The following is a 231,207-nucleotide window of genomic DNA, read 5'->3' on the forward strand; positions in this document are numbered from 1 at the left end:
CTAATTGGGCAACTTATGTTTTTTCTGAACTTTGCACAATTTGGATTGCACCCAAAACCACTAACTGCCTGAATGAGGAAATATAAATTTAAATATGCCCATAATATTTGTTACCAGAAACATTTAACTAATCTTTTCCAATCAATTAAATAGGTTCTTTCTTTATTATAAATTTTCTAGTAAATCTGGAATTCCTTATCAGGTCGAACCTCTGGGACAGCTACTTTTCTTTTCTTTTTTAAGCTGCTTTTCATATTTATATTGATTCACTCAGAAGTTAAATACAAAGGAAAGACAGAGAAAGAAACTGAAATCTTTCTTAAATTACTGTAATGGGAACATTGGATGGGTGAAGGGTTTCAGTATTTTTTTAAAATAATATAATGTAGCAGAAGCAATCTCATTATCACGAATCCTATTTTTGTTTCTTTTTCATTTCTTTGTTAATTATAATGATTTTGAAATCTTAATTATTTTGAAGTTGTCTCTCTCTACACAATCAGCATTTCATTATTTAGATTTGCAAATCTTTGTTAGAAAGAAAATGAAAACTGCTTTTTTCATTTTCTTTTGTTTGATTTATATCGACGTATAAATTTTTTTTGAGAAATATTAATATTATATTTAGTTAAAACTAATTAAAAAATTTATTTAATTTAAAAAAGATATACAACAGATAAAATAAAATAAAAAATCTAATTCTATAAAACATATTAATTTATTGACATAAAACTAATTTAAAAATTTTGTTTATTTTATTAAAATTAATTTTATCTAATTATATGAAATTTTAAATTAATTTTTATTTTAATTTAGAATATATATAAATTTTAAATTTACAAATAAATAAAACACTAATTAATTTTATTTTTTTTTAACAATTATTAAAGTTATAAATAGTTTCCCTTGCTAGAGTAAATCTTTGTCTTTTAATGATTTGACTACGACTTCTCAATCTTCACAAACTGAGACAAGAACAAGCCTCCAGGAGACATTTGTTAATACATATTTCTGGGCCGCTTTACGTATCTACAGGACATCGCTCATGTATTGTAGAATTAGAAGTTTTGCCTTAACAAGACTGTACAACATTCCTTTACTATATTCAGCTGTAAAACAGTTAGTTCTTAGTTCTTAATTCTTCCACATTGACAAAAAAGCTAAAACACGAGTAGCTGAGACCAATTTAACTAGAAGAAAAAGATTCAATAAATGTCCACCAAAAACATGGTTTTTTTTTGTTTTTTTTTTTTTGAACAATAGACTTTCTGATCAGGAGCTCCTGGGAAAGTTTTGCTTTGGTCCATCCACAACAATAATCTGACCACACAAGTTCCCAGCTACATTCTTCTGCCTCAGCTGACTACTACATAGATAGTGACAACATAAGTTCCTCTACCTAAAGGCTATTTTGAATAAGAACTTATTACCAATCTTAATAATGACCTGGGAAAAAATTATGGTCTGAAAGGTATGATTCTTCTCATTGTAACGATACCCCATTGCTGATAAAACTCTTGTACACAGAGTGATGTGCTATCACCTGCTTCTGTTTAGCATCATGTTCGGAGAGCTCAATCAAACTGTGAGGGATGCACCATTATCTGCTCCTGTTAAATTGAGTATCATTGTAGCCGCCTTCAAGGCCCTGATTATCCAGAGACAACGGGTTAAGTAAGCAGAGAAAGTGTCTAGAGGTTTTCCACAATCATGATATCAACTAAGGACCAGTGAGCAATCCAAGAACTTTAATTTATCATTCTTACTAACTGGAAAATTTCGCAACTGTACCATAAAGTATTTTTGACTTTTGAGTGTTGGACTAAATCTTTAAGTTGCAAACCAGTAGACTACACGACAGTTAAATTGTGCTGAGCAAATCTGTTACGAATCATACCATGTCTGTGCCTTCAGATGCATTACATTGCATAACACCAGGAAACAAAAGAATGTACATCCCCATGGTTCAGAAATACAGAGACGAAAAGTTGAATCTCATAAATTCAAAAGTTCCTTGGTTTATATATGGTATGAATTAAAATTTTGATAAGTCCTGTATCTTTCACTGGGGCTTAGGAATGGGACAATGGTTGTCAATCTTTTAGTTATTTGCAAGTTGTTCTTACATGAACTAGGCACAAACTTGTGTGGATAACTGGAAAACATGTATATACAATTTCAGGAGAATACCTTGCACTAAGAATATATACAAAAGAAGGACATATGAAAATATAATGAAAAGTAAATCTGAATACCATGCATCAGGTGCCTGGTACAACGATGCTGAAGTGCCAAAGCATGACTGGAGCATTTCAGTATGTATCACACCTGGGTTAAGTGCAACAACTGCCATCCCATCAGGCAGTTCCTTGGCAACTGATCTACTCATACCCTCAACAGCCCATTTAGAAGCACAATAAGGCGCAACCTGTTAAATCCCATAAAATGCATCTCAAAAGAAGTGTCCAATCCAGCATAAATTTTAAACCATTGCAGGCATAAATGTACTACTATATATGATAAAAAATAGCAAAGCAATGTAAGAACTAACTCTCGTCAGAAGTACTAATCTTACCAAGGCAGCACCAGATCTTCCCCAACCAGAAGACATATTAACGATAATTCCTTGCTTATTGGGCAACATAAGAGGTATAAAATGGCGCAAAACATTTGCTATTCCTTTCACATTTGTATCAATCACAGTATCAAATTCTTCCACTGGCACCTCCCATATCTTATTATTTTTATTTATAGTCCCCGCATTATTCACTGTCCAAACATAATTACCAACAAAATCAAACATTCTCCTTTTTAAATAAAAACACATACCAAAATGTTATAGGCCTAATGATTTAAAAAAAAAAAAGTCCAAAGTTTTTAAATTTTTGCCATTCCTTCCAAATCTTTTACTTTTTAGCAATTCTAACCTAATTTGAGAAATTGTTTTCAATTTTAACCAAGTGACCAAAACTGAGAACAAAAGTATGAACATTCTATCTTCCATTTCCTTACAGACACCTCGTAAAACTAAAAAATCCCAATATTTTATCTCAGAATTGATCAATTGGTTAAAATTATACGATCAGGAAAAAATTGCAAAAATTCAAAGAGGTGTATTTTTATTTATTTATCATTATGCCATTTTATATACGATAAATAAAACAAAAATACCTATTATATCAGGAACGCCTTTCTTTTCCATTATAGCTTTCGCAAGTTCTTCCACACTACTATTTGAGCTCTAAAATTCAGCGAAACCACATTATTAATACTAACAATAAAAAGAACAGAAATATTTAAAAATATGGAAAAATAAATACCACGTCAGCATTGAGGAGGAGGTGATGATTATTGTGGTCTGAAGGGAGTTCTGATTGGAGAGAATTAAGCTTATCCTGAGCACGAGAGCAACCAATTACTGTATGTCCTCTTTTAGCTAATTCTAAAGCTAGGGCTCTGCCTAGCCCTTTGCTCACTCCCGTTATCATTACTTTTTTTCCGCCGGCGTTTGGTCCTCCGGTCATCACTGCGGCAGCTGCTGCTGCTTTTACTCCAAACGACGGCGTTGTCATTGTTTCTGGAGATAAGAGTGGCGGAAAACAAGAAAAGGAAATGTAATTAAATGAAATGAATGGCTTTGTGTTTATATACTATATAACACGTGTTAGGAGGGCCTTTCTTACACGTGGTTATTTGGATCCTCTCTGGTTTCTTCTACCGCCAAAATTGCCCTTCTTATAGATAAAATTCTAGAATTTCTATAAATGATTTTTTTTTCTTTTTAATGCAATCCACAATAATTCCCAGCATGAGACATGTTTAAAATTCGGCAAAACTCAACAATTACCCTTGAATTTTGTCACATTGTGCTATTGATCCCCTCCACTAATTTTACATTTAATTGAACCCTCCAATTAATGGGATTCTTCAAAGCATTTCTTTTCAGGAAAAAGGTCAAACCCTAATGTTTACCTATTTTGTCACATTAGAACTTCAAGTATTTTGTCCAAATATGACTTTAGTCTTAAAAAAGCAGTGTATTTAAGCCCTCTTACTAAAACTAGAATTCTAAACTTTAACTCCTTGTTGCAAATTTACTGAATTAGAGATTTATGTTGGACCCATAAACTAAATCTTACTAGTTCTCTCTCTTTTTATTCTTTGTTCTTTTCCAAAGTAAATATGTTCTTTAAATTCTTAAACTTTCTATTTTAGTTTATTTAAATTTTGATTAGATGCCGAATTTGATGAAGAAAACAACTAATAGAGAAGATAAAAAAAATAAACTCATATTCTAAAAAAAGAACTTCATATCGATCATCCTGACCGCAGATTTTAACAATAGAGAATTTTTTTAATTTTTAAAAATAAAATAAAATCAACAATGGTTGAATATACGGATAATGCTAGCTAGGACTAGAGCCATAGCTAAAGTGTTCGACTTTGGAGTTGGAAATGTATTCTCGCAATTCAATTCAATTTTTATTTTATAATATTTTCTTAATTTAAAAAAATTATTAAAAATAGGTGACTCGATACTTTTAAAAAAAAATTATAAGAAATTAAAAAATTTAATATTATTAAATTAAGAAATTATAAATCTAAAGTTCTCTAATCCAAATAACAATCCCATACACATGGTATTTTTGGCTCTACAATATCAAGTCTCGAGGCAGTGAGGTGCATCAGACATCCATTTAAACTTTTATATTAATTGTTATCCACCTTGGACGTACCATCTATAAAGATATTATATTTGTGTTGAAAAGCTTGTTTGTTGATTACTGCGATGATTACAATTTATAGAAGAGATTATAAGAATCTAAGAGATAAAATAACATATAATTACAATAGTAAGATTGAGAAAATGAGCTGTATAATCTAAGTTGTTACAACTGATTACAACAACTATCTTAGCTGTTATAGATTTGAATCAGAGTTCATTGACATCATGGACTTAATCTCTACATGCCCCTGCAAGATGGAGGTTCCATTGGAGACTCCAATCTTGGAACGAAAATGAAGAAATTGACTGCGACCAAGAGATTTGGTAAGCATATCTGCTAATTGATCCTTCAAGCTAATGTGTAGTACACATAAAAGAGCCATTAGAGACCTGTTCACGAACGAAATGATAGTCAAGTGCCAAGTGTTTCATTCGTGACTGATAGACTGGATTAGCACACAAATATGTTGCTCCTCTATTGTCACAAAATAAGTTCGGTGGTTTTGGAAGAAAAACACCTAATTTATGCAAGAGATTTTTAACCCAAGTAACCTCTACTGCTGCATTTGCGAGAGCCTTATACTCAGCCTCTGTAGATGACCGAGAAATAGACTTTTGAATTGTTGACTTCCAAGAGATGATATTATAGCCCAAGTATAACACATACGCCATAGTTGAGCATCCATTATCAAAGGTACCACCCCAGTCAGAATCAAAGAACGCTAGAAGATGTTGAGAAGAGTCCCTTTTGAGGAATAAACCATGATAAATTGAACCCTTTAAGTATCTGAGTACACGCTTTAAAGCTTGTAGATGTCGTGAGTTGGAGCATGCATAAACTGATACAATTTGTTAACAGAAAATAAAACATCAGGGTGAGTAATTGCAAGATATTTTAAAGAGCCAACAATGCGACGGTAGTTAGTGGCCTCAACTTAGGAAGAACCATCAATAAGAGAATAAGTTTCATAAGAACTCATGGGGGTGGTAACTTCTTTAGCACCACCCTTGTTAAATCGATCAAGTAAATCAGTAATATATTGATGTTGAGAAAGAAATAGATCTGATAGAGTAGAAATAACCTCAACACCCAAAAAATGATGCAGGGAACCTAGATCTTTAATTGAAAACTGATTGCCTAACTAATGAATAAAGCCATCAAGAAATTTAGAATTGTTACCTGTGAGGATAATATCATCAACATAGACAAGAAAATAAAGCTTGATGTCATTGCAGTCATAAATAAATAAGAATGCATCAGCAAATGATTTGGGAAAACCAAAGGCAAGTAGAAAATGCTGGAGTTCATTGTACCATGCCCGAGGAGCCGGTTTGAGACCATATAAGGCTTTATGAAGCTTGCATATGTGATTTGAATACTGAGGGTGAACACAACCATGAGGTTGCATCATGTAGACATCTTCATGTAATGTCAATTGACGTAAAGGCCAATTTTGAGATAAGGCAAGACATAAAACAATGCGTATTGTAACAGGCTTTCTAACAGGGCTGAAGGTTTCAAAATAATCTCTTCCTGCTTGTTGGAGAAAGCTCTTTACCACAAGACGAGCTTTGTACTTGTCAATAGAACCATCAGATTTCCGTTTGATATGGAGACCCACTTGCAACTGATTGGAACATGAGATGATTTGGGAACCAATTCCCAAGTCCTATTATGTAATAAAGTAGTAAATTCATCATCCATCGCATTGCGCCAGAGAGGATCTTTCATTGCTTGTGTAATAGTGGTAAGTTCAAGTGAAGAAGGAAGTGGATGTTTGGTGTTGAGATTCATAAATTTATTATTATAGTATTTAGAATTTAGTTTTCATGTGCAAGCTGGACGTGGTGAAATAGATGGTGGATTTGGTGGTGATTGAGTAATATGTGGAGAAGAAATTGTAGAGCTAGATGTAGATGAGGGAGAGTGTATAGGAAAGGGCTGGTCAATAATGGATGGTGACTCATCAGTGTTCGGAATAGAAGGTGAAGGAGTAGGCAAAGGGATATTTGGTGATACTGTAGGGATGAACGGAGGACTGTCTACTTGAAGGGAAACATTAACATTTAAAGAAAGCCCATCCGCTTGTTTAGAAGCTGTAAGAAAAGCATATCGAATACAGTCATAGAATATATCTGAGTTATTGTCAACTTGACGAGGAAACACATGTTCGATAAATTTAACATGACGGGATAAGTATACATGATTAGTAGTGGGATCAAAACATTTATAGGCAGATTGCGAAGTAGAGTAACCAAGAAAAATGCAAGAAATGGACCGGGGTTGAAGTTTAGAGGTATTATATGGGCATAGCCAAGGAAAGCACAAACATCCAAAAGGTTTAAGACGTTGATAATTTGGAGACCTTTGAGAAAGCATTTCATAAGGAGTCTTGAAGGACAAAACTGAGGAAGGAAGACAATTTATCAAATACATAACAGCTTGAAAGGCATAACACTAAAAATGTAAGGGAAGTGATGCAAAGTGTAGTAAAGAAAGACCAGTTTCCACAACGTGTCGATGACACCGTTCAGCAGTGCCATTATGCTCAGGTGTGTGTGGAGATATTGTGAAATGAGAAATCCCACAAGAGTTGAAAATAGGAATAAGCTTTTGATACTCCCCTCCATTGTCAGAAAAAATTGAAATAATTTTAGTTTGAAAATAATTTTCTACTAATCGTTGAAATTGAGGGAACAAAATAGAGGTGTCAGATTTTTTCTTTATAGGATATAACCAAATATACTTAGTAAAATGATCCACAAAAAATATATAATATTCATAACCATCAATAGATTTTTTTTGCTGGATCCAAACATCAGTATAAATAAGTTCCAAAGGCTTTTGACTGACTAGAGAATTGCTAGAGAAAGGTAGTTTTTACTTTTATTAATAGAACAAGAAGTGCAATGAAAATCAGAAATTGACAGGGATGGAAAGATTAAGCCATTGTGATTAAGAACAAGACTAAGAACTTTATGAGAAGGATGACCAAGTTTGTGATGCCAAGAGGACAAAGAAGCTTTGGTGGTGATATTGACTTGAGGTTGACATGGAAAAGTTGCACAATAAACGTCATCATTGTTCTCCCCGCATTAGAGGTTGTGAAAAATATTGTTGCTTATCTATGATGATTGTGTATATTCTAAATTTTGAGATTACAAGGAATGTATGACTGTGATATATACATATTGAGTTTAACGGTCTTATTGCTATACTATTGACCCCTAAGCTCTATGTTAACGTTCTTCTTCCTATATGAGATTGGTAGAAGTGACATTTCTTCCTTAAGGAATAAAGGTTGCTCCTAATCTCTGATTTTCTAGCCAGTGATGTTGACTAGTCCTGAGGCCTTGACTGCTGGTCCATAACTGTTGGTTATGAATTGTTGGATTTTGAGATCGCTCTTTAACACTCCCCCTTAAGTTGGATTCGAATAGGTTGATCGATCCTATCTTGATAAGAAGATGTTGATGATGAGTTTTATTTAGAGCCTTTATGAGAATGTCTGCTAGCTGTTCATGGCTTCTGATGAATGGAGTTTTGATTTCGCCAGATTGGAGTTTTCCCTTATGAAATGGCAGTCTACTTCGATGTGCTTGGTACGTTCATGGAAAACTTGGTTTGAAGCAATATGTCTTGCCGCTTGATTGTCACAGTGCATTTTCATTGGTCCTTTGCATTCAATTCCTATGTCTTTGAGAACTTGTTTGATCCATATTAGCTTCGCATGCTAGATCTTGCGAATGTGAGTTTGTTTCTTGCTCTTCCACGTTACTAGATTACCTCTTACAAAGGTACAGAATCCAGAGGTTGATTTTCTGTCACAGCTTCCAGCCCAATCTGCATCAGAAAAACCAAGCATTATTGTTTTTCATTAAAATACCTTGACTAGGGGATGCATCAGAAAAACCAAGCATTATTGTTTTTCATTAAAATACCTTGACTAGGGGAGCCTTTGAGATCCCTAAGAATCCTATCGATAGCATCCAAATGACTAGTGCGAGGAGCATGCATGAACTGACTTATCATGCTCACTGCATAGGTGATATCAAGTCTTGTGATAGTGAGGTAATTAGTTTTCCTACTAAACGCTGATAGTGCCCTATATTATCTAAAGGATCGCCATCTTCTAGGTTAAGTTTGGTTTTAGTTTCCATTAGAGTATCTATAGGTTTAGCCCCTATTTTTCCTGTTTCCTTTAAAAGGTCTAGAACATATTTTCTTTGGGATAGAAACAGACCTTTATGAGATTTGGCTATTTCTATTCCAAAGAAGTAAGATAGCTGACCGAGATCTTTAATATCAAATTCCTTTTTTAGTTTTTGTTTGACTCCTTCAATTTCTTTATCATTGTTACCTGTTATGATGATGTCATCAACATATACAAGGACAATGACAGTGCATGTGTGATTGCGTTTGACAAACATAGAGGAGTCGGAAGCACATTTAACAAAATTAATTCTTAAGAGGAAGTGGCTTAGCTTGGCATACCATGCTCTCGGGGATTGATGCAATCCATAGATAGCCTTTTTTAATTTACATACCAAGGATTGGTCAGCTGAGGGCTTGTATCCTAGAGGCAAAGTCATGTAGACTTCTTCGAGAGAGACCCTTGGAGAAAGGCGTTTTTTATGTCCATTTGAAATAAGTTCTATCCTGAGTTAACAGCAATAGATAATAAAATGCGAACAGTGCTCATTTTGGCTATTGGGGCAAAGGTTTCCTGATAGTCCACCCCATATGTTTGGGTGAACCCTTTTACTACCAATCTAGCCTTATATCGCTCAATCGTTCCATCATGCTTATATTTAATTTTGTACACCCATTTACTCCCAACAGGTTTCTTATTTTGCGGAAGAGATACTAATTCTCAGGTGGCATTTTTCTCAAGAGCCTGAAGCTCTTCCTCCATAGCTTTGTACCAGTTAGAATTGGTGTTAGCTTCATAGAAGGAAGATGGCTCAGTGTGAGTGACGAGATTGCTTAGATAGGTTTTATATGAATGGGATACAGTGTGATAACTAACAAAATATTAAATAGGATACGATACTTGGTGGGACATATAGTCTCTTAGTCCGACAGGGGGACGAGTAAGTCAGGATGATCTTCTCGTGGTAATTGCTTCAACTTGGGACTCATCGTCTCCCCCTAAAGGAGTTGCCTCGGGAAGGATATTGACTCCCCCTGAAGAAGTTGCTTCGGGAAGCGGTGCAGGAAGCGGCTCTTTGTCCAATGCTGAACTGTCAAAAGAGGAAGTGTTATCGGAAAATAACAAAGTAGATGACTCATAAGTAGATGGGAAGGTATTCGTAAAATAGGGGGTACATTCATCAAAGGACACATCCCTAGAAAGATAAGTCTTATGCGAGGAAGGGTCGTAGCATTTATACCCCTTTTTTTCAGAGGAATACCCAAGAAAAATAGTTTTTACAGAACTCTAGTCAAGTTTATTAGCACATCTAACATGGACAAAGGCCGTGCACCCAAAGACTCGAATGTGTCCTAATTCTCTTTTCCTGCCTTTGAGAATTTTGAGAGGACTAAGGTTTTTTAACTTGGGGCTAGGTAGACGATTGATGAGGTATGCAGCAGTCAGAAGGACATCCGACCAAAACATATGAGGGACATTATTTTGAAAAAGAATGGATTTGGTGACTTCAAAAAGATGACGGTTTTTCCGTTCAGAGACTCCATTTGGTTCGGGAGTATAAATGCATGTAGTTTGATGCAAAATTCCTGTGGAGGAGAAAAATTCGAAAAAAGTTTTTATTTATGTATTCAGTTCCATTGTCTGATAGGAAAATTTTAATTTTGGCATTATATTGATTTTGAATAAAATGGAAAAAATTTTGGAAGCATGAAAAAGTTTCATTTTTGCCTTTTAACAAATAGAGACCCAGGTGGTGCGAGAGTAGTCATCAGTAAACGTGACAAATAGGATAGAACGGGGGCAGGTCCCTAAACGTCGGAATGAATTAAATCAAACATATTTTCTGATGTTGTAGAAGACACAGAGAAAGGTAATCTAGTATGTTTAGCAAGTTTGCAAATTTCACAAGAGTGAGTGTTCATATTGAGAGAAAAAAGCTGGTTTAGGATTCTATCGGACGGATGCCCAAACCGCTGGTGGAGCAAAATGTCTTGGTGGACAAAATTGTTGGATACTAAACACTTGGTTAGAGAGTTATTGAGATAATAGAGGCCATTCTCAAGGCGGCCTTCACCAATTATCGTCCCTATGACTCGATCCTGAAACACGACTGCAGATGGTGAGAAAATAACATTGCAATTTAAAGTGTTAGTAATCTTACCAACAGATAAAAGATTGGATTGAAACTCCGGTAGGTGAATAACATTGTGGATATCAGTATGTAATAATTTTAATGAGCCAAAATCAGAGATTTTAGCTTGATGCCCATTGGCAAAGGTCACATGACTGGAAGGAGTTGTCACAAAATTATGTAATTTGGTGACATCCCACGTCATGTGATCCGTGGCCCCGGAATCAATTATCCAATTAGATGCGTTATTGAAAGAATTTTTAAGAGGTTGAGATACCAAACCTGACCCTCGAGCTGGCTGAATAATGGACTGAAGCTGAGATATAAGCTCGGAGATTTGGGATTTTTCTGTTGGATTCGAATCAGTCCAATTAATAGAGTCAAACCGGGTCTGGTTGCTTGGACCGGGTTGGTCCAAATGGGCTAGGCCAAGTTGGTCCAAATGGGTTGGGCTGAGTCTGTGCTACCGGGTTAGGTCGGGTTGTTCCATACGGGCCGGGTTGGGTTGGTTACTTCGGGTCGGGTCAGGATATTATAGTCGGGTCGTGTCGATTTAAACACATCTGACCCGACAAACACATCCCTATCCGACTCACCACCCACACTATAACCATTAGGGTTATATATTTTTAGGACTCCCAAGCCGCTGAACCGCTTTCTCCCTTCCCTTTCTCACTCTTGCCTTCCTTCGCTTCTCCCTCGTTCGGCTCTGTTGAGGGTCGGTCGAAGGTGAGGGTGAAGATGCCAACAACGCTCGTGAGAGTGCCCCTGCTTCTTGCAGTGGACGCACCTCTCGAGTCTAGCGGGCGCTCCCCTCTCTCGGACCAACTCTCGTGAGTGTGAGAAGAGCGAGGCAAAGGCTCGGTTGCCGACTTCTTGGCTGCTTACTATCCCCATGGTGATGCGTCTAGTTTCCTCTTGTTGTATGAGGGCTATGACGGCATCGAGTCTGGGTAACTTGCTGGACAATAGGATTTAAGACCGTAATGCTTCGTAGCTCGAATCGAGCCCGCCCAAGTAAGTAAAAACTAAATCTTCCTTTGTTCATTTTCTTTTTTCTTCTGGATCAGTTGTAGGCGGGAGGTAACTTTGAAGTTCCTCCCATCGAGTTAGCACTTCGGTTGCATAACTTGTGCTAGACTTAGTTCCTTGTTTGATCTGTGCTAGCTCTTGCTTTAAATTCAAAATATGGGCGAAGTATTGCTCCTGTCCATAGAGATTTCTCATTTTCTCCCATACTGCCTGTGATAATGCGAGTAACATGCACAATCTGGCAATCTGAGGCTCCATCGTGTTGGTCAGAAGGGACATGACCATGTGGTCAGTCGTCTGCCAATCTTCGATTGCTTCAATTTCCTCCTTTGATGGTTGATTTGGGTTGATTGTTTGAGGTTTGCTTCGGGTACCCATGATGAACCCGAGCTTTTTTCTGCCACTGAGGCTAATATAGACAGCCCTCGACCATTCGAAGTAGTTTTGGTTGCCCTTTAACACAATATTGGTTAATTTTGTGAGATCGTTGGAAGCCATGATGAAAGAGTAGTTGATTGTTTTGTTGGGTAGATGATGACAGGATTATTCCTGCTCTGATACCATGTGAAAAATATTGTTGCTTATCTGTGATGAATTGTGTATATTGTAAATTTTGAGATTACAAGGAATGTATGATTGTGATATATACATATTGAGTTTAACGGTCTTATTGCTATGCTATTGACCCCTAAGCTCTATGTGAACGTTCTTCTTCCTATATGGGATTGGTAGAAATGATCTTTCTTCCTTAGGGAGGAAAGGTTGCTCCTAATCTCTGATTTTCTGACTAGTGATGTTGACTATTCCTGAGGCCTTGACTGTTGGTCCATAACTGTTGGTTATGAACTGTTAGACTTTGAGATCGCTCTTCAACGGAGGTGCGCTCGTGCAAAGATCCTTCACAAGAAAATGAGATGAGAAAAATTCAATAGAAACTTGGTTAGATTTGCATAATTTTGCCATGGAAATTAATTTTTTTTGTAAATCTGGAACACACAAGACATTAATAATGTAATTGGTTTGTAAGGTGTATGAATTTGTGTTTGACCAGTGTGAGAAATTGAAAGTCCTTTACCATCACCCAAAAATATCTCATCTGGACCCCCATAGTCAGAGGAAGTATGCAAAGCAGATAAATTTGATGTCGCATGATGTGATGCTCCATTATCAAATAACCAAGGTTGTAGTGAGCTGGAGAATTGATGGAGGTGGTAGCATTGGCTACTGGACTTGGAATTTTCTGGGAAGACTGGGAGCTGGTAACATGAATGTTATTCTCTTTCAGAAATCTGGCAAGTTTCCTGAAGTCAAGAGTGTCATGACCTGCAATTGCACAAAAATGGCAAAATAAATCTTGCCGATATGACCGATGACCATTCTGATTTTGTCGAGAATAATTTCCACCATAGCTGCCACGGGACCTGCGAGAACTGGAATTGTAACCTTGAGTGGATCTGTTGAAATGTTGAGTTTGAGCAGTTTGCTTTTGAGCAACATTTGCTATGACAAGAGTAGGAGGAGAACTCGAGCCTTTGTCTTTCAATGTTCCTTCAAAGTCAGTTAACTTATCAAATAACTCTGAAAAGTCAATGGAAGATTCACGAACTTTGAGAGCTACTACAATAGGAATGTATTCATCCCCAAGTTGAGTGATGATGTGGACAATAAGATCTTCATCACTTATTGAATTTTGAATGAGAGCTAGTTCATCTGCAATTGATCGCATTTTATTGAGGAAGTCAGCAACTGGTTTGGTTCCCTTTGAAGTTTGAGCAAGCTTGGCTTTGAGAGAGATGATTCTGGACCGTGAAGAGTTTGCCTAGCTATGAAGTAACCTCTCCCAAGCTTCTTTGGAGGATGCAGCTGAGGAGATGATTGGTTGAATGCTTTCTGAACAACTACCAAGAATTGCACTAATAAGAATTTGATCTTCCTGATACCAGAGAGTGTATGCTGGATTATGAGTCTGTTTCTCGCTATCAAGAAATTGCGGTGGTGAGGCTAGAGTGCCATCAATGTATCCTAGCAGGTTGAAGCAAATAAGAGTTGATTGAATCTGTCTTCTCCAAACAGGAAAGTTGGTAGAAGTAAGTTTGATAGGGACATTGGTTGGTGCATTTAATTGCACAATTGAGCTAGACATAGTTGGATCGAAAAGAAAAAAACTCGTTAGAGTGTTTAAAGCTCTAATACCATATAAAGATATTGTATTTGTGTTGAAAAACTTGTTTGTTGATTGCTGCGGTGATTACAATTTATAGAAGAGATTACAAGAATCTAAGAGATAAAATAGCATATAGTTACAATAGTAAGATTGAGAAAATGAGCTGTATAATCTAAGTTGTTACAACTGATTACAACAATTATCTTAGCTGTTATAGTTTTGAATCAGAGTTTATTGACATCATGAACTTAGTCTCTACACCATCATCCTCGCAAAACTTTACTCTAGCTTGGATAAGCGTATTACTTGGCTCACAACCTTCCATGTGAAACTTTTTCAGAATCTCCTTGGCATATTTGCACTGACTTGTGAAAATTTCATTCTTCCACTGCTTACTTCTAAACCAAGGAAGTAAACATCAATCCTAAGTATGGCAAGCAAACAAGGATGTCCTTACCACAAAAGGCTTGGAGAGCCACGCACAAGCTTCAATTAGTGCATACTGATCTTGGAGGATCTTTTGAAACCACATCCTTTAAGGGCGGTATGTATTATATTGCCTTCATAGATGACTTCATCAGGATGTGTTGGATTCATTTTCTTAGATTTAAATATGAAGTGGCTGACGTGTTCTGGAATTTCAAAAGCTAGGTGGAGAATCAAAGTAACTGCAAGTTAATGGTGATAAGATCCAACAATGGAAAAGAATATGTCTCGGACCAGTTCAATAAATTTTATTCTGATGGTGGAATTGAGCATCAACTCACCACTCCTTACACTCCGCAATAAAATGGGGTCAGCAAACGAAAAAATAGAACCATCATGGACATGACTCTTTGCTTGTTGCATGAAAAGGATTTGCTTAAAAAATTTTGGGCAGAGGCTGCAAAAACGGCTGTTTTTCTATTAAACAGATTACTAACTAGAGCTCTTCACAACCAAACTCCTTATGAAGCATGGTTTAATCGTAAACCTTCTCTTTTAAATCTGAAATTATTTGGTTCTTTGTATTCCAAATAAAATCATTGTTAGCAGAGATATTGTCTTTATGGAAGAAGAGCAGTGGGATTGGGACGATAATGATGGAGTTCATCATTCGATTGAGTTGCAGCCAAATGAAGAAAATGTTGATGAGCGACCAGTGAGAGGCACGAAGCTGCTTTTTGACATTTATGCAAGAAGCAATGTTGCTATCTTAGAACCAGCAAGTGTTGAAGAAGCATTGCAACAGCAGAAATGGGTAGTTGCCATGGAAGAAGAGATGTAGATGATTGAAAAGAACTAGACCTAGCAACTTACTGAAAGACCTCAAAATAGAAGTCTTATCGGTGTAAAATGGGTCTTTAGGACTAAGCTTAATGCTGATGGATCTATAAACAAGCATAAAGCTAGGCTTGTTGTGAAAGGTTATGCACAAGTCTTTGGTGTGGATTTCTCCGAAACTTCTCTTTCAGTGGCAAGGCTTGAAACGATTAGACTCTTGCTTGTTGTTGCAGCTCAACAAGGATGGAAAGTGTTCTAACTAGATGTGAAATCTGCGTTCCTGAACGGTTTCCTAGAGGAAGAAATTCATGTTGAACAACTAGAAGGATTTGCTGTTGAAGGACAGGAAGAGAAAGTGTACCTGTTGAAGAAAGCTCTTTACAGTCTAAAACAAGCACCAAGCACCTGGTACAACCGTATAGATAATCACATACTCAGTTTGGGCTTTACAAAAAGTTTGAGCGAAGCAGTTTTGTATATAAAAAAGACAAGCACTAATTTTGATTATGTTTCTATCCATGTTGATGATTTGTTAGTTACAGGAAACAATTAAAAGATCATAAATAATTTCAAAGTTGAAATAACGAAGGAGTTCAAACTCCAAGAATTGCACTAATTCACGTTTCTGCATTAAAACTACTGCTGAATGATGGTAGTGTACCAACCTTTTATGCCAAAGGTCAGTGATTCTCACAGAGGCCTGATATACAACTTGCTCTTTTTCCAAAAATTAAGAGCGAAGCTTTTACCCTTCATTTCTGCTGAAAACATTTCTTGCCCATCTACATCTTTGATCACCCAAATCTTGTTCTTAAAATGCACTTTAAAGCCTTTCTCAATTAATTGACCAACACTTAACAAGTTTTTATCAATTTCCGGAACATACAACACCAGTTATAACTTTAACTCCACTAAGAGATTCAATTGCAATAGCACCTTTACCTTTCACAGCAATATATTCTACATTTTCAACTCTTACCTTGAAGATTAATGATTTTTCAAGCTCCTTGAATAATTCAACATTGTTAGTCATATGATTAGTGCAACCGCTATCCACTAGCCAAGTATCAGCCTCGCTGTTGTTTACATTGCAAGAAGCTATGAAAAGTTGCTAACTCCTATTCTTGATTCACATCTTGAGCTTGAGCTTCATATGCCTTCTGCTTTCCTTCGATTTTGTATATTCTATCCACGTGCCCCATCTAATTGCACTTATTGCACTTTGCATTAAGTCTGCTCCAACACTTCGAATGAGAGTGATTTGTTCTGTCGCAATGTTGACAAGGAGGATAACCAGTTTTATTGCTGTTTGCACTTCCATTACTACCAGCATTTGCATCTGAATCGCCTTTGTTTCTCTTCCATACCTTCTTCTTTCCTCGGCCAGAATTATAAGCCTGCACCTTAGCTTATATTGCACCCTCCAACGAAACGTCTTCTCTAAGATGTCTTCTCTGTTCATGAGCTTCGAAGGCATTGAGAAGCTCTGCCAATGTAATTTGTGTGAGGTCTTTGATTTCCCTCAATGCAGAAATCTTAGCTTCAAACTTTTCTGGTAAAGAGACCAGAAGTTTCTCAATTACTCTACTGCCATGCATATCTTCACCAAGCAGCCTAAGTTTATTCACAATCTCCAATAACCTGTCTGCATACTCCTTTGCCGTCTCTGGATTTTTCATCTTTTGTGTCTCAAACTCTCTCTTAAGATTAAAACACGCATATTTCTTATTCTTGCACTGCCTTGAAACTCAATTCGGAGATATTCCTATATTTTAAATGTTGTCTCCAAATTCATAATTTGAATTAATAGACTTGCGGACACTGCTGAATGAAGGCACGTTTTTGCCTTGAACTTCCATGATACTTGATCTTGATGAATTTTGATTTGCTGCACTGTGGGATTTTTAGGTAGAGATTGAATCTCTTCTTTCACTACTTCCCAGAGATCCCATGCCTGCAAATAAGCTATCATCTTAACTGACCAAGATTGGTAGTTTTTCTCAGCAAATACAAGAGGTGGAACAGGTGAAAAGTGTTTGGAGGCGATTAACTCAATACACTCTTGGTTAGCCACAGATCCTTAAGAATTGAGCTCTAATACCAAAGGTTGAATATAAAACAAAATAAAGAGTAGAAAATAGAAGAGATTGACTAGCAAATGTGATATTTTACTTCAATGAACACTTATTATTTACAACCATAACAAATATTTAAATAAAAAATAAATAAAAAAAAAAAAAAAAAAAAAGCTGAAATAGCCACGGATATAACCTACAAATCAGCAACAAATTAAACTCAAAAGATTCCTAAAGACCAGCAACAACTGGTAAACTTATTCGAATAAGAACGACTATTAAACTTGACAGCTGTAGTTTCACTGCAACAACAGCTTCTAAGGCAGTTCTAACAATAGCCATAGTGCTACGAGGAAGACTCTTTTACAAATGGATGGTCTAAGAGCTCAGCAGCAGTCGGACGTTCACTTGGATTAACTTGCAGACATTGCAAGATAAAATCTCTTGAATGTCTTGACAAAGTGTCAGGAATCTGAGGTAGCTTACCCTTTCCAATGCTGTACTGTACGGCTGCACGTTCCAAATCAAAGTATGGAATTTTTCTGGTTAACATCTCCAACACAGTGCACCCCAGACTCCATATATCAGCTTCAACTCCATAACCTCCTCTTTCCGGATTAAGAACCTCAGGAGCCATCCAGTTCAGTGTCCCCCAACAAGACTTGGTAAGAATAATTAATTTAATCACCTTTGACAATCCAAAATCTGCAATTCTCACATCATCCACCAATATGTTTGCACATTTAATGTCCCTATGGATGATATTACGATCATGCAGATACTTTAAACCTTCAATAAGCTGTTTAGTGTACAAGGACACTAGGGAATCGTCAAGTTCAAACGTTTGATAAACTTTTTCTAGAGAACCTCCCCTTACAAGTTCAAAAAATATATAAAGATTGGATTCATCTTTTTCTGTGCCAACAAATTCAACTATATTCTGATGGCTCAGTTGACATAATAAAGCAATCTCTTGCTCTATATGATGAACTATTGTGTCATCCACTAATGGAACTTCCTCAACAGCAAAAAATGTTCCTTCACCAGCAAGTACTTCATAAACTGATCCAAATGACCCTCTTCCCAAAAGCTGCCCCCTCTGCCAATTCTTGATGTTAAGTCTATGTCGACTAATCTGCCAAGCATTTTCACATAGTTTTCATTTTAGTTTTGAAAGTGGAAAAAAAGACGAAAACAGAGTTTGTAAATGTAATTCTGCAATCCTATACCTTTTAGAACCGGGATACTAGAGAATCAGAACTTTCATCGCAGTTATGCCCAACAGATTTTCTTTTCTCATGAACATGACCAGCATTTCTGTTACCTCTTAGCATGTGGTTAAGATCTTCAAGCTCCAATCCGGTAGAAGAGAGCAATTGAAGGATTGACTCGTCAGAAACACTGTCAAAGCCTTGTGCAAACAAAGATACCTGTTTAGCAATTGATGTGACAAAGTGGCTTTGAATCAGACAACTAACATAAGCCTCTTTATCCTTGCAATTACAAATCATGCTTACACCACCGGGGCAAAGTTCCTGTGCAGCAAATCCCCCACCATCCATATTCAAAATCTTTTCGCATCATAGTATAAAATGATGGATCTGCTTCCTTTACATCTTCTACTGAGATTTTCTTTCCGGCAAGTTACAGAAGAAACACGCGATCAAAGGCAACACCTACGTGTATCTTGTGCCTCACAGCTAGTGCAATCACCTTACCGGTCAATCTCATAGTGTCAAGGTGAAAGGGTTCTAGCTCCAATTCTGCATACGTACGGGAAAATAATGTTGTAATTTATTATTCACATAGACAAAATCTATGGAATCAACAGACATCTAATGAACTAAAAATGAACAAACAGTTTTTTAAATTTGATATCAAGTCAAGCAGGAGAATTGGAGAACTCTGGAGTTCGAGTGTCCTCATCCACCATGGATACTGATTTCACATTAAGGGATAACTGTAGAACAATATAACATATTGTAGAGAAATTTGGAAAAATAAAACGAAAATTTAAAAGATGCCAGTAAAGGAAAGGAACAAAGGGCCACGAGCTTACTCGGATTAGCATAAAACCTAGTAGGATCATTTGGGCATGCCAAGAAAAGAGGGTTCTGCGGATTGAATATAGCTTCACATAGCTTCCATAACCATTTCTTCAGTACTCTAGGATCTGTAACTTTCTCATATTTAAATGCTGCAAACAGACAAGGGTCCAGATATTGAGACCAGCTAATGAGCTCGTCTAATAACTCTGCCGTTTCAGAATGCTGATCAGACTCCATGGTAAAACGTTGCGCATGATTCAGAGAAGTGTTAGCTTGTGAGCTCCCGTCAGTAAAGCCAGAAGAGTTAGTTTCTGAAACGGTTGAGGAACTGGACGGTGAGTTGAGGTCGCTAGGCGTTTCAGCTGGGAATACCCACATCCTTAAATTTCAGAAACTAACAGCAAGTTTTATCAGTCTTTGTTTCTCCTTTGCATCTGTTGCCATGCATCAAACCAAACTAATAAGAGATGCTGTAACTGAGAAACATCTCTAATTGCTTAGTAGGTATACATTGAGAAACCTGGTAGGTGCGATGCATGTGCACAGATATTTCCGAAATTTACTAATTGCTTAGTGGGTACATAGAGGTTCTCTTGGTAAGTTTTCTGAAACTTCCAGCCCCATAAAAGATAGAACTAGTCCATTTTATTAACCTCAACCACAAGTAACTATGAAGGAACCAAGAACTTCCTTTGATAGTTCGGAACAATACAAACCTTGATAGTCCGAAACAAGACAAACCATGATCTAATAGACAACAGGCATTTTGACCATGATACATGCAAGAAATTTCCCATCTATTGTTATGTTCGTGTAAGGTCCATGTTACAAGTTTTTCTTTCTTTTTTCTTCTCTTTCAGAGCGAATTAAAATGGTATCACATACATATGCAAACTCTAGCATTCCATAGCCAAATTAAAATAACAAAGTCTACCACTACAGACTAAGTCTTTGGTGCAGTGAGAAAGCTTTATAGAATTCAGATCCTCTATTTCTTCTCTAGATGATTAAAAAAATAAAGAAAAAGTCTGTCAACATATTTCTAAACCTCAGCCCATCAATCTGCCATGTGTAGGCAGAACTAAAATACCATCACAGACATATATCTATCTATCTATATATATATATATATATATAAGGACAAACTCCGTCAAGAGTGCAATATTGGATGCTTCTATAAAGTCATTGATATAGCAGTCCGAAGAGAATTAGTCCCATGGCGAAAATGTCAAGCTCAAGAAAAATATAAAAGTTACTTTTAGCCAGTCCTAATTTTTGCAAAAATAGTCTTGACTTACAAAATCATCGACAATTCAGTCAAATTCTTGTTTTTGATAACAATGGATGAGTTACAATGGTATAAATAAGTCATCAAACTAAAACTACAAATAATTTTACAATAAATAAAAACTGAAAATTATAATAAATCGCATAGATCTAATTATTTTTAGCGTTAGGCCCAAGAACATACTTAACTACATTAATGGCTTCATTGGAGTAATTTCCAGTCACTAAACTTTGCACTTTATAAAAAAAAATATACTAAATCTTAAATTTGCAACTAAATAATTACTGAATTTTATTCTTAATAGCACCGATGAGTTCTTTCAGCAAATGCGAGAAAAATTACATAGGTGATCAATAAATTTTACACTTTATAACAAAAAGGCACTAAAAGTTTAATTTAAAAAATACATAGACGGTACCTTTTTTGTAATAAATTAAAAATTTAATATCTTTTTATTACAAAATGCAAAGTTTGGTGATCATCTATGTAATTTATCCTCTAAATATGTTAAAAAATTCACTGATGTTATTAAAATTAAAGTTTAGCAATCATTTAGTTACAAATTAAAAGTTTGATAGTACAAAACGTCAATGTAATTTATCTGGATTAATTGGCATAATATAATAATTAAAGAAAAAACCTCTTGTTCAATTTGATCTATTTTTTCATCATATACTAATTGAACTACCTTTACAGTAGCATGTACTTCATTCACTGATCTAAACAACTCTATAAGTATTCAACATAGAATCTAATTTACTAGTAGATCATGAACTTATGATCTTCAAAGGAGAAATATAAAAAAAATCACAATAGAGGGGTTACACAGAAAATCATGCAAGCACATACCTTCTAGCATCTGTACATCAGTGGATCATTTTCTTCGTGGTTATGGTTCACAACTTTCTTTTACCTATTAAAGCCTAACCTCGAAGTGGGGCACCAGAGGATAATGGTGCCTTTGCAATAATCAAGAAAGGTCTTCAAGCTCCAGTTCACTACCAAATCCTTGTGCGACAAAAGATACCAGTATAGTGATTGATGTTACAAAGCAGTAGAATTAGATTGTTATATATATATATATCCTCACTCTTTCCAGATCACTTGCACTTCGTATTCAAGGATGAATTTGCATTTTCTATTACATCTTCTACAGAAATCCTCTTTCTAACTAGAAGCAAAGGAAACAGACTTTGCAGTTCGTGCAGAAAAGCTAGTACAATCACCCCGCCAATGAATTTCATAGTCTTGGTGAAAGGGTGCTGGCTTCAATTCTCCATATGTACGGGAAGACATTGTAATCTATGGACACTTATTGACTTGATGAGAAGAGATTATTTACATGGTGTATTGTATGGAATTAAGAGATTCATAAATTTGAAATCAAACTATAATTTATTATAAACAAAATCAAAATTTGGGGTGCTAATAATACCACCGATAGTCAGTATGATAACTTATATAATTTTGTGGTATCTTGTCATAATTTTACGGTAATTTTTATATTATTAATGGACTCCTTCAGAGATGTTAAGGCTGAAAACAAGAGATGTTAGTAAAGATAAAAATCAATCTAGGGCTAGCCAGATTGGTAAGGGCTTTTATTTTAAAAAAAGAGGTCTCAAATTTGAGATCTCTCCACCTCCTGTAAGGTTATTTCCATTCCTTTTGATACTAATAATTAACATATATTAATCATATCTTTAGTTTAAAAAAAATTAAAGATAAAAGAGCAAAATAAAATAGAATTGCCACAATAAATTTAATCAAACATTGTCATCGAGAAATTAGTTGAAATAGCAAAATGAGTTGATGCTATGGTCAAGAAAAAGATCTAATAACCAAGTATCATATTATGAAATTAAATTGATTTGATTAATATGAGAGTTAAGTGAATGAAAGGATGTAAGCCTAACTAATAGATTTCGGATTGGGTCCAACTAATGCCAAAATGCTTTAAAAATTAGCTACTTGGTTAGTTGGATCTTTACCCTCATAAATTGTTAATATCCCTTATTCTTTAGTGATTTAAGATCTCTAACACATTATGTGCTGAGTAATCATAGTCGAGAAACACAAGATTGACTAAATCTAAATTCAAGTTGTAACTAGACGTCCTGAAAACCAAGTCATAATTTTACTCTAATTGAGTAATCTGACTTCGACCTCGAACATTGATGTACAACTAAGAATATTTAATCCTAACAAGATAAGGAGATCTCATATTAACAGTCTCACTCCTAATGGGACTAGAAGATCCTTAAGCACTATATAAGAAATTGTAATATAACATATTAGGTACACACAATCAATATACTCTTTATAACCTTGTACTTTTACTGTTTTAGCCATCGAAGTGGATGGTCCGACAATTTTGTCCGATGTTTAACTTTTATTGGTTAATATATTTCTAATTAGATTGAAAAGCGTTACAGTATCGTAATTGCTAAAGGCACTTGGGGCGAACCTAAACCTACCACCTTCAGTTACATAATAAAAATTCATCAGTTGTTCACTTTAATATAGACGAAGGAAAGTGAGCAAACATATCCTCATCTTCCTCTCCTTGTTTAAAATTGTTATATGCCCAAGAAATGCCTCCATTTTTCTCAATGGCACAACCAAAATTGAAGGGACATGGGACAATCAGCATCTCGAAGTGCTATTTGCTCCTCAACAACTTATGAATATTACTTGTGGTGTTCTTTTTCTTTTAAACTTTTAAAAACAAATGCTACAAATTTCTTATAAAAAAATGAGTGGAATAATATGGATTTTAGTGATAGACTGTTTTCGTCGCTATTTAGCAATAAAATAAATATTATGAATACTTTTACTCTTTAACGACGAATTATCTACTGCTAATTAGCAACAGATTTAACAAATGATAATTTCATTATAAAATAGCAAAGTACGTATTTTCATTGCTAATTAGTAAGGGAATAACGTGCCCTTATCTAATTAGTGATAGATCAGTAACATAATTTAAAATAAAACTCTCACTTTTTTAGTTCTTCTTTTTTATATATTTAATTAGCGATTGGAAAATTCAGTTGTTTATATAAAAAAAAAGAGTTCATATTTTTATTTTTCCTCTCATTTATTTCACTAATGACCATAAATAATCCATTGCTAATCTTAAAACTAAAGTTTCCAATTTTCTTTTTTAAAGAAAGAGAATTCTTTTATTTTTTATATTTCATTGTCAAATATGTGTGAAAAAGTTAAATGTATATATTATTTTAAATCTTCTGTAGAGAATTTTCTTTGTACCTCTCCTTTGAAAGTTATATGGTACGTTGGTAGTTACCCTATTTTTATTTAACTTAGGTCCGGATTTAGTGACCCATTATGGAAGGACCCATATCATAAATCTAACAAAAGGGTAAAATTGCTGTTTTGGTTGTTTGGATTTATTCCAGGAGGCTTTGGTCTATGGGTACTCCAAAAAGATTTGAACTAAATGCTTCAAAATTCAAGTTAATTTATGTGTTTATTAATTTCAAATCATCACCTCACATATTACTATTCTTATTTAGTTTTAAGCTCAGAAGTCACTCATTTTAGCTAATTGAAGTCCTTAAGCACACTACATACTCCATTACTAACTCTCCACATGTAATGTGGTATACAATTTGATTAACAAAATAGTTTTATAAAAATATTATATATCGTCTCCAGTGAGCAAGATGGATTTTTTTTTTTATCCTAGCTCTCAAGATAGCCATTTATTAATTTCAACCGCTCGTAAAAAGACTAAAAGTTATTGATTTGACATCTAGAACTACAATAATAAATAAATAACCTAATTAAGAGGGCAAGAAAATGCCGTAATATACACTCGGATCTCTTACACTAACTATAAGGCATAGATGAAATTAAATAAATGGTACAAGTTAATTGAAGTAAAAGAGTAGATAATATAGGTAAAATTAAAAATAAGATATATGAAAAAATTCTATTGGTCAAAAGGAGAGGACCATCATTTATCCTAGGAGATAAGGGGTGAGTTTGGAGAGGGTTGGGAGATACAAAGCTGGTAGAGCACTTATGTTCCAAGGCATTAGTAATTGGTTGAGAGGTGGAAGCAATTTCATTAAATAGTTTGTATCATCTTTATTCTTTTCTAACAAGTTAAAAGATTGGCAAGGTTTTTATAAAAGGGTTCTTCGGATTGGATGGGCAGCAATTTGGGATGAGCCTAACATATATTTCTGCAGAGTGGCATTTACTATCCGGTCTGCCATTCTCTGAACTAATAGATTGCAGAAGCTGCCTAATGTTCTGCACTATTGGCCTTCTATCTCTGCACTGCAAGAAATTTAAGGCGGCAACTGCTTGTACAAAGTGGGTGGTTATCAGATTCAAGACTTGAATGTTAATGGTTTCAGGAACTACCAGCAGGTTCTCATGCTGTTAATAGAATACGACCCACCTTGCTTTGTCTGCACAGCTTTAATAATCCTGTAATTATAATTAGAGCTGGCAACTATTTTGCAAAACATTATAGTATCCCATTTAGTTAGATGAGTTTGAAGTCTAAGAAATACTTTTATTTCATATATTAAGGAATTTACATTCTAATAATTAGTTTTTCTTTACATTTTAATCCTCTAATCATTAGTTTAACTCACTTATATAATAGACTGTGAATTACTTCTCTTTTTTTCAGGGAATTTATTAGAAATAGATTACATTATCCTTTCTTTCTTTTTTGATCAGATTATATTATCCTGTCAAGAAAAAAAAAAAGGAAATAGATTATATAATTATTTATATACTTTTCTTTCTATTTTTTTTTTATTTTTATTTAAAATTTATTAGAATTTTTCAGTATCTAGTATTTCTTCATTATAATCTAACATAAAAACATGCAAAAGATATTCTAACATTTACTTTAATTTTAACCGGTTGGTGGATAGGTTCATAATTATAAAAAGCTATTTAATCAATCTCTTTAAAAAAAATTAGTTCAAAATTAAGAGAATTATAATAATAAATTAAGGATTAAATGATATTAATAATAATAAAATAACAAAAAGGTATTAAATTAAATATATGGAATGAAAATTAAAATACTAAAATAATAGCAAAAAAAGTAATTTAAGTTTTTCTTAATATAAAATCATTTATCACTTTTTAATTAATACCTTTTGAAAAAAGTAATTCACAATTTACTAAGAAAACAAATAGACTAAAATTGATATATACAACCATTTAAAAGTACTAAGATGGTTTAAAACAGTAAATTTTAGATAATATACAAGTATTTTGATAAAAGCCAATTCTACAGGTATTAAAATAATATTATTACTAAATCAAGATATGATAAATACTAGTGTGAAAGTTTTAGGAATAAGCCATAACTTGGCCATGTACTTTCAATTCTTTTCTAATTTGGCCCCTGCACTCTTATTCCGTAAGATTGAGTCCTTTAACATTTTCATTAAGATCTTAGTCCTCCCCTTACAACGAGTAGAAATGGAATCAAATTCCTTTAAGTGAAAGCCACGTCATGTTTTGAACAAGAAAAATGAAACGGGTCATTTGCTTAGTAATAAAAAAGACACATATTATTATAAGAAATTAGGATTTTTAATATTATTTTTTATAAAAATAAACTAACCCTAATACTTTCTTAAGATTTATGTCTTTTTTTTGTATCTTGTAATATTTTGCTATGAAATTGACTAGTCTTTGAAAATGTAAGAAATAAAATATTATTTTCAAGCCAATGATCGACTATTAAGGTGAGCATGCTTCGTCCGGCCCCTCCTTTGAGGAAAGGGTTGGCAAGTAGCATGAGAAGGAGTCTCTCACAAGCCAGTCAAATAGCACACTAATTACTAACTGACGCACGTGCGTAGGGTTGAGGAGGAAGTTAATTAAACGGAGAGAAGAACAAAGCCAAGCTCTAGTGCAAGTAGGCAAAGCTCAGGTAAAGGTTAAGAAAATAAGAGTAATTTTGAGTTTGATGTCTAACCAGATCAGCCTTTAAGAACTATAAATAAAAAAATAAAAGATTATATTCTATTAATTGGGAAAAAATAATGACAAATCACAATAAAAATCCAGAACTTAAAAAACAAGCTTAAAGATGTTGAAGCACAAGGTGCTAAAGTGAAAATTTTATAGAATTTGTGTCTTATGCACAAGAAATAAGAAATTGCTTATTTTTAATTAGTGGGGCAGTTGCCGATAAAAAAGATGGGAACCAATTGTGAGCGGACATTAATTTTTATTTTATTTTTTAAATTTTAAAAATTATTCTTACATAAATCAAGTAAATTGATTTTTTTAAGCATATTTAAGAAAATTAAATAAAAAATTAAGATAAGAAAATTATATTTAATAAAAAATTCAAAATTTATTTTCTCAACATCAAGTAATAATTCCAAATACAATCTTTATCTGCCTAAAATAATTTTCACTTTTAATCTAACGTAAATTAGAAAACATAGACTTCTTAGTTATGTTTTAAATTTTTATAATTATGTTTTAAAATATTCTTATCAAATTTTATATAGAATAATTATTTTAAAGATAAATGTGATAACATTTATGTTAATTAATGGAATATGCTTTTAATAATTATTTCTATACTATGAATTAATAATGAAAAATAGTCTAAATTTAAACGGACCAAAAGAGAAGGATCATCTTTTCGATTAATATGCAAGCTAATTAGTGACTCTTCTTTCTTTTAAGTAACACGACTAAATCTAATCAATTTATTGACCAAATAAATTCATGGAAAAAATATAGAAAAATAAAAGACTATAAATAAGGAAAAGTAAATGAGTTAATAATTTTAACGTGTAAAACTTGTAAAAGACAACTTAATATACATAAATTAATAAATTCAAACATTTAATAAAAAATAATAATTTAAATATTGAAACAGAAAAATTTATAAATTAGAGTATTAGATTTGTAATTTTCTTTTTTTAAATTCATCAATGCTTAAATAAAAAAGGGAATGAAATGGCTATATATATATTAATGTATCGCGCCGTATCATATTTTAAAATTTTAAAATATTGATATATTTGTGTCATGTGTTATGTTTGATTTAATTTTTGTAGATCCTTACCAGATTAAAAAAATGTCTATAAATAGATGAAAGACTGGATTCAAAACTCACAGCTTTGTTCTATTATATAGTGTGATTCTACATAAATATATATAAATAGTATTCTGACAAGAAAAATGCTGACAATTATATTGTTTTTGGTAGCACTACTTCCTCTATACTATGCGTTTTGGATTAACAAATGGAGAAACCCAAATTCCAAAGGTGTTCTGCCTCCAGGGTCCATGGGGTTCCCTGTCATTGGAGAGACCCTGCAGCTCCTCATTCCCAGTTTTTCTCTAGATATTCATCCATTCATCAGAAAGAGAACGCAGAGGTAAAGCATTATACTTGTTACTGTGATTTCAGTTTCCCAATTACAATATGGTGGTTTTATGCATGTTCTTCTTTCTTTCTTTTTTTCTTTTCCAAGCTTTTTTTTCTTCTCATAATAACATAGATTTTTAAAACAAAAGTAAAATACAACACTTATATTCAAGTAATAAGAATTTACTTAAAAAAAGATATTTTTAATATTTTTTCAAACTTGTCAATGGAGAATTCATCACTAGTCGTTCAAGATAGATCCACTTGAAAGAGATTTGTAAACATCCCATCATCAACATCTTTTAATTACTCAAAGAAGAATATTGGAAATGGTCCACATATAATGGGAATAATAAGAATTTTCATAAATTTTGACTCAAGACAGCACTAAACAATAGAAAATTAAACTTATTATTTTCTTGCTTCAACAAAGTTCCAATCTTTTTTCTGGCTGTGAGAACATGCATACCAAGCACAAATATCATAGCAAAAATTTAATTAGGCAATTCTTTTCTGGGTATATAGGTATGGACCCATATTTCGAAGTAATTTGGCCGGTCAGTCTATTGTGATCTCAACTGATCCTGAATTCAACCGTTACATTCTAACTCAGGAAGGAAGATTAGTTGAAATTTGGTATTTGAATACATTTTCTAAGATATTTTCACTGGAAGGTGAATCAAGGACAACTGCTGCTGGTGAAATCCACAAATATATGCGAGGCACCTTCTTAACTCAGTTTGGTTTAGAGAGGCTCAAGGAAAAGTTGCTTCCACAGATAGTAAATATGGTGAACGAAACTCTATACTCATGGTCTACCCAAGAAGTTATAAAAGTGAAACATGCTGTTTCCACAGTAAGTCTCGAGCTAATTCTAGCACTTTATAATCCACAACTTTTTTGGTGCATGTGTTTTTAGTTAATAATAACAATTCTTGTTGCTGAATTCTGGGTTTTGTAGACAATTTGCGATTTTACTGCTAAGATTTTTTGCGGTTATGATGCCAGAGTATCTCCTGATAAGTTAAGTGAGTGCTTTACTACATTTGCAGAAGGTCTCATGTCGTTTCCATTGAATCTTCCTGGTACTACGTACTATCAATGTCTCAAGGTAATAAAGATTCAAAATTACTGTGCATTAGTCTGAAAACTTTAGGGAAGAGCTCTATAAAGCTCGGGTCGAGCCCCCACTTTCCCCTCCCATGATAAAAAATCTGAAAACTTCTGGGAAATTACACTACAAGAAAATGCCAGTCTATTTTGACAATGGTAATAGTTTGAACATATAAAAGATTAACTCGAAACCCCTTTGTTTCCTTCAGAACCAACAAAAGGCAATCAACATTTTGAAGAAAATGGTCAAAGAGAGGCGCACCTCAGCTGAGAAGCATGTAGAAGACTTTCTGAGTACGGCATTGAATGATATGGAGAAAGAGAAGTTCTTGACAGATGATTTTATAACCACGCTTTTGTTCGGCCTTTTGTTTGCCAGCTTTGAGACAATATCAACAACAATGACTTTAATGCTCAATCTCCTTTCATCTCACCCTTCAGTGTTACAAGACTTAATGGTATGTAATTTAAAGCCCAAAAGATCCCAAATTCAAGCTCCTATAGATATGCTTTTTGCATTGCACATGGCGACACTTTCATATTTCGATTTCAGGAAAATCTTAAATTCCAGTCTTCTTCTCCTTATTTGTATTATCTCTACTTTGTTATTACTTTATTTTGGCGATAAGAAGACCAATTAAGGACTGAGTTTTGCATTAGGCTGAACACGAGAGCATTCTCCAAAATAAACCTTTGGATTCCTCGATCAAATGGGACGAATATAAATCGATGACTTTTACCCATCAGGTGATTCTACTTTCATTTTCCTTTCTGTTATCTCTTCCGGAGTCTTGAAGCATTTTGCACATGCATTCTGACATCTTCTGTTAGTATGTGGAAAATCACAGGTTATTAATGAAACTCTTCGGTTGGGAAATGTTGCACCTGGCCTGTTGCGAAAAGCCATTAAAGATGTTCACTACAAAGGTATTCCTTCCATTAACAATTACATCATTTATTTATTTTTCTAAAGAAAAAAAGAATTCTCCTCGTCAAGAAACCAGGACCTGCCCAACAAAAGATGGAACCTAAGCAAAATATGGCTCCAGAAACGAAGCCTCACTTTTCCTATATGAAACCGAAAGCACACAGAAAACAGATCCCTTCTGCTGGGGCTCTGTGGGCACATGCCTCAGCATTGCCCAAGGGCTGCTCCTGCCTAACATAATCATTTGATTGGTTTTCTCTTTATTCATTTATTGTTTTTCTATTTCCTTTTATAGGATACACTATTCCAGCTGGTTGGACTATAATGGTAGCTACATCAATCCGCCATGTAAATCCAGAGATATACAAGAACCCACTTGTGTTTAATCCTTATCGTTGGAAGGTCAGTTGCTTAATTAAATGAAGTTTTATTTAATAAATATTTTTTAAGAGGAAATGAGATATCAAATTTAAAAATCTTTTATAACCTTTTCACTGAATTTTTATTAATTCTTTAATGAATTTTATAATATTTTTACTTATATTTTACATTTTAATTTTTCTTTTTTGATTTTTGTTAATAGAAACATAGAATTAAAAATTGATAATTAATAATAAAAAAAAAACTGATTTGAAATCCAAAATAGAAAATAAGGTTTCACTCTAATATTTAGAGTTTAATCAACTTTCCATTTTATAATTTAAGAAATAAGAATTTGATTAATAGTAAACTAACAATTTTTTAATTTTGTATCTTTATTTAGGACCTTGACTCCCATATTATATCCAAGAATTTCACTCCCTTTGGTGGAGGAACCAGACAATGTGTTGGAGCAGAGTACAGTAGAGTGATATTAGCCATTTTCCTCCATGTTTTAGTCACTAAATATAGGTAAATGATTGTTTAATCTTTTTAATTTAAAATTGAGTTTATTTAGGTCAATTTAATAAATATTTTGATGTATTTATGCATGGCAGATATTAGATGGACGTAGTGAATTTTTTTTTTTTTTTAATTACGTAATTCTTGACAGGTGGACAATAATTAAGGAAGGAAAGATTGGACGAAATCCTTTGTTAGGATTCGGAGATGGTGTTCATATGAAATTCTTTGAGAAGCAGTAGCTTGATGTAGTTGAAGAGGAAATTGTATTTCTATTTATAGCTATTGAATCAATAATTGTCTCCAGTAATCTAAATGTTTTATTTTATGAGTTCAAAACTGAGAATCAAATTATAATATAAGTTTACTTCTAAGTTATTGTGCTTTGCTAAATTGATCAATTATTTAATAAAGTTTTTAGATAAAATCATTGTGGATAATTAATTTTAGACAAAATTATAAAAAAAATGATTCCATAATTTGATCTTTTAATGTAAAAGATTGTGTGATTTTTTTTTTATGACATTTTAATATACTGAGAATTACATTGTCAATAATTTATGTCTAAATTAATTAACATAATTAAGAGTTTCAGATATTAAATTTAGACGAAGTTCGATCACTGTAAAATCGATATTGTCGGATAAATGATAAAGTATTTTCTAATATTGTTATATCATAAAAGTTTTTCTAAACTACTAAAATTAAAGAAAAAAATTGAATTACGAGATTTTTTTTTTAATTTTTTATTTTAAATTCTATAAAAATTGACATTTCTATTGAAAATAATATGTCAATGATTTAATGATACTAATCTCAAAATTCAAATACTTTAAGAATAATTTAGCCCACTACTCATTTATTACCTTGCCTTGCATTAATGGCTTCCCATAGTAATGACCATGCCACATCCAACGACTCATCTAATACCTAAAATCAAAATTACCCCCACAACCTAGAGTCCCTACCACCTGAGGCCATTAATGAGCTCCTTCCACAAATCTATTAATTTAAGGTATTGTTTGGTATGAGATAATTAGATTGAGGAAGTATCACTTGTGGCAAGTGGGTAGTTTAAGAGTGTTTGGTTTGAAGTATAAAAAAAGGTTTACAGGAAGTAAGTTGTCGAGAATCCTGATTTTATAATTAATTATAATTTTATTTTTCATTAATTTATATTTATTGTATAGGATTGATACCATTGCTGCATTAACTATTAGAGCTCACCAACCTTTGTCCTATACTTTTGATGATTATCCTCAAGAGCAATTAAATATTAGGCTTTTGAATGCTTAGAGATGTTGCTAGGCTTCAAGGAACAAAGAACATGAGTATGGAAGAAATGGTTGCTCTATATTTATACAACAATTTTTAATATAATTTATCTTTGTAATATGGCTTCAGTAATTTTATTTTAACTATAAATCATAATATAAGTCGAGTTTTTAGATAAAATTTAATAAAAAATCAAATAGGTATTTTTAAATATCTTTTCTAATTTTTTATTTTTTTGATATTTTATTGATTTTAAAAAGATTATTAGTGTAATAATATAAAAATTATTTTATTTATTAATTAATTTTCAGTATTATATAAATTAGTACTACAAATATAATTAATATTTATAATTAAAAATTATTGTATAACTAAAAAAACTAACTTATTAGTTAATAAAAATATTTAAAATACTATTAAATTGAAATATAATTTTTTAGAATTAGAATTATTGCCTAATTAGAAAACTAATTTGTTAGGTAATATAATATTAAAAATATAATTAAAAAAACTATATTCTAATGTAAGAATTATTGTTAAATTATAAATGTAACTTATTAATAGAAAAATAATAAAATTATGTATAAACTTGAATTTTATATTTTAAAAAATAAGTATATGTGTCAAAATAAAAAATTTATATATTAAAATATAATACCAGTACATCGGAAAAAATTTATGTTTGAGAATTTAATATCATAATTGATGAGACTAAATTATTGTCTTTCTTCTTCTTCTTAAAACCATAAAACTAAATTGGATAATCAAAATATACTATCTCAAATGGTTTCTTGTTGGATTATAGGTGCCATTAAATGGCTTTGCACAATACTTACGGACTAATCCTAACCTAGAGAATCCTTTGAGATATCTTTTGTTGTTTTCATTATGTAATTCAATGAGATTAATCTTAAAGAAAGAGATAAAGATAATAATTTGGTGTATAGGTTTTTTTATAATGAGAAATAATTTCCAATTAGAAAAATCATTTTCGTGTCAGCTAAATTACATCGAAATTTCTCTATCTAGTATCCTTTATTTATGGTACGAAAAAAAAAAGATTAAAATTATTGATACATTATGAAATTCAATGACCTTAATCTACTCTTCTTTAGACATACCTTTATCTGAGCTAAAAATATTACAAGCATATAAAAAAAAATTTAATTTTAAAAGGGTAAATTAAAAAATTAGTATCCTTTTATAGTTGATACCATTAAATTTTACTATAATTTGGCTTTCCAATTTGATTTTTTCTTTTTAACTTTTACAGTGAATTTAACTTCTAAATTTTTTAAATAAATTCAATATACCTATTTTTTAAAAGAGTAAAATATACGCACTTGAAGTCTAATTTGACCATTCAACTTTTAATATAGGCTTAATTTGGTCACTCAACTTTTTATACGACTCACTTTAACCCTTAAAAATAATTTAAATTATGATTGATTTAATAATATAATTAAATTTATATATTAAATTCATTTTATATATTTTAAATTTTGAATTAGTTGGTGAAAATTATGTAGAAGCTGATAAAGTGGTGATAATAATGATGTTGGATTGTAAAATTTCATATATACTTTTATTTTGTAATAATAATATTGGTATTTTTTTATTGATATGTAAAAAGGTAATGGCGGACGTGGTAAATTGGTTTTGATGTTCTATTGATTATGGTAATTTAAGAATTTTTTTTTATTTTTTATTTTTTAACTTAGAAAAAGAATAGAGTTCAATTTGGCCCTTCAACTTGTTGCTCGAGTCAATTTAGCCATTTTTTCATACCCTTGTTATAGCACGTGCAATGAACTTTCTTAGAAAATAATTAAATTGAATCTATTCGAAAAATTCAGAGGTTAAATTAGCCGTAAATATTTTAAAAAAAAATTAAATTCAACCTGACTGCAAAGTTTGAGAGCCAAATTAAACCATTGATTTTTCCTTCTTAAATGGTAAACCCAATCCATTAGTACTTACCGAATATTATGCTTACCAAATAATCCATTAATGTTTACCAAATGAAAATGACTATTATTTACACCAAGTTTAATTCTGACCTAAGCTCAGTAAAATTGGTCAAACTGATGGAAAATATTCATTTAATTTTCATCTAAATTCTAAAGTCTAGATTTGGCATAATCTATATTCTTGACTCACAAATAAATCCTCAATTCACTCACTAGAAATTGGTTCTATAATCCTTAAAAATGATTGATATGTGAAAATAAGAAAGTAAGAAGATTTAGCAGCTGAAAGCACACTCTTGTTAAGTAAGAAGAAGAAATAGAAGTGTAGATCAAGGAAGAAATAGTTTGGAAGTCAAACATATTCAGAGAAAAAAAAAGACACGTTTACAATATGTAAAGAAAAAGTTGAGTAGAAGCAAAAAATGAAGTAAAAAGAGATCAAAAAGTTGAGAAGAGTAAAGAAATGGTATGAAAGTTAAACATATATAGAAGAGAAAAATCACATTTATATTATGGGAAGAAGAAATTGAGCATAAGTAAGAAATTTGAATAAAATAAAGTCAAAAAGTTGAAAAGAGTAAAGAAGTGGAGCAAGAAAGTTACATTCTTATCAACATGTGCAAAATGCGAAAAGCAACAACATGTGCTCTCAAGATAGATAAGTTAATTGAGGACCAAACTAAAAATAAAAATACTTCAGAATTATTTTACATGACACGGAAGTCTATAAATAAGCAATCGCCTCATAATGAGCAAATTTCAACTAACCAATCAACTAATCAAAATAAAACAAACCCAAAGTCTATGGATTTTATCTTTATCTTTATTCTTGACGCTTTTCAATTATTGTTTCAATATTATATTAATTTATTGTATTTTATATTTTCTAGCTCATTAATTATATATTCGTAGCTTTTTTACATTTTTAGCTCATTAATTAGTCCTGCATGTTAATTTAGTAAAATTGCATAAGTTTAGTTAAGAATCCAAGGTAATTTAGGTCATTTTATTACATGCACAAAAGTAAAAATGGACGCACATTTTATATTTATTGCATTAGTCGCATTTATCTGATTTATGACACGTTCAACAATTAACCGAAGGAACAACAGTTATATATAGATGAAAAATATAAGTTCAGAATTCACAGCTTTCTATTATATACTGTGATCCCCCATATAGGGTTCTCACAAAGCGAGGTAGAAAATGTGGACAATTATACTGTTTTTAGCAGCACTACTTGTTATATACTATACGATTTGGATTAACAAATGGGGGAACCCAGAATGCGAAGGTGTTCTCCCTCCAGATTCCATGGGAATACCTATTATTGGGGAGACCCTTCAGCTATTTATTCCTAGTAATTCTCTGGATATTCATACCATTCATCAAGAGGAGAATGCAGAGGTAGAAAATTAAACATGTCATTATGGGTTCATTTTTCAATTAGATGTGGTGATTTTATGCCTGTTCTTTCTTTCAATCATCATGTTTTCTTTCATGTAATAAATTGAGCTTTTATTCCAAAGAAAGAAGGCCACCTACTGGCTTAGAGGACATGCATACTAAGCACAATTTATTAGAAGAAAAATATAAAAAAATATCTATTTTTTTTGTTTTCTTAACAAACTTATAATTTTTTTTAAAATTTTTTATTTTTATTGTGTTAAATATAAAAACTAAAAATAAAAATAATTGAGAATCAACTGAAAAGCAACTAACACTATAAACGGATGGAGGGTAATTTAAAAGAAAGAGAAGTGAATAGATAGGAAATAGTTTTTCGTTATCCCATTGTAGAAATTGAATTTAATTACATCCCAATTTAATGCGTAAAAAATTTCAACTCATAATAAAAAATTAGAATATAATTAATTATTATTTTTTTATTTCTATAATTATAATAATAAAATTCAAAATTAATTAATTCTCCTCCCTTTCCTTTAATGGATATTTCTTTGTAACTATATTTTTTCTTCTTTCCCTTCGACTCCCTTTCCTTCCCTTCCCTTCCCCTCCCTTTCCAATTTATTACGTAAAATTCTTTCTCTTTTAATGGGGGCTCAGGTATGGACCCATATTTCGAAGCAGTGTGGCAGGTCGACCTGCTGTGATATCAACAGATCAAGAACTCAACCATTACATCCTAACTCAAGAAGGAAGAACAGTTCAACTCTGGTATTTGGGTACATTCTCTAAGATTTTTGCACTTGACGGTGAATCAAGAACCCATCCTTTTGGCTATATTCACAGATATTCACGGGGCGCTATTTTAAGTCAGATAGGGTTCAGAAAGCCTCAGGGAAAAACTGCTTCCAGTCCACAGATGGAAAGTATGGTGACAGAAACTCTGCATTCATGATCTGCCCAAGAACAAATTGTAGAACTGAAACACGCTGTTTCCAAAGTAAAATTCCAGGCTAGTTTCAGTTGCTAATAACTCATTAAATTTGTTTTTAGTTAATAATAATAACAATAGCAATTTTGTTGTTTCTGAATGTACGTTTATGATGGTGAAACTTAAATTGTTTTCCACCATTTTGGCTTTTCTATTGGAAATGTTATGACTTTCTTGAAGTCCAAGTTGAACTCAAACCCTTTGTTATATTTCTCTCTTCTTTTATTACTTAATTTCATTGTCATTAGAGTGATTTCATGAATGGAAGATTCTTTTCAGAGTATATTAATGGCTTATTTATGTTGCTCGTTAGTTTCTACAGGAATCAAGTTTAGGGTTTAATTATAGCAAGCTCAGATTTCTCAATTTTTCTGTTATACTACATCGATTTACTTGATTTGATTCATATGGTGAATCAAATCTATATAATAATATTTTATATAAATAGTCTTAGTTTTTATTTTATTTAGAGAGTTCTGACTTATAATAACGTATAAAATAGAGTGAATAAAAAAATTAATTAAATTAATAATCGAATAGGAACTAATCAAACTGAATCAAAACAAAGTGGTTGATTGAACTTATAGACTAATTATGTTTTAATTTTAAAAAACTAATAATTTACCGAAACCAAAGTAATAACTAAAAATAATTACATTCAAATGTATTTTGTACACTTTCTATACATATATATATATATATATATATATATATAAACAAAATATTTCACTATAAATTTATTATTCAAATTATTTAATATATTATTTAATTGATATATGAAATAATAATATTATTAAGTAATTATATATATATATAAATTTCTAAACTCTAAATTCTTATTGACATATGTATAGCACATAGAATTATATAATTTTATTTTTTTATTAATAAATTACATCTCTAATTAAACAATGATTCTAATATTAAGAAATTATATATTAATTATTTTAATATTATATTAATTAATAATTTTTTCTAATTAGATAATAATTCTAATTCTATCCTATAAAAATGACGTATTAATTATATTTTAATATTATATTAATTAATAAATTAATATTTAATTAAATAATAATTTTAATTTTAAATAATAAAATTTTAAATAATATTTTTAATATTACATTCATTGATAAGTTAATTTTTAATTATAATAATTTCTAATCCTAAATTATATTGATAGTATTAATTAATAAATATTTTAAAATAAATTTTATATTATTGATAAATTCTAAAATATTAAAAAGTTAAAAGAACATCTAAAGATATTTAATAATATTAAATATAAAAAATTTATTTAATTTTATAATAAAATAATAATAGTGAAATACACAATAAATGGTTAACAATAATAATAAGCAGAAGTATCAAATCCGAAAATTGAACTCAATAATAAAAAAATCATCAGATGGTTTCTAAAATTTATAAATAGTTAATTTTATTAAAAATGGGTATCACCAATTATTATATTATATGATGAATTAAATTAAAAATATATCTTAAAGTGCGGAGTCATTATCAATATCCTATTAATTTATTGTGGCTACAATGTTTGTTGGTCCAATGATAAATTTATGGTTGCTTTCTGTGTCGCGGATATAAAGACTGGGCAAAAAGAAAGTGCAAAGCTTTCTTTGTCAAAGTTCATTATTTTTACTTGTTTGTCTTTAATATATTATCTTTCACCTCAACGAAAAAAAAAAAAGTTTCTAAATTAAACTTAAAACAATGTTTGTTGCTCCAATCAATTTCTTTAATTTTAAATTAATTTTTATATGAATAGCTCATTTATTACATATTACACTAAATATTTACAAATAATTTATTAAAAAATCATTTATAAATAATGGATACCCTTTTCATCTAAAAAAACAACTAATTAATAAACATAATCAAATGCAAATACCCTCTTTGTTTAATTTTTTTTTTATTTGCATGAAAAAAAAGAAAGAAAGAAAGAAAGGATACAACTCGAATTTAGGGTATTATTTAAATACAAAAATACCTTAAAAGCATCTCATAACTATAAAGTGGCTCACTTGGTGTTTTCTTCTGCAAGCCTAGACTGTCTAGTGGCAACAAACTTGGCTACAAGTTTGTCTCGAGGCGGCCAGTTTTCTTGAATGATTGGGACACTTGCAAATGCTTGCTTCCATTCTGATAAAAGTGGGAATTTTTCTTGGTCAATGATTTTAAGACCAATTATCTCCTCAAATACACTGTTGTAATGAGCAAGCCACCCCAGTGCAAGATCCACTACTCCAATATTGTCTCCACCAAAGAATTTCTTTCCTTTTAGTTCTTCTTCTAAGCACTGTAAATTCTCTGTTGCTGAAGCTAATCCTTCTTCTAGTTCCTTTCCTTGCTTCAAGAAGGTGCCATAGAATATTGATTGTAAGACCTGTGTTAGGAAGAAAGTTAACTATAAGCTTTAATATGTTCAATTCATTTGATCTTGGTGGAAAAGAAAGGAAATCTTAAAGGAATAGTTAAGGGAGAGTGACCACTATTCGCTCTACTCATTTTTATAAAGCAAAGAACCCATAAAACATAGAAAAAAAATGCTAAATTTTCCAAACAAAATAAAAACTTAAACAATGATTCAGTAATCCATACCTTGTCATCACCAAACTTAGCCCAGAATCGAGCCCTGGCTCGCTCATGAGGATCTTGAGGCAACAATGGATATTGTTTCCATGTCTCATCCATATATTCAAGAATGACTAATGATTCAGAAATGGCTTTACCATTGTGCACAAGCACAGGAACTTTCTTGTGGACAGGATTGTATTGCACTAGTAAAGGGCTCTTGCTGGAGAGGTCTTCATATATTGTTTCGTACTCAATTCCCTTCAATTTTAGTGCCCAAATGACTCTCAAAGCAAATGGACTTGACCATGTCCTAAAGATCTTCACTTCTTCTGCCATTTTTGAAGTGTTTTGATCTCTGCAATCATTCTACTCACACTCACTGCCATTTATATATATATACATATTATTCTTGAGTCCAACTTTTAGTTTATCCTTGCTACTTTTTCTAATTCTTTAATTAAAATTTCATTTCTCTCCCTCTTCTTTCTTTCTTTCTTTTTGTTTTCAATTAGAAGCATGCATGATTTATTTTGGTGCAATTATCAAAGGATAAAAGTTCAAGGACTATTTCATAAATATACCATCACTTATTCAACATCAGAATGCGCAAGAGGTGACGTATAAACGGTCTTAGTTTATATTCTATCCAGGCGGCTATGGTCTTACAGTTTCAATCTGGACGGCTGCGAGTGGAGTTTAGTTCGCAATGGTTCATAGAACGTAGTCATTTTTTTTTTGTTGGTTTTAAATTATAATTTTTTAATTATTAAGATTAAAATTATTTTTTTTATTATTTGACATAAATATTATCACACACGATTAATTTTTATACTCATATTTTAAATAGTAAATTTTATAAAATATTTAATGCAAATATGTTTAAAAACAGTGGTAAAAATTAATAATGTTAATTAAAAAATTTATATATTTTAATCTATGTGGAAATTGAAGATAATTCTTTTTTATAACGGGTAAATAATAAAAATTATACGTAAGAATATAATAATTCTTTACATATAATACATCTCACAATTGATTTGATTTGATGATGAAAAAGATGAAACCCTACACTTAAATTGTAATTGGTGGCATTTGTAACTTGTAATTAGTGGGTGATCTTAGACTGCATTTGTTTGGCAGGATTGGGCTGAATAAAACATGGCAAATGCTCTTTTTATCATGTGTTTTGGAACAAGACAAGACAAGAAGGGAGAAATGAAATCCAAATCTAACAACAATTTGCACCACTTCCCCTTGCAATCATGAAAGCTAATTAGTATGTGATACCAACTTGCATTGCATGTCATCATTATGTGTCCCTTTCATCTTATTATCATGGCAAAAGTAATTTTAAGCTAATTTTAAGCTTGGCTGACATATTCTAATGAATTGAAGAAAAAAAAAAGGGAGAAAGGGGAAGTAAAATACCGAATTGAGGCAGGTTGGAAGAACGTAGCGAAGGTTAATGTTGAGCCAACTCCTAAAGTAAAACAAAGACATAGAAACTCCGTTACTAGAGCTGAGCATGGATCTCGGTGATTCCCGCCCAATACCGAATAACCGTACCGAAAAATATCAGAACTGATATAACTGAAATCTTTTATAACCGAATTGAACTGATTCGAATATTTTTTCTATTATGGTATGGTTCTGGTTCTTTAGTAAAAACCGTACCATAACCGTACTAGAACCGATCCGTCTTGTACTGATCCGGACCAAACTGTAGAACTGAATTTTTACGTATATTTATTAATAATTATTTATATTATATAAATAATACATATTAAAAATAACTATAATATTATAAATTACTTTATACTCTATAAAAAAATTATTTGATATTTATCATTTTGTATAATTCAAGTAATTATTATGGAAATAAGAAAAAAATACTACATATTAAAAATAACTATAAGATTATAATGTATTTTATACTCTATAAAAAAATAAGTTATATATTAATATATTATATAATATACTGATACTAATATATATTATTTAATACTAAATTTATAATTTACTATCTACTAACTTAATCATAATACATTTTCTTACCACATACTACAAGCCTACACCTAACAATTTGAACGCACCGTTTTCCTCTTTAGAACACACCGCCGCACCTCCCATTTTGCATTCATAAAGATAAAATCACTAAGGCAAATTTTTGGACAGGAAATCAAAAGACAGAAGGAAGAAATCGCTCACGTAGACATCTTTCTCTTTAGAACACACCGCCGCACCTCTTAATTTTCAATTTAGAAAGATAAAAACCCTAAGGAAAATCTCTAGACAAAAAATCAAAAGAAAGAAGGAAGAAATTGGCTCGCCTAGACGTCTTTCTCTTTAGCACCACGCATAATTGGCTCATAGAAAGGCAGAAGCAAGAATTGGCTCACGTAGACGTCTTCTTATTTAGCGCTCTCTCTTCCCATAACTGTATCGTCGTTACTTAGTCCCGTGTATTTTTCTTTTCTTTTTTATTTTTTTATTTTTATTTTTGATGGATAGATTGTTAGCTGCAACTATGAAAAATATTTTATTTTAATGATTGCCATCTGTAAAATATTTTTATGCTATCAGTAATATATATTTTAATAGTTTGTATTTGAATATTGAATGAATTATTATACTTGCAAGTGACTGAATTGCAAAACAGGTTGTTCAAGAATATGATTGCAATTCTAATTTAGATTTTCATGCAACTTTCTTTAGGTTGGTAATCATATTTTCTCTAAATTTATTTGATTAAAGATAAGACTAAAGTTGTATTTTTTAAAATTTTTAGAATTGAAAATAGCACCGAACCGAACTGCATTTAACCGTAAAAATTAATACAATACGGTACGGATCCTTTTATGTTTAGTACGGTGCTGGTACCTTCAATTTTAAAAGAACCGAGGTTTGGTATGGTATTGGTGATTTATAAATAACCGAATTGGACCATTTTGTGCTCAGCCTTATCCGTTACAACACTTTCTACTTAAGAGTCCTACGATGATCACTGACGTTGAAAATTTCTCCTAGATTTCCACACCATAACGAAAAGAAGAAATTCATGGTGCGGTGAAAATAGAGCATGGTTTATACTTTTTGAAATTTTTAAAATATAATTAAACTATTTTAATATTTAAAATTTAACTATATTTTTGTTCATATCTATTTTTATTTTCTCGCGTCGTCATCAAAATATAGTCATTCATTAATAATTTTATTTTATAAAATTTTATTTCTATCATAATATTAACATTCTAAGGTGTTAGAGGCATTGCAGTTTGATTAATCTATTGTAAGTAATCGATTTTTTAAATTTTAAAATTAAATAGATAACTTATTGATGCAGTTACAAAAAATAAAATCTGAGAAATAGAAAAATAATAAAAACTAATTGATTGACTAAAAACAAAAAGAAAATCAGTTTGGTTAAAAAACTTAATTCAGATTTCAAAAATAAATACCAGCTGACGGATTCAGGTAGCTAAATATTTTCGCTTCAATTTGGATGGATTTCAATTTGTTCTTTTTTTTTTTTTTTTTTTTTAAATGATCCCTGCTTGCAAGGTACCCAATTTTACGAGGTCGTTTTGAGGAGTGAGAAAATGGAAAAAAAGGCATCAAAACTCATAATAATAAATCACAGACATCTGAAATTGAAATTGGAGAAGCAGTAATTCTACTGCAATTTAACACTTAAAATTAAAGAACCCTAACTAAATAAGCATCGCGGTTCGGCAAAGAGTAATCGATTTTTCTGTCAAAATCTAATAAAGGATGGCAGAATCGAATGTTGAAGCAGAAGGAGAGAAAGAGAAAGAAGAGGAGAGAAGTATGAGCAGGAAAGAGAAGAGGAAGGAAAGGAAGAGGATGAAGAGAAAGAAAGTACGGAAAGAGGTAGCTGAGAAGGAGAGAGAAGAGGAGGAAGCAAAACTCGATGATCCTGAGGAGCAAAAGAGACTCCAGGAGATGGAGGAAGAGGAGAACCAGAGAATAGAGAGAGAGAGGAAAGAATTTGAGGAGAGGGAGAGAAAGTTTCTGGAAGAGATTGAGAGGAAAATGAAGCTTCTAGAAGAAGAAGAAGAAGAAAAAGAAAGGCAGAAGGTTCTAGAAGACGAGCAAGATGCTAAGAAATTTCAGGTTAATGTATATGATCCTTCACTGGTTTTGTTAGGTTTACTGGAGATGAGATGCTACATTAATTTGTTATTTTGTTTTACTTAGTCAGTGATTATCAGGTTATAGTTTCTAGAATTCAATTCTTTCGACTTCAAAAAAAATAGATAACTTGTAGAAATAGTAGCAGGATTTTGCGACATTTCAAGTGAATCGAATTTATACACATGATTTATTCCAAACAAGCCTGATAATGAACGACATTGATTACACTAAAACTTGAATTACTTGTTATCTGTTCAGTTTTTGTCATTTGTTTGGTTGCTAGCATTTCTGGATTTGATAAGTCGTCAACTTATAGTCATCTTTTATAGAGAAGAAAAGGAAAAAAAAAGGGGGAAACAGAAGGCTGGGCTTGTCAAGGTGGTTCGACTATTTGATATGAGCAACTTATTTTATCATCTTCTTTTATCTTCATTTCACCAATTTTGTTAGGCTTACTTGAGATGCCACATTTCTTCCATGACATGAACTGTTACTATAGCGTGCCGTTATGTGTTTTCTAATTATGGAAAAGGTGGGAAGAAGTAGGGAGTGGAATTATTTTGGTTGTTACTAATACTAGGTTGCTTTTAAATACTTCAAATTGGCAGGTTGAAAAGGAGAATGAGTTTAATGATGATGATGATTGGGAATATGTAGAAGAAGGTCCTGCAGAAATAATATGGCAAGGGAATGAGATTATTGTACGGAAGAAAAAGATTCCGAAGAAAAAGAGTGCAGATCAACAAAGTAGAAATGAGGTGAAGCAATATGTATTTTTCTGCTTAAATTTCAATTAGTTCTTCTGTTGCTGTGTTTCCTCATTCCTAGGTTTTAATTAATGACAGGTGATATTATTTGTTATGCAGGATGATCGACCTACATCAAATCCTCTTCCCCCGCAATCTGAAGCTTTTGCCGAGTACCAAAAAGCGCCAATGCCATCAGCAGAACGGATGCTTGAGAATGTTGCTCAACAAATACCTAATTTTGGAACTGAACAAGTACGCTTTGTGTTGGTTAATTTATCACAAATACCTTGATCAATGCTTTTGATTAATATTCTTTATGACTTGACATGTGTCTCATGTAAGTATCATGAAGGATCAGTTTTTCCTAATCTCTCAGCTTTATCCGTGGCAGGATAAAGCTCATTGTCCTTTTCATTTGAAGACTGGAGCTTGTCGGTTTGGCCAGCGATGCAGCAGAGTTCATTTTTATCCTGATAAAGCTAATACACTGCTAATGAAGAACATGTATAATGGTCCCGGCCTTGCCTGGGAACAAGATGAGGGGCTTGAGGTCTGTTTAATGCTGCCTTCATGTGTCTTGTATCCTGATATCAAATCTGGTGAACATCTGCTTTTTGGCAGAATGATGAAAGCATATTCTTATATGTGTTGTTGCATGATGAGAGAAAGCATTAAGGTGGCAGTTTCATTGTAAATCTATTAATGGTTCTTGTAACGGCTAAAGCTGCATGTGCTCCTTTTTCTGATTTGAACTAGGTGCATTCTTATTCTTAGTATTCTAGTTTTGGCAGTATTTGAAAGTTTCATTCTTTTAGCAGTTGGTCTCATATCATCCATTCATTTTAGTTCTGGATAGCATAGTGATTTTTCACCCTTTTTCTTTTCTCCTCTTACTTTAAAGATTACAATTGTTGTGCTTGACATAAGTTAAGTCAGAGGTTCCTTGCAAGGTGCACTTTGATGGAGGTCTATGGTTTTGGCCTTGGTTGAAGAAAAGATTTTTGACATTCTGTATCCTACATGCTCAAAATGGGAGCGATTCTCACTGAATTTCTCTATTACATGTTTATAGTAATCTTGCCATTACATATCGAAAAATGATTGATCTTAGACATTGCGCATGTATAATTAACTTACATTTTCCTTTCATACTAGATATTATGTTAGACTAATAAAATGTGGTACATGCACCTTTATGACGCTATCGTTGCAATTAATGAATTGTTTCTATTTCTCCTTTCTTTACCATGGCTTGTACTTTTCAAAGGGGCTTTATGGTTTGTTACCATATTTTAAGTCTCTTTTTTGGTCATGAATTTTTGGTAGTTCTATTAGGGTGTTGATTTTGTCCACAAGATCTTGCTCCTTAACAATTAGTAGTTTCTTGGGCATAGCTGGACTGGTGGAGCCATGTTCCTGATGACCGTTATTTCTTTTCAAGGATTCTGATAGAAGGCAGCAAAACCTATTTGTATGTGTATGCCATTGAAATGCTTTACTGACCTCAAGATGTTTCGAAGAAACGGAAAAGTTGAAAGAACTTGCATATTTTGTCTTTCACTTAAATTACAAATACAGTATTAATTTGATTAACAAGAAGTTTCAAAAGATTTGTGTAGAAATTTTAAATTGTTTAAACTGGTGGTATAACACATGAAGTTGGTACACATCATGAATTCATGTTTTATCAGTAATTATACTTCATAAAATTGTTAGTCAGATAAGATTATGACTTCTGCCACCTCAGGCTTTACATTTATTCATCTTGGCTTTGTTTTGAATGTTCCTGGTGTAAATTTTGTATCAAGCATTTAGTTTTATTTTTAGAGGATTGCTTATATATCTCTCTTCTTCAAATTTTGTGGTTGCATGATTCATTATTTTGTTTCTTAATTTATGTTGATGCTGTGTATTTGCATTTGAATATAACCGAATTTTCCGTTGAATTTGTTTTTTTTTTTTCTTTTCAGCATACAGATGAAGAGGTTGAACGCTCTTATGAAGAATTTTATGAGGATGTTCATACAGAGTTCTTGAAATATGGGGAAATAGTGAATTTCAAGGTTGCTAACTGCAATCTATTATGTTTAATACCCTGTGATGAATAGAATGTGTTACTCACACTTTACAGTCTTCTCTCCTGCTGCAATTGAGAATCTATATTTGCTTTGCTTCTTTGAACATCCTGTTATTTCAAGTTTTGTGGGTTGATAAAATGGAGTCAAATGAGAAAGAGATGGTTTTGGATGTGGAGAACATATATTTCTTTTTTGTTAAAGTTTAATCTGAGTGTATGTTGGTGTTCGTAAGATTTGTTTAAGGTCTGCAGTTCTGTGCTCCTCTTGGAATAAAAATGAAAGATAATGTTCTTGTTAGAAGTTGTATTTGTCCCACATCGATAAGTTACTGGGCTGTTATAGTGCATATATGTGGATTGGGCACCCTCTTCCTATGAGCTAGTTTTGGGAATGAGTTCTACCCAAGCTTATTTATCATGGTATTAGAGCCGGCCTTTCGTCTGCTGTGATGGGTTTGGACCCGGCCTATTTGTATGACACGCTAAGCGTGAGGGAGGGTGTTAAAAGTTGTATTTGTCCCACATTAATAAGTTACGGGGCTGTTGTAGTGTATATATGTGGATTGAGCACCCTCTTCCTATGAGCTAGCTTTTGGGAATGAGTTCTATCCAAGCTTATTTATCAGTTCTTTTTATTGTTTTTCTGAACATAGACTATTGTGTATGGTTGAGGTCTAAATGATCTGTACTTTTCTTGGAACAGTATTTTTCTATTTTGTCTCATTGGAATGATAACTTTATGTCCATGGCAGGTTTGTAAAAATAGTTCATTCCACTTGCGGGGGAATGTTTATGTGCAATATAAGTCATTGGATTCAGCTGTACTTGCTTATTGTTCCATCAATGGTCGATACTTTGCTGGAAAACAGGTAGTGTATATTGTTAAAAGTGAATGTGTTTTTGTTGTTTAATATCAAGTGGCAATCAAGAAAGAAAATTAGTCGTTGGTGTCTGGCTTCGTTTTGGTCCAGGGTCATTGGCATTCTGGCTATGTATTCGATAATCTGGTTGGCATGCTATCACAGTAGCCCCAGCTTTCTCAGAAATATTAGTTGAAGCAGTTTGATGAAAAATAAATAAAAGAAATTGGAGGCCCAAATGTAGTTTTGAAAGCAGCCAACTGAAGCCTAAATTAATAATAGTGTTCCAATAGTTACTATGATACCCCTGTAAAGCATCATATAATCTCCTGCCTGTGTTATTAGTACTTCATTTTATATTAATCAGGCACAAATCACCTGATTCTTGACAGGTAAATTGTGAATTTGTTAATGTGACAAGATGGAAAGTTGCCATATGTGGGGAGTATATGAAGTCAAGGCTCCAGGTATGGTTAATGTGCTGATTTTTCTTTGTGCTATGGTAGTTTATCATATCCTCTTTATCTGTCGATTTGGGCTTTTTCATTGTTGAGTAGACAAGGTTCACATTTTGTTTAGGTCAAGATTAGAAATTTATCATCCAAAACAGAGAAAAACAAAACAAACAAATATATATTATCTTCTTGATAATCTGACACCTTAAGTCTTTTGTTTTGATGATTTTTTGTTGTCCTCATCTTATCAGATGTGTTCTCGTGGGACAGCTTGCAATTTTATCCACTGTTTTCGTAATCCAGGTGGGGACTATGAATGGGCTGATTGGGACAAGCCACCACCTAGATACTGGATTGAAAAGATGACTGCTTTATTTGGTTACTCTGATGAATCCGCATGTGATAAACAGATGGAGCAAGACAAATTTAAGCAGCCGAGGATGTCTAGCAAGAGAATACCAGCATATACAGACAGGTATGCTCTCACTTCTAGCAGTAGATCAAATAAGGTACCTCAATCCCATAATTGAACTTAATAAGTATTTTTATTGTGATATACTTAATAGTGATGATTTGAAACGTTCTAGCTATACATACCGTATTTAGAAAGAATACGGTTTAGTGGAAAACTGTAGCTGTAGCTTCCTGTGTTCTAGGACAGGTTTTGTGATCCAAAATTGTAAAACTGCATCTCTAAGATTTCTTTTTTTAAGCTTTTGATTTGGTTTGGGCGACAAGTTATCCTAGTCAAAAATCGGTGGATGTTCATAATATTTGTGATTTACATGTTTGTTTTATGCTCTTAAAAGTACTTTTGCAAGGGGTTTTTATTTGATTGGTGGGTTTTAGTTTTGTGGTTCTTAAACTATATGTACTTTTAGAGTCTTTTAATCTGGTTATGCTGCCTGAAGGTTTGCTATGGTCTGTCTACTTCAACAAATTAAATGAGGAAGAGTTCCTTTTTTGCTTTCTTCCCCTCCTTTTCCACTTTAGTCTGTACATGCAAATGCAAAGGGCTATTCTTTCCGTGGTTCTATCGCTCTTTTTTGTTGGTTCATAGTTTTCTGATTTCCTTTTTAGGCATCATTCAAGCAGATCTAGATCCAGGGACATTTATTACTCGCTCCATTATTCTGGTAAAAGTGACAATGAAGATGATGATGAAGAACGCACTCACCGGCATTGGCGCTCAGATGATGATCGGAAACAGATTCACATCCATGATGAGAAATCATACAGAAAGGACTACCATCTTAGTAATCGCAAAAGCCATGATATGATTTCTGATGGAGGCTGGTCTGATGGGGACAGTGAGGCAGATAGAGAAAGAAATAAGCGTCATGGTCATGGTCATGTAACAAAAAGGTCAAAACACCATAGTGAAGTGACAAAGCACTCCACTCACTGGTCTAGTGGGAAGAGCAAAGACAGTAACCATAAGGCGGCTTCTGACGAGTGGTCTGATGGGGATAGCGGGGCAGATAGAGAAAGAAATAATTGTCATGGTCATGTAGCAAAAAGGTCAAAACACCAAAGTGAAGTGACAAAACACTCCACTCGTTGGTCTAGTGGGAAGAGCAAAGACAGTAACCATCAGGAGAATTCCGACGAGTGGTCTGATGGGGGCAGAAATGGACAAAAGGAGCATTCTTCTGCTGAAGTCTCAGAACATAGAATGAAAGGGGTATCTCTGGATGACAATAGAAACAGTACGAGTAAATGCAGTGGAGCTGATGGATATCAATCGGATAGAGAAAAACACCATAGTCGTATGGTGAGAAGCTCAAGACACCAGAGCAAGGTAAGGTCCATGGATGATCTTGGGGATGGTAAAGAGTCGAATAGGGATGAAGACAGAGACAGACATGATCATCCCAGAAAGAAAAGGTCGAGACCCCATAGCAGGTCCTCTGAGTTATCAGATGATTATCAAGATGATAGGTATAGGACACGCGATACTGATTTGAAGGATGATTGGTTAGACGAGAACAAGGAAAGACATCAAAGGCATAAAAGGAGACATTCAAGACGCAGTGAACAAGAGATTTCGGATGATGAAGAGATATCTGCAAAAAGGTTGAAAGAGAAGTCTTATAGTGACGAAACAGAAATAGATAAATCTCACCTGAAAGGAAAGCCAGTTGGTCGTCGCTCGAGCAGACAAAGCCACTCAAGCAGAAAGAGTATTGAAACAAATTGTAGTGTAGAGAGTTTGAATCTGAGCGAAAATTATGAGTTCAATTATGTGGACAGTGATACGAGATGCAAAGACATTGAGGAAACTAATGAGCAGGATCGCTGGAAACCTGAAAGTCCTGATAGGCTGGAACTCTACTAGAAAATCTATTTGTATAGAAGAGATGATTCTGGCAGTCCAGTCTGATTCGAAAAGATGTAATTAACACAACAGGATCGCAGATAGAATGAATAAGTCGAAGAAGGATGTGGAATTCATTGCAGAGATGCTTCTGGAACGCCATGATTTTACTGAACAAAGATTATATATCTCAAGTTGTTGGGACAAGAAATCTGCAGAGATGCTTTAACCTGCATATTGAAGAATCCTTAGGTATTAAACAACGCATGGTAACAAAATGGCATGAAGAGAAAGCCAATATATATATATATATATATATATATATATATATATATATATTACTTGGGAGGAAGCAGTGGATTGTTCTTTTTCCCTATCTCTTCTATCTTCTAGTCAAGCTCCGGACAACATCGATGTTGTGTATTTAGGAAGTAAGTGGTTAATCAATTGGCTTGAAATAGTTAGTTTTATCTGTAAATGCAGTTTTGATTGTAAAAAGATGCCAGCAAAAGTTCCTGCGTTCTAGCTTCTGGTAGCATGCAGGTCAATGATAGTACTTCCTAACATACATTTCTGATTTCTCTAGTCGCTTTAACATCCTAAACATCTAATTACATTTAAATCTTTGTTTTTGTGTTTAATCTTTGACAGCATATTGGTATGCACGGTTAAAATTGTCCCTCTACGTATACACAATGCCGAAAAGAAAAAGAAAAGCTATGATTAAGCCGCAAGGAGGTGATATGTGGAGAGTAAGATCCCTAACGGTTTTTATTTTATTTATTTTAAAGAGCATATTTATTTATTTTTAAATATAAAGAATAGAAAATTTTGCTCGAGTATAATGGTCTTTTTATAAATTAAATAACTGCTGTAGAAAGGAAATGAAAAATATTTTTGGAATAAATGACGGTCATTAGAAGGAAAGAAAAATTATATTTTAAGAAATAAAATTAAAAATAATAAATATTAATTAATAAAATGTATAGAAACTTGTAGTGTATTAATTAAAATAATAATAGATAATAAAAAATTTAGTTCTTCAAATATAGAGAGGTATATTTATTATTTATTTTATATTTATGTTGAAGTTTTATTTGGAAATGCCATAATGTGGGTAAATCTTGAATTTGGAGAACTTCTTAGGTAAATTAGTTACAAATAAGTGGTAATAAATAGATTAATCAATATAAATGGTACACTTAATAAATAATATCACATATTAATGTATAAATTATTTTGTATAAAAATAACATGATAGATTAAGACTATCTAAAAATTTATGATTTCTCCTTCAACTTTTATTGAGTTTGAACCCATTCTAGGGTTAACGTTTTAGTTGGATGTTAAAAGTAAGCTGCATAATTATCATCTACGTATGCAAAAAAAATATGTATGTTAACAGATAATTAGTTTTAACAACAAAATTTTGAATCTAATTTAAAAGTTCTAAAAGAATTAGTAACTTGGCAAGATATATATCTCTATTCCTTAATTACCACACTTTTTAATAATTTTATCTTATTATTTTAAAACGTTTAAATAAACATTTATATTTTTAATATATTTTTCAATAACGATTTTTGAAATTTTACAATAAGAAAGATGATATGGCAAGTTGACTGTGCATGCTAAAAAATAATAATTATAAATCAACAAAATAATATATTTTAGACTCAATAATATGGTCATTAAAAATCTTACACATGTACATCATTTTATATATCTTACATCTAAATATAGTAAATTATTTATTGATTCGCTAATTTTTCTTTAAATAAACAAAACTAATTTTTTTATTGTAAAATTTTAAAAATTGTTATTAAAAAATATTTTTAAAATAAATTAAAAATATAAATATTTATTTTAAAATAATAAAATATAATTATTAAAAAATATAAAATTTAGAATTTAATTAGCAATTAAACTTCAATAGAAACTTTTATATGCAGGATCAAAACTTTAATCTGTGTATTTACTCATAATAAATAAATGTTATGGTGATGTGAAATTTACTTTTTTGAATGATTATATTAATATATATTACTTTACTCATTGACATATACAACAAACCTAATTAATCGCCCACTTTATCAAACTTTATGCAGTGCGGTCTTTAAAAAGGACAAAACAAAAGAAGTCAAGAAAGCAGTCACCACGCAGAGACTTTTAATCTTTTGGAATAGGAATAATGAATGTATTTACCTTCAACTTTACACATTTTTATAATTCTATCCTAAACTCAAGTTATTAATAATTTGCTATATAAATCTATACCAATGATTATAATAATATTATACTTTTACTAAATTTTTATTTATCTAAATCTTTCTAGATATATAGTTTTACTAATTTTTTATTTTTTATGTATAATTAAAAATAATAAAATGACAACGATATTATGAATAAATGGAGTGTTTTAAAATATCAAAATTCATTGGTCTTTACCAGATAAGATAATGAGTATTTATTTATAACATTAAAATTTATTGTTTTATTTTGAGAAAAAAGAAAAAAAATTCTGATGTTTTAACTTAAATGCTTAGTTATCTTTAATTTTATTTTTTTATATACTCTTTTTTTTGTCATTATCTCTTTTTTTAATAAAAAATAATGAATTTTAATAACTCTTTTCTATGTTATTTCCAATTCATTGTTATTAATTATATAAAAAAAATAGATAAACAAAGATATACTTCTAAAAAGAATTAGATAAAATTTTAACCATTTGCAAAATTCATATAATAAGTTGTTACTAATTCAAATTAGAATAAAATTGAAAAATTGTAAAGTTTTGATTCAGGAGTTTTTTTTATTTATGTATTATTTATAACAAATAAATATTGATGTGTAATTCATTTATTTTTTAAAATTTATTATATTTTATTTAAATAATTATATTAATATATTACTTTACTCATTGAGTTGTACAACTGACCTAATTATTGCCCAGTCTTTTTATTTTTTATAACCAAAGAAGTTAAAGAATGTAATCAGCAATCAAATATTATTTAATCTTTTATAATAGGGATAATGGTTTTATCTATCTTGAACTTTATACATTTTTATAATTTTATTTTAATTTTAAATTAATAACAATTTTGCTATATAAATTTTGTAAATGTTTATAATTTTATTTATCTCTTTTTAGATGTGTGGCTTTGATAATCTTTCATTTTCTACATATAATTAAAAATAATAAAATAACAATTATATAAAAAATAGTGTTAAAATATCAAAATTCATTTGTCTTTGCGAGATACAATAAAACTCATTGTTTTATCATGTGAAACACAATGATCTGAATGTTTTAACCTAAACATTTTATCTTAAGTTAGATTTTTCTTTCATTTGGTTTTTAGCTTTCTTGAAAATAAATTTAACAATATTTGTTTATCTTTTTTCTTTTTGTTAAAAATTTTAAATTTTTTTACGCTATTTTCATCTCATTATTTTTAATTACACGTAAAAATAACATATAAATAAGAATATATTTAAGAGATTTGTATAAAATGATAACCATTCAGAAAGTTTATTTAGTAAGTTATTATTAATTTGAAATTAGAACAAAATTGGAAGAATATATAAAGTTAAGGATAAACAGAATCATTATCCTTTAGAATATTAGGAATAGATATATATCCATGGTGCTGTTTTTCCAACAAAATCTGATTCATTGAAAACAGTTCAGTCATGGAAGACACAAAAGAGCAAGAGCTAGGGAATGATGGTGAGCTCCAAGAATTGCTTTCATCTCTTCCTAAAGAGAGAAACTGGGAGGGAAGCACTCTTCTTCTATACAAAGGTTTTTGGTATCCTCTATTTGCATTTAAAGCTTTAATTTCCTTCCAGAAACACTTCCATGCTCATGATAAAGATATAATTGTCGCCAGCATGCCCAAATCAGGCACTACTTGGTTGATTTCTCTTGTTTACATGATCATAAACCGCAGTCTTTATGCCTTTAAACTTAATGAATGCCCTTTGCTCACTTCAAATCCTCATGATCTTATTCCTTTTCTAGAACTCAATCTCTACTTGAAAAACCAGCGCCCTGATCTTGAAGCTATTCCCGACCCAAGAACATTTACTACGCATACACCTTATAGCTCCTTGCCAACTTCCATTATTGATTCCAATTGTAAGATTGTTTATGTGTGTAGAAATCCTATGGATCAGTTCATCTCCTATTGGCGATTTTTGCTCAAGATTAAACCCATTACTGATGATCAAACTTCTCTGGAGAAAGCATTCGAGATGCACTACAAGGGAATCCATAGCTTTGGACCCTTTTGCAATCATGTTTTAGAATATTGGAAAGCAAGTCAAGAAAATCCTGACAAAGTCTTGTTCTTGAAATATGAAGAGCTCAAAGAAGACATCATAGGATGCACGAAAAAGCTGGCTGAGTTCCTGGGATTTCCCTTTTCAAAGGACGAAGAGGAACAAGGTATTGTAGAAGAAATAACGAGAATTTGTAGCTTCGAAAACCTCAAGAATTTGGATGTGAACAAGAATGGTAAGCGCCCTTCTGGAGCTCCAAACGATGCCTTTTTCAGGAAAGGCGAGGTGGGAGATTGGAGCAATCATTTGACACCTTCAATGGCAGAGCGTATGATCAATCTTCTTCAGGAAAAGTTGAAGGGCTCTGGTTTGAGTTTCGATCTATCCTGCAAAGTCCAGAAAAAAGCCTAGCTCTGCAAGCCTGGTGAGGGTTCTCTGCTGTATATATGTGTGTGTGTGTGTCATATCACGTTGCTGCATGCATTATCTAGCCTATTTCTATACATGCATATGCTCTGGCTTCCATGGCTTTATATCCTTCAATCCTGAATAAGAGATCCGTTAAAGATCATGGTGTAATATTTAGACTATCCAGTACAAGGCCAGGGGAGACCAACAATCAATCAAATATGACTCGATGTGTGTTCTTATTGTTTCTTAATCACTTATGTTTTTGTTTTTCACTATGAATCTGTTTTCTTTATATAGTTGATGTTGAAGGTTGAATACTATCAGTTTCTGTATTTTATCATCAGAATACGATAAGAAATTAGATAAGCTGAGAAAGGTATTGTTGCTTCTTGGAGTTGCAAAATCTTCAGAAAGATGAGTACATAATGAAACAATTTTCAGGTTTAATCCAGCAAAACCTATACAAAAGCATAATCTATAATGAAGTGATTCCACCAACACCGCCAATATATAAAGAGTTAGTAGACAAGATTTTAAGGTAGGGACTTTTGTAGGCTTGGCTTCTGCTTGTGCAATTTTAGTTAAACTCCAATTTTAACTAAATAATCCATCACCTGCAAATGGGTGATATCGAATTAATATCAGTGACTGTATTTTTAAGCACTAGGATTAAATTGTGCTAAATGAAAAATTAGAGTAAGTTAATAATACTAAAATAGTTATTTGATGACAGAAGCCATTATTAAATTGTGCTGAAGTTTAAAAAAAATTGCTCTAATTTAATAAAAACTTATTTTGTTTTGATTTTGATAATTATTGTTAAGTTCAAAGACTAAATTAAGATTTTCTATTAATCAAAATGTTTAAGCAAATCGACTAATCCACAACATAATTAAAAGTGAGTGACCATTAAATTCGACTATTAGATAAGAGGTATCATAATGTTAGTACAGTCAAAATAGAGGTGGGTGAAAGATAAATATTGATGAAGAATAACAAAAAGAGAGCAAGAAGAGAGGCAATTAGGGGTTTTCATTTTTTTTCTATAATTAGTATTTTTTTATTGGATAAAGAATGAACCATTGGATTTAAAATTTTTAATATTATTTTTAGATTAAACAATTAATGAATATTTAATTATTTAATACTAACATTAAGAGTGGGATTAGGTGACATAAACTTATACAATGTGTAATTATTTGCATAGTGGGTTTAGGTGACATAGAATATGTAAGTATCTGCATAGAGTTTTTATCTTTCCGCGAACTGACTTGAAGTCTTCCTTAGTGGGATGATTGCATTCATAGTGCTCCAGTCATGTCCTGATTTTTACTTGAATCATTAAGGACTTTTGCTAAAAAACAAAACCATAAAAATTATTGAGGACCATTTTGTCTCTACATAGAGGGGTGATCGGTTGTAGTAATTTCTATTGGACGTGATCATACAAGTATTTCCTGACTCTGGAATGTTCATAGAGCTATAGTTAATTTAAAATAGGATTTAAGTATGTTATTACAATACCAACTTTGAAACTAAATGAAAAACCCTCAATCAAAGTATGATTTGGATAGCCTCGTAGAAGATGTAAATATTTCAAAAGATCATCCCTCATGAGTCAAATTCAGACCATTTTAATTTAATAGAAGCACATCTTACTATTAGGCAGGTGGTTGTTCCGAAAAATATTTGACTTCTAAAAAAGTGTATAATAATAATAAGTTATTTACGTTATAGAGTATCCAATGAAAAATAATCTGTGTAAATAACGTAAGTTTATAACATATAATGTATATACTTTCAAAGCATTTTTTTGCTTTGCTCTCTTCATTTCATAAACCCCATATTACCTTCATGAACCCCAATTACCAATTTTTAGGCAATTTATGTGCTGCACCCCAGTCTATTTTACAGTGTGGTCCGGAGGCAGAGCCATGTGTGCGGGTGTGTCCAGCTCTTTTAGGTTTTTTTTTTTTAAATTTAAATTCTAAATTATAATAAAATAAATTATAAATATTTAGTATTTATAAAGATTAATTTTTATCTACACGTTATACAATTGTCATAATTATTTTGACTTTAAATAATAATATAAATTAAATTTATAGATAAAATTAAATAAAATTTTAATATTTATAATTAATTATAGTACTTTTATAAATAATAAATAATTTTTTTATACATAAACTAAATTTTATGTGTTAAAAATAAATACATATGTCAAAATGTGTCAAAATATAGTAACGCATACATGCCAAAAGAATTTTATATCTCAAAATTTAATATTATATATATATATATATATATATTTGTATTATAGGTAAGTAAAAAGTAAAAATTAACATAATTGATTATATATACTATATTTTTTTTGTTAATCATACTCCAAAAAATTAAAAATTGATATACTTTCCGTAAATAATTAAATAAATTATTTATTAAAACTATATAATATAGTTTTAAGAACTCCTCATATATTAAAATTTTATAATATTAGTGGATGAAACTAATTTTTGGTATATTTGACATTTAAAAAAATTTCATCCATATGTAATTGATAATCCATAATCAAAAGTATTACATTTTTGTAATAGACATCAACATTCATCATTCATAAGATAATTTTTATTTTTTACAATAATATTGTTCATTTTGTATTCTATCAATTTTTAAATGCTTATTATTTTAGTGGAGGATATTCATCATTTATGATCTACATTTTCATTAATTTATTCTTATCATCAGTTATAACTTTATATATGTTTTTTAAATCACTATGAACTATTTGTTTTCAAATAAAAATGATGTTGATTCTAGATTTTTACTTTTATGATGTATATTGAAATATTTCTATAATTGATATAAACATTTATTATTTATAGACATGATATTTATAAATAACAAATAAAAAAATCAAGTTAAAATTATTTTAAATTTTTATATTATGGTACAAATAATTTTTAAATAAAATAATAAATATTTAACATTTAAATAATAAAAATTTAATATATATTTAATGAACGAGTCAGACTTCTTATGTATATATTGTATCTGACCGGTGGTTCAATATAATGTCCCAATTTGTATTGAAAAAACAATGGAAAGATTTTGAGCTCAAAACCCAAAAATGAGCTACTTGAAAAAATGCACCTGGGTTCGTATTGAAGACGATTGGGAAAGGTGACCATCCTTTTCTAGAGCCTTGTGATTTTCACCATCCACCCTAATAATCTCCCCATTTTCGTACCCAGTGTTTGCCTAACAGAATTGTCAAAACATACAAATATTTGGCTTTTATTTATTGTGTATTAGCTCGATTAATGAAAACAAAAATAGAACGATTACAAGGGGTTAGCAACTTCTTTGCTTCTTCCTCAGGCAGCCTCATTATAGAAGCCGCCCATGTCGAAAACAGAGAAGAGAAATGATAGTTTTCGGTGCATAGGTGCAATTGGGTTTTGCTTTTTTCTTGGTTTGATAATTGAAATTATTATTATATTACATATACATACATAAATCACCTAATAAGCGATAAAGAGTGTCATATTCCTATCCCATAAAAATATACATATGAGCTGTAGTGGGCTGATTCTCTATAATCTTATATCAGCTAAAAGAAGTGAGTGTGGATACATAAAGTAGCACGTTTCTATAAATCACTATTATTTTATAAAAAAAAAATATCATGTTCATAACTTGCATGTGTTATTAACCACAAAAAAAGTATTTAACGTGAGTATAATAAAGAAGAAGTTTCGGGCCACTATTTCGTTTTAAAAAAAAAATTATTTTTATGATTAAAAAAATATTTTTATAGTCTTTTTTAATAATTTTTATTTATATAATTTTCTTTACAAATTTCATCCAAAAAATATTAAAAATATACCTACAACTTACTAAAGAGTAAATTTTTTAAAATTTGCACTATTGTAATTCAATTTTTTATTTTATATTTTTCAAAAATTACATCAGAAAAAATATATTAAAAAGTATATTTAAAAATGCTAAAAATTTATTTATTTTAACTTATGTTATTACAAATTTTTATTTTAGAATTTCATCTAAAAAAGATATTAAATATATAAATATATTTTTAATTTATATTATTGTGAATTCAGTTTTTATTTTATATAAGATATCAAAAAGATAATATTTTAAGTGAAATCAACTAAATAAGGTAGATTTTTATTATTTTTATTTTACATTTTATATTTTAGGAATTGAATGATATTATATGCTTTTTATAACGACTATTGTGTTTTGAAGATTAAGATATGTGTTTCAAAATATATATCATAATATATTAAATATAATTTAAAATATATAAAAATATAATTAAAATAAAATTAAAAATATATTTGATAATAATAACAATATATTAAAAGAATACCAATAAAATATAAAAAATATACTATAATGCTTATACAAATAAATTTCTTTTTTAAAAAGCGTAAATAAAAAGCTTTTCTCAATAAATGACAGCAGCTTTATCAAAGAATATTAATGTAAAAAAGATCAGATATAAAGAGAAAAAGTTTATATAGAAAAAAGGTTGAGAATTTTTCTTTAAACAGAAAATCCAAACGAATAGGAAAACTGGCCAATCAGTTTTAATTCCTAATTTCTATATTTTAATTATCCATTTTTGTACTTTATCAATTTTTTTAATTTCTTAAATTATTTTAATTCAGAATTACATAAAATTATAAAAATATTTGATTAAAGTCAGAAATTAAAAAAAATAATAATTTCAACAACAACTGAAATTGCAATATCTAAAATGTGTTCGGCACAAAATTAGTTTCCATCCAGAGATTTGTATACAATCAAGAAAACGATCAATCAAAAAGAGCTGATTTTTCATTCACAAAAAAAAGAAAAAGAAAAAAAGAACTGAACTTTCTTCTCCTTTAATGGTAATCGATACCTCAATTATTGTATAAGTTATCTAGGCGGATGACGTGGCATTGAACCTTCTTTTTTGTTCATATTTTCTTTATGAACAAAAAATAAAACAATGAAATGGTTTAATATATTTATAAAAAATATATTCATATTTATTAAACGATTATCATTAAACATTAGAAAATTTTCTAACTGCATCATTAAATATATATATATATATATATATATATATCATAATATATATAAAAAATAATACGTATATATAATTATTTTATACTATAGCATTAGAAAATTAATACATATTTCACATTTATCAATCATTTGATATATATATATATATATATAAAAGTAAGTCATTATCTAAATATTAATATTTTTATTTTTATTTTTTTAAAAATATCGAATAATTTTTTTTATTTAAAATATTTATATATATATAAAAATATCATATGTCATGTCATACTTGATCTCTTTAATCTAAATTTACTGTAAATAAACTGAATATATATATATATATATATATATATATATATATATATATATAATAAAAAATTAAAAAAAGGAAAGACATGAAAAGATTTAAAATGAAATGTTAAAGTTGAAATCGGTATTCTCAACTTGTGAAACGTATCGATTTATTAATGTAGAATAGATTTAGAATGTTTATTTATTTTTTATAAAATTATAAATAAATTTTTATCGTAATCATATACATACATTTTGAATTTATACATAAATTTCAAATTTTTTTTATAAAAGTTATTTTAATCAATCAAAATATAAAGTGGTAAGTGAAATGTTACTTCAAAGTTCAATTATTTTCTATTTCTTTAGGGTTTAAAAAAAAAAAAAAAAAAAAGGAAAAGTGAGGAGAAAAGAAACTGCATGACTCAAGAGAAAAAGCATTACTGTTGTTATATATTAAACAACAGAGCAAATAATTATGACAATATGGAAACGAGAAACATGAACCATAATTTTATTTTATGTTCAAGACTCTACATTTCTGTTTAAATAATTCATTTTAATTTGAAAATTGATATCCTTTTATATTTAACGTGAGTATAATAAAGAAGAAGTTTCATGGGCCACTATTTCCTTTTTTAAAAAAATTATTTTTAGTCTTTTTTTAATAATTTTTATTTATATAATTTTCTTTACAAATTTCATCTAAAAAATATTAAAAATATACCTACAACTTACTAAAGAGTAATTTTTTAAAATTTGAACTATTGTGATTCAATTTTTATTTTATATTTTTTAAAAATTGCGTTAGAAAAAAATATTTAAAAATATCAAAGATTTATTTATTTTAACTTGTGTTATTATAAATTTTTATTTTATATTATTGTGAATTCAGTTTTTATTTTATATATTTTTTATTTTTCATAATTTGATTCAAAAATATATATTAAAAGTATACCTGTAACATACCAAAAAGATACTATTTTAAGTGAAATCAACTAAATAAGGTAGACTTTTATTATTTATATTTTATATTTTATATTTTAGGAATTAAATGATATTATATGCTTTTTATAACGGCTAATGTGTTTTGAAGATTAAGATATGTATTTCAAAATATATATAATAATATATTAAATATAATTTAAAATATATAAAAATATAATTAAGATAAAATTAAAAATATATTTGATAATAATAACAATATATTAAAAGAATACCAATAAAATATAAAAAATATACTATAATGCTTATACAAATAAATTTCTTTTTTAAAAAGCGTAAATAAAAAGCTTTTCTCAAGAAAAAATCGTAAGAAAAAGTGACAGTAAAAAATAAAATTGAATATTTATTTTCTGAATAATAAATTTCAAGCAGATTTTAAATTTAATATTAAAATTATATAACTGTAACTTATCATATTAACAACAATATTAGAAGAGAATGTTAATTTAATTGCGAGAATGGTGTCTTCTGTAGTCGCTAAAAGCCTTAAAAACCAAATTTGGGCCAATTAGCCAGCTCATTGAGAGTCATTTTCTTTCTAAAAGAAAAAAGAATTAACAAAAATGCAATGAAAGAAGACATTTGACAAATGGAAAATCTAGAAAACAAGCAAAGAAAACAGAGAAGAGAAGTGGGAAAGGAGCAAGAAAGAGAGCTGAAATTGAGATGGTAAAGTACCCAGCTATCAGAATTTACTGGTTTTGTTATGATCATTCAGCTGTTTGTAATTCTGTGGTGATTAATTGCAGTTCCAAAAACTTTGATAAATCAAAAGTTGCTTTCTTGCATTTCATTCACATGCAGTTTATTTTACAGCAGATTTTCTTTTTTGGAAACCCTTCATCTTGAATTGCTGTAGGGTTTATCCAACAATCTTTGTAAAAAAAGAACCTTGTCACTGTGTGGATTTATATTGCATCAGTCAAAGAGTGAGATACCCAGTAAAGGATAAATGCTAATTATTTGTACATTCTTTTCAATGGCTAATCCTTGATTTCTCCTTTTACTTAGATATGATTTAAGTTTTTCTTTAGAGCAGGAAAAGAGAAAAAAAATAAAGAAAAAGGAAAGTTCAGATCTTTTGACTTTCGACTACTGATTGTCATGGGATTCCTTTGATAAATTCTGTTTGTTTCTTAGAAATTGAATTGAGGATTGCTTTTACCTTTGAGTTGCTTATTTTTTGTGTAGTTATGATAACATTATGAAGTTATCTTTCTGTTTTTAAATTTATATGCAGCCTACTTTATTCAATCTTCATTTTTATTTTTCGAGTTTAACAAGTTTGATTCTGATTCTTTCTTTGTTCACAGGTGGGAGGATGAATGTACTTTTCTACACTTTTGGATTGCTCTCTAAGTGCATAAAAAGTAGCGAAAGTCAGGTATTATGTTTCGTTTCTGGAATGTGAAGTATTTTCTGTTTAAACATGGCTAGTTATTTTTATTCTTTATTTTTATTTTTTTGAAAAAACATGGCTAGTCATTTAGTGTTGCCACATTTTGCTTCTCTTGAAATCTGGCAATTGCAAGGAGCTCTCCTTCATTCTTATAATGAGAGCATGCAGTGATCAAGCTATAAATGCCTTAATTCCCCGCTTCTTTGAATGTGCTATGTACTTGCATCTCTCCTGATGATGGAAAGAGATTCAACATTAGATTGTTCTCTACTGCACTAGTTCATGCTTTGCATTATCACGTCCATCACTTGAACTACCTGGTGTCCAAAGTTGACATGACCATGTTGCATTTGTTTTTAGATCGAGTGATTAGAGCATAGAGATTAAGGTATTTTTCTTCCTTCTTCTTGTAAATTTTCTGCATGAATTTGAAAAAACATAACCCTACACAAAGTGAATTGAGGGAGAAAAGGTCTATTAGGAAATGTGGAAAACAAAGGCTGAATATAAGTTATAATTTTGTGTTAGATGTCTCTCTTTAAATTGGTTTTAACAATTTGCTCGCTTCTTCAGATACCAATCACTACGAACTTCCAATAAAGCTTTCATTTTAATTTCACATCCTGCCCTTTGCCTTCTCAAATAGTCATGAAAGATTGCAATTTCACATTCTTTTCCTCCGCCACCACAGTCACCTACAGTTTGCATAATGACCACACAACTTCTATAGAAACCAAGGAAATCCCTGTTGATGATTTTCCCTCCACAGAAACTCCCATCACTATTACCAACCATCTCTCTCAACCAGATGCTGCTACCAAGATTCAATCTGCATACAAAGCACATATAATCCGCACTCTCTACAAAAAGATTTTGTCTGCAAATTCTGAAGCTGATCAACTGCAGTGCCTGATTCAACGGCAGGAGACAGTAGACACCATCAGGTATGATGGACGGGAGAAGTTAAGACTCAATGAGGCCTTGATGAGATTGCTTTTAAGGTTGGACTCTGTGCCTGGGGTTGATCCGACAGTGAGGGAGGCAAGGAGGAAAGTCAGTCGTAGGATTGTGGGGTTGCAGGAGATTGTGGATGGAATATGCAATGAAGGCAATGGTGATGGTTGGTGTGTTGATAGTGGTGGGTTTTTTAGGGATTGGGACGAGGTGGTGGCAGAGATGGAGAAGGAGGTCTGTAAAGAGAGAGGTGGTGAGGAAATGGATAGGTTTTGTGCTGAATATCTTGGTTTTAGATGTTTGCAGAGGTTTTTGCATGAGCCATGAAAAATATTGTGGATGTTTTCTTCTTTCTGATATAGCATATATATGCAATACGTGTATAAATGAAGGATTTGTTTTAAGTTACATGTTTTGTTCTTGTTCTTATATATATATTTATATTTATCCATGGTTATGTATTCATGATAATCAGTTTTCTGTGTTCCTCCTATAAGAACTGTAGAAACAAAATAGAACCAGAGAAGAAAAGGTGAAATGCTATGTATCTCTATCCAATTAATTGCTATCTTCGTAGTTATCTTTCTCTGCTACCTGTTAAGTTTCATTTGTTCTGTTTTATGATTTTTCTTTCAATTGGAATCTTCTCGTCTTCCATGCATTGACTGGACCAGTTTCTTTCTGCTTTAACTTTTTGACAGCATTCACTTTCTTTTCTGCCCTACAGCTATCAACTTTCTTTTCTCTACATTACATTATGCAAACAATTTTTTTATTGGGAATGCAATGCAATTATTGATATTCTTCCGACAATAATTAACTTCTTTATTCAAATGGGATGCTTTATATGTTCGAAATCAATTTTTTGAGCCAGATTTTCTGGTAGAATCTGCAATAAATTTCAGATTCCAAACATTCCATTTGATTCACATTTTTGGATAATTTGTGGGACTGAATGTCATTTTAGAACTTATAAATTATTTTACAAGATTTCTTTTCTTTTTCTTTTTTCAGATTCTTTCTATCATGTTGTGAAAGGAGAAATCTGTTTTTGTTTTCAATGGTTTGTTTGCATTCTTACATTATTATTTGAGAAAATATACTTTCATTCAATTATAATGTGTATGCAAATTGCACATATATTAATAACATATAAACAGTTAACTCCTGTAACTTGTTTTTAAATTTCTCTTCATAGAAAAATGTTTTCACTATTTTATGTGTAAAAAGTTTTATCACCATTTTATGTGTTAAGAGATTGTACTGAGATCAAGTCTGAAGGCCTAATTATGGATTAAATTCTGTATTTTATATTTTTTAATAATTTTATCTAATTGTAAAATTTTAAAATAAATATTTATTTTTTTAATTTGTTTTTCAAAATATTATTTCATGAAAATTTTTAAAATTTTAAGACAAAAAAGATGACGTGGAAAGTCGATTATACTTACTAAAAGAATAACAATTATAAATCAATAAAAATAATTTATTTTAAATTTAATAATATAACAATTAAAAATTTCATATATGCGCATTCTATTATATATTTTATATTTAAATGTAATAAAATTTTTATTGCCTTATTAATTCTTTTGTTAATAGATAGGAGTGATTTACCACGTCATTTTTTTTCATTATAAAATTTTAAAAATTATTATCGAAAATATTTTTAAAAATAAATTAAAAGCATAAATATTTATTTTAAAATCTTAAAATAATTAGATAAATTATTAAAAAATATAATATTTAGAATTTAATTAGTAATTAGGTCAATTCTGAAAAAATTGTGTATCAGATATTTTTCTTATATCATGAGACGTTATTTTAACTTGTTTCATTTTGTGAAGTCTATCGCATTTATTGCAAGAAATTACTGAACTAATTACAGAAAAATGTTAAAATGGATTTTGTTTTATTATTTTCTAAAATATCCATAACTTATTATTTAGGTTCTTCATGGATGTATCAGAAAAACCGTGCTGCACTTGTATCAATTAAAAATTAACTAGTTGCTCTCCATTTGATTTATTAATATAATACATCTCTGTCATTCTGTCATCATTTGCTAGACAATTAGTTGTGCTTTAATTAGATGCATAATTATATGTCTAAAAATTGAGACTTTTACTATCTTGATCATGACGATAAACACAGAATCTTCTTTTAAGAAAAGAACAAAGAATTCTTCTTTAAAAATGTCACAAGAAGTTGTTAAAGAGGTGTGGCTACTTAGAATAATATACTGCTAATTTCAAATGAAATGAAAGTTCTAAATTATCATTTGCTTAACATTTCATGTGCAAGCCAGTGACTAGGAGTACTTGAAGACAATTACGACCTCAACAACACCTATGTGGCAGTGGCATCATGTCACCACGTTGGCATGGTATGGGTATCCAATAAAATATTGTGCAGAAGATTAGATTGTATATATATATATATAGGCACAGCATAGTCCTTCTGTTGAAACATTGAAACTAATTATTTCTATAGCTCTTGTTTTCTCTCATTAAGGAGAATGGCAGAAGCAGTTCTCTTCAACATTGCAGACGGAATCATTGCAAAGTTGGGTTCTGTAGTCCTGCAGGAGATTAGGCTCTGGTGGGGTGTTAAGGAGGAGCTTGAGAAACTTAAGGGAACAGTCTCTCTCATCAAGGCTGTGCTGCTTGATGCGGAGGAGCAGTCCATGGAGAGTAATCAAGTCAAAATTTGGCTTGGAATGCTGAAGGAAATGCCAAGTCCTAGCCATGACGCTATCGGGAAGGAGAATGTGGCGAAGTGTAAGGGAGTTCCTCTAGCCATACGAACAATAGGAGGTCTCTTGTATTTTAAGGATGCAGAATCTGAGTGGTTACCCTTTAAGAATAAGGAATTATCAAAAGTGGATCAGAGGTGAGAATGATATTTTACCAACTCTTAAGTGGAGCTACAACAATAAATGGAGTTTTCCGAAAAAACCTGCTAGAATCTTCCTTCACATTATAAACATTGTTTTGCTTATCGTAGCTTATATCCAAAAGATTGGAATATTAAAGTAGAACAAGTAATACAATGTTGGATTGCACAAGGGTATGTTAAGTCATCGGAGGATGCAAATCATTGTCTGGAAGATATTGGTGCTGAATATTTCATGGATCTTCTTCAGAGGTCTTTCTTTCAAGAAGTTGAAAAGGATGAATATGGTAATATAAGAATTTGCAAAATGCATGATTTAGTGGCATGATCTTGCCATGTCAGTCGCCGGAGAGGATGGTGTTATGTTTAATTCTAAAATGGCGCATTTTAGTGACAAAACTCGTCATATATCAATTGAATCTGATGAGAAATTTAATTTGCAAGCTTTTCCTTGTTAAAGGCGAACAAAGTACGGACATTGTTCCTATCAGCTAAAGGAGGCATCAAAGAAAAGGAAATGCATGCACTTTTTTGTAATTTGAGATATTTAAGGGTGTCAGATTTATCTCATTTGAGGATTAAAGCAGTGCCACGTTCCATTTATAAATTGAGGCATCTAAGGTACCTGAATCTTTCTTGGAAACCAAGTATCAAGACACTTCCTGATTCAGTCACCAAACTGCAAAACTTACAAGCGCTGAAGCTTGAGGCATGTGTTAGGCTTACGCAATTGCCAAAAAATATGAAAAAGTTGGTCAATCTTTGGCATCTTAATATTGATTATGGTGATGGGTTAATTGACTCATATGCCTAGAGGAATTGGACAATTGACTTGCCTTGAGAAATTATCTAAATTTGTTGTAGCAAAGGATAATTCTGTCAATAGGCACAGCGCTGGACTTGGTGAATGAAATGCCTTAAACAACTTGAGAGGGGAATTGAAGATTGACAACTTGCGATATGTGAAAAATGTTGCATGCGAATGTAAGGCGGCCAATTTGAGAGAGAAGCAACATCTTCAGAAATTGACGTTAGATTACGGTAGTTCTTCAGAGGACGATGATGATGGTGCAAAAAACATGGAAAAATATGAAACAGCATTGGGAGCGCTACAATCGCACCAGAATTTGAAAGAGCTAAACTTGACATCGTACTGGGGATTGAAGTCTCCGAGCTGGCTATATTCCCTACTAAATTTGGTGTCCATTGGTTTCTTCTATTGCAAAAATATGCAGCGGCTCCCACCATTTGATCACTTTCCTTCTCTTAAGAGTCTGAGGATTTATAAATTAATGAATCTCGAGTACGCAGATACTGGGCTACACATGCATGACAGAGGATCAGCATCATTTTATCCTTCCCTGACGGATCTCGATATACACGATTGCCCTAAACTGAAGGGATTTATGGGATCCAAGACAGATGTTGGAATGACATCATTATCATCATCATCGTTAAGAAGGGCGGAACTACCCTGCTTGCGTTTTTCTGAGAATTGAAGATTCCCCTAGCCTGGTTTTCATGCCTCATTTTCCATCTCTTGAAGAACTTACATTGGGAACGCACGGTTTAAAGGCATTGTAGAATATACTGGAAATGGCAACTTCACTGTCACAATCCGCCTCTTCTTTGTCTCCTTCTACTTCACCTTTCTCTGCCCTTTCCCAATTGAAAAGACTTCAAATTATGAATGAAATAAATGACCTTTCTGATTTACCAAAATTGCTGCAAAACCTCACTTCTCTCCAACATCTTGAATTTTATAATTTCGAAACTCTGTCCATTGATGAGAATGACGATGGCATGCAATGGCAAGGGCTTAAAAGCCTCCATTCTTTTACTGTTAAATGCATAGAAAACTTAGAGTCTCTTCCAAATGGGCTTCTATATGTCACCGCCTTGCGCAGTCTCAACATCCATAACTGTCCTAATATAAAGTCTTTACCAGAGTGGACGGCCAACCTCACTTCAATACAGTATTTGTCTATCAGTTTTTGTCCCCAGCTTGCAGAAAGATGCAAGACTAACGTGGCTGAGGATTGGTCCAAGATTGCTCACATACCAGATATTTCAATCGACTATAAAAGCATTCAGAGAAATGGCTGCCACCAGCTGTGATCGGAATTAACATGTAAATGCTTTTCTTCTCCAATTTCCATGCTTTACGAATTCAATTTATAACACCATATTCTAATCTGTTATTATATTGATATTCAGTTTCCTTCAAATGTTGTGTGCTCTCTATAAAGAATTATATAATGAAGACCATGCCATTTTATAAACGAGGTAGTGAATTTGAATGCTTGTACTGCCGTTCATCATCCAGCTCATTCGAACTGACATAAAAAGGATCATCAACTACTGCTACAATTTCATTCTACTCTTCTTCTTGTACATTTGTATGTTTCCCAGCTCTCTTTCCTATACATTTTCTTCTGGGTGCTTCCGACTATTAATTAGTATTATTCTGCTGGATGTGGAAGTGAAAAACATTAGAGATTTCCTGTCTTTATTTCACCTCCCTCTAATAGCATCCCCAACGATACTCTTTATTTTAAAAAACATAATTTTTATAATAAAAAATATTATAAAAAATATTTATATATAAAAAATAAGATATTTTATTTAAATTTAATAAAATTCCTACTCTGCATTCTCTCTTTTCCCCACTTTTCCTCCTCTCATCTCCCCCTCTCGTATAAGACCTCTGTTGACATGCATTTTCACAGCTTGGTTTCATATAATAAAAGAAATAAGTTATATTATAAATATAAATTATATCTATTTTAGTCATTCTACATACTACTAATAGCAAGAATGTATAAATACACTTGTATGAATCAGCTATTGGCTACCGGTTATCAGCTATCGGCTATATTAATCGGTTGAACTAAATAGATCCTTAGTCTATTTAAGAATTTCTCCAATCACAAAGTCATTTTATATTGTAAACCGATTTATAGGTAAATCGGAGAAACTAAGGCGGTCAAATTATCTCATTTTAAGCCTAAGTAACCGACTACCTATTATACTTGTATCCAAAATTGAATACCTAACTCTTGACTTATTTCATTTGGTAATCGCCTTAATCAACTTTCCTCGATAATTTATTTTATTTTCTTGTTTAGCTAATCTCCCTTAGTAATCAGCAAATTGCCATCATTTAAATGCTTAGAGACCTCCTCATACTTATTCACAATCTTTTTGGGTCAGTTTAGGTCTATCCAAAACAGGTTCTTGTTTTCTTTTCTTATCCATGGATTCATATTCGTCAAGCAAAGCCTGTGACTCCTCTTCAAAATCAGTTGCAAGAGCAAGGAGTTTCTGCAGTTCACCATCTTCACTCTTTGTTTTTTTTGCACAAAGATAGTGCTGGTGGTGTTGCAGAATTTATAATTGAAGCAGTCAGAACAAGAAACATAACAATTAGGATGAGAATAAAATACAAATAGAAAAGAAAGAAAAAGATAGGAGCTGCTCTTAGTACAGTGAGATTTCGAATTTAAGCTATTAAATTGCAAGTAATAAAGAATGGAGATTGAAAGGATACCTCATTTGCTTTCTCCTTTTCTTTGTTTTTTTTTTTAAAAAATAAAAAGGAGTGAATGAATTCAAAGAAATATTGCACAAATGATAAATCTAAAGCAAAACATTCCTGAGATTTTATAGAAGGGTTGGGACTTTTAGAGATCATAATGCTTAAAAACAATGAATATTGGCTTTTTTAATCATTAGAATTGAAAAAAGTCTCAGTATGAGTTCCTGTTTTCCTCCTTCTTCTTCTTCTTCTTCTTCTTCTTCTTCTTATTACTATCTAAATTTCATACTAGCTGCTGTCATCTAATGCTACAGGATCCTGACAGGTGACTTTGCATTGACTTGAGCAATTCATGTCATAACTTTTGACAGCATTCGTCCTTTTTGTTTTTGCCTTAAAGCTATCAGATTTCTTGTCTCTACATTGTATGATGGAGGCAATGATCCATGAAATCAATTATTTTGATTCTTCCCTTCAATAATTCACTTTGTGTTGTTGGAAATAATTAATGAAGGATAAGAAGAGGAGACAGATTTTTACTGAAGACAGTTAAATAGAACTCAAAACACAGATTAACTGTTAGAAAAAAGAATCCATTAAACACTTTACTAATAACTCTCTAAAAACACCAAATAACAGGAATATGAATAGGAAAAAAAAGAACATAAACGAATGAGCTTTATACATTAGCTTCTGATGAAATCATCTTCAATGATGTGGGATTTTGAATTTGACATAAAATTCCCAATTAATTACTATTGAAATGGATGAAAAGAAGGAATAAAGACTGTAATTTGGTATACTTACTTTTGCTTTGTACTAAATGTTAGTTTGGTGGCCACCTGTGAACAAAGAATTTTCACATGAAAATGCATATACTAAATTTTCGTATGCAAGTCAAGAATGAGGGGTTAATTGCACCGCTGGTACCAAACCTTCGCACTTTTTTCCAAATGGTACCAAACCTTCAATTTGTTTCTTTTTGGTACCACTCTTATTATTTCTATATCTTCCGCCAATACTAAAGAGGAATTCGGCACTTATTTGTTGATGTGGCTGCCGGATTTTGAATTAATAACACACCACTTGCCACACTTGTTGCTGACTCAACAACTTAATTCCTAGTCAACAATTAGAGGGGGTGTTTATGAAAATTTTTATCTTGTGGAAAATATCACTCAAGCCCCCATCATCTTACTCCTTTTTCCTGCCTCGCTACACCTCTCCCCACCCATCTCCACCATTTCTAGCCACCCATCACTACTACCAGCCACCGAAACTTTTTCCTCCCTACGTCCTTCACTGGCGCTGCCCTTTTTCTTTTTTCTTCCTCGTCGTTCCACGTCGAGCTTGAGGAGGGAGTTGCTCATCCTCGCTACTGCTGCTAGTGCAGCCTCCTACCGCCATTTTTCTGCAAATCTGACAATGGTTTGAATAAAAACTAGGTTTCATAATTTGAGAATTTTCTTGATTTAGGATTTTTTATTTGGGGTTTAGGGTTATAAATTGGGAATAAAAACTAGATGTTTTTAATTGCTGAGTTGGATAACTATTTGTTGAGTCAGCAACAAAAGTGGCAAGTGGTGTGTTATCAATTCAAAATCCGGCAGCCACATCAGCAAATAAGTGCCGGATTTCTCTTTGGTAGTAGCGGAAGATACAAAAATAATAGGAGTGGTACCAAAAAGAAACAAATTAATGGTTTGGTACCATTTGGAAAAAAGTGCGAAGATTTAGTACTAGCGGTAAAATTAACCCCAAGAACGAGTCTTGTTTCTTTTTGTGTCAATAAGTCCACTCAATAATTAGGAATAGTTAAAGACAATTATCCCCTCAACCAATAAAGCAATGTGGCATTGGCAGCTTCTCATCATGTTGGCAGATATGGGTATCCAATAAAAGATTATGCACAACGCTTAGATTACATATGAAGGCTCAACATCCTGAATAGCACCATAATCTTTCTGCTAAAAAACTTTGAAACTAACTCTATAGCTCTTGTTTTTTTCTCACCAAGAAGAATGGCAGAAGCAGTTCTCTTGATAAACTAAACGGAACAGTTTCCACGATCAAGACAGTGCTGCTTCATGCGGAGGAGCAGTCCTTGGAGACTCCTCCAGTCAAATATTGGCTTGGACGGCTGAAGGAAGCGATTTATGACGCAGATGACTTGCTTGATGAGTTCTCAACAGAGGCTTCGCGGCAGCAAATGATGACTGGTAACAGAATCTCAAAGGAGGTACGCCTTCTCTGTTCAGGTTCAAACAAGTTTGCTTATGGTCTCAAAATGGCTCATAAGATTAAGGACATGTCAAACAAATTAGAAAAGATTGCGGCAGACAGAAGGTTCCTCCTAGAGGAGCGCCCTAGAGAGACACTTAATGTGAGTAGGGGTTCAAGGGAGCAAACTCACTCCTCTGCACCTGATGTAGTTGTTGGTAGAGAGCATGATAAGGAGGCAATTATAGAGCTTTTGTTGTCCTCCATTAACGAAGACAATGTTTCAGTTATTCCCATCATTGGGATCGGAGGATTAGGGAAGACGACACTTGCTCAATGTGTGTATAACGATGAAAGAGTGAAAACTCATTTTGAGCTGAAAGCATGGGCGTGCATCTCTGATAATTTCGAAGTGCAGAAAACTGTAAGAAAAATTATAGAATCCGCTTCTGGCAAGAATCCTGAAATTAGCGAGATGGAGGCTTTGAAAAATCTCCTTCATGATAGGATTAATGGAAAGAAGTTCTTGATAGTTCTGGATGACTTGTGGAGTGACGATACTCATAAATGGTTCCGCTTAAAAGACTTGCTAGCAGGTGGTGCAAGTGGAAGTAAGATAGTGATAACCACGCGTCTTAGAAAGGTTGCTGAGATGACACGCCCAGTTTCTATTCATGAATTAGAAGGCCTATCTGAAATTGAGTCCTGGTCGTTGTTCAAACAAATAGCATTCAAGCGAGGGCAACTGCCAAGTCCTAGCCATGAAGCTATCGGAAAGGAGATTGTGGCCAAGTGCAAGGGGGCTCCTCTAGCCATAAGAACAATAGCAGGTATCTTGTATTTTAAGGATGCAGAATCTGAGTGGGAAGCCTTTAAAAATAAGGAACTGTCAAAAGTGGATCAGGGTGAGAATGATATTTTACCAACCCTTAGGTTGAGTTACAACTATCTGCCTTCACATTACAAACATTGTTTTGCTTATTGTAGCTTATATCCGAAAGATTGCAATATTAAAGTAGAAGAATTAATACAATGTTGGATTGCACAAGGGTATGTTAAGTCATTGGAGGATGCAAATCACTGTCTTCAAGATATTGGTGCTGAATATTTCACGGATCTTTTTCAGAGGTCTTTCTTTCAAGAAGTTAAAAAGGATACATATGGCAATATATATACTTGTAAAATGCATGATTTAATGCATGATCTTGCCGTGTCAGTCGCAGGAGAGGATTGTGATCTGTTAAATTCTGAAATGGCATGTACTATTAGTGATAAAACTCTTCACATATCACTTAAATTAGATGGGAACTTCAGACTGCAAGCTTTTCCTTCCTTGTTAAAGGCAAACAAGCTACGGTCGTTGTTACTAAAAGCTTTAGTTCTACGTGTACCAAACATCAAAGAAGAAGAAATTCATGTACTATTTTGTAGTTTAAGATGTTTAAGGGTGTTAGATTTATCTGATTTGGGGATTAAATCAGTGCCATGTTCCATTTATAAATTGAGGCATCTTAGGTATCTCAATCTTTCTAAGAATAGACCAATCAAGACACTTCCTGATTCAATCACTAAACTGCAAAACTTACAAGTGCTGAACCTCCAGGAATGTGCTAGCCTTAAGCAATTGCCAAAGGATATAGAAAAGTTGGTTAATCTTTGGCATCTTAATATTGATGGTTGTTATGGGTTGAGTCACATGCCTAGAGGGATAGGAAAACTGACTTGCCTTCAGAAATTATCTAAATATTTTGTGGCAGAGGATAATTTCTTCAAAAATCTCTCCTGGCAGAGCGCTGGACTTGGTGAATTAAATGCCTTGAACAATTTGAGAGGGGGATTGATGATTGAGAATTTACGATGTGTGAAAAATGCTGCATTTGAATGTAAGGCGGCCAATTTGAAAGAGAAGCAACATCTTCAGCGCTTGAAGTTAGATTGGAGTCGATATGGACATGGCGATGACAGGGAAAAAGATGAAACAACATTGGAAGCGCTACAACCGCACCAGAACTTGAAACAGCTAATGTTATGGTCGTACTGGGGAGTGAAATCTCCAAGCTGGCTTTCTTCCCTAATAAATTTGGTGTCAATTGAAATCTGTGATTGCAAAAATATGCAGCTTCTGCATCTCCCAGCATTTGATCGCCTTGCTTCTCTTAAATATTTGAGGATCTATAAATTAATTAATCTTGAGCACATAGAAACTGAGGTGCACTTGGATGACAGCGGATCAGCATCATTTTATCCTTCCCTGGCGAATCTCAATATTTCCCTTTGCCCTAAACTGAAGGGATTTATGAGATGCAAGACAGATGTTGGAATGACTTTAGCATCATCATCATCATTAAGAATATCCTGCTTGCGTAATTTATACATTGGAAGTTCCCCTAACCTGATTTCCATGCCTCATTTTCCAGCTCTTGAAGAACTTATATTGGGAAAGGACTGTTTAAAGGCATTGAAGAATATACTAGAAATGGCAATTCCAGTGTCACAGTTCCCCTCTTCTTTGTCTCCTTCTACTGCACCTTTCTCTGCCCTTTCCCAATTGAAACAACTCAAAATTCAGGATGAAATAAATGACCTTTCTGATTTACAGTTGCTGCAAAACCTCACTAATCTCCAATGTCTTGAATTTTCTGATTCCCAAACAGTAAAAACTCTGTACAGTGACGAGAATGATGATGGCATGCAATGGCAAGGGCTTAAAAGCCTCCATTCTTTTAAAGTAAATAACATGCCAAATTTGGAGTCTCTCCCAAAGGGGCTTCTATATGTTACCACCTTGCACAGTCTCGACATCTACTGCTGTCATAGCATGAAGTCTTTACCAGAGTGGATGGCCAACCTCACTTCATTACAGTATTTGTCTATCAGTTTTTGTCCCCAGCTTGCAGAAAGATGCAAGACTAACGTGGCTGAGGATTGGTCCAAGATTGCTCACATACCAGATATTTCAATCAACTATGAAAGGATTCAGAGGAATGGCCTGTACCAGCTGTGATTGGAATTATCGGGTAAGTGCTTCTCTTCTCCAATTTCCTGCTTTTCGAATTAAATTCATAACTCCATATTCTAATCTGTTACTATATGGATATTCCAGGTTCGTCCAAATGTTCATAAAGGGAGAGTTTGAATGAGCTTCACGTGGAATCAGCAGCATTGAACTCGTTGTTTTTCAGTTTTAAGTGTTCTTCTATTCTGCATTCTGGCTCATTTTCCAACCGACTTCAGCTTAGTTAGCTTTTGCTTTAGCTCTGTTGCTGCGTAGCTTTTCATTTCTTGTACAGGTAATCCACTTATTCATTTCGTGTTTAGCCTTCTAAAATGCTATCAATGTATTCTCAAGTTTTTATCATGTAATTCAGCTTGCATTTTAGGAAGGTGCAAGTAAAGGTAATTAAACTTTACCATACTAGAGAAAGGCATAAAAGTGTTATTTTTTTATATTGTCATCAGACAAAATTGATTTTTAAAGTTGGCCTCCGACAATTGGGTATTGATTTCCAATAGTAGATGATATCTGGAAGTAGAAGAACAAGACAAAAAGGGCGTCCTAAGAAATATTGTGGTGAGTACATTTGATATGCAAATAAACCAATAAAAACCTTTATTGAACTTTGAAGTGTAAATGCTCAATGTGCTTGATGACGCTTCCCTGTTTTTGTAGGCTCAATGTGCTTTTACAAACTATATTGAGATCTTAACTGAAGAATCTCCAGCGATGGATTCTCTTTAAACACGCAGAGAAATTCTAGTCTGCTGGCGGGGAAGACAAAAAGCAAAATATCTATCACATGAAGATGCAGAGCAAGTGATCACCTCCTTGTGCATTATTGCTCCCTGTGAAGTACCGCAATGCAGCTTTTTTTTTTCTTTTCTATGAATCTAGTGTATGTTAGTAAAGGGGAGCTTCTAATGTTGTGCAGATTGAACATTCGTAGCATTATGGGTCCTGGCACTCGTGTGATTCCGGTTTCTTGGCAGCCTCCTCCACCAGGTTGGCTGAAAATAAAAAATGATGGTGCATCTGCCGCAGGTCATATTTATGGTGTTGGAACTTTTCGCAATTACCATGAATTTTCCTAAGAGCTTGTTTTTCTATCCGCTGGCACATGGTTATGCTTTTGATGCAGAGCTTTTTGTGACCATTTTTGCTATTGACAAAGCTTGGGAATTGGGTTGGCATTCTATTTGGCTTGAGAGCGACTTCATGTGTGTTGTTTCCTGGTTTTGAGAGAAATCATTGTTAGTCCCTTGGCTCTTGCTTTGAAGCTGGTCTGCGTGTCTTTTTCAAATGAGTAAAATGCAAGTGATTTGTAGGCATGTTTATCGTGAACGTCATGTGGTTGCTGATCGCCTTTCTTATAAATTCCTGCAATTGTCGACTTTGACATGGTGGCATTCATGTCCTAGATTTTGCTGATAGCCTCCAGTTATGTTAGTCTTCATTTCTCTCATTTTTGTCGCCGTTCTTTTTTTTTTTTCCTTTTTGCCCAATTGGGTTGTCATGAAATACTACGTATTTTTTTTTCATTAAAATATTATATTGATCTTATGATGTTCGGTGCTACGAAGGTGCCAGCCTAGCTGAAATTCAGGTGCATCTCTTGAGATATTTCCAATAAATTTATATAAAAAGATTTCTTCCTGTTGCCTTTTTGGTCATACAAGCATTCGTAGTGATACTAATGATCAAGTGGGTGATGATTGTTTACTAATACCGATTGTTCTTTTTGCATGTTGAAGGATTAAGCAAAGCAATTATAGTTCGTCATTCTGTTTTAGATGCAACCCGTCTACTTCAATGGAGACTATCCCTTATTTATTTCAAGCTTTTTAACATAAATCTGCAGTAGCTTTTGTTATCAATTATCTGCTAACTGATCCCAATCAGATTAAATCAAACTCGTAAACAAACAACAATTACAAGGACTACATGGAAAACTCTCACTTTTCATGTTGAAAATCTGCTAAGATAAGACACTGCCGCAAAGACCCTCCTTAATATTCAAATGTTGTTTGTTTGTTATTGAAAATTTCACCACTTGTTGAGACATCTTCTTATATCCTTATGTTATGATGGTTTCTGTCACAATATTGAAACCATATATGGAAATCTCTGTGTTATATATTAAAAGAAATCCATTGGCCATATACTCCATATTTAAAACTTGCTCCAGTCTTGAATATGATGCTAATAGTTAAAATTTACTTTGGAACCAATTGAGGGTTAAATGCCCTGCTGGTACCAAACCTTCAATTTGTTTCTTTTTGGTACCTCTACTATTATTTCTGTTTTTTCCGCCGGTACCAATGAGGAATCCGACAGTTATTTGCTGATGTGGCTGCCGGATTTATAAAGGACCACACCCCACTTGCCATATCTGTTGCTGAGTCATTTACTTTATCCAAGTCAGCAATCAACAAAATCTCAACCCCAAATAAATAACCCTAAATCAGAAAAATTCCCAAATTTGAAACCTAGTTTTTAGTATTTGGATCGATTTACTTTCTCTAATAATCGACTCTGTAGCTTCCTTGTTCTTTATCTTGTCGAATAAATGGAGCAAGAAACAACTGAAAGTGTGCTTAGTGTTGGAATTGAGCTACTGATCTATATGTGCATGAGGAATGGCAAGTGAAGCTTTGCCAAAAACAACTGAAAGTGAAGCTTCGTCTCTCGAACATAAAGAAAACTTGGGACCAAGTTTTGGAGATGCTCTCTTAGTTTACATTGATATGTTTTTAGTTGTGATGAAGGTTTCTTCTTGTACAGGTTCTTCATCTATCATTTTATTAACTTAAGAATGGACAGTGGTGAATCTGACCTTACAACTGAGCTGCTGAATGAGTACAAGAATGGATTAGTTTACTAAATTCAAAGCTGCAGAAAATGAAAGAAGAAAAAAAGAGCATGAAGCGCATAAGAGACCTATCTAAGCTTGGTTGTAATGGTGTGGCTAGTATTGTTATTTAAAAGATGTAATTTTGTTAGCTTAACTTAAAGATGTACTTTGGATATAGTAGTATTTACAACTACTGCTGCTTATGTATTTTAATGAAGAATGAATGAAATGATAAATGAGTATTTGGTTTTTACAGTAGTTGATGATGAATGAATGAAATGATAAACACAGTAGTTTTTACTTACTACTGCTTCATTTGATTGTTACTGTTATGATAAATATGCAAAGCAAATTGTCATATAGAGCAAGTCTCGCAACAGACAAATTGAGTGACAATTTAATAAATAAGTGAGGTTGTTGATAACTTTAAATAATCAAGTCTTTGAACAAAAAGTGAATAGATATAAAAATTCTGTCCATATGAACCCTACACCCAAGGTTGTCAAAAGCCATTACAAAAAACTCTGTCAAAGGAACACATGTTAGGTCCACACATATATTAACACAATAACCAAAACAAACATTATTATTTAGGGTTTCAAAAACAGAAAACAATTTTAATTCTTTCCAATTCTAATTCCTTTGTTCTTTGCATTTCCTGGAGGCACCCAAGCTCTCTTCTTTATTGAAGCACTTCCATTAATATTTTATTTTCCTTTGTCTTGAACCTTTGTTATTGTGCTCACTCCTTCAGCCCCAACATCTTTGCTCAACAATCTTGGGGGTTTGAAAGTCTTTTTTCTCTTAGCTTCAGTTCCTCCTTTTTGTGTTTGTGAAAGTCTTCCAATGCCCAGATCTGGTGGTAGCTCACTCAACAAATCATTGATGCTCTTAGTCTTCTTGGTGATAGTTTTTGAAGGTGATGTAGTAGAGTGTAAATGTGATTTCCACTATGAAGCATAATCACCACAATCAACTAAATGAGCTGGTATGCCAAGCTCAACTGCAGGTTTTTGTGCTTGTTTTGCTGATGGTGTTATATTGAATAACTGTATAATAAAATCTCAAGTTAGCATACAACTAGTTGACATTACTCAGTAAATATTAGAGGTGACAGATTATTTACCTGTGACAATGATATTAGTGGTGACAAATTATTAAATATTGAAGTTGTCCATAAAGGAGCTGTACATGTAGGAGCTCCATGGTCATCTTCATGATCAGGTTGGTCAATATCAAACACATTTGAAGCTGTTTGGTCATCTTCATGTGTTTCAAACACATTATGTGCACTATTTTCACCATTTGATTCCTTTTTCTTTTGCTGTTTTTTTTGTCTTCCTTATCACCTAGTATTAAAACTCCTTATTAGTTCATATGTGTCATTGCAGGCAGAAGTAAATGAGAGGAATGTCATACTTACAGGCAGTTTTTTCCTCCTTTATTGTTGCCTTGTAGAAGCACCAGCACCATGAAACCTCTTATTGTGGCCCTTAGCACCACAAACTGTGCATGTCATTATAGAGCCCTTCTTGGTGACCTTGTCATTTTTTATCAGACCCTCTATCTCATCTTCCTCTAACCTTCTCTTTCTAGCAGGTCTGCCTTTTCTAGGTTTGATTGGTTGGGGTAAGATCGCTGCCTGGGCCAAAATTCTTTGTCTTGGTAGTTGGGTTAAACAAATGGCTATAGCATTTTAGGTATGTTTCAACCTTGTAGTAGTCATGTTTATAAAATTCAGGGTTTTCATTGTTATACCAAATTGCACATACAACATGATAACAAAGTATTCCAGTTAGATCCCACCTTCTACATGTGCATGTCATTTCTTGTTTGTCAACTACAAACTGTCCCCTTGGGCTTACCACTTAAAACCTCTTACCTCCAGACTACTCTGTTGTAGACATCTAGCAAAATTCTTTGGACTTTTCTAGTTTTTTCAAGATCTTAGGGCAATAAGCAGATGCCACTCTTTTCATAGCATCCATGTTCTTATGCATCTTCTTCATTAGTTTTGTTCTTATAACCTCATTCATAGCTATCACACCCTTGGTTCTAGCATCTAAAATAAAATTAATAAAATACTCACATAAGTTGTTTAACAACATGTCACACTTAGCATCAGTCCTAAAATGAGATCTATACTAATGATGAGAGGAGATGTTATTCATGTAGTTATGTCCTTAATGTGATGGTGATGCAATCTTTTCCATTATCCTTTGAAATATCTGGACATAACTTGCCCTAGCAGCACCCTACACAAGTTCTTTTAACCCAAGACTATTAAATTTCTTTTTAAAATTATTATGCACATGTCTAACATAAAACCTATGTTCAGAATTAGGAAATAATTTTTCAATGGCAAGAATAAAACCATATTCCAAAGTAACAACACACAATTAATACCATTATGCCAATCAATCATGAAAATATATGAAGGAATAGAAAAGGAAATTATGAAAAGTATTTACCTTATGCCTGTCAATCATGAAAACCCAATGATAACTATTTGTTATCCCCAAATCTTCAGCCAGCAGCTCCAAAAACCATTTCCAGTATTGCTTGTATTCTTTCTGCACAACACACCATGCCACTAGATAGATGCATTCATTTGCATCTAAGGCAATAGCTGTGAAAAGCTATCCTCCAAATACTCCTTACAGCCAACACCCGTCCAACGATATGAAAGGCTTACAAAACTTAAATCCTTCCCTCAATGCAGCAAAGCACACATACATACTATTAAAAACACCTTCATTCAAATCAAAAACTATTGTGCTTCCTGGATTACTTCTCAACAGTTCTAGCTTGTGATCATGAAGTCTAGAAAGCTGTTATGTCTCATCACCATTGATAAATCTCAAAGCAGCATTTTGGCTCTCCATGCTTTAAGTCTAGACACATCAACACTATAGTCTTCTTTCACAGCTTGTATGATCCCTTGAATTGCCCAACTAGGATCAGCTCTAAACCTTTCAACATAATGTTGAGTTATCCATTTGGCATTAACATGCCTATTGTATGCCTCTCTTGAACATGTGTGAGTGAAAGAAACTGACTTGATCTGCACTGTTTGTTTGTCTGTGTTCATCAGGTAAGCCCAAATGAAGAACTGCATCCTTTCTTGCATTTAGCCTTGTATTTATGCCTTGTATTTGGACCAAATATTACTTGGTTTCTACTTTTGATTGATAAGCTTTTAACAACATTCTTGAATTGTTTGAAGGAACTGAATAGCATTTCAATCTTGAAGCTGGGATTCGCCATGTCAGTCTCCTCAGTAAACACAGGCCACATGTGCTTCCTTTAATCTACATCACTGTCTTCAGATGAGGAGCATGACAACAGCTCATCTGATGGAGCATATATTGTGGCATCTGTTTCTTCAGACAACTCTTCAGCAGGTTGCCTAGCAGTTCTAGAACTAGATGGTTTGTCCATCTCAAGCTCTGTATCAACAAACTTATCAAACATGGCATCATCATCAACTCTTCATCCCTCGGGTTATAATTAGAATCCACAAACTCACTGTCCTCTGAATCTGCATCACTATTCTCACTATCCTTACAGCTGTTATTATCCATATTTTTCCCAGCCTCATCCCTAACTTTTTCCCCAACTTCTTCCCATCTTCTACCCCAGCTTCTTTCACAGCTTCTTCTATTTTTTCAAATTTATCCCTACTAAATATATGCATCAATTTACAATCCTCCACGGATATTGCCATTTCTAAAGCATCACTATCAGTTTCAAGGCTTTTCAATCCATCATTCATACTCTTTGTAGGATCCTTCCACATAATAATCTTTGTTTCAGGTTTCATTCCTAACTCTCTAGCCATTGAATCTATTTCTAGATATCTTATCTAAACTATAAAAATCAACAGCTCCTATATCCCATAGCTTATTGTGACCTCTACCATCAAATCCATAATCATGCCAATACAAACTGAAGTACTCGGAATTAGACACTACAAAATAAATTAATTAAACAAACATTAATTACTTTAAGAAAGCAGTATTAATAAACATCATCAATATTCAACCAATAAAAAGGATTTAGGAAAAACCATAGCCCCCTGTATTGTTAACTTCCAAAGAAATGCAGCATGCATTACGCATTCAAAGATGCAAATTTAAGATGGATAGAACTTCAGTTCTTTCAATAACCACATAATAACTACAGGTGCGCTTGTACTTATAGTATACTGGTGGGTCTTAGGCTTTCTCCCTTACTCGCCAATCAAGTGTCATTGTTCCCCTCTAGTAAGTACAGTTCTATAAAGAAACTGAAGCGGAGGCGAAGGTCGAGAGGCCGGAAGTTCAGAGTGTGGTGAGGTGGAAGTAGAAGCGGTTTAGGTTGAGCGGTTTAGGTTGATTTGGAGGTAAGCGTAGTTCTTACATTTATTGTAAAGTTAGCTTAGGAGAAAAAACAGTTTGTCTCAATTGTTTAGCTCAATGTCTCTTAATTTGTTAATTGTTGACTTGGATAAAGTAAATGACTAAAGAATGGCGTATGTGGTGTGGTTCTTTATAAATCAAATAACAAGAATAAATGAAGCATTGGTGTGGAAGAAAAATTAAGAAACAAAATAATATAGGAAGAAACAAAATAATAATATGACAAAAAAACAAATTAAAGGTTTGGTACCATAAGTGACTAAGAATTGACAACATGGTCTTTATCTAATTTTCTTGGTGGTGCACAAAAATGGATGATATACAATTGATGTTGCAAGTTGGTCAACCTTTTCTTGCCTTATTTGTAAGAATGAGAAACCTTTCTTGGACTCACATTTCTTAACAATGACATATCTTGATTAGCTATGTTACTGAGTAAGTGATCAAGAATCTCATTTCATCTTCAAATGTTGATGAGGAAAATTGTACAAGGTGATGCAACTGTGATAAGCCTTAGGAGTTGGGCCTGAGCAACAGTGGAAGTGATAGAGGTTTGAGGAGAAGAGGGATAGAGCACATCTCCACTTAGATTTATTTTTCATTTTCCATGTTAGCTTTCTGCGGAAAATTGTCAGCCACGTCATATCAAATTAATTTTTTTTTTTAAAAAACATAAGTAATTTATTGTCTTATATTTTAACAAAATATAATATTTAAAACTTTATAATATTTTATTTGCATCACTCATTTAATTTTGACATGTATTCTATATATTTTTTAAATATTACTTTTGATACAATTTATTTTTTATTATACTTAAAAAAATATAAAAAAAATCTATAATTTTTTTTTATATTCATTACTTAGCTTGTTAATTTAGACTCGGTTGTAAATAGAGTAGAAAGGTCAATGTATTATTGACGATATATTAATCACTTCATCAATTATTTTTCCATAAAGTTTATGCATTAAATTGGAACGTCAATTATTATGTTGATGGCATAATAGTAAAAATACAAATCTTATAGGCAGAATCTATTATTAAACTTTTCAGTTTTTCAATTTTGTTTTAAAATATTTTAAATTTTTAAATTTTATTTTATTGAGTTTTTTAATTTAATTTAATTTTATTAAACTCTTAATTTTTATTCTCAAATTATAAGGGTTTTTATACACATGCTTTAATTAAAAAAAATCAATGAAATAAGATAAAATAAGGAATTTAATAAAATATAATTAAAAAATTCTGCACCTTAATAACGCCCGTTTGTCCATCTTTTATTATTTTATGACAAATAATGATAGAAAGAAAACAACTATAGATTTCAAAATGCACCCACTAGACTTGTTGGCAAATCAGACCTACAAAATAATAACTCGAATTTGATAAGAATAATAAGTTCAAAACAATTGAAGTTCTGATAAATAACACTTCAAAAAGCTCATAAGAGTAAGGTCAAAAAAGTGGGAAGAAGTAGTAACAAGTAACAACAGACAGCAATTAAGCACTTTTCTTTCTATCTTAGATTCTTTTTCAATTGGCCTCCACGTGACTACACTTAACTCTTTTCTATACAGACAACCAAACCCAGCCCCCATCCCAAAATGTACCATTTCTATTATAACTACTAATGTTGTCTACTACCATTACTATAGGCATAATGTGGCAAAAGCTGGAAAATTTAGGTGTGTAATATGTATTTGGCCATTATTATACCTTCACCATCATCTATCTATCCATCCATCTTCTACTCCCAAAACTATCTGAACCCATTTGTACCACACCCCAACAAAATCAAACCCAGTTCTGATTTTGCTCAGTTTTTGACCTGAAAGTTGGTTGCTTTTTAGTACTTTCTGCTGCAGGAACAAAAACCCAAATGTACCATCACTAATACTACTATAACCCACATCATCCATCAATTTCTTCTTCTTCGCCTTCCTTTAAAACAATACAAATCTCCCCTCAGAAAAAAAATATCAGACACAGCTCTGATTTTTCTCAGTTTTGACCTGAAAGTTGATTCCTTTTTAGTTCTTTCTACTGCAGAAACAAAAACCCAAAAATACCATTCCTAACTACTGCCACTCCTACTACTGTACCCGCATTTCGTCATTCATCAATCTAATATTCTTCTTTCTTAAAAACAATCAAAACCCTTTTGTCCGAAACCGAAAACAAAACAAACCCAGTTTTGAAATTGCTCAGATACTGACCTGAAGGAGTGAAAGCTTAGAGCTTTTAAAAATGTGTTATGTAGGGAAAGCAACAAAGATCTTTATTTTCATAGTAACAGTTGTTGTTGTGCTTGGTCTTACTTTAGGATTTGGGTTACTTCGCCATGGCATTCATAAATCTCACAATGCTCCTCAACAACAACAACAACCCATTTCCTTTCCTAATTCAAACCCAAATTCTCCTATTACTCAATCACCCCCCAGTTCTAATCAACCTAATATTCCTGATTCTGGATCCAATTCCAATCAACCACCTCAATATTTTAGCCCACCTACTTCAAATTTAACTCCTCCTCCTTCTCCACCTGATAGTGGTACTGTTAATGCTTCTCCTCCGCCACCGCCAACTCCGGTGCTGTTGTCTCCTCCTCCTCCAATTGCTCCGCTTATAACTGGTGCACCACCGCCTTCTTATGCTCCGCCTAGTAATACTGTGTTGGTGACTCCTGGTCCTGTGCATGCTTAGGCCATTAGTTCAAGGTTTCTTTTTAATTTTTTAATTTTTTCTGGTCAGTACTTTTTCTAAAAAAAATTTCTTTTAGGATTAAATTTTTTGATGGGTTGTATATAGGTGGTCTTTGGGTTGGCTTTTTTTTTTTTTTTTAATCTGTTTAGTCTTTTCGATTGTAATGGTGGATTTTCACTTGTTACCATTCTTGGAATTATTAGTTGAATTTTTTACGTTCTTTGCTTCTTTTATTCAGCTGATTTGAGCAAATGTGTATGGCATATTTTCTTGTGAATGGATAATTTATTAAAAGTGTTCTGTTCTTTGTTTTGATTCCTATGGACAATGTGAATTACCACATTAAAATTTACACGGAAATAAGGTTTGGCATTGTGGTGATTTTTTCTATGAATATAGATAGTACCTTTCAGCGTTATATCAGATTCATTCCTCTTCTGATATGTTAATGGATGATAGTACTCTAAGATGGGTGGATGATATTTTTAAGATCAAAGCCACAGCAGAGTTTTTGTGTGGACTTCTTTTATTATTTCCCTTAGTGGTGGTTAAGATATTATCATGATAAAGGGTTGAAGTTGTTGCCAGTAATGATTTGAGTGGTTGATGGAATGCTAAATAAGCATTTTGCATTGATATGGCCTTAGATTTCAGATTATTGAAATTGATGGTCCTCAATTTTTGTAAAGATTCAAGAAATTGCCAACTGGTAATCAGAAGACAGGGTAAAAAGAGTGAAGCCAAGGCAAAATTATGCATTTCTTTAGTTTCTTCTATATAAATGTAGGTTGGCTTGCTGAGGGATCAAGATTGCATCTTGAAGATATTCAGTACTATATGGGATATCTGCTTTTCGGATGCTGGGAATACTTTTAAGGTAAATATTTTGAACACTTTCTTGACACTATTTTAATTACTTGGAATCACCTTTTTATGCTATCAAAGATTATTTGATCCTAGAAAGGAAGCATAGCATTGGTAAGCTTCATTGTAATAAAATCCATTACTCATATTTGCATTTTGGGAGCTTATTATGAGAATCATTTGTAACAATTTTACCAAAATTGGGGCTTAGTTCTATATTAAGGTTGCAGATAATTTGGATAAGTTGGAAGTCAATTTGAAGTTGCATTTGCAGATAGATAAATATATAGAACTCATTGCTTTGAAACCTAGCATATTGAGTCCATTTGTTTTGATAAGCTTTGAAAGTTTTTAGGAATCTTTTGCTTATCAGTCCTCAAGCGCATCAGTTCTCTGTTCCTCTGATGATATTTTTCCTGGGGCATATCTACTATTTCTGTGTTCTCCATGTGCTGTGCTTCTGCAGATTATTTTGAAATTTCTAAAGAATATTATATTGCTGCACAGTTGGTCAGAATTCCTGCATTGTTTCCCATGTGAAAGTGAACTGCATGGATGGCTTAAGGTTGAGAAATGGATATCAGTGAATAAGGAACATCTATCAGACTATGACTGGAACAATCTCAGAGATAGTTTTTTTGTTTAACTGAAAACGGCAACTTCATTAACTCAATAAAGAAATTGCACCCTCATAAACATATGGCCATACGTTAGATAGGACTTCCTCCATAAGTATTTGTTCATGCACCAGATTGTGAGCCACTATAGCCAAGAAATGAGCAGGTTTATTCCCTATTCTATTAACGTAAGACTTTTAAATTTATCCATCTAAAATGATATTTTCTGGAGAGAAATGGACCTCATCAAATGTTAGAACAGTGTTGAGAATTTTCAAATATCAGCTAGTAGTTCAAAGATGAATTTGGCCCTCCATTGTTAGAGCTTGTGAATAGCGGCTACAGCATCATATTTTCAACAATAACTCGCCGAATCTCACTGTCCCAAGCAATAGATATGGCATATAACAGTGCCATTAATTCAGCCATTTCCACATCCCAAACCTCTTCAACTCTTTTGGCAGCAGATGCAATGGCACAACCAACTCCTAGTCCAGTCGCCCTTGTTGCAGGCAAAACAGAGGCATCAGCACTAGTTTTATAAACATTGATAGATAGAGAGGACCACAGTTTAACACTTGAAGCTTTTAGCAAAGATGTACGTGTATGGATAATAGCAAAGTCATCAAGTTGGGAGCAGGCATAGCATTAATTTTTGAAAAATGAAACTATTCAATTCCTGAAAATCATATTGGCCATAATAGCATCGCTATAAGATTAGTGTCATCTCTATTTAACATAGAGAAAATGATCTTCATCTAATCCACTGTGTTCACGCGATTGAATATATTAACAATCATCAATCAATGTTAACAAAATGTATTGATGGAGCAATAAATAAAATTTTTACAGGAAGTACATTTCACTCGGTGACAGTAATCTCTTATCGACATCACAAATATTTTTTGACAAGTCTGATTATTTAAATGTTAGATTTAATCTTTTTATTCTTTTCATCACTCCAATAAAAAGAGAACTCAATATCATACTACCACTCTTATAAGAAAAGAACTTGTTACTCCAATAAAAATAAAAAATAAAGAAATTATATAACTCTCAAAAAACACACTAATATTTATTTATTAAAATTAAATAATAACGAAAAAAACATTGTCGTTAATGTGGCCAAAATATAAAATCTTAATAAAAAAAAAAAAGGCGGCTGGATTTTCTTTCCTTGTAATCCATCTAAATATATATTCTTTACCAAACGAAAAAAAGAAAAAAGAAAAAAAAGGCAAATCAGTCTAGAACTGGAAGGGAATCTGAACCAGACTCGCTTGTAGTTGCGGCCTAACTTGTAGTGCTGTGGATTGACTGGACTAAAAACAAAAGGAAAAGCAAATAGTTGACTGACTTAGCAACCACCAACCCATTATCACCTTCCTCCAACAAAATGCATTCTCCACATCAAAATCCAACGCCAATTGATGCCCTATATAACAAGACTTTTCTACTGCTATACCCTTCATAACACCAACTACTATCTGGGTATAGTTACAGCAAAATATTAGCCATCATGAAGAGGTATGTATGTAATTTCTCTTAACACACGATCTGATTTTTCTTTTTTCTTTTAAGTTCTTATAGGGTTTGACGTACCAATTTTTACATATTTGGCAAAAATTATATATGATTGTGCAGTTTGATGATGAAGTTGCTACTGGTGGCGATCTTTATTATTATGGGATTCATCTCATTTTTTCCTGAAGTTGAAGCTCAAAAGGGTCCAGTGCCACCGAGTGGTGCTTTCCCATGTGTAGTTATTCCTGGTAGAGGTAATGTCTGCGGTGGCGGCCATGTTTAAAGAGAAATGATGCAGTCAAGAGAACCCAGTACGTGTTAGGTATTAATGTAATATATGCTGCGTGCATACGGTTTTATAATTGATAAAGTTTTGTGTTTGAAAAGTATGAAATAAATCCATAAGTTAATTAATTAGTGGAGCCATCAATCTGTCAGTAGGGAGGAGAAAAAATGGAAGGTAAGGTTCTCATGTCATTACTTATTAGCAGTATATAAAAGTTTTAAAATTTGTATATACTTTTTCTTGTGATCAAATCAAGCATTGTTTTCCATCAAGAAAGTGAGAGTTCGACCATCCCTTCTCAGAATTTCCAAAAAAATTAGAAAGAGAAGAAGAAGAAGAAGAAAAGAAAAACTTCTCATCAATTAAATGAAAATACAATTATATTGCATGATCGTTTTATTTTTTTTTTTTTTTGTTAGAAATGTAGTTCTACTGCTATAAAATATTTTAATTTGTATTTGAAACAAATAATGAAATTATGTTTTGTAGGACGCAATAATGGGTAATAAAATTATTGTTACATTACAATTTTTGTTATTTATTTAATAACATAAAAAAGAATTTTAGTCCCATATAAATTATAATTTTAGTCTGATGTAATACTTGACATAATTAAAAGAAAAAAGAGTTAAAATTTTTTATTTTTTTATTTATTCATACTCGCAATTGCCAATTCAATTTCAACGATCGTAATTTAAATTTTAACATTCGCTCGCTTTCAATGAATATTTGTTGAAATCGATTTGCGTCTTTTGAATATCAATTGTCACTTCAAATTTTGGTGCTAACCAATAGATTTTGATAACTGATAATTGAATGTAATGACGTATAATATTAAAAATAAATAATAAATTGAAATTATGATTACTATATTACTTTTTTAATCATAAGCAAACATGATTATTAAATATTTATTTCATTATATTAGATTGCAGTTTTCATTGTACTGAACTATATATCCATTCCATTATATTACATATTACCAAACATAGTCCAACAGTTCTTTTAGTGGAAAAACTTATACCTGGAACTTTCAACATAAATAAGAAAGTTTGACTTGCATGAGCGGAACTTCCAGCAACTATAATATAATACTAATCAGTATTTACACATTCCGTTGATCAGTCAGATATTGGGAGCAAGAGCAACTGGGGATGTGGCTCAAATGGTAGAGCGCTCGCTTTGCATGCGAGAGGCACGGGGTTCGATCCCCCGCATCTCCAAGCTTTTTAATTTTTTGTTTTTTCCTTTGATGCAATTTCTTTGATTAATGAAATTGACAATTACGGGTGGAAGTTGAAAGAGTTTTGAAGATGAAAGAAATAAGAAGATTATTTGTCTATTTTGCTTAGATTATTTAACTATTTATACGCAACGTGTAGAGTGCTTATAGGTTGATTTTAATTGAAAAAGAATATCAAATATCATTGCAATGCAAAAACATGATCCAATTAAATTGACAAAATTGGTTTCCTGTTGGTAGGCTCTCATTCAATTCTAATTCTCATATATATTTTTATTTGGCAATCATAAAATAGAAGGATATATTGGGTATTGACCATCTCAGATTATCATCACTTATTTGTTAATTCCTTTAATTCTTCTCAAAATTTTAACAAATAATTGAACCAGAGCAGATGGATAAATTACCATTAAAATCCATCCCTACTGTCCCTAATAATAAAAATCTGTCAAATTTGATTATTTAATTTTAAGGTGTTTCTACTATTACTTTATTTAAAATAAAGTAAATTTATTGCGTTTTAGAAAACCATTTATTCATAAAGATTTTAATTTGATTTATTAAAATTCATATATAAGAATGATGGGCAACCTACTAAATTAATATAATTTTCGTAATTCTATTTAGTGACAAAAATTATGATATTATAAAAATGTGATTCATTTTATATAAATTAATAATTTAAAGAAAAATTTGGTAAGTTAACATAAAATAAAAAAAAAATTTAATCACGAATATAATTATTATCCTATAAAAATATTAATTCTTTTTACACTATTTCATAAACTAAAACTATTTATTAATATTAATTTTATGAAAATAATTATTGATATTATAAAAATATAATTATTTTTGCATGCGAGAGGCATGGATTCGATTTCCCCGCATCTCCAAGTTTTTAGATTATTTTTATGTAATTTTCTTAATGAAAAATTGGTAAACTAAATGAAGAATATAAGTGCAAACTAGTACCTATTTTTATGAAAAATGATAATTTTCATATTTTTTAAAATTATACTTATAAAAAAATCACAATATTATGACAATGTAAATAATTTTATATAAGTTAATAATTTATAAAAATTAATTTTTATAAAAAATAATATAATTTCTTATCATTGTGAAAAATTTGTTAATTTATAAAAATTTGTAAAATTAATAGGTGCATGCACTTTTCGTACTATGTTGATTATTTTAGCATATTTAGTAACTTATAATTATGGATTAATAAAATTGAAAATCTTTATTATCTAAATAAACTTAATAAATTTATAAAAACTGTTTTATTTTAAGCTAAATTGAACACTAATAATAAAATCCTTCTGTAATTATAAATTAACTAGTATGTCCTTTTAAATGAAAACAAACCGGCATAAGTTAGTAATTATAGTAACATCTTTTTAAACTTTTTATATTTGCATAATTAATAATTTTTGATATTTAATAAAATTGTTTAAAAACGACTATAGTTTATAAATGATATTTATACTATCTAATAATTTATTATATTGGATATATCAAGTTCATAGGTCATATAAAGATAATAATATATGATACTAAATTAGCATATGATGAAATTTTTCTATCTAGATGTATATATTAATATTATAAATATAGTAAAATATCTCTATAATAATGGTAAAAAAATTTATAATTTTAATTTGAGTCAGTTATAAATATAAATAAATTTTTATAATAAAAAATTATAAATTTTTTAAATTTTTTCCTTAAAAAAATATTTTTATATATATTAACTTTTATATGTATATTACTAAAATTATATGTTATGGGATATTTTATTTTACGATTGTATTATTTTGTATCATTAATTTTATTTGTATTAAACCAGTTTTCATCAACTTTGCATATTTCATATCTGTTTTTGTCATTTTATTAACAAAATTAAATATTAAGTCTATGATATATTTTTATTAAATATTCTACCAATTAATAATTTCTGTTAATTAATATATTAGCTAGCCATTGCCCAGGAAAAATAAAAGAGAAACGGCGTCCGATTCTGAGGCAAGCAAACGACAGCGCGTTTAGAAGCACTATAAATTCGATGGAATTCTGAAATCTGTGTTTTCTTTTCCCTGTTGCTGGTATTCGCTCACCTTGCCGCCGGATACAGCAGCGCCTGTGAGGTAACTCCTTTTGCGCTTTCTCTTTCAGTTTCTGTTTCTCTATTTGAAACTTTGTTTTGTATCCTTAACTTTTCTTTTTTACATTTAAAGTTTGAATGGCGAAACAAAAACCTATCCATTAAGCTTATTCTCTATCCAATCTTTGGCTCAATCTGTTAACACTTAACCCTACATACTTGAACTGTCAACTTTCTTGTAGGAGCTAAAACACAATTTAGTACCAGCGTTGAATTTTAATGGTCAGGAATCTAAATAGTCTCTTTTTGGTCATGTCTCTAACTAAGTTAGCAGTGAAAACTTATGTGTTCTCTTTTCCCCATAAACTGCTTTCCACATTAATTTATGAGTATAGATTAATTTGACATGTTTTTCATATTATATTTATGCTCTTTTGCAATTCAACATTACAAGCCTTAATCTTTTTCAGTACTATGTTAAAAGGTCTTTCTTTTCTTTTCTGAAGTTATTTTCTTAATCATTAGTTTATTTTAATTGGGAATTGAAGGGTTTAATGGCGTTGCTGAAGAGAAAGTCAGTTGAATATCCATCTGGGGAGTCACTCCCTCCTCAAAAACAGCAGAGAGAGAATGGTATGGCAACTGCTGATGAGCCGGTTGCCTGCTTACATGATGTGTCATATCCAGAGAATTCTGTGCCACCTCCTCGCTTGGATTCCTCAGTTCAAAAGGACTTGAAGCCAGCAAAAGAATTCCCATTTACTCTTGACCCTTTTCAGTCTGAAGCTATTAAGTGCCTCAATAATGGCGAGTCTGTCATGGTAAGTGTCCTATCCTTAAATTATAAGATGTTATTATGGTGTGCATGCTATAGCTTTTCTTTTATACATATGGCGATATGCATCTTGAGAAACATGGCAAGTAGGTTGTTTAAGAGAGACTAAAGTTCTGAAATTCAGTGACTGATAGAAAGTTATCATGCATTATTATATAACATAACCAAGGTTATCTTCTTAGGAAAGGATGTCTGATTTTAGGATTTTCTTGGTGCTTCATGGACTATTAGAGCATATTAACAAGGTGAATGTGAATTAACTGAAGTTAAACAAGTAAATCAAGTTCTTAAGTTGGGCCAAGTTCTGTTCCGATATTACAGTATTGGAAATTCCAATTTTACAGTGGTATGTACAATCAGGGCATCATGGTATTTCTTGAGCTTTTAAAGTTAAAAGTTGATGTATAGATGTATTAGGCCTTTGAAGGAAAATTTCTTGCTTTCGGAATGATAAAATTTTATCTAAAATTTGTACAAGTAACTTAATGCATAACATTCCATGTATTTACAGGTCTCAGCACATACATCAGCTGGAAAAACTGTGGTAGCTTTATATGCTATTGCAATGTCTCTGAGAAATCAGCAGCGCGTCATATACACTTCACCCATTAAGGCACTTAGCAATCAAAAATATAGGGAGTTCAAGGAAGAATTCTCAGATGTAGGTTTGATGACAGGAGATGTCACAATTGAGCCTAATGCTTCTTGCTTGGTGAGTGTTGTTTGATATCAGTTTTTCGTTTTTTTTAATAGCTATATGTCACTTGTGTTTGAGCATCTAAGTGACAATTTCATTTTAGGTGATGACAACAGAAATCTGGCGCAGTATGCAATATAAAGGATCTGAAATTACTCGTGAGGTAGCTTGGGTAATTTTTGATGAAGTACATTATATGCGTGATCGAGAAAGAGGTGTGGTATGGGAAGAAAGCATTGTTATGGCCCCAAAAAATTCCCGATTTGTGTTCCTTTCTGCAACTGTGCCTAATGCAAAAGAATTTGCTGATTGGGTGGCAAAGGTCAGTTTCACTTCAGTTGGTTTCCAAATTTTTAAGTTAAGGCAATTAAAGACGCTTGTCGGTACTCTTGATATTATGCCCAGGTCATTTGCTCTTGGTGCTTTTTTTATGAGAATGTCATCATACTTGGGTACTTATAAATTTCATCCTTTGGAATTAGAATAATCAGAAGAATTGGAATAAAATTAAAGAATGACAAATGCTTGAGTGTCGTCATAGGGCAAAAAAGGATATTTACAATGTTAAGGGAGAAAAGGGAGTATGTCCTATAGGTAAAGATGCAATGAAATGCACTCCACTCACACTTCCTTGACCTGTTGCCATACTATGAATTAATATTCTGATAATTGAATTTTGAGGCCCGGAATTTGTGAGACATTCAGGGAAATTGCTCTTGTGCTATTTCCCTCTTTGGTACTCCTTTCTGCATCTTTTCTTTTTTTGCTCCCTCTTTGCCCTTTTGAATACGCCATCCATGTTATGCAATTGATTGGGACTCATTATGATAGAATCACAACTGAATACATCTCTCCTTTTCTATTTTTTACTTGTTAATTTTACCTGTGATATTTGTCATGTATCACTTGCTAGCTTCTCTATTATATTTGTGGCATCAATGATAACTATTAACCATACTATTAGTATACACCATCTCTATGCAACTCATGGAGCCTCCTTTTTACATTAAATTATTGGAAGCCACCAAAATTATTTAATTTGTTAGTGGAGAAATATTGTTGCTTAACCACATGGCTTTAATCCAGGTTCACCAACAACCTTGTCACATCGTTTATACTGATTATCGACCAACGCCCCTTCAGCATTATATTTTTCCTGCCGGAGCTGACGGTTTATACCTAGTGGTGGATGAAAAGGGAAAATTTCGAGAGGACAGCTTTCAAAAAGCAGTGAATGCACTAGTTCCAAAGAGTGAGGGTGAGAAGAAAAGGGAGAATGGGAAGTGGCAGAAAGGTTTAGTAATGGGGAAACTTGGAGAAGAAAGTGACATCTTTAAGATGGTTAAAATGATCATTGAACGCCAATATGATCCGGTCATTCTTTTCAGCTTTAGCAAAAGAGAATGTGAATTTCTTGCCATGCAGGTAAGTTATTGTATTTTTTTCTTCTTTAATGCTCCTGGTCCCAAATCTTTTCCTTCAGGGACATGCAAAATTTAGGGGAAAAAGGATTTTTCTTTTTCTTTTTTTTTTTTTTTTTTGGTGTTATCGGGGTGGGGAAATTAGAGCCCTGAGTTCCTGACCTCTTGCGCTTCGATGCTGGTACTTGACGACCTGGTTATGAGCCTAATGTTTGGTCCTTAAATTTGCTTTTCGGTGCTTTACTTGTGAGCTTATTCCACAACTTTGGTAATTGAATGGGTTTTATTTTAATGACTCTTTGAGTTCTTGATAGCTGTATTTGAATTTATAATTAGCAGTATTGGGTGCCTGCGCAGCATGCTGCTACATGGTAATGAAAATATCAACATGACTCGAATGACTGTAAATTTACATTGCTTGTCATATCTTTACACAAAAGAGTAGTGCAGACTGCAGACATTGCATTTATTTTCTTTTGTTTATAATCCATGGTCTTGGCTTTCCCTCTATTTTTCTAGATGGCAAAAATGGATCTAAACGAGGATGATGAGAAAGTGAACATAGAAACCATTTTTTGGAGTGCCATGGACATGCTTTCAGATGATGACAAAAAACTACCTCAGGTAAGTTGTTATTCTCTTCTTCACTGTATCCCTGGCTCTCTTTGTTTTTAAATTCAGTATTCTTTTGACCTTTAATGTAAGATATACTTGTTAAGTATTGTTCAGATGAGCTACTGTGTGGGTTTCCCTCTTTGTTATTTATGTATTCTGTCGCCATGTTGCGTGTCATATTGTTTGAATTATCTTATAGATCTGTACGCTCTCACTCTCTCTCTCTCTCTCTCTCTCTCTCTCTCTCTCTCTCTCTGAATGTTCTGGAATTTCCATGTCAATCATGTTTAGTTTTTCTGATTTATCTGGGGCTAAGCTTTGTGATCTTGTAATCAAGCAGATAGTTTGAGTTTAATTAGCATGCCTACAATTTGTAATTTTACAACAAACTTTTAAACACGATCTGCTCTTTCATATGGACTGTGGATTTCTTTTTTGTATTTTTTGTCTTTATGTAGATTATTTGATGTTTGTTTGTTTGTTCTTTTTTGGCCGTTTAGTAATCAGGAGCTGCTCAAAATCTTATTTTCATTGTTGTAGTACAAAATGGCGTAGCAATTACCTGGTTATGAATACTCTTCAGTTTGATCTTCAATTTGAAACTTGCGATTTATTTCTGGCACATCATCTCTCAAGAATTTGAACTGTCAATGACGATTGCAAGGAAAAGATTTTGTTTTTCCTTTGGTAATTGTACTTGATAAAGGAATTTTATGGTACTTTGTTTTTAACTAAGGACTCTTAATGTTTGACACATTGTTGCCCTATGGCCTGCTGCTACAGAACTATGGCCTTGGCCTAATCTTTGCAGTAACATGTGGTTTTTGCCTGACAAAAAATTATAGGCCTTCGATTCTATATATCCATTTTCTTTCACCAATTCCAAATAAGCTAATTTGCTGGTAAAAAATATTGACCCTTTTCTGTTATAATTTGCAGGTTTCAAATATGTTACCCCTCTTAAAGCGGGGAATAGGTGTGCACCATTCTGGCTTGCTTCCCATTCTAAAAGAAGTGATTGAGATTTTGTTTCAAGAAGGGTTGATCAAGGTATATTATGCTAATGTTTTAGTTGTGATTGTACATATTTTTTAAAATTCTGTTAGCTTGGGTAACTAGATATACCATCATTATTTAACTAGAATAGTTTAGATTCAGTACTATATCTCCATTTATTTCACCAAATATTCTCATGGTTAGTTTGGGCAACTAGGTAAAACATTCCTATTTAACTAGAAGAGTTTAGATTCAGTCCCAAACATTCTCATGGTTCTGTGATTTGCATGAAATATGTTCTTAAAGTCATGCACTGATGCTAGTTTACTTTTTCGCAAGATGTTGACAAGGTTGTCTCGTGATACCTTTTAGGGCATCAAACAATCTTTTCATGCTCCTCTTCTCTCTTTCTCTCTGTTTTTTTCTTAATCATTTACATACTCAGATTTGTTTGGATGACTAGTTAAGTAGCTACAAATAGTGATAGTAATGAAGGCATAATTAGATGCAGTTGCTCTTTTGTCGAAGAACATATATCCATTAGTTTTTTTTCCTAATATTTGTTATCTTATGTTCAACCTCTTTCTTTCTTCCCTTTTAATTTATTGGAGAATATGATTATTGAAACATTTTCCTTTAGTGTCTATTTGCTACAGAGACCTTCAGCATAGGTTTGAACATGCCTGCAAAAACTGTGGTGTTCAGCAATGTTCGTAAATTTGATGGGGACAAGTTCAGATGGTTATCTAGTGGTGAGTACATACAAATGAGCGGACGTGCTGGTCGTCGAGGAATTGATGAACGTGGGATATGCATCCTTATGGTGGATGAGAAACTTGAGCCTTCCACAGCTAAAATGATGCTTAAAGGAAGTGCTGACAGTTTGAACAGGTATTTTTGAATTTGTGAGTCGTGTCCTGGTTAAATTGCTTAATCTTAACTTACAATTTGTTATTTCTAACATTGCTAAATTCTGTTTCTCTTTCATTTGCCAGCAGTTGTTTGTCTTTCTGTGAGGTAGCATTGATAATTTAGCTTTCTAAGTCCAACCCAGTAACTTTGTATAATCAAGATCAGAGAATTTGGCTGTCAATTTAACTCTTATGTTAATTTTTTATGCTCATCAGGCATTGCCTGAATGATGTTAATGTCACAGGATACTAATTCATACAAATGAAGATAGAAAAGAAACTCATATAAACAAAATCTAAATGAATGAAAGAATGTGGAAAAGAAACACTGATGGGTTTTCTTGGTTTCACCTTTCATAAGATGATATGGATAGTTCTTTTATTTTCTTGGAATTGCTTTGTTGACTTATATTTCCACTGCGTTTCCAGTGCCTTCCATTTAAGCTACAACATGCTTTTAAATCAGATGCGCTGTGAAGATGGGGATCCTGAAAATTTACTACGCAATTCATTCTATCAGTTCCAAGCTGATCGTGCCATTCCTGATCTTGAGGTCAGTTGCTGTTACAGAGGCCAGAAAATATGAAACTTCATGGTAGATTTTGGTTAAATTTGATTCAGAATAAGCAATTTAAATGACTATTACTGTAAAAGTTTATGGCTAATTAGCACATTAAGGTATTTTTTGAAAAAAGAAATATTTTAAATGCATTTAGTGTTAACATGTTATAATATAATAAGTAGCATCCTATTGTTTTGGACCAACTAATTGGTACACCACTTGAGGTCAGCTTATTTTTAGTTCTTTTACAGAGAAGCGAACTAAATGGTTGCGGAGTTTATGCATTAATTTTTGGTACCTTTATTTAGAATGCTAATAGATCTACTAGTTAATAAATTATTTTTGGTCACTTTTAAAAATGCATTGGTGTTCGGTAGATCCCATACTGATTGGTGCTTTGAAGGCTAATCAAAAGATGTCATGAATTTGTACTGTGCAATTGAATGACATCCCATACTAATCTATAATTTTAATTTCAGTTGGGATTTTAAAGAGCAATGAAGTGATTTGATTGACATTTGCATATGTATGGATAATGAAGTAATCTGACACAACGAAGATAAGAATGGCTCACAGTACAAGTAGTCTAGGACATAGAACTGACTTTCCAGAAGAACTTGTCTGTCTGTTATTAGAGACTAAAACGAGAAAAATTAAATATTGAAGAAATTTCTTAAATTGGAAATGTGGAGAGAGAGAGAGAGAGAGAGAGAGAGGAAAGTGTCTGTTATAAGTTTTCACTTTATATTTGCCCACTTGCATAGCCTTATCTCTAGGTAATCTGAATGCTTTCAGAAACAAGTGAAAGTCCTAGAAGATGAAAGGAACTCAATGATAATTGAAGAAGAAGATAGTCTAAAGAATTATTATGATCTGATTCAGCAATATAAAAGTTTGAAGAAAGACGCTCGTGATATAGTGTTTTCTCCAAAGTACTGCTTACCTTTTCTGCAGCCAGGCAGAATTGTATGCATCCAGTGCAGTGGGGTTGATGAAAACTCCCCATCTTTCTCTGTTGAAGACCACGTAACATGGGGAGTAGTAATCAGTTTTGACCGAGTCAAAAGCTTTTCTGAAGGTGAGGATACTCTTAGTAGTTTTTCTGGCTCTTCTATGGCATCAGAATTCAGTTTGTTTTATTATGATGGTCAATTCCTGATCCAGATGATGCAAGTAGAAAACCTGAAGATTCGAACTACACAGTGGATGTTCTTACAAGATGTGTTGTGAGCAGAGATGGAGTTGCCGAAAAAAGCTTCAAGATTGTTCCGCTGAAAGAGCCTGGAGAGCCTCTTGTGGTTTCTATTCCTGTCTCTGAGGTAAGCTACTTGTCTTCACCTTGTTCACTGTTTCTCCAAATGTCATGTTGAAATTCCTTCAGTATGCTTTAGTTACAAAGGAAGAAACATAGCAAACTTAATTAAATTGATAATTTTATCTTCTATTTGATCGAAAATTATTAGCTGTCAAATTTCTGTAGTCGTACAAAAAATTGGCGGTTTTTCTTTGGTTCATAGCATTTACTGTGTAACAAGTTAAATTGCTTTTTTCTTTTCTTTACAAACTTTGTTTCTTTTACTCAATACTGGGGTCTAGTTGTTGAACTTGTCACAATGTTATTCGAGCACAGGCATTTCCAAAGGATGATTCCTCTGTTACTGATCATATTTTTCTAATTTGATTTATAGGTTTATCATTATATAGATTAATAGTCTAATTAGAAATTGCTTGTTAAAGTAGAAGGAACCTGACAACCTGTGCTGTTAAGTTTCTAATTCATTTCTGTTTGAATCTGTCTGCAGTCCCCATGCTGTTAATTCTTTCTCTTAAGATGCATCTTTTTTTCATTTGTTTTGTCATTCATGACATCATGCTAAAGAAGATATAATGTTCTCACATCTAATCTCTTGGACAGATTACTAGTCTGAGTAGTGCGCGCTTGTACATGGCAAAGGACCTTTTGCCATTGGAAGTACGAGAGAACACCCTAAAGCAGGTTATAGAATTTCTTTCTAGAAAACCTACTGGATTGCCACTAGATCCTGAAGCAGACATGAAGGTATTACTGCTTCATTCATGTAGTATGCATTTTTCTTTTCTATTAAATATTTCCTCAACTGCCCTGTAATTTTCATTCTTCAGATTAAAAGTAGCTCATACAAAAAGGCGGTCCGGCGAATAGAGGCTTTAGAGAACCTCTTTGAAAAGCATGAAATTGCAAAATCTCCCCTTATTGATCAAAAACTGAAAGTTTTACACAAGAAGCAAGAATTAACAGCTAAGATTAAGTCAGTCAAGAAAACTCTGCGTTCTTCCACTGCCTTGGCATTTAAAGATGAGCTTAAGGCCAGAAAAAGAGTTCTTCGAAGGCTCGGGTAATCAAACTTTATCCTGCCCTTTTTTGGAAGTTTGGGGGTGATATATTATGTATCAATTGTTAATCTTTCTTCTTTATTTGGGATACTTTGTGAAGAACAAGTTGTATGCATACTAACACAGGCATGCATTCAAATAAAATTTATGGCAAATGATGAAAACAAGTACATGACAAGAAGAACAGGCGTGTACGTAGCAAATTCAGCAATTAAGGAAAACAAATACATGACAAAGAAATTGCTTTTTGCTATGTTTAATTGGAACACTTTGTACAATTTAGATGCTCCTGTTGGTTGATTCTGTAATGTTAGAGCATGAAAATAATTTCTTCGCATTTTGATGAGTGAAATCTATGCCGTAGTCTCTTACTTGGAGGTCATGTCCTGTGATGTGTTAATTGTCTCTATGATTATGGTCAGTATGCCTCTAGAATCGATACCTTCTTCCATGCGATCTGACTGTTTAATAACTGGTTGAGTATTTAATTCTATTGCAGATATGTGACAAGTGATGATGTACTGGAGTTGAAAGGGAAAGTTGCTTGTGAAATTAGTAGTGCCGATGAGTTGACCCTGACAGAGCTTATGTTCAATGGTGTCTTAAAGGACATAAAGGTTGAGGAGATGGTATCTCTTCTTTCATGTTTTGTGTGGCAAGAGAAGCTGCAGGATGCTGGAAAACCTAGGGAAGAACTTGACATGCTTTTTACACAATTACAAGATACAGCTCGAAGAGTTGCTAAACTTCAGCTTGAATGCAAGGTACACTTTAGTACGCCTTCTTCTCTTATTTGCTTGCATGTGCAGTCTATGGGGAGAAGGGAAGATATTAAACTCATATTTCAAACATGGATTTTGGAACTCAAATTAGACAATAAACATTGGAGATTTTGTATTGGAACTACTTTTGTTACAAGTACGGTGATTGAAGTTGGTTTCTAGAAATTGCAGTCTCAAGTTTTTCATGAGGTAGGGAAGGACGGTAGATGGACTTAGAAAAGTCCCTATCCAAGTTAATCAATTGAAAATGCAGCTGTGTGTGACATAATGTCCAGACCTTTGGATTATTCTAAGTCCAACAAAATTGCAACTGCAGAATGAATTATGTTAGATAATGAGTATCTAGCCCAACCATTCTAAGAATGCAAATCTTCATGAATTTGTTATCTATCAAATTCATCTCCCCGGAATGTTTCTTTTGCTTAATTTAATTGCTGTTGTCCTATAATGACAGGTCCAAATTGATGTGGAGGATTTTGTAAGTTCATTTCGGCCTGATATCATGGAAGCTGTATATGCTTGGGCAAAGGGATCCAAATTCTATGAAATCATGGAAATTACACAGGTTTTTGAGGGGAGCTTGATCAGGGCAATTAGGAGATTGGAAGAAGTTCTTCAGCAGCTTATACAGGCAGCAAAGTCTATTGGTGAAACAGAGCTGGAGGCGAAATTTGAAGAGGCTGTTTCCAAGATTAAGAGGGACATAGTGTTTGCAGCGTCTTTATACTTGTAGTTGATATATATTATAGTTCCTCCGTGTTTCTGTAGTGAGTTATAATGGGGAAAAAGAAATTCCTCTTCAGAGTGGAATTTCTTTATAAAACTGCTAACAGAATATACAACATGAGAGAACCTCCATTCATATTACTTGCAAATAGAAGTGTATGGGAAAACCAAAACCACTTTGTGGAGGGCCTTGTGAAGCTGAGCTGAAGAATCGAATTACTCGATGTGAAACTTCTACGCCTACAAGATGAGCTCCTTTAAGGCGTCCTTATGGCCTATTCTCTGCTTTCAGTGACAGAGTATCTTTTGAGGACTGGAAAGATAAGGTTCTCCAAGTCACCAGTATGTCAGAAAAGAGAGGAACACAACTCTGCAACTCTTCTTGATGTCCTCCCCCCCCCCCCCCCCCCCCCCCCATATCTGGGTTATTCCTATGATGGAATGGAACGCAAAATGTGTTAGATGGTCAACTAGCCATTCTGCTGCTTTCTTTTGTTGATTATTTTTCTTGAAAGAAATTTGAGACAACTGCTCAAGTGATACTTTTAAGCATATGTTTTACATAGTAGCAATTAGCTAATGTTATTTATACAAAAAGATCTGTGATAACAAATGAAACATCATGGCCGGATTTTTGTTGATGCTGACCTTTGCTCATTTGATATTAGCTATTTATGATAACTCAGTTTTGATTTACAAGAATGACGATGATTCTGCTTTTAAGTCTGTCCCAACAAGGTATATGAAATCCAGAATACACAGTTCTAAACTTATATATGCATACTTAAGGTATAGAAAAACCATGTACTTGGTTCGATTTTTATCTCCCCATTCTCAAAGCTTGAAAAGATTCGATTGAAACAGCATTAGATTTCCTTGGTCTGTATCTTTTCATATCCAGATAGGCAAAAACAATATACATGCATTTATTTTACTAAGTAAACTCTGCAACTTGAATAAAATCCATAAATCTATTCCTATAAGATGAGGAAAAAAAGAAATGAAAAGAAGAGAAAAAAGAACAGGATTCCAGAGATCTATATGGCCTCATGTCAATTTGTTTCATGCTGCTATATCAATCAAACTTCTCGAATGTGAAAACAAGGACAGAAGCAACGAATCAGATTTGCACCAAACTTAACAAAACATCCGAAGAACCCAGCTGATCTCTCTCTTCTTGGTGTCTGCTCAACAACAGGTACGCCATAAACAGGATTTGGGACAGCGTATTGCTGGTAGGTTAATGGAGTATCAGTATTTGGCAATGTAGGATAAATGGCGTTTGTATCTGTCTCCACAACTATTTCTTGAGATGGGAACTGAAATTGACTTTGATATCCCTCTTCTGGAAGTTGCTGCACCTCAGTTGAAGAAATAGCCTCATGGGTCTGCGCAGACTCTAGCCATGGTGGCAATGGTGGAGCTGAGGGTTGAACTGGAGTTGAATATGAGCAACAACAGTGACATGACGGTGGTGGTAGAAAGTAATAAGGTTCTTGATAGGTCTTCTTTCTTTTCTTCTTTCTTGGCCAAAGCTTCCTGAGCTTCTTTGCTGCTTTTATCATTTCTCGGTATACTGAAACTCAATGGCAATGCAGCTTTCCCTGGTTGTGAATATATGTTTAAAGCTAGAGGTTAGAGAAGAATAATAGATAGTCGGTGGAAGGATCATCAAAAAGCATTCAGTAAACCTTTTTGTAAGTCGTCAAATTTCTAGTTTCATTTTTTCAAATTTGTGACCGTTGCCTACCCACTACCCACCCTACCTTTACGAAAAGGACAGAAGGAGCCTGCTTAGTCCGTTAAGGTAACTGGTCAACTCTATCCTACTTTCTTTATGTTGCAGTGGGTTTTGATCTTGCTTATCACTCTTGTTTCAGGTGGGTCTAGCATCTTGCCCAATGAGCTTAAGAGACTCCATTGTTGCTTAGAAGCTAGTGGCTTCCCAAAACCTGGAGCTTGATCATCCACACTACAAATGCTTATGAAGTTTAAATGTAGATACAAGTGATAGAAAGGAACTCGGCATAATCAAAAATACAAAATAAAAGTTCTTGTTGATGAAAGAAAACTGTCTAGTGTCAATTGTTAAGGCAGACACTGCAAGCTGCTGTACATAAAGAGACAAGGTCCAGACCTTCTGATAGGGCAATTCCCCCAAATTTTAAGAAACTGATCTTCCTGATGTGAAACCAAAACCAGAGTCATTCACAGTATTCACTACAGTGCAGATACAGTAATAAAATAGCTGATTGAATGGTATGCATGTTTCTCAGTTGAAGCAGGAAAACAGAAAGAAAAAAAAAGGCGTAAAAGTGATAGCACTATTTATATACTTATATACAAAAAGGCAGGATGTGCCATAGTGTGAACAACAGAACACTTAAAAGAAAAAGCAGGAGGAAAAAAAAAAGATAAAATAAGAGGAACAGCATGTTCTCCATTCTTCATTTGCTGAACAGAAGAGGTGGAATGGACAAACTCTTTGGCCTACTTGAATCCAAACAAGCAAGCACTATCAATTTCCCTTGCAAAGTAACACAAAATAAAACCCCAAAACCTATTCTTTAAGATAGTGGCTCACTCCCGACAAATGACATGTTCAACAAACAGCTGCCAACCCATCTTACCAGTACTTTAGTGCTGCGTGTCTGGGAAGGGTAATTGGCCATTCCGTATTCCTGTGGACGCACTATAAACAAAACCTTGACCATTTCTATTTTTCCCTTCAACACTCCCTTTCCTTGTCCCTTAACCGCCATTCATGAGGCATAGGATTATTAGCACCCAGGACCAACGATAGAGGATCGATCTTCCATGTTAACCGTTGTATCAACGTCATCATCAGCTTTGGCTGCTTTAATCTCTTCGTTGACCGGAAGTTTACTCTTGGGTGATAATCTCTTAACTTCTTCTGATGTATATATGAAAATCTTCCTCACCATACTGCAGAACTCACTACAATCAACAGACAGAATCGTCAGCACCCTAGTACAGCTAGCATAAATTTCAAGAATGAATTAGGATACTGCTCTTGCAATCAATGCATCTCAATCAGTTGATTAATTGGAAAAAGAAAAAAAATAAGTTACTATAACTTACTGCCATGGATCATCTCCAACCATCATCATATCATCTTCATCATCAGTGTAGACAACTTGCCACTTCTTTGAGAATCCACTGAGCTCACCTTCAATATCAAACATCTCCTCCAGCTTCCTCAGCAGGTCCTCATAACATTCAAACCGTGTCAAATCAACAGCTCTACCAACCGCAATCCCTTGCATGTGAACCTGGAAAAAGCAAATAGATAGGCCATAAGAATTCAGAACTGGCAGTACAAACCTAAAAACATCCAGGTCAAAAAATAATGTTGAATGATATTGATCTTGAACAAAATGTCTAGTAGGCTTAATCGTGTTCTCATAGAGAAATAGAGGAGCAAAACAAAACAAAAAACAAAAGAAATCTTGAAAGTCATATTAACAAGATTTCAATCAAACAACATAGGCTAAGGGAATTACCTTCGTGCAGCTTCTGATTTGCCTACTCTGCAACTCCTGAGGAGATCTCAGACATGATTTCTCAGGTTCACAGCTTATTGAAGGGATTTCAGACCGATTAATATTAGATGGCTCAGAATGCTGATCAGACTCGGCATCAAAAGACACAACTGGACGATCATCCCCAACCATTCCAGATGTAGTAATCAACGGTGAAGTTTCTTCTGCATTGGAGTTCCCCACAAGTTGAATCCCAAAAAGCCTATAGCCATTTCCACTGCCTTGTCGCCTCTCTCCAGAATCTTTGTCAATGACTGGGACAAAAGAATCTGTAACACTTTCCACTCGGTTAGGCCGATACAATGAGTTGGGGGAAACTCCAGAGAGTGGACTATTGCCACTGAAGCCAAGATAGTTGGTCTTCGCAGATGTCGAGAAATTATGTGATGGATAAAGATCCCGTCCACGTTGAAAGTCCCCATATGAGAAAGCAGTAGATTCTGTTTGGGGTTTCCACATGCCTAATACACGGAGATAGCAGAAGCTTTATCATTACAAACCAACACAAACAAATGGAATCTGGAAATTTATAGAGAAAGCTGACATACCAAGAGAAGAGATGTCTGGTGTTGAAGGTAAAACAGATGGCCTAGCCCGCTTGTTCCTTTGCACAGGTTGGGAATTTGAAGGAGTGGTCGCAACAAGTGGCTCCAATTCCCACGATGATACTCTATCTGGGCGCAAGATTGAAGACGGTTCATCCCATTGAACCTGGCATGTTACGAGCCACAAATGAAGTGAGGAAAAAGAGGTATTACTTCAACCATGAAAACAGGACAATATGTTTAATGAAACAAAGGCCATCATGAAATTATAAGTAAAATCTCTTAATACAATGAAGAGGAAAAACTGATGTTGCCAGACATTCAGAAACCATAATAACACAACTGCAGAAAACCAAGCAAGAATGTTATTGAAGATGTTAACCTTCAAGGATCTCCATTCTGAATCAGCCCATCCAGATGACACATTATCCCCAACACCAACAATAGTGCCACTGAACCTGCAGCTCATTATCAACTAACAGTTCAAAATAATGTTATTGGCTTCTATAATGTAATGCCAATCCAGGATAAGATGATACCTCCGCTCAGGAACTTCCTCACCCTCAAATCTCATCTTAAACCTCATCCCAACAGAAAGCTTGTGGCTCCGAGCTTCAAGATACTTATTGACGCTTACAATGAACTCTGATCGACTTGTTCTAAAATGAAATATGTCACTCAGAAAAATTAAGTTAACAAAAAAAAGATGAAAACTTTGAATTGAATGAAAAGACAAGAATAGCAACTGACTAATACTTGAGTAAAGAAATACATCAAATAGATGAAACACAATGAAAACCATAAAACCTTGGCTTGTAGAAGACAGAAAAAAGAGTTCCAGTTGCAATGGCATGAGAAGCAGTGGCGAGAACCCCAAGATGCATGCTTTGGCTAGATATGACAGAAGATGGCATATTTGTCTGTTGTCTCATAAGCCTCCTTACTCCAACACGAAGTTCTCCATTTTCTCCCCTGTAAAGACCATATTAAATTATTATTCAATGCTTTGACAATAATATTTAGCAAAATATCACTCACAAAATATAATAATGATAATGTTGATAAACTTACCTCAAGAAGATAAATGCATCTCCTGCCACTAACTTTTTTGAGCTAACAAAGACACTCCACCCAGTTGTGAGTAAGTGACGTCTAGGTTGACCTGCAATGGACATTAGCAGTCATGAATTATTACCATGCAAGCCTCGTGTATATCAAATGACAAGCAAAACAAACAATAACCAGAAATAGAAACATAAACATGATAAATGATAAATGTTAGCAAATGATTTTTATACATTATAATTTCTTTAATCTTAACAACCTCTTGCAAGCAGCATAAAAACTACTTTCCAAAAATGCTACTCGTGTTGAACAACACTGGATTATAAGAGGCCTTTGCATAAATGCCATCAAAACCAAAGAAGACAGCTTTTGTATGATCAATAGACACCTCTTATGTACTCGTGTTCAACACAAGTAGCCTTTATTATAATCATGATAGATGGCAAGTGCAGTATGTCACCTCATCAAAAGGCTAAAGAAAGTGGGAAACAAACCATGAAACACAAATTATGAACTGCACGTGAATTCTAGGGTTACTTCTGGAAATTGATTTTGTTCAAGTATCCAATTTATCCAAGAGTACAAAGTATGTTATACACAAGATGAAGGAGGTGAGACAGAAGTTACTTCACATAAACTCCAAAAAGGAAATTACGTAAGATGCAGCAAAGTAACAGCAAGTTCATGCAGCGTTCAGTAGCAATTAACAAATCACCAGCTCCAACTATTTAGTATCATTCTTCAGAAAAAAAAAAAAACAAACCCCGAAAAATGTGACGGAAATGCCATTGATTTCCGTGCAGATCAGTGGCAACTAGTTCCTGCCAAGGTGGCTGTTGGGACATATCCTATCCAAAAGGCAAAAAAGAAGGCATGTCAACAGTAAATCAGATGACTCTGCAGCACAAAATCTGAAAGGCAATAATACTTTTAACACTTGGGTCCTAACCAGTGGAGGTAAACAATCATCTGCATGCCTTCGAAGTACAGAAAAACCACCATGAGTGCTCGTGTCTGAAGCAGTAAGTGTCTTGCAAAATGAATGAACTGTGCATCTTTCAGGTTCAGGGAGTGGAGTATCAGGGCTAGTAACCTCACTTTGCTGATTAAAAGACAAATAATCATAATAATAATAAGCCAATGTAGAAAACTTAAAAAAATAAATAAATGCATTCAGAAGCCTTGTCTAGATGAATATAGAACTTACATCTGGATCAGGAAGTAGTGTAATCTGTGCATAAACTTCATCTGTTTCAGGTTCAGCCTGTAACACATATTGCAAATAGTAAATTAACAAATATTATTAAAACTGAAAAAGGTATGCCAAATCCCTTCATTTGTACCAAGGAAGCAATATTAAATTCATCAAAAGGACCAACATACAGTTACAATTATCGTAAAGCAAACCCACCTTACGCTGAACATTGACCACTTTACAAAGAATTTTTGAAGGAAGATCGAATGAAGGCATCTGCGGTTCCAACCCTTGATGCATTGAAGCTTCAAGCTATAAGAAGTAGATAACCAAAATCTGTAAGACGACACAGTGCACAATAACATGGATAGAAGATAATTGCAACAAAAGCTAACTATATAGCTATGTATGTTAACATAAAAGGAGTCAAGATATACTAATTTAAAATACCTGTTCCATGTGACCTTGTGGAAAATAATAAACTCGCTCCCCTTCACGAGGAAGGTTGACAAGAGGTCCAGCACAAGCATGCCATAGTTCTTTATACAGAGCATCATTGCATCCCCCTAAATATTTCACAAAATAACAAGAAGTAAGCAAATAGAAAAAAACAGAGGGTCAATACCATAAACATCTTTAAACAATATCAGATGCAATCCAAAACAAAGTAACAAAATTCAAGATTTGAAATGGGGCAAAAGTATAAAACCATTAATAACATAACAAAATTCAAGATTTGACAATGAAGCATAACATAATGGAGGTAGGACATGAAACCACTAATAACATCTTGACATATGTGCAAACTACGCTGGATTCAAATATAATTGCGACAATTAGATTATTGGTCAGTAGATAAATGGGCTGGTGCTCATATGACCTTGATAAAAAGATAAAAATTTCTAATAGAATTTAGAAATTCTAAACCAACAAGAAAACAAAAAGTTGAGAATATCCTTTTGAATTCCCCTTTTTAGAGCAATCAAGCTTTCCATAACCTTATCCTACCACTGAAGACAATAGAAACCTACACAAAGATCAAGCAACAACATTAACAAGCTTTTACTTAATCATGTGTCAATCTTGCAACTGTTATAAAACTGTAATCAAATTTTCTTCACTCATAGAAGCTGGGGCAAAAAGAAACAAGACTTTAGAAAACCTCTGAATCAACAGCCACCACAAATTCATAACATGATACTGAAATTATTCTAGGAACTCATATCATTGAGTATGAAATTTTTAGTAAAGCTCACACACCCATGTTAACCATCATCTCATTATCCATGAAGAATCAGGATGTTTTCAGCCTTCTAACAGCATACTTTTAGCTAGCTTTACCACAAGTTAACATAATTATAGATGACAAAGACCAAACTAATCTGCAATAAGCTCAAACCTGTATGGGGTTGTCCAATGGGCATATGATTGTAAGTTGCAAATGCCATGATAAAACCAGAAAGTCCTCAGAGAAAGCAGAGCAGCAAAGTCAATCTATGGAAGCACTGTATTCAAAGTCGTTAAATTAACAACAGAGTAGGCTTGCAATCAATATCCTACCAAACTAAAGCAAAAACCCATCAATGTTGAATGCATTTACTAAATACAGAACATTTCGGCTTTCACTAATCAAGCTCCTTCATGCTCACCATTTGTCAACCATGAAACTTTCTCAGCCTTTTGCCTTAAATGATGCTAAAAAAAGTCAGCTTTTCCTTTCTCTAACCTTTAACTCCTAATAAAGCATGTACCTTTCACGAGTTCAAATTGCCTTTAACACTTTTTCCCAGCTTAAAAACCGTCCCTTTTTCTTTTATTTTTGTTGAAACGAGTACTAAAGCTACCACACATTTATTGAAAACCCAAAATTGAAAAACCAACATATAACTGATTTGAAATAAATCAAACAAACAACTAAATCCATGATCACATAACAAACCAGCATGATTCACAAAACCACATATCAAATACCATTAGTATATTGCATCCCAATTAATAAAGACACATAAAAACTAGAAATTGCCATCTGGATAGCAAGTAAACAACCCAAAAACAAAAATGAAATACTACAAAGAACAGTTAAAAGATCTGATAAAAATCAAATGACAAACACCCACTTCAAAATTCCCTCATCTTTTATTCATTATCCCAAAAAACTAAAATAACCCAATGAAAAACTAACAGCAAAAAAGAACAGAAAAAGAAAAAAATCAACTTTACTTACCAGTTCCAGAGCTCTAAAATCCGTACGATCCAAGAACAATAACAGCAATAAATTGGGGATTCAGTAGATTAGACGGCTTTATAAGATTGGATCGAACAGAAGGAAACTATACATAAACAGTAGCCTCTATTTCTCTCTCTATTGAATATAAATAAAGAGTGTGTGTTATATATCGTCAATGTTCGGTCGAAGCCGACACGACTTGCCTTTGGTTCTCTTTTTCTTTTCTGTTTCTCTATTACGCAGACAGTCTCTCCTCTCTCTCTCTCTGGTCTTTTCTTTTCTTTTTTAATTTTCCTTTTTAAAAGATTTTTATTTTATTTCTTTTCTAATTTAATTTGTCTCTTGTAAAATATACATAAAAATAATTAAATGACTCTGTCATGATATCATTAAACGGCTAATAACTATTTAAATATTTTATAATAAAAAATTATCAAATTTAGTAATTAATATAAAACATCAGCTGTTTAATTGTATAAATCACTATAAATGGGAACTTTTGTAATTTTTCCACTATTTTTTATTTATCACATTTATATAATTAATGAATAATATCAATAAAAATATAATTACAAATATATTTTATTAATTTAGGTGAAATATATCAACAGCCGCTAATAATTTTCTTTTTCTAAATAAATATAGTTTTGTGTGTCAAAAGGAGATAAGAGTCGACTCTTCAGAGTAGCCAAAGGGGAATAGGGGCATTATGGTATTTTCATATTTTCATTATTTTATTAATTATTAAATTATTTTTTGTGAATATGAATGTGAAGGTAGAAACAGTGCCCTGGAATCCCTGCATCTATTCTACCTTGTCTCTAAGACATTGAGCTTTGATTTAGTCTTGTCTTTGGCTCTTTCTTTGTTTTTTTTTTTTTTGTCTTTAATTATGTGTTTAGATTAGTCTTCTAATCTTAGTTCACTTTCAAATTACTATTTTGCCCATGATGTTTCATGTTTTTCCCCTTTAAAAGTGCACTTTTGCCCTTGTGGTTGCTAATGATGTCTCATAACATTTGGCAAGAAGTGGGGAATTTGGATGATACCTAAGAATGTAATGACAGCCCACCCACATGCACTAATTTGGTATTTTTTTAATTAATTGAACAGTTCTTTTTGTGCCTGTGTGAAAGTACAATATTACCCAACCTTTTCATTAACAAGACAATAATACCCTTTTCATCCATCTTTTTTTGTTCTTTACTGCTTTGCAAAATGGAAGAATCTACTAGGGATCAAAGGTGCCTTTAATGTGAGATTTCACCATCATAAATGCAGTGATATTGCTTTTTCTACTTTTTATTTTTTAAAATAATATATAAATATGACGAATTGGAATTTTAATTTTCAGAAAAAATAAAAAAATATTTTTTCATTTAAGAATTCTAAATGTATAATTTTGTTACAATTATAAAAGTCTCTTCTGCTTTAAGTGTATATTTCATTTGCAAAATAAGTAGATAAATATATTATTTATATTGATTATTATTAATTAAGAGATATATAAGTTTTAAATCAAATTGAACGTACTTACCTATTTACTTTATATATATATATATATATATATATATATATATATATATAAGATTTTAATTCATAAAAAAAATAATAAAGTTTATTTATTTTCTATTAATGATAATCATCATTTTTTTAAGGAATGAATCTCTCACCCGTAAAATTAAATCAAATAAATTATAAATTGGTCAAATAAATAAAGGAAAATATGATACAAATAAAACTATAATTAGTGTTATAAAATAAATATTTCAAGATTACATGATATATAAATAATTAAAAAATATATTAAAAAAAAGGTTATTAGAATATTTGTCACATATAAAATTACAAAATATTAATAATAGAATTGAAAATTAATATACAAGCTTAGTTTAACGCCTCAGAGATGAAGAGCTCCACAGGCATTACTCTTTACCTTAGTTTCAATTGATATCGCAGCGCATAGCCATACACACTCGCCAAACTTAAAAATTAAATTACATTATATTATATTTGGTTTGAATTCTATAAAAAGTTGATTTTATGTACAAATGAATTTTTGATAAAATATATTTGTAAATAAATTAAATTCTTAAATAAATTTATATATATACCTAATACAAAAAAATATGAATATGCAAATAAAATCTATAATAATTTATAAAATTTATTTATATAAAATAATAATAATAATAATTTTACATTGAAAGATCATTTTAAGTAGATCTTTTTGACATACATATATAATTTAGGGTAAAATATCGGTTATGATTTTTATAGATAGTAAATTATTATTTTTAGAATTTTAACTTAATTACACATTTAAAGTTCCAACTTAAAATTTTAAAAAATTATCGTTATATCATTTACACGTTTTAAATAATTTTAAATATATTTAAAAATAAAACCCGCAAACTTAAAGTTTAATATGATAGTAAAATATTATTTCTAAAAAAAGTTGAATTATTTTTATTGTTGAGTTTATATTTTTTCTAAGAAAATGTTTGAATAAAATAATAATAATAATAATAATAAATACAAGTAGGCTTTCGTGTAGATAGGCAAGGAGTTGCCGCTGATTCTCCATTCCCAAGTATGTGTTGGTGCATTAAAGTCACCGTAGCGCCACGAGGAGAGATGGGAGAAAAGAAGATGACGATGAGGATTTTTCTATTATTTTTAAGGCTTTTTTATTATTATTATCTTCAAATTTTCTTTCCTAATTTTAATAGTAATATATTTACTCTAGAGAGCAATTGCATGTATCATATTGATAATAATTAATAATTCGGTCGGCAGGAATGAGTTATAAATAAAGATCTTTAAGGGCTGACTTTAATCTCTAGAGTACCTCAAAGAAAAAGTTAGAAAGCGTCAAACGGGATTGTCCGGGCACTCACTCCGATAATAAAGTTAGTAAGTTATACAAGGAGGGTTAAGGTGTATGAGTGTATAAGATTGCATGTACCTGTAAGCATGATGCCTACATTCCTTATATAGATGTTAAAAGTCTTATAGTCTATTTAGAAGAGAACTCCATCTTTATAATTCGTCCTAATCGTATTAGGATTTGTACTCTTATTCATTTTTATAATTCTAGATGAGATCGAACTCTATGACTCGTCCTCTTAAGACACATTCTGTTAAAGCCCCACTCATAGTGGATATCAATATTTGGTCAACCCCGCATTTCTAAAGTGAGACAAGTTGGCTTATGATACTTGATTATCAATAATTAGTGCCATAAAAAAATAGATACTTTTATATATAAATAAAAAAATATAAAATCACATCTTGAATTTGTAATAGATAAAAATTCTATCTACTTTCTTTCTTAATTTTTTTTACATTATTTTCATTTGATAAAAATGATATAATTAGAAAATGATAACTTACTCTAAGGGGTAAGCTATCAATAAGATCTTTTGATCTAACCCAAACTCCAAAGTACTTGAATCAAAGGTTAGAAAGCGCTGACGAGATTATCGGGCCATTCATTCCGGTAACTAAGTCGATAATTATATGAGGATGGTTTAATATGTATTGAATGTGTAAAGTAATATATATCTAACATGTTATGCTTTAATCTTTTATATAGAGACCGAAGGTCTCCTAATTCTACAATAATAAGATTTCATAAATGTAAAGGTGCCATAATATTATTAGAATTAATTTTCTTGATCATATAATAAAGTCCTAAGTCCGGTCGGACTACTCAACTAGAATTCAATAATAACTTGGTTTTTAAGACTTCTAATTTTACTTAGATATGAACTTAATTAACTCCATTTTTTTTGGATATGATAAATCGATATTTTAGTACTACTATCGCTCAAGCACGTTTAACTTCGGAGTTTTAATGGGATCCGGTGCATTAGTACTGGTATATGATCGTATCCATTATATATTCCTCAATCTCGGTATCTGACCGCTTCTTCGTCCTCATGTCGTGTTTCTTGCCCTTCTTAAATTTGAGCGTGCCTCGCCAAATCCTCGTCCTATATCCTGAAAAGTACAAAAGAATGAGCCGTACGAGTATAAAATAATTATTAATAAAAAAATTAAAAGGTGCACCACGAGTACTTCCCAAGAAGTCACCCATCTTAGTACTGTTCTCGCCTTGTCTATATTTAAAAATTAAAAAAATAAATAAATCTCTCAATAAAATTTACTAAGCTTTCATGGACAACAAAAGAAATCCCATTAAGTGGATGACAACTTTTATAATAAAAGAGTTAATAAACATATTGATTATATCTTAATACGTATTTGAGCTAAAGATTATCAGTAGAGGTTATGAGTAGAATTTTTGTTGTCACATTTATTAAAAGGCTTTACAATTAATGGCGCTATCCAAGTCAATAGAACCCACGTAGGTTTGATCTTCAATCCTAAAACTAAAAGAGGATTGGCTAAGTTAACAAATGAGAGTACTCCTATTAGACCCGACCCGTTAAATTTTGAGCTCATAAATTTAGAGGTATTTATTATAGGTTTATATAATTTTAGTATAATTATATTAGTTTTAATAGATTTAAATATATATTAGCATTAGCTAACTACAATAATATAAATTTTAACATTAAACTACCCCAAATATAAATTTTAAGATTAATATTCATGGTTTGAATTTATTTTCTAAAATAAAGATTTTGAAAAATAATTTATATAATGAAACAAAAACAACTTTGAAAATTCTTAATTTTTCTACAAAATATTATTAACTATATCTGGATTGTTTACAAAATATTATTAACTATACCTAACATAATTGCTTTTAAAAGAGAGAAATTTTTAAAATTGAAGTTAATAAAATTATTTTTACGATCAATTAAGTCACAAAAAAAATTAAATAGCTACCATTTCTATTAAGAAATGTTTGATACCAAAACTTGAATACAATAATTTAATAAATGTATTTGCATCTCAAGAGGCAAGAAAAGTAAATTTTAATTGAGTATGAATTGCAGGCATATGCCAACATTAGATTATATATATATGACATTTATCTTCAGATTTGTTTTTAAAAAGATTTTGATTCTTGTAATTATGCTTTAAGATATGTGATTTTTTTTATTTTTACTTTTAATATATAATTTTATCGTCATTTTAATAAAATTAAACACTTTAGTAAATTTGACACTCTGATTGGTATTGAAGGGCTTCATATATATATATATATATATATATATATATATAAAGTAAGCTGAATTTTTCCGTAAGACCCCACTTGGCAACATTTTATAAAATCACATTATATAGATTTTTAATAAAAAAATAAATATGTTGCTTTAATGTAGTCATATCTATTTTATTATAAAATTAAATACTAATAAAATAAAATGATAATATTAAATGCATTCTAATACTAAATACTAATCAAATAAAATGGTATAGTTAAATACTTATTAAAATAAAATAATAGCTAAATATAATTAAAAAATTAGTGATTATACAATGCCACTAATTTACTATATTTTTATTTATTATTCTTTTATGACCACTAAATTTTAAAGTTATTAAAGTAAAATAGTATCATTAAATATTTATTAAAGTCAAATAGTAGTCATATAATAATTATTTTCTTATAATATAACATATTCATAATTAAAATAAGATACTTTAAACTAAAAAATTTAAATTATAAAATTATCAAAAATTATGCATTAGCACAAGTAAATAAAATGATATTAATAACTATTTATTAAAATAAAATAGTAACTAAATGTAATAAAAAATTAATAATTACATAATAACACTATTTTATCATATATCTATTATGAAATTTTTAATTATATTTTATAATTACTAAATTTTAAAGTTATATAAGTAAAATGATAATATTAAGTGCTATTAAAATAAAATAATAATTAAATAAGATCATTTTTTATAATGTAATAGTTTTTATTAAAATAAGATATTTCAAATTAAAATTGTATATCATAAATTTATTAATAATTATGCATTAGCATATAAGCATATTGTTAGTTTTCAATAAAGCTAGTCCAGTCCGTTTAGGAAACACTCATAAAATTTACTCTAAATATATTAGACCGATGTGAAAGAGTGTGTCTTTAAAGTCACTCACACATAAAATAGTCGGGTGTAAACATTTAGAAGGAAGGACAATAGAGTGTTAAGTCCTTCTAGAACAAACTAACAATTATAGGCAGGCATGCAATTAACAAATAAACAATTGATCATGCAATAGACAGGACTATAGGAAACAAAACATTTTTGATGCTAACTAATGGGGGCAGGCAATTAAACTGCCATACCATGGTTGCTTATATTTGGGAGTGAAGGATCATGATGGCTGATAGACTTTGATTCCTAATTCATAAAGGCTAAAGAATATAAAGTAGATAGAGAGGAAAAGGAATGGAAGGAAAACATTATTGGAACCTAAATTTGTGGCTAGAGAGATGAACATCTTAAGTACATGTAGTACAGGAGGCAGTAATGTTGGTGCATAAACTTCACCAGTTTTAGGTTCAGCATTCAAATCAATGTCATAAAAGTTTTCAGAAAAATAGGCAGTTTCTCAGTCATACAACAAAGAGGCAACATTAAGACTCATCAAACAATAAAAAGTGAAAAGTTTGGGATAAGGGGAAAATAATGATTATGTTACCTACCAAATGCTGAATTTTGTATTTAAGATTGAATAAGAGCATTTCTTGCTCTACCCCTCCATTTAATGAAGCCCCAAAGCTACATATAAGTAGAAGAACATTTGGAAATTTTCATTTCAAAATGGAAAACAACTTGGGTCCAATTCATTATCAAAATAAAAAAGTATTAGAACTAGTCATCCGGCTACGGACATTATTTATATACTTTATTAATATTTTATATTATTTAGATATAGATTGCTTTAAAATTAAAAATTAAATGATTTGTAATTCTAATAATTATATTTATTTATTTTTATCACTCATCCATCGGTCAGATGTAATATAGTATAATAAGCAAACATTTTTCATAATTCAAAGCAATGATGGTGTAAAAGCAAACTTTCTCTCCTGAGATAATTCTGAACAATTTACATGTGACATCTGCAACAAAAAGCTGGTAAATAACTAAATCTATATTCTTCTTGTCCTCCTAAGCTTTTGGCAATTTATGGCCTACTTAAGTTTGTCATCCAAGGTGGTGGGGCACTTAGTCCGATATGCCACATACCATCCAGAATTCACATTATATTGAGCTCTCAAATAACTTGCATATGGTGGCCTGTTGTTGCTTACACTATCATGTAAATTGTAAGAGCAGAAGAAAATTGCATTAAACTCAAACCCACAGAAGATTACAACAGATATTAAATATAGATAAGGATCAAAAGCATTTGGTCAAAGTTAAGAAACAATTGAAATCTCCTTCTGTCCTGCTAGAAAAGTATGTCTACTTTTGTACATTTATGTGTCAATGTGGGATGACTCATTGTTAAGTGAATTCTGCGCATGCCTCACTGTGCTTTCGGCATTTTCATAATATATCACCTTGTTCAGGAATCTGAGATTTTTTTATGCCTAAAGCAACCAATCTTTTCTGTTTCTTAGAGGAAGAGGAATCTAAAGAAATCCAAACTAGTTGACATATGCAAGGCTTTTTTTCTGCATAATAAAAGCTTTATGCACTCCGCCACCACTGCAGAACCACTTTAGCAGCATAAATTTGACTCAGAATTAAAGGTTTTTTAAAAGAGTTACTAAATAGGACCATTCCATGTCCTTCCCACTCACAAACAAGTCAGCAACTCACGAAAAAGAAAGATTACTAGTCATGTCTAGGGCTTGGGGATCTACCCTGATGCTGTAAAAGCCAGGCTTGCGGCAAGGAGTACTCCAAGCTCAACCTCTCGAGATACACACACAGAGAGTGATAATAGTGTGTGTTTTATGCAAGTTGGTCAAGTTTGATAAAAAGAGCAGATCATTTATGTCAGGAGTGGTTATACATTATCCGAATCAAGCTCAAATACAAGCAACCGGCTTCCTGCACAGGTTTAGTTATGAATCAGGATTTCGAAGTATCAGGAGACCCAAATCAAATTATAATACAAAAGACTAAGCATTGTAGCTTCTGCATTAATTAATCACCGATCTGCAACTTTCTGCTGCATATAAATGTGTGTGTGTGTGTGTGTGTATAGTATGTTATCTCTACCTGTCTTTCAATTATGTTAAAGCTCAACACCACATAAATCTCTTTACCACCATCAACCGACCTCTTTTGTTAGGTAGACCTTTATTATTTGTGAAAACTTGTTCAGATTACATGGCATTCTAGAGAAATGTCAAGGATACTATTTACTAAAATTATGCATCAGAAAACACCCTAAACATTTTCAATCAGTTTTTACATTTCTTGTCCAAACAATTTTTGTTACTGTCCTTCATTGTTGAGAAAAATTCTTCCGTTTTGGCTTTTCTTTCTCTTTCTAATGATTTTCTTTTATTCTGATTATGCATCGCTGTCAAAGTAGAGGAGTGGTTTAGATTCCTAGCCAAGTCTATAGATCAGAATCTTCTTCACCATGTTGCAGACCACTCTGCAATCAAATAGCAAAATACATTAGCAGAAACTTAATTAAGAATACCATGAAAATGAAACAAGAATCGGGTCAACTGAACTTACTCCCATTGGTAATCCCCAACCAACTTCATTTCACTGTCTGCATCAGTGTAGACAATTAGCCATTTCTTTGTGGATCCACTGAGCTCACCTTCAATCTCAAACATGTTCTCGAGCTCCTTTATCAGGTCCTCATGGCATTTGAACTTTGTCAGATCAATAGATCTCCCAAGAGCAATACCTTGCATGCGAACCTGGAAAACATATATATAATATTCAAAGCACAATTGCTTTAAAATTATAAAATCAAGAAAGCATAAGGGCTGAAAAAGAAGTACCTCTGCACAACTTGTGATTTGCTTCTTTGAGCATAACTTCTCAGTATCACAACTTATTACTGAAAGCTTTTCAGACTGATTAATGTTTGCAGTCTCAGAATGTTGATCAGACTCGTTTTCCAAACTGAGGACTGGACAACCATCTTCCTCCATTCCAAAGTCTTTGTTGACAGAAGGAGCAGACTCCGTAACATATACCACACGGTTCGGTGAAGTGCTAGCTTGTGAACTATCGCCTCTAAAATCAGAAGAGTAGGTTTTTGAATTGGTAGAGGAACTAGAAGATAGATAGAGATCACAATTTGAGAAACCAGGCACTTCAGCTGGGAATATCCACATACCTGATTCACAAAGATAACAGGATGTTAATCATTAGATATCAGCACAAATGGACTGAGGAGAAAGTTATTGGCAGTACCAAAATCTGGAGTTTGTGAAAGAAAAACGGTGGATCGCAGCTGCTTAATCCTTGGTCCAGGTTGGGTGCTTGAAGGAGAAATTTCCATTGCCCCTGGTGATGAAGATCGTGAGCGCTTGGTCCTTGGCACAGGCTGGGAGCTTGAAGAAATATTTTCCATTTCCCATGGCGACACTCTTTCTGGATGCACAATTAAAGACGGTTCGTCCCATCGAACCTGCCAATGGACTTAATATTAGGACAAAAGAAAAAGAAGATTTCAGTACGTACAAGTACTTTTAAACAAATCAGATTTACAATCTGTATGCAAAATATCAAAACCTTGGAAACAACTTAACATCAGGAGGTCGTCCAGAAACAATTAACAACTACAGAAGAATTCAAATGAAGACAATGAAGAAAGTAGTCAACCTTAAAGCATCTCCACTCAGAATCAGGCCATCTTGGTGATGTTTCCATACTAACAATTGTGCCATTGATTCTGTGGTTTGATAAAGTATGACTGTTAAACAAGAAACAAAAAATTGATTCAAGCTATTAATCCATCATGAGATCAGTACCTTTCTATAGGAACTTCTTCACCCTCAAATCTCATCAGAAATCTCATCCCAATACAAAATTTGTGGTTCCGAGCTTCAATGTACTTATTGACGCTTACAATGAACTCAGACCGACTAGTTCTGAAAAATCACATACTGATGTTATTTAAAAATCTTAGGAAAAGGAATGTACTGCATTATCGTACAATAACAGATTCAACTAAAAAACACAAAACCTTGGTTCATAGAAGACACAGAAAAGACTTCCAGTTGAAATGGCATAAGAAGCAACAGCAAGAAGAGAATGCCTGATCTGATTAGAAGTAGCAGAAGACAATATATTTGTTTTTCTTCCCATAAGCCTCCTTACTCCAACACGAAGTTCTCCATTTTCTCCTCTGGAGGAAAGTGGACCATTCAATTACTTCACCTTTGATGTTATGCTAGAGGACAGTTCACAAGCCTAAGAATAAAAAGAAAAGATCAACTGTATACTTGCCTTAGAAAGATGAACATATCCCCTGACACTAGCTTTTTTGAGCTGACAAATGCACTCCACCCAGTCGTGAGCAAGTGTTTGTTTGATTTGCCTGCAGTTTATATAAGCTTTTGATCTCTGTGTGCTAACAATTAACACATAATTATTTTTGCATGTTTTGTACTTGGAACCACATGATAATGAACACAAAACTTGTCTAAAACCACATATGAAGACCAAAATGCGCAAGAACCATGAAAAGCTTAGTCCTCAAACTATCCCATTAAAAGGTTAGGTTTTCATTAGATCAGGTAGGCTTCATATGTAGCATGGGAATTAAAGCCTAATATTCAACATTTGATCACCTAAAACACAAGAAAGTAGTCCTATGTAAACCGCATATGCCTTATTAAGTACGAACCGAACTAAGAAAGTCCAGGTCCAGATCAGAAACCACTAATCTTGTCAGGAGGCAGATGGTAGAAAAGGGGAGACAGGGCACTCATAGGCTAAGCCTAGTTGTTGTGCCTGTTTCAACTTAGGCAAAAGCCTAAGAGTCCCTGTCCTTCCCTTTTGTCAACCAAAAATGAGAAGGAGATGGCATCTGAAAAGATGAGTACTTTCCGATTGTGAATAGTAGAAATTAGTGGGTATAAGCACTACAAAACAGAGTGATAAAATGAAATAAACTTAATCATCATATTACTAGAACCGCAGTAATAAGGCAATTGTATGTACAATCATATGTAGCATAACAGAAAGCCACTAAAAGCAAACTTTAGTCGGAACATTTAACAACATTTCAATATAGCAATCACATTGCAAAATAGTTTTACCCTGAAAAATGTGTTGGAAATGCCACTTATTGCCATTCAGATCAGTTGCAACCAATTCTTGCCAAGGTAGCTGTTGGGACATGTCCTGTAACAAAAATAGAAAATTACGCAGTTGAAAAGTAACTATGCAATAAATGGTACAAAGTGGAACCATAACTACAGTTTAGAATTTAACCAATGGTGGTAGACAATGCTCTGCATGCTTTTGATCAACAAAGAAGTGATCATGGCTGCTTATGTCTGAAACAGTAAGTATTCTACGAAATGAATGGACAACACATCTTTCAGGTTCTGGCAGTGGAGGGTCAGGACTAATAACATCTATTTGCTAATTCAAAATAATAATAATAGTAAGTCAGACCTGGAGATGGAAAGAGCTAAAACAAGAAAAGAAAAATGAAAATTGACATGAAAGATCAAGGCAGCTTACTTCTGGTTCAGGAAGCAGCATTATTTGTGCATAAACTTGATCTGTTATGGGTTCAGCCTAGAAACCATGGTGAGTATAATATCTAATTAACATCATAGAAGGCAATTGTACATTCATTAAAAAGGAAATTAAACAAGAAGAAAAGGGTGCACGAAAGCGGACCTGTAATTCCATCTAACTCCAAACAGAAGCAAAAAGGACAAGAAATATAGAATCATGACAAGACCTACCTTACACTGAACGTTTATTACTTTACATAGAATCTTGGACGGAAGATTAAGTGACGCCATTTGATGCTCTGACTGCTGCTGAATTGGAGCTCCAAGCTAGAAAAAAGACAGAAAAGGTAGTACATGTAATAAGATGACGGAAGAAGATAACTATGTAGAGATTTAGCATTAGCCCTATAATTCTAAGCTCGAAATACCTGCTCTATATGACCTTGTGGAAAATAATAAACTCGTTCCCCTTCTCGAGGAAGGGTAACAAGAGGTCCAGCACATGCGTCCCACAGTTCCTTGTATAGAGCGTTATTACAGCAATCTGTCAATACCGAAGGAAGAAAAAAAGAAGTTGCTTTAAAGCAGAGACACAGAACAGAAACTTAGTACCTAGCACATGTATCCAGAGGCAATACCAGAATCTCATCTTAAAATGTTCCGAGGTAAGAAAATCTTAAGGCAGCAAGCTATGGAAGACATACCATCATCGTCTAAAGCTAAAAACTTATCTCTGTAACTTAAATTTTCAACAACCATTAATGATTCATGCAAAAGAAACTGGTAGAGCCTTATTCCTATCATTATGCTCAATAACTAGATTGAAGGAAGCTCTAATTGGATGGGAAAAGTACTTTGAAATTGCACTTGTCTCCAGCTGGGGCAACCTATTCCTCCTAAGCACCACAATTCAGCTTGATGAATTTCCTGCCGGTACCATATGGTATTCCTCTCTATTTTAAAACACATTTCTGGGTTCGATACCGAGCTCATGTTTCAACTTAACCGGAGCCTACTTGAAAATGATTCAGACACTCGTAAAAGTCTTGTGTGGTTCGAGTTCCATTGAGTACCACATTCTTATAATAAAATAACAGCATAAGAACAAGAAAAGAGCTATTTTAGCATGATCATATAAGGATTAACATATGAAACTCATTTTAAATGATTAGGATATAGTCACACCTGAGTGTCCTTCAATGAAATTATTTGTAGCAGCAGATGCCATGACAGAATCACACAAATTCCTGAAAGAATGAAACGCCCTGCCTTCAAACTTTATATCATTTTGTCAATGGAAATAACATGAACCTGTCAGATCTTTCACTTACCTCTATTTTCCCTCTAGCCAAACATATTCTTTTAGGATTCTTACCAAAAAAAAACTCAGATCTGGTTAAAAGTTGAGTACCTTTCTGATGAGTCCTTAAAAGTGAATTATATTAGACTAGAGCAGCAACAACAAAATTACTAGTGTCAGTACATGAACATGAATCAAAAAACTGAAAAAAGGAACACCATGATTCTCCTTTCATTTCTCTTATGCAAAAGTTTTATGTCCTTTAATTTTATTTTATTTTATTCAAACGTGTGTAAAAAAGAAAATATTACCCTTCATGTTTTGGACAGTAAAGTAACAATGGTGGCTTGACTCTTGAGAGAGAGAAAGAGCATATGCAAAGTTAGGAGTGCGGCTATAATTAACAGCAATACAAGAAGTTTACACAGAATTATCAGAGTTTTCCTGAGTAAAACCTTTCTTAAGGATACCTGTTTCAGTTTCGACCGTTCACTTAAAAAAAAAGAAGTCATTTTTTCTTTAATTTTATCCAAACTCAAACATAAAAATAATGAATTGATAGTTTAAGTTTTTTGATTTATTTAAATTTAAAAATAATATAAATTTATTATAATATAAAAATAACAATCTATCATTTTTTAGAATAATGTTTATTGGAATTTAAAACCTATTTAAATTAAATGGATTTCATGAAAATTACTACCACGACACCCTGACTTTATTTTCTTGACCTTGCCATGTCACCTTTTCGTATTATTTTATTCCTCACTCGATGAGAGTATTGGTTTTATTTGGACCATTTATTCTTATTCATATTCATCACAATTTGTTGTATCAGTAGGGACCATTTGGTCGATACTTGGACTAAGCCATTGGTGGGTTTGTTTAAGTTGAATGTTGATGGTGGGGGATGATTACGGGTGAAGTTGTGTATTATAAAATTTTTTTTGATTTTAATTATATTAGAAAAATTAAAGATAATATTTATTTCATTAAAGTCTAAATATCTAAAAAACATCAACTTTAAAGTTTTTAACAGATCTAATTAATGGTATCATATATTTCTTTAAAAATATCCAAGCTTAATATTTTTTTTTCAAAAAGACGCTTGTTAGGTTGACTAGAAGTAGTAGTTTAACTCTTACGCGGATTTAAAAAAAAAATTTCAGTCAATATTTTATTGCTGACTCACTTGCCAGCATCAAAATTCACCATTTAACTTATGAAAACACAAATAAGAAAAAATAATTGTTGTCTTGAAAATTTGACGTCTTCTTCCTTCCTTCTTTTAATTTCTAGGGTTAGTAATCTTCTTTCTTCCATTGTTGCTCCAAATAGCTACTTAATCTGCAGGTGATAGAATCCATTAGAAGAATGTCTTGCGAAAGTAACAATATTAGCTTCGACTCAGTTGCATTGCTCCCTAGAGTAATTTGTAGAGATGGTGACACCGAGTTATGCACCTCGTGAACTTTAGAGAACCTAGGGTGCAAGTTCTTTTGCTGTCGATTTCGACAGCAGGTAATGTTATCTTTTAAAGTTACAGTTCTCTGCATTTTTGAAATTGGAAAAGATTATATATATGAATTCTCCGTATATAACAGGCAGGAGATTGTAAATATTTTGAATGGATTCAAGAACAACACATTAGAAGGATAAAAGAAAGGTTAACTGAGATTATTGCGAAGAAGATTTTACTAGAGGAATCTTTGAAATTGAAAGATGTAAAGATTGAGTCGTTGCAGAAGGTAAAGTTTTTTCGGCATGAGAATCGTGGCCTACTACATGAAATTGATATTGTTATTCAAGCCAAGGCATTGCTTGAGATTAAATCTAGTAAATTGGTGACTACTAACATGAAATTGTCCTTATCAGTTGCTAAAATGAGAAAGATAATTTTATCGGAAAAAAATTTATTATTAGGTTTAGTAATTGTCATAATCAATTATATTTTGGCCTGGCTGTTAGCAAATAGGCATGGTGTGTTATACCAGCCTTAGATTGTTCTTGAACATTATTGTAGTATTTTCATATGATATAAATTCAAATGTTTTTTATTGCAACATGTTTCATAGACTAATAATAGTTGGATAACATCACAAGTAACAGTATCTTGTACACTTAAGAAGGCTATACATGCCTTACAAAAAAAAAAATTGTTATGATTAAATAAGATATATGCCTTAGTTTATAATTGGCACATAAATTACTAATTTTACTAACAATTATAAGGATAGCAAGACATGCAAAAGATTATAGCTACCAAAATACCCAAAAACAGTGGCAAGTTCCTCAAATTCAAATATTTTTCAATAAAGTTCATAGTGCATCTTTGGTCACAATTGACCTTTGGCTATCAAAAATATCATCAAAAATATTATTCTTATTAAAAGTAAATAATTGTTTGGCAATTCGTTGTGTTGAAGTAGTTGGTGCATCAGGTTGTTATAATTGTCTAATAACTCCTACAATTGGTGCTTGAGAAGTTGATAGCTGAGTTGTATGTTATTGACTTGTTGCTATAACTGGATTTGTTCTAGCTGCTGCTTTTGTTGCTCTTTCTCCCAGAGACATAAGATACTCTATTTTCACTAGGCATCTACTACAAAATTGAATGTCCCTCGGTACTATAGAATTATAATATAATTTTAATACTCACAACCACATAATTGAAAAAGCTAAAAAACCCACGCTTGCATATATATTTCCAAATTCTGAGAATATTCTTACACCATAACCCTACATTGATTGTTGTAAGTATAGAGTTTAAACAAGCTCAATAAAATAATTGAATCATATTAGACATGTCATGAAAGGCAAATGTGGATACCTTGTGGCTCTCTCTAAATTCATTTGCTATCTCTATATCTACTTGTCTTCCAGGCTTTCGTACCCTTGGTTGGACAGTCCTAGCAGCTGCCTTTGGCCTCTTTGGGTTAAGCTATGACATTCTTTCTTTTCTCAGTCTTTTTTTTTTTCTAAATGCATAAAAAATAAAAGAGTTAATATATATAATTATCTAAGCAATTGAATGTTTGAGGGTATGAAATAACTTCGATTGAGATGGTTCTGTAATAAGGACAAGAGTTGTGCCTTCTCCATTACCTTCTCCACTTGGTCTCATAGGACAGGTTCTCCTGTTTGGCTATATTGTAGACATATTCAATACTTCATCTTTGTCCCAGTCCTCAGTAACTTGTTAGGATTCCTATTTTTTTTTCTTTTTATGCCATTTCTTTATATTTATTCTAGGCCTAACAGGTTACTTAACAAAGATTGGTAGCCATATGAGGGCCTCAATTACCATAAGCCACTGTTTTGGCCCATCTAAAGGGGCTAGATGGTGCTAGTAGTAGGCCAAATTGGTCTCTCTATAGTAAAATCCATCCACATAATTCACAGGATCTTCTTTTAGGTATTGGATATATGCAATTGGATAGCAGCAAGGGATGTCATTTAACTCCCAAACTTTGCAGTTACATGTCTTTGCAACTAAGTCTACTATAATACCCTTATTTAAAAAAAGACACTTAGTATTTTCTTCCAACAACAAGTTTAATGGCACAAAACTTTACCAATTTTTTAATCTTTTCCAACTTTTTCCTAATTCTAGGACAAATTAAATCTTTGCAATTGGTTAGATTATTCACTGTGTCATGCATCCTTACTATCAAATGAGTCCTAATATCTTCAAACATGTCCATTATAGGCCTTGTCCTATATTTGACTATGTACCTATTGAGTGTTTCACATATGTTATTGTCAATAACATTTGATTTAGTAAAGAAATTTATCATAGACTTATAAAAGACAATTGGATTTCTTGCTAAAAATGGCTCATAGGTAGCTTCAGATTCTTCCTTCAACTCATTCAGTGAAAAATGATATTGTGCATCACATATGCTCTTTGGTGTATTTCAAAATAGTTTTTTGAATTTAGGTCAGAGTACACCTTATTCCAGTAGGCATAAATATGCCTAGCACAGTTTCTGTGCTTTACCATAAGAGCTAGTTTTATACAAGGCATTTAATAGTCCCTGCCAGAACATAACACACAATTAATACTACCAACTGCCAAAAACAATACGGTCAATAAGTGCAAAACATAAAGAAAAATCTCAAACAAAATCTATCTTTTATTGATCACTTATGAAGCACCATCCTAGGTCATCATACAATCCAAGTTCTTGAAATAAGATCTCAAAAGGCTAGGTCTAAGTCTGCTTTTCCCTCTCTATTACTGCCCATGCTATATAATACATCTTGTTATTAGCATCCTTAGCAACAATAACTAACATTGCTCTTTCTAAAATTGTGTTTAGAAAGCATGCATCAAAACCCAACATGCTTCTACAACCACCATGAAACCCCCTCCTCAATACACTAAAACTAATATATAATCTTTAAAATACACAATTACCCTTATTGTCTAGTTTAGACTTCAATTCAAATCTCACATCTTTATCAATTCTTTGTAACTTAGTAACATAAGACCTCAGTTTAGCATAATGCTTCTGAAAAGTCCCCCTAAGCTTGTTAAGAACTTTCCACTTAGCTCTATAACAGGTTATTAGGGTCACATCAACATCAAACTTTAACTTCACATCATCCTTCATCTCTATAGTATTGTAATTAGGATTCCTTTTAAACACCAACAAATACTCATTGCTTAACCACTCAGATGTTACTTGCATATTAATAGGTTCTCTAACATAGTTAAGAGAACCTCTTAAGGTCTTAATGACAAAGGTTTCCTCATCATGAAGCTTGGCAGCGTACAACCTCCAAGGTCAATCATGAACACATATGGCATCTAGATTTCCACTTCCACTCATGTGCCAATAAATATTGTGCCCATTAATAATTACTCACCTCTTAATTCCTCTCTACACTCATCACCATTCTTAAACCTCATACTAAGCTCAAATATCAGCTCTTTATGATTATAGTTTTGTGCATGTACCTTAACTTTGACTCATTTTTTCTTGTGGACTTAAGCCACCCTCTTCACTTGAAATGAGTGAACAATATTATCATCTGAAGAAATATACTCAGTGTTATACCCACTTTTCTTCTCCTGAGCATTTATTCCTTCCATTGTATCATTTACAACTTGTCCAAAATCAGCAATTATATTTCTCTTTGTAGCTATTTTCTTTGGGGCCTTTGTCTAACTCTTGACTGTATCTGAATTCTTCCAAGGTGGTGCACTTGTTGCTTCATCATATCTACTCTTAATTATATCATGCAACTTTACCCACCTTAAATGCCTTTTTGCTTCCAAATGCTCCTCATCCTTAGAAGAGAAGTCATCATCTTCAAAGCCATCATCAATTTCACTTTCTTAAACATGTTATATTCTGGATCTTCATTGTTAACATAAACCCTCTTAGTTTTTTATACCTCAGTATCATGAGAACCTGCCTTATTCACAGTACCTCCAATACTATAACCTCTAACTCTTGCATACCCTGCATCCTCATTCTCAAAAGCATACTCCACAACTAGTTCAGCCTTCACATAAACAGACATATTTCTATTCCCAATACATTGCATCATAGCCATCACACCATGGTTATTACTAAAGAAATAATGCACACACTTATCTGGATCCATGTATGACATTCTTATTATCTTTGCATAACCTAAATATTTGGCATCACTCTTAATATCAAAATAACCTGTCCTATTTGGATCATAGTTTTCTATTTCAATTCTCCCAATCAACATATGAAATGCTATTTTCGTCCTCATTAAACACCCCAATGGTGAAGTTCAGTTGTATACAAATCCATTCTGTATATTTAGGAAAATTAATATTATTAAATATCTTGTTAACAACTTGTTTAATATAAAATTTGACATCTATTGGTAAAATATCCAATTCAAAGCATATTATTTCTAACTTATGAAACCTTAGACATTCATTCAAAAAGCATATTACTAATAAATTTTAAAAATCTAGAAATACACTTATTTTAAGCTTACAAACATCAATGTCAACCCAACACTAGTTAAAAATTAAAGATTCAGCCAAACATACATGTTGATATTGTTATCCTTTACGGAAATAAAGCCACGAAATGCAGAATTAATAGGGGGGCCACAAACATTAAAAAATTTAAACAAGAATCTTTAATCGAAGGGCGTAGACAAACACACATTGTTATCAAACGACCATAATCAACAAAGCGACCACATACACTATCTTCAATTAGTGTTCCTTTTTGTCTATGAAGTGTAAATTGTTAATGTTGGGGTTAGGGTTAGTTTATGATTCGTTTGGAAAAAGACAACAATTATTTTTTATTTTTTTTTTTGTGTTTTCATAAGTTAAGCAATGAGTTTTGATGCTCGCAAGTAAGTTAGCAATAAAATGCCGATTGAAATTTCTTTTATCCACGTCAGAGTAAAACCACCAGTTCCAGTCAACCCTCCGTCGCACGAGCGTTTTTTCGAAAAGAAAAATTAAGCTTGGATCTTTTTGAAAAAAAGGTTACTATTAGCTAGTTTTGTTAAAAATTTTAAAGTTCAGGTTTTTTTATACAATTAAGCCTTTCATTAATAATCTCTCGAATTTTAGATTCTGCTACACACACTTTTATATAACACGATATTATATATTGTATTAGTAAATTAATGAAATAAATGTTCTTTTTAATTTTTACAATTCATTAAAACCTAAAAATCTAATATTATTTTGATTTTTAAAAGTTTAAATTAGGTGTATTCAACTTTTAAACATAAATTCAAAAAGTTATTTATTGAAAAATTTAAATTGCGTGTATTTAATTCTTAAACATAAATATATAAAATTATTTATATTAAATATATTTAATCTTTGAACATAAAATTGACCCACCAGACTACAAGTCTGCTAGTTAGGATAAGGAAAGCTTCGCTAAAGATTTATATTTAATCCTTTCTTAATGGGAAGTGTATTCATATATTCAGTAGTTGCCAAAGAAATTTCAGATTGGTGGAACATCTACTTTAAGAATAGTTTTTACATAAATATAATTAAGTTAAATAATTTTTTAAAATATAATTTATATATTTAAATTAATTGAATAATTTATTAATTGTAGGCTAATTTATATATTTAAATTAATTGAATAATTTATTAATTGTAGGCTATCTATTAACTGTTATAAACGGTTAAATTAAACAGGCCATTTATAATTTTTTTTTTATGTATAATGATTTAAAAGCCGAACTAATGATAAAATTGGTCATTGTTTAAATTCATAAACTATTTCTAATAATTTTTTTTTTAAAATTTTCCTTAAAATTTCCAATTATAAAAAAATTGATCCACCACTAACTGGTTAAAATTATGTTAAGCCCAATTTAATTGAATTGTTAATTAGAATTAACTTACCATCAATTTTTGATTAAACTAGATATCTAATTTAGATTTAAATTAGATAATTGTCCGCCTTATGTGTGATTTAATTTTAATGTCAATAAAAATTATAAAATTTTTAAACTTAAAAGTGAATGATACCATACTACAAAGGTTTAGTAAAATATCAAAAAAAATTATTGACTATATAACTAACTAAATATAAATATAAATATTTTTTATGTTTGAATCTTATTGGATAGATAAATATTTATTAATTTTGATGATGATAAATTCATTCACTAAGAAAAGTTTATTATCTCTTTCTACATGATTTAATAATTTTTTCTAGTTTGAATTCTTTAATTTATTTACTAAGCATATGAAATTAAATAAATAGGAGTATCTCATAAAATTAAATAAATTAAATTTTTTAATAATATAAATCAAATCAAATTAAATTATTATGTTATAACTAGATTTAATATTTTAATTAATTGATTTTTTGTACTTGAATGTGAACCAGATAGAAATAATTTCGTTGAAATATATTTTAGATAGAATGTAATGAGGTTTGAAAGGTGTAAATGAATATAAATATTATAATTAAAAATTAGTTATTTAATTGATAATATAATTATTCAATTATGAGAATAAAAAATCTTAAAAGAATCTAATTAAAAGTTAAAATTATAGAGAAGGATTTGAAGAAAAAAATGACTTTTAAATACTTAAAATTTACAATTAAGATATATATTATAATACAATACCTAAAAAATAAATTGTTTAAAGTGAAATTTATAAATAGAAATTCAAAGGGGTATAGGAATATGAAATAATTAAATATCCTAATTAAGGTATTAGAAGTTGTAACATAATACTCTTTAAAATAGTAGAAAATTATGTTATAATAGATTAATTCTCCAGAAATTAAAAGAAAATTGCTTAAAAATCATATAATATACCATGTAGGAAAGAAAAAAAAAATTAGAATATTACTCTCATATATATATATATATATTAAATAGCATAAAAATCTAATTTAGAAATTACTTTTTAATAAATACATTCAAAGTACTTTATTTAATAATATAAAAATCAATTTTATTAACAAAGTCCTTTTACTTGAAACTAGACTCTGTTAAAATAATTTCAATAAAATATATGTAAAATAGAATAAAAATAAAGATGAATAGTATAAATGAGTAAAATATGTGACGATTAAAAAGAAAAAATAATTTTTAATTAATAAGATAAATATTACATTATAAAAATTAAAAATTAAAAAATTTAATCAAAAATTAAAATTATAAGAAAATTTTAAAAGAAGAATTATAAAATAATTAAAATTTATAATTAAATTGTTTTATGTTGTAAACAATGCTTAAAAAAATTATCTAAAGTGGAAATCATGAAAAGGAATTCAAAAAAAATGAAGGTATGTGAAATAATTATATATCATAATTAAGGTATTAAAATTGTAATATAATATTTTATATAAAGTAGTAAAAATATTGAATTAATTAATTTTTAAGAATTAATAAAATAACCTAAAATTTATATAATACATCATATAGTAGGAAAAAAATAATATTAAAATATTAGTTTATCTAAAGTGAGTTATGAAAAAGACTTAAAAAAATAAAAAAATAAAATAAAATTATATATCATAATTAATATGTTAAAATTGTAATATAATATTTTTTATAAATAATAAAAAAATGTTAAAATGATTAATTCTTTAATAACTAAAAAGAATAGCTTTAAGGTTCTTTCAACATGCAGCGTAGTAAAGAGAAAGAGAAAGCAGCGTTAAAGCATTCGTTTTATATATAACACTTGAAGCAAAAGGCCCAAACATTAATTCAGTTAAACACATTTTGCGTAATAGAGGACAAAAAGAACCATGAAAAGGAAAAAAATGGCGTCGCCCGGACTCGAACCGGAGACCTTCAGTGTGTTAGACTGACGTGATAACCAACTACACCACGACACCACCGGATGTCCTTTTACTGAATTTATAACACGTAAACTAACTAGTCTCTGAATTAGGAATAGAATCATTCATACTATGCCTTCAAATGGCGCCTTTACTTTCATATTATGCCCACTAACATCATCATCATCAGTTTGCCTGCACTTCGACCAGTGAAACAGAATCCATAAACAGTGTTGTTTGTTATTATATACAAACCCTAGAGAGGATGATACTGAGAACTCCACCTCCGAAGAGACCCAGAGACGATGTCAAAGCCATTGAGACCTCACCGGTCGGTTCCGACCGTCGGCAGCCGCTCATTATCTACGAAGATCCTGCTGTTATTGTCCAACATCCGGATGACTCCTCTCACGAACCTCATCAACCGTCCGATCATATGCTCTGCACCTATCAATGCCGTCAAATGGTACTCTTTATTTAATTCGAATTTGAAGTCCTAATTTTAGCTGTCAATGGCCTCCTTTCGTTATTTTATTATTATAGATTACTTTTAGGGCTTTCACATTTGTTTCTTGTAGCTGGATATATTTTTTTCAAAGTTTTATTTTGTGGTTTTCTCGAAGATATAAAGTTCGTAGATTAAATTCAACATTTGCCATGACTTAACCAAAATGAGCTACATGCATATGTTATTAAAAGAAAAGAGCTAATGTAGATTATAGCAGTGTGAAATTGATATATACTAATTGTACTTTTGTCTCATAAGTCAACACTGGGAAGATTGAGAATTTTATATGCAGTAATGTTTATTGGCATGGATCATTAAGATGCAATGCAACGAACAAGAATTGGTACAATCAACATTTCAAAAATTGGTCATCAATCTAAGTCTCACCATGTGCTGAAATTCTACTTCATATAGGGTTTGGTCTACTTAAGCTTAAATGTTCATCACTGCCAATTTTGAGAAAACTGAAAAAGAAAGGAAAGGGTAACTCACAATTTACTACAAGCATGAGACCCTTAGCAAGATTTTGAGGATACCATGAATAATTTCTTATAGTTTTGTAATTGGATGAATGTTGTTTATTGAATTGTGCATTGGCTACATTTCTGTGGGGAAAGTACAAAAAAGTACCTTGTGGGCATGTGGTTTTTTCTTGTCATTTTGGGTCTGTGGTTTCATTTCTTTTTCACTTTAGTACCCTCCCGCTAATATTGTTATTTTTTATATTATGACATTAATTAAGATTGATTTTCAATAGTAGAGTCATTTTCTAAGTGGCTTACTATCAAACTGACTAATAGAATATCTTAAAAATATTATAAATTTATTTTAAAATTTATATCATTTTTATCCTTATAAAATTGAAAACACATTAATATCATTAATTGTGAGTTCATTATAATTAGTCTTATGATAAATTACTTAATAAATAATTTTATTATTAAAACTTCATATTATATTAATACAAGATCATTAAAGTTTAACGATATTAGTCGAGAGGGTATGAAAGTGAAAAGAAAATGAAACCACAGACCTCTAAATGACAAGAAAATAGCACATACCCTTAATGAAAAAGCGTACAAGCAAAGGGTATTGTTTTGTACTTTCCCCAATTTCTTTTTCTCAGTCAGGCATCTCTACTTTTGATTTATATTGGTACTATGGCTCACTAGTTATGTTATAAACCTTTATTTATGAAAGCCTTCATTTTCCCTTTTTATGTTATTTTTGAGAGAGACAACTTCTGACTTCATTACATAAAATTGTAGGTTAAATCAGATTTTTTTGATGCTTTGAGCAATGCAGAGAAGCAAGCTTCTGATTATCAATCTAAATTAGAGACCTTAAATGAGAACTTTAGCAAAGCTGGTGAGTTACAAGAGGATTGCAGGCGAATATTGTTTCTTAAAATTGCCTTGATTCAAAATTTGTTTATCTGCAATTTTTAATAGATTTTCATGTATGCTTTTAGTTAAGCTTTACTTAAGTATCTGATTTCATTGATTTCCTTGCTGTATGTTCTTCTTTTTCTTCCCATAACATTTTTTTTCTCCTTAAATATCCATCTGAGTGCTAGATGGAAACTAAACTTGAGCTAACATTTTACCCTCGTAAGTCCTTTGTTTACAAATTTGAATTTTTCCATATAATGTAACCTGTGCTGCACAAATTTGAGTACTTATTTTATGGTGACTATGCTAGAAACTTAGTTCTCTTTTACACCTTCTGGGATTATGTGTAATCTTTGTTATGGATATGGGTCACCATGTCTGCAATCCTTGCAAATGTTCTCATGCCGTGAGTTTTTGTTTTTATTTTTGAACTACTCTTTCCATTTTGTTCTTTGTTGGGACAAACTATTATTACTATTGTCATTGTTATTTTATTTTCTGGCTGAAGTCTGTATTGTCTGAACATTCTTAATCCCTTCAGATGCTGAGAGGAAAAAATTTCGAGATCAATTCTTATATGCTGAACAAGAACTTGCAGCTGCCAAAGGGCGTGAAAAGGCACTGCAAGAGCAACTCCTAAAGGAGATTAATGACTCCCAGGAGAGGTTGAAGAAACAATTAGAATCATGCAGCAAACTTGAGGTAGACCTGTTGGGCGTATGTGCATGCGATGATTATTGGACCTTTTCTCTTGCCCTATTAAAGTGCTCAACATTTTGTTATATGCTAAACATTTTCTTGTTCCTTTTTCTTTTCCTTGTAGATAAAGCTGGAAAATGAAATGAAACTTCGCAAAAAAGCTGAATCCTCAGCGACTTCTGCTGAAGAGAAAGCAAGTGTATTGGAGGGAAAACTTGCCCACCTTTCCGAAAGCATTGAAAAGGAGAAAAAGCGCCTCAATAATGAGCTTGTGCAGCTGCAAAGAGATTCAAAGCTTTCTGTTTCCAGAATAACAGCAGATGTAAGCTGAATTTGTGGATTCTCAATAATGATTTATGTTTGAGCCTCTATATTTGTTAAGATTTGCATTTCGCTTCTATGTAGCATGAAAAAATGGAATGCAGAGCTAAAAATGCTGAGAAAGAATCAGAGCTACTGAAGGCACAACTGGAAGATCTAAAATTGCAACTAAGTGAGGTGCCTTTCGTATATCTCTTATATATATGTGTGTGTGTGTATGTGCTTGAATGTATTCAAGTATAATGAGCTCAAGTACTTTCTAGCAGTTTTAAATAATGGCCTAAAAAGGAGACTTGATCATCTTCTCAATTAATGTTATGTCCTTCCCTAGTGCTTGCACCAGAAGGGTGAACTAGAGAAGAAATTATCAAGTTTTGCAATTCAAGAAGGATCTTCTACCGAGGGCAATATTTTGGTTAAGCATCTACAAGAAGAGCTTAGAAACTGTGTAAGTGCGGTTCATTCTGTTAGTATTGGGCTTTTATTTTCTTTTGAAATTTATAATACATGTAATCTTGTAATGCCTGCCTTCTATGGTTTGTGCTCTTTATCGTGATATTTCTATTGTTTTGTACATTTACATAAAAGCTACATGTGCATACACTGATTAGAGAAATGTATAGATAAAGGTTCTTATTGTCTTCTACTAATCATGTTATTGGATTCTGTCATTTTTTGCTATTACATTTGCACTAGGTGTATGTAAGGTCTTATTTGGGCAGTTGTGATGAATTTTTTAAACTAACAAATTGTAACTTTACTAGCTCAAATGTTAACTAGAGAGAACAACCTCATTGAGAAACTGAACAAGTTAAGGACTGTAAACTTCTTATATTTGCTTCATCTTTTTGTGTAGATGCAAATTATAATGTTCTAAGATGTAAAAACTAGGTTGAACTTAAACAAGTGATAAATATGTGGATAAGAGACAGTCTTGGTGGCAATAATATTTCTCCTTAAAGGAGGCCTTGCCTTTAAATCCCCTGATGACTAAAAGACAAAAACAAGGTTATAAGTAGCAAATTTAGTTACAATTTCGTGGCAGCATCCACTTGAGGGCTCTATTGACACTTACCTTTACTATTGATATTAATCTTAGTGAAGCATGGCTAATGACTTTAGTGTGATATTAAATTTTGATAATATTTTTTCTCTTTAAGTTTTCTGATATCGGAGTTTGAACTCCAATCTCAAAATTGTTTTGCTGCCCTTTCATATTTAAAAAAAGTTTGGTCATGGTACGCTCAACGCTAAGTAAGTTATGCTTATTCATCCGTTGACCCTCTGGCTTTTGCAGCAATATGAACATATCTAATTAATTGTCGTTTTGTAAGACCATAATAAAACTAATTTTTGTTTTTTCTTCTATTACTTTCGAATGACTTTTTATATTTATATTCTTTTTACATTCTTTTATAGAGATCCGATTACGAGTTATTAGCATTAATTTAAATGGTAAATAAATAAAAATTCGCAAGTTGAAGCGAAAAGGGTTTTCCATGAGATGAGAAATAAAAAATATTCACCCACACGAGGTTTTTGAATAAGTGGTTGTTTGATAATAAGCAAGGAATATCCGTCTTTCTGCTAAATAGGGTGTTATCATGTAAGGTGCATTAATGCACAAAGGGGTCCTTGGCTTTGTTGCAAAGTGCCATTGGCAGGCAAGAGGTTAAAAAAGTTGAAGAAGAAAACATAAAATCCTATAATAATTATATGACAGTTAATACTCATAATTCATAAATGAAAAAAAAAACTATGCATCAATTGTTTCTAAAATTAATAGAAAATCTTAGAATGAAAAAGTGAAAGTTAAACACTTAAAACAATTATGTACCCCTACTGATAGTACATAGCAACAGTTCTTACCCTTGTCAAAGCACTACTAATCATCATCAATCTCAATATGAGCTTCTTTATCATATTGCATTCTTTTTAGAAACACTTCTACTTCTTTTTCTTTTTTATCAGTTGTAGCTTCTCTTTCGATTAATGGATGGGTACATAGTGCATTCTTTCTTTCTTTTCCACCAACAAATCAGACAGCACTGAAAGAGACACCGATTTTTCGACAAATATAAGTGAGGCGGGACTAATTGTACCTCAACATTGCACAAAGTGTGCCTGGGCATGTGCTGAGGTGTACAGACTTGTGTTTCAAGCTCGCCTTCGATGACTATGGGTTTACTGCTCAATTTTGAAAGACTTGCTGGTTGAGATCTTGAATATTATAATCTTTCAAGCTACAAAGTGAATTTTGGGTGGTTGATGGATTCACATAATATTTTCATGTTGTTTTTCTGATGATGGTGTTATTAGATGAACCATTCCTCTTATAGTTATGTGATTTATCTATATTTGACGTTTATCAGGAATCTGAAGTGAGAGAAGCAAGAAAACTCAAATCATCTTATGAAAATGTTGAGTTGTTAAAGGAGAAATTACTGGAAGAAAAGAGCCGCAGAGAGAGGGCAGAGTCAGAGTTATCCAAGTTTCAAGAGCTTGAGCTAAATATGAGGAATTTGGAGGACGAGTTGTCTTCTTGGAAGTCCTTGATTAAAGAAATTCCGAACGTGTCATGTTGTGATGATATACCTCTTAAGTTTGCAGCTTTACAGAAGTATGCATACAGCCTTAATTTGATTCTACCATGGCTTCAGCATTATAGGCTTCTTTAGTGTCAGTATGTTGTGGAAAAGATAAAGAAGTTTTATGGAAGAAGGATTTTTCTTTTTCTAAAACTAATCCTTTTGCTAGTGGGAAAGGGTTAAATGTCTCCTAGTATCAATTATACTTGGTAAAGTATTTTGCTAATTAAAGTGAATATGCATCTATATGATATCTGGAATATTGTATAATTGTTGGTTTATATGATACCAATGTTGGTTTACTGCCACAGTTAAAAATTAATTGTAAGCTTAAAATCTTGGCAGTATTATTTTTTATCTAGCCACTTTTGCTACTCTTGTTGGTTCTTGTTGCCAATTATATGACTTCTGTTGATTGCAGAGAGATGATTGATAACATGATGAAGGTAGGAGAGGCAAATGCTCGTGTGAAGCAAATGGAGGTGGCTCTGGATGCTGCCCATCTTGGCAAACAAAATGCTGAAACTGAGGTTGCATCAGCTAAAGAGAAGGCAAAACGCTTAAAATTGGAGGTCAATCAGATCGAATTGATGGTAAGTGTTAGTTTAGGAAGTTTATTGCTACTTACGATATCCATGTATGTCTTTGTTTTCTAAGAATCTTCTACTCTTCCGTTTTTCTTGCCCTTTTTCCATTTGGTTTTAGTTAGTAGTCTTTAAATTGGAGGGACACCAATTTAGATAGACTTTTGTTCCGCCTAGTTGCTTTTTTTCAGCTACAGTTAGGGGGAGATGGTGTTAGCTAGTTGGTTTCCAAGAGTAAGAAATATGATCTTATTCATGGGGATTCAGAGGAATATCAAGTTCTTAACAAAGTTTGCTGGAGAAGTATTTGGTGAGGAGGGTGCCCCTTCTAAAATGGTTTTGAGCAGCTAGAGAAAAGATCCTTTACATGGATAATTTGATTAAGAGGAGGAAAATAATTTTTGATCAGTGTTGCGGGTCCAAGTGAAATTATGACTAGAGAATCATTTGGCATATCAATAATCCTGTAGCTCAGAAGTTGATAATTTTTTGTTTGAGGTAAAAATAGGCTAAGGCGTGTACTGTTGAGTGGATGTGAAAATCGCAGTAAAGAGTTAAGGAAGCACATTGATATCATTGTATGAATTCTGCTTTTTTTAGCTAGTGGTGCAAAATATAGCTGTCTAAGAAGTTGCCAGTGTATATATTCTACATTAGACTTTTGTGATGGCTGTTTGGCTGGATGTCTTTATTGGCTGCTATGTTTTTGTTTTAAGTTCTGATTCTTTTTTCTGTGCATTATCCTCTTCATGTCCCGCCTTTTCTTTGTCCTAAGAGCATCTTTTGCACACACATGTGTGCTCTTTCAAATTCTCCTTGATTGAGGTAAAGGTTTAGGATTCTGATTTTGTGGAGAGAAATGTTGAGGATTCTTTTCCTTTTTCTGCTCTTTGTGCTTATTCATTTTGCAGTTGTACATGGAGTTGCATTGTCTTATTCTTTGAATGCTTGACATTGCTCTTTATGCCTTGACATTACTTTTCGCCTAGGGGAAAGTTGTTTTTGTTTTTCCTTCTTCCTTTTGCTTTCTTATCTGTATTCTATTCAACTTGTGCTGGTTCATGTTATTGAAAGTGACTCTCATATGGTGAGATACAAATACAGGGGGAAATATATTTACATGAAAATCTTGATCTACTTTATGGCCATTATTCTGAATGTATCCTTTGCTTAATATTAGTTTACAACAATCTATTATCTTTCTGTTTTGATTGTTTGTCTTAATCATTTGGTTTATGCACATATTTATGGTTGATTTCAGCTTTGTACTGTCACTGAAGAGAGAGACGGGTTGAAAAATATTGTTGATGAATTGAGGAGGTCAAAGAATGAACAAGCAGGGGATGAATCTGCCAGTGGAACTCTTCTTCAGGTTGTCCCACCTTCCTTTTTCATTCTCTTCTTTTGAGAGTTCTTCTGATATATCCTGATGGTACTTCTTTGCACATTTCTTCTTTATTGCAGGAATTTGAATCATCTCTTCTAAAAAAAGAATGTTATATTAAAGAATTGGAGAGTAATTTACATGAGCAAAAAGAAGCTAGTAATCGTCAACTTGATGAAATAAAGTTGCTTAATGACAGGCTGAATAATGAAGCTAGGAGATTTAAGTCGCTGGAAAGGGAGAGTGATCGACTTCGTTCAGAAATTTCTCTGTTGGAATCCAAGGTACGTCAAGAAACATTGTGACCAGTTCCAAACAGCCATATCTTCCCCTCTTGGCTGGATCAATGGAAACAAGAAATGGCTGGCCAATATGGGATTAGGTGTTATGCATTGGTGAATTTGGGAATGACAAGTGTTCTAAGAAAAAAAGGTCCAATATGCACTATTATATAGCGAGATGCAACAGGAACAAAAACCAAAAAAGGAGATGATGAGATGTTAGCTAATTTTTAGGATGCATCTGCAATATTAGTATTTCTCTTCAGTCTTCATAGTTTTTGAACAATTCATTTACATCTTTCTCTCTCTATTTTGCTCTTGAGCTCTCTATTATACTACTTAGAGGTTGGAGCCATACAGGACTAGACTTGAACTCCATTGACATGATAGCTGGTGGTGCTTTTAGGATAATGGCTAAAGTTCATCCTTGCCCCTCTGTTTGATGGTTGAGGCGTTCTTCTCAAAAGAATTGATGAATGGCTGACTTAGTAAAGGGAGGCTTATTCTTTAAGTTTTTTTAAGGCCGTAATTATGGTTTCCTTCCAAATGAGGCCAGCAGTTGGCATTTTCCTTTCGGGGTCCTTAACGGTTTTGGGTCCTCGTGTGGTTTGTGTCCGCTTCTTGCTTTCTGTAAGCTAATGCAGTTTATAAGTCTACCTCCCAACCATTGGTAGTATTAGTGGTGGCTTCGGATTAAATATTAAGGTTTCTCTATGTGATGCTTTCTGAAATATTAACCCAACACATTCAGCAATTTATAGTTTTTCGTTAGTTGAGAAATTGCACTAATCCTCTATGTTTCCATTAGTTCAGAAATTGCTCATATCCTCTATGTAATTGAGAACTTTCTGGAGTGCCCATAGAGGGACTTTATCATATCTTATAAAGTGTCAGAATACTGGTCAGAGATGATACTTTTCCTGTTATCTTATGTATAAATTTTCTTTCTCTCTTTCCATCTCTACAACTTCAAATTATGGTCATTTTCTATATGATAATTTGTTGAAAGACTGCAGAAAGATGTAAAACAGGTTAAGTCTTTTAACTTTTATTCTTTTGGCATTAATGAAAACCTAAATGTTTTATTCATCAGATTATTATTAATGTTTTGCAGTGTTATTGGGATTTGACGAGATAGATGAATCATTTGCTAATGGTGCTTAATTTATTTTATGTCCTTGACTTCAATCTCGTTTTGTTCACAGCTAGGCCATGGTGACTTTTCTGCTGCAAACACAAAAGTATTGAGAATGGTGAATACCCTTGGAGTTGATAATGATGCCAAACAAACTATAGAGGCTTTACGTACTGAGTTGGAGAAGACAAAGGAGAAGTTACAAGCTGTTGAAGAATTAAAGAGTCAATCAGGTATGAAGTAGTGCCATTTAAACAACAATTTTTTTTCCTCAAGATTTCGTTTATAGCATTATTTGTTCAATACTTGTGTCTTTCCTATTATTTACCAGGTAGATGTTGTTCAGAAAATTTGTACCAGTTCCTCTTCTAACAAGAGGCTTTTGTTATTTAGTAATGATGTCTTCATTTCAATGGCTTCCTTCTCTTTGAGGTTCATCCTTTCTCTCATGTGATTCAGTGTTACCAGAAAATGCTGCACTCCTAGCATGCAATCTGGGCTTTGGATCAATAGCATCTTAAAAAGCTAAAGTTACTACCTCCATTCCATACTAATTGACTTCTTTTAGTATTTCACTTGGATTAACAAAGCATTTAATAGGCTTAATTTTAGGAAAAAAATAGCTAAATGAAACTAAATTACCCTTCTATAGATATTTTTGAAATTTATTACACCCTTCTTTAGGCTTATAGAATTTTGCAAAACCAATTATAGATACAAGGATAAATTAGGAGAGAAAAAATTAATATTGTATTGGATATATAAAAACGACAAATAATTGGAAATTTTTTAATTTGAAAAAAAAGGTCAATTAGTATGGAATGGAGGGAGTAGTATTCTGAAGGGCAAACAAATGTTGATAATGAATCACAACATTTTAGCCACGCAAATCTTAGATAATTTTGTTATATGATTTTTATTCTGCTGCCAATTTCGGCACATGGTATTTTTTGGAGTACTAAATTAGTCAACATAGCCTTTTTAATTATAATTAATTGATTATATACTTTTGATATTTAAAAATCTTTTAAGATAAATCTTGATTCTTATTTTATTTCAGAATATGATATTTTGCATATATTGTATCCCGGATGGTATCTGGATAGTTGTATTTTGCTCCCGCTGTGCGATTCGAAAGAAGCCTATCCATACTGTATAACAATTTAAACATAGATGTTTTATGTTTCCATTTTTTGTTCCACATACCCAAATCGTAACCTTGGACTGAATATAGCCATTTATTATCTGTACCTTTGATTGATGTTTTTTACCTCTCTGATGTGTTTATCAATTCCCATTTGCACTGGTTATACATGTCTGGTTGCAGTGTAATGCACAGGCATTGCAGCTTATATGGAATAGATTAGTTTGTCAGACATCTTCAGACTTAGAACAGTAGGCTGTATCGATTGAAAATTCTTATCTCAAGTTCTTCGATGGCTTCATAGCCTCTCAAAATCTTCGGAGTGTCTTCAGCAATGATTTTAAATTTTCAGGCAAGAGATGTCATCTCATTGCCAACCAGAATCAAGAAGGTGAACTTGATTTTGGTAGATTCATCACTATGTGTTCCCTCATTGCCATTTTATTGATTCCCCAGATAGGATCTTTGTCTCATGCAATTTGATGCTATTCGAACATCTTGTGAAAATTCCATGCCATATATGTCAATCAAGCTGCGGGATACTGCTCTCTGGTTTGCCATTTTGCTTCAATACTCTGAATAGGCTACATGAATGAAAATAACTGTCTATTTGAACTCCATCTTCTAGTTTATTGTTTCATCATAGCTGTTCTTTAGGTTGCTGGTCGACAAGATTATTATATTTATGATGCAGGTGATGCTGGAAAGCTTGTTGATTCCTATATATCTGGGAAGATAACACAGTTAAAAGAACAGATTGCAACGCTTGAAAAACGTGAAGAAAGGTGACTAATTTTGATACAAAAATTTCAGTAGTTGCATTTTTCGACTTAGATTTGTTTTAACAATTAAAGAATTCGAGTTTGTCAAATCAACAGATACAAGACTGTTTTTGCTGATAGGATTTCAGTGTTTAGGAGGGCATGTTGCGAACTATTTGGTTACAAGGTATCATATTATATTTCTTACTGTCTTGTATTTTAGGTACATGTCTATGCGGGTCTTGCCTGTTTTAGTTTTTCTTGTGGTTTAACAGGTGGAAAATGCTGTTTCTTTTCTTTTGTTTTAAGTCTCACACTACTAGAATGGCTTTGGCCAATCTACTGTATGGTTGAACTAATTATTTCATTGTTCATTACATGATAATGCACATGAGATAATGGTTGGAAACATATGCTCGAATGCTCTCTTTGCATGTCAATATGCTCATCTGAAGGTGTTCTTATGGAAGAAAGTTTATTCTTTTGTTTTGATTCGCATCTTGGCAGATTGTCATGGATGAACACCAGCGTTCTAATGGAATCCCAGTTACTCGTTTTACCCTTCAATCTATTTATGCTCAAAGTGAGGATGAGAAGCTTGAATTTGAATATGAATCGGGAAATACAAACATTCTGGTAAGATGGTGAAACATGGCTTATTTAGAGTTGTGCCAGTCATGTCTTTTATATAATTTGATATGCTCATATGCATAAATTTGTAATCAGGATTTGCACATATGACATAAGGTGCTTCGGTGCAATAATTATGGAAATTGCTTTTTGATCTTTCATTCTTCTTTTGTTTTAAATTGTTTTGGTGGGTTTGTGGGAATGCTTTGTCTTAGATTGCAGAAATATTGATGTTGTACCATCTCAGATACAATCATCATGGCAAGCCAAGAGTAATTTTGAACTATTCTTTGATTGCAACAGGCAAATGCTTACACTTCTCAGTCTGAGATATCTCGTCAGGTATGGTGAAAAACCTTTTCTACAAATCTGTGTGCATGGAGTCACAACCATATGTACATATGCAGTGTACACATACTTCTGAATAATAGCTGCTGTATGCTTTTAAGGTAGTCAGTAGTCTACTGGTTTTTATGCAGAAATTTCTGTTGATTTAAAAATGAATGATTTTTCATGTTATGAATATTTATATTTTTATAAACCAGATGTTCAAAATGAGTTCGTCTGATCCCTTGGACCTACTTATTATGGGATTTCTTCTTCAAGTGACTAGGTTATGTCTATATTGAGATGCTCAATTTTGTCTGAGGTGGTGGTATTTTGTTGGTGGTATTGGTTCAGTTTACCAAGGTTTTCCTAATGAAATCTGATACAGAACTGTTGGTTGATTTGTTTTCAACTTATTGCTAGTCCTTGGAATGCAACCACCGTGATTATTCTTCAAGTTGCTGCCTGTGTTGGGCTGAATAATACTAATTCTAAGCCTGCCTTTTGCAGGTCGATATATTTATTCATAAGATGAATTCTATCCCAGCTTTCACAGCCAACTTGACAGTGGAGTCTTTCAATAAAAGGACTCTTTGTTGATACAGATCAAAAAGCAAGGTTACTCCAGATTTTCATGATTTCTCCCATATACCAGTGCAAAAGATTGTAATTTGTGTGCCTTATTGATTCTCATTCCTAGTTGATATGCTGTCAACCTGGCATGAACTACCAGAAAGGTTTTTTTTTTTTTAAACTTTTTTTGCCTTCTAGTCAAATTCACCTTTGAAATGAACTACCAAAAGATGAAATTTTTCTTTTTAGCATTTCAAGGTTTGATATGATTATTTTTGTGTGCGTTTACCAACCTTTTGATGTGATCTTGATATACCTCTGCTTTACAGTAAGTAATTAATCTCTCTATCGTGTCTATTGCATGGAGTCTGTGGCTAAGATATTATTCACATTTGTTACAACACCTCCTTTTTGAGTCCTGGCCAGAATTTGAGTCTATCTGTGTCAAATTATGCTGCACTTTTTGCAATGGAGCAGGTGAAGAAAACTGAGAAGTGGGTGATAGTGGAGACATTATGGTGCATTACTATTAATTTTCAAACTTCACTGTGTTGAAGTTACAAAAAATAATTGAAAGAAAACTTTACTGTATTGAATCATTCACACCTTTCAGCCTACCAAGTATTTTTAATATCACATTATGCAAAAATTCCTTTCAGTGCTGTGACAAAATGTTAATAAACTACCACCACTATTTTCATTTTTCACTTGTGTCATTTCATTGAACTTTAACCATCTTTTTCTATTGGGCAGTAGTAGGGCTGATATCTGTTTCCAAGGACGTATAGAGATTATTGAATGTTGTGTGTGTGGATAGTTCCATGATCTCAATCTTTTCCCCCATTCTACTAAGGTTGTATAGGGATAGAAAATTTGAAAATCAAGAATTTTTATTTGAAGCCTTAAAGGCAGGTGGAAATTTTTAGTATTTGCTATTTTACCATAAAATTTCATATGCATTGATGAATCTAACCTCATCTAAAGAATATTGATTCATGAATGAAATAGGGTTTGCGGATGTAGATGAAAGTTCATTTGCTACCAATTTGAAAGTGAATATGTATCTTAAGTGTTCAGATTTACTCTTAAATTGTGACTTTTTCTGCATTTCACGAATATAACAAGAAGAAAAGCTATATTACCAACTCAAAACCTTCTGATTTCATATTATTCCATTTAAATGCAACACCATTTTACCTAACATTTTTGTAATCTCTTATGACAAAGAGAATGTGATAGTCTTGACTTCCAGGGGGCATCCATGTTGCAATCAGTAAGAGCAGTAAAAAGTAGATGGAATTTTGTTAGTGCATTGGAATAAAGAGAGCTGATGATCAAGAAACAGAGCCTGAATTTTGTTAGTGCATTCTAGTGCCGCTTTCTTCGCAGTGCTGATAGATTTTTAAGCTCTCAAAAAGCTTAATCCCTTAATTTGACTAAATCTCTCTCTCTCTCTTTCTGGGTATGTGTATGTGTGTGTGTTTCAACTTTCAATGGCTAGTAGCTAATGAATACTGTGCTGACTTTTGCTTTTTCTAAATGATGGATTCTTATGCTAATTGTTTGAGTGGTGATTTGAGTTTTGGCCATGGACTGTTTACTGAGTTGGAGAAAACCCTAAAGTCACTGTCAATCACTTGAATGGTTTGTAATTAAAATGGGGAATTTTTGTTTAATTATTCTATTTTTGCTACATATATGTAGTGTCCTCCTCATCTTTGCATCTGCTTTTTTCTATCTTGTTCCTCTTTTACAGGGTAAAGCTGTTTGACCTCCTAATATTTTTTAACGGTTGAGCTGCTTTTATGGTGTTTGCATGGCTTTGTGGATAACAATGGCCTAATGTAGAGGGATGACTTTCTTCTCTATCAAAGGAAAGGAAGGGAAAAAAACCCACCTTTGCTTTATATATTGGTGTCCAAAATGTCTGCCGCTGATCAAGAATGTAGTGGAAGCCTATACTACCTTTCTAGACCCATTTGATTTGATTTGATTTTTTATTATTTGCATATCCTTGGATTTCTTTTTATTATTATTATTATTATTATTTTAACTCATGGTAAAATTTTTTAAATAAATATATTGATTTTCATTAACCTTCCAATATCCACTCTTTCAACACTCCAATATGAACAAACTTTTGAAATGCTTGTATCAACTTGAAACCTTGGTTGGTTGCCCTTAACTTTGCAACAGAAATTCTCTTATACTTCAAATATGTATATTGAACAATTCTATATATCTAGAATAATTTGTGTTTATTTGGGTTTTTTTAACACCTTAATTATTAGCTCCACGATATACGTGATATGCTGATCAATCTTGGGCACACTGTTATTCTTTGCACATTTGGACATTACTGCCATATTTTCCTTTCAGTTAAGTATCAGTGATGCAGAGGAAGCTCATCCCAATAGTAGCTGAAGACAACTTTCTACTTGAGTTGCCCACATGTCTTGTTTTTATTGCTATATTGGGAGATACTTCACTTATTGTTTGACGTAAAATAGATAATAAATTTATTTTTATCTTCTCTTGAACTTTTTTTATAAATGATTTAATAAATCAATTTTTTTTTATATTTTAGAATGCGGTTAATTAATTAATTAACCGATTATGATAGAAATTAACACAATTTTAAAGAGGAGAAAAAAAAAATGCTTTTTGTAAATTTTTGTTATCTGTGTCAAAACTAATAAATTGAATATCTTTTATATGGATTAGAGACGCAGACAAATCCTACATTGCATGTATCTTGGTTTTCTAGTATAATAATAGGTCCATTTATATATATATATATATATATATATATATATTCAAGAATATGATTAAATGATTTTATTTTCATTTCTTGATACAAATATATAGAACATATCACGTGTGTTTCAAACGTCATCGTGCACTATATATAAGTGAAATATGGCCTAAAAGAAGCACTGAAATTGAAATTCTTTGACCGACTTTATACCAGAAATTTCATTCTCCTTTTTGCCTCTCTTTATTGAGGTCAGTTTCGTACAGAGATCATCTCTTTTACGCTAAAGCTTTTTCCTCTTTTCTTTTCTTTTTTTCCTTGAAGAAGATGCAATTGTATTGTATTCTTCAACTTTTCTTCCTTTCTTGCAAGAAAATTCTGACACCCAAAAAAATACTTGGTGAGAATGAAAGACAAGAGTATAAGAAAGTGATCGACTGCCCAATTCTATTCAGACAACACTAAAAGTTCACTATTTTTAGTGCCACATCCCTCTTCAAGTGGGCTTCTTTGGATTTTTCCCTTTTCTTTTTTCTGTGTTTGAACTTTGAAGGAATGAGTAAACATTTATCATACTCAAATAGTTCACTCCATTCCCATGTATATATTTACATTGTTGATTTGTAAGCAATTGGTTTAAACTATGATAATGTAATAGTTGTTTTTCTTTAGTTGCATTATTGATTACTTTATATTTCCTGAGTTCATTTTTTTTTTAATTTTCTGAGCAAAAATATTAAAACAGTATGTTTAATTCCTTATCTGCCTATTATTTTTAGTTTGAAAAGAAACGTAGAATGCTTTTGATTCTATCATAAGAACTGATCAGCAACAAGATGATTCTCATTAGGAGGCAAGTCAGACTAGACACCTCCTTCCTAGGAATTGTCATCCATTTATAAATTCAACATTTCAGGAAGAGAGATGAGAGTGTTTAAATTAAAAAAGAAAATCAAGAAAGAGACCTTATATATTTATATACACACAGAACCAGAATTGTTTCCCTTAATCTTGATAACCAATTGAAATCATAAATGTAACAAGTTATGGAGAATTGATGATGCAATCAACACCAAGCTATAGCTCTATGGCTTTGGAGCCTACAAAAATATGGTTGGCTTTTGTCTTAGGCTTTTGTAGGAAGCAATTGGACAATGAAGACCAAGTATTGTCCACATCAAGAAAACATATATATATATATATAAAAGATTTTCACTATATTAAAATCTCCCTGTGCTAGTCTAGTCTACATCAAGGAAGACACCATAATTGATATAAAATACTATACACAAAATGCCCCCTTTCAAGAATTTATGTATGGTGCTCCTTGCAAAAACAAAACCTTACTTTTGCGTGGCCAATACATCCAAAGATATCTTTGTCCATGGATTTAGATTTTGCATGATTGCTCAACCTGTTTACTATAGAGATCGAATCAAAACAAGTTTGCATGTATATGGTAAACCCTCGTGCAATAATAATGCCTCCTTCCTCCTGCTATTGCCCTTTCTTCATCCATAATTTTCCTTTTGATTCTCATACTGATATGCTATTATGAGATGGACCATTGGGGTTAGTCAGGGTTCCTTGCTAGCATTAGTTGGGTTCATTCTCCTACTTGTCACACTTACTTTGAATCCATCCTTATTATGCTTTTAAGAAATTTTTTAAAATGTGGTGTATATGTAAAAGTTAAAAATTTCAAATACATAATATTCTTTGTTTAATATGTAGAAAAATGGGGTTCAAAATAGATTAAAAAGGATTCCAATTTTGAAATTACAGCAAGTGTATCAAATGTACACTGTATATTTTAAGTTGGGTAATCAATCTTAAGGTTCAAAAAGTGATAGAACAAACTCTAATAGCATTATAAACCAACCCTTCATGATATATATATACATACACTATTTTTTATTTGTTCTATACATTCTTGTAATAATGATGGATTATAGAAATGAATTAACATTTTTTTTTTCCACTGCTTTATTATAACCCCACATCGATCAATTACACTATGCATTTTCCAAAAATTTGAGTGGAAATTTAAGTCTCAATTCTATCACATTGCCATATTATATATGGCCAAAATAACACCACCACCACCACCACCACCAACAACTAAAAGAATTTCTTTATTGTCGGCACTGGGTTTTCTTCCCACTCTTTTACTGAATTTATGTAAGAAGAGGTCGCTATAATGCTAAGAAGTATGATTACCCATTATACACCATCTTCTGCTTTGAATTACATTTTTATTTTCTTTAATTGGTGACTGGTGAGATAAGATTTTCCACCTATGCTAATGCAGATTGCAAGTCAAATGGTTTGACATTCTTTTTCTTTCAAGGAAAAAAGAAATTATTATCACTACAAGTCAAAAATGCCAAGTGATATATATGTATAGGAAAAGGATAAAAAGGAAGGAAAAACAAAATGCAAATTCTCCATTTGAGACTTGGCTAACCCAACAAGCAAACTAGTGGTTTCTTACCATGGGAATTTCAGTTTGGAAGCAAAGAATATTTTATGATGAAGACTTAGACCGCAAAAGCATTACATGTAAAAACAACAGTAATTATGTTTTGTTATTTACCTCCAATTATGAACAATTATCTTTAGTCTGATAAACCTATTTTCCCTAATTTTTTTAATGTTTTAACTCTTATGAGGTAATAGGGTCGTCAAAAATTGAATATTTACTTTATATCCAATTAGGGGCGGATGCAGCATTTGAAGTGAGTGGGGCTAAGAGTAAAAGTTTTACCATCTAGGGGTTGTTCTTCAGCTCGCTTGAGTCGAGTTGATTAGTAATGAATGGTCCTTCAGTTCAGCTCGGTTCGATTAAGTTTATGAATTCTTTCCTATCTAGCTCGGTTGGAGCGTAATGGATCTTACTATTTGTTTTTTTTTTTGAGCTTTTCTTTCACTTTGGTTTGAGTCCGTAGCGATAGTTCAATGATAAAAATTCATAAAATTTGAATTCTATATTTTTTATTTAATTTATCGACGGTTTTAAATATTCCCGACAACAAATAAATAATCAGTAAATAAGGCGCTACTAATCGGCGCTATATGACGTAGCGATGATCTACCGACAAATTTAAAATTTATATTTCTCAATAATTCTAAGACCGTCGTTGAAAGAGGGAATAACTTTCTTTGAAACATTTACCGACAGTTTTGGAACCGTCGGTAAATGTAGAGCATGCTAATAATAAGGCAAGTAGCATAAGTACCATATTGGCAATTGCTATACATTATGGTGGAGTTGTTTTATGCTTATTAGCAAAACAAGAATATATATGTAATCCTACCCTTTAGGAGAGCAGGGTAATAAGAGAAGCAGCGATACTAGCGTTGAAGAATGTGGTGCAGATTATAGCAATAAAAGGAATTAATGATGATTTGAGATAAGTACAATGGATTACTGTCATATAATGCAGCAGGTGACAATAAATCTTTGAATGGTCGGCTAACCAATAAAAGATTGCACCTTAACAATGTCAAAGTACAAAATTTGAAGGTGAAGCCTTAATTAATCATCAATTAAAACTGATCTTATAGATTGTCAACTAAATGATTTTTTCATCCAAACTTCAGCATGCGCAGCTACTTTACCTTTATTTCATTTTATTATTGGTGCAATCCTATCTAGGATGGAACTTAGGAGGTCATTTAATTAGCTTTGCAATATATAGTTGCCATTTTTCCTTTTCATACCCACTTCATTTCACCGTAATTGATCTAAACTAATGTTTTTGAAACCGGACCGATAACCGAATCGATTAAGCTGTCATTCACCGGTTCAATCAGTGCTTGATCGGATGGACTGTTAATTAGATCGAATTAATGAAAATTAGTTTACATTATATTGATTATATTTTAAAATAATTATTGTAATATTGTAATATTAAATTAATAAATCTTAATACTATCTAACAAATTCCAAAATTAAAATCTAAATAGTTAAAAAACAAGTTTAATTAATAGATGCATCCGGATAGAATCATAATATTTATTTTGGTTATCAAGCTTATAAATAAAATAATAAATTGTAAAAAAATAAATTATATACAATAAATCTTAAAAATAAACTAGTATTTTTCTTTTAAATGCAAGTTCTAATGATATAACACAAGATCATTTAACCTTTGGTGTTATGATATCTTTTTATTTTTTCATAATATCTTTTTCACAAATATATGTAAACAAAGAGTGACTTTCTCGATTTAACTAGTTAATTGTAAATCTAATTATTTAAAATAATTAGGATAGACTATCCATTGATTTTCTATTGAATTGGCCGGTCTAGTCCGATCTCTAAAATAGCGATTGAAACAATCATTTAATTTTTCATTATTTAAAAGAGAATTTCTAACCCTTAGAACTCACTCGAGTTATTAAAGATGATGTTAGATCATATAATATAAAAGTCTAGCACATGATATTTTCCTTTTTTTACTTTTAACTCTCCCTTGTATTATTTTTTAATCTACGATATTAAAATCAATAAGGGTATTTTGACATTATTGATGCAAAAAAAAAAAAAACTAAAGAATTCGAGAAAATTAAAACTTAAACCATCGGTTCGGTTAATTAAATATTTTAAGTTGACTTATATAAGTTCTTTGGGTTTGATTTTCTCAGTCTGTTAGTAGCTCTACAGTAATATTAACAAATAAAAAGAATGAAAATGGATGGGAAAGATGAAGAAGGTGGGAGGAAATGAAGCCAACCCCCCACTCCCCACAAAGGAGGGAAACCTAAGGATGGAGCGCCCAACCCACCACCTTATATACTTCTTTTTGCTCTCTTTTGACTATCTCAATAATTTATTTATTTTTCAAAATTCTTTTTTTTTTCTTTTCTATTTAATATGGTTAAGAATTAAGATGCCTTGAATGAGGCCCATTAATTGGTTCAAAATAAGCTTTTCATAAGTGGGTTTAAATTTTATGTCCAAGTTCAAAGCTATTATATATACTTTTGACTTAAAAAGTATTCATATATATGTATTTGTTTGTACATAATATTTATATATAAATATGAGTCTGATATATGAATAGGATTAGGCACCAAGCCGGATGGTCGGCACTCGCAAGGAGACATTGTCCTTTGCCAAAAACTTTTAAAGGTATGGCTAAGGTTTTGGCTTTTTCTTTTTGCAGCACATTAGAGAACAAACACTTATAAATGGTCACCCAATGGACTGAAAGACTAAATTGAATTTCTTAATAACTATAAAAGGCAAATTCCATGGAAGTTTCCCCCCCAAAAATTGCGGACCTTTTAGTGACATCAAAATATATGGTTTTCAAGTGATTGTTATCTATAAACATTATTGTATTTTAAATTACATAATGATCATTATATATATATTTATTCCTTTTTTTTCCTTTTCTTAGTCTTATTTGTTTTATTACCTAAAGTGTTTTAACATGGTAAAAGAAAATATGATAAGTTTTTTCGTATCTTAAAAATGCACTATCAGTTATTAAAAATTCCTAAATAGACTCTATCTATCACGTTATTCATAGACAAAATTAATTGTATAGTGATATGTGTCATTATCTATTAATTATTGATATTGATTGATAATAAATAAATCATACAATACAAATAAATTTTTTTAATAAATAATGTCACATATCAATTTTTAATTTTAATTTGTTTATAAATGACATGGTATAAACCAAATCTATCTAAAACTTTCTCGATCCATATTGAAATTGCTTCTAATTGAAACACATTTAGTTGGTTAATTTAATAATAAAATGTATAAAACATGATAAATGAGGTTTAACTTTAACATGAAAAATCTGAATCCATTCTCTTAGCATCATTTCTGGCTTCCGTAACCAAACCCCATTTTAATTAGTTTGAGAATTTAATGAGAGTTATGGGATTACATGTGTAAGCCTTCACTAAGTGCTTCATCACACAAATTTGCATTGATTTGGCAAACACGATTTGCCACCATCCAGGAATCAAATTTCACTTTGGAAGTACATATTGATAAGGATTTTATTTTTTCTGTTTTCCTTAAAAAAAGAAAAAAAGAAAAAGAAAAAAGAAGCTTTATCCAGCTATCTAGGGAAATATGTATATCATCTCTTCACCAATAATCATAGTGGATTATGTCATATTCAAATTTTAAGGGTCTATATTAGGGATGACACCCATTTAATATATATATAATATAGTCCCTATCATGCTTGCATTCATTCTTCTATGTCATTAATTATGAGGGGAGAAAAAGAAATGATCTATTTTCTTTTAATTCTTAACCAAAATATTATAGAAATGGGGATGATGCCCTAGAATGATGCAATTATAAAGGCTTTTTTTTTTGTTAGGGGAAATTATGAAGGCTTACTTGTCCTTATCTAATATGTATTTATTTTAATTTTTAGAAAGTAAGGAAGGAAAAATGACGACTCTCTTCAGGCAATCTGACGTGGTATTACATTCACATTATTCATATTCTTATATAATTTTTTTAAAATAAATAATACGATATCATATTAATAAGAATAGGTTATATTAGATGAAACAATCGAGACCATCTGCATTTTTATTATACATTTGTAGATAAATTTTTTACTCACGGATTACAAAAGTATATAGTAATAAACTACCTAGTAACTTTAAAGATTTTTAAGAACAGAGCACTAACTCGAATTATCAAATATAAAAAATATACTCATATAATCAATATCAAGTAATTTATATTAAAGTTCGGTTCGGTTGATCGGTAAAAAAACATTCATGGCAAAAATTAAATTTTCCATAGGGCAAAATTCAATTTTTTTTCTTTTATGAAATTATAAGATCTTTAAGAACAAAAACCAATGGATAATTTGAGAGAAGAGGAGAATATGCTGTGAGGTTCAATTAGAGAATCCAAATATGGCTACTTTTTTTATTTTTTTCTTCTTCTTTTCTGTTTCTATAGGATTGATAATGGACCAAACCTTTTATAATATGTTTATGGGATCCACTTAGGATTCAAATGCCTTGTCTCCACTTTGTCTCCCGCTTTGACCTCAATCCCTCTTTCTTTGTACTCTAAAAATCAAAGCATAACAAAGATATGTTTAGGTTGTTCTGCACCTTCATCATTTGACTTTTCTTGCCGACGAACCTATCGGTTTCCGCCACATGTTCAAGGGAGAAAAACATTAGGTCAATTACAATCCTTTTACAACAAGATAATTGCTGAGTTGTCAAATTTTAAATATGAGGCATAAAACACGTACTAATTTTAAATACATATTAATTTTCGAACTCATAATCTCATTTCCAAAATATTTTTCGGCTCTACTAATTAGTAGAACCCTAATTAAACAGCTCGGATTAATCGATACGCTGGTGGAAGATTACATTTGAAAGTGATGTGTATATTCTACTCACCAATTACCATATACATGTATATATATGTATAGGGACAATGTAGCAAAAAAATCAGAGGTAAGAGATGTGACTGTTTCACTTTAATAAAAGGCTAATCCATTATGCTGCTTGGTAAGATGACATTACCTCATTCAACTACTCTATCACACATACTTGGAGGTGGTCCATACTCTATAGCAGCAAATATCCACATTATTGGAACCTGAGATGACTTAGTTTCTTTCATAAAAGAAAAAAAAAACTTTTATTCGTATTGAGAACAACGATGCAGAACCGTAATAAAAGAAAAGAGATTTAAATTCAATTTTTTTTTTAAATTTTTATATATAAAAATACCAATCAGATCGTTCTGTAATTAATATTAAATTTTTATAATATATATATATATATAAAGAAAGGATAAAACCATGTACCAAAAAAGAGAAATTGATTAAGGCAATGAAAGCATAAAAATTGTGAGTCGTGTCAAAAACCAAGTGTCTGTAGTTTTATGAGTGAAAACCGACAAGCTTTTGAAATGGTTTGTTTGTCCCTATTTTCACCCACATAAACTGCTCTTAATAGTAATGTGCACTATACTTCTATATCTATTTATCAATATGCATTCTCTGAAAATATAAATTTAAATAAAATTTCAGAATTCATCATTCTTAATTCACTAAGTGCATTGCCGGCCATACCTACTCCTTCTCTTTTTATTCCCTTATATATGCCTACTTTCTTTCTTTTGCATTATGGTCGGTATGGCCTCATTCACATTTATATTCATATCCAAAAGCTTCTCACTTATGCCATTCTTTATCCATTGCTCCATTTAGTCACTTTAATGTTAGATTACTCTCTAAACTCATATTATTGTACGTAATTAATGCCCGGTATGTAAATTACGATGACTTATTGGTTATTGAGTTCATTTTAATTTTGATATTATTTAGTCACCTTATCATTAAGAAACTGGAAAGTTGATTTTTTCTATTTTATTCACCGATTATTTTTATGATATTTAGAAAGAATCAAATTGAATCCAAGTAGAAAGTGTAAATCATTAACTTTCCGTTGATCAAGGCTGAAATTAATTGAAACAAGTGACAATGTTTATAAAAGGAGGCCAAGATATGGAAATGACTTATAAAATCATGTTTGGTACTTTGTGCGCAATGTCGTTTTATATAGTAGAGGTTTTCCACATGCATGCCGTGACTTATAAAATCACTAACATAGTTAATTTTCTAAATTTCAAATTTGAATTTTTTTTTTTTTTTTTTTTTTTTTATAAATTTGGGTGATTAATGGTGGTCATGATGGCGATATAAAATGGATGGTTGTGATGAGTTTAAAGGGGATGGTGAGGAAGGAAGGAGGTGGTCAGTGGAGGTGGAAGGGGACCCTTGATGATTTGTAGAAACTGTAACCACCACTATAAGTGTTGGTTTCCTTCATGCAAATTTATGTTTAATAGCATATAAGAATTCAGGGCGTTTGATTCAAAAGTTTAATGCAGCTGTTTAAAACTAAATTAGCTATCAGTTGCAGATTGAATCAGTTTTATTTTAAAATTTCTTTTGTTAGCTGATAGTTGATTAGGTTTTATGTATTTATTTAAACACTATTATTCTTATTAAACTTATTAATAACTAATCGTGAATCTGGGTGTTGCATAACCATTATTATTATTTCGATTATAAAATTAAATTGATAAAATAATTTAATAATTTTTTTAATATTTCATATTAATCTATAATATTTTAAAAAATAATAGCAAACTAACTATATTTAAATGTCCTTCTTAATTTCTTTAAAGGTTTATTAGTATAATAATATAAAAATTATTTTAAACATATTTATTAATTAATTTTAGTATTATATAAATCAATACTATCAATATAATTGATATTACTATTTTCTAAAATCAAAAACTTTATTATATAATTAAAAAATAATTTATTATTGAATATAATATTAAAGATATAATTTAAAATATTAATTTTTAAAATTAAAACTATTATCTAATTAAAAAACTAATGTATTAATTAATATAATATTAAAATATAATTAATATGATATTTTTTAGGATAGAATTAATATTATTATCTGATTATAAAATTATTTATTGATTAATATACTATTAAAATAAAATTAATATCTTATTTATTAGGAATAGAGACAGTGTTTAATTAGGAATATAACTTATTAATCAATAAATTAATAGAAAAATTATAAAATAAACATAAATTTGAATCTCATGTATCAAAAATAGTACACATGTCAAAACAAAAATTTCATGTGTCAAAAGTTAAGCACAGATGTAAAAAAAAATTTAGGTCTCAAAAATTAATATATATCGATAATTTATTTTATCTCAAATAATAAAATATTTATATTTTATAATAAATAATTATTATTTTAAAATTATTCTTAATAGTTAAATAATTATAATATTTATAATTATGACTTTCAAAATTAGAAATTTTTATTAATAGAATTTAAATTTAATTTTTATTTTTTAAAATAATTTTTATAAATTTTTAATAATAAATATAATTGAGCTAGAGAATTTTAACTATAATCTTTAATTAATTTATATTCATTGAATAAAATAAATTATATTATTTAATAATAAATTATATCTTCAATGGTCATTTAATATACTATTAGCAACCGCTAATAAAATTTTACCAGACGATTTAATTTATCGTACCATTAGCCACCGACTACGATAAACCAAATAGGCCTACAATAATTAACAATTGAGTTGTTATACATTAATGTAAATTAATTAATTTTTATGATGTATTGACACACTTTATTTGATTCAAATGCATATTTTAAATTATATTAAATCTTAAATTTATATTTTTTCGTCATTTGTAATTAAAAGAAAAAAAAAAAGAACTCTTCTCTGTATTAAGTAGTATGCTTAAAAATATTAAAAAAAAAATTAGCTTAAAAATATTATACTTAAAGAAAAAAAAAAAAAAAACTGAAGCAGTTTCCTCTCGCTTTCCCTTATTTTTATTAATTTTCTTTTGGAAAGTTTGTTACCCTTTAATTAAATCTATTCTTTTTGGCTCATTGTCAACTTTTTGGTGCGTCCTCATCTTTTTCTGTCCTTGTTTAGTTTTATTAATTTTAAATTTTATGCCGTTATTATAGTTTTCTTTTGTGGAGATATAATTTATTCGATTATATATTTCCTTAATAAAAAATATTTGATTAATTAAAATTAATAATTTATTGTTGAGAAACTTATTCTCATAATAGCCATAATCTTCTTTTCCTTTTCTCTAATTATTTTTACGGTTCATTTTTCTTACTTTGGATTGAAGGTTTGACTCTTATCATCTTAAAATATTTAAAAAAAAAAGAAAAGGGTTTTGACTTTTCACCTTATCCAGTACTCAGATAATGATCTGGCCAACAGCAAAAAGCCAAGTGTTCATTCTATATATTCATGGAAAGTCTTCTCTCTCTCTTTATATGCAAATTTAATCTCAAGCTTGGAAAATGTTTTCCCAAGTAAAGATATATTCACATTGAGCTCATTTTCGTTCCCAATTGTTTGACTTTCATTTTCAAGAATTTCAAATGAGAATGAATGGCTGCTAAAGATAGAATTCTCAATTTTTTCTGTTATAAAATTTTGATAGATAATTGTAGAAAAACAATGACATTACTTATGGTTTAATTAATGAAACCTTGGACAAATGGGGCATCTATAATAAAGAAATTAATTTAAATAATTTTTCTTTTATTTTCATCCATGTCATTTCCATTAGAATCGTAAACGGTAAAGTTTTTTAATAGATATGACTCCAGAGATTTAAACTTGTCACTTTTAGTCAAAAAAATATTGAAATCTAGTAAGCGTGCACACTAGACTAGTACCATACTGGTATTTAAAAATGCAAATATTTGAAAACAGTAAAATAATTATAAGCATCTATTTATCTGAAAATGATACAAATGCATGTGTCCTGATAACTATGTATAAATTATATATTTTCAACTAAAGTAACGAAATTCGAACAATTCGAACTATGACAGATCATCGTACAAGTTCAATATAAATAAGAATTCTTGACTAGTAAATGAATTTCTAAGAGGTTACTCTATCCGAGTAGACAAATTGAATAGGATAAAAAATGGAATCCAACTAGAAGATTGACACTTTACCGATAAAGAAATGAGTCTGATTCTTATACGAACGAGGACTATCCTAGTACTATATAAAGAAAGTTTGACCTATAAATGTTAGATCCATCTCATAATTTTATATTCAATTATGTGTTCTCTATCTGACTTAAGCATCAGAATAGATTCAGGAGATCCACCTCTAATGATTTCTTTATTATACTTATTTGTATAATTTTCTTACTATACTTATTTACAAATAAGTATTTTTTTAAAATTATTTTTATTCTATATTTATTTACAGATAATCATCTTTGAGATTATCGTTCCAATTGTTCGCCTATGTAGTTAGGTGATTTATCATATCTTATTATATTTGCATTCATGAGGAAGATTATCTACAGGGTCTCATTTATCATCTTAAAAACAAGTGGAGAAGTTATTGGTTTTGGCTCTATTCAGACTTCTCTATTCCACAATTATATTCTGAAGTATTTGAACAATACCCCAAGTTCCTGAAATTTCTTCACTACTATAACCCACCCAAAATGGTGAAAGTTTCTACACTGCTATAACAGAACATGACATGACATGTATGAATTCAGACCATTAATAGCACCATTTACAACAGAAAAAAAAAAAACAAAACAAAAAGATGAAAGGCAATGAAGTGGTCATGATTACAAACAAACGAGATGAGGTGGAGTTCAAGAGTTTCCAACTGTCATATATATTAGCATGAACAATAAATAAAATTTTAAAAACTAATCCTAGAGAGAAGCAAAATTCAAATAAAAATAACAGGACCTAATTTATTTAAATTTAATTCTCTAAAAGAATAGTTCTTAAAATTCAAATAGAGTTGTAATCATTACCCATCAATCATCAGCATCATCATGCAAATCTTTTGTTTTTTTTTTTTTTTTATAAGAATTGGTTTGGGCTATCAATTTATATTATAAACTTAAATTGAATTAGTTTTACGACAACCTGCCCAAGAAAAATAGTGTAATAAGGGGTAGAAAGTAACAGATAAAAAGCACTTTCTGACAGGTTTTAAATATAGCAGACAACTTGAGTACGAAAATTCATAAATAAATAGATGAATTGAAATGTATATCAAAAAAATTACTGATAATATTTATATATAAAGAATTAAAATCAATCACACAATACACTTTTTAATCTTTTTCAATTTTTAGTTCAAGAGTTAAATGAACTCTAAAATTAAACATATCCGGCTTAGAAAAATTGTAAAATAAATTTTTTATTAAATTTTTTAGTTCACTAGTAGATTAAAATTGTGAGCCCAATAAAGATTAAAAAAGATAATATCTCGTCTAATTTGAATTCGAATTGTAAAAGCAAATTTTCTTTCGTAGTTTGTAGTGCAAGGACATACCGGGTGAAAATTCATAATTATATGACGGTATATGGCTCAGAGAGTAATCCAATAGCAAAGAGTGAACGCTAGGTGAGATGTCTAGATAAGAAGTGCATTCTAACAGACTTTTAGAATGACAGACCTATAAGATATAGGGATGCATGAATGTATTGAATTTTGAATAAAAACTGAGATAAAAAAAAAATGGCTAATAGTATACATGTAAAGAATTAAACTTAAACACACGGGACATATTTTGATCATTTGACTTGTAAGCTAGAAGAACTTTAAAATTAAATATATTATATTCAAAGAAAATAAAACAGGTAATCTGACTTTCGGGTGAATTTTTGAAATCATCAAAAAAGACAAAATCATAAAGCTAATAAAATCAAAGTGGATAATATCTCATATATTTTGGATCCGAATTATTATTGATTAAGCATGGAAACAATATAGAGGCAGGAAGTCTGTTATAGAAAAATCAACATGCAAGAGTAAGGCAAAAATTGCTATAGAACTTTAGAGTGTCTCACATCACATTGATATCAACATACTGAATAAAAGCAAAGCTTTACATTATTTATAAATATACATAAAGAATATTAGATTAGAAAACATGAAGCTCGTGGATTTTGTGGTCCTTTCTTTTGTGGTGACATGATGGAAAAATCTAAAGAAAGAGCTAATGAGGTAACATAATTGTTACCACATTTCATAATGAATATAAAATTCATGTAATTAATTGGATTGAACCAAGAAAGAAGAAAAATAAAGAATGTGGACCGCCATTAACAAGGCCGCAAAAAACACCACTATAAATGTCAACTTTAAGCAATAAACTACAGCACACAAACTCTCCTATCAAACCTTTCCTAATTCTTCTTCTTCTTCTTCTTTTTAAACCTAATTATTATCGTTCACTCATTTTAAAAGTATTAATACTGACGAATAATAAATTAAATTCAGGATTTTTCTAATTCTCGTGAGTGAAAATACGTGTCACCATCTACGCGTAATCCTAAATTCGTTTCGCAGAGAGGGAAAACGCCTTTTTCCTGTTACAAGTGTTATCCACGTAGTTGAAGCGCGTGTGGGTTTTCATTCCTTTTTTTTTTTCAAAGGCAGTTTCATTACAAGCTTTCGCCTTCTCTCCTCTTCCTTCTCCTTATTCTTATATATTTCGGACAACCCACTTGCCTCAATTTCAGCATAGAGAATTATCAGACAATAAACTTTGGTTTCAGTTTCTGTTCTCATTTCTTTCTCCTCCCTCTATATATATATATATATTTTCCGAGATTCTTCAACACATAAAGAAAAGAGAGAAGAAGAAAGCATGGAAATGAGTAACGCTCGTAGTAATAACAAGAGAGGAGAGCTGAAGATGAGTAGTGTTGTTAGTGAAGAGAGTGGTACAGTTGATTGGAGAGGCAGACCTTCTAACCCTAACAAGCATGGTGGAATGAGGGCTGCAACATTTGTTCTTGGTACGTCTCTTTCTCTTTTTCAGTTATATAATACTATTTTTTTTTTTTTTTGATATTATAGAATTCAAGAACACATGAGATATGTGTGACTACGTACGCAGTTTTGCTTGAGAGATCTTGCTCATATACTGTTCATGGAGGTTTTCTCATATACAGCCCCAGATTTTTCTTTTCTTCGGACGCCGATGAATTGAGATATACACTTACTTACTGTCAGGATCGAAAATTCTTGTAATTAATGTGGGATTGTATGGGAAGGTTTTGAATGACGATTGAAGAATGAGAGTGAAGATGCTTCTCTCCATTTTGCTTATATGAAAAGGCTTCTTATTATTTATTTTTAAGGGAAAAAACAAAAACTAATATTGTTGATGCTCATTAATTAGTACATAGTATGACTTTTTTCAAATTGGGTATATACTACACAAGATTGATGGTGAAAGCAACAGGAGTCAACAGTATTGAAAATTCTACAACATAAAATATGAACATGATTTGCTCTCTCTCTCTCTCTCATTTTATTTTGACCAAGTGCTTTTAAGTATCAATTAATTGTTGAAAGTTGAGCTCAAAGACTAATCATTAATTGTTGAATAATAGTTCTTGTTTCTTCTTTCTTTTATTCTTTCTCAATGGAATTAACTATTTTGCAGGGCTTCAAGCATTTGAGATAATGGCAATAGCAGCAGTAGGGAACAATCTGATAACATATGTGATGAATGAGATGCACTTCTCTTTGTCAAGTTCTGCAAATATAGTGACAAACTTTGTTGGAACTGTCTTTATCTTGGCCCTCCTTGGTGGCTACCTTTCAGACTCTTACCTTGGGTGTTTCTGGACCATGCTTATCTTTGGTTTTGTGGAACTTTCTGTAAGTTGTTCCTTTCTCTCAAATCAGCCTTTTTCATTCCCTTCAACCCCACTTTTTGTCTCTCTAGCCATACCTCTCAACCTTTTCTTTTTACTTGCTTCTTATCATAAAAGTCTGTGTGCATTATGCACACGAGTGTTCCACCATTAGATCGATGAGACTTAAAGGTCCCTTCGGATAGATATTTTCAATCAAAGATTAATACAGACCATTCAATATATTAATCTTTAAAATAGGCAAATTGATATTTAATGTAATAGTGAAATTAAATTGTCTATTTTTCTTACCTAATTAATGTTTTTTTTTTTTCCTTTTGGCAATGGATTTTGTAGGGTTTCATACTACTGTCAGTCCAAGCTCATCTTCCTCAACTGAAGCCACCTCAGTGTAATATAAATGTTGAGCAGTGTGTTGAAGCAAAGGGCTTCAAGGCTTTGATATTTTTTGTAGCCCTATACTTGGTGGCATTAGGGAGTGGATGTGTTAAACCAAACATGATTGCTCATGGGGCAGACCAATTCAATCAGAACAACACAAAGCAATCCAAGAAGCTTTCAAGCTACTTTAATGCTGCATATTTTGCTTTCTCCATGGGTGAACTTATTGCCCTAACAGTTCTTGTATGGGTCCAGACACATTCTGGGATGGATGTCGGCTTTGGTGTCTCTGCTGCTGCTATGGCAATGGGACTTATCAGCTTGGTTTCTGGTACTTTATATTACAGAAACAAGCCTCCTCAAGGAAGCATTTTCGTCCCCATTGCTCAAGTAATTATTCATCTTAATCTCTTTTAATTGATTTCTCTATAACTGGTATGTAATTTTATGCACATATATATATATTTTTTTTTTCTTTGCTTCATGTTTTCTTCCTACTATTACATGTGGATACTGACCATTGATGCCTAGTTGCATTTATGTAATTTCTTGTGTGTCACAAGTCACTATTAGATTGTTGATTATGACCCTAAACATATATTGTTTATATAATTATCTAGCTAGTGTCCATCAGGAATCTATATTGATTTAGTGGTTTTCGATGTTTAGCCTTAATTTGTGGGCTTAACAGTTTAATTCTGCTGATTAACATGTGTATTAGGGACAAAATTAACCTATAATATATTTTTCAGCTTTTTTTTTTTTTTTTTTTTTTTTTTTTTTTCTGGTTCTGCTTATACTATTAGAGACAAAACTAACATGTGCATTATTGGGCACCATTAAAAAGGTTTGTCTGCTGACTAATGGTTACAGAAAATAGTTTTTAATGCAGTTTTCCTGTAGCCACAGCATAATCATCATGTATATATTGAAGCATTCATCTTTGTGACATTATTCTAATTGGATTCTCTTTATCCTTTCTGCAATTGTATCAGGTTTTCGTGGCTGCCATATTAAAGAGAAAACAAGTTTGTCCATCTAGTCCAGATATGCTACATGAAAGCCAAAACAATGTGCTAAACAATAACATAGTTGGACTATCTTCTGACTCTGGCAAGCTATTACACACTCAAAGGTTCAGGTAATTCAAAATTCTTATCAATATTGGTTATGATGTCATATGTACAGTACCTCCATTATTAGATCAAAATAACTGGGAATTATTGCTCTATTTTTAATTCATGAATGTTTTCTATTGCACAAAATGGTATCTATAGTCACTCGAGTTAATTAGTTAGCCATACATTTTTATATTAACATGATAAATTTCCTTGTGACATTTATATCAGGTTCTTGGACAAAGCCTGCATCAAAACTCAAGATGTGTCTAATACAAAAGAGAGTCCATGGAGATTATGCACAGTGACACAAGTGGAGCAAGTGAAATTACTAATATCAGTAATTCCAATATTTGCATGCACCATCCTTTTCAACACCATTTTAGCTCAACTCCAAACATTTTCAGTCCAACAAGGAAATTCCATGGATACCAATCTCACTAAATCCTTCAAAATCCCACCAGCTTCACTTCAATCCATCCCTTACATTATCCTTATAGTAGTAGTCCCTTTATATGACACTTTCTTTGTCCCTTTTGCAAGAAAATTCACAGGTCATGAATCAGGAATAACCCCCCTACAAAGAATAGGTACTGGCCTATTTCTTGCAACTTTCTCCATGGTTGCTGCTGCTATCATGGAGAAGAAGAGAAGGGATGAAGCCGTAGATTCGAACAACATAATATCAATCTTTTGGATAACTCCACAGTTTTTAATCTTTGGATTATCAGAAATGCTCACTGCAGTAGGTCTAGTTGAGTTCTTTTACAAGCAATCTTTAAAAGGGATGCAAGCATTCTTAACAGCAATGACCTATTGCTCATATTCATTTGGATTTTATTTGAGCTCTTTGTTGGTTTCTTTAGTAAACAAGATCACTTCAGGTTCTTCAAATAAAGGTTGGCTAAGTGAGAACAACCTCAACAAGGACAGGCTTGACCTCTTCTATTGGTTGCTAGCAGTTCTTAGCTTCCTCAACTTCCTCAACTATCTCTTTTGGTCAAGATGGTATTCTTATAATCCATCTATGTCAAGCTCACAACAACAGCATGGGACAAATGGGGATCACTACTTTGACAACTATAGCTTCAATCCTTCAAAAAGTATTGGAGATGAAAGCATACCTTAGTTAAAAGAGATAACATAAATAATAGGAAATGAATATGTCTGCTTGAAATTATCTCTATAGGCTTGTATTATATATAAGTAAAGAATTATGAGGCAAAAAAATTGTTAGAATGGATTATCTCCGCCCTTTTCTCTGTCATTATTGCTTCTTGTCTTTTCTTACCACAGGTTTCTGTTTCTTTTTTTTCTTTATGGGGCTATGCTACAAGTTTTATAAAACTATTACAAGAATCTTAAACTTAATGCAAAAGAAAATGACTAATTAGAATATGATTTTTCAGTTTAGCACTAATTTATTGGAGACGCATATTTGGAGGAGAAAAGAAGATACACTTTTGAAGAGGGTCCCAAATGATCCAAGAAGAATTGTGCATATAAACTCATTGTCTTTACAAGATTCATTGCATTCTCCTTCTGTTTCTCCTCTGTCTATCAATTTATTCCTTTAATCAATAATGCAATGCGCTTGATCATGGGTACCCCATAAATTTTTCTTTGAATGATACAAATGAAAAGAAAGGAATATGATAGTGCTTGGCTAATGCTGTACTACTTGAAGAAAAGACAGATCTTTTGGAGCAATCTAACTACTGCTAATGTGATGCATGTATATGGAACATAATCAAGACTCTATCAATAAAGTCAAAAAGCAAAAGTTATCTTAGCAATGGAGAGAAAGAGAGATGGCCTATCAGAGATTGAACCAAAAAAAAAAGTACTAATAGATATCTGTTGTTCCCATTTTTTATAGTTGTTTTTCCAAGTCAAATTACCTTATACTAAAAGACATGCCTGAAACATGTCTTGATGTTGGAGATAGATAGGCCCCCCCCTCACCTGCAAAAAATAATAATAATAATAATAATAAGAAGAAGAAGAAGAAGAACCCTATATATACACTATGGCTGGATATTCATCAAGATGTGGGCTGAAAGACAGGCATGGTTCCCGGGTACTTTCCAAAGAGATGGAGTTCCATATTCCTTTTGGTCATCAATTGGATCATGGCTTGTTTTACCATAACAAGCATAGGATCCCGAAAGAGAGTAATGAAGAGATATGAGAAGTGGCCAAAAAGATGAAAAGAAATGTACATTATGAGCCTATATAGTTACATATATAGTATTTTCTGTTTCCTTACATGTGAAGCCTAATAAAATAAAGTATACATTGAACATGGCTATGGACATTCAAGAGGTACTTGGTGACCCTAAAGGGCATGTCCCGCCATCAAAGAAGTTGTGGTGGTAGAGCAAGAAAGTGCAGAAGGCAGTAAAAGTAAAAGGGAATAGCATAAGAGACTGCCTAAGTGTGATAGCAATGAGGCTTATAAGTTATAAGCAATACAGGAAAGCAAAAAAGGGAAGGAAAAAGCCCGTAAGCCAAGCAAGAGTACACTCTCATAAGAAGATTTTTGTTATGATCCCAGTTGGCAAAGTATGAGATGTAGATTTCACATTGAAAAAATGAAATTCTAATAAGCTTTATACGGACTTAGTCTCTCCCACCTTCATGGTTAGCTTTTTTAAGGTCTGGGTCTCCTAATTATCTGTGTCTTGTAGCTTTAGGTTATAACAACGAGTAACAGTAATGGAAACCAAGAAAGTTGAGAAAGAATTTAAGAGAGAAGAAGAAGAAAACAGAGTTAAATGGGAGAGAAAGAGAGATTGAGATACAGAATCAATGGTATTATTATTCAATGAAGGGTACGTATAAATTCGGTTGAGTATGTATTTAATTCTCCCAATTCAGCTCAGTCACATGTACGATTAATGAATACATACGATGTTGTCATGAAAGCTAACTCAACAATCTATATCTTTTATATATATATATATATGAAAGCAATCTTCTTGTCAAGTTTTCTATAAATTTTTTTACATTTTGATGAATTTAATTTATTATTGAAAAATTTAAATACATAAATTAAATAACTTTTTATTAATTATTATATAACTCTTCATTAACCATCATTTAATAATATATTTTAATTTACTTATTATTAAATGCTCCAATAATTATGTAAAAAAATTTACGTTATTGATTTCTTATGATTCTTTGTTTGAAGTTTTGTTCTCTTTAAGATGAATAAAGGCTTTTTTTTTTTTTACATTTTTGTCAATGCATATATATATGTGTGTATGTGTGTGTCTATGTATATCTTAAATTTATACTTTTTCAAATTGAAATAGTATATTTATTTTATTTTTTAATCAATTAAATGAAACATTATACTTTTTTATTCTTATTTTTAATTGAATTTGATTATTTTACATGTGCTACTTTTTATTTATACTTTATTACTCGATATGTATATAAATTTTAAATTACTTATTAATTGAAGTATTTATATATATATATCCTAAATTTATACTTCTATTCAAAGTAAAATTGTATTTTTATTATATTTTTAATCAAGTTAAATGTAACATTTTATTTTTATTATTCTTATCTTTAATCGAATCTGATTATTTTATTATTCGATATGTATATGAGTTTCAAACTATTTATTAATCAAAGTATTTAAATAATATTTAACTCATTAAAATTATTTTAGTTAATAATTTATATTTAATTATATTTAAATTAATAAATTAAAAGTTAGAAAGAATTAAATATCTTTATATATAGCATATTATTATCATTTGATGTTTTGAAATTGCATTATAATAGTATATTTATCTTTAAATATAGGATGTAATTTTTATATTATCAAGTTGACTATAATATGTGCAAATTTATTTTTACAAATCATATATAAAATATGAAATTATTTAATTTTAGTTATAGTAAATTTATAATTTTTAATATTATTAAAATAAATTGACTATAATTAATTTTCTTTTTCTCTCTTCACAAATTTTTATTTATGATTTTTAAGTTATTTATTTAAATTATAATGAGCTTAAGAATTTATATGAAAAAGAAAACTACTAAAAAATACTAATTTTATGAATATTAAAGAAGTGCATTAACTATCTAGAAAGATATATATTAATTAGTATTAAAAAATTTATAATTTTATACTCAACCGTTAGATTACTTTAACGAAAGCAAGATTTTCAACTTGCTTATAGAATTTATTTATAAAAATTAGATTAAGTTTATAAATTTAATAAATGGTTTGAAAATCTTACAATAATTTTTAGGATGATAGGGTGAGGAAGATAATTTAAAGTAATTTAAAGTATAGATTGTCTATTAATAATTAAAATTTTAAATATTTTAATTGCAATTTAGTATATAAAAATGAAATTATCTTTTGTCTCATGCAAAGCATGAACATTTGCTCCTATTCAGAGTAAAATAATATTTTTATTGTATATTTTATATTTAGTCAAATAAAATATTTATAGGGTAAAATAATATTTTTATTATATTTTTTGTATTAAGTCAATTAAAATATTATAGATATATGCTTTTTATTTTATTATTATTTTTAGTTGAATTACTTTATATGCAATTCTTTCCGTTTATGCTTACTTACTTGATATATATATATATGAGTTTTAAGTTCCAATTGTTTATTAATCATTATAATTATTTTAAAATATTTACAAAATTTTAGTTGAATAGATTAATTGAAAGTTTAATGACTCTTCTTAGAGATTATGAAATCGTTATCTAAGATAATATGGTTCCAGACACTATTTTCATCAATTAGTTTCACTCAAATTTTTAAAGAAATAAATATAAAAGTTAATTTCTCATATTGAGTCAATTGCTTATATATCTTATATTTTAAGAATTTGATTGCCAAAGAGAACAAATATGCATTTGATAGTTCTATTTTAACTTTAAATTTTATTTTAGATTATTTGTTACGATCTAAACATAAAACTTATTCAATCAAGAATTAAAGTATTCAGATTACGTTAACTATTAGTTCATCTAATTCTGTATTCTTTTTTTATCATTTACTCTATGTAAATTAGTAGAATGATAAACTAATTAATGTGATTCTTAACCATTTAAGTGTAATGTAACTCAAAATTTTAATTAATATAATTATTGTTAACTAATTTAATTTACTTTAATTAATATAATACTCATTAAACGATTATAATAATAATTAGTAAAAGATATTTAGATCTCTGTATGTGTAGCAATATCATTTTTATCTTTTATTATCTTAAAAATAAAAGCTATTTCCACTATAAATTGTTAGGATTACAATTTTTTCTTCATGTAAATAATTTCTTATCTAAAGAAAAGGTTATAACCGTATTACTTTAGATTATAGAAATAGATTCACTATTTTTTAAATTAGTATGACAACAAACTAATTAATTAAATATTTTAATTATTTAAGTATAATTTAATAATTTAATATTTATTTATTTTTATAGTATAACAAATATTTTGATTAATATTTATTAATTAATTAATTGGAGAACCAATTATTCTTTTACTTGTGTTTTTCTTCTCATTTGATATGCAAGTGTTTAGTTTAGTATTTATGTAATCATTGTTTCTTATTCTTTATAAGATAATTCATTTCTTATTTATGTTTTCCAATGATTGTAATTAATAATTTTATAATTAATCAAACTCTTTATCAAGTCATACATAACTAATAAATTAATTATTATTTATTTTTTGAAATGAATAAAATTATTAATGAATTACCTTTAAATATAATTTTATTTTAATTAAAAGAATCATTAACCAATAAAAGTGTTTGTACTGAAATTTTATAAATAAATCATTAAGTTATTCTATTTTATTTGAATTTTCAATTTTTGACAAAACAAACAAATTTATAAACATATTAGATGTTTTTTTAAGTTGATATTTTATAACTAAATATGTTAATAAATATATATCGAATTTAATTTAATAGCTCGAAATTGTAGTATTAATATATATATATCGAGTTTTATTTTTTGTTTTTAAATTATGCTATAATAATAATTATAATTATAATTGGAATGTCATTATATATTATATTGTCAAGTCACTTATAATTCGTACGAATTAATTTTTATAAATCATTTATAAAGTATATCATATATGATATAAGCTTAATGAATATGTATTTTGTTCAATAAAAATAACATAAAAATTTATTATTAAATATTTATTTTTATTTAAGAATTAAAATTTAATTATTTAATCATTTGATATGTTAATATTTTTACTATATCTTTTAATGTAAAATTGTTTATTATTTACTTTTTAATTTAATAATTTCATTATTAAGCCGCTCATAGGGCGGGCATTTATCTCGTATATATATACAAAAGCAAGGTTGTAACTTGTTTTCTCTCTCTTCACAAGAACTTTTCTATAATTTTTAAGTTATTTATTTAAATTGTAGTACTTTTCTATAATTTTTAAGTTATTTATTTAAATTGTAGTGAGTTTAAGAATTTATATGAAAAAAACTATTGAAAATAAAAATTATATGAGTATTAAAGAAGTTCATTAACTATTCTAGAAAGACATATATTAATTAATATTAAAAGTGTTATAATTTTATACTTAACCATTTAATTATTTTAAATTATTTTTCTCATTCTATCATTATAAAAATTATTCTAAAATTTTTAAGCCACTTTTTAAAATTATAAATTTAATCTAATTTTTATAAAAGTTATTTATAAATTTTCTCTCATTTATTTAATTATTTCAAAGTTTTTTCCTTACTCTCTTTCATAAGAATTATACTAAGCTTTTTAAAATATATTTTGATTTAATTTTTATATATTTTCTTGTTCGATGTTATAAAAAAAACTCTAATTTCATATTTTAATATAAAGATATGTATATGTATCTAAATAACTATGCTTAATAAACCATTACATCAATATTATATCTAATTCACATAAATACTTTATGGCTAAATACATAAATGGACCTTTGAACTTGTTCCAATTTTACAATTGGCCTTTAAACTTAATTTTAATTCAATTAGACTTCTCAACTTTACGAGTTGTTATTTTTAGCTCCTCCACTAATAGTATGAATAAAAAATTAATATTCTCACTAATGACATTATTTATAATAGGAAAAATACATAATTAAACTATTGAACTTATCTTATTTTCGTAATTGGCCCCATAAAGTCAACTCTGATTCAATTGCTCATATGACCTTCATGAATTGTTATATTTAAATCCTTTATAAATGGAAGTTAAGTGCTTTGAATTAATCTATTGTGAAAAGTGTATTTCATTAATTCTAATATATTGTTTATTGATAAAAAATAAATATAAATATATTGTAAGTAATAATTATATAAATTTTTAGTATGTTGAGCATTGCATCAAATTAAGAATAGTTGATTACAAGAAGATATGAAAAAAGTATGATAAAAAAATCAAATGGTAGCTTGAGTTTATAAGCTATAAAATCCAATGCCTTGTCCAATTAAAAAGAAATGGTGAATGCAAAGCGGATGTTATTCACAGGATTAAAGCACCAGCAGATTCGATGGAAGGACCGCACGACGGACTATTAGCTCAGTAGTAAAAGGTGCCCGACAATTGCATCGTTGTACCTGAGCTATGAAAGCTCTCAGCCACAGGGATTATTTAATATGCTCATTAGCACCAATGTCACATGTGAATGTAGAATTCCTTTTGAAATTAAAAGATAAGTTCTAGCACACTGATACAACTTGCAACTGTGAAAAAGAGTTGCCGAGATGAGGATGCTAAGATAGATGTGTAGACCATAAAAGAAAGCATAAAGCTCGTAATGAACATAATAGGGAAAAAAAGTGTAAAAATGTCTCCCATTAAGAAGTTGAGAGAATGTAGATTGAGATAGTTCAGACATGTAGTCGCATACCTTTTGATGCTTCGGTTAGAAATATTGATCATATTAAAGTTGGTGAAATAAAAGAAAGATCTAATTATTATAAATTTTACATTTTTTAATTAATATTTTCTAATTATTTTAAAATTCTAAAACAATTATCTATATTTCTAATTTATTTTTAAAAATAATTCTCAACAATAATTTTTAAATTTTACAATAAAAAATGGCATGGCAAATCAATTATACTTTTTACTATAAAAATTAGTGAGTCAATAAAAATTTATTGCATATATATGAAATTTTTAATGGTCATTATTATTAAACTTAGAATAAACTATTTTACTAATTCATAATTATTATTTTTCTTTTATTCCTTCTAAGATTTTGTTGTCACATTATTTCTTTACAAATTATACATTTTTACTATTTTATTTTTATTTGTAGTATATTTTCTTATATACTTTTATTAATTTTTATGATTTCAATAAAAAAAATTTATTTTATAAATTATATCAAATCAGTTATTGACACTGAATCAAATGAATTTGAAAAGGAAAATACAACCATGAATTTATAAAAAGATAAAAAAATAATTTATATTCTTATATTATATAAATTAATAGAAACATCCATAAAATTACAATTATCAAAAAATTAACATTAAGTCTTTTTTATGATAGACAATTAAAAATAAAATTAATATTTTATTTTTTATTATTATTTAGAAACGATAATGAAATAAAAAGCAAACCTACTAATAGGCTTAAATTAATTAAAATATATAATATTTATAAATTAAATAAAAAATTTAAAATAAAAAAAACACTTTGTAATTAATCAAATTTAAATTTTTAATAATTTTAAATGATATTACATATATAAATAGAATTTATCTCATACAAGATTAAAATTTTAAAAAGAAAACCTTTTCATATGACACTAAATCAATAAATCGATAGCCAAGACTTCCCACTCATCTTTCTTAATATAAAATTGCAAAAACAATCATCAGAAAATATTTTCAAAAAATAAATTAAAAATATAAATATATAACTTAAAATTTTGAAATAATGGAATATTTATCATCAATGCTTATTGATTTTAAAAAAAGATCAGTTGTTAATCATTACAGATCAGAGGGTAACATGAACTTAGTATCCTACTGTCCTGCCTGGTGCACAGATATCAATCCATCAAAAGGAAGGTCTCCTTCAGCTCTTATTTTAAGAGAACCGAGGGTGAAGAGACACCTACAAATCCTCAATCCAAAAAGGGGAGGCACCCTACAAGCCAGGGGACAGGCCTTGAAGCCCTATTTCCAAAAGAGAAACCTCTCCAAGCCCCCTTTTCAGGAATTTCAAGAAATTTTAATTGACAGAAAAATAGCAGAAAATAAGGGCCAAAACCCACCAAGTATTTAGATATTATTGGATTGCGTGCATCTTTTACCAAAGGCTAAAGAGTTGAAACTACACGCGAGCCCCACATATGTGCTAGCTTAGCTTCCCTACACACTGGCTAACAAATCGATGATAAAATGTCAATAGATGAGCAAAAATGTAGAAATAAAACTAATTTAGGCATAACAGAACGTAGTTATGATCCCAAACATTTGCCAATGGGTAACAAAGACATGCCATGCACTAAATGTCAATACATACGCCTATGTGATTACAGCACTTAAACCACCGCCCATACTACTGAATCAAATGACAAAAAGCACAACTAATGAAGTTTCACTTAAGAGAACAAAAGAAAAAAAAATTGAAACTCAAAAGTCTAATCATCAGTTTCAGCAACTCCACCTTTGAGATGCAAGTGCTTCTCCCTCCTCTGGAACTCCGTCAATCCTTTCCCACTTCCAGTCACACCAACCTTACCATTGGGGTCGTCAGGAGACTTGAAAATACTCTCTCGCTTGCGCCCTGAGAAGAAACCAATCTGACAAAGAAATGCACAAATATCAGATCAAAGGAATGAAAAAAAAGAAAATCATTTTCATAGGAACTAATAGTTCTCTTCACATGCTATTTCCTAAATGAAGAGGCCACGGAGCACCAGGAACTAATAACTGAAACAAAACTCCATATTCTAAGAGGAGATGAAGACCGTGGAGAGTTTATAACTATCAATCATTTAGTTCAAGAAAAATCAATTCTAATACAGCCATAAATAATACTAAAATTTTAAAAGGAATATAGAATTGCAAGACCGAACCTTTTTAGAGCTGCCTTTAGTAGTCTGGAACTGCTGCCATGCATTTTGCCGCTTATTCTGTACAACCTCCAGTTGCTCAAAACGCATTTTCGATTTAAAAGAATGTATCTTCTTTCGCTTGGCAGCTTTCTGTAAGAGTTAAATTTAGCAAGGTAATCATCATCATCACATCAAAAATTATGGAAGAAAAAGCAATAGCAATGGAAATAAGAAAATATCTTATAAAGTCATTTTATTAAGTAAGAGTAATAGTACAGATCAACTTCTTTTTTTCCTTTTGGAAAAGAAAGTAACTGAGGCTAAGAAAATGCTTTGGATATGCAAAATGTAGGTCAGATTGGTTACTCTGGTGGCACATAAAAAAGGTGTCATTTTAAGTCCGATCAGGCAGAAAACAAGTATGCTGATTCAATTTTAAATGAAGAATCAAATCCAGTTAACCGTTGCTAAATTCCACAGAAGCCATTAAAGATTTCAGAATAAGCGAGAAACGGTTTCAATATGCTGCTTACCACTTCCTCTGTGTCATCTGGATTTATACGAAGCTTTGCTGGCAAACTTCGGGACTGAAAGTCAACGGAAGCAGCTTGTGCAATCTTCCTTTTGATAGCTTGTTTTGTAGCTTCAGCAACTTTTTCAGCTTCCAGTAAAGCATTGAACTCTATCAGTCTTACATTGGCAGGATCCACCTGGGATAACCAACTGTCAGGAAAATACCATCCACTGTTTGATACAAGGTAAACAAGATTGACATAAAAAAATCGATAAGAAAAGGATGAACCATATCCAGTAGAGAAATCCTAAACAACCTAATTCAGTAAAATACACATTAACCCAGTCTCGTTATGAAATAGGCGGTAACTGCCTCTTTGAAAAGACATACAATAAAATAGCTAACAAAAGAAAAGAGCTATATATAGCCCTAACCCACATAATGCAATAGCTCGTAACAGTGTGATAGCCATAAGGGCATGCTTCACTCTTGATTCTCAAATAACCATTCTGCAATGGACCACAATGCTTGTATGCAAAGAAAACTGATAAATAATGGCCATTACATCAAACAACAGCTGTTATGTAAAGCATGTCCATGCCAAATAACTTCATCGTTCACATCACAGAAAGAAAGCCTCTTAACTCTTCTTTCTAGTCCAATAACTAAGAACTATGGCAAGATAATACTATCCTCCATAGTTGACAAATGGGCTTAGGTAGAACTCATTCCCAAAAGCTAGCTCAAAGGAAGAGGGTGCTCAATCCATATATACACTATAACAGCCCAGTAACTAGGCGATGTGAGATAAATACAACTTCTAACACCCTCCTGCACACTTGGCGTGATATGCAAACTAGCCAGGACCAAACCCATCATCACAGACAAAAGGCCAGTTCTGATACCATGACAAATGGGCTTGGGTAGAACTCATTTCCAAAAGCTAGCTCAAAGAAAGAGCGTGTCCAATCCACATATATACATTATAACAGCTTAGTTACTAGGCGATGTAGGATAAATACAACTTCTAACAAATAGTAAATATATGATTTTACAACAGAGACTAAGTGAAGACCTTATGAAAGGAAAATGGCTTCAAAAACAAATATTCTTGAAAATGCTTTGGACCATAATTATTTTCATTTTCAGCATGTCTACAAGCAATCAGCACCAAATGGTCTAATGCAAGAAAGACTTAGCAGCAAACCAAAATGGATGGCATACAGCTAGGACAAGGTGGTACCTCCACATGAAAGCATTGATTATTTTGGTGTAGTAAACAGAAACCTTACCTCTTCCTTATTCCCCCACTCATCATAGGAAACAAAATATCCATTTGGAGTATGCCCCTCAATCGTTGCATCATACCTACACATTTAACTAATCAAACAAAGCAAAGAAAAGAAGGTAAAACAAATGAAATAAAACAAAACATTGATTAGATTGTGAAATGTTTATGTTTATCACATACCACTCCCCATCTTCACTATATACAGCTTGAACTTTTGCACCAATAGGGAACTTCTCATGTTCATCAGAGATGCTTGTCGATACCTAATTGAGGAAAAAAGTAATATATCAGCACCTAACGTATGTCTTCACAATAAAGTTTTCGCTTATGGCATATTTATAAATAGTATCTTAATTTCTTGTTCTTACCCTGCCATATGCATCTTTCATAATATAAAGTTCCAAAATATATGCAGAAAAAGAGTAACCTACAGTTTTATTTACCTTAGGTTGGGGCAAAATAGGGGATTCACTAGTTCCTGTCCCAATATCTGATCCAGGAATCTCATTCTGCTTTGCAGTTGCAAGGAGCTCCTCAGTTAGAGCAATGACCTGCAATTTGACATTGTTAGCCAGCAAAAAAATAAACAATAATCTTCACAATTATAAATGCCAATCTTCATAAAACTTCGAACTTAGAATCTCAGTGTGAACATCTCAAATCAGGTCAGGCAGAGAGGCGGGCTGGCCATCACGACACATAGCACACCTGCAAATGAACCAAGATAGAAGTGATGGGCATCTTGATGAACTTCTAAGTTTTACAAATAGCTCCAATATTTTTATTTCTTTTAAATAATATCTCCATACAGCCCATATTTCTGCAACATATGAACTCAAGTTAGTATGAAAACCACCCTCACCTTATCAACCCTGAAATGAAAACAAATCCCCACGGGAGCCATTAGCAGCTAAACAATGTTGCTTGTTTGAGCAACATGTTGAATCCTTCAAGAGAGAGTAGGCAGAGATAAAAAGAAGAAAGGCAATTGCATCAAAAACACCTAGAGGCTCAATTGATAAATCTACCCAACACCCATAAGGAAACACCTATACTCTACTTTGTGACCACTAGAGAGGATGTCGACTGTTTCCAAAAAATAAATAATTATTCACAGTAAATGCCCAGATAAACTCAAATACAAGGAGAAAAATATTTAATTTAAGAATAAATGAAAAATGCAACCTAATACAAATAATCATAAGAAAGGATCACCTCCTTAAGCTCCTTCTCCATGTCCGCATACTCAGAATTATAAGGATCATCAACTAAAAGCTCTCTAACCTGATAAAGATATGCTACATATCATTACCCGATGTAAACAAATAGTTATAAGTGTAAGGTTATGAGCCTGCACTATGTACATGCAAGCAAACGTAAATTATTATCACAAAAATTAAAACGACTACTATTGTGAGACTGTAATGATGAAACTACCAATTAATTTAAAAGAAAAAAGAAACACCTGATTCAGTATATGCAAAATCACATAATTCAAACTCAATTTCAAGAATAATACCACCAAAATGAAAAACCCTAATTCTATTATACCAAATTCAAAAATATAAATCCAAATTTAATAATAAAAAAAGAAAAAATTAAAGAAAAAAATATCAAACCTGATGAAGCTGTTGTTTGTAAGTGGAGAGATTGGAAGCGAGCTCTTCTATGCTTACTTCTTCTCCACCTTGCATCTTTTTGTTCTTTAATTGAAGAATTACTTATCAGATTAGGAAAAATTAGGGTTTCAGGTTAATTCTTGTAGAGATTCTTTCTTTAAAAAAGAACTGAGAGAAGACGAGACGAAATTGATTTGAGATATACCAAAAAGGATTATACAAAACACAACGCGACTCTACGCATCAACTCCCCTTTAATTTTGTTTCTGACCCAATCATTTCATTTTTATTATACATATCTCCCCGGTTTTTCTTAGTATTTGATAATTGGTCCCCAACTTTTGCAATGCTTGTTGGATTTGAGCCCAGGTCCATATATGGATTTAATCAACAATTTGTGAATATATTTAATACTTTTAATTATTATTATTATATTATTAGGTGATGTTTGAGAATATTACAAATAGAATAATAAAATATAATGTATCTTAAACTAAATTAACTTGTTTGTTTATCTAAAATTGATAGTTACGATATTATATATAATTATTTAGGATATTTTAGAGTTTTTTAATAATATATTTTTATATATAATATAGTGAAAATAAGTGTTTATACCTCTTAAGCTTAATTGTCTAATTTCGGGTAATATTAGCCAAGAGAGAAAAATATGGAGAAAAATACTGAAAAATGAGTTTAAATAAGACTATTGTTGTCGAGGCCCAAAATTAAGACGCTTGGATTGCCATTTGCTGTGCTAGCCAAATTATATAAGATCCAATGAGGGAATTTTAGTCATTTTATATTATTAATAGGATTTATATTAAGAGTTATTTATAGGATAGTATTTAGTGGAGATAAGAATATTTATAGTCTTATCTATGAGATAGACTTATATTGGTATATTTATCTCTAAAGAGATTTATCCTGATGAAGGACTTTTCTCTATATATATTTCTGCAAATCTAGTTCTAAAAGGAGGATGAGAGCTCTCTCATATCTGCTCTCTGCATCTGACCACCATTCTTATCGCTGCAATATTCTCTACGATTCTTCAATATACATTTTAGTTTTAGTTTTTGTTATTTTTTTAAGATCTAAGAAGTTATTTAAGAAGTTGAGAGTGAGGATCAAAAATCTTTCTACTTGAAGGATTTTAGATTTCAATGGAGCTTTCATTTTATTGTTTTTACGTCTTTTTATTTAATACCATGATCATTAGGTTAAATATGTTAGGCTAGTTTTTATAAGTGTTTAGTTTAGCCTTTTTACTTTTGTATGAACCTTGTTATTTATTTATTTAATGAATGATTTCTTTACCTTTATATCTTTATTAATTTTAGTTATTATTGTTAGTTGACCATCATATCAATTTAATAATAGTAGTTATTATGAAAATATCTAGGTTGAATGTATTAGATAAACTATCTTTGCTTCAATCTATGTTGGCAGAATAAATTTTAATTGCATCATTAGCTTGAGTAATTAAAGGAAAATACATATCACCATCTCATTCATTAAATCTAAGCTTAAGATAAAATAGGGAGATTACTAAGTAATTGGCTAGGGTAAATATTGTTTTTATTTATGTTGTGAAATAAATAACAATAAGAAGAATAAAGAGTATTATAAACTAAAGAATAAAAATGAAGAAAATAAAGAGAGAAGAGAGAGTAATTTTTCTGTATTGTATATATATATATATATATATATATATGTGTGTGTGTGTCTGTGTGTGTGTTTATGTGTTTCATTTCATTAGTTGTGACACCTATTTATAGGTGTAAAGGGTTACAGAGATAGAGTTTTATTTAGTATAAGGAAATATATCCATAGACATAATGATAGGCATTCAATATAATCTAAATATTATCATAACACTTCCCCTTTAGATGTTTATTACAATGAATATGCCTCGTTAAAATCTTACTAAGAAAAATCCTGTGGAAAAAAGTCTCAGTGAAGAAAAAAGAGTACATCATTCATGTAGAAGCTTGCATCATAACACTGCTTCGTTAAAAACCTTGTTAAAATAACACAATGGGACAAAACCTAAGCAAAGGAAAAAAGACTATAGTGCATCAAAATCTCTCCTTCATGAAAACATGACTTATAACAAAGATCTCTTAATCTGCACATACCAATTTTATTAAATAACTTGTCAAATATTGTTGTATGGAGTGATTTTGTAAACAAATCTGTCAAATTATCAATTGATAGAATTTGATGAACATCTAAAACACCTTGCTTTTGAAGCTCATGAATGAAAAGAATTTTGGTGAAATTGCTTGATTCTATCTCCTTTAATATATCCTCCTTTGAATTGGGCAACACAAGCTAGGGCTGAGTATGGATCGGTCAAATTCGGTTATCTATAAATTACCAGTACCATACTAAACTTCGGTTCTTTTAAAATTGAAGGTACCAATACTGTACTTAACATAAAAGGATCCGTACCGTATTGTACCAATTTTTACGGTTGAATATAGTTCGGTTTGGTACTATCTTCGGTTCTAAAAAATTTTAAAAATATAATTTTATTCTCATCTTTAATCAAATATATTTAGAAAAAATATGATTACCAACCTAAAAAAAGTAGCATGAAGATCTGAATTAGAATTGCAATTACATTCTTGAACAACTTGTTTTGCGATTCACTCACTTGCAAGTATAATAATTCATTCAATGTTCAAATACAAACTATTAAAATAAATGTTACTGCTAGCATAAAAATATTTTATAGATGAGAATCATTAAAATAAAATATTTTTTATAGTTGCAGCCAACAATTTACCCATCAAAAATAAAAATAAAAAAAGTAAAAAAAAAATACTCGGGACTAAGCAACGGTGGCACAGTTATGGAAAGAGAGCGCTAAAGAGGAAGACGCCTATGCGAGCCAATTCTTGCTTTTGCCTTTCTGTGAGCCAATTAAGCGTGGCGCTAAACAGGAAGACGTCTAGGCGAGCGAATTTCTTCCTTCTTCCTTTTGATTTTCTGTCTAGAAATTTTCATTAGGGATTTTGTCTTTCTGAATTGAAAATTGAGAGGTGCAGCGGTACGTTCTAAAGAGAAAGACATCTACGCGAGCGAATTTCTGTCTTCTTCCTTTTGATTTTCTATCCAGAAATTTGCCTTAAGGATTTTTTCTTTCTAAGTTGCAAAATGGAAGGTGCGACGGTGTGTTCTAAAGAGGAAGACGGTGTGTTCAAATTGTTAGGTGTAGGCTTATAGTATGTGTTAAGAAAAGGTATTAGGGTTAAGTTAGTAGATAGTAAATTATAAATTTAGTATCAGTATATTATATGATATATTAATATATAACTTATATTTTTTTATAGAGTATAAAATATATTATAATATTATAATTATTTTTAATAGGTATTATTTATATAATATAAATAATTATTAATAAATATATATAAAAAATTTGGTTCTACGGTTTGGTCATGATCAGTACAAGACGGATCGGTTATGGTACGGTTATGGTACGGTTTTTACTAAAGAACTAGTACTATACCATAATAGAAAAAAAAAACTAAAATTAGTTCAATTCGGTTATAAAAAATTTTGATTATTTCGGTTATAATATTTTTCGGTACGGTTATTCGGTTCGGGCGGAAATCACCGGGATCCATGCTCAGCCCTAATACAAGCAGCATTATCTTCATATAGTATTATTAGGCTTTCTTTATCAAATGAAAAATCACATATTTTCTTAATATGTAGGATCATAGATCTCAACCATGTGCTAAATATGTCCTTTTAATCTTTTTGGGTTATTATAATCTAAAATTTTAATATTTTAACTCAATTTATCCCTAGATAAAAAAGTGAAAGCAGAATAAAATTAAAAAATAGTTAATAATTATTAAAAATTTATAATTTTTAATATTATTATTAATAATAGCTAATTATTTATTTACTAAAATTTTTAAAAATTAATTTTTCTTTTTTTTGTTGAATTCATTCTTTTAATACACTCTCTTAAAAAAGAACTAAATGAAACTAAAAATATTAAATTTTAAATTAAAATGGTCTAAAAAGCCAACAAAGTTTATTTGCCTCCCTCAAAATTTAGAGACCTATTTGAACCTTCCTACAATTTTTGCAGATATATTTGTTATACTGTTTATAATAAAATAATATACCTCGCTCTCAAATATTAGAAAATGATATATAAATGCAGATATTGAATAATATTGAAGCATCCCGAATGCTTCTGAATTATGTTAAATTTGTCGATTTTATTCATAAGAACAGAAGTCGCTACAAATGGATGATTCCACTCTAAAGCAAAGCGAAGTTCCTTCTAAATTCTTTTATTTTAAGAGAAAAAGAAAATAATAAAACGAGATTTTAAGTTAATTCTGTCGAGTGAAAAGACAACCCAAATAAGACAAGTCTGAAACAATCTCAAAAATTGCACTCAGATTCTACCGACCATATAAAAAAGTTAACCAGTACAGCCAATTTGTGCAGTAAACCTGACTTGTGCCTCAAATGGAAAAGCAACATTTGCATTTTTACCTCTTTAACAACAGTAAAAGACCCAAGTAATTGTTGCCCTATACAATAATAATAAAAAGAAAAAAGAAAAAAAGAAGGCCATGCCTATATTTGAGAATGGCAGGAAATGGTCATGCGATTCTTCCTATGAGCTTCTTCGACCAAAATCTCAGTATTCTTAATTCCCCATTATACACCTCTAATTGGGGGCTGTAACTGCGTTTCTTTCTGTTTCTTCCCTCCACAAGGAGCTTATACAGCAGAAAATCAAAACAAGGGTATTTCTCATTCAATCGCAGAGACTTGACTAACATGTCTAGCAGGATCGAGATGGCCATCACTCATTCCGGATGGAGTAGTACTTTTCCCAGAGAGTAGGAGATTTTGAAATTTCATTCATAAGATTTTTGAATTTATGGCTGCAATCACCTCCACTGCAACACAAAAGAAATATTGATCAAGCACACGCCACATGTCAACTATTGACATTTCATAAAGGACGAAAGCTCTTCTTACGAGATTTAAACTTATGAAGCAATAATTCAAACATACACCCAGTATATCTATAACAGCCAGACCATCACAATGCCATTGTACAGAGGCGAGGTCAACTTTTAAAGAAGAGAAACAGCAAAGTGAATAAATAAATTTGCAGATTATGCATGCCAAACCTTATGCGATTTAGTGCTGCAATTGCTCGAAGAGCACTGCGAATCATGTCTTCATTACGATCTACTTCCTGCTTAACAGCATCTTGCTTTGGCTTAAAATTGACAGTTTTTTGGAGAGGATCAACCAAAGAGTCCAGAACTGCAAGTTAGAAGAACATCAGGAAGTATGTAACACTTGAGATTCTTATCAAGGTCTAGCAGTCGATAACTGACTAACCTGCCAAGACAGCAGATGGACATTTATCTGCAAGTTTTGAGAGGATAAGATGGCAAGGCATTTTAACATCATAGTGATCTGAAACATGCCAAAACACCAAGTCAGTTGAAGTGATAAAATTTTCGAAAAATGAAAAGATACAGTTAATTTTTCCAATATTCATTTGCTCACTACAAATAGGAGAAAAAGAACAATAGCACAGGTACCCTAGGTTGTCTGGACAGAATAAATCAAAAAGGATTTCCTTTTGCTGACAAAAGACCCTTAAATGTGAATGAAAAGCAACTAAACTTAATTAACAAAAATATGAGTGATCATCAATAGGATCATGCTACACTTACCATCAAGACCAGATTTGAGGTAAGGAACAATGAAAGATGACGGGTTTACTTGATCAAGACAACTATCCAACAGGGTATCTACACATTCAAAAGCTGCTTTCCTCAACTCAAGTCCATCATCGACAATATGCTTGAAAGGCCCAAGATCAACTGTTCGTATCAATTCTTGCTGCACCAAGTAAAGAACTTAAATCAAATAAATGAAAAGATCTACTACAGTGGAAGAGATAAATAAAGCCAGAAAAGCCAACTTCTTGCTTAGCAGCATAACCGGAAATACTGTAAACAACAGTGAACTATAGATTTTATATCGTAAAAGGAATTAAGTCACAATAAGCAAGGGCTTCATTAACCACAATGAATATGCACTTCCAACTTCATATTGCAGTTGCTGGAGTTTGCTATTTCAAGCAACTTCAACTACTAAAGCTTACCTATTGACAAGACTAAGAGAATAAATGCTATTATCAGCTGAACTATTTTTCTCCAGAATCTAGAACTCTGCAACTTATACAAAAGGTGTTATATAAACTCAATAGAGAACTCAGCTCCTTTGGAGTAAAAAAATGGTCCTACTACCCAAGGATGCTGCCAGTATGAAACATACCTTGGTGAAGCAACCATTTTACCAGATATTTAAGATTCATGGAAGAACATAAAAGCAAAGCAGAATTTTGACTTACTAATCAACAGAACCATTTTGAATATCATTGTTCTCACCAGAAAGTAAGACATTAGCTCCAAGACCACGAATAATTTGTAGCATGAGTATAAAGATAATTGGAAAAAAGAAATGCTTTAAGACTGAAGTATGAAATGTGTATTGAGCCTTTAAGCACCATGCTAAACCATCCAGAAGAAATGGGACATTGTAAAGTTAAGATATAGAACTGTTTCAAGCACAGGGCATGTTGAGTCAAGCATTTTACTATCAGCATTGCTGCGTCTTGACACAGTGACAATGAACAACACATTTAGGATGCATCATAGGCAAAAGATACTCCAAACATTTTCAGGTTACCTTCACAATTGTTTGATCATAAAGAAGTGGCAATAATTCTGGAAGAAGTCCCTTAATAAGATTAGGCTTGTTGTGAGCAAATGTACTTAACGCCAGTACAGCTGCACGCCTAACATGCTGTGCCCATATAGAAAAAATAGCAGTTAAATTAAAAATCCAACAATGCACCAGAAAACACATCCTTTCTAACTCCTGAGACTTACCCGGTCATGATCCCTGATGAGCATAAGGAAAGATGAAATCTCAGGGTATATGATCTCATCTATCTTCTCTGGCCGCTCAACTATAGAATATTTTACAGCAATGACCACTGTTGCTCTGGTGAATGCAGCTGGACTAGTTGTCCTCACCTATACAAATATCAGGACATGATTAAAAACTACTCCTGATTAGTTGTAAATACTAAGGAATATGAGCCTGTGAAACCCATGGTGTCATTAATTTTTTGGTCAATTACCTTAAGTGCAGGAACAAGTTTTGCAGGTTCAATAAGTGCAATTTTACCCAGACACTCAGCTACAACATTTCGAACACCCTCTTCCTCACTCTCACAGTGATTAAATAGTAGTTTAAGTATCGTCTCAACACTAGAATCCTGGAACTCTGCTTTATCTACAGATTGCCTTACAATTACCTGAATGATAAAGAAAGTCCAATATTAAAATAAACAGATAAATTTGAAACAATAATATCGTGTTCAATATAGATTCCTAAATCAGAAAACCCACCTCCTTCAGAGAATGAAGCAGGAGATACTGTTTCTTCTGCTGATTATCAATTTGATCCAAAATAAAAGGTAGGTACTTGGATAGATTACCAACAGCAATATTGCCAAGTGCATAAGAAGCAGCAGATTTTATCTCTTCAAAAGGAGATTGAAAGGACTCTATTATAATAGTTTCTATCTGTGCGTGCCCACTTAGATCCTTCCTCCTCCCAATCTCCCCTAGGCATAGCAAGGCGAGGTGCTGCTTAGCCTACAGCGTTAAGATGAAACAGTAAAATTAAGCTCATTTTCAAAAAGAATAAAAATAACAAGTAGAATTAGGCATTAGAACAAATAGGGCATTACAATAGATTGTTAGAAAAGCATACTACAGAAAAGAAACTCACCGAGTTCGTACTGCTGTCATCTTTAAGAATTTGTGTCAGCATTTTCACCGTAGTAGAACATTTCTGATCTCCTGCAGCAAGGCAGAGAACAGCTACACATTGGGCTATTGAATATAAGGCCTGTTTTGCCACACCACCTGATTGGGGAGATGGCTTAGCACTTGACAGAAGAGAGTCCAGTAAAGTATCAAAACTTGTATTTGCGGAATAGACCAATGCGGCAAAAAAGTTTTGTAAAGCCTGCAATACCAAACTAATAAAAATTAGAGTCAATCAACTCTAGAATATAATAGAAGCACTAGTAGCAGCATTGGAAGTACCAAAAGAGCTTGACCCTGTAGCAATGAGCTTTTGATCAATGTTAGTGCCTGGGGAAGAACTTTATTTCTAACTGCCAAACCAACATTTGGGCTCGACCTCCTGTCACCCATCAAAGTGCAACAGAGTTCTAGAGCAAGAGCAGTCATGTGCAAGTCTGAATCACTGACACAGGTAAAAGAACAAAATTAGCATTACCATGCTTCAAAAGGTCACCAAAAGAATCAAGTCAAAAAAGAAAAACATACCTTATTAGAGTTGACAGTTCAACAATAATAACTTCATATGCGGATGAACCAATCTGATCACCATAAGCTACAATTAGGGAATTCAGTGTTCCCAGAGTTGCCTGCCTTAGAGCACGATTAGCCTGTTTTCCAGAAAAAAAAAAAAATCAGACTTAAGAAACAATACATGTGTACTTTGGGACTTGTTACTCTACATAAAACACATGTTAAAAACAAGTGAACAAACTCCATACCTTCCGGAGGAATGCTGTTAGCTCTGCAATTACATGCTCCAAAACACACGATAGATCAATCCGAAGAGGAGAAGAAGCAATGACAGCAAAAGCCTGCATTAAGGAACTCAAATTTTAAGTAATGGCACAATATCATAAACAAGCCAAGAAAATTCAAGTGGCATAATTTCAGATGAGACAGCTCGGGTAATTGAAATGATTAAGGCAGGCTCACATATCACAAATACAGGAAGACTGACCTTCACAGCTGTAAGTCGTGTTATTTCATTCCCCATCCGGTCAACAAGTACAGGAAGGCATGCCGGTAACTCTGCTCTGAGATTATCACCAAATGTTGAAATGACGAGTCCCATGCAAGAAATAGCGCATTCTTTAACTTCCTGGAGAAGAAGAAAGAGCAGCATAACAAAACCAGGCCAAAGAATTTTATCATGTAAAAAGTAGAATACCAGTGAAGCTAACCTGGTCTTGATCTTGGTTTGTCAAGCGTGACATTATGGCATTATATATTGGATGAACATAAGGTTTGAACTCGAAACCCAGGCCCTGCATCAGAATATCATTTCATGTTACCAGAAATAGTATAACAAGATTTTAGACAACTAGAGGCTGCACAACTATCTAACCTGAATATTAGGACGCACTACGCGAACAAGTTCCCCACACACTCTTAATGCCTCAGCTGTTACCTTGTAGTACCGCTCACCAACAGCTGATAAAACAGGACTGGAAAGAGCCTGCAGGAACAATATTTCTATATGTCAATTATCCAATCAATAAACTCATGTTTGTTTCATGTTATAAATAACATATGCATAAAATAATTAGACAATTTCACCAATATACACTTGTGTGTTTCAAGTGACATCTTGTGACGCATGTTTCTCAATTTCTCAGTTTGAATGGTTTATCATTTTAATTTTTGCAGTTTTATTAGTTTTGTTCTCTCTTTTAAGGATTTAGTGATTTGGGGATTTTGTGGAAATTCATTATGGAGTTTTGAAATTTGTTTTGAGTTAACTTTCTGCAAAGTATTTGATTGAATTATTTGGTATTTGTTGAGGAGTGAGTTGTTGATTGCTTGAGGACAAGCAAAAGCTTAAGTGTGGGGTGATTTGATAGGCATCATACTACACATGTTTTCATGCCCAATTATTTACATTTTTGTGCATGATTATCTCATTTTATGCTAGAATCACCTGTCTTTTGTTTCCTTTCTCATTTCAGGTCATTTTTGAAGGACAGTATCAACAATCGAGGGAAATACAAGTGATTACGGACTAGAATCCATCAAATCGGGCGAGGACTAGCACCCCGAGGGTTGAGCACGGCTTGGACTCCGGCCGTGCTGAATTGCCAACTAGTTGCCTTCCAAGAGTGCCTTTTGGCACGGCCCAACTCCCCAAAAAGAAAAAGGAAAGGAAAGTGTCCAAAACTTTAGCTGCTCCATTCAACATCAAATTCTCGTTTCATATTTATCAAATGCAAAAAAAGAAAATGAGAAAAAAATAAAATCAAAATCTTGCTTGTAGTCTTTCCCAGGTAAGCCTATGCCAGAATATGATCCACTGGTTCTTTTAAACACCTATCTCAGCATTACTCAATCACTCCTGTCGGAAAGCACAAAACCACAAACAAGAGCTCTTCATGTTTAATACCGATTCGATCCGAGATCTCTTAGTTTAATGTTTCTTGATCTTTTTCGTTCCATTCTATTTCATTTTTGAATTGAGAAATATTTTGTTGTATTAGAATCTGATTATACTTATGATTCTATTCAATTGACAGAATCAAAAAAAAAAAAAAAAAGAGTAGGGTGCATAAACAGAACTTCTGCTTATACAGAAGTTCTGCTTATTATTCAGACGCACCTACTCCACTAATAAAATTAAGCAATGATATAGGTAAAAAGGGGAATAAAAACAATGTACATGTTGAAGAGATAAATTTCACTCAACTTAGGAGCAAAGAAACAGGGTACTGCATATAAAAAGGTTAATCTTAGGAGAAAGTGATCTTAACCAATAAACAGAATACATAATAAAAAACAGATGCCACTGTATCTGAAATAATATAATGAGTAAATATAAAGAGCTAAAACCATCTATCACCTTGATATGGGGGTGGAAAACAGGAGGAGAATGTGAAGCCAATACCAATCTTGTAAATACAAGGGCTTCAATCTTCAAATTTGAGGTTGATGATTTGTCCTGGACAAGGCCATGGAGGAAAATTTTGACAAAGAATAATGAATATCTATTAAACCATTAATGAGAAATTATTCTCTTGTGATACACTTTCAGCTTGGTTACTTACATTTAATGCCTTCTCAATTCCTGGAATGAGCGATCCAATGTGTTCTGCCAGGCAGTCTGGCAGGACAACCACCAGTTCTTTCAGTACAGAAAATGCACCAACCTGCAGAGAGAAGAGATTTTGTAAATCATGGTTATATATTATAATTAGCTTGTGACCACAAATACATCAATTCCTACCTTTGTCTTAATAGATTTCTCACGCAGCTGCCTATTTATAGATTTAACAATCTTTGGTACTTCCTGCTTCAGTAGCCATCTTGGGCTGCACAAGAAGAGAACCCATATGTAATTCACCTGAAGACAGCTCCTAAAGCAAGCAACTAAGTGCAGAGAATTCCACTTTAGTGTCTAATAACAAGCTCGCAGTTTTCGTAAATTCCAAACCCATTTATACATTCTGCTAACTAGCAGCAAAATAGTTTGCAACTTAGACCCATATGCTTTTAAATGGTGAGAAGGTACCACTGCTATTTTAGATAAGAAAAGAGACCACTTGAACGAGTTCGAAATAGACAAAGAGAGCCTATCAAGGTCTACTGCGGAGATTTAGACTTTCCATCCTAGTGGTACCCAGAAACATCTTTGATGTTTATTTGAAAATGACCTTTATGTTTTCAGGAGTTTCATAAAAATTCCCAAGATGGTTTCCAAACCAGAGAAGAAATGAAAATTTTAACAAATGCAGCACAGGCACACACTCATAAAAATAGTAACAAATATAAAATTTAAACTGTCACAACACATGCAAACAGAATGTGAATTTGAGGTTTACGAATAGAGAAAAAAAGAAAAAAATTGAAAAGATATCAGCAACTTGCCTTAATTCATTCATGTCAATCTGCCCCTTTGTAACATTTCCAGTTTGACGCAGTAGCTCAATGAATGTATTGAATACATCCATCTGCATCGCAACACAATCAGAAGACTAGCAGAAGGAAAAGTATAAAAAACTGCAATTCGTTGATCCAGACTTACCTTGACATTTTCTTCCCTTTCTTTAAATCTATCAATCAGCTTAGGACAGGCCTGTATCAAACAACATGAGCAAGGAATTCTAAGATCAAAAAGAAAAACCATTTAGTCAGCAAATCACGTCATTATTGATCAAAGACATCAAATGTCAGAAGCAGTAACCATTTTTGAATCATCCACCCACAAGCTTAAATTCAATTTCAAACATAAAGAATGAAAGAGAAGTCCAGCAAAACCACCAAAAAGAACAATTTTAGAAAAAACAAACTTAGTTATTGCAGGGAACAAAGTTCAGACTTTTACAGAATAAAATGATTCAAAAGTTAATGACATACCTCCTCATAAAGCTTTGAAAGCAGCTCAGGACGAGAAACAATCAATGCTGCTAAGCATTTAGCTGCTGCTCTTCGAACTTTCCAGCTGACATCCTCATCATCTGTGTACTCATTTGCACTCTCACTGCAAAAAGGACTGAAGGTAAGTAACTACTTCATCAAGCACATGCATTACGCATCAGCTCACATTCATAATTAAAACATACTCATCTTCCTCCTCTTCATGACTTTCATCATCAGTATCCTCTTCCATGTTATCAGTGAAGTTCGGATCATAACTAAGATATTCAAGAGTAAGAAGAAGAATTTTATCGCAGTAAGAATATATGTCTCTGGGGCATCTGAGCAGAAAACTTTCTAGTGCCTGTGGTCAAATAGTATAGTCATACACAAGCAGAAAAGGCCTGTTAAGAAATAAGTGTGAGAAACAAAACATCCAGGCACGCATACAGCACCTGCAAGCTATATTCACGAAGTTCCTCATCGTTCTCTGATGCACTTGTGCAGTAATTAATTAGAATTGGCACAGTGTCGCCTAGATGAGGTCCAAACCGGTATCCCACAGCACGGCTGAAACACCAAAAAATCACCATTTGTAAGCACAAAGCAACTCAAGTTCAAACTTTAAACTTGGAATGTTATGGTATTGATTCATGCAAACTGAACAAATGCATCTCCCTATTCAACGTCCCAAGTTTATACCCAGAAGCACATGCATATGCATTAGGATGTCAGTCATCATGCATTTAATCATACACCCCATATCCAACCCTTCCTAGCTCCAGTAATAACTCAAACTTCACTTTCTTCCTTTGAGTTTCTGTATTTTCTTTAAAACATGACCTTGAAAGGGAAAGTGAACAAGTCAACATAAACAAGCACATACAATTAGCTTACCTTAAAGCGCCAATCATTTGAATATTTGTTCGGGTCATTTCAGGTTTTACACCTTTACTTCTTAAGTTCCGAACAACTTCAACTGTTGCTTTCGCCAACAAGTCATCCGACAAGCTTGACGCAAGGGATGCTGAACACAAGAAAATAGGTTATGCCTAATCTCCAATCTTATCAATAAATAACTTGAATCCTAGAAGTGCCACCTCTAGTAAAAGACCCATCATAGATAATTGTAAGTTTCCTATAATAAAAACAAAATATATTTCTTAAAGCCAATTGGAATAGTGGCAATAAGAAATTTATAGTAAGAGGAAAATCAGTTGACTTTAGAAATTGACAGGGTTCAAAGGAATCTACTCTGCCTGTTCAAGCATACAGAGACAACTTTCAGAACTTCAAAATTGAAGATAAAAAAATTGTGACAGAATCACCAACGTGTCAACAGCATATCTACTCTATGAAATGGCACTCTTACCTAAGCATCAGCTAATGCCAAATTACATACATGGTACCAATCAGGGCTGTTAAATGCACCATTAAACTAGTTCAAGTTTACGAATATTTTTACCGACAGAATTCACTGGTAAAATCAAATAAAATTAGAGTAATCTAGCGGGTTTACACAATAGTCTGTAAAACCACGAGTTTACCGATAAAATCAGGTTGCTCCAATTTTTGGTTTAATCCTCCCTTTTCTTATTTTTATTTACTTTTTCTCAAATTCACAACACCTTTATTTAGTATAGCTCATCCAACTATGTAAGTGGATAGAAAATAAGATTCTCATTTTTAAATTATAAAGTTTCTCATTTATAAATTATAAAACTTAAACAGTAAAGAGAGAATGCATAGCTTATTTCTCAAAGTAATAAAAAAAAATTTACTGAAGTGCTGATAAAGAACAAAGTGACTTCTTATTATTGTAAATACATATTAATTATACTTCTACATGGTATGATATTAATAGAATTTAAAGGCCATCCATATTTATTTGTTCTAACTTAATTGATTCTATTGTACACTAGTTTTCTATACATTTATTTAAGAACTTAGATTCCACATTTTAAATATAATGATTACATGTTACTATAATATTGTATTTAACATGCAGAGGCCAAGTAGTGAAATGTAATTTTGGAAACATATCAACAAAGTCCATAGTTACTTTTCATGGTTTTTGAATCTTATGGTTTTACGATTTGATAGTATGGACCCCCCTACGATTTTACTTAGAAAAGAAAGTTTAAACAACTCTTTTATTAAGTATAAAGTCTAAGAAAAAGATTGCAAGAAAAGGACGAACAAAAAGCAAAAAACATATAGTTCAGCATTGTGGAGATAATAGGGAACTAGCCAAAACTCCAATTAGTTGGAAAACTTTGATCCCAAAATCAAAACCTTAATTACCACAATAAGCAAACAAGCATAGGAACTATGAGTTCACAACATTATTAAAATGCCTTCAAAATAAAACACATATATTGATCTTACCAATACAAGAGACAGTCTTCTTTCTGATGCTAGCTTGATTGGAATTCAATTGGGACAAAAGCGCGTTTAAAAGCACCTCATGGTCAGTTGCCATCAGATTTCCAAATTTATGAAGAACATCACATAATATATCCAGACATTCACATTTTATCTCGGTGCTCATACCCTGAGACAGCAACGAAAAAAAAAAGATTTTAAACAGTAGCCAAAAGGATAAAGTACTGAGACTTTCTTTCTAGAAACTCACCAGACTAGATACTCCTTTTATCAACTGCGGAGATAAAGATACAAGAATGGCTTGAGCCAGAGATTGAGTTGTGACTTCAGATATAATCGTCTTCAAAGCTATGCTTGCAATATCACGGTGCTGATCTTTTCCATTGAGCAATTTATCACAGAGCTTATTAGTCATCTCCACGACACGTGCCTCACTGACCTTCTTCACCAATGGAGCAAGACTGCAAAACCATATTAACAGGATCTAAGAGCAGCCTTGCAACAAGATAACTGTTTACTATCTCTTTTTTTTTTTTCTTTCCACTTTTACTCAGTTTCACTATATAAATTTGAACACAAAGTAAAAACATAAATGAAACCAACAGTTGTAAGTACTACGGAAGAAACAAAAAGCCAGCTCAAATCTCCCAACCCCAGTGATGCCTTAATGTCCAGAATTCTTCCGTACACTTTGAGATGCATACTATTGCATAATTTAATTACACATGCCCTATAGATCAACATGCACATCTCTTCTGGATGTCTGCAGTTAATTGTTACAACAGAAAAAGGGAAAAGCAACAATGTAAGAAATTATTACAGGACTACAAAACCAAGATATTACAAATGGCCTCGGTTATGACATAGAAAAAAATAAGGCCTTTTCGTGCAACTATCAATATAAGCTACACAATAACATATCACAAACTTCACACATATTTAATCCAACTATTCGAAGCAACATCTTCAAAAAAATGTAAATGTTACAAAGAAATGTATACCACTTCACAGCCAATCCAGAAACATCACCAGCCACATCATCAAGTTGCTGTAGAACAATATTTGACAACTTTATCTCCAAATCAGTATCAGGTTTGAAGGTGTCCTTGCTTAACTCATTAAGTAAGTCGGATGTCGCCATATATCTGTAATCTTTATCTTTACCCATCATCTGCAAATAAATCCGGGAAAGAAAAAAGATCAATTGCAATAGAAAGAACAACAACTGTCATGCAAGAAGCAGGGCACCTAGCGTGCAAATGTATACATATGCGAATAGACAAAAACTGAACGATAAAGACTAAATTAGATCATACCTTTTCGAGAATGCCAGTAATTTGCAAATTCGCCATCTTTGGAACTCAAATCAGCTGATATCAACCTTTTGTTATATCACACCCTAAAGAGAGAAACATAAGGACAATGTTGAGGCTGGTAAAACCAATGGACCCGATACCCATGCACATGCAACCACTACTATTTTGTCATTGTATACAAATAGAGCTAGCATAGAACTAAGGGACTAAAAAATTAAAAAGAATGAAATAAAAGAGCCATATAATGACCATCGAGCATCATGTATATTTAAAGTAATAACAATATAGAATAGACCCAGGTCCAATACCACTTCAACCAGCAATACACCTTTCATTTTTTTCCAATCAAACTCAACACTGGCAATGCAAATTCAAAAATACAATGCAAGAGAGAGCATCCAAAGAACCCACGTTATTAATATGTTTCTAATCAATCTAAACAATCATTGAGAAATGAAAGAGAGCATCTTGTAAAAGATTATACCCAACTGATAAAATAAAATGCAGTACATTAATCCTAAGCAAAACCCATTCTTCAATACAAAATGGTAGAAAATTAAAGACGCGAAAATATAAAAAGACTGAAACCCTAAAAAGTCACTCCAAGGACAAAATCAAGAAATCATCTACAGAAGCACAGTTTATAAAACCCTAGAAGCGAAGTAGTGTAGAATCAAAGTCAGATAATTAACACCACAACTAAAAAGATTTTCGTCAAGAAAAAGATAAAAACAACTTAAGAGCAGAAATGAGTAAAAATGGAAAATTTGTCTTTTGATTGTACATTGATAGAGGAACCAAACAAGACGACAAGCAAAAGGTAGAGAAGAGATCAAGAAAGAAAAACTAAAAAGCGTACCAAGGCGATTGAATTTCAGGGTGTTAGGAAAGTGAATTTGATCTAAAGACTTTGTTTGCTGTTCGTTTTGGCTTTGGCTTTGGCTTTTGATGCTACTAATGCTGCTACTACTACTAGTTTGTGATTTTGTTTCATAATATGAAGAGTGAGTCTCTGATTGGTGACCCAAACAAGACCACTCTTGTTAATGTGTGTATCAAATCAACTATGAGATTATGGAACAGTGCGACGCTTGCCACCGAACCAAAGCCCACACTAGAGCCCTGATTTAGCCGATGGGTCAGGAGTGGAACCAAGCTTTTTAGACGGAGAAAAAAAGAATGGAGGGGGGGGGGGGGGGTTGGGGTTTACCCTTTTGCCATTTTTATTTATTTATGAAATTTGTAATTAAATTATTTTTATTTTATTTTATATTTTAGTATTAAAATTATATTTAGTTTCTAAAATAATTACATTAGTGATTTTTTATAATTAAGATTATCGTAATTTATTTAAGAAATTACATGGTTGAACTTTTATATTTATTTAATTCTTCTAATAGTAGTGTGAATACCATAAATATCAACAGAAAAAATTAAAAATCTTATTTTATATAACAATTAATGTAATTCTATTTAAAAAATTTAACATTTTTATTGATAACTTTTTAAATTGCTTTTACTAAAAAATTTATACTTTTATAAAATATCATATCATCTGAAATTGAGATTGAGCTTTCATTATTATGTATGTTCATATAATGTATACACATGTAAGATTATTTAAGAGTTTTTAAACATAAATTATAGATTCATAAATAGCTCTGTATATATTTATTGAAAATTCACTTTTAAAATAATTACAAGTAACATTATAATTAAATATATATATATATATATATATATATATATATATAAAGTGTTGATACTAGTTTTTTTATTAAATAGTAACAAAAATATCAAGATATACTCCTCGGCATCGCTTTAGCATATCCATAATTAAATTAAATACTAAACATAAAGTTTGAACTAATTAATAAAAAAATATATTCTTACTAGCTGAACTAATCTCTACGAGTAAAATTGCATTACATTACACAATTTTAAAAATAATTAAGATCATTATCAATAAAAATAAAATTTATATAACTCTTAAATTCATAATTAATTAATTTATAAAAACCAAATAATGTCGAGTCAAAACTCATAATCAATAGTGTATGTCCTAATATATTCCCGTGCTGCAGGAGCATTGTGCCAAAACTTGTGTGTAATTCATTCGGATATTGAGTTAATGATAATGGTATTATGACATGCTTCATACTTTCATGATAATTAAGCATGCAATAAAAAATATTATAAATAACGGAAGCAAAAAATAAAAAAGAAAAAGAACTTGTATATATTGAATGTGGCAAATGGTAGCAAGCATGTGTTAAAAGTAATGAGGGTTATTTGTGTTTTATACCCATGAATTTTTAGAATAAATAGGACTCAAAATTACAATCCTTGCTCAAATAAATGTTTTGCTTAGTGGTAAAGCAATGATATTACATATAATAAGTTGTAAGTATAATTTAATATATATCTCAATTTGAGTAAATTTTTAAATTTAAATTTTATTTTTTCTACTTATAAAAGTAAAGGAAAAATTATTATATACCATATGTGTCATTATTTTTTTAATATTTTATTATATATAATTTACAAATTATGAAAATTTAAAAACTAATAAATCAGATTTAAACTTCACCGATCTTAGAAAGAAAAAGAAAAAAAAAAAAAAAGAAGAAGAAGAAAGAGTACTTGTTATATGCTTTGAATTTAAAGAGACTTCTATCAAAATTTGGCAAAAGATCTCAACCGTGGATTCAAGCAAGAGATAAATATAGATTCTATTAATCACCGGAATATGCTAAACATCACATCATTTTTTGTCTCACATTTTACCCACATATGATATGGCATTCACTACTTTTATAAAACTATTTTTTGTTTTTAAATTATTAAAAGATAATCATAAAGATTTAATACCATTAAAAAACTGTTTTTTTTTTAAATAATAGATATTACGGCAAATGGGCAGGAGATGAGACAAAAAAAACTTCGTTGAAGCTTCACTACTTGTGTTTGATATGAGTCTATCAGAGTCACTCCCATTAAGTAATCAGTCCACACAGGGAATAGGTCATGGTGTCAGTCTTCAAATAACAGTTCTTACTTACAGTAGGCAAAGTATCATGCAGCATGAGGAACTGAACCTGGGAAACATGGATAGGATTCCTCACCACATGCTTTTATGGGTCTCTCTTCAGCGTCAAAATTGACAAAGACAAGGAAAGGGCTCAGACAAAGCAAGCAAGCATGATAGGCTAGTCTTCTCATTTATAAAACCTCATGAGTTTAAAGAGTGATTCAAGACCATTAATAGTACCTTTTCATTTCTTACAGGCAATTGCACCAACATCTAGAGAGGAAAACTCAAAAACACCCATAACAGGTGTAAAGATACCAACTAAATCAGACCTGATTGGCAGTTGGAAGTCGAACTGTGTATCCAGTAAACAACCTGAAGATTTTATCGCACTTCCACTTGCTTCTCCAGCTCAACTTTCAGGTTCCTCTTAATTTGAAGGCCCCTGAAGTGGACTTAATGAATCCTCCTGAAAATTTCCAGACAGGTAAAAGTATTTCAACAAGTTGAGAGATAAATGAGAACTTAATTCCTTTCTGAACAACAAAATGGTTAACACTGTAATGGTGTAAAGAATAGGTGGTATAATTGAAAGAAATGAGAACATGAACAATTTATATAATTGTTATCACCTTTATTCTTTCCATTTAGCAACAGAAGAACTTTCAACGTTACAAACATAAATTGAGAAACTGGCTTTGAGAGCTCCGGAGTGTCATTCTGTGGCAACTTTCAGCAAGTCCTCCCATGAGGTTAATTTTTCTCTAGGTTTGTTTCTAGAACTCCCGAGCCTCTTCTCTTCAGAATCAATTTTTTCCCAACTACTAAATGGTACCACTCTAACATTTCTATCACCAAGCAACTGGCGGAGTCCCTCTTTTCCAGGCTTTGGCAAACTTGTCGCAGCTGCAAGCGCTCCTTGTTCAAGGTCTTGCAATATGCTTGCAACCTATTATTACAATTATCAGTGCTGCTAATGAGAATCAAGCCTTTCAAATATAAACTTCCAGCCTGCGGAATGCAAGACAAACTTACAGTTTCTTCAGCACAGTAGAGATTTGTAGCGATAATCCCAGTTGGTCCTCTTTTCAACCACCCACATACATACAAGCCCTTTTCAAGCAGTTTTGAATCTCCTGAAGCTTCAGTAAGAACTCGACCACCGACATTAGGAACCACACCTGGAAAGCAGCCGTGTGACAAGCAATGAGCACTAATATCTCCAATTTCCCTCCATCTATCTAAATAATTCCAAAAATAGAATTTGATGCACCAATTCAATAGGGTAAAAATTATTGAAAATAATGTTAGCTCTTAGAGTTGCAACAGTTTCCTTTGGAGTTATCAGCGATAGTTTTGAAAAGTCCTAATGCTGTGGCAGATGAATTTCCTATTCTGTAATTACCTTTCTGATGGTCAAAGGGTAAACCATCAACTGGTACTGATTTATAACCAACGCTTTTTAACACCATCCTGAAAACAGTAGTCCACAAGTTAGTTTCCCAATAGAACCATCACACAAGTCCCCATGCATTCAGCCAGCTAAGTACTTAAGCATCCTGTTCATGTTGGGATTTGAAATTAAGTGTAGGTAACAAATCATTCTCTCTCTTTTCTTTTTCTTTTTCTGGTGGGCAAGTATTAGATCCCTCCTCATCAACAACATTAGCGACAAAATCAACCCCTAGCTGGGGTAAAATGCATAAAAAGTCCGAGCTTGGCCTGCCAAAGGATTACCCACAGTCAAGGTCCTCAAATTTTCCAGTGCCTACAGCAACCTGTTTTCCGGGGCTGATACCTGCAGAATTATATAGAGCAAGTCAATACTAGCATTTTGACATCAAATCGAACAAGCAATGCCATTCTACTTTGATTGCTCGTGACGCCATAAAACTAGAATTAGGTTAAGAAAGAGTTTCCTGGTCTGCAACACCAGATATGGTTGGAACATGGTGTACTGACATCAAAATCCAAAAATTAAAAGTGAAGAAATGAACATGAGCACCAATCCACCGGTCGAGAGAAAAGTACCTTTGAGAACAGTCTTCTCAAAGTGAACACCAGCAACATGGCCAATTCTCACCTCTGAATCTAGAAACCTATCAGGTTTCCGAAAGAAAACAAAGTGAAGTTCTCGCTGACCTGAACTGGGATGGGAAGGTCCTGAGGCGGCAGCCTTAGAGAGCAAATCATAAATCCTCCTTTGGATTCGACTTCCTTTCAGTTCTTCCTGTGTCAAAAGACAACAAAAATTATACAGAAGAACATGAACTGAGAATACTAGATAACCTGAATGCATTTTTCGAGACATGCAGCTCAACTAAACTCAACTTAGCCATAATACCAAGATAGTTGTATTTCTGAGACATTTCATGGCAAATAAAGACTTCTTATTTTCTTTGCAAGCATCTTAATTAGCTTCAATTTTATGCTCGACAGTAACCCACAATGCTAAACATATTAAACCCTAATGATCATTAGTATCTGTCCCAAAAAAGGAACTGGTAATGAAAGAAACCTCATCATCAGAGCTTTTAAGTAAATCGGCCTCCTTAATGTGAATAAATAGATCTTTAATGCCTGCAATAAGATTGTATCAACAGTAGTATTATGAAAGCAATCAGATACTAAAACCAGAAAGCTATGACTAATAAACAAAGTCACATTTCAAATCATCAGGCCAATAAATAAAATAATATGACTAAAAACCATTTAAAACAATTGAAGTACATGCATGTTTTGTACTTCAGACAAGCATATGCACAAAGACAAAATTAGAAAAGAAGGTTAACCAACAAACTGCAAGTCCTTACTCATGCAAGTGAAACATTACAGTAATAAAACAGGAAATGAAGCACCCACATTTTCATTAAAAAACTATCAGTTAAATGTCCAAACAGTCTATCACAAGAATTCGCATTAAGATTAAACACAAGCAAAATGTTTGAGTGATATAGGCAAATATTACAAATTTGCAATAAGTTAAGATCTACCAAGAACTTCGCGCAGCTCTTTAGCAGTACAAGCTGCTTGGACTGGTCCACGTCTTCCAACTAAATACACCTTCCTGTGATGATCTCATACTATTAAAAATATGCAACCAATGTATAAGACCAACAGGTCCATCTGGAAACTGACAAAATAGCAGAGAAAAAAAACCTTATACAGCTTTGCTCCAAAGCAGCCAAAGCATGGCAAGCAATATCAGTTCTTGCCAATTCTGCAGTTGGCCGTAAAAGGATACGAGTGGCATCAAGAGCCACGTTTCCCTATAAAATAAACAAAATTGATTGTTACTCTGAGTGCCGCACGCATTTAGGCATGACATCCTTTGATAAGAGCTATATTCCGTAAGACTTAGGATAGATGGAGTTACAATATGATGGGTTAATGCCATGAACAACTTTAGAACTACTTGATTTTTCTATTACCATAAGTGTACTAAAATCTAAACACACTTAACATACGGTTGTGAGAAGAAGAAAAGAGCTCAACACAATGTTTACTGCTCGTGGCATTAACACCTTGTGGTAATATATAAATTCCAAAATTTTCACAAAACAAATAATATTCTTGACCTAATTCCACATCAAACAAAAAAAGAGCATACTTGGCCTAGAATAACAGCTGTATCAGTGCCCTTCAAATCAGGATTCAGGTTTTTACAATCTGGGTGCCCATTGTACCACCAAACGAATTCTCTAGCTGAGTGTATCCCCAACAAATCCTGCCAAAACATGCATGTAAGAGATATAAAGCAGCAGCAATCTATTTGCAGTTCCTAGTCATAATATAGCAAGAAATATGAGCCATTAATACATTTAGTTGATAACAGCAACAAATATGTTGAAAATTTATTTACTTAAAAGAAAATATAAAGAGGAAAAATACTTCGCCTGGAATACCAAGAGCTCTATCACTTTCAGCACCATATGCAAGCACAACCTGTTTGATTGCATTTAATAATTAGCCTTACCTGATAAACAATACAAGATGATCAATGCGCTATAATCAGCATAATAATCTGCATAGAGCTAATAGTTTACCACATGATACAGGTCACGAAGCTCAGCAAGTGAAATGGATGAGCCAAGGGTGACATTTCCAAAGAACGAGCACCTTTCATTTTGCACAAGCCTTGAAAACTGGTTTATCACAATCTGTTGCAAGTTTTCTGGTAAAACTAAGCTCAAATAAGATCATTATTTTTTTTCTTTAAAATCTTGTGTATATGTTTTTAATAATAAAAAAAAAAAGAAGCACAGAACTTGCTGGAGATGAACAAATGCTAAACTATCACCACCTACAATAACACATGTAAGAAAAAGCAATATTTCAACAAAACCGCACTCCGTTATACCATCTAAGTATGTCAATTAAATTTAAAATTTTCAAAACCCTTCTGACCTTAGTTTCAGGATGATCAGGAGCAACGCCGGAGCGTACTAATCCAAAAGGAGTTGGCAACCGATCAATGATATCAATTTCCGCTTCCCGATGCGCCTTAAGCATCTGACTCATTGCAATTAAATATAAACAAACAATTGATTGATTATACAAATAATACCCAATTAATTTTGATTAACCAAAAAAGAGAGCAAGTGTTTCGAATTATTACCTTTTCAGCAGTGTAGAAACCAGCTGGTCCACTGCCAACTACACACACACGTAGAGGATGAGAAGTAAGATTCGAGAACCTTCTTGATAACCATTTCATCGCTTTATACATCATTTCTTCTTCTTCTTCTTCAGGAAAAAAAGAAAACAGAAAAACAAATTAAGCTGAAGTTGAAGTTTAGGGAGGAAAATAATATTTGAACCAGTAATACACCTTGCATTTTCCTTTTCTGAATCGAACTCAACACAGACAATGGAAATTCAAAAATTATATTGGAAGAAAGAGAGCATCTAAGCAACCAAAGTGATTAATCTCTTTCCAACCAATGGTTTTAAATTCTTTCCAACCAAACTCAATAGTCATAATAAAATGGGACTATGGAACAGTGAAAGAGCATACCTAGGGATCTATTGAAATGTTTGGGTGTTGAGAAAAGTGAATTTGATCGGAGTTTTATTTGTTGTTTTAAAGTGTTTGTTGTTGGTTTTGGCTTTTGATTCTACTGATGCTACTGCACTTTAGCTCTGTTTAGTGTTGCAATATTGTTTCTGGGTCACTACTTTAAACTTGTTTTTAAATCTACCATATAATTTTTAAAAGTTTAGATTTTAATAAAATGTATTTTTATATTAATTATAATTTTAATATTTAATGGAATTATAAGCCAATAATAATAAAAAAGAATTGAAATAATATTAGAGTTGTGACCATCTCATGATAAAAAAATAACGTTATTTATAATCTCGAATTTTATAATTTATTTCAATAGTCAATAACATTTTACATTTTATATTTTAAATTTTTAGAATTTTCAATAAATAATAAAAAAATTCAAAATAAATTCTCCAAAGTATATGAGATAATATTAACTCAGCTTTCACTAAAATGATATTTTGACTAGTCAATATTAAAAATATATTGCTGATATTGAAAAGAAATAAAAAAGAAATACATGCTAGATTTTAATAAGGGCAAAGTAGACAAGATTTTGAGGATTAAGGCCAGAGAAGAAGGCACGTCTCAGCCGATGGCTATGGAATTTCTTTTTCTTTTCCTTGTTTTTTTTTTTTTTGTGTTCTTTTTATCAAAAGGTAAAGGGTTGATAATGGTTAGCAATTTTGTTACCAAGGTTCATTTGATCCATTTAGAATTAAATTTTAGAGTTCAAACGAAAAGAGAATGTATTAGGATCCGGTACAGTTGGAAATAAATTTTAGAATAACTATCCTTTCAAAATTTAATTGACAACAGAAATATTAGACTCTTGAACAGTAAATTTTTCAGTATTTAAATCAGAGAGAGAATAGGAAAAAGCTATTTCTCTACTACTGAAACTGCGAAACAATGATGTTATAACCAAAGACAATAAACAGGTAAATAATGTTTAGGATAGTGGGACCACCCTGACCGATTATTGAGAAGACGGGCTGACCAACGGAAAACCAGGCTGACCAACGCTATCTTAAACAGGATAATTACAAGTTTAGTGACTATGGCTCTGATACCAAAATGCGGAGCAGGATCAAGTAATACAGAAATAGAAAGAGAATTAAGTAAGTAAATAGTATAAAATTTTATTGAAGAGAAAATTTTACAAAGATAGAAGAGATAGTAGGGAAGATAGTTCAAGCGTGTCTCCTCCCAACTAATACACACCTATTTATAATAGATAATAGAACACTATTTGGACTTCAAACAGACTTGAGTCTGTGATATAATTATTATAAAAGACAACAAAGGTAAATAATTGAACTATTTTGTCAAAAAGGAAAAGATTTTTGTCTGCCACTTTATCTATTATTATCTTCTCAGATAATGTGAGATTTTGTCAAAAGATTTTTATCCTTTTGCATCATTGTCTTCTTCTGTTGACCATAATTTCCATTTAATCAAAAAGCACATCATAGTTATCAAGACCGTAGCAATCGTCTTCATTTTGTGGAGTGTAATTAGGTCCACCAGTGTTTCTAGAGTTTTCATCATCACTATCTCTAGAAACTTGTGATAATGCATGTTCCAGGGCTGCTTTGAATTATTTCTTTGTAGTATTTTCAGATAATTTGGCTAAGATTTTGCTTTTATCAGACAAGAAGTTGAATTGTCCCATGGATTGACTGGTTCCTGAAAGCATAGGATTCTTTCCAAAGAAATGTTTCAGAACCGTTTCTTTGTTGGCTTGAATATCTTTACAGTTGGACCACCATTTAACACTATATTCACGGGTTAAACAGGCGATAGAATTTACATTAGGAGAAGGTTTGAATGGTTTTACTTTGAACTGCCAGGAGAAAATCCAAGGTAGGTTAAAGGTTTCAGAAAAGATAATCAATTCATCATGCTTAAGGATAGGTAACTTTTCTTTAAAGATAGTAAATCTTTCTATAATCTTAGCAGGTAAAATTTCAGGGCAAAGTCCAAAATATGTCCACCAATCTGAAAACCAATTTGGGAAATTTTTTGAATTGGTTTTATGAAACATGAAGAACCAAGAGTGATTCCAATTTCGAAGGTAAAAGGTATTGTACCAAGATTTTTGGTAGTCAAAGTAATTGTAACAGGGAGGTGTAAAAGTAACAGAAAATTTCTTTGCAGTGTATGGGTTTTGGTTCCAATCTGACAAAGTAAGGACTTTCAAGATTTTACATTTTGAATAGAAAATTTTCTCAGGCATGTCACGATCATAGGAATGTTCAATTTCTATGGAGTTGGTATCTAAAAGGATAAATTCATAAAAGAATTTCAATTTGTAGGGACTTTCGGGAATAAAAAATTGTTTATAAGGGAAAATATGTTGAAATAGATAATTGGGATTTTTCATATTTCCATTGAATATTTCATTTTCAAGAATGGTGACGATTTGTTGCTGTGGTTTTGTAAAGTACTTTGGTAGTTCTAGTTTAGAAGAACCGGGTTTGGTAATAGCTTGTAAAAAGTTTGAAGGTTTTGTAGGGGTAGAAGGTAAAGGAGTTTTGTCAAGAATTTCAAACCTGTTTGTAGAAATCAACGATGAAGAATGTCCAGATTTGTTAGCCGCAAAATCGGTTGGCGATAACTTCTTCTTTATAGAAGTGCCTATAAAGATTAGCTTGATTTCTTTCCTTGTAGAAATTCTCTTGTTAAAAAATCAGGTAAAGAATTTGAAGAACCTTTTATATATTCAATATCAAAATCAAATATTCCCAAAAGTGCTTGCCATCTCGCAAAAACTTGTTTTGAAACAAAAAATTTAACATCTTTTTCCAAAATATTTTTAGCAGCACTACAATCGATACGGAGTAAAAAATATTTTTCAACTAAATCATCTTCAAATTTTGTAATACATAAAATAATTGATAAAAGTTCTTTTTTAATAGTAGAATATTTAGATTGAGTTTCATTCCATGCTCCATAGTGGAATCTGACCAAGGACTCTGTATTTTGACTAGGTAACTTTTGTTTAAGAATACCCCCAAAACTTAAATCCGAGGCATCTGTTTCAACTATAAGAAAGGCATCTGGATGAGGAATAGACAGACAGGGTAAATGATGAACTTTTTGTTTGATGGTTTGTACAACACGAGTATGTTCTTGTGTCCAGGGTTTTGGATTTTTCTTAAGACGATTGAATAAAGGCTTACAGAGAATTCTAATATCTTTGAAAAAATCAGACACATAATTAAGACATCCCAAAAATCTTTGCAATTGATTTTTATCTTTAATTTCATTTGGAAATTTAGAAGTAAATTCTAAAACTCTTGAAATTGGTAAAACATTATTTTCAAAAATTTCGTGTCCAAGAAATCCGATTTTTGTTTGACACAATTTCATTTTTGGTGCAGAAACAACTAAACCATTATGTTTAATTATATTATAAAACTTATACAAATGAGAAAAATGTTGTGCTAATGAATTTGAAAAAACTAAAATATCATCAATGTAAACAATGGTAAATGATTGATGATCATGAAAAATATCATTCATAACTCTTTAGAATTCTGATGGTGCATTTTTTAGTCCAAACGGCATGACATTCCATTCATAATGACCAAAAGGAACATTGAAACCAGTTTTGTAACGATCTTTTTCTTTAATTTGAATTTGCCAAAAACCAGACTTCATGTCAAATTTTGAATAAATTTTTGAATTGTAAAGTTTTTTCAATAAATCTTTTTTATTAGGTATAGGGTATCTTATCCATTCTAAAACTTTATTTAAGGGTTTATAATTTATAACAACTCTGGGTACACCTCGTTCTCTTTCAGCTGCGTTATAAACATAAAAAACAGAGCAGCTCCAAGGAGAACTATATTTACGAATTAATCCTTTTTGTAATAATTCATCAATTTCTTTTCTGCAGTGGTTTTAAAGTTCTGCATTCATATGTATAGCATGTGATCTTGTCGGTATATTATCTTCAGAAACATCTTTAACATAAGGTAAAGAGATTACATATTTTTTCCTATTCCAAAAAGCATTTGGAACAGGTGCACATAAGTCATTAGTAAAAAAAAATTTCAATATTTTTTATTTTAGCTTTTGTCGCATCAATGTCTAATTCTTTTTTAATTTTTAAAGATAAAATTTCTTTATTTAAAAAAGCAATTTGTTTTTTCTTTTAACTAATCAGATCATTAAAAACACAACTTTTCTTTAAAATATTTATATCTTTTTCTTATTCAGAAAAAATAAATTTAAAACAAATTTCTTTTCCTAATAATCTAGTCTTAATACCGTGAGTGTCAACTGAGAAAGGATAAAGCAAGGCTAAAAACGGAGTTCCAAGATTAACAGTGGCTGAAAGATTTTTAAAAGAAGTGTAGAAACATAATCCATCATTACAGATTTTAACTTTGGATAGCTTGTAATTTATTTGCATTCTTGAACCGTCTGCAGTATGTAATTTTTCAGTTGTTTTTTCAAAAAACTGTGTAGGTACAATACAATTTTGATCAGCTCCAGAATCAACTAAAGCGATTGTATCAATTTTAAAATCATTTATAAGAATTCTAACAAAAATAAACCATTTATGAAAATTTACTCTCGTAATATGTGCTAAAAATTCATTAACATGAGAATCATTAGTGTTTTCAGTAAATTCAATAACTTCTTTATTTTTTCCATTTAGTTCCAATTTTAAGATCCTTTCTTTGAAATCTAAATTTTCATTTTTCAAATCATTAATTTCTTGTTTTATATTTTTAATTTCTTCTTGAAAATCCTGAATATTTGATGTAGGATTTCTAGAAGATTTTGGTTCAAATCTATGAAAAATTTCTTTTAAATTATAAGGTATAGGTTCAGATTTTTGGATCTCGTTATGTAAAACAATATCCCTTAAATTTAAAAAAAATATTTTTCTTTATCTGTAGGATCATTTATTTTGTCAATTAATTCAAAAAGATCTGAAAGAGTTTCTTTTGATAAAACATTTAAAGTTGAGTTACAACAAGGACATGTACAAATTCCAGGGCCTTCACAAATTTCAAAATCAGTATCAGAAGATGTATCACTTAAAACATTTAAATCATTTTCTTTAAAATCACTTAAATCAGAATTTTCAGAATCTCTATCAGATAGTAAAAGATTAAGTATTTGATTTTTAAGTTTGTCATAGATATCTAAAGTATTGATTTTTTCTTTCATCCTACACTAGGATTTAAAATGACCAACACGTCCACACTTATAGCAAACAAAAGGACTTTTCTTTTTATTATTTTTATTTTTATTTTTATTTTGAAAAGTGTTTTTGGATGAAGAAGATTTTTAAAAATTCGAAGTATTTCTTCTATAATTTTTATTAGAAGATTTTCTTTTCAAATATTTTTTAATTTTTGAAGAAGGAGCTTGAATACGTTCATAACCGTATTGTGAATAAAAATCTCCCAATTCTTTTTTAGATTGTAAAAACTCATTTTTAATTTTAGCTTTTAATTTCAAATCAATACATAAAGCTAAACCTTCATTATTAATAAAATTAATGATTTCTCCATAAGTTAAAGTATCATAAGGAATAACATTTCCATAAAAATCTCTAATTCTTGTTCTAACCTTTTCAGCAAATAATTTAGGTAAACCAGCAATAAATCTTTCTTTCCAAAAACTATGATTGCAATCAATTCGAGAAAAAACTTTAGTTAAAAAGACATCTTTGTACCGGCGAAAATCTTGAAGTTTAGGACAAGTTAAATTTGAAAGAATTTCAGAAGATCGAATTTGATATTGATTAGGTTCACCAATAAAACATTTTGTAATAGCGAAAAGTAAAGTTGCAACAGCATCTTCTTCTTCTTCAGTTTGAATAGAGGTTTGATTTTCAGTTTTAATGACTATTTTTCTTGCATTTAAAATTCTTGATTTATCTTTTAGTGAGGTATAATTATCCCACCAGCCTTTTAATTGACCAGTAAACCCGGAAATTAACATTTGAGTAATTTTTTTATCAGTGTTATTTATAGATCTGGCTCTGTACGAAGTACAAGCCATGGTCATTTCTTGTAACATATTTAAAATTTGATATTCTGATACACCATCAAGGTTTCATTCATAAACAGAATCTCCATTGACTTTCTAAATCTTTAGTAAAATTTACTCTTTCTTCAAAGAAAACATCTGGAGGAGTAGGTCTAGGATAATAGTATCTAGTTCTTGGTTTGTCGTATCCTCTTTTATTGTATATTTTATTTATTTCAAAAGTATCATTAACAAATTGACTTTCTAAATCTTTAATTTCAAAGTTTTCATTTTGTTCAGATTTCTCAGAATTAAGCATGCTAACAAAAGGTTTATCTTTTAAAGATAGATTGGATAATTTTAAATTTATTTGTTTTAAAATTTCATCTTTATCATTTAATTTAATTAGTTGTTGTTCAGGAATTTCATGAGGTTAGAAAATTGGTTTCATAGGTATGCCACCTGGCCTAGGTGTTTGTTGATTATTTATGTTAAATGTCTCTATCCTGTCAAGTTGTGAGGCAATTGTAAAAAGAATTTGGTTTGTATAATTATTTTGATTTTGGACGTTTCTTATATCTTTTAATAAGAGAGGTTTGTTGTCATTTTCAGAGCTTATCTTTTTAAAAGGTGAAGCAATTATTTCTTAATCATGAACAGTTATTTTGACTTCTTTTAAAGGTGGATGAACAGAGATTATTTGTTTGTTTCCTACGGTTGTATTCCACGTTTTAGAAATTCTATCATTTGTAAAAAGATTTTTAAAAGGAAAATATATATTATTATTGTTACAATAAATTTCAAACTAGATAAAAAACGGAACATTAATTTTAACAGAATTTAAATATTCATAAAAATTTTCTTGAATAGTATCTCTCTCCCCCGTTGAAAAATGATTTTGAAACCATAAAATTTTTTCATGATTTCGTATATGATAATAGTCGGATCGTAAAAAAGATTTATCTATTTCAAAAGGAGTAGAAAGCGTATTTAAAGTTGAAAAGTTTTCCATAGTTGATCTTGAAGGTGAAAAAAACAGGTTCATCAGAATTTTTATCTTGATCTATGTTAACAGACTCAGTGTAAAAAGGTTGTGGAATCCTATTTTCAAAATCAACTCCTTGTAAATTTGTATTCGAATTTGGAAAACGTGTTGTGTGTATAGAAGGTCTAGAATTTTCAAAAGTAGAAAGTCTAGAGGAAGGTAAAAAAGTAGGTGAAAAACTTATTTGAACAGAACCATCAGATTGTTCAAAAATTTGTGAAATTCTAGAATTATTTTCAATAGATTCTGGTTTATTAATTTCTTGCAAATCCCAAGTTCCAGCTTGAGATAATTCATTCCATTTTAGTCTTTTAGGAACTTGTATTTTAGAATGTAAAGGATTAGCTTCAAATAAAATTGTTTCATTTCTTGTTAAAGAATGTTTAGCTCTTGGATCTATAGTTGTCGTCATAACTTTGTAATAAATTCTATAAATAACAGCTATAGATCTAGAATTTTCAGCAAAATCCATGTTTTTAGTTTTAATAGTTAAAATTAAAGTATCTAAAATATTTGAGTCAAATAACGAAACTGAAAATTTTGGATAACAATTAAAATAAACAATACCATTTGCTAAATTTGATTCAGCCATTGCCAAAAGTGAATTTGAAAAATTCAAATGTCATGCATCTCTTAAACAAAGAAAAATAAGTATGTCTAAACCAATTCTAAATAAAGGTTTAACAGCAATTTGAACCATGCCTATATGCAAAAATTTAAATTTCTTTTTAATATGTTCATGTAATGCAGATGATGAAAGTAAATGTAAATTTTCATGTGATTTATTTAAAGCAATAGTTTGTTCAGTTTGCTTAATAGAATAATTTTGTGCAAAATCAAAAGTTCCAATACGATAAATACTATTAATGTTTTGCTTAGGGATGGACCAATTATGTTACTGATTTTCTATTTCTGTATTACTTGATCCTACTCCGCATTTTGGTATCAGAGCCATAGTCACTAAACTTATAATTATCCTGTTTAAGATAGCGTTGGTCAGCCTGGTTTTCCGTTGGTCAGCCCGTCTTCTCAATAATCGGTCAGGGTGGTCCCACTATCCTAAACATTATTTACCTGTTTATTGTCTTTGGTTATGGCATCATTGTTTCGCAGTTTCAGTAGTAGAGAAATAGCTTCTTCCTCTTCTCTCTCTGATTTCTCAACCGATGGCTATGGAATTTCTTTTTCTTTTCCTTGTTTTTTTTTTTTTGTTCTTTTTATCAAAAGGTAAAGGGTTCATAATGGTTAGCAATTTTGTTACCGGATTCATTTGGTCCATTTAGAATTAAATTTTAGAGTTCAAACGAAAAGAGAATTCGTATTAGGATCCAGTACAGTTGGAAATAAATTTTAGAATAACTATCCTTTCAAAATTTAATTGACAACCCCTCTAATTCAGAAAGTATGAACACCGTTTTGTCATAATTTCATAATTTAATTTTAAATACATAATTTTTATTTCTATTAATAAAATTTTAAAGCAGTATGAAATTTAAAAATTATAATTTAAATTTAATTGTATTAAGTGATAATATATCTGTCGAAACTGTGTTTATATTTTTCATAAAAAGTAATTTAAATCTATAGATTTTAAAAGAAATTTCTTCATTCAAAATCTCTCAATGAAATAATTATTATTTCAATATTATCTCTAGTAAATTTATATTATTCTAAAATTACCTTTAGTTTTAAATAAAAATATATTATTTTTTATGTTTAATTCAAATGATACAATTTTGAAAATCCTAAGATTTTAAATGCATTGATTTTGATTAAATCTATAAATTTTAGAATCCCTCGACCGATGCCATGGACTCTACTCAAAATGACACAGTTGCGATGGACTCTACTCAAAATGACACAGTGAATGTTCAGATGGATTAGTGAAAACCAAGCATGAAACAGCAGGCAAAGTCTTCATGCAGCACGAGTTTCATTGTCTTTTGGTATCTATTATCATCCCTTCGCAAAGGGAAAGCAAGAGTTCAAAACCATGCTTTTCTCTCAGCTTAAAGAGGGAAATTTTCTTGAATTGACAGAAGTAGAAAATGAGATATAGCCCGGTAGATGTTTGACATTATTAGAGAGAAACAATCTTATGATTGGATGGTACACAGAAATGCAATTTATTTCAGAAGATTTCTACTCAAAATGTATCACAACCTCATACTTCAACAAGGGCCACGCACTGACAACTTGAGGAACTTAAAATTATTTTCACATTGCAGCAAAAAGGCTCCTAGGCTGCGAGAGGGCCTTCGCCAACTGTCTCATCAACCGTTTGGCGATCAAAACTCTCGTATTCATAGTCCTCATCAAGATCCTGCATGCTTTTACCAAAAACAAATGATTTTGTTCCCATGGTCGTAAAAGGCATTAGACCAAAAGCTCGAGCTGTTTTGATCTCCCTAGCAACCTTCCTTTGGGCCTTTGCACTGATTTTTGTCTACACAATGGACAAGTACGCATTATGAGAGATCCCACTTACAGATACTATGAGCTGTAATGATTAAATTTGCACTCCATAATGCACATTACCTTGCTCCGCTTGTGCATAATTCCAGCCTCTGTTATAAAGTTTGAGAGAAATCTAACATTCTGCACAAAAATTTAAAATTGAACTTAGATATGCAGCTAAATTGCAAAGATTACAAAGGATAGCCATAAAGCGTATAACTTGAATTTATACTGTAAATAGGAAAACAGAAACAAAAAAACAACAGTATGATTACTCTTGGAACCACCATCAGCACATTTGCCACAAAAAACAATGTCAAGGAACCTAAAAAATGCTTCATTATAAGACTCCACAATGAATTCATTACTTCAAATATGGGAATTCCACAGGCAACTTGACTTGAATAGCTTACTATTAATCGAATGAAAGATACAGATGAGATAAATGCATCATCTCCAAAGATCCAAGCAATGACATCCACCAGCTTACCAACCACAACTGATGGGCCAAAAGCTATTAAATGAGCATTTGTTAACTCATAAACAGTGTCAATTTGCAGCCACAGGGAACTATCACATTTCATGTTATTTCACCAACTGTAGTCTAGTATCATTTGATTCTCTTTACGGCATTCGAAGGTCCTTTATAGCTATGTACTACAAAAGTGGAAACAACAGATTGTTTACTCACCCGAAAATCAGCTTTTTCCAGAACTTCCTCTGTTGTTACTTGAAATTCATATCTTTTAGGAGGTTTGCGCACTCCTGGCTTTCTAAGATCAAGATCCTGCATGAAACAATGCATTACAGTACTTAGGTGAGACAGTCATGAGCATAAGATGGCATAATGAATGCAAAATGACAACAGCAGCACAGATCAAGTACTAAAGAAAAGAGTACAATTGGAAAAATCTTCATTAATTTGCTTGGTTGGGAGCCAGGGAAAACACAGACCACACGATATAGTAGAACAAGCCTTTTCTTTTCATAAGAAAAATATATTCCATAAGGGCTCCAATCTTTGAAAGCAGTTTGTAAATAATAGAAAACTATATGCATACTGAATATGATAAATGAGTAATAAATATTAATCTACCAATTCCAAGTTTTTTAATCCCACAGTTTCCTCATCTGACAGAGCTCAGGATCATGTTCGAAATCAGAGCTCATCATATTTTTCACAGATTCTAACTGAGCTAATCACATTATTTTTGGCATACTAATTATCCAGAGAGCATCACAGACATAAAGTGCGTACAGATAAAAGGCCAGTGATCTCAACATATAAATAGGAACTCGTGATATCAAATTGCAGCTCCATAAGTGGGGATGCCAGAACTAGTAAGTAGTAACTACATACCTTGGTATCATAAGTCATTCCATGCCGAAACGTCATATCTGGTCTAAAAGCATAGTCCTCTTTAGTTATTTCCTCAGGATCAAACTCAAAATATCTAGCTGCCTTCTTCAATTTCCCATCCATCCCATCAGATAATGTGTTCTCATACAGGCCATCCAGATTCGAACTAATTCCTTCATTCATTCTAGAACCAGGTCTATCGCGGGCCTTTTCAATTCTATCTAGCTTCTGGAAAAAAGGTAGACTATTCTCAGAAATGCCACCAAATATTCGCTGCTCAAACTCATCATTGGACTCTAAGGTATTAGAGCTATCCTTTTTACCTGTCAAAATGCAACAATAACTTCAATTAAAAATAGATAAATAAATAACTAAAGGCATGAAATTCCCATAATATGTAATCGATTGCATAACTTTAAAATAATTCTCATTCCTTGCTATTATATCACGTTATCAAACTGCAAAAAGAAAAAAGAGAGAGAGAACACCAAGAATTAGGATTACAGATAGCTCTATCAAGATTAAAGCCCTAACAAAGATTATGAGAATAAAATGATGCACACGGCATGAAGGACCTTGAGAAAGGCATAAAGTTTCGATAATTGAAAATAAATTCCAAAATTCATGTTCGGAGTAGTAAAATGGCAACAACATCAGAATCGAAATTCCAATTCTCTTTGAAATCATTCCCAGTAAATAGCAAGAATTTGGTTTTTTTTTTTTTCAATAATTATGATTGATTCTATAAAACGCACCTGGAACAGAAATTGAAAAAAAAAAGGAAAAAAAGAAAAAGAAAAACAGGAAATGTTAAAATTACCAGGAGGTGCAGATGTAGAGAGGGGTTTAGCAAAATGGGTAGTGTGAGATCGGCCAATAGATCGCAATGTAATGCCTATTGTTCTTCTCATTACTCTCTGCTCAATGAAACACTCTCTGCTCAATGAGACGACCAAATTCAAAAAGTTATTAACTTCCTCTTCTCGAGTAAAGCTTCCTGCTCAAGTATTAGGGTTTTAGTCAGATGGTGAATCCAACTGGAACTTGTATTAAATTACTGGATTAACCTTTTCTTATGCTCTCAGAAATATATAAAGTTAATATTTTTAATCCTCAAAAAAGATAATTTTGGTTTTACATTCTATAAAAAGAGAATATGGATTAAGAAAATAAAACTTAACAAATAAAAGACAATTAAATCCTTTTAGGGTTATTTTTAGTTCAACTCATCAATGCAGTTGGTTGCTGACGGCTGATGACTAATAAATTAAACCATTTAATAAAATTTTTTAGCGGCTGCTGTTAGTATTATTAAATGACTATTGAAAGTATAATTTATCGTTAAATAGATTTTATTTTATTTTATTATATTTAATAATACAAATTAGTAAAAACATTTTATAATAATTAAAAGATTAATAATTAATTTTCCTTAGCTTAATTGTATTTATTATTAAAAATACTTATAGTAATTATTAAATTTAAATTCTACTAATAAAAAATTTTAATTTCAAATACCATAATTTTAAATATTATAATTATTTAATTATTAAAAATAATTTTAAGATAATAATTATTTATTTTAAAATATAAAAATTAAATTATATGAGGTCAATTTAAAATAAATTATTCTTAATAAGTTTTAATAAGAATAATAGTATACAAATAAATAAAAAATCAAATCAACTATCAGCTGATAAGAAAAAACTCTAAAATAAAGCTGATACAATCAACAGCTAATTATGGTTAAATCAGCTATTAACTACTGTTTCTTAAATCTTTACCAAACGCTTTAATGTAGTTGTTCAATGAGAAACAACTATCAGCTGCATCAAACTTCTGCATAAATACTCTCTTATAATATTTTAATTATATATATATATCAAATTTGAAAGACATAATTATCTATCTATATATTAATTTTTGAGATTTAAAATATTTTTGATATGTATGTTTAATTTTTAATACATAAATAACATATATAGTTATCTTTGACATATGAGATTAAAGGTTATATATAATTTTATAATTTTTTCTATTAATTTATAAGTTATATTCTAATTAAACACTGACTCTAATTTTTAAAAATAACACATTAATTATATTAATAATATTTTATTAACTAATAAATAATTTTCTAATCAAATAATGATATTAATTCTATTGCAAGAAATAATATATTAATTAATAAATTATATTTATAATTAAATAATAATTATAATTTAGAAAATAACATCTTAAATTATATTTTCAATATTATATTCAATAATAAATTAAATTTTGAATCATATAATAAATTTTTAATTCTAAAAGAATAGTAATATCAATTATATCGATATATTATTAATGTATGCAACACTAACATTAATTAATAAATAAATTTATATTATTATATTAATAAAATTATAAATAAATTCAAGATATTTAAAAATAATTAGTTTTCTGTGATTTATTATTTCTTAAATTTTATAAGTTGATATTAAATTATATTTATTAATTTAATTTTATAATTAAAATAATAATAACAATCGTTCAACCCATGAGTAAAGGATTAGTTGCGTCTAATTCCGTTTATTTTATTGTGTAATGATATGAAATTTTAAATGTTAAAAATAGAATAGTTATTTTTTACATGTGAAAAAATATAACTTTATCTTTTTGTGAATAAAAATTAAATAATAAATTTTACTAAAGAAAAAATTTCCATTCTTATCATATTAATTTAGAAAAGAAATTAATTTTATAAATATAATTATTATATTTGTTAAATTTCAGAAGTGTTAATTGAACTATTTTGAAATTTAAAAATTAATCAAATTAGTTAATTTTACAAAGAAACGATACCTCGCCAATCAAATTTTAAAAATTTTAAACAGAAATGGTAAATAGGGAGCATATTTTTATTAGTGGTGTTTTGTGTCAGTGGAGATGGATCCAACGTGGACAAGAAAGTACGGCCTGTGCTGACTAGGATGCGGGAATTATTTATTTAATGGGAATCCGTGATAGTCTGGTAATGCCACGGATTTTCCTGTGGGACAAGGCATTCCTAAAACATAGCGACTGTATTTCCAAGTATTGATTAGGTTCCATATAGTTTTGCTCTCTTTTGAAACCAGTATGCTGGATGAACATTGAACAGTGATCGGAGAAGGCCCCCAGACCCTGCATGGCAAAAGCAACCAGAAACATAGAAATGGGGAAGACAATAGAATCCAGGCAGTTCTTTTAATGTTTGATCTGAGCTTAAGAAATGGGCAAGCCGCCCCTGGTCGTCCCTTTTTGGATAAATCATATTTTGCTTGTTAACAGGTCCATTTGAACTCCATCAACAGGCAGCAGCCCTCTTCATTAGTTTCTTTCATTGTTATGTGATGCATCACATTACGTATCAACTCAGTCTCGACTCAATTATATGTCAGCGCAACCATTTACTATATGGAATTGGATCCTTCGCCTGCATTCCACTCAGTTTAGCCTTTTTTCTGGCGAGGCATGCTCTGGTTTTTTCTGGACTTGTGAGACTTATTTTTATTGCATTTGTAATGTGGAAGGTATACATGTGGACATAATGTACACATGCTCTATTATAGTTACAAGCTCAGGGCTCTTGACTGAAATTCCGATTCGCCCTCTGAATGCTCAGCCTGTGCAATCCCACCATTCCCCTGCAAGCCCATGTTCCAAAACATTAGACAATCAGGAAGCATTTGAAAATAACTTCAAGAGAGAAAAAAAGATAGTCACATGTTTCTGATGAAAAATTTCATGCCGAATACAGCATTGAAAGATGAAGAACAGGATTCATCACCATTCCTCTGCATTTTAAAGGACAACCTACTGCCATAAGACAACAAGTACAATGCAATATATCCTCTAATTGAATGCATATGCAAGATCAATCTGAATAAGTTGTCCATTCTCATGCAAAATATAGCCAGAAAAAATACATCAACTCTGACCTGACAACAAATGGGTCCATGAGCTTTCCACGGAAGCCAAGTCCTTTTTCTTTCATTGACGTGATATCGAAGACAAATGAACTGAATTCAAACGCTAATATTTTTTTTTTTACTGTATGGCATTGAGTCAAGTGATGCAATGAGCTAACTTTTTTGCGTTCATGCTAAGTCCATTAAAAATGCAGTCGAAGGTCGGTTTTCTATGTTGCGGCTAGGAAATTAGTTAGCTCTTGTAGCCAAGTCCCATAAATCAAATCTCTGTTAACAAGATGAGAAGTATTTCCACTTGCAAAACGAATAAAGAGGAGAAAGAGGTCATGAATGGTATACCAAATCTTTCAACTTTGTTGCATGAAAACTGCACCCCAGTGCACCATCCCCATGAAGAATTTTCGCTCCACATCCTGGTTCATCTGCTGACCCAACCGCCTCTTCATCTACCAAAACTGCACTTATACAATTGCTTCCTGTTTTATTCTCCGGAATCTGTGAACCAGATAAATAACAATAGACACAAAAATAAGATTGAAGGCTTTTTAGCATGTGATAAAAAATTTATTGGAGTTTGAATTTACCAAGAGGGTAAGCATCAAATTTTGTTGCCATCTTAGGCAAAGCTTTTTTGAGGTTTTCTTTATGAGGATTTCGCAAAGTCCATTGATTTTGTCAAAATCTATTATTGGTTAAAAAGAAGAGACATGATCCATGCATTTTGCAAAATCCCTAATCTACCCAAACTCTTAAAATCAGGAATTCATAGGAAGTGGATTTTTGTGAAATCCCTCAATATAATGAATAAAAATTGTTCCATTTTTTTCTTTATTCCACAAATATCCTTAAAATCCATGATTAGGTGTGCATGCAAAACAAGATCGTATGAACAAATCTATGAACTTAAAAACTTATATAAACGTAAGGCTTTACAACCCATTGATTTTAAATACCTCCTTCCAAACGTGGGCTTAATAAGTATTCCTAAATAGTGGTAACTATCAGATTCATTAAAACTTTAGGCCCCTGCTATCTTTATAGCAATTACTGGTGTGCCACCATTTACAGCTTTATAATAAAGGTAAAAGAACTCACCACATACACATGGATATAAAGCCTATGCCTACTAACTCTCTCTAATCAGACCGATAAGAAATCTCGGTAACCTCCAAACTTGTGAAGCAGCAACTGACAACACTTTGCCAAAATCCTTGGATTTTAACTACCTCCTTCCACATGCACATGGAATATAAAGCCTAGGCCTACTAACTCTCTCTCTCTCTCTCTCTCTCTCAGTGGTAAGAAATCATGGCAACCACCAAACTTGTGAAGCAGCAACTGACAACACTTTGGAAATGCGACAAAATGAAGGGAGCTAATTATACATGCATTTGCATGGTAAAAATAGATAGATTATGCTATTAAAGAATACCTCATACATTGCTTCTGTGAGAATGCTTTCTAATATGGCTCTCAAACCTCGTGCACCAGTGTTCTTAGCCATTGCTTTCTTTGCAATTAACCTCAATGCTTCATCAGTAAAATGTAGTTTGACCTGAAAAATTATGAAGATAACAAGCAACCACATAAAGAGCTCACAATTATGCATCAGCTAATAGGCAAAGGAGAAGAAAGGAAAGAGGTGTCCCGCTAACCAAGGAACAAAAACTTACATCATTCATGCTGAACATCTTCTTGTACTGTTTACCAAGAGCATTTTTTGGCTCCACAAGGACCTACAGCACGACAAAAAAATTGCTTCATTCTTGTCAATTTCATTTGAGTCATTAAATTCAAATTGCCTGCAAAAATGCTCAATAAGTGAAAGCAGTATCATCGAAAACAATAACATAAAACATACAGTTTTACATGAATGAGGAAACAAAAATAAAGTTTAATACAAACTTGAGTCCTCCTTTATTTCTGCAGTTTAGAGGAATATATACACTGAGGCCTCACCAGATAATACCAAAAACAGTCGCTGTAGAAAAAAAAGATCATGTTATTTGAGAAAAATAATTACCTGAACCAGCTGGTCCTCATTCAAGGCTGATAGGCTAACTAATATGGGGAACCGTCCAACAAATTCAGGAATCAGGCCATATGCTACTAAATCACCACTTTCTACCTGCAAGTCCATGAAAAGACTTGAGACAATCCACTCAAAGGAATGAGGAGTAAACATGAAGCATATATAACTATTAGAAAAGACCAGATTGCTAACTCAAGAAACAAAAGGACGAATATCAGAGAGAAATGTACTAGGCATAGTGGGTATAGTTCTCACAGATTCCAACAATGATGATGCCACCACAGCATCAATCATTCTACCAGTCCTCATATTTGTACGTACTGGTGCTCCAAAGCCAATAGAAGCATCCTGTCGTCTGGGAAGAGAAAGAACTTTAAATTTAGAACCAAGTGAAGTGCAGCAAATCAATTTTCTGAACACATCTAAATAAGATGAATTTACCTTTCTGAAATGGTTTTCTCCAAATCAACAAATGCCCCACCACATATGAATAGGATGTCTTTTGTGTCTATCTGCAATCATCACATCAAATTACAAGATGCAAGATATAAAAGCATCTTGGGAAAAAGAACAATTAAAACAACTGAGAGACAGAAAATAATTAAAACTTGAAAAGTTTTTCTTTTTTACTCACAGGCCTTTAAAAGCATCAGACAGAGTCCTCATATTACTTAAAAAGAAGGCTCTATAGAAATCCGCCTTCATAGAGGTGAAGTCTTATGTGTAGCCAAATAACAAGCAACACCTCCAGAGAACAGCATCACCTTGATATCTATTTCCTATCTAATCCTTTACCTGATTAAAAAGGAATAATAGTTTCCCATTTCCATACTTGAAAATAGAGACAGACGAAATATAAATGGAATCTAGATTAGTAGTAACTTCTTATCTGGACGAAGCAAATGCTGATACAAAATTCAGCCTTAATAATTACAACTTGGTAGGAACAGCAATGACACTGCCACTATTTTTCATAATACGTCCAACATATATCTGGTGTTGTTTCCTAAACAGCATATTGACCCAAGGCACACAAAAATGTAAGATTAACATGTGCTCATGATAAATTTATTTACTGAACTCCAAAATACCATTTATCACTGAAATTAAGAAGCATGCAACAGCAAGCTTGCTTTTAAAAAAAGTGAAATTTCCTATTCTTCATTTCAGGGACTTTGGAGTAATAAATAATGGGATATTCTATGGAGTTGTTCAAGGACTGCAATGCTTAGAGTGTTCTCCTAATGCATGCACAGAAATTGAACATACCTGAATCGGATCGCCACGTGGATGCTTACGAGGTCCTTTATCAGGAACAGGAACGTTTACTATCTGGGAAACGAAAAAAAAAAATTAATCATATATCCAATCAAATGAAATTGACAAACTATGCCAAGAGCATTACACGTTACACAATAATAGCTATTGCAGAAATTATGAGAAGTCTCTCACATTATTTAACAAATTCAGAAAATTCAGAATTATTCTAGTATTCCAAATTCCATTTCAACACATTATAAGCATCTCACATTCAGCCAGATATTATCGCAAATGAGAACGACTAATGAGAAAATCCTAAGGGATCTAGAGCATTGTCACAAATATGATGAGTCAATCATTGCCTTATTAAACCAAAAATGCAATCTTGGGAGTGAAAGAAGTAATTACATATTTAAGCCCACCAACAGAAATAGTCAATTTTTGGATTCCGCAAACAAACAAGACATATGTAGAACCATATAAGAAATTGCATCTAGCTAGTCTTCTCCAGCAGTCTACTAATTGATGTAGAGCTCAGGAGCTTCTTTGACCACCTAGACAACCTACACTACCGTGTTGCTAGGACCACACTAAATTTTTACTTCAATTTCCTTGTTCCAAAAGCACTGCAAGGCAAGGTCAAGTAACATCAAGGAAGCAAGTAGCTCATATAGCATGTTATCATTGCTCAAAGCTCTCCCACACAAAAAGAAGAAATAAAAAAGTACTCTTCAGGGATAATGAGACATATTAATATGGGTTCAATAGATAATATAAGTTGCAATAGGCAAACATTTGAACAAGAATGCCAACTTGCTCCCAATTCTGATGCAATTACACAACCATGCATGTGTCAGATAGCATTAGATGTTACAAGAAAAAAGAAGTTCCAAGGGTAACAAGCTCATGAGGACATTGATAAAAACTAAACATAGACAAGTAGAAGTATATTCTTCCCAGTTTATCAGGTCATGAGTGCAAAATTAATGAAAGGAAATCAAAAGGCTGATTTACCACAAAAATACTCAGTAAACAAGGTTCAGAATCAGTTTAAAGAAAGAAAAGAAACAATTTTTTAAATGAGAACACAAGATTTACTCACAGTTCCTTCCAGCATTTTCAGTAATGCCTGTTGAACACCCTCTCCAGAAACATCTCTACCAATATTGGAACTTTCAGCCTGCAGAAAGAGAAATTCAAATTATTATAAATAAGTTGAAGCATATCATTTAAAGGCACAATCCATATGCTAACCAATCACAAAGACCTTTTTAGTTATTTTATCTACTTCATCGATGTAGATAATCCCTCGCTGCGCTGCTTCCACATTGAACTCAGACGCCTAAATGGCAAAAAGAAAATCCACATGATAATATGACATAACACCAAGTGTGCAACAAACATGTAGCAAAAGAAACTTAAAAAAAGGCCAGCTGACTCAGGTCAGTTCAATGGTGCCTGAGGAAAAGGAGTTTGAATATTGTGCTCAAACAAACACGAACGTGAGGACAATTTGTATGTGCATGAAAGTATGCATTTTATATGAAGAAAGTCCCAAGTAATGCATGATCAGTTCATTAATGATCGCACAATCAAGCACCAACATTTTAAAATGGGATGTCTTAGTCCTACAACATTCACAATGGTCATTCCTACATAATATTATATTTAGAAACATAAGCCAAATTATCATTTTTAAACATCAAATATTAAGATCATAAAAAAATCCCAACCGTTTATCAATAAAGGGATAGTATGTTATCATTAATTAATTATAATTCATCAACCATTCGGAGTCTGATTTTCAGAGCACTACTATTGGAAAATGTCATGTTTGACACCAAGCTATGTATAAAGATTAAAGATAATGACTTATTTAGAAAGAAAAAGGAGAAGGTAAAGTTGCTGCCGCTTTTGGAATCTGAACATATCTGTAATGCAGCGGACCAAAATGAAAGGATAAAGAGTAGAATATAGTGGGGTAGAAGCATACTATAAAGCACATGCTTCCTTGAGGCATAGGATTAACAAAGTTCAATTGATGGTTAACAGGCTCTGCAGTTTTGAACATTTTGACGTCTGCTGCGGCGCTGCATAATAGAGTAGTTATGGAAGCATGTTTTTGTGTACCGATTCAAATATCACAGGCCAGCACTGCATCTTGGTTTTTGATATTTTCACATTATTTTCTCAAAGATTGATAACTTAATTTAAAAAGACATAGATTATGTGAAGAACAGCTGGGACTGAAGTAAAGAACAAAAAAGTTGGGAATAATCCCTGTCCTTCTATGGAGGATTTGGGATATTAATTGAGAAAATATGTCCATGGTTAGCACATAAGACACATCTTTGTAAAAATTGAGAATTCATGTTACATAAAAATAAAGAATTAACACAACACACAAAAATAGGGAAACAGTCCATACCGCTAGTAGCTTATACAAGATCGATTCCACATCTTCCCCAACATAACCTGCCTGGAGAGAGAGAGAGAGAGAGAGAGAGAGAGAGAGAGAGAGAGAGAGAGAGAGAGAGAGAGAAGAGAGATCATCAATGAACTTCAGCTACACAAACAAATAAAGCTTTTACAGAGAATGTCAACAAACTTTAAAGATAAATGAAAATGTAGATCAACAAGATGAAGATAATGAATCCTCAATATTGCAGAAAAAACTTCGAATCTTATAATCTGAGATTTTTATTAGGATCCCTGAATTATTAAGAACATCAGCTTAGGAGGGGGAATGACTAGGAACAGGAGGAGAGCTTACATAGGAAAAATATATCTCACAGACTGAGTTATTTGTAACTACAATGCAATTATATACTGCGCACAAGTAGAAATCTTTCCTGAATGTATGTGCATGTATAAACCAGTTTGCAGGAGTATAAGGAGCAAATCAAAACCTCTAATGCTTAAGGCTTATGATGACATTACTGAATATGAAAATACTAGTTACTTTCACTTATTTTGACACAATATAGTTTCAAGTTTCAACACTTCCAAATAATGTGACTTAATTTCACATCAAATAATCAAAGGAAACAAGAGTGTTAGAAGACCAGCATGATACAAGAAGTCATGTGGAAAAAAATCACGAACAACCTTGAAATTACTTAGGTTAGAACCATGTTAAGAAACAAACTTGCCTGTGTTAGTGTTGTTGCATCGGCAATGACAAATGGTACATTCACGACGCGAGCTAGTGTTTTTGCAAGTAATGTCTTCCCTATCCTTGTGGTCAAGGTAAGATAAAATGATTCAGAAAAGAAGTTCTCAGAATCAACACTTATATCACAGGAAATGGTTATTTACACTACATGAAATAACCAAATCAAATAAGGAAGACAACATTCACCATACCTGAGCCGGTGGGACCCATCAACAATACATTACTCTTGTCTAATTCTACAATCTCATTGTCATCATTTTGACTATCAGTATAACCCATGTCTGCTCCAGATCTGACATCCAAATAAATATGTCAAGTTAATGAAAGTAACATTAAATGGACAAACATCTACCTTTAAGAACTACCAAACAAGTGCTAATGATTGAAAAAAGAAAAAGTTTAAGGCTGCTTCTCAAAAGCTTTCTTCTAAAAGCATTAAAATCAAATTTAATGGCTAAAGGCAATTTTGGGTATAACTAAATCTTCATTTTTTGACTGCTTTTAGTCAGAGCACGCAATGGTGTCTTTTAGTGAAATGCAACTGCAGCAATAACAGAACCCGAGCCACCCTAAACCACTCGCTAACAGACTACTAAAGACTCACTCTTTACGTTTGGAACCATGATATATCCTCTTGTAGTGGTTATAAACTGCCACAGCAAGCACCTGCAACAATTAAAGAAAAAAGATTTGAATTTAAATCCCAACTATATTAAACTCCATCGAGATAACCGTATCGTTAATTTAGTTTCACTAAAGCCATTTCCTACTAACTAGACCAACCAAACACAAGCATCAAAAGCAAATTAAAATTTAAATTAAAAATCAAACCTTTTTAGCTCTGTCCTGCCCAATAACAAACTCATCAAGCCCTTTACAAATCTCTTTAGGAGTAGGCAACTCATTCTCCAACTTCACATCATCATCATCATCAACATCATCACAAGCCACCTCAAAGCTTCCAATTTTACCACAATCTTTTACAATAACGCCCCCTGTATCCTTACAATTAACATTATTACTGCTACAACTACCATTATCAAAACCCTTAACCCTACCAAGCTCAATAAAACTCCCCTGCAAAGGCTCTAACTTAAACGGCCTAAAATAAAATGCCGTTTTACAATTGGGGCAAAAATTAACCGCTTGGAAAATCCCAGTTTCACGGCCGGTAATCGACAATGGCCGGTTCGAGAAGAGCACCGGCATTTGTGAGGAACATCTTGGGCAATTCACATTAGCTCTAATGTGATCGTAATCTGTAGTGCTTTTGTCGCTAACTTTCCGTATAGACCCTAAACCTAACCGTAAAGATGACGTTTTCGTTTGGTGTGCATGAGCTGGAGGCTTCGCAGGGGGGATTTTGGTGGTGAAGTGTTTGATTGCAGCAGCGGCAGCGGTGGCGGCGGCGGGTTTTGTGCGTCTGAGAAGTGAAAACATGTTTCGGTCTTTTGGGTGGTTGAAAAGGTAGTTGATTCCCGTTGCTGGGAATTGGAAACTGTTGGCGGGTGAAGTGAAGTGAAGTGAAGTGAAGCGAGTGAATGGCAAAATTGAAGAAGGAGAAGAAGCAGACGGAGGAAAAAGTGGATATATGTGTAAGCGAACAATGGGCTTTGTATTCCACAATTCTAAAGCTTTTCAGTAAGTTCATGGGCTTTAAGTTTGCTAATTGATCGCCACTCTAAATGGGCGTTTTCCCATCCAGATACGAAATACACGAGACGACGGAAAAATATCATAAATACTCTTTCTTTCTTTTTTTATCAAATTTACAATATTTCTTAATCTTTTTTCATTGCTACTATGCTAAAAAATTAAAAATATAGTTATTTAATTATTTTTACAAATTTATATATTCGTTGATTTTTTATTTTCTCAGTTTTTTTATAAAACAACCGAAAAATACTAAAAAATAATAATAAATAATAAAAAAATAACTACATTGTAAATTTAAAAATATTTTAAAAAAATTTATACAATAACAGAATATTTTTTTATTAATTTTAGAATACTTTTAAAATATTCTCTAAACTAACCGGATATCTAAGGCTTTTTCATTATGCTTGTACGTTTTTTGTTTTTTTGTTTTTACGAAACTTAAAATAGTTTTATTTTTATTATCTATTGCTCAAAAACTGTATTTTTAGTTATATTTTGTTATTTATTTTATCATGTAATATTTTTTAGGTTTCTGAACATTTTTATATACTGTAGTTCTATTAAAGAATAATATACATAATTATAAAAAATTTATGTTAGTCATATTAATTTATAGACAACATGATTATCTACTTAGATTTGGGCGAGATGAGATTAAGATATAATTTGAATAGAGTGAGATAATGAGAGATATTTATTTCAGAATATACCACTAAAATAATCATATAAATTAGCCACGTTTTAGAAAATAGAATCCTAAAAATATCCTATAATTTAACTACGATTTAGAAAAATAGAATCCTAATTTTGCAAACCATGATTTATGGTTTTGTAAAAGAAGTTCTTATCTTTTTTGTCATTGACCCCATATGTGAGTCCATGATCGGCGCTAGAAAATGGGTAGGCGTAAAGCCACCAAATCCCGTAGTAAGCCTGACACTCACTAACTCAATTAAATCTCATCTCATTTTACTGATACCACAATTTATCTTAACTGTTAAATCTTACATAATTAATTCGGTCTGCCATAAGAATTAGGCGAGACCCGAAACTATAAAAAATTACAATTGATACACCTACTATTTCTACTGTGGAGAATATAAGTTTTTACAATTTAACATACCAAATCAAATACACCACCTGATGATGAAGGAGTCGGGTTACTAGATAAGGGTTGCGGGAAGACTAACAGTCACGGATCTGAAAAACAGTATAATTGAAACTGTCAGTCTCGAGAGTGAGTTAAAATCATATATCTAAAAATAGTTGCAAACACTTCAATAATACATTTATTTAATTTGAAATAAATACCAAGTCATACAAAAATTAAACGTGTCATGTCATGCTTAAATTAAATAAAATAATTTCTTACACACTACGGGACGGAGTACTTCAGTAGAACCCTAATTCCAACACTAACATCTCGGTCAATCTCAACACTGACATCTCGACTAATCTCGACTCTCTCATTCCAACAGAACTGGCGCCCAGAGAGCGAAGCTCGACCAGGGTCCTTAACTCCAGTCCGGTCACTTAACTTAATATTCACTATCAGCCTTAGCTTTTTGGCTCTCTTATTCCAATAAGACTAGCGCCTAGAGAGCGAAGCTCGACCAGGGACCTTACCTCTAGTATGGTCACTTAGGTTTCCAAATAAGGCAGTGCCTAGCGAGCAATGCTCGACCAGGGACCTTTACTTCGGCAATCACACTCTACTAAGCCTAGAGAGCGATGCTCGACCAAGGCAAGCCCTAAACTTTTCTTTTTAAATTTACCTATTTACCCTTTTTCCATCACTCTCGGATTTATACTGGAACACTCATTAAACTCTTATGTCCTACTGCCATCCTATCCCGAGTCATCATGCAATGATAAAATCAATGATAAAGGAAGAACATACATAAATAGTAATTAAAATGTATAATATATATGAATAATAATTAAACTTGCAATAAAATAATCATGATAGAAAATCAAAAATTTATGCATAAGTTGTAAATAGCTAGGGCGAATTGACCTTAAACTAATCCATCAGTTTTAAGGTCGATTCCAATATAAATTCAGGTTTGACCAGTTTTAACTAATCCAAACTGGCCCATAGCCAGAGCTATATATAATTTTGGTTTAATTTTTTAGGACATCTATGGTTAACTTATACTTTTATTAGTAAATAATTGGGGCGGTGTTTGAGATGTATTTCAAGTACAAAACAAATTTTACTAATTTCAACAAAACTATAAAAATCTTTGAAATCATTATCTATTATATTGTAACTCATATTAACAATTGAAAAAAATAGTAGGAATTGTTATATTTTTCTCATTTTCTTAATCATTTGTTTGTTGTTCTCAATCTTAAATTGGTTATATCTTATTAAATGAAATAACGACATGTGATAAAAGTATGTAAATTCTTCTGGTTTTAGTTATAGCAACCGGTTCTACACTGATCTCCCAGTTTTACGGACGATTCGAACTTAGTTTCAAGTTTAACCGATTTTGACTAATCTGATTTTTTTGTCCAAATTGGCATATGATCAGGCTATCTCTTTCAACTGTTGCAATATGTTCCAAAATGATACTTGAAATGAATATTGTATTTATTTATGTTAAGTTTTTCAGAAATGTTATTATATATAATATGTATGTATCTTTGATTGATTCAATATTTTTTTGTTATTTTAATTCAATTTCTTCTTATTTTTCAATGGACTTTGTGTTTCTTCTCTATCTATGTTATTCTCTAACTCAATACAAATTTCAAGTTAAAGCTGAAAACAACTTAATTGAATGATATAACATATAAAGTTAAAGATAAAAAAAAAAAGTTAGAAAATGGGTAAACATTATTATGAGCAAATGGAAATTTCTAATCCTATTGAGGTGCCAATAAAAGAGATAAGAAATTCAGGATAAGATGAAAAGTGTATCGAATAAGATGCAAAGTTCTAAAATCTTATTTTAAAAAGCCTTTTTGTAAACAAAGTGTAAATTTCTTAAATACAAAAAGAAACACACAAAAATTTAGGAAATTACAAGTGGCTTATGAGATCATTTAAGTAACAAAGGAATAAAAATTTATAAACTCAAGAATTAAAAAAATAAAAAAGAAAAGTAGACAGGTAATAAAGTGGTAGTTCAATGAATAGATTGATATATCAAAAAAATTTATATATTATTACTAATTTATAAAAATATTTGAGTGTGAAATTATAAGAAAATAGAAATTTAGTTGAAATATAATGTAGAAATAGTTCTAATATATATTTTTTATGCAATGCTATTAGTAATGAATGAAAGAAAATATTTTTTTTAAATTATTTTTTCTTTATACTCTTATATATAAATTAATTAAATAATTTTTTTTCATTACTTACATTATTTGTTGAATTTTTATTGTTATAGAAAACTTATCTCATAACCTTATAAATTTAACAAATCAGAATATGATAAAACATATATTTTTTTATTTTAGCTATTTTTAAAAATTAAAACCTACACCATTTGGTTTCAAGAAATGAAGATTTGTTGATAAAATAGAGTTCATTTTTATGATAAAGAAAGAGAAAAACTTGAATATGAAAGATCTTGTGACATGTTTAATATGTGTTCAATATTTGAAAGAGATATATTTTTACTAATATATTTACAAATGCACTTCCTTAACACTTAAGTGGGTAAAGAACTTTTATTTAATTTTAAATTTTATATGCGCTGGATAGTTTTAGATGAATTTTATTGGTAGCAAGCAGAAAATGTCTTGACTTTCTCATTAAAAAGGGAATAGTTAATCTAATATATATAATTTTGGTTTAATTTTTTATAATTTTATTTTAATTTAACACCGTGAAATACGTACGGTGGTAATGATATTTTTATAACCATGTTGATACAATTAAATTTGATTATTTATTTTAGTTAATATTGGATAAACACAATAAGGATAAGATGAAAGTGAACTACAAATATATAATTTATATAAATATATTTTTCTTCAGCTAATATGAAAATATTTTTAGGAAAATATTTTTTTTAAAAGCATTTTTGTGAGAGATGTGAAAACTTTTTCAACAAAAAGAAGAAGAACTAAGGATTCATAAATAGATTTATTTTGGTGGGAAATTGTAAGGAAAACAAAAGTTATTTGGGTTTGACCAGTTTTGCCAATTTGGTTTTGGGTTCAAATCGGCCAATAGTTAGGTCTCGACTGTTTACAATACAAGCAATTTTGAAATTATCTTTTTGTTTGTGTCCCTCACTCATGTTTCACACTTCCAAATCTAAAGTATCCACTTTAGTGAAACAATAGGTGATACTTATGTTAAGTTTTTTAAAGTTTCTTATATATATGCATTTAATTTGATTAGATAATTTTTCATATATATATATATATATATTACTATAAATTATAAGTTTATACTTTAAAAAGACTGGGTAAATTGACAAAAGACCGTTAAAGTTAAAATCGCATCAAAATGCAAGGATTTGGAATTTTTAATGATTATGCTTTTTGGATATTAGTTGTTTGGATACACTACAATACACAGTTACTTTTAAATTTATAAAATTCTTTCCCACAAAAAATAGCTTTATTGTATTAAGGATTGGAAACTTACAGATTACAATTTTCATGCAACCATGCATATTAGGCTATATGAAAAATAAAAGACAAACATTAGTGGTAAGATTTTTTTTTAACCCAAAAATGGGCCACCCAATTACAATCTCTGTTAACATAAGCAGAACTATTAAAACAATAATAAAAATAATGAAAGAATAAAAATTTAAAAGATAAGTATAAAAAGGTATCCTATAGTTTCATTGTCTTACAATTTTTAGCATATATATATTTTTCAAATAAATAAAGGTATGTGATTACAAATCATAACAAAAAAAGTATTTTATCATTAAAATTATTAGATTTATAAGGATTTAATCATATTCATATTCACTCTGATCAACTATCATTATCAATTTGTCCATGTTTGATAACTCGAGTTTAGAGTTTAATAGCTCATATTCTATTGTTTGACGCTTAAATCACGATTTAAGAAATTATAATTCTAATGAGATATATTTGATGGTCAAATAATGAAATTAAGAGTTGTTAAGCTCTAAACCCAAGTTATCAAATATGAGCAACATCAATGATGGTTGATTGAAATGAGGATGACTAAATTCTTGCGAGTGAAATTTTTTAATGACAAAATACTTGTTTGTCACGATTTATAATTACATACTTTTTTTGTCTAAAAAATTTATAGACTACATAGTACTTTTTTCTATTTATCCTAAAAAGTTAAAGAGAAATATGTGTTGTATCCTCCATCCCAACTAAAGAAAATTTAAATCGCAAGTCAACATTGCATGCACCCATAATATTCATAATCAATATCCGTATTAACCTTTTAATTATATTTTCTTTTAAAATACGCTTATATATGTGTGTTATCGATCGCTCAAAATAATTTTATAAAAAAATAACTCATTTTTAAGTATGTACATCTTTCAATCACAATTATTTTTAAATGTTATCGATACCTTAAAGTATGAAATATATTGTTTTAGAGGAATATCTATAAAACTTATGGATAGACATCACCAATCTATGCTCAATATTGCAATACCAAAATATAAGAATGAAACCCTTATTCGATATACAATTATAATTTTTGAATATAATTTTTAAACACTACTTTACAGGACTTATATAAAAGGATTTTTAGTACATAATTTTATTTAATAAAATAAAAAATTTATTGTTTTCTATATCTGAGAAGACGATAATACTCCTAAAACACATATATATGTGTGATTTTTTGTGTAATTGTTTTCAAATTGAACTTATCAAAATATTTCAAAAAATATGATTTTTAAACTCATCTAAAAAATAATTTAACTTATTAGATTTCGGACTCTGACGGATCTAAAACGAATTATATGTCAGTTATGAGTTTTTCGAACTAATTATAATTTGAATATAATGAATATGATCAATTATTAGGAATGACAACAAGTAGGATACCTACCCATTTAAGGATATTTGAACCCGAACCCAATTAATTTATCTAAATCTATTTAAAATATTGTCTTTGTTATCCGAATCTGAATAAAAATATCTACATACTACATGAACCCGATTAAAATCCATTTAATTTAAATAATTATTAAATATATTTATGGTTATTTAAATGAGTAATAAATACCCTACCCGTTTATATAAACATTCAGGTAATTAAATGGATGTCCGTTGACCAAACTCGTTTATAATAATTAGATTATAAAATATATTAATATAAATTAATATAAATAAGAAATACAAATATATATTAATTAAATTTAAATATTCAATGTTAATATTCAATATATTAATACAATCAAAAT

The 231,207-nt window shown here is 31.5% G+C and overlaps 23 protein-coding genes and 2 non-coding genes across 56 annotated transcripts; 11 read left to right on the forward strand and 14 right to left on the reverse strand.

Moving 5' to 3' along the window:
* Positions 1 to 1,185: 1,185 nt before the first annotated feature.
* Positions 1,186 to 3,627, reverse strand: LOC8262585 (NADPH-dependent pterin aldehyde reductase). 4 transcript variants are annotated; one of them, XR_001535863.3, is made up of 6 exons: positions 3,321 to 3,623; positions 3,172 to 3,241; positions 2,576 to 2,769; positions 2,256 to 2,428; positions 1,447 to 1,648; positions 1,186 to 1,363 (listed from the first exon to the last, which is right to left on the reverse strand). XR_001535863.3 is itself a non-coding variant. In XM_002527807.4 (5 exons), the coding sequence occupies exons 1-5, from the start codon at positions 3,570 to 3,572 to the stop codon at positions 1,579 to 1,581; spliced, it is 759 nt and encodes a 252-aa protein (XP_002527853.1). In that variant the 5' UTR covers positions 3,573 to 3,623; the 3' UTR covers positions 1,186 to 1,578. The 4 variants fall into 4 exon arrangements, 2 of the variants coding, with proteins under 2 accessions (XP_002527853.1, XP_015580043.1); XR_003080311.2 differs by having other exon boundaries at positions 1,186 to 1,366; XM_002527807.4 differs by having other exon boundaries at positions 1,186 to 1,648.
* Positions 3,628 to 16,174: 12,547 nt separating this feature from the next.
* Positions 16,175 to 19,107, reverse strand: LOC125370292 (mitogen-activated protein kinase kinase kinase 1-like). Its single transcript, XM_048375304.1, has 2 exons — positions 18,793 to 19,107; positions 16,175 to 18,680 (listed from the first exon to the last, which is right to left on the reverse strand). Exons 1-2 carry the CDS (start codon positions 19,105 to 19,107, stop codon positions 17,892 to 17,894), a joined length of 1,104 nt encoding a protein of 367 aa, XP_048231261.1. The 3' UTR covers positions 16,175 to 17,891.
* Positions 18,543 to 20,117, reverse strand: LOC8262584 (E3 ubiquitin-protein ligase UPL5). The gene is made up of 3 exons (XM_048375472.1): positions 19,605 to 20,117; positions 18,775 to 19,308; positions 18,543 to 18,680 (listed from the first exon to the last, which is right to left on the reverse strand). The coding sequence occupies exons 1-2, from the start codon at positions 19,969 to 19,971 to the stop codon at positions 19,190 to 19,192; spliced, it is 486 nt and encodes a 161-aa protein (XP_048231429.1). The 5' UTR covers positions 19,972 to 20,117; the 3' UTR covers positions 18,543 to 18,680; positions 18,775 to 19,189.
* Positions 20,118 to 28,018: 7,901 nt separating this feature from the next.
* LOC8262582 (cucurbitadienol 11-hydroxylase) lies at positions 28,019 to 31,581 on the forward strand. Of its 2 annotated transcripts, XM_048375498.1 has the most exons (9): positions 28,019 to 28,290; positions 28,806 to 29,136; positions 29,242 to 29,391; positions 29,603 to 29,851; positions 30,054 to 30,140; positions 30,242 to 30,320; positions 30,617 to 30,723; positions 31,085 to 31,212; positions 31,355 to 31,581. In XM_048375498.1, exons 1-9 carry the CDS (start codon positions 28,091 to 28,093, stop codon positions 31,443 to 31,445), a joined length of 1,422 nt encoding a protein of 473 aa, XP_048231455.1. In that variant the 5' UTR covers positions 28,019 to 28,090; the 3' UTR covers positions 31,446 to 31,581. The 2 variants fall into 2 exon arrangements, with proteins under 2 accessions (XP_048231455.1, XP_048231456.1); XM_048375499.1 differs by lacking the exon at positions 28,019 to 28,290 and having other exon boundaries at positions 28,951 to 29,136; positions 29,333 to 29,391.
* Positions 31,582 to 35,654: 4,073 nt separating this feature from the next.
* Positions 35,655 to 36,810, forward strand: LOC8262581 (cucurbitadienol 11-hydroxylase). The gene is made up of 3 exons (XM_015724560.1): positions 35,655 to 35,855; positions 35,899 to 35,903; positions 36,516 to 36,810. Exons 1-3 carry the CDS (start codon positions 35,655 to 35,657, stop codon positions 36,808 to 36,810), a joined length of 501 nt encoding a protein of 166 aa, XP_015580046.1.
* A 1,943-nt stretch (positions 36,811 to 38,753) lies between these two features.
* On the reverse strand, positions 38,754 to 39,812 carry LOC8262580 (probable glutathione S-transferase). The gene is made up of 2 exons (XM_002527802.4): positions 39,460 to 39,812; positions 38,754 to 39,244 (listed from the first exon to the last, which is right to left on the reverse strand). The coding sequence occupies exons 1-2, from the start codon at positions 39,769 to 39,771 to the stop codon at positions 38,879 to 38,881; spliced, it is 678 nt and encodes a 225-aa protein (XP_002527848.1). The 5' UTR covers positions 39,772 to 39,812; the 3' UTR covers positions 38,754 to 38,878.
* A 3,192-nt stretch (positions 39,813 to 43,004) lies between these two features.
* Positions 43,005 to 50,689, forward strand: LOC8262579 (zinc finger CCCH domain-containing protein 5). The gene is made up of 9 exons (XM_015724562.3): positions 43,005 to 43,569; positions 44,199 to 44,348; positions 44,436 to 44,591; positions 44,731 to 44,889; positions 46,310 to 46,402; positions 47,169 to 47,285; positions 47,669 to 47,743; positions 47,983 to 48,206; positions 48,812 to 50,689. The coding sequence occupies exons 1-9, from the start codon at positions 43,207 to 43,209 to the stop codon at positions 50,067 to 50,069; spliced, it is 2,595 nt and encodes an 864-aa protein (XP_015580048.1). The 5' UTR covers positions 43,005 to 43,206; the 3' UTR covers positions 50,070 to 50,689.
* Positions 50,335 to 55,018, forward strand: LOC8262578 (cytosolic sulfotransferase 15). Of its 4 annotated transcripts, none has more exons than XM_048375530.1 (3): positions 50,335 to 50,479; positions 50,700 to 50,800; positions 53,735 to 55,018. In XM_048375530.1, exon 3 carries the CDS (start codon positions 53,742 to 53,744, stop codon positions 54,741 to 54,743), a length of 1,002 nt encoding a protein of 333 aa, XP_048231487.1. In that variant the 5' UTR covers positions 50,335 to 50,479; positions 50,700 to 50,800; positions 53,735 to 53,741; the 3' UTR covers positions 54,744 to 55,018. The 4 variants fall into 4 exon arrangements, with proteins under 4 accessions (XP_048231487.1, XP_048231489.1, XP_048231486.1 ...); XM_048375532.1 differs by having other exon boundaries at positions 50,700 to 50,786; XM_048375529.1 differs by having other exon boundaries at positions 50,453 to 50,591.
* A 6,567-nt stretch (positions 55,019 to 61,585) lies between these two features.
* On the forward strand, positions 61,586 to 64,064 carry LOC112536264 (BAG family molecular chaperone regulator 5, mitochondrial). The gene is made up of 3 exons (XM_025158901.2): positions 61,586 to 61,787; positions 62,432 to 62,502; positions 63,091 to 64,064. The coding sequence occupies exon 3, from the start codon at positions 63,166 to 63,168 to the stop codon at positions 63,796 to 63,798; it is 633 nt and encodes a 210-aa protein (XP_025014669.2). The 5' UTR covers positions 61,586 to 61,787; positions 62,432 to 62,502; positions 63,091 to 63,165; the 3' UTR covers positions 63,799 to 64,064.
* A 1,719-nt stretch (positions 64,065 to 65,783) lies between these two features.
* Positions 65,784 to 76,779, forward strand: LOC8262573 (putative disease resistance protein RGA3). The gene is made up of 10 exons (XM_048375305.1): positions 65,784 to 65,857; positions 65,965 to 66,363; positions 66,478 to 66,653; positions 66,927 to 67,075; positions 67,356 to 67,790; positions 67,951 to 68,480; positions 71,894 to 75,141; positions 75,228 to 75,414; positions 75,584 to 75,695; positions 75,795 to 76,779. Exons 1-7 carry the CDS (start codon positions 65,823 to 65,825, stop codon positions 75,126 to 75,128), a joined length of 4,959 nt encoding a protein of 1,652 aa, XP_048231262.1. The 5' UTR covers positions 65,784 to 65,822; the 3' UTR covers positions 75,129 to 75,141; positions 75,228 to 75,414; positions 75,584 to 75,695; positions 75,795 to 76,779.
* A 7,216-nt stretch (positions 76,780 to 83,995) lies between these two features.
* LOC8262591 (extensin) lies at positions 83,996 to 88,599 on the forward strand. Of its 2 annotated transcripts, XR_007216514.1 has the most exons (3): positions 85,081 to 85,954; positions 86,449 to 88,085; positions 88,203 to 88,599. XR_007216514.1 is itself a non-coding variant. In XM_048376253.1 (2 exons), the coding sequence occupies exon 1, from the start codon at positions 84,622 to 84,624 to the stop codon at positions 85,075 to 85,077; it is 456 nt and encodes a 151-aa protein (XP_048232210.1). In that variant the 5' UTR covers positions 83,996 to 84,621; the 3' UTR covers positions 85,078 to 88,085; positions 88,203 to 88,599. The 2 variants fall into 2 exon arrangements, 1 of the variants encoding a protein (XP_048232210.1); XM_048376253.1 differs by having other exon boundaries at positions 83,996 to 88,085.
* A 919-nt stretch (positions 88,600 to 89,518) lies between these two features.
* Positions 89,519 to 89,591, forward strand: TRNAA-UGC. The gene has a single exon. It is a non-coding gene; the product is annotated as a tRNA-Ala (tRNA).
* A 2,030-nt stretch (positions 89,592 to 91,621) lies between these two features.
* Positions 91,622 to 102,103, forward strand: LOC8262570 (DExH-box ATP-dependent RNA helicase DExH9). Its single transcript, XM_015724571.3, has 15 exons — positions 91,622 to 91,758; positions 92,264 to 92,536; positions 93,062 to 93,262; positions 93,351 to 93,569; positions 94,334 to 94,672; positions 95,188 to 95,292; positions 96,223 to 96,333; positions 96,920 to 97,170; positions 97,620 to 97,743; positions 98,548 to 98,830; positions 98,917 to 99,071; positions 99,668 to 99,811; positions 99,895 to 100,127; positions 100,625 to 100,889; positions 101,362 to 102,103. The coding sequence occupies exons 2-15, from the start codon at positions 92,270 to 92,272 to the stop codon at positions 101,638 to 101,640; spliced, it is 2,976 nt and encodes a 991-aa protein (XP_015580057.2). The 5' UTR covers positions 91,622 to 91,758; positions 92,264 to 92,269; the 3' UTR covers positions 101,641 to 102,103.
* A 322-nt stretch (positions 102,104 to 102,425) lies between these two features.
* On the reverse strand, positions 102,426 to 103,907 carry LOC8262569. 2 transcript variants are annotated; one of them, XM_048375795.1, is made up of 2 exons: positions 103,771 to 103,907; positions 102,426 to 103,237 (listed from the first exon to the last, which is right to left on the reverse strand). In XM_048375795.1, exon 2 carries the CDS (start codon positions 103,196 to 103,198, stop codon positions 102,713 to 102,715), a length of 486 nt encoding a protein of 161 aa, XP_048231752.1. In that variant the 5' UTR covers positions 103,199 to 103,237; positions 103,771 to 103,907; the 3' UTR covers positions 102,426 to 102,712. The 2 variants fall into 2 exon arrangements, with proteins under 2 accessions (XP_048231752.1, XP_048231751.1); XM_048375794.1 differs by having other exon boundaries at positions 103,400 to 103,785.
* Positions 103,908 to 103,939: 32 nt separating this feature from the next.
* LOC8262567 (auxin response factor 1) lies at positions 103,940 to 110,506 on the reverse strand. 2 transcript variants are annotated; one of them, XM_002527789.4, is made up of 15 exons: positions 110,226 to 110,506; positions 109,401 to 109,506; positions 108,452 to 108,567; positions 108,218 to 108,313; positions 108,014 to 108,070; positions 107,756 to 107,908; positions 107,570 to 107,654; positions 106,813 to 106,903; positions 106,549 to 106,713; positions 106,281 to 106,400; positions 106,124 to 106,199; positions 105,745 to 105,907; positions 105,158 to 105,657; positions 104,736 to 104,926; positions 103,940 to 104,591 (listed from the first exon to the last, which is right to left on the reverse strand). In XM_002527789.4, the coding sequence occupies exons 2-15, from the start codon at positions 109,447 to 109,449 to the stop codon at positions 104,414 to 104,416; spliced, it is 2,040 nt and encodes a 679-aa protein (XP_002527835.2). In that variant the 5' UTR covers positions 109,450 to 109,506; positions 110,226 to 110,506; the 3' UTR covers positions 103,940 to 104,413. The 2 variants fall into 2 exon arrangements, with proteins under 2 accessions (XP_002527835.2, XP_048231750.1); XM_048375793.1 differs by lacking the exon at positions 109,401 to 109,506 and having other exon boundaries at positions 110,226 to 110,505.
* Positions 110,507 to 118,439: 7,933 nt separating this feature from the next.
* Positions 118,440 to 123,580, reverse strand: LOC8262566 (auxin response factor 1). 5 transcript variants are annotated; one of them, XM_048376160.1, is made up of 17 exons: positions 123,455 to 123,580; positions 123,175 to 123,290; positions 123,029 to 123,090; positions 122,698 to 122,922; positions 122,272 to 122,387; positions 122,075 to 122,170; positions 121,845 to 121,901; positions 121,590 to 121,742; positions 121,415 to 121,499; positions 120,600 to 120,690; positions 120,337 to 120,498; positions 120,122 to 120,241; positions 119,973 to 120,042; positions 119,562 to 119,778; positions 119,144 to 119,484; positions 118,869 to 119,059; positions 118,440 to 118,782 (listed from the first exon to the last, which is right to left on the reverse strand). In XM_048376160.1, exons 4-17 carry the CDS (start codon positions 122,834 to 122,836, stop codon positions 118,734 to 118,736), a joined length of 1,887 nt encoding a protein of 628 aa, XP_048232117.1. In that variant the 5' UTR covers positions 122,837 to 122,922; positions 123,029 to 123,090; positions 123,175 to 123,290; positions 123,455 to 123,580; the 3' UTR covers positions 118,440 to 118,733. The 5 variants fall into 5 exon arrangements, 4 of the variants coding, with proteins under 4 accessions (XP_048232117.1, XP_025014676.1, XP_002527834.2 ...); XM_025158908.2 differs by lacking the exon at positions 122,698 to 122,922 and having other exon boundaries at positions 123,255 to 123,290; positions 123,455 to 123,573; XM_002527788.4 differs by lacking the exon at positions 123,455 to 123,580 and having other exon boundaries at positions 123,255 to 123,381.
* A 3,777-nt stretch (positions 123,581 to 127,357) lies between these two features.
* Positions 127,358 to 128,759, reverse strand: LOC125370293. The gene is made up of 6 exons (XM_048375306.1): positions 128,582 to 128,759; positions 128,319 to 128,486; positions 128,146 to 128,234; positions 128,016 to 128,029; positions 127,564 to 127,925; positions 127,358 to 127,449 (listed from the first exon to the last, which is right to left on the reverse strand). The coding sequence occupies exons 1-6, from the start codon at positions 128,757 to 128,759 to the stop codon at positions 127,358 to 127,360; spliced, it is 903 nt and encodes a 300-aa protein (XP_048231263.1).
* Positions 128,760 to 132,376: 3,617 nt separating this feature from the next.
* LOC8262563 (mitotic spindle checkpoint protein MAD1) lies at positions 132,377 to 145,115 on the forward strand. Its single transcript, XM_002527785.4, has 16 exons — positions 132,377 to 132,893; positions 134,204 to 134,303; positions 134,868 to 135,028; positions 135,150 to 135,347; positions 135,431 to 135,523; positions 135,678 to 135,794; positions 137,719 to 137,966; positions 138,356 to 138,527; positions 139,780 to 139,890; positions 139,983 to 140,186; positions 141,389 to 141,551; positions 143,157 to 143,247; positions 143,341 to 143,410; positions 143,731 to 143,859; positions 144,157 to 144,195; positions 144,691 to 145,115. The coding sequence occupies exons 1-16, from the start codon at positions 132,693 to 132,695 to the stop codon at positions 144,778 to 144,780; spliced, it is 2,187 nt and encodes a 728-aa protein (XP_002527831.1). The 5' UTR covers positions 132,377 to 132,692; the 3' UTR covers positions 144,781 to 145,115.
* On the reverse strand, positions 132,411 to 132,484 carry TRNAV-AAC. The gene has a single exon. It is a non-coding gene; the product is annotated as a tRNA-Val (tRNA).
* Positions 145,116 to 161,594: 16,479 nt separating the features above from the next.
* Positions 161,595 to 165,562, forward strand: LOC8262561 (protein NRT1/ PTR FAMILY 4.3). Its single transcript, XM_048376193.1, has 5 exons — positions 161,595 to 161,929; positions 162,583 to 162,800; positions 163,133 to 163,567; positions 164,173 to 164,318; positions 164,527 to 165,562. The coding sequence occupies exons 1-5, from the start codon at positions 161,779 to 161,781 to the stop codon at positions 165,422 to 165,424; spliced, it is 1,848 nt and encodes a 615-aa protein (XP_048232150.1). The 5' UTR covers positions 161,595 to 161,778; the 3' UTR covers positions 165,425 to 165,562.
* An 8,184-nt stretch (positions 165,563 to 173,746) lies between these two features.
* On the reverse strand, positions 173,747 to 178,038 carry LOC8262560 (survival of motor neuron-related-splicing factor 30). Of its 10 annotated transcripts, none has more exons than XM_048375833.1 (9): positions 177,809 to 177,889; positions 177,052 to 177,473; positions 176,824 to 176,897; positions 176,633 to 176,740; positions 176,370 to 176,452; positions 176,191 to 176,278; positions 174,918 to 175,128; positions 174,406 to 174,534; positions 173,747 to 174,129 (listed from the first exon to the last, which is right to left on the reverse strand). In XM_048375833.1, the coding sequence occupies exons 4-9, from the start codon at positions 176,695 to 176,697 to the stop codon at positions 173,968 to 173,970; spliced, it is 738 nt and encodes a 245-aa protein (XP_048231790.1). In that variant the 5' UTR covers positions 176,698 to 176,740; positions 176,824 to 176,897; positions 177,052 to 177,473; positions 177,809 to 177,889; the 3' UTR covers positions 173,747 to 173,967. The 10 variants fall into 10 exon arrangements, with proteins under 10 accessions (XP_048231790.1, XP_048231787.1, XP_048231791.1 ...); XM_048375830.1 differs by having other exon boundaries at positions 176,633 to 176,897; positions 177,052 to 177,136; positions 177,405 to 177,473; positions 177,809 to 177,869; XM_048375834.1 differs by having other exon boundaries at positions 177,405 to 177,473; positions 177,809 to 177,860.
* A 4,176-nt stretch (positions 178,039 to 182,214) lies between these two features.
* Positions 182,215 to 194,968, reverse strand: LOC8262558 (cullin-associated NEDD8-dissociated protein 1). Its single transcript, XM_002527780.4, has 29 exons — positions 194,665 to 194,968; positions 193,806 to 193,888; positions 193,491 to 193,660; positions 192,740 to 192,950; positions 192,493 to 192,658; positions 191,002 to 191,131; positions 190,560 to 190,674; positions 190,311 to 190,468; positions 190,105 to 190,228; positions 189,773 to 189,823; positions 189,616 to 189,698; positions 188,975 to 189,059; positions 188,796 to 188,897; positions 188,591 to 188,689; positions 187,106 to 187,216; positions 186,942 to 187,025; positions 186,719 to 186,859; positions 186,480 to 186,572; positions 186,247 to 186,368; positions 186,001 to 186,163; positions 185,681 to 185,920; positions 185,296 to 185,544; positions 185,025 to 185,201; positions 184,771 to 184,917; positions 184,568 to 184,684; positions 183,547 to 183,715; positions 183,206 to 183,283; positions 182,989 to 183,127; positions 182,215 to 182,751 (listed from the first exon to the last, which is right to left on the reverse strand). Exons 2-29 carry the CDS (start codon positions 193,839 to 193,841, stop codon positions 182,655 to 182,657), a joined length of 3,657 nt encoding a protein of 1,218 aa, XP_002527826.1. The 5' UTR covers positions 193,842 to 193,888; positions 194,665 to 194,968; the 3' UTR covers positions 182,215 to 182,654.
* Positions 194,969 to 196,994: 2,026 nt separating this feature from the next.
* LOC8262557 (NADPH:adrenodoxin oxidoreductase, mitochondrial) lies at positions 196,995 to 202,015 on the reverse strand. Of its 4 annotated transcripts, none has more exons than XM_048375238.1 (15): positions 201,854 to 202,015; positions 201,455 to 201,579; positions 201,244 to 201,348; positions 200,883 to 200,996; positions 200,728 to 200,781; positions 200,447 to 200,563; positions 199,996 to 200,105; positions 199,830 to 199,903; positions 199,355 to 199,416; positions 198,868 to 199,066; positions 198,574 to 198,634; positions 198,242 to 198,309; positions 197,872 to 198,017; positions 197,469 to 197,785; positions 196,995 to 197,305 (listed from the first exon to the last, which is right to left on the reverse strand). In XM_048375238.1, the coding sequence occupies exons 2-14, from the start codon at positions 201,566 to 201,568 to the stop codon at positions 197,552 to 197,554; spliced, it is 1,458 nt and encodes a 485-aa protein (XP_048231195.1). In that variant the 5' UTR covers positions 201,569 to 201,579; positions 201,854 to 202,015; the 3' UTR covers positions 196,995 to 197,305; positions 197,469 to 197,551. The 4 variants fall into 4 exon arrangements, with proteins under 4 accessions (XP_048231195.1, XP_015580055.2, XP_048231194.1 ...); XM_015724569.3 differs by having other exon boundaries at positions 201,455 to 201,582; XM_048375237.1 differs by lacking the exon at positions 201,854 to 202,015 and adding an exon at positions 201,668 to 201,832.
* Positions 202,016 to 210,960: 8,945 nt separating this feature from the next.
* LOC8262556 lies at positions 210,961 to 213,785 on the reverse strand. The gene is made up of 5 exons (XM_002527778.4): positions 213,566 to 213,785; positions 212,746 to 213,068; positions 212,077 to 212,172; positions 211,467 to 211,526; positions 210,961 to 211,374 (listed from the first exon to the last, which is right to left on the reverse strand). The coding sequence occupies exons 1-5, from the start codon at positions 213,654 to 213,656 to the stop codon at positions 211,168 to 211,170; spliced, it is 777 nt and encodes a 258-aa protein (XP_002527824.1). The 5' UTR covers positions 213,657 to 213,785; the 3' UTR covers positions 210,961 to 211,167.
* Positions 213,786 to 215,791: 2,006 nt separating this feature from the next.
* On the reverse strand, positions 215,792 to 224,845 carry LOC8262555 (CLP protease regulatory subunit CLPX2, mitochondrial). 6 transcript variants are annotated; one of them, XM_048375236.1, is made up of 16 exons: positions 223,997 to 224,843; positions 223,770 to 223,831; positions 223,357 to 223,457; positions 223,143 to 223,222; positions 222,419 to 222,469; positions 221,258 to 221,332; positions 221,093 to 221,170; positions 220,000 to 220,062; positions 219,172 to 219,242; positions 218,986 to 219,085; positions 218,722 to 218,826; positions 218,372 to 218,434; positions 218,131 to 218,253; positions 217,038 to 217,193; positions 216,493 to 216,563; positions 215,792 to 216,413 (listed from the first exon to the last, which is right to left on the reverse strand). In XM_048375236.1, exons 1-16 carry the CDS (start codon positions 224,603 to 224,605, stop codon positions 216,347 to 216,349), a joined length of 1,875 nt encoding a protein of 624 aa, XP_048231193.1. In that variant the 5' UTR covers positions 224,606 to 224,843; the 3' UTR covers positions 215,792 to 216,346. The 6 variants fall into 6 exon arrangements, 3 of the variants coding, with proteins under 3 accessions (XP_048231193.1, XP_002527823.1, XP_015580061.1); XR_007216223.1 differs by having other exon boundaries at positions 216,250 to 216,413; positions 216,708 to 217,193; positions 218,138 to 218,253; positions 223,997 to 224,845; XR_001535867.3 differs by having other exon boundaries at positions 216,250 to 216,413; positions 216,708 to 217,193; positions 223,997 to 224,841.
* Between the last annotated feature and the right edge of the window lie 6,362 nt (positions 224,846 to 231,207).

The sequence above is a fragment of the Ricinus communis genome, chromosome 6 (genome assembly GCF_019578655.1).
Source record: "Ricinus communis isolate WT05 ecotype wild-type chromosome 6, ASM1957865v1, whole genome shotgun sequence".
Classification (NCBI taxonomy): Eukaryota; Viridiplantae; Streptophyta; class Magnoliopsida; order Malpighiales; family Euphorbiaceae; genus Ricinus; species Ricinus communis.

What these genes read in the sequence shown, in the direction of transcription:
- LOC8262566 (XM_048376160.1), bottom strand. Translation starts at nt 122,836, where the DNA reads ATGAGCTCGGTATCGAACCCAGAAATGTGTTTTAAAATAGAGAGGAAT. An exon ending in TAATAAACGTTCAGTGTAAG is followed by an intron (nt 121,902 to 122,074) that starts GTAGGTCTTGTC and finishes CATGGTTTCTAG; the next exon opens with GCTGAACCCATAACAGATCA. An exon ending in GTTGGGGATTACCAATGGGA is followed by an intron (nt 118,783 to 118,868) that starts GTAAGTTCAGTT and finishes ATTTGATTGCAG; the next exon opens with AGTGGTCTGCAACATGGTGA.
- LOC8262555 (XM_048375236.1), bottom strand. Translation starts at nt 224,605, where the DNA reads ATGTTTTCACTTCTCAGACGCACAAAACCCGCCGCCGCCACCGCTGCC. An exon ending in TCTTGTATAAGCTACTAGCG is followed by an intron (nt 221,333 to 222,418) that starts GTATGGACTGTT and finishes TTTGCCATTTAG; the next exon opens with GCGTCTGAGTTCAATGTGGA. An exon ending in AAATTTTTCATCAGAAACAT is followed by an intron (nt 216,414 to 216,492) that starts GTGACTATCTTT and finishes ATGGGCTTGCAG; the next exon opens with GGGAATGGTGGGATTGCACA.
- LOC8262557 (XM_002527779.4), bottom strand. An exon ending in CAGCTGTTATTCTAGGCCAA is followed by an intron (nt 200,106 to 200,446) that starts GTATGCTCTTTT and finishes TTTATTTTATAG; the next exon opens with GGAAACGTGGCTCTTGATGC. An exon ending in TTGGAGCAAAGCTGTATAAG is followed by an intron (nt 199,904 to 199,995) that starts GTTTTTTTTCTC and finishes AGATCATCACAG; the next exon opens with GAAGGTGTATTTAGTTGGAA.
- LOC8262558 (XM_002527780.4), bottom strand. Translation starts at nt 193,841, where the DNA reads ATGGCGAATTTGCAAATTACTGGCATTCTCGAAAAG. An exon ending in GAATTGAGAAGGCATTAAAT is followed by an intron (nt 188,690 to 188,795) that starts GTAAGTAACCAA and finishes GGCCTTGTCCAG; the next exon opens with GACAAATCATCAACCTCAAA. An exon ending in GCAGCACTAAATCGCATAAG is followed by an intron (nt 182,752 to 182,988) that starts GTTTGGCATGCA and finishes TTTGTGTTGCAG; the next exon opens with TGGAGGTGATTGCAGCCATA.
- LOC8262591 (XM_048376253.1), top strand. Translation starts at nt 84,622, where the DNA reads ATGTGTTATGTAGGGAAAGCAACAAAGATCTTTATTTTCATAGTAACA.
- LOC8262567 (XM_002527789.4), bottom strand. Translation starts at nt 109,449, where the DNA reads ATGGCATTTGCAACTTACAATCATATGCCCATTGGACAACCCCATACA. An exon ending in CATTGGACAACCCCATACAG is followed by an intron (nt 108,568 to 109,400) that starts GTTTGAGCTTAT and finishes TGAAATATTTAG; the next exon opens with GGGGATGCAATGATGCTCTG. An exon ending in GATGCATTTATCTTCTTGAG is followed by an intron (nt 106,714 to 106,812) that starts GTAAGTTTATCA and finishes TGGTCTTTACAG; the next exon opens with GGGAGAAAATGGAGAACTTC.
- LOC125370293 (XM_048375306.1), bottom strand. Translation starts at nt 128,759, where the DNA reads ATGGATCCAGATAAGTGTGTGCATTATTTCTTTAGTAATAACCATGGT. An exon ending in GAATTCAGATACAGTCAAGA is followed by an intron (nt 128,235 to 128,318) that starts GTTAGACAAAGG and finishes ATACAATGGAAG; the next exon opens with GAATAAATGCTCAGGAGAAG. An exon ending in GTCTAAACTAGACAATAAGG is followed by an intron (nt 127,450 to 127,563) that starts GTAATTGTGTAT and finishes ACACAATTTTAG; the next exon opens with AAAGAGCAATGTTAGTTATT.
- LOC125370292 (XM_048375304.1), bottom strand. Translation starts at nt 19,107, where the DNA reads ATGGATGGTGGGGGATTTGCTGCACAGGAACTTTGCCCCGGTGGTGTA. An exon ending in ATGAAAGTTCTGATTCTCTA is followed by an intron (nt 18,681 to 18,792) that starts GTATCCCGGTTC and finishes AATGCTTGGCAG; the next exon opens with ATTAGTCGACATAGACTTAA.
- LOC8262578 (XM_048375530.1), top strand. Translation starts at nt 53,742, where the DNA reads ATGGAAGACACAAAAGAGCAAGAGCTAGGGAATGATGGTGAGCTCCAA.
- LOC8262580 (XM_002527802.4), bottom strand. Translation starts at nt 39,771, where the DNA reads ATGGCAGAAGAAGTGAAGATCTTTAGGACATGGTCAAGTCCATTTGCT. An exon ending in CTAAGTTTGGTGATGACAAG is followed by an intron (nt 39,245 to 39,459) that starts GTATGGATTACT and finishes TTCCTAACACAG; the next exon opens with GTCTTACAATCAATATTCTA.
- LOC8262563 (XM_002527785.4), top strand. Translation starts at nt 132,693, where the DNA reads ATGATACTGAGAACTCCACCTCCGAAGAGACCCAGAGACGATGTCAAA. An exon ending in CCAGTGGAACTCTTCTTCAG is followed by an intron (nt 139,891 to 139,982) that starts GTTGTCCCACCT and finishes TCTTTATTGCAG; the next exon opens with GAATTTGAATCATCTCTTCT. An exon ending in GCGAACTATTTGGTTACAAG is followed by an intron (nt 143,411 to 143,730) that starts GTATCATATTAT and finishes GCATCTTGGCAG; the next exon opens with ATTGTCATGGATGAACACCA.
- LOC112536264 (XM_025158901.2), top strand. Translation starts at nt 63,166, where the DNA reads ATGAAAGATTGCAATTTCACATTCTTTTCCTCCGCCACCACAGTCACC.
- LOC8262582 (XM_048375498.1), top strand. Translation starts at nt 28,091, where the DNA reads ATGCTGACAATTATATTGTTTTTGGTAGCACTACTTCCTCTATACTAT. An exon ending in TAAAGATGTTCACTACAAAG is followed by an intron (nt 30,321 to 30,616) that starts GTATTCCTTCCA and finishes TTCCTTTTATAG; the next exon opens with GATACACTATTCCAGCTGGT. An exon ending in GTTTTAGTCACTAAATATAG is followed by an intron (nt 31,213 to 31,354) that starts GTAAATGATTGT and finishes AATTCTTGACAG; the next exon opens with GTGGACAATAATTAAGGAAG.
- LOC8262584 (XM_048375472.1), bottom strand. Translation starts at nt 19,971, where the DNA reads ATGTGGGTATTCCCAGCTGAAACGCCTAGCGACCTCAACTCACCGTCC. An exon ending in TAGGTTTTATGCTAATCCGA is followed by an intron (nt 19,309 to 19,604) that starts GTAAGCTCGTGG and finishes GTACGTATGCAG; the next exon opens with AATTGGAGCTAGAACCCTTT.
- LOC8262556 (XM_002527778.4), bottom strand. Translation starts at nt 213,656, where the DNA reads ATGAGAAGAACAATAGGCATTACATTGCGATCTATTGGCCGATCTCAC. An exon ending in GAATGACTTATGATACCAAG is followed by an intron (nt 212,173 to 212,745) that starts GTATGTAGTTAC and finishes TGTTTCATGCAG; the next exon opens with GATCTTGATCTTAGAAAGCC. An exon ending in TGGAAAAAGCTGATTTTCGG is followed by an intron (nt 211,527 to 212,076) that starts GTGAGTAAACAA and finishes ATTTTTGTGCAG; the next exon opens with AATGTTAGATTTCTCTCAAA.
- LOC8262573 (XM_048375305.1), top strand. Translation starts at nt 65,823, where the DNA reads ATGTGGCAGTGGCATCATGTCACCACGTTGGCATG. An exon ending in TACAAGCGCTGAAGCTTGAG is followed by an intron (nt 67,076 to 67,355) that starts GCATGTGTTAGG and finishes TGCGAATGTAAG; the next exon opens with GCGGCCAATTTGAGAGAGAA. An exon ending in AGAAATGGCTGCCACCAGCT is followed by an intron (nt 68,481 to 71,893) that starts GTGATCGGAATT and finishes TTGAAACTAACT; the next exon opens with CTATAGCTCTTGTTTTTTTC.
- LOC8262581 (XM_015724560.1), top strand. Translation starts at nt 35,655, where the DNA reads ATGTGGACAATTATACTGTTTTTAGCAGCACTACTTGTTATATACTAT.
- LOC8262579 (XM_015724562.3), top strand. Translation starts at nt 43,207, where the DNA reads ATGGCAGAATCGAATGTTGAAGCAGAAGGAGAGAAAGAGAAAGAAGAG. An exon ending in CTAATTTTGGAACTGAACAA is followed by an intron (nt 44,592 to 44,730) that starts GTACGCTTTGTG and finishes TATCCGTGGCAG; the next exon opens with GATAAAGCTCATTGTCCTTT. An exon ending in GGGAAATAGTGAATTTCAAG is followed by an intron (nt 46,403 to 47,168) that starts GTTGCTAACTGC and finishes TGTCCATGGCAG; the next exon opens with GTTTGTAAAAATAGTTCATT.
- LOC8262560 (XM_048375828.1), bottom strand. Translation starts at nt 177,883, where the DNA reads ATGCAAGGTGGAGAAGAAGTAAGCATAGAAGAGCTCGCTTCCAATCTC. An exon ending in TATAGTGAAGATGGGGAGTG is followed by an intron (nt 176,267 to 176,369) that starts GTATGTGATAAA and finishes TTAAATGTGTAG; the next exon opens with GTATGATGCAACGATTGAGG. An exon ending in CAGATGACACAGAGGAAGTG is followed by an intron (nt 174,535 to 174,917) that starts GTAAGCAGCATA and finishes TAACTCTTACAG; the next exon opens with AAAGCTGCCAAGCGAAAGAA.
- LOC8262569 (XM_048375795.1), bottom strand. Translation starts at nt 103,198, where the DNA reads ATGATAAAAGCAGCAAAGAAGCTCAGGAAGCTTTGGCCAAGAAAGAAG.
- LOC8262570 (XM_015724571.3), top strand. Translation starts at nt 92,270, where the DNA reads ATGGCGTTGCTGAAGAGAAAGTCAGTTGAATATCCATCTGGGGAGTCA. An exon ending in GTGAATTTCTTGCCATGCAG is followed by an intron (nt 94,673 to 95,187) that starts GTAAGTTATTGT and finishes CTATTTTTCTAG; the next exon opens with ATGGCAAAAATGGATCTAAA. An exon ending in AACTTCAGCTTGAATGCAAG is followed by an intron (nt 100,890 to 101,361) that starts GTACACTTTAGT and finishes CTATAATGACAG; the next exon opens with GTCCAAATTGATGTGGAGGA.
- LOC8262561 (XM_048376193.1), top strand. Translation starts at nt 161,779, where the DNA reads ATGGAAATGAGTAACGCTCGTAGTAATAACAAGAGAGGAGAGCTGAAG. An exon ending in GGCTGCAACATTTGTTCTTG is followed by an intron (nt 161,930 to 162,582) that starts GTACGTCTCTTT and finishes ACTATTTTGCAG; the next exon opens with GGCTTCAAGCATTTGAGATA. An exon ending in TTTTCGTCCCCATTGCTCAA is followed by an intron (nt 163,568 to 164,172) that starts GTAATTATTCAT and finishes CAATTGTATCAG; the next exon opens with GTTTTCGTGGCTGCCATATT.
- LOC8262585 (XM_015724557.3), bottom strand. Translation starts at nt 3,572, where the DNA reads ATGACAACGCCGTCGTTTGGAGTAAAAGCAGCAGCAGCTGCCGCAGTG. An exon ending in AGGCGTTCCTGATATAATAG is followed by an intron (nt 2,770 to 3,171) that starts GTATTTTTGTTT and finishes ATGTTTGGACAG; the next exon opens with TGAATAATGCGGGGACTATA. An exon ending in TTTTCATTATATTTTCATAT is followed by an intron (nt 2,192 to 2,221) that starts GTCCTTCTTTTG and finishes TTCTTAGTGCAA; the next exon opens with GGTATTCTCCTGAAATTGTA.